This window comes from Arvicola amphibius, chromosome 10 (assembly GCF_903992535.2).
Source record: "Arvicola amphibius chromosome 10, mArvAmp1.2, whole genome shotgun sequence".
Taxonomy (NCBI): domain Eukaryota; kingdom Metazoa; phylum Chordata; class Mammalia; order Rodentia; family Cricetidae; genus Arvicola; species Arvicola amphibius.
In genome coordinates, this window is record NC_052056.1 from 122705667 (window position 1) to 122994024 (window position 288358).

General features: G+C 50.1%; 1 protein-coding gene across 1 annotated transcript; it reads left to right on the forward strand.

The window, feature by feature from the left end:
• The first annotated feature begins 19291 nt into the window (after positions 1 to 19291).
• On the forward strand, positions 19292 to 211134 carry Myo18b (myosin XVIIIB). The gene is made up of 43 exons (XM_038344547.1): positions 19292 to 19330; positions 20423 to 20581; positions 22382 to 23605; positions 23989 to 24055; positions 25357 to 25469; positions 26318 to 26494; positions 29325 to 29523; positions 31082 to 31224; positions 31847 to 31947; positions 32302 to 32365; positions 38234 to 38378; positions 51977 to 52150; positions 55643 to 55733; positions 58208 to 58400; positions 59837 to 59917; positions 61551 to 61698; positions 63738 to 63897; positions 66571 to 66754; positions 67509 to 67728; positions 69451 to 69564; positions 78621 to 78682; positions 84351 to 84479; positions 84750 to 84893; positions 86157 to 86246; positions 94612 to 94731; positions 95469 to 95577; positions 98600 to 98724; positions 100415 to 100569; positions 104149 to 104272; positions 105188 to 105388; positions 108165 to 108275; positions 110723 to 110827; positions 121159 to 121311; positions 129606 to 129719; positions 132468 to 132584; positions 134872 to 134955; positions 135488 to 135625; positions 139066 to 139251; positions 175079 to 175209; positions 181873 to 181917; positions 183072 to 183209; positions 207065 to 208367; positions 211023 to 211134. The coding sequence occupies exons 1-42, from the start codon at positions 19292 to 19294 to the stop codon at positions 208353 to 208355; spliced, it is 7668 nt and encodes a 2555-aa protein (XP_038200475.1). The 3' UTR covers positions 208356 to 208367; positions 211023 to 211134.
• Positions 211135 to 288358: the final 77224 nt, after the last annotated feature.

Sequence of the window (288358 nt, forward strand, 5' to 3'; positions counted from 1 at the left end):
GTGTTTCTGACACAAGTCAAAGCCACAGGACACAGTGAGGCAGGGACAGTTAACTCCACGCCTCTCCTTCAGCGCAGGGTGAGCTCACGGCTTTTACGGTGCCTGTAGGTGCAAGGCAGAGTGAGCAGAGCCGTGCTGCCAGGCCACAGTTTGCCAGGGTCATCCATGGCCACCTGGGCACTGGACAGAAGCAATGGTGTAGATAGTCGACGTGCATACACCACCCACCTTGTCAAAATCGTCATGGGTGACCTTGACCGCTACTGTGGGCCAATCAGCTCTTTCTCAGGAAGACTTATTGGCCCGGTGGCTCTGTCATCAGATGTTCTCAGCTGTCATCTCCTTTTGGGGAGGCCTCAGCAGCAGAGTGCCCTTGCTCAGCGCCATGCCCTTCTGCAGGCTCTGTTTCACACTGGTACTCAGGAATGTAGCAAAAAACAGATCCAGAAAGTGCACTGGGGTTGGCCAAGGTGGTCTTGGGACCTCCCTGTGCCAAGTCTGGATGCCATTCCCAGGATTCAGACACATGCTCCCTGTATCCCGTTCTCAGGACTGTCACAGGGAAGCCTGTTTGCAGCTCTGTAATACAGTACTGGATGGATCCCCTCAGAGATCGGTGGAACCGCAGTCGGTGTGATGGTTCACTTCCCTGATAGGATGACAGTGGCTTGTGGGACCCATGGAACCCAGCATGGCAGCTTCTGGGTGTTTTTTTTCCTTCCTCTCCTCCCACTTGGGGAAGGAAGACTGGAGTTGGGGGTGGGGGGTGTTTGACAGATGCCACATCCTGCTTACCAGCTCCAGTGTGATTTGTCAGCCCAGGGTCACACATCCACCTTCCATAGACGTGTGTGGTCACTTGCTTTGGGTGGATCGTGGATGTTAGCGCAATTACACAGGAAAATACCAGCCTGGAGCCCAGAGACTCACTTCTGCACCCCGACCCACTGCTTACGGCCCACCTCCAGGCTAAAAGGGGACCTAGAAACGGCCTGGGTGGTTCGTGTTTGAATACCATGGGGCCCTCACGGGCTTGGAAACACAGCTTGTAGAGATGCCCACAGCAGCTCATGCCACACACTGGAACCCTTGGGTGCCCACAACCCCATGTTTGTTATCTAAATGGTCATTCTCACAGAAGGTCCCCTGTGCCCCAGGGAACCTGTGAGTGATTGACAATTATGTATGCTCAAGGGGTACACTGGCTGTTTTATGTCAATTTGACACAAGCTAGAGTTAGCTGAAAGGAGGGTAACTCAATTGAGACAGTGCCTCCTTAAGACCTGGCTGTAGGGCATTTTCTTAATTAGAGATTTATCAGGGAGGGCCCAGCCTATTGTGTGCAGGGCCACCCCTGGCTGGTGGTCCTGGGTTCTACAAGAAAGCAAGGTTGAGCAAACCTTAGAATCAAGCCAGTAAGCGGTACCCTTCCATGGCCTGTGCACCAGCTCCTGTTGCCAGGTTCCTGCCCTGTTAGGGTTCCTGTCCTGACTTCCTTCAGTGATGGATGATGAGGTGGAAGTGTGAGCCGAATAAATCCTCTCCTCCCCGTGCTGCTTTTTTGGTCATGGTGTTCATCACAGCAACGGAAACCTTGACTAAGTCAAGTTGACAGCAGGATAGTGGGGGGCATTGCTGTGACAGTCCTGACCATGCTGGTTTTGAGAGGACTGTGTGAGGACTTTGGAACTGGGTTAGAAAAGCCATCGAGCGCTGAGAGCTCAGTGGGCTGCTCTGTAGGTGCTTGGACGATGGGGATGCTGAGAGCAGGGCAGATGATGGAGGCCTGGCTTGTGAGGTGTCAGAGAGAAGCAAAGACTCTACTGGACCATTTTCTGGGGCAATGGCTGCTGGTCAGATGGGGCTGAAGGATCAGCTGCCATAAAGATGAGATCAGTACTATTGATATGAAGTCTTCTGGGACACAGAAGCTGTGGTCCAGAGGCAGCCGAGGTTGTGCCTCATGCTGGCAGCTGAACTTGGTAGTACAGGAATCACCCAGTGGTGCTGGCTTTGAAGGCCTGAAGGGGTCATGGAGAGCAGCTGAGGCTTGGCACTGTGTGGCAGGGCTGCAGTCCCTGAAGAGAGCCCAGGAGAGGGCAGTGGTGAAAATGCAGCCCAGCTGCAGCAGAGACCCCAGCACTTTGGAGATGCCAGTGCCATGGGGTGGCCACCAGGAACAGCGCAGTGGTGGAGCAGAGACAGCCTGAGCCTGGAAGACAAGCTGTGTGCTGAAGAGGGCAGAGACAGAGAAGTGACCCAAGCCCTTTGGAGGAGCCCGGAAGACTGTGAGTGAACCCCAGACTTTGGACATTGAATTATTTACTCAGTTGTTTGGTCTTTCTTTGCTCAGATGGGTTCTATGCTCTGGTTCTGCCCTCTTGAAGCAGAAAGTATTTGATTTTGATTTGACAGGAGCCCACAGATGAGAGACTTTGAACTTTAAAACGAGACTTGGGATTTTTAAAGAGACTGGATGTTTTTTTTAAAAAACTGAACTTTTAATGTTTGAATTTATAAAGACTGTGGGGCTTTTAAAGTTACTTATATTTTATATTGTGATATTAACATAACATCCTGGGAATAAGTGAGAAAGAAGGTTCTAATTGAAAAGTGATATGTTTTTGTGCCAAGCTGACAGGGGTCAGTTGTCCTGGCTAGTTTTTTTTTTTTTATGTTGACTTGACACAAGCTAGAGCTATCTCAATTAAGACAATGCCTCCATAAGATCCAGCTATAGGGCATTTTCTTAATCAGTGATTGATGGGTGAGGGCCCGGCCCGTTATGGGTGCTGCTGTCCCTGGGCTGCTGGTCCTGGTTCTATAAGAAAGCAGGCAGAACAACCATGGGGAGCAAGCCAGTAAGCAGCTCCCCTCCTTGGCCTCTGCATCAACTCCTGCCTCCAGGCTCCTCCTGTCCTGTTTGAGTTTCTGTCTTGACTTCTTCAATGATGGACTTCATAATATGAAAGTTTATGCCAAATAAGCCTTTTCCTCCCCATGTTGCTTTTGGTCATGTTGTTCTATCACAATAGTAACCCTGACTAAGCAGGGGCAAGCGCTCTTTGTGAGGTTACCGCCTCATTGAGACAGAATGAAGAGGGTGGTGACTGGTGCCGTGCAAGCACTGGGACCCAGGTTTGATCTCCATCACGCAAGTATGCCAGGCATGGCAGTTAGTGCTTAGAATCCTAAGTCGGAGGCGCACTGGGCAAGCAGCCCAGGAAATATGCGGGTTCCAGGCCAGTGAGAGACATCACTTTATCTCAAAGACAATGTTGGCCGCATCTGAAGAACAGCACCTCAAAGTTAACCTGTGCCCTCGACACGCAACAGCAAGTACTCACGCAGGCAAGTGCACCTGCAGGCACATGAACATGCTCATATGCACTCTCTCTCTCTCTCTCTCTCTCTCTCTCTCTCTCTCTCTCTCTCTCTCTCTCTCTCTCTCTCTCTCTCTCTCTCTCTCTCTCTCATACATGCAGAGTGGAAATGTGCTTAGGAGAAGCAGCCTGTATGTTTGAATGATTAAAGTTCTGCATTTGAGTTCTGACCAGAGCCCTCGGAACTGTGTGTGGGGACCTGTGCCCTGCGGATGTACTGAAGGCTCTACTTGCTGGTCTGCTCTGGGGCTGACACCCAGGGCCATAGGCAGGCTAAGCACCTGCTCTAAACGCTGGCTCTACACTGTGCTCCGCCCATCCCGGGACAAAGCCTTTTGGGCAGAGGCTGGGTTAACAACGTATTTAGGATTTTTTTTCTGGAGTAAATGCTACCTATGTTCAAGTATTGGCTTTCCAGTGCCTTGGACAAGCTGGTTAACCTACATGTCTTTATTTCTCTATGTGTGCACACTAGGAACATGGGTGGAGGTCAGAGGACAATCCACAGAAACCCTGGGGATTGAACTCAGATCACGGGCATGGCAGCAAGCCCCTCTCCTCACTGAGCCATTTCACTAGCTCCAGGTGCCTCAATTTCTACCTGTAGAATGGAGACGAGAGAACCCCTTCACCGTGGGGCTGTTGGGAATACCAAGTGAATTAGAGCCTTTGGCAGAAAATTCTCGCTATGGGAGGTGCTGTTGACTGCTTCATGTCACAAAGAGCCACCACAGTGGTTCCAGCAACTTCTACTCCGCCTAGTAGGATAGAGGGCTACTTGTCTTCCTCCCTGACGCTCGCTCGAGGCCTCTGCTCTTTCCCAAGCAGAAGCTGCAGCTCGGGTGTGTGTGACCCGCCGGGGACAAGATGAAGGCTGAGAATATGCTCGTCCAGAGCGGTCCCCTCCCTGCTCCCTGCCTCCATATATGTCCATGCTGTCCACAGCTGGTTCAACGGCCACCACCCTGGCTGTGTCTCCTGGCCAGACCTGGGGCTCACGGGCTAATTTTGGAAATGACTGGGGCCCAGCTGCTATCTCACTGGCTGGGGGAGGAGGCACAGCAAGGGATGTGAGAGTCTGAAGCAGGCGCTCCTGACGCCGTTCCCTGCCCCGTCCGGCTCTCCCCACTTGCTGGGGGTCCCTTTGTGACTATCCAGGAGACTTTTGGGACAGGAGTGGTTCCAGAAACTCGAGGCCACCAGGTACTGTCGGGCTTTGCGTTATGCTGGCACCCTGCAAGCTGGAAGAAAGTCCCAGTGTTCAGAGGGCTGTGTGAGGCCTTGGGACATGCGGTCTATTTTAGGCCTTCCTGATGGCTAGTGCTTCCCAGGCCTTACCCTTTGCTGTGGACTGTGGTGTTTGCTCCAACAGCAAACTATTTGGTGTTAGGATTTTATCCTAGGCCACAGAGACACTGTTTAAGCTTCCAAGTTTTGTGTCTGTTTGCCAAGCATTAAAAAGGATTTATTTTTACATTTATTATTTATTTGGAGGTAGGCATGCCAGCGCACACGTGTGGAGACAGACAACAGCTTTGGGTGGTAGTCTCTCTCCTTCTACCATGTGGGTCCCTGGGAGAGAACTCAGGTCATCAACCTCATCAGCGAGCTTCTGCTGAGCCATCTCTCTAGACAACTGCCAACCTTTGCTTTAAAAGTTGAGTTTTGAGTTAACCTTTACTGTGGAATCTGAGAGGGCAGATCCCAGGTGTGTGTGTGTGTGCGTGCGCACATGTGCGCATGTATGTATATGGCGTATGCATATGTGTTTATAGATGTATATTTATGTGTCTGTGTGTATGCCAGTGTGATATGTATGTGTGTATATGTATGTTTATGTATGTGTGTTATATACGTATGTGTGTCTGTGTGTGGTGTGGTATGTACGTGTATGTGTGGTATCTATGTCTATGTGCCTGCATGTAGTATGTGTGTGTGGTATGTATATGTGTATGCTGCATGTATATGTATGTGTATATGTGTTGTGTATATGTGTATGTTGTACATATGTATATGTATGTACATATGTGTCTCTGTGTGCTTAATTTCATTGATTTCAGCTTTACTGGTTTTCTGTCTTGGTCCAGAGGGTCCAGCTTTCCCCTCCTGAGTGTTCAGCACTGCTGAACATGAGTCTGAGCGTCCATGGGATTTTCTTTCAAATGAAGCCCATGTGTGTAGTGAGGGAGGGGCTGGTGGCGCAAGGCTGGGCCATTCAGTATTCCATGTTGCTTTACTGAGGGAAGTGTTTGCTAGAACACACTGATCCCCACTTCCCTTGGGCCTGGGGAGGTGGAAACTTCTTACAACACTTTGTCTGAGTTCAGAGGCCTCAACGTTGCAGGTCTCAGGCAACTGCCTCCCTAGACAGGCGGGGAAGAGCCCAGGCCTTCCCAGGATGGTCCCGTATTCAGGACTGGGAGCTCTAGACTGTTAATTGACTTTTTTGACCCTCCTAGCAGACTGTTCCTCCTCTCAGGGCACCTGCTCCTGCAGCTGAGTTCTTGCCTCTTCAGGCTGCCTCCTTCTAAACCTGGGTAGCAGTGGAGCATCAGGAGAGGGTGTGTTCTGGGGGCCAAGGGAAACCAGAGAGGAGAAAGAGGGGAGAGGAGAGTGAAGAGGGGAGCGAGAGAAGGAGAAACAGGAGGAGGGGGCCGAGGGGGAGGAAGAGCAGAGGTAACTGCAGGAGGGAGAAGGAAAGATGAGGGGGAGGGGAAGAAAGAATGGGAGCCAGAGAAGGAAGGCAGAGGACGGTGGCAGGCCTGGCCCTCTTTTGAGGGGCCTTTTGGTGACAATCAGGTATTTGGTTCTTCCTGCTCATGGGCTTGGTCTCCTTGAGTCACAGGGCCTCATGCTGCTGACCCTGTGACCTTGGCCATGACCTTCTCAGTGGAGATTTTGTTTCTTCTTCTAACACCTGAGGGCTAAGGACCCCCTGACCTCTCCACTAGGACTTAGCTACCAGTGGGGCCGGTCCCACCTCGGACATTGGTGTCTCCTTCACACTGACCTGGGAAGGGCCCTGGAATGCAGGGTCCAGGCTTATCTCAGATTCCACAAGCAGTATTTGGGATCAACCAGAAACTGAATTTCTGGCTGGTGCCCACCCAGATCAGATTTCATAGCCTTCTCTTTGATGTGTGGTGTGTGCTTGTGTGGTGTGAATGTGTGGTGTGCATGTGTGTGGTATGTGTGTGGAATACATGTGTGGTGTTGTGCATGTGTAGTATGCATGTATGTGGTATGTGTGTGGTGTACATGTGTGGTGTGGTGGGGGCCTTCTCACCACAATCTTCATCTGTCATAAGTACAGAAGACACACAGCTCTTTACTAGGCTCCCAGTTGTCACAAAGTACTGAGAAGCCTGTGTGTGGTAGAATGGTGTGCCCTTCTGTGCCACTTGAGTTGAGACCCGAGTCTCCACTCTGGGAAGACTCCCCCACAACTCTACCTAAAGGTTGCATCTCTACACGGCCACTAGGAGGGAGGGGACAGTCTTCCTCGATGCCTGCAGTCTTTGGAAGATGAGGACATGTTCATAGGGTCTGTGCTAAGTTGGTGGCCCATTACTCAGATGTATTGGAAGCAACCAAGGCATTTGAAAACTGGAGAGGATGGTTTGGGACAAACTGAGTCTGTGGGGTGCTGTCCAATACTCCCTATGCGCTAAGGCACAGAGAGGAGAGGCATCTTGCCTATGGGCACACAGCTCTGCAATGACAGGACTGGGCTTGTGTCTGTCTGTCCTTCCTGATGGCATTTAGACAGCCCTGCTAGAAGCCCCACCTACTGTTTCCTCCCCCAACCCTCCCACATCATCCGGGTCATCAGAGACTGGAAAGAAAACATGCAATTCCAGATTTATTTTTTAAAAAATTGTGTATGTGTGTCTTTGGGTATCTGACAGCAGAGGCCAGAGCCGTGTGATCTGCTGGGCATATATGTTCACCTGCACAGCTGGTCCTTAGCTGGGTAGGGATGTTGGGGCTCAGGGTCCAGGGAGTTTTTCTTCACCCATCAACCTGAGCTTGTTTTCAGCTGTTTTGGGGAACCAGCTGGTGTTTGGGCTCGGGTTTCATAAGGGCAGCTGGAAGAGCCACAGCATTGAGACACTGTTCCTTGGGATCCAACATTTGGCTTGTCCTCAATAGTCCTGGGGCTCTGGTGTGAAGAATGAGCCCATTTCACAGCTTGGGAATGTAGGGCTTCAGAAACCTAAGGTCACACAGACAAATGAACCCAAGACTAGGTGCTTTTCTGGTAGACATTTGTGTAATCGGTTAAACGATTTATATCAAATCCCATGACGTTTCACTGGGGCAGGTAGAAGACGAAGGCTGTTCTGGGTCATCCTGCTCAGACTGGATGGCTGTCGGGGACGACTGTCAGTTTTACAGAGGAGGAACCGGCACCACAGACTCACAGGGTGGCCGACTCTCCCCCCTATTTTTCTGTCATCAGTGTTCAGCACACTTTCTCATTTATTTTCCATGTCTCATCTATTTCCTGTTGAAACAAAGACACATCTGCCTTCATTTCTGCTCCTGATATTTTTCCCACTATCCTGGTGCTGGATGAGTGCTGGTCTAGACTGCGCTGAATTTGGGGCTTGATAACTCTGTCTCTGTTAAATCCTGAAGGGTGTCTAGTGGCATCTCTGGCTTTGACCCAACACTCACATAATACCATCTTTGAGTGTGGCATCTGCAACTGTTCCCAGGCATCACTAGCAACCATGGGCATGCACAGTCATCATTTAGTGAGACTCACCGGCACAGCCACCCATTCCTACACCCATAGCAGACATGACTAGTCAATCCCAGACACCTCTGTCTCAAATCCCACATAACCCAGGCAGCTCCCTAGCTAAGAGTCAGACTTTATTGGTCACCTCTCATTAAGTCATCAGGTCGGGAGAAGCTCACACAGGGCACAAATACTTTCTTCTGAAGAATGGTGGGAGGTCAGATGAAGACCTGTGTGTGTGTGTGTGTGTGTGTGTGTGTGTGTGTGTGTGAGAGAGAGAGAGAGAGAGAGAGAGAGTGTATGTGTGACTGTGTGTGTGAGAGAGATAGTGTGTTATGTGTGAGAGAAAGAGAGTGTGTGTATGTGTGAGAGAGTGTGTGTGAGTGTGTGTGTGAGTGTGTGTGAGTGTGTGTGAGAGAGAGAGTGTGTGTATGAGAGAGAGAGCGAGAGAGTGAGAGAGCGAGCAGGAGAGCAGTGTTAGCGGTGTCTCTGTGTGGCTGCTATGGCAGCACATAAAGAAGAAGTACCTGAGTTATAGCATTCCTTCTGAAGAAAGACACCAGCTTCTCATTTGGGAGTAAGCTCCCAGGCAATGGATGAGGCAGAGAGGGATGTTGATCAAGGGGGATGAAACCAGGTGTGATATCCAAGACGTTAGAGTGACACAGGCAGGCACCAGAGGCCTGCAACTTTGTGCTGTGGTCAGTCCTTTGGCTGCCCTTCTTCTGTGACCCTCCCATCCTCCCCTGTAACCCTCCCACCCTCTCCTGTAACCCTCCCTCCTTACCCTGTGACCCTCCCTCTCCTGTAACCCTCCCTCCCCTGTAACCCTCCCTCCCCTATGACCCTCCCTCTTTCCCCTGTAGCCCTCCCTCCCTGTGACCCTCCTTTCTTCCCCTGTGACCCTCCCTCTCTCCCCTGTGACCCTCCCTCTCTCCCCTGTGACCCTCCCTTTCTCCCCTGTGACCCTCCCTCCCTTCCCTGTGACTCTCCCTCTCCTGTGACCCTCCCCTGTGACCCTCCCTGCCCTTCTCTCCCTGCCCTGTGACCCTCCCTCCCTGCCCTGTGATCCTCCCTCCCTCTCCTGTGATGCTCCCTTTCTACCCTGTGACTTTCCCTCCCTCCTCATATCCTCCCTTCCCTGTGTCCCTCCCTCCACTGTGACCCTCTCTCCATTGTGTTCCTCCTTCCCATGTGACCCTCCCTCCCTATCCTGTGATTTTCCCTCCCTTCCCTGTGTCCCTCTCTCCCCTGTGACCCTCCCTCCCCTGTATCCCTCCCTTCCCTGTGACCCTCCCTCCCTTCCCTATGACCCTCCCTCTCCTGTGACCCTCCCCTGTGACCCTCCCTGACCTTCTCTCCCTGCCCTGTGACTCTCCCTCCCTGCCCTGTGATCCTCCCTCCCTCTCCTGTGATGATCCCTCTCTGCCCTGTGACTTTCCCTCCCTCCCTATACCCTCCCTTCCCTGTGTCCCTCCCTCCACTGTGACCCTCCCTCCATTGTGTTCCTCCTTCCCATGTGACCCTCCCTCCCTGTCCTGTTATCTTCCTTCCTTCCCTTGGGTCCCTCCTTCCCCTGTGTCCCTCTCTCCCCATGACCCTCCCTCCCCTGTGACCCTCCCTCCCCTGTGACCTTCCCTTCCTCCCCATGACCCTCCCTCCCCTGTGTCCCTTCCTCTTCTGTGTCTCTCCCTCTTCTGTGTCCCTCCCTCCCCTGTGTCCCTCCCTGCCCTGTGACCCTCCATCCTTCCCCATGACCCTCCCTCCTCTGTGTCCCTCCCTCCCCTGTGCCCCTCCCTCTTCTGTGTTTCTCCCTCCCCTGTGACCTTCCCTCCCTCCCCATGACCCTCCCACCCCTGTTTCCCTCCCCTATGTCCCTCCCCTGTGACCCTCCCTCTCTCCCCTGTGACCCTCCCTTTCTCCCCTCTGACCCTCCCTCTCCTGTGACCCTCCCCTGTGACCCTCCCTGACCTTCTCTCCCTGCCCTGTGACTCTCCCTCCCTGCCCTGTGACCCTCCATCCTTCACCATGACCCTCCCTCCTCTGTGTCCCTCCCTCCCCTGTGTCCCTCCCTCTTCTGTGTTTCTCCCTCCCCTGTGACCTTCCCTTCCCTGTGACCCTCCATCCCTCCCCATGACCCTGCCTTGCCCATGGCACTTTCTTTATGAACCCCTCTTCCCTGAACTTCCCTTCCCTATGTGATATTCCATCCCTTGTGCCCTCCCCGAGGGCTCCTTCCTTTGTGACCCTCCCTCCCTCTTGACCTATGACCCTCCTTCACCTGTGACCTTTTCACCCAAGTGACCTCCCTCCTGTGTGACCCCCCTCCTTTGTGACACTCCTCTCCTGTTTTTCTCCCCATGATCCTCTTTCCCTATGACAGTCTCTTTCCGTGCTCCTCCTCCCCATGAGCACCTCCACTCCTGATTCTTGCCTCTGTCTCAGCTGCTTTCCTCTCCTCCCTCCCCTCTCCTCTGCCCACATTCCCCCTCACCATCTGCCTTAGGATTCTAGTACTGTGATAAACACCACAACCAAAAGCAGCTTGGGGAGAAAAGAGCTTGTTCCATTTTATACTTCCAGGTCACAGTCTTCACTGAGGAAAGTCAGAGCAGGAACTCAAGCTGGGCAGGAACCTGGAGACAGGACCTGATGCCGAGGCAGTGGAGGGGAGCTGCTTACTGGCTTGCTCCTCATGGCTTGCTCAGCCTGCTTTCTTATAGAACCCAGGACCAGCAGCCCAGGGATGGCCCCACCCACACGGAGTGTTCTCCATGAAGATTCTGTCTTCCTAGACAGGCACTACCCAGAACAGCTTCCAGCACTTTACTTGCTCACCTGCTCTGTGCTTTCTAATGGCCTTGTGAGATAGGAGCTCACTACGCAGCCCCGGCTAGTCTTGAACTCAAGAGTCTCCTGCTTAGCTTCCCACATCCGGGATTCCTGGTGTGTGCCACCACACCTGGCTCATTCCCTGTTCTTTTTCGGTTCTGAGTAAGACACACTGCTATAGATATACCTGGCTGTGTCTGGCCACAGACTCTCCTGCCTCTAATGAAAAGGGATTTTGTTCCTTTCTGTTATGGTTTGGCTCAAGGTCTGCACCACGAAAGAACCACAGCTGCCTCTTTTGGTTACTTAGCCAAGGTCAGAGTGAATGGACCACAACTGTCACCTTTGTCACTTAGCTGATAGACATAGGTGCTCCATCTGCTCCTCCCACGTCTAGGGCAGACATTGATCATCAACCAGAGGTCTCTTTTGTCCCCGAGTGCAGACACAGCTCAGAGTTCTTCCTATGTAACCCTCTAAGTAGCTTACTCTTAAGGATCAGTCTGGGTACTGGAACCGATTTGACCCTGGCTGTCGCAGTCAAATCTTTCTGGAAAATAGTATATTTGGTGGGATTTTGGAGAGACTAGTGAATAAAGGAACTGTCCCTTGACACCTGCCGCTGGGCTGGGGGACTCTAGTGGACTTGGGCCCTTGCAAAGTGGAAAACAAAGCGTGCCACACAAGCTGCAGCCCCGTTAGGAGAGAAAAGGTAGATTGCTGTTGCACCATGCCAAGGCTGTGCCAGGTCTGAGGCAGGTACTTCCATTCCCCCAGCCTCCCTGCTTTCCTGAGTACCTGGCCTCTGTGTGACCTTAGGGAGCCAGGTGACAGGCTTCCCAGTCTTTCTTGGTTCTACAGAAGAGCACACAGGGTGAGCCCTCTGCCTGCCTGCAAGAGAAAGGAGGCCCAAAGTCAGTTCAGGATCTGAGAGAACCAACCTAGTGTGGGAAGCTGACGTGGGTCACGTGGAGGTAGGCCACAGGCAGGGGGACCTCCAAGTTCTAGGGACCGTTGACCCATCTGAGCTCAGAACCTGCTCCACTACCTAGCTGAGTCCTGGAGCTTTCTACACCTTTACCTGAGGGAGGGAAGCCCAAACTGGAGTTCCTCCCTAAAACTCCTGACAGAAGCATTGGAAATGAAATGCAAGGCTCCCCAAGGTGATGTCATTATAGCTGTGCTGTCCCGCAAAGGAGGAAGGGCAGAGAGGTCAGAGCCTGGGCTCAGAGACCATCCCCCTGCCCTGCTGTGTGACCATGTGCCCATAGTCCACCTCTCTGATTCCCAGACACCAGCTCTTCCTCCCCACACTCCCAGCCCTCCCCGTCAATAGACACAAGTGCTTGTGGCAGGTCTTTCCTGGGACTTTTGGACTTTCACTGGGTGACCCCAGGCAAGGGCCTCAGCTTCTCTGAGCAGCTGTCTGCCCCGTTGGTGAGTGACTCCAGCCATGCATACTGGCTCAGATCCAGCAGGGTTGGGGCAGTTTCACTGCGAGGACCTCAGGGCCACGCACACGGTCAGTTCTTGACTGTGGGAACAGATGGCTGTGGCCACCGAGTCAAGACAAACCCAGGTTGCTTTCCCTGTGGCGCCTCCCACTTCACAGCAAAGGATGCTGAGAGCTTCCCAGGTCTCCTAGGATGTGCGTAGTCACCAGGATACCATGCAGTCCCACTGTGAGTGGGACATCAGGGGTCCTGTCATGGGCTCGCCCGTGTCCCTGCTCTGTGAGTGGGACACCAGGGGACCTGTCGTGGGCTTACCCCATGTCCCTGCTCTGTGAGTGGGACATCACGGGTCCTGTCGTGGGCTCGCCCGTGTCCCTGCTTTGTGAGTGGGACATCAGGGGACCTGTCGTGAGCTCGCCCGTGTCCCTGCTCTGTGAGTGGGACATCAGGGGTCCTGTCATAGGCTCGCCCGTGTCCCTGCCCTGTGAGTGGGACATCAGGGGTCCTGTCGTGAGCTCGCCCGTGTCCCTGCTCTGTGAGTGGGACATCAGGGGTCCTGTCGTGAGCTCGCCCGTGTCCCTGCTCTGTGAGTGGGACATCAGGGGTCCTGTCGTGGGCTCGCCCGTGTCCCTGCTTTGTGAGTGGGACATCAGGGGACCTGTCGTGAGCTCGCCCGTGTCCCTGCTCTGTGAGTGGGACATCAGGGGTCCTGTCGTGAGCTCACCCGTGTCCCTGCTCTGTGAGTGGGATGTCAGGGGTCCTGTCGTGGGCTCGCCCTCTGAGCTGTACGTTTTTCCTTCTCTCACTCATTCAGTAAACACTCATCATTCATGGAAAGGAGCCATGTCACAGGAAGCAGAATGGGATGAGGTTGTTCTGTTACTTCACTGAGAGAGTGTCTCTCAGCTGAGGGGAGTGAAGATGGAAGTTATGTAGGTGGAACAGCATTTGAGGCAGGTGGAACAGCATTGCATAGGGCCTGGGGTGAGAATGTGCCTGGAAAGGTATGCCTGGGGCTTAGTTTACCTGCCTTGCCGGGAAGAACTGGTAGGCGGGTGGTCATGAGGGACTCTTTGATGCCCATGAGGACTTAAACATTTATTTTGGGAAGCAGATAAACTCAGTAGCTGTATCTTGGAGACTGGACACTATGGGTGGTGGGGGAAGCTCAGAGGGTCGTGGTGGAACCTTCAGGTTCTGCCTGAACATAGAAAATGTTCCAGGTCACTTACAAATCCAGGTATTGGCCTCTCTCACTGGCCCTCCCCCACAGAGGAGACTGGAGAGGGCACAGCATTCCAGAGTCAGCACTGGGAGCTGCTTAAGCTGGCATTGGACAGCAGTGTGGGTCAGGCCTGGAAGGGACAGCAACCTGAGAACACCAAGTAAATGCAGGGGAGATGGGGCCTCGCAGTACAATGGGCTCCTGGCCCCAGTCAGTAAGACTAACCTGCAGCCTGCGGGTGGGGTTGGAGTGCTGGGCACTGGGACACCAGCTGAGACCTGGGGGACAGCGAGCAGCTCAGGGTTGTCACAGCCAATGTTCCTTGAGTGATTTCATCTCAGGGCCATGGCCAGAGCCTGGGCGGGCATGGTAGCCGGGACAGCCAGTGTCACGTCAGTTCTATTCCTGCCCTGGGCTCAGCTCCCGAATTCAGAGCCTGTGAGTCACTAGGGCACTCTCCAGTGTCTCCCAAGGGACCTACTGTGGGGAAGGGGGTGGCCTCATGCTATCTGCACACTGAGCTCAAACTGTGGGGATTTTTCCATAGGGAAAGACCTGGCTGCTCTGGCCACTGTGCAAGGTCATGTTCCAGCCTCCCACTGGCATGTGGTCTCTTCAAGCCTAAATGTCCCTTCTTGGATCTTTGAACCTGGAGATTCTTCCTTGCCCAGGCATGGAGAGAGCTGGGAGGCTAGCCAATAACTGTGGGCTAACCAGCTCCCTGCACCCAATCCCTGTGTGTGGCAGCTGCCAATGCCTAGGGTCAGGCTCTCTGAGGACGAGGTCAGACTGCTCACCAGGCATTGCTGGGGCCGAGTTAGAAAGAGCTGTGCATAGAGACTGATCCCAGTGTTCTGCAGGGCCCATGACTACGGGCTGTGAGTGCACATGCAATGTGCTTATAGCCAAGCTCCAGGCCTGTGCAGCTGTAGGAAGTCAGAGACCAAAGAAGGCTCTGGAGTGTGTGTGTGTGTGTGTGTGTGTGTGTGTGTGTTTGAGAGAGAGAGAGAGATTTTACCCATTTGCTTTTTAAATTATTATACAACACAGCACTCTGAACAAATTTTCCTAACTTACAGGGCTGAGAAAAGATGAGATATTGACTCCTGGCATAAGTGACAAATTAAAAAAAAAAACAAAAAATGGGATGAAACGAAAAAGGATCTCCAGGTCACATGTCCACACGCATGAGCGTGTACCGCCAGAACACATGTTCACACACATGAGTGTGTACCTCCACGACACATGCTCACGCACATGAGCGTGTACCTCCAGGTCACATGTCCACACGCATGAGCATGCACCTCCAGGACACAGGCTCACACACATGAGCATGCACCGCCAGAACATATGTTCACGCACATGAGCGTGTACCTCCACGACACATGCTCACGCACATGAGCGTGTACCTCCAGGACACAGGCTCACACACATGAGCGTGCACCTCCAGGACACATGCTCATGCACATGAGTGTGCACCTCTGGCCTCACTTCCGCTTTCAAGTCTGGCACATATGTATGATTTTACTATCAATACGAAGTATAGGATCTGGGAAGGAGAGCAAATCCAAGCGGCCTCTTTGTGAGCCTTCTACACTGATCTCCAGATGTGTCCTTTCTCCTGCAAATGACAATATCCTGTCCTTCCACATGGCTGCATGAAACTACATCGTGCATCTGGACTGTATTTCTCTATCTCCACTGATGGGCATCTGGGGCTGGTGCAGGAGTAAACCAGAGGCACAAGTGTCTCTGATCTGTTGATGTAAGCCCTGCGGAAACATTTCCAGGAGACATGTGGCTGGCTGGTGTGGCAGTTCTATTTTCGGGGTTTAGCGGACCCTCCACACTGATTTCCACAACATCTGTACATTCCCACCATCTCAGCTGAGGCCTGATTTTCCTACAAGCAAATGCCCCATCTTTTACTTTTTAATTAAAAGTTTTTCCATGTATTTTGAACGTATTTCCGCTCCCCAAACTCCTCCCAGATCTTTCCTACCTCCAATCCCACCCATCTTGATGTTCTCTCTCTTTCCCTCAAAAGAAAACCAACCAAACAAGACAAAACAACAAAACACCACTCTCCCAAATCCCCCAAATGAAAACAAATAAGGAAAAGACCAATAATAAAAAAAAATGCTGAATAAAGCAAAATGAAACAAGTCAACAAAAACAGCATTGAGCTCCTTTTGTCTTGGCCAACTATCCCTAGGCCTGCCCTGGAGAATGGTTGTCCTCAAAGAGATTCCACTGGAGAAGACCGAGTCTTCCTTTGTCAGTGGGGGATTAATTGCAAAGAACTTCTTGGTTGGGGATGGGAGCCCATGTCCTCCTCCTCATCCCATGACTTTCGCCATCGCGGAGCTCATGCGTGCATCCGTCCTGCTGTGTCTGCACCGTGCTGTCCTGCTGCTTCACTGCTGACATCTGTCACCTCTGGCTCGCAGTCTTTCCTTCTCCTCTTCCTCATGGGGCCCTGAGCCCTGAGCCCTGAGCCCTGAGGGTTTGACAGAGACATCCCAGTTAGGACTGAGCTCTCCAATGTCTCTCACTCTCCATGTGTCAGCCAGCTGTGGGTCTCTGTGTTAGTTCCCACTGACTGCAAGATGCTTCTCTGATGATGGCTGAGCAAGACACCGAGCTATGGGCACAGCAGAATGCCATTGGGAGTCATTTCATTGCTGCGTTCACTAACGGGTAACAGAATTAGGTTTCCTCCCTAGGCCCCTGGGCTATTTAGTCTCAGGTTCTTAGCTACTTTAGTAGTGACAGCTATGGGTTCCATTCCATGGAGTGGGCCTTGAATCCGGTAAAAACGTGGTTGGTTACTGATGTCGTGTTTGTGCCACTATGACACTGGTGCATCTTGCAGGCAGGCCACCAGTATAGGTCTTGGGGTTTATAGCTGCGTTGTATTCATGAGTACTTTCTTTTCCAGTAGCGTGTGGAGTCCCTTCAGTACCACGGACTCTAGTCAGTAGGAGAGAAGCTTCTAGCTGGGCACCAGCTTGACTTCTCTGTGTTGGATGACGTAAGTGTTGACTCCAGCAATAGGGTCTTACCAAGTTGTGGAGAGCAAGCCATAGCCTCAGCAATAGCCTGGGATGTTTGGAGGTTTCCATGGGACCCCTTTGGCCAACACCTCCACAAGCTGTAACCCATTCCTGGCAGTGGAAGTTTGACTTGGTAGCAGGAGGTGTGTAGTTGGGGCTTTGTTTAGACTCTTTTTTTTACATGTTCGTATTTTAGGTTCCCATATGGTTTCACAGAAGTGTTAGCTGTCCCTCCCATATTCCCTCCTTCACTCTGCTCCCCCGTTCCCTCCCTGTTGGATCCCCATATTCCAGTTTCCCATTTGTCTCTTCATAACACTGTGCTCTGTTTCCCCTCCTTGGAAGATCTCCTCCTGCCCCTAGATCCTTACTAGGTACCCAACCTCTGGGTTTTTTGGATTGTGGCAGGCATATTGGATTGAAAGCTTAAAAGCTATCTTCCACATTAAGGGTGGGGGGGGCAGACACACAACGTTTGTCTCTTTGGATCTGAGTTACTCGTTCAAGATGATGCTTCTAGATCCATTCATTTGCTTGAAAATTTTATTTTCTTATCTTTCTTATCAGCTGAGTAATATTTCCATTAGCCACCGTCAGTTGCTGGACATCTAGGCTGTTCCAATTTCTGGCTATTCTGAATAGAGCAGTAATGAACGTAGGTGAACAGCGTCTCTGGAATAGACTGTAGAGGCCTCTGTGTATATGCCCAAGAGTGGGGCACTAATGAACGTAGGTGAACAAGCGTCTCTGGAACAGACTGTAGAGGCCTCTGGGTATATGCCCAAAAGTGGGATAGGGAGATAAACTCCCAGCTTTCCGAGGAACCGTCACCCTGATTTCCACCGTGGCTGTCTCAGTTAGCACTCCCACCAGCAATGACGAAGTGTGCCCCTCCCCCACATCCTCACCAGCGTTTGCCCCACTTGTCTTATTGATCTTGGCCATTCTGACAGGTGTAAGATGGAATCTCAAAGTGGTTTTGATTTGCATTTCCTTTATGACTCAGGACGTTGAACATTTCTTTAAGTTCCCAGCCATTTGTGTTTCCTCTTTTGAGAATTCTACCTAGTTCTATACCCCATTTTTTTCCCCCTTTGGTTTTCTTAAGGCAGGGTTTCTCTGTGTAACAGCCTTAACTGTCCTGGAACTAGTTCTTGTAGACCAGGCTGGCCTCGAACACACAGAGATCCGCCGGCCTCTGCCTCCCAAGTGCTGGGATTAAAGGCCACCCTCACCTGACTCCTACACCCCATTTTTAATTGAGTTATTTGTTTCCTTGATGTCTTTTTTTTTTTTTAGTTCTTTATACATTTTGGATATTGGCACTCTATTGGGTATGTAGTTGGTAAAAATAACTTCCCATTTTGTAGCCTGCTGCTTTGTCTGGATGATCGTGTCCTTTGCCATACAGAAGCTTTTCAGTTTCAGGAGGGTCACATTTATTAATTGTTGGTCTTAGCACCTGTGTTAATGGTGTTCTGTTCAGAAAGTCGTCTCCGGTGCCAAAGAGTTCAAGGCTATTCCCCGCTTCCTCTTCCATCAGCTTCAGTGGATCTGGTTTAATGTTGGGGGCTTTGATCCATTTGGAGCTGGATGATTTGTAGAATGAGCAGTATGGCTCTACTGCATCATCCTACAGGAAGCTGTCCCGTCGACAAGCATTTACTGAAGATGCTGTCTTTTTCCCAGTGTATAGGTTTTGATTCTTTATCAAAACCCAGTTATACATAGGTGTGTGGACTTCCATTTGATCCCACAGATCAGTGTCTGTTTCTGGGCCAATATCATGCAGTTTTCATTCCTCGAGTTCTGTAGTAAAATTTGCGGTTGGGGATGGTGAGATGCCTCCAGCAGTTCTTTTATTGTTTTGGGTTGTTTTGACTATCCTGGGTTTTCTGTGTTCCAATATGAAGCTGAAGGTTGATTTTCTCCCCCAATATCTGTGAAAAATTATGCTGGAATTTTGATGCAGATGACCATATTAATGGTTCTGTGAGATAGAGTTCATGTGTAACCCACTTGGGTCAGGATGTGGACTATTCCATGCCTTCCAGAAAGTTCCTTTGTACGACCGGGCAGCTGAAACTCCTCTCATCTCTACTACCCTGAGCGAAGTAGACTCTTCGGGGACTCGATCACCACACTGCTTAGGCAGGCACGCAAGACCGTGTGTGTTTCTCCCTCGATACGAAGCTATGGTGTCGGGTCGTGAGGAAGAGAATTTCACACACTATCCAGTGTGTAGCTGGGGGATTCACTGCGGGGCACATTCTCATGGGAATGGACGTCTGTCATAGTAGAGCATCCTACAATTGGTGTGGGCAGGAAGAAATGGTTGACCAGGGTACAAGCCTCTTCCAGATCTCTGTGGTTCAGATGGAACAGTGCTGTCTTTTCCCCGTGTGGTGCTGGCAGTGGTGGGAGCAGAGCCACGCCGATTCTAACCAGTCTCTCTCTTCTCTGCCCTCTGTGTCAGCTGTCAGGCCTCTGTCCACTCATCTCAGGCTCTCCACAAGCCTGTGAAACTCCACTCCGTGTCGGCCTCTGGAGCACAACCTCATCTTGTCACCTGCAGCCAAGCCAGTGGTGTCACCATGGCCATATCGTCACGCCTTGCCCTGTGGGAGCAGAAGGCAAGTGGTGTTCTGGGGGCTGTGGTCACAGGGCCGGGACCTTCCCACCTCAGGCAGAGTGACAGCCCAGTGTCTCCACATGGCAGCCCGAAGAGCATAGGGTGGGGGAGGAGGGAGCAGAGGTGAGCTGTTGGCTGCCAGTCTAATGCTGGAGGGTTTCTGTGAACCCTTCTCTGGTCACCACAGAGACCTGGAAAAGTCTTACCTTGGTCACCTGTTTCTTCCCATTCACACCTATCGTAGGATGCGCTAAGAGCTCCCTTGTCTCTGTTCCTCCATTCCTGTCCTCATCTCTTTCCCTCCTATCTCTTCTCCTCCTTGCCCCCTCCCTTCCTATCCTTTTCTTCCCTTTGTATAGACGATTTTCCCCAAACCTTTATTTTCTTCCTTCCTTCCTTCCTTCCTTCCTCCCTCCCTCCCTCCCTCCCTCCCTCCCTCTCTCTCTCTCCCTTTCTTTCTTTCTTTCTTTCTTTCTTTCTTTCTTTCTTTCTTTCTTTCTTTCTTTCTTTCTTTCTTCTGTCCATGGTTGGTTAGATCCATAGGCACAAATAGGAAATCCAACTGCATAGGTCATGGCTAAAGGTCTTTCCCGCCTTCTGTGGTCTTAGTACACAGGAAGAATCTGTTATCTTAATCCAAGTCCCCAGGAGGCTTCTTCAAGGCAACTGGAAGGTACCACAGAAGCAAGCTTAGAGCACAGTGCACCCTGGGAGTATTCCTGTGTTAGGTGGGAAAGGCATCTTCTCCTAGAGCTTCTCCAGTGCCCACCTGGGGCCAGAAGCCCTAGGGCAGGGGGCCCAGTGTGTGATTCACCCCCCGACATCCCCATAACTCCTTTGAGAACAGGAAGGAGCCCTGTGGTTTTGATGGTTTGAGCTCCTCTCAGGAGGAGACTCTCTCCTGTGCAGACGCTGCTATCCCTGGTCCATCCATTCTCTCTCTCTCATGCTGTCTCAGCCTCCTGGCATCCCTCAGAGCTCTTCCACTTTCCTCTCGTGTTGTCCCCTGGGCAACCCCCAGGCAGTGTCCCAGGCTGTTGTCTAGAGGGGGCCCTAACCCTGCAGGCTCACTCCCAACTCTGTCCACACACAGATTCGAGAGGAGGACAAGAGCCCCCCTCCATCCTCCCCACCTCCCTTGTTCTCCGTCATCCCTGGGGGCTTCATCAAGCAGCTGGTTCGAGAGACAGAGAAAGAGTCCAAAGAGGCCAGGCGGAGGAAAGAGGCAGCGTTCACCTCCCCAGAAGCAGAGGTAAGTGGTGGTGGTGTTGGGGGGAAGCACGGGGCACCTCCGTCCTGCCCTGAGTCAGCCATTCCATCTTTGCTCCCACCGTCCTACTGCTTCTTGTACTTGCTTTGTTGAGCTCCTATGTAAACTAAAATACCCATCTCCGATTGCCCACCCCTGGAGGGCCTCACATTGCTCTACTCCCCAACTCCCCCATGCATGTTTTTCTTGAGACCACACTGTGCTCTTGATCACAGGTCTTATTGGGAATTCGTTAACAGCGGCAGCTGCCCGCTCACTCAGCTCTGTATCAGCTCTCACGCCTTGAACTTGCTTCTGTTCCAGACGGGTCTGGAGTTTCTACTGCCTCCTGGGTAGCTATGGTTATAGGCCTGGCTCAGTTCCCCCATTAAAGCATTAAAGCAGAAAAGATGCTGACACAGCACTTACTGGGCTAGCCTGAAGCTGAGCATCAGCAATCCTTTTGGGTCAGGTGCATGTGCTGGGGGGCCCCGCCCCAGGTGCTGGGGGGCCCCGCCCCAGTACCCTCCAGCTGCAGGTCTCCCAGCCCCTCCCAAGTCTCCTGAAACATCCATCACCCAGTAACAAAAGGGTTAATCTCAGCCAGGTTGGAGAGCCTGGCTGCTTACTCGATATGGTACCTTTCTGATTGGTGGCAGGTCCACTGCAGAACTTCTGCTGTTCTGAATGGCACCAACCAAAGCTAGCCCACGGAAGGGGCCAGTGTCGCTTCCCTAGCCCACGGAAGGGGCCAGTGTCTCTTCCCTAACCCACGGAAGGGGCCAGTGTCGCTGGGCAGAATTCCAAGGCTGGACACTGGGAAGGCAGGCTTGGAGTACAGTGCATCCTGGGAGTATCTCTGAGTTAGGCAGACAGGGCTCCAGCGCCTGGTGCCTCTATTGCGCCCTCTTGTGGCGAAGAGGGTTATGGCAGTGCTGGGCTGGAAGGCTCAGGGACGACGAAACTAGGCATTCGCTGGAGCCCAGAGGGCCATGCCCTTCCTGGACTCCTCCTCAGTTCATCTATTGTCACATGTGCTTGCACCGGTCTAGTGATAGAGGCTTATCTGCGACAACGAGCTGCTCACAACCGACTCACAGAAGCTGTGGGGACAGTGGTCCACTCTCACAGAAGAGGGTCACAGGATAGCTGGGTCCTGGGCCTGCCCCTGCCTGACTTAAAGCACAAGCAGAGGCCGCGGCAAGTCTTGTGGATAGGGATCCAGTTGTGACAAATGTCCCTGCCTGTCACCAAACAATGCTCACTTAGTGCTTGTGGCCCTGTTTAAAACTTAGTGCCCTAGAGGGCATGGGAGTCATACCCATTTATCAGAGGTGGAGACTGGGGCCCTGAGAGGCCAAGATACTTTCCCCAAGGTCACAAGACCAGGCAGAGGCAGAGGCAGAGGCAGAGGCAGAGGAGGCAGAGGCAGAGGCAGAGGCAGAGGCAGAGGAGGCAGAGGAGGCAGAGGCAGAGGCAGAGGCAGAGGCAGAGGCAGAGGCAGAGGCAGAGGCAGAGGCAGAGGCAGAGGCAGAGGCAGAGGCAGAGGCAGAGAGGCAGAGGCAGAGGCAGAGGCAGAGGCAGAGGCAGAGGCAGAGGCAGAGGCAGAGGCAGAGGCAGAGGCAGAGGCAGGCCATGCGAAGTCTGTGCTCTAGAGCTGCCTGGGCAAGGGGAGCAGGACATGTGAGTGAGGTACAGGATACAGAATAGAAATGGAGAAAGGAGAAAGGGTTCACCTGCTGGGTGTCACCATCAGCATGAGCAGGCATGAGGTGGCTAAATACTTTGTGGTCTCTTTCCTAGACCCCAGAAGTTCCCACTAACCAAGCCAACAAGACCAACAATGTCCCCAAGTCTGGAAGCCAGCAGACTTCCCAGGACAGCTCATCAGCCACTCAGAAGAATGCAGACATTCCAGGCAAGGAGCCCCCAGGGGCTGATGATAAGAGCTCCACCCTTGTGACCAGCACCAGTGGAGAGAGGCTGCAGGAATCGAGTCCCGCAGGAACACCAGCCAAAAGGACACTGCCCCTCAAGAGGGGCGTGAGGAGGGGTGATGTGTTGCTGATGGTGGCCAAGCTGGATCCAGAGTTGGCCAAGCCAGAGCAGAAGACCCAACCTCGTGACACCCCCAAGGACAAGACCCCAGCCCCAACCACAGATCCTGGTGGGACAAAGAAAGGGGCAACTGCAGGGGCTCCCCGCGGCCCCCAGGCACCTGTGCCTGAGAAGAACAGGACTGGGAGTGATGGAGCCACAGGCCAGAGCACAAAAGATGAGAAGTGTCAGGGCTTAGAGGGGAAGGGGAGCCGGGACCCCCAGACCAAAGGGCAAAAAGAATGTGAGTCCCAGAACACAGAGGGGCAGGGGACCAGGTCTCCAGTCCAGGAGGTAGGAAAAAAGGGACAAGTGGGAACAGCAGAGAAAATAAGAGGTGATCCCCCAAAGAAGATGGTAAAAGGAGATGGGTCGAAGGTCGCTGGAGCCGAAGTGAGACCTTTGGAGCCCCCAGTCCCCATAAGGAAGTGGGGAGGTTCCCTGGGCCGAAGGAGCAAATGGGACAGTCCTCAGAGCAAGAACAGAGAAAGTGAATCTCAACGTAGGGGTGAGAAGGTGGGAAAAGCAGAATCCGGGGGCCAGCAGGAGGAGGCTTCAGGGAGCATGGAAAAGGCTGAGAGACCTCAGAAGAAGCCGGTGACACCAGAAAAATGCCAGGAGCAGCCTGAGGTGGCAGTGGAGACTCAGAGTCCCCAGGAAAGCTCCAAGGCCCCAGGTGGGACACCTCCAGAAGGGACCTCAGCAGAGGCTGCAAAGAGGGAGGACCAACCAGAAAGCAGGGTGCAGATGGCCAAGGAACCTTGTGTGCACGCAGAGGAAGAAGTGGACATTGTGGAGTCTCAGGCAGAAGGGCACGTAGAATCCATTCCCAAGGCCCACTTGGAAAGGCCTCCTATGCAGAAGCCTGTGGAGGAGAAGCAGGTCCTGCAGGACCCAGGCAGCGGGGAACAGAGTGGAGACTCTGACCAGGTGATGGGCTATGGGCTGTGGAGCTTGAGGGATGGGAAGGACATGCCTTAGGGGAGGCACAGGGGGCAGAGGGCTGGCCTGAGCCCAGCACGTCAGGGGACCAGCAGAGCTCTTCCCTGAAAAGTGAGGCTCATGGGCTCCAAGTGGCCCCTGCCCAGGCTGAACTTCTCCCCTGCCCACTCCCCTATGCTACTTAGTGCTTGTCATGTCCCATGTCACCCACAATTCTCTGCAGTGACATGTAGTTTCTCAGGCCCTGCGCCCGAGGTTCCCTTAGAAGGTTGTGACTTCTGGCGGCTGTGGGAAGCTGCAGGTATGGAGTCTCCACACAAACCCTGGGCTGGAGATGTTTGATGATTCAGTGCTGCTCTTTCTGCTCCCAGGCCTCAGGGGACAGCTGGTACGAGGCGCAGAAAGTCTGGCTGGTGCAGAAGGAGGGATTCACACTTGGTGAGTGGGTTCAGCTGGGGGGTGCAGAAGGAGGGATTCACACTTGGTGAGTGCGTTCAGCTGGGGGGTGCAGAAGGAGGGATTCACACTTGGTGAGTGGGTTCAGCTGGGGGGTGCAGGAGGAGGGATTCACACTTGGTGAGTGGGTTCAGCTGGGGGTGCAGAAGGAGGGATTCACACTTGGTGAGTGGGTTCCACTGGGGGTGCAGAAGGAGGGATTCACACTTGGTGAGTGGGTTCAGCTGGGGGTGCAGAAGGAGGGATTCACACTTGGTGAGTGGGTTCAGCTGGGAGTCCCTGTTCTCCTGTCTCTCCCACCACCAGTTCACAGCCAGTTAGATTCACTCTCGCGGCAAGGAGGGAGAGGAGGAACCCAGATGAGAGTGGGATGCTCAGAGGCATCTAAGCCTTGGGGATGAAGAAGTAGCACACAGCATGAACTCCAGAGTATGACCAGGACCGCAGTCCAGAGCCAGCGGGTAGAGAGATGTCCTCTCCCGAGCCCATGCTTGCTGACTAGTTGAGGCTGTAGACTACATTCTAAGTCACTTTTGTTCCAGAGAAGAGGGATCCATCTGTACTGCCTGCCATGGAGCTGGAGGGCTACTGTTCTGTCCTGACCTAGGTGTGGGGCGATCAGTGGGCCCCACCCTCTGAAGGGTCTGCTCAGTGCTGGGCCCTGTAAGTCAGACTCAGCCTTTGTCCCTAAAGGGCTTAGGGCAGTGGTTCTCATCCTTCCTAACGCTGTGACCCTTTAGGACAGTTTTTTTTTTTTTTGGTTTTTTGAGACAGGGTTTCCCTGTAGTTTCTAGAGCCTGTCCTGGAACTAGCTCTTGTAGACCAGGCTGGCCTCGAACTCAGAGATCCTCCTGCCTCTGCCTCCCGAGTGCTGGGATTAAAGGCGTGCGCCACCACCGCCCGGCTTTAGGACAATTCTTTAGGACAGTTCTTCATGCGATGACCCCAGCCATAAAAACTATTTTCATTGCTACTCATAACTATAACTTTACAACTGTTATGAACTGTAATATAAATATCTGTGTTTTCTGATGGTCTTAGGTGACCCCTGTGAAAGGGTCACTTGACCCTCCCAAAGAGGTCACAACCCACATGAGAACTGCTGGATCGGGGGGGGGGGGGGTCACAGTTGAGGCCCTTTATGCGAACAGGGACAATTGAATTTCTCAACCTGTCCTAAGTTCTGTCTCCAGCTCCTTGACCTGACTCAGAAACCCTCCCTTTCCCTCCTTTCCCCTCCCTCCCCCCTCCTCTTTCCCTCCTGTCTCTGGCCACCCACACAGCCACAGTGCTCAAACCAGACGAGGGGACAGCTGACCTGCCGGCTGGAAGAGTGCGCCTTTGTATTGACTCTGACAAGACTGTCACAGAGGTGGACGAGGAACAGGTTCACCGAGTGAGTTGCCCTTCCTTCCCACGACGTTCTGTACCCTCCGTCCCCGCCCTGCCAGAGGTTTCCCTGACCCTGCCTACAGATGTCTAGAGCGGTTGTGGGAAGACCCCTATGGCAGTCATTGCTCTGCCGGTGGGATCTTATCATGGGACTGCTCACTCTAGCCTCTCTGTGAAGACAGGCTGCTCAGTCTGTTGCTGTAGTTCTGACTGACCCGAGCAACAGAATACTCAGCATTTTGTGAAAATCATTTTATGGACATATTTCCCTTTTCACCCTGGATGCCAGGGAACTCAGTTGAATGGGAAACTTGTTGTGTAGCATAGGTTCCAATGTGCTTTGGGCATCGACCTTTCTCTTTAGGGGGTTGTGTGTTTCTTCATGGGAGCCTTGGTGAAGGAGAGAGCTGGCCACACTGACTTTCACCCCTGGGTGTCACAGGTCATGTCTAGAATGTCTTTCTAAGACCTAGACAAGGAGACAACAGCAAGGGACATGTGCCCACCTGAAGCCCCTGCCTGATGAGCTCTGGGTTTTACTTGGTCTGACACTGACCTCACAGGGCAGTGCATTCAGGAAGGGAGACAAACACAAAGAAAACAGGCAGGGCAAGGAGAGGGGTTATCACTTCTCATCCGTGTGCTGGCCTTTGTCACATGGCTTTAAAATGACAAGACCAAGCAGTGTGTGGGCACACGTAGGCATGCAAGTGTGTGTATGCAGGCATCCAGGTGTGTGTATGCAGGCATCCAGGTGTGTGTATGCAGGCACATACATGTCTGTGCATGCATGGTGGTGTGGATGGGGTAGGGGTCGAGGAAGCCAGGAGAGATCATATGTGATGTCTGCAGGCCAACCCGTCTGAGCTGGACCAGGCCGAGGATCTGGCTTCTCTGGTCAGCGTCAACGAGTCAAGCGTTCTGAACACTCTTCTACAACGTTACCGGGCTCAGCTGCCACACACCCGTTCAGGCCCTGATCTGATAGCCATGCAGCCCCAGACGACCACAGTGCCCTCTGCAGGGAAGGTGAGGTGGGACCATGGTGGGGGGCAGGGACAGGTGGATGACTCTTCTCCTGGACACTAGAGGGGAGGACAGAGTCCAGCACCCAGGGAAACCCTCAACTCGGCTCGGGATGAGAATCTGGGACTTGGCAGGTACTGAGGACCGTGTGACCCCCTGCTCCCTAGAGGGCAAAGGGTGAGCTCTGGTCCAAAGTCCAGGTGGCTGTAAACACTAGCTGTGACACCCACCTGGGAAGCCATTTCACTGAGGCAAAGGCCAGGCTGCAGCTCCTCTTAGCTCTAACATATGCTAGACTCAGAAGTGCCCCACACCCACATCTGTGTGAGACAGTAACCCCATTTACCCCGCTATTATTGTCCATTAAGTGGAGGAAAAGGCATTTTTGGTCAGGATTAGGGATGAAAGCAAAGGCTTATGGTGCCACCTGGTGGACAGGCCTGGACCACACCTGTGCCCTCTGAGCCGTTCCCAGGCAGCTGCTTGCTGGTGGGTGTTGGGTTCTCAGGAGCGCCAACTCTGCTGCCCTGTTGGCTCCTAGCAAGGGAAACAGTCACAGATGTAAAATCCACGGTGGCCAGAGTGGACTGGACACATGTGGATCAGGGTGGGACTGGAAGAAGCCAAGGTGCAGGCGTCACAGGTCCTGGGTGTAACTGTACAGTGACAGAATCACAGGAGCCGACTGAGGATGCACAAGACCCTGGACTGCAGACAGATGGAGATGGGCCCTGGGAAGATGCTCCCTAACCTTGACTCTCGACTGTCACTCGGGGCTGTAAAGTCACACTATAATCATTGGAGTCCCATGGCACAAAGCCCACCCAACATCTCTCGCCTCAGACTGGAGGTCATAAATTGGGCAAAAGCATCTAAAAACGGGCACGGCGAGAGCTGTGAGTGCCACTGCCCTGGCCTCCCTGTGGAGGGTATTAGGCTCTTTCCCTCCCCAGTCCTCCCACCTCTCAATCTCATAGGAAGCTGTCTTGGCTCAGTCAACCTCTGGTTCCCCACACAGCCACCAACTAGGGGATAGGCCTGCAGTGTGGCCTGGGACTAGGGACAGTTTGAGTCTGGACTGGGTGGCTTCAGGACACAGCGAGAGGCTCCTTTGGCGTTGGAACACGTTGAAGTGTCTTTGGATGTGAGCTCACATGTGAATGTGGGGTACAGCTGGGGGGGGGTCATCTGTGGAGGGGGCTGCTGTGCACTCTGCAGGAGGCCAGAGGTGTCACATATAGGTCTGTGTGTGCCCATGGGTGTACAATGCCCCATCTGTTCTCCATACAGGGTGGGGGTAGGGGGGACTTATGAACTGGAGTTCCCAGGCTCTGAGGCTACGTCGAGGAGGGCATGCCTTGTCCCATGGCTCCTGATTAAGAACCTGCTGGCTGCTGGTGACCAGTGGTTTAGAATAAAAGACTCGAAGCAGGGTGAGGGTCGCTCCAGCTCTGGGGCCTCACACAGCCCCAGCTAGCAGTCTGAGACATGCGGAAGGCTTTGGGGTGTGTGCCCGGGTTTCTCCAAGTCTCAGGGAGGGGTCAAGGAGTGGTCACTGTGGGGTCTGGGGGCCTTGGAATTCCATCCTTCTTGGGCTCCTGTGTGCTTGGGCCTCCTCAGCTTCTCCTGTCTCCAAGGGTGATTCTATGTAGATGCTGTCAGGGTCACATGACAAAATCAAGTTGCTTCACCAGCCTCTTTTTCCTTGACCCTGGGCAGCATGGAGGAGGCTGCTCATCCCCTTCCGGGTTCCAGGACACTCTCATGTTTTCTCTGGTCCTTAGCCTCCAGGCTATTCTGGGGCTTTGGAGTAAGTTTACACACCAGAGTGCAGTGTGTGTGTGTGTGTGTGTGTGTGTGTGTGTGTGTGTGTGTGTGTCTTGTCTGTCTGTCTCATTATGGTTAGGAGTACTGGGGATGGAACCTAGGGTCTCTCACATATGACACAGTGCTGTGCTGTTGAGTCACACCCAAGTCCTCTGTTTCAAAATTCTGAGATAGTCTCGTTGGCTTATCCAGGCTGACTATGAACTTCTCTATAGCCCAGGCAGGCCCTGAACTTGCGATCCCTCTGACTTAGCCTCTTGAGTAGCTGTAATCACAGGCTTGCACCTTTATATCCAGCTATTTGTCTGATGACACCCAACTTGTACCCAGTTCAATCCAGCTTTCTCTGGAACACTTTTCTTTTTCTGGAACACAACCCTCCACAGGATAGCGCATCATCCGGAGAGGGCTCTGGGCTCTCTGATCAGCCCCACCCATCATGTTCCCAGACCCCTCTATCTGCTTTCTAGCCCTGTAGCCTTGCCTTTTTCTGCATCCAAAGGAGCTGGCCCCCAAGACACTCCCTGCTGCTTGCTCCTTCTGTCTGCAGTCAAGCTTGTCTCTATGGTGACTCATGCATGCTGTACCTGTTTTCCCGAGTTTGAGGTGTTTTCTGTGACTTGGGACACGCTGTACCAACCCCAAGATTGCTGGAGGGCTGGGATGCTGTTGTGTTCAATGTGACCTGTGACGTAATGGTCTCTGAGAACACGTCTTCCTTTCTTTTGGACATGTACCTGGAGCAGCGGTGTGGGCTGTGTGAGTTTCTGTGGAGAAAGCTCCCGCCTGTGCTCTGCAGTGACAGCATCACACAGCACCCACCCACATGGTCTGTGGTCCACGTCTTCCTTGGAACCCAGCAGTGATGACCGGACTAGCAAACGCAACAACCCCCTTCTGGGTGGAGCCTTTAATGAGCTCATGGGTTTCCCAGGACCCTGGTGAGCCAGCGCTGGATGGCACTTGCAGGCTGGCAGGAGGGCTGATGTGTGTCATCTTCTCGCAGGTACCCCGAGGCCGCCAGGATGGTCTGCCAGCCCATGTCACGTCCCTGGCCCAGCGTGCCTATTGGGCACTGCTGAGTCAGAGAAGAGACCAGAGCATCGTGGCGCTGGGCCGGAGCGGGTCTGGGAAGACCACCTGCTGTGAGCAGGTGCTGGAGCACCTGGTGGGCATGGCAGGCAGCGTGGATGGCAGGGTGTCAGGTATGGTGGTTTCCAGGTGACAGGCTGATGGGAATAGGGAGGGAAGAGTTCGGGAAAAGGCTCTTCTTTGCTTCTGTTCAGCTGCCATTCATTTAGCACAGATAGGCGAGGGCCCTGTGTTAGCTGCTGACCCAGGAAGCTGCTGCTACGTTGTACACCTCCGCCAGGATAACAATGCCCCTCTCTTATGACATTGGTGGCCATTGCAGCCATCACATGTGGGACAATTGGAAGCAGAAGTTCAGCTGCCACCTGTTGGGAGCCATCCTGCCAGACAAATTGACAGTACCTCGGGAGTGTGTGTCCGTGAGCGACGCACTAGGCTGTGTGCTTCGTACAGAGGAATCGGGAAGCAAAGGCACAAGTGACCTGGAGGGGTGCAGTGGGCCTTAAAGACCCAACAGTAATGGCAAGGACAGTGGTCACAGCCATCAGTGTGGGCACCTCCAAGGACCCCGCGCCAGGTCTTCCAAACACAAGAACTCTGTGACTTTGAACAGGACTGGGAGGTAGTTATTACTATTTGAATTTTATAAATAAGGGCATTAAGAACCAGAGAGGTTAACTAGCTTCTCCAAGGCCACGGAACAAGCTGGTCAGAGAGCTGAGATTGGTAGCCACCCTGGGTGAGGGCTCTTACTCATAGACATTTCTTACCTCATCATGCCCCAGACATGAAAGATCAATGCCTCAGCTAATCCCTCCCCATCCCCCTCCGCTTAGCCACACGGAGTTAATTTAGAAAGTACACACACGAGCTTGTGTGAGTGTGTGTGCGCACCTGTGTACTCTACAGACAAACAGTAGCATTTTCACTTCCTCCCAGTCCCAGAGTGGTTCTTCTCACCCTGGGACCATTGCCCCCAGGACCACATGGTGCGACACCCTGATGGCAGTGGCCGGGTGGCCACCATTGCAGCCTACAGGTGCTTTCCAAGCCCCATGGATTGTTAGGTCAGTCAGTGTTTCAGGACTACGCCAGGGACACAGGGTTACCACCTCCAGCCTCCAGTGATGGGCTACCTGAGGCATAAACAAGAACACCTTGTAGGGCAGAGCCCCCTTGAGCCTCCCTTAGGTGCTCTGCCAGCTGCCCCCTCTGTGGTTGCTCTAGCACTTAGCTTCTGGGCTGGGGATGAGGGTGGGGCTGACCCAGACTCTCTCACAGATTGTTTCCGCTGTGTGTGTGAAGGTGGGAGACAGGACAGGCTGTATCTAGGTGCCTGGTACAGCATTCAGGGCACTGTGGGAACTCAGAATAGCCATGACAGGACATTGTAGATATTCAGAAAACCCATGGGGAGATTCCAGGTGCTTGGCACAGCATGCAGGGCATTGTGGGGACTCAGAATAGCCATGCCAGGGCACTGTGAGTACTCAGAATACCCATGTGGAGATTCCAGGACTCTCAAGCTCTCTGCTGGCCCTCAGGTGTCAATGAGGAGTTAGGAGGACCCCAGGCAGGCACCACACCCTTGTCCCAGAGATTGTCTCTGTCCTACCCACAATTCTGGGACTTGAGACGCACAAGTGACACCTCTCCTCTGTCTCCCAACAGTGGAGAAGCTCCAGGCTGCCTTCACTGTCCTGCGGGCCTTTGGCTCTGTGTCCACTGGCCACAGCCGCAGGGCCACCCGCTTTGCCATGGTGCTGAGCTTGGACTTCAGTGCCACAGGCCGTATCATTGCTGCTCAGGTCCAGGTGAGGCTCGGGGACGGGCAAGGGCTCCTTAAGGTGCGGTGCCTGCACCCTTCTCCAGTCGGGACCCTGGGGTGTGTCTGGATGTGTGCAGCTCCTCAGGAACAAGGCTTCCACGAGGCTCAGCACCCCGGGAATGTTGAAAGCAGCTAGCACGGTGTGGCTCTGCTGGGGAAGGGGTACAATGCAGTTCAAACAGAATCCGGGTGCTAGTTGGCAGGCATGTTGAAATGTAACAGATCCACACAGAAGCCTGTCGCTGTGTGCCGGACATGCGGCCTGTCCCCCTCTCCGACATTCCAAGCTGAACAGAAAATAAAATTGAGCATTAGAGGGGATGGCCACACAGCACACAGGCCAGCTCTCCCTGAGCACCCACGAAGGACTTTGCTCTGCCGGCACCATTGGGTGCAGGGTGGCAGGCTTCGGTAAGGACGGCTCTCTTGCCTTTCATGGAAGCTGGAGGACTCTGTAGCTTGTCTGATTGCCTGTGGGGTTCTGAACCTGGGGTGAGATCATCCCTGTGATGAGGCCTCAGGGAGTTTGGAGGTGGGGCACTCGGGTGGGGCCTTTGGGGACCAAGTCTTGGGGACCTGGCCTCACACTGCTCTTCTTGCCCTCACAGACAATGCTCCTGGAGAGCAGGCATGTGGCCTGGCAGCCACAAGGGGAAGGCAACTTTGAAGTTTTCTCTCAGCTGCTAGCTGGGTTGGATGTGGATCTCAGGTGAGCGCATGTGTCAGCTGAGGCAGCGGGATGAAGAGGGCCCAGTGTGAAGCTCCAGCTAGAGCTGAGAGGCTGGATTACGGGGTGCCTGGGACCCCAGTTGCCTGGGCTCTGTATAGGGCTGAGGGATGTTGCTCACATTTTATCAGATCGAAATCCCAGTCCCCTTCTCAGGAGCACCGTGTGAGGTCGGAGCAGGGGGTAATTATGGAGGGAGGCCCTGGTACAAACAATGATGAAGGATGGGTACAGCCTGATGTGTCCCGGATCAGCTGGGGTGTGACCCTGCAGGGGACGCCTCCTGCTCTGTGCCTCTGGCATGGGCAGACCCTCACTTCCTGTCCTCTCTTCCAGGACGGAGCTGAACCTGCACCAGATGGCAGAGAGCAATGCCTTTGGCATGGGCGTGTGGCCCCAGGTAAGTGATCGACCTCCCGGGTGCATACCAGTCCCAGGGCCAGGCTGGGAGGTGACGGAGGGTCCTTTTGCTCTGGCTCTGCAGCTGGCAATGGCGGTCATGTGGGAGATGCAGGGGCTGCCTTCATAGAGTCTGGGCTGGTGAGGAAGTGAGACTTGTCTCTGAACAGAGAGGGGCGTGTCGGGCGAGGCCCGAAGCAAGTGGGTCCCTCCAACTCTGGTTTTAACTGTATCCAAACATCGGTGTCATCTTGCATCAAACCTTCCTCTCCAGTGCTTTCTGAATCTCCTCTGCCCTCATTCAGCTGTGATGACACCGGGGTTAAAGGTCAGGACTCTGGCACTGTAGTGGGAACTCAGGCAAGGGAATAAATGTGGCCATGAGAGAAGAACAGGAAGGAAGAAGTGAGAGTGTGGGCTTCAGAGGGTGATTGGAAGAGGTGCTTGACCTCAGTCAGGGAAGTTTCATGGCCAGGGACATGGGGCCTGGCTGACATTGGGTTCTACAGAATGAGTAGGAGCTCACCAGGTAGAGAGGAGTCAAACCAGATCAAGGTACAAGGGCCAGTCCCTCTCTGAGCACAGATGCAAAAAAAATTCTCAATAATATACTTGCAAATTAAATCCAAGAGCACATTAAAAAGATCGTTCATCATAAGACGTTGGCTGCATTCCAGTGGTGCAGGGATGGTTCAGTGTATGAAAGTCAATAAATACAATACATCGTGGAAATGGAATCAGGGCGCATGTCACAAGCCTTTCAAGAGATGCAGAGAGGGCTGTTGACAAAATCCAGCATTCTTCATGACAAAATTCCTGAGGAGTCTAGGGGTAGAAGTTGTATCATCAACACAAGTGCTATGGAAGAATCCAAAGCTTCCCACGGACGTGAGGAACAAGACAGGAGTCCCCGAAGCTTCCCACGGACATGAGGAACAAGACAGGCGTCCCCGAAGCTTCCCACGGACGTGAGGAACAAAACAGGCGTCCACGCTGCACTCCTACTCAGCAGAAGTGGGGTCTGCGCTAGGACTGAAGGACGAGAAGCCGACAATAAACGGAGAAAGAAGGGGTCACAGTATCATTAGCTGCAGATAACCTGATTCTGTGACCCTCAGGACTCCACCGGGAATCTCAGGGTTGGCAGACACCCTCAGTAGAGTGGCAGAACACAAACAACACATGCAAGGCGGCAGCCCTCCTCTGCCCCAGTGACAGATGTCAGGGAAAGAAATCAAAGAGTCAATCCCATCCACAATGACCACAGCAAACATCTCTCAATAAACCTAACCCAGCAATCCAAAGCCCCAGGCAGCGAGAACCTTAAGACACTGAGGGAAGGAACTGGAGAAGACACTAGAAGATGAAGAGCCGCCCACAGGCACTGCAGGGTCAGTGCTCTACATGGCTGTCCTACCAAGGCCACCTGCAGACTCAACATTCCCACCCAGGTTCCAATGACATCCCTCACGGATGGAAAAAAAACAGCTTTGAAACTCACAGAGCAGCAGAAGGGACCCGGGGCAGCCAAAGCAATTCTGAGAAAAAGCAAGATTGTGGGAGGTGTCACCATGCGCCATTTCTGGTTTAACCCGCAGAGACGGAGCAGTGAGAGCCCCACCGGACAGACATGGACAGATGTGTTGATCAATGGGATAGAACTGAGGACCCGGACATGAGATGGTGTACCCACAACAGCAATTACACACTGGGGAGACACAAGCGTCTTCAGCAAATGGTGCAGAATGAAGCTCTCTCCTCACCCTGCGAAAATCAACTTTAGATGAACCACAGGTCCCAGCCCGAGGTTCCACATTCTGGAGCTGCTAGTGGAGAGCTTCCATCGCCCAGGGAACAATGCCAACTCTGACGAAGGAAACACTGTGGAATTAAAAAAAAAACCTTCTGTACAACAAAGAACACAACAGAAGAAAAAGATGACCCATAGAACACCAGAAGCTGGCAGAGGATTATTTAGAATTTGCGTCTAGGATACATAAAGAACTCCAAAAATAATGAAGCAACAAGAAACCAAAACACCCATCGCCAGTGAACTAATGAAGTGAACAGATTCTCAAATGACAAGACATAACCAGCCCCAGTCAGATTGGAAACCGTTGGCAAGGATGCGGGCCGAGGGGTCCCTCATGTACTGTAGTGGGAGGGAGTGTGAATGAATCCCGCTGGGAAGCCGGCGGGGAGGCTCCTCAGGAAACTAAGGTCCATGTGACCTGGCGGTACAGCTGGGTGCTGACACAAATGTCCCTGAGTCAACATACCACAGGGATGCTGGCACCCCAACACCCACCACATTACAGCAGTAATTTCTGGAACCAGCTTGGGTGTCCACCAACACAGAGATGGACAAAGAGAATGTGGGGTTTTTAACGGCCTTGTACGCAGCCGTGAAGAGGAAGGGAGGTCTGGCTTCTGAGGAAAATGAATGCGATGGGAGACTCGGGTTAGGTGAATTGAGCCGGTTTTGGAAAGCTGAGCCGTGTGGTCCCTGCAGTTGTGGTTCCTGGGTTTTATACAGACAGATACAATCGCAGATGTGCATATGGTATGGGGTGGGAAAGCGGAAACAGGGGCTGGGGGGCCGGGGAGGAAGGGCCCATGGGTGAAGCAGTATCTCTGTTGTGGCTATGGCCCTGCGGGTGGATGGCAGCCTCTGCCTGTGGGTCACTGTCCATGCCCGCATCTCCAGAGGTCAGTGTGACCAGGGGAAAAGCCAGAGAGGAGCAAGTCGGTGCTTCTAATTGGTCAGCATTCTGAGCTGTGCTTCTATTTTATTATCAGTTGTTGTCAGCCTCAGTTTCCCCCCTGGTGCGAGTGGGCTGTGTTGTCTGCAGCTCTGAGGGTCTCAAGTGTGACCCTGTGGGTGAGGCAGCCAGAGAAGGGAAGTGGCTCTTGTGATTTCTAGCCTAAGCAAGCTGCTGAACACATGGACACAGTATACACACCACACATGCTATAGACATGCACATACATACACACACCCCAGACAGACACATACCACAGACATTCACATACACATAACCACAGACACACCAACACACCACATACATGCCACATGTGCTATGGACATGCACATACACTCATACCACAGGCACACACACATGACACACACACCACATACATACCACACATGCTATAGACATGTACACATACATGCCACACATGATACAGACATGCACACATACACACATCATAAACATGCCACGCATACTATAGACATGCACATATGGGTGTATATACACATACCAGGCTCTAGCCCAGGCTGCTCGCTAAGCCTTCCTGTAACCACTGTGCTCTGATTGAGCGTCACATATAGATGACACTGCATGCTTGTTGTGGTGTGAATGAACCTGGAATGTTGGAGACTTAACCCCTAAAGTCTTCGGTGTCTGGAATGGGGACTTTGGGAGGTGTTCAGGAATCAATAATGCCCTTTGGGTGGGCTCCCATGATGGTGTTGGTGACTTTATATGCTTTAAAGCAAGATGACCTGAGCCAGCCAGCTGTCTCTGTCCCACTATGTGCCAGCTCTGCCAGCTCAGGGTGCAGCCAAGACCCCTCCACATGCAGTGCTGTGCTCAGGATTTCCCAGACAGCCATTCCATAGGAAGGCATGCATTCTTGTTAGTTAGCCTGTCTTAGACATTTTAAAATTGCTGCAAATGAAGAGCAACCCTTTGGATCCAACTTCTTTGATTCAGCATTGGGTTTGGAAGCCACACACACACACGTGCACACACACACGTGCACACATACACACACACACACACATGCATGCACGCACACATGCACGCGCGCACACACACACACACACACACACTCGTAAATATGCTTGGCTTGTCCTTTTTCCTTGCCGTGTAGTACTCCTGCCCTGGGCTTGGGATTCACCACTTTCTGCTCAGCTTAATCCTTAGTACCCATCTAGCTCAGGGTGACATATCCACTCATCTGACTTATTCCTAGTTTCACGGTTTTTACTCAAGAGCAGATCCGTCAGGGCGCTGTGCAGTTGCTTAAAGAACAATGGGCTCTCTGCCATCGTCCCGAGCCTCGTCACATTTGACAGGAAGACACCTCCTTGATATCTCATGTTCTCTGTTTCCAAAGCGACCCGGGCTGTGAGGACAGAGGAGTGAAGCTTTCTGGGAGTCTCCCCTCCCTCTCACGACAGCAAAGTGCTGGGTGACAGGTTCTACCTATTATTCAAAATCAGGTGCTCCTTGCTGACATCAGGAGCCAGAGCAATCCCACATCCTGTCCTCTGCGTGTCCTTTCCCTGCTACTTTGAAATCTCATGAATAACCAGGCTCTTGTTGTGGGAATCCTCCCTTCCCTGTGTGCTGTGGAGGAGCAGCTGCGGTTGCTAGGCTGAGTCCCTGGTTGCTAGGGACTTTGTGGTTCTGTGGTGGCCCAGAAATACGACAGAGCGCTGGGACATGCTTCTGCTGTTAATTGAAACACTTCCAAGGCGAATCTCTCAATGTCACCACCCGCTTTGATGTCGCTCCAATTGACCAAGGATCCTTGCGTGTCTCTCAGTTAACTGCTGTGGCTGGAGCAGAGAAGAAGCGGCCTGGGCAGGACTCAGGAAGCCTCTGGTCTATGTCTGCAGTTAATTGGCTGTGTGACCTTTGGCATCTGTCGTGCCCTCTCTGGGCATGGGACTCTACAAAATTCAAGGACTTGTCAGCTCTAACAGACTGCCCTGCCTCGTATCCCCCAAATTCTTTACTTGGATCAGGTGTAAATTGGCACCTCATTACGTGTTGTGGCGGGTTTCTGACAAAAGGATTTCTGTTTCTGCCTCACTTTCTCTTTGCCTTCCAGGCTTCTGAACTGTGTGTCCTTGGCCAGATGGCTCACGCACAGGACTACTTTTAGATTAATTTTTATATTCAGTCAAATATAATTAGAACTATAAATCTGACAAAAAGAGAGAAAAAAAGACACTTGAAGATCAATAACCCATAAACATCTCACTGGGCCAGTCTTTGCTGCTTCAGTTTCTCTGCCAACCTCTCTTCCTCCCACAGAGGGTGGAAAGCAAACGCTACTTCAGCTTCTGAGGTATATCTTGGGGTTTGGTGGCAAAGGTGGTGTTCTGAAAGGAATCTGGGTCCACTTGGCTTGCCACGGGCTCTTGATTGATTAGTGATGTCTGCTGTGGGTCCAGGAATGGAAGTGGGGTCAGGTCTCAGTACTTAATCTGCTCAGCTAGAAACTTAGCGCCTTAGAATTGTGTCTGTGGCCTTCATGACTGACCATGACTGCCTCAGGCCTTGTCTGCCTTCCATTTTTGCCCTACTCACGTCTGGGTCCTCATTTGGCCACCCTTCTGCTGTCACTGTCACCCTCATGGGTGGGGCCCTCTATTCCATCCATTCGGTCCATTCCCCACATCTACCTTTCAAGTTCCCACCCGTTTCGGCTTGTCCTCTGTGATCTCCCGTGTGCCTGCTCGGGTCTGGGGTCCACCATGCAGTCCGTTTCCCACGCCCCATTGCTTTTATGTCTGCTCACTTCTGCCTTGGGGGGCTCCGGGCTGGAGCTCGGGCTGGAGCTCGCTCAGGCTCCTTTATCTTGGCATCCAGACCAGAGCTCAGTGCAAATTGGAGCCTCAATAAATCCTTCCAAACAGAATAAAACCTACCCTGCACCCAAAACTGGACACCAATGACATTTACAATCTTCCCAGAAGTCTGAATGTGTCTGCCAAACCCACCCGGCTTAACCGTGGTTAATTTACTGCTGTCATAAACCAACCGCGCGCCCCGCAGACTGACCTCAGCTCTGAGCTGTGACTTCCAGTCCCTCCACCGTGACAGCCTTTTCTTCTCTCCCCTTCCCCTAGCCTGAAGACAAGCAGAAGGCGGGGGCTGCATTTTCCCAGCTCCAGGGCGCCATGGAGCTGCTGGGCATCTCGGAAGATGAGCAGCGAGCCATTTGGCGGGTGCTGGCAGCCATCTACCACCTGGGTGCAGCAGGGGCGTGCAAAGGTACGTCAGTCCCTCCTGCCAGCTGTTGTCTGATGTGGCGCCTGTCTCAGAAAGGTGGCGACAGACTCTACCTGTCACCGCTCTTGTCTCAGAGTTCCCCAGTGAATTTTCCAGCCAGTGGTGTCCATGAGAACCTGCCACACTGATGGAGACCCTGTCATTTCTGCTGTCTGTCACAGCAGTCACCAGGCACATAGGCCACAGAGCACTTGAAATGTAGCCCATAGCTATGGAATTGAATTTAGAATTGTATGTGTGTGTGTATGTGTGCGTGAGTATTGTATGTGTTTGTGTGCATGTATGTGCGTGCATGTGTAATACGTGTGTGGTATGTATCTGGTGTATGTATATGTTTGTGTGCATGTATGTATGTATGTGCATGGGCGTGTTGTGTGAATGGTGTGTGTGGTGTATGTGCATGTGCACGCATATCTGTGTGCATGTCTGTGTGGTCTATGTGTATGTGTATGCATGTATGTGTATGTGTGTGGGTGTATATGTGTGTATGTATGTGTATATGGGTGTGCATGTGTGTACATACATATGTGTATGTGTGTGTATGGGTGTGCGTGTGTGTGTGCATGTGTTTGTGTGTGCATATGTTTGTGTGTGCATATGTATATGTGTGTGTGTGGTATGTGGTATGTGATGTGTATGTGTGTTGTAGGACAGAGGAAGCCTTAGGACTTCTTCCTCAGGTTCTGTCCACCTTGAGCTTTCAGACAGTCTCTCACTGGCCTGGAGCTGCCCAGTCACGGCAGACTGGCTGCTGTGTCCCGAAGATGCCCCTGTTTCTGCATTCTAGCTCTGGGTTAGCGACAGGCCACCATGCTTGACTTGTACACATGAGTGCTGGAATGGACTCACGCTTATGCAGCAGGGACTTTGCACACCGTATCACCCCTCTAGCCTGGTTGTATGTAATTTTAATGACGAATTCGCCATGGCTTCTGCTGCCCAGAGCAGCCTTAGGCTCTGAGTTGAGGTTGCCCATGCAATAGACGAGTGTCCCCATCCCACAGGCTGGGTTCCACCACTCATCCCCATGGTCTGTGATTGACAGCTTCCTGGTTGTGTCTCATCACCAGTGTCTCCATGGCTTTGGCACCTTGGCCCTTTCCTTCCTACTGATGCCCTGGTGCCACTGCCCTTGTTGTGAACTCTTTACAACAGGCGTTTGTCTATTTACACACCTGTGTTTGGACTGCTGCAATGGTTTCTTGTCTCTCTCACTGCTGTGGCACTATGACAAATGTCCACATCTTGATGACATAAAGAACAGGAGTCCAGCCTCTCCTCTGTCAGTGCTGAATGCCAGGTATCTGGAGCAGGCTATGTGCCGCCCGTGAAGGCTCATGGGAGCACCTCCCTCTCCAGTCTTTGTCTCTGGCCTTTTCCCTTTAGCAGTGTTACCTTATCCTGTTTCTGCCGTCACGTGTACTTCCTTCTGGGTTCTCATCTCCTTTTCTGTAACTTCTAAGAACACCGATCCTTGGGTGTCCATGGTTGGTCTTGTCTTGAGTGCAGCCAAAGTAGTGGGGGCCAAGACCAAGAGTTAGAAAGAAGAAAGAGACTAGAGCTGCTCATGTGATCAACTCTCAGCTCTGATAGGCTAGGAGTCCTTGACTGACAGTTCCAGGCTGCACACAGTGGGCAGGGCTGTCTGGAGGAGGCTCCCTGCCTTCTAGGACGGGTTCAGCAGAAAGAGGAGGGGGTGGGTGAGGGGGAAGAGGGTGAGGAGGAAAAGGAGAAAGCAGAGGACCAGTCCAGCAGACAGCTGGTCCTGCCTTCCTGTGTCGACCGGGTATGCTCTTTGTCTCCAGCTGGGCTAGACTGCAGTCACCTGCCATGGTAAAGAGGGGCTCTACTCGACTCCCTCTCCTCTTGGGTTAGTGGGCATCCCCTTGGATGTACATTCAGACGCTCCCTCGCGTGGACATGCTCAGGATGTTAAGAGAGAAATCCATGTCTATAAATACTTTATTAACTCATGGTTATGGCAGTAATTTCCTCCACCCCCACCCCCCCCCACCCTCTACATTATTTTACGGAGAGCTCGTGTCAGTCTGCCCGGAAGCCCTGCCCCGTGATTTACTGTATTTTTCTGCTTTGGAAGATTTCATAATGGGTTGTTCTAGAATCAGCTATTAAAAATCCACGGTCGTGTGTAAACGCCTCTGCCTTGTGTCACAACAGGATCGCTCTGAAATATATTAGGCTCATTTTCATTAATCAGGGATCCTGCCTGTGCCTCCTCAGCCTGCTTTGGAAGCCTTGAAACCAGCATGCTTTGGGTAGGAAGGTGTGTGGGGGGGGTCTCGTGCCTGGGTGGGGGCTCTGCAAAGTGACAGTGTAGCCACACACGCACCAATGCTCCCAGAAGCCTCGAGAACACTTGCATACGTGGACTTACTACAGTGGAGAGGCTGCTGGGGAGGGCTGCCTCAGTTTCCTTGCTGTTAAATGGGCTGAGGCTGTGAAGAAGCTTGGGTGGTAAAGAGCTTTGCCATGCAAACATGGGCACCTAAACTTGGACCCCTGGCACCCACATAAGCTGGCATGGTGGCTGTCGTTTGTATCCCTGATGGGCTTGCTGACCATACAGTCTATCTCGGACACTGGTTTCTCTGATCAAGCAAGGGGCTCTGTCTCGAAGAAGAAGATGGAGAGAGACAGGAAGAACACCTGATGCTGATTTCTGCCCTCCGTATGCACAGCACACAGGTGCACAGGCACACAAACATGTACACGTGAGAGTAGGCTGATGAGGGCCTGCACTATGTGCACATGGTGGTTACACCAGGAGTGACACAACATTTACACAAGAGTAGGCACTCACGTGGGGCTCATACACACCCACTCCTGCCTGCCTATATTCTCTACGTGAGGAAATGGGAGCTTCTCATCGGATACCACATGGCAGCTGCACCCCTGGGTTCCTGTGATTCCTGAGATGAGCGGTCACAGGGTCACAGGCTGTGTGACATCTCTGCAGTTTAGGCACAACCCGGGGAGTGGGGTGGCAAAGATTGTCCCAGTGGCAATTCACAGGTAAAGCCAAGCCCTGCAGGTCGTGTGGATCTCTTGTGACCCGTGACGCAGCCGCAACCGGGGTTGGTCCTCGCCTTCTCTCCGACCTCCCTTGGTGGCCACCAGACCGGGTCTCAGGCCATCTGCTCCTCCCCACAGGCTGTCCCACCACAGTGACACAGTTAGGGAGTGCACAGATGCCATGTGCTACAAACGTCCGCAGAGCTGGGACTCTCTTGTCTTTGTGAGCTCTTTGGTCTCCATTCTGCCCTGGTGGCATTGACGCTAGGCAGGCTCCACGGGGTGCAGCTGTGAAATGCCTCCTATGAGTGACCATGCACAGTGTCCCTCCACTTAAAGGTGCTGGTGAGTGACAGGCTCAGATTCCCTCTGCAGAGCTCCTCTGTGTAAGACAATGGTCAGGGCACAGGCCCTTGAGACCCAGTTGAATCCAGGGTTCCTGTCTGTATATGTGTGCTGTACCTCTGTGAGGGCTAACCTCAGACTCTGGGGCTTCATCATGATTTATTACATCCTAAGAGTTGGGGCATTTGTAAACTCAAAGGGCTCACTCCCCTTGGGGTCCCTGGCGTGAGGTTCCCCATGTGGCTGTTTTCTGCATGTGGCTGATAGAAGCTATGCATGTCAAGCTGTCCTGGGCTGAGTGGAGAGCTCCATTCTGCCCATGGTGTCAGGTCTCTCCATGTGGGAAGCTTGGGCTTCACGGGGTCTCAAGGCTCCGGGACCCCAAGTACAAGTTTATCACGACAGCGCTGGAAACTGTCACTTTCCTGAGCTGTGGTACTTTGTCCTGTTCTATTGGTTAAAAGCGTCAAAGGTCAAAGGAGGCAGACTCCACCCCCAGAGATGAGAGCGCTGGCTTCCCTAATATTGTCCCTGGATGTCAGTGCTGTGTATCATATGCTGTGCTTGTCACTGAGCTGGTCGTGTGACTCACTGGGTCCTGCTGATTTCTCAGGTGTAGTGTAAGAATCAGCTCTGTAAACTGATTCTGATGGCTTCAGGGATGTCCTACCACACACTGCCCAGCTCCTTCTGAGGGGACAGAGACTGACCTGGGTCTTCTCATGTCTCCCAAGGACACTTCTAAAAGGGGTAATCTATTTGCTCTTGGAACACGCACTGGTCTCTGTTTCTCTATATTGGGGCCTCTGGTTGCATAAGCCTAAAAGCCATGGCAGTGCTCTTTGAACAAAAGTGTCTCCATGAATAATCTGGCCACTCCTTCGCTCCATCGAAGGCCAGTGTGGGTGGGTGGTTTTGTCTCTTGGTTTTCAAAGATGACTTGGCGGACAGAGAAGGGGATCACCATAGCTCCAGATACCAAGGCTCAGAGATGTTCTGTGGTTCCAAAGTACAACAGCATCCTGCAATGTTGAGCTCAGGGGCTGTCTCTAAAGTTTCCTTGAGGCTGCCTGGTTATGCTCATCCCAAGGTGCATTCTGGGTGCTCAGAGCACCACACTTTCATAGGGGCCCTTCCTTGGTTCCATTCAATCCTATGATGTCCCTATAGTACTCTGCTGAAGAGGTTGAGCTGAGCAGAATGTGTGTGTGTGTGGGGGGGGCAATTCCAAGTTGAGACTGTGGGTGCTCCCAGGGCCAGGCTCATCTTTCCAACTGGTACAATTCTCTGTCCTTGGGGACTCAATGTTCTCAATCTCTAAAATGTGACAGTAAATGTCCATGTCAATACACTTGCAGGACTGACTCTCTTTAATCTGACCATTTATAGCCCTGCCGTTTTCCTTAATACTTATGTGAATATTATCAGCCGGACGTTCTACCTGGTGAGGGAGCGTGGGCCTGTCTTCACTCCTCCCCATTCCCTGTGGTCCCATGGCTCTCCACAGAAAGTGGAGCCATATGTCACTGTGCCGGCTGACCCTCACCACCGGACAAAGAGGACCACAGCAAATAGAATCCGGTCTGGCAAGCCGGAATGAGGGCAGCTCATGTCTATGGCTTATGTGGCTTGGCCTCTATTCTCCTGAGGGCCAGAAGCATGCTTAATTTATTTGCCTTCACTACATACACGAGCCTGCTTAGCACTGACGCGTCGTTTAGTGCACGACACAGTCGGACCATATATAAAGGGCTGGTGATGGGAGGGAAGTGAGCACAGGCTACAGTCAGCTCCCGCCACCTCATAACGATGATGGCTGAATGAATGGGGCTGTAATTTGGGGGCCCAAGGGGCGCACTGTGCAGTGTCACTAACAACAAGGGCCCAGCACCCCATCCTTTCTGGACACTAATGGAGTCAGTCCACGTGGAGCTGGAGGAGGTGGGCAGATGCGCTCTAGGCTGGGAGCCCCTGAGCACAGGAGCAAGCACGGGCACAGGGCAGTGACTTCCTTGCTCTGTCCAGGGCGCCCCTCTCTGCTGTTTCATGGCTGTGGTTCTGTCTACACTTAGTGTCTCTGAACAACAGAAACACTCCGAAAGGATTCAGTACCAACCAGTAAAGCTGCTTCACACCCCGCTTCTGGCTGCACCCAGGACCCGGTGGACAACCCGAGCTGTGCCTTTTCCTCCCCGAAGTGGCTTCTGGTCTTGGTACTGTCACAGTCACAAGATGAAGCTGCAAGTCCCCTTTCCCTTCTTCTCCCCCTACTCCTCCTTTCTCTTACCGTTTCCTTTTCAGTTTAGTCATTTTACGTGTGTGGGTGTTTTGCCTGCATGTATATGTCTGTATCACATTCATGCCTGGTGCCTGGGGGGGCCAGAGCAGAAGAGGGTTTAGTTGCTCTGGTACTGGAGTTATACACAGTTGTGAGCCACCACATGGATGCTGGGAACCAAGCCCAGGTTCTTTACAAGAGCAACAGTGCCCTTACTCACTGAACCATCTCTTTATCCCGCCTCTCTTCCCTCCCCCGCTCCTCTATGTCTACAGCAGACCCCCCAGCTGCCCTGGGACCCTGCCTTCATTTTTCCAGACTACACGGATTGATTACGGAAAGGGCAGTGATGCTGGGGACAGGAGAAGAGTTCCGGGCGGGCAGCACTCTCGGGTGGGTCCACAGGGTCCTGCAGGCAGCTGAACCTATGAGACAGACACAGGGAGAGTGCTCCGGGCTCTGGAGCTGTACCGTGCAGGATCTGCACATCTGGTTCTTTCTTCTTTCTCTATGTGAGGCCTGGGGTCTGAGTTCCCACCTAAATCCCAGTCCCCGTGTGGTAGATGGACAGCCATGGGCTGGCACGTGACTGGGTACCGTGGCGATCCCATCAATCTGTCATGAGACCCGGCCTCTCCCAGTCCCTTCTTCCCATGGGCTTCTCAAGGCCAAGTCTGTGCCTGTCTGCCCTGCCCCAGCTGGTAGCTTGGCTTCCGTCCCAGCAGCTGTGCAGCAGGCCTATTCTGGGCCCCAGGCAAGGATTTATTCTGCATTTTCTGAGCATATTGAATTCATTCATTAAGCGGGGATGGCTGCTCTGGGATGGAAACAATTAGAAGTTTCTGAAAAATGAACTCCCCGAAGTGGCTGGGGCTGGAAGGCAGAGCTCCGGCAGCTCCTGGCCTTGGGGGTGAGTGTAGAAGTGGCAGCGAGGGGCCTCTGGGGTCCAGCAGGCCATGATGTCCCTTCGTGCTCACCGGGTGCTAAGTGCCGCTTGAAGAGCTCCACAGCCACAGGAAGGGGTGTTGATACGTGGTGATGACGGTGGTGCTAACCATCATGGTGATGCTGATGGCAGAGATGGTTCTGAGAAGGGTAATGGTGATGATGGTGATGATTAAGTCGCTCCAAAGGGATTTGTGGAGTGACCCATGTGACCAGCTGTTGCAAAGAGCATGCAGCCGCTGAAAGGGTTCTGGACTGCGCCCAGTTAGATCCAAGTCCCTCCTGGTGCTTTCTTTTCTAGCAGAGTGGCCTCAGGCAAGTCACTCACGGATTCGCTTTAATCCCTCGGTGCTGTTGGTCCTGCTGTCACTTTGTGCGGCACCCTCTGACTGAGGACTCCCTGAGCATTCTGCTCCACAGCTGTGTCCTCTGTGTAGGGACACTGCTAGCTGGCTTTACATCCAGTGCCTAACTTTACTCTTAAATGACCCAATGGGAAAGCGATCAACCCATTTCACAGATAAAAAGACCAAGACCCAGAAAGAGGACATCTCTTACTTGAGATATCACAATGATAACAAAAGTCTTTGGACCTCTGGCCTCTGGCTCTTCCTAGTCTCCCAGCATCATGATGAGTCCCTGACAGCCACTCCCCACTGAAGTCTTGGTTATGCTGGTACCAGAGACCTCCCTAGGGCCTCTTCCTCTCCCCTTGTGAATTCTCAGTGCACAGAGCACACTGGAGCCTCTGAGACCCCTTCACCAACACCTTCTGGGGCTGTAAGTTACCCCACCTTAAGTCACCTCCCAGAACACCATTGCGGCCCCAACCCCACTCCCCATCGCAGCCTTAGCCATGATGCCCATCCCTGCGGGTCAGATGTAACTCAGCAGCAGTTTCTGGATGGTTTTGTCCAGATGTGCAAGCAGCAGAGCCTGGTGCTTTTGCCAGCTTCCTCCAAAGCTGCCGGAGGAAATCACGTGGGTGGGCAAATTGTTAGGATAGAAGCTCTGTGTAGCAGGAAGCTCTGTAAGAGTGAGGGGGTGACGCTTCCCATGGTGCCCGGGACAGCATTTGCCTGGAATTTGGGTCAGAGACTCAGTTCCTGGAGTGTTTCTGCTTAGGACAAGCTCTTCCTGATGTATCTTTCATGAGGGTGGTGGTTCTGGGGTGCAGATCCAATGTACCCACAATCTTTACAAGTCTTCACACATGCTCTCTTCTGACGGTTGCTGTCCTCATTTTGAGGAGAATGAAACTGAATATCTGGGAGTCAACCTGACTTTTTAGGACATTGTGTGGCACCTAGAGGAAGAAACCTGGTCAATCATCCTCATTAACTCAGACCATGAAAACTGGTATGGACAAGTTCAACAGAACCGCCATATACGGGCTGCCCATGCATGCTTCAGCATTGCCAGGGCACAGAACCGCCATATACAGGCTACCCATGCATGCGTCAGCATTGCCAGGGCATAAATTTCATTTTCATTTGTGGCACCAAGTGGTAGAGATGGGATTCGAACCAGCCATTTTGTCCTTGGAGCTAACTCCTGTTCTACTTGCAGCAACCACAACCACAATCCTTTGAGCTTATCTCTTCTCTGCAGGTGGCCACAGTCTTCCCAGGCTTCAGAACTGTAAATCTCTGTGTGAGGCAGAGGGAGCCAGATGCTCTGGTGTTATAAATAAGCCCCATAATGTTGAGTAATCAGGAACAACTCAGCTATTGTCGGAAGGAGAAATAACTCGGTTATTAATAAATGCAGGAGGTCACAGTAATTGATGGCAATTGAACCCACTGTGTGCAGGGACATAGCTATGCCATTGTGCACTTGCATGCATGCTGACTCTCTCCCTCCCTCTCTCCTCCTGCCCCCACTCTCCTCCTCCCCTCCCGGAGTCCTCAAACCTTGCCTCTGCAGGTAGATTTGAGTCATAGACTCTGCAGCCCCAGGATCTTCTCTTGCAACTTCCTTTTCTCGATCTCACTCCTTTATTCTCTCTGCTTAAGCTTTGCCTGCCGGTGACTATGGAGACAGAGTAACCATCGGGGCTCCTTCAGCTGAGCCAGAATTTCCCAGACCAGTGTCTGATGGGACACGGGAACTGCTGAAGGCTCTGTGAAGGTGCTCTAAGGTTAAACTGGGTTAATAAAAAGAATGTCCCTTGCTGGAGGCTCACAGAAACTGCTCTAAGGACTACGAGAAGTCCCGCAGCTGTGACACATAGCCAGGCTGTGACAAGGATATGATATAGGAATCATTTTCCTCGGTGTGTATGCACAGCTGTCTGTGATTTTGGAGGTCAAAGGTGACTTTGGCTGCTTTCCTCCATCTCTCTCCACCTTAGTGTTTTTGAAACAATGTATCTTGGGCATTCTGCTTTGGCTAGACTAACTGGCCAAGGCCAGGCTTCCGTCCCCACCTCTCCAGTGTTGGGACTGCAGGCCCATACTGCCACCCCAGGCTTTTCCCATGGGTTCTGGGGATCTGAACTCAGGCCCTCCCTTTACTGATGAAGCCATTTCTGTCCCTTTTTCCTAGAGTATGTTCAATGAACTTTGGGGAGACTGACATCCAACTCTGAGGCCACCCTGCCCTGTTCCATACCTCTGTTGTCACTGAGAATCACCGAGTCAGCCCTGCCTGGCCCGGCGTTGCTGTTGGCTTGAGACTGATCTCAGTCAGACTTGCGGGTAGCCTCTGGGGAATAAACTAAGGTGTCAGAAAGAAGGCAGCTTGCTGAGAGGTTGCCTTCCTCTCTGGACTCTTTCCTGGGCTACCTTCACTTGAAGGGAAGCCCAGCTAGACATTGGTTTCTGTGGTGATGGCCTGCTGTCCCTCCAGAGCCTTGGCTGATGCTAGGGTGAGAGTTCAAGGTCAAGGGTACTTGTGTGATGTGAGGCTAGAAGGCCAGGAGGGGCTGTGCTGGAGATCCGGTGAGTAAGAGACGGCGCTGCCTGTCGTTTCTCACCAGACACCCAAGAAATGGCTGGCAATCCATACACACTGGGAGTGACCTCTGTTCTCAGAGGATATTTCAGGTACAGCTTCTGGACCCCTAGAAGGTAATGAGAAGAGCGTCAGCCCACAGCAGGAGAGGCCCACCCTCTCCTGGCAGGACTGCTTTTCATCTCTCTCTCTTTGACGGAGCCTCTCTGCCCCTCTGCCCAGCTCCCTTTGGTTTTATCTTCAGACTGATGTTGTCCCACTGTTCTGATGGTCCATACAGCTGGCTCCTCGGGGGCAGAGGAGCACTCCTATCCGTCAAGTCTTGGGAAGGGAGGCAAGGGCGGGGTGAACAGGACTGGCCATCAACCGGGAAGCTCATCCACCCCTGGACTCATTCCTTACTCATCCCAAGGCCAAGGCAGAAGCCTGGTGACAACAGTGGGCTCTCAGTTCTCTGCTTCTCCGTGGATGGCAGAAGAGCCAAATAGCTTCCTCACAGGGGCCTGGCCAGGCTCCGGGCCACTTCCTGTAATCCCCTGGACAGTAAGCTTGAGCGTGTCATGCGTAGTTGTCTTTCCATCTGCGCATTCTCCCGGAGGAGAAACTGTATTATAGACAAGGCCCAGGCAGAGTCCCTGGCATGTACCCTGTACTCAAATCTCAACAATTATCATTACTGTTAACTGATAGCCTCATGGAGGAAGGGATCAAACCCAAAAAGCCTTGTTCCTCCAGATGCTGGGAATCCCCTCCCCCTCCATGCCACTCCCTACCCTCCACTGCAATCTCAGTGGTGACATTCTGAGTAGCACAACAGTGTCCCTGGTTTTGGAGGGAGTTAGTAACAGACACTGAGCTAACACAGGACCTCCTCTCAGTAGAGAAGTAGCCTTAGTCAATTGAGGGCTCCCATAGGGGACACTAGCAGTCTCCTTGGTACACAGCCATCTCCTGAAGCAGTCAGCAGACCTGCAGGGGGTGCCCTGCCCTGCAGGAACCTGGAAACGAGCGCCCCCTGGAGTTTACAGGTGAAACTGCAGTCAAAGTGAGCTGGGCACTCCTGTGGGGGCTCCACCCTGTCCTCGTGCCCTTCTAAAAAGACCTTGGGGGCTCTTCTGATCTTTCACGGATCGTAATAACTGTGCAGCTTCCTGAGTATTGGCTACTACTGAGAAAGGCAGCGGTGAAAATTGGAATCTAAGGCTGTTTCTTCCTGGTAATCTCACCCAGTTCCGTCGTCTCTCTCCCCCTCTGAGTTCTTGGCACTCCTGGGATGGGCTGCGGCCACTGTCCCTGTCTGATCAAAGACAGAGGAGTCAGGTTTTAGTCAAGCTCCTATGCTACTAACCAAGTTCCCTTCAGACCACTTTGGCTTCACTAGCTGGAGACCCTTCAACAGACCCTGGAAATGTGTCTGTAGGCCAGGAGGACCCACAGAGCCTAGAAGACAACCTCAGAACCCTCAGCTCCTCCCAGAAAGTTCACCCCATCCCCTCCCCAGCCTCATCAGCTCCCTGAGGCTGGACAAGTCACTGCAGGTGTGATGGGGGCAGGGACTCCAGAGCAGATGTGTGTGGTGGGGGCCAGGAGAGGAAGAGAGACACCCACAGAGAGAAGTCACCTCCTGTTAGTATGAGCAGCCCCCGTGCTCAGGAAGAAGGAAGCCTCTTCAGGAGTAATGGGCTGTCCAGCCTCTCTCTCTTGTCTGCTCAGCTCCCTTTTTAACAAAGAGAGAGCTGGCTGGCTTCAGCCTGGGAGACAATGGATCTAATTAGAATCTAATGGCCTGCTGGCACCTGCTTTCTGTTGTGACAGGTGACAATGACTCTCACTAGAGACTTTCACAATGTGTTTGTCTAAGAGAAACAGATGACTAAGTCCCATCAGGGACTGTGGATCTGGGGGACCCAAGGACATGCTGAGTTTCCTAAAGGTGACATTTGAAGGATGGCTTTGGCGACAACAGGTTCTTCTTCTCAGTGGCTGTCTATTGTCTGCTGATTTTCTGAGTCATTTTCTGCATCTTTAGGTGACAATGACCACCCACCTCTATAGCAGCGGTGAAGGAGGGAGGCTGCGGCTCCAGGCGGTATAGTGAGCTCAGGCCAGCATGGGTTGGGTAGTGGGACCTTGTCTCAGAGAAACAATCCACAAAAATGCACCAACGGTAATGGTGCTAGAAAGCTTTGAAAATTTAGTAGTGATGACAAACGGGGGATGGGCTAACACCTACCAAGGTTTCCCCATGGCAACATGGGGACATCATATAGACTCCCAAGTTCCAAAGGAGGGGAGCGAAAAAATACAGCATGTTAAATAAGAGAAGGTCAATAAAGCTTAACTATTACACTACCTTTATTGTTGACACCATACTCACCGCCACCATCATGACCATCAACTTCATCATCATCACCACCATCACCACCACCATCACCATCATCATCATCACCATCATCACCACCATCACCACCACCACCATCACCATCATCATCACCACCACCACCACCATCACCACCATCACCACCACCACCACCATCACCACCATCACCATCACCACCATCACCATCACCACCATCACCACCAACACCATCATCACCATCACTTGCAATCGTCATGGCAACCATCGTCACCACCACCATCAGCTGTGTCATCATCTTTGATTGACTTCCTCAGGTCTCAGTTTCACCGTCCTTGCAAAGTGGCATTTGAGGTGAACTTCCTGCATAGCTGGCCCACAGGAACACCCAGCAAGCAGCTGTTATTTGCCACCTTCTCCAGGTACCACTGGCTAAAGTCTCAGGCAGAGTCTCTCCCACAGGGTTCCAATTTTGCCCCGAGACTGATTGTTCAGATGTCTCCTTGGCCCACTGGGCCCTGGCAGCCCCTGGGGGGCAGAGGGATGTCTGCAGGGAGCCGTGGTTTGTGAGAAGACAGGAGACATTGTGATTTGTTTTAATGAGTCAGTTATTTGTATTTGGGTCACAAATCAGTCCACAGCTACTATAGGGAATTTAGAAAATGTCAATTCTTCACTCTGTCTGACTACATTCCTGCTCGTCATGTAATTTTCAAAGATGTAAAAACATCTGTTTTCTTTGTGTGGCATGCGTAGACAACAAGCACACGCTGGTTCTCTCATTCGGACGTGTGGGTCTGGGGACTGAACTGGGGTCTTTCAGGCTTGGTGGCAGCACCTGGCCGGCGGGGCCGTGCCACCCTGCCCTCCCTCCTCACTTTTCTCATTGCACCAGCACTGGAAACGACCTCGCGGTATCTTGCGGGGTGGTTTCTCACCCACTATTGCTTAACCGCATCTGTGAGCACCGTGTGTGCTGCAGTCAGGGAGTGTTTTAAATGGTGCCCCGTGATTCTCTGACGACCCCACTTTGCTGCCCTCCTTGCTGTGCTCCAGGTGGACTGCTTGTCTTTCACACAGCTCTCTCACTTCTTCCCCGGGCTTTTCACCTCCTCCTCACCTCCAAGCTCCTCGCTGGTCACAGCCCAAGCCCACTGTCGCATCTTTGCAGGGTTCCTCTGGGCAGCGGACATCCATCTCTCTTTGTCCATTATTCTGGTTTAGTGTCTCCTTGCGGTATGAACCGCCTGAACTCATCTCCCTTGTCTGCCTGACTGCTTGCTCCTTGCCCAGTTCCCTGCCTGGACTGTAAGGCAGATGCATGAGGCAGACACTGTGAGTGACTTTCTGTCATGTCAAAGGCGCTCTGTAAATCGTGCTGAGCATGCAGGTGACTGGTTAGATGTGTGGCTGGGTGGACTGGGTAAGTGTTTGGGTGGTTGATTGGGCAGGCAAGGGTCAAAAGACAGTAGATGCGCACATAAATAAACACAAGGGTGGATAGGCCCTAATTCTACCCCATTCTCCATTTAGAGTGTTTCCCTTATTAGCTTGAAAAAAAAAAGACCAAGTAGATGGAAGAGTGGCAGGACTCCCTGAGGTGTTCTTGGGCATGCAGCCACCCTGTGCCTGGCATCTCACCCCACATCTTCCTTGTCCTCCGCACAGTGGGCCGGAAGCAGTTCATGCGGTTTGAGTGGGCCAGCCGCGCTGCTGAGGCCCTGGGCTGTGACTACGAGGAACTGAATTCCGCCACCTTCAAGCACCACCTGCGGCAGATTCTCGAGCAGATGACATCAGGGCCGCAGCGCCAGGGCCTGGAGGACAACGAAACTTGCTCAGGTACCAAGCACCCAAGGTCACACTCTAGGTGCCCAGCTCCTTGCAGAGACTGCGCTGGTGGCTGCGCTACATGCTTTCCGTGTTTCTACATGTTCATCAAGAGAGGAGAGTTGCTCTGTGCACAAGTGCCAGGCTAGGGAATGCCAGTGTTGGTGGAAAAGGAAACGGTTCCTCCCTGACTGATGCTTATGATCAAAGAGCTCTCTCCGGCCACTGACCATGGAGGCTGCCGAGTCCTGGGTGGGTCCTCTGTGCTGGGAGAGGGGACATCAGGCTGTGCCCAGAGGCTGATGTATTTCCACTGTGGTTTGTGTTTGTGGAGTGCTTGATAGGTAGAGGAGGAAGTTCTACCTGTGTGAGGATGAGAGCAAGGCCGGGGGATCTGGAGCTGGGGGGATGTGGGAGAGAGGATGAAGGGCAGGTACCTATCAGCATACACAGTTGCAATGACTGATGGGAAGCTGGAGAGTGGCTTAATGACGGAGGACGAGGCTTGTCCTCAGGAAATCTCAGCTGGAAAGCTGAGCTGCAACGAGGAGAGCTGAGAACCTGTAAGAAACCATAGGTGAGGGACATGATTCAGGGGGCAGAGTTCCTGCCATGCAAGCGTGAGAACCTGAGTTTGGGTTCCCAAGGACCCACCTAAAAGCTAGGCACAGTAGTGTGTGTCAGCCCCGAGGAAGCAGAGGCAAGAAGGCCCCGGGGCCCGCTGAGCCCGTGAGTTACTGCTCAGTGGGGGGCCCTTGTCTCAAAAAATAGGGTGCAATCACATACACACACTCACACACACACTCACACACACACTCATACACACACTCACACACACACACTCACACACACACTCACACACACACACTCATACACACACACTCACACACACACTCACACACACACTCACACACACTCACACACACACTCACACACACATACACACACACTCACACACACACTCACACACACACACACTCATACACACACTCACACACACACTCACACACACACTCACACACACACACTCATACACACACACTCACACACACACTCACACACACACTCACACACGCACTCACACACACTCACACACACACTCATACACACACTCACACACACACACTCACACACACACTCATACACACACACTCACACACACACTCATACACACACACTCACACACACACTCATACACACACTCACACACACTCATACACACACTCACACACACTCACACACACACACACACTCACACACAAAAGCACTCACACACAAATGCACTCACACACAAATGCAACACAAACACATTTACAAACACACACTGATGCACACACAATACATTCACACACAAACACACACTGATGCACGTATGCATGCACTCACACGCAAACACACACACCGCTACATGCAAGGGGAATGGGGCAGATGCTGGGTCTAGGGTACACACGGAGGTGACACGGAAGTTCTGGGGCGCCATCTTGGATTGGGTCTGAGGAGCCATGGGGAAAGTTTGGGTCTTTCACTGGTGAAGGACAGATGAGAGGCTGTACCCATGAAGGTGACTCTCTATGGTCCCGAGGCTGTGGTTGTAGAAGACAGAGTTGTGCTTTGTGTCAGACTGCAGGGTTTGTGATCAGGAGGAGGGGCTGTGTGAACTTCCTTTAGGGACAAACCTCTTTGTCCTGTGGGTCCCTGTGGGTCCCTGGAGCTGTCTATCTTCCAATAAGGTGGAGGGCTCTTCTGTTTGTCTCCTCTCATACACACGTGAATGGCAAGCTTGTGTGTGCACACCCTGTACACATATGTGTGCACACAATACATATGCATAGGTAAGCAACACATACGCACAAGGTGTGCCACATACATGAAAAGACACATGTGCAGAAGGCACACAAGACAGACACACCACTTCTTGAGTCTGAGTTGGTCTATCCACAAAGGTCTCAGAGATAGACATTAAGCAGGCAAGGGACCTGTATGCCTCAGATCAATGTTGTGAGGCTGTGGGTTGCCTAGCAACAGCCCAGGGTGGGGATGGAGATAAAGGAGGGATGGGAACTGCTTAGGAGCAGCAGTGGGCAGGCTGTCTAGAATGTGAAGCAGAAATATTTGTCTTGAGGGGAAATGGATTCTAATTCTATGACAGGAACTGGGCGGAAGGTCAGGAGCTGTGACTGGCTGCTCTCCGTTGTACAGCCTCATCCAGGCCAGCTGCTTTCATGGGACACACTCGTGCCCTGTGTTCAGTCAAGTCTGAGGCCTGCTACCTCCCTACCCCCAGCGCTGGAGAGAGATCTTCTGCCATTTCCCACTGTTCTGTGTCCAAGTTGTGCCTCTGGGCTGACAGAGTCCAATTATCTCACCATTCGCTCTGCTTGAATGGCCAAGTTATCTCAACAAAGTGATTCTGGCCAATTCAAACAGTTGGAAGACTCTGTGAACCCAGACTTCTGTGTTTCTCAGAAGATTTCACCCGAGTAAATCTTAGGAGTGAAGTGATTGAGTCTAAGTGTGAAGCCGTGACTGCTTCCAGAGGAACGAGCACCACGCACGCCATCCACACTTCCATTCTGTGCCTGGTGCCAGGGATTTAAAGCCTCAACCCCAAAGATGGTTCCTCACTTCAGGGTACTCCCAGTCTCAGAAGGGAGACATAGTTTAAACTAATAAAGACCGTGAAAGCAAAAAATGGATATAAAGTATAATTATAAAGCATTGGTATAAAAGTGATGCTATATGCCCAGATTGGGACTGGCTCCCCAACCCCACAGTCAGCTTTCTCTATTGTACAAAGGATGGGAGCCGGTCATATTCAGAAGGGTTATTTGAACTAAGAGAGCAATCAAGGGTCCCACCATTCCAGGACATGCTTCTAGTGACCTAGAACCGCTCCCCCCCCAGGCCCTGCTTTTTCAAGTTCCTGCCACCTCGAGGTAGTGCTAGCCTGAGGACTGAGCATGGAATGTGGCGCCATGTCCAAAATACAGTGGCGTATCCCTTCCTACCATTGTGATAGGACACCATTATCAATGCAACTTCTAGAAGAAGAAGCATTTGGCATGGTGACAGGTGACAGGTTGGAAAAACAGCAGAAAGCTACATCTCAAGCCCCAAGCTTGGGGAATGGTTTAAGTCTTTTGAAATACCTGAAGACCACATCTCACCCCACAAGTTCACACCCCCTAATCCTTTCCATGTAGTCCCACCAACTGAGACAGATATTCAGATGTGTTAGCCTGTGGGAACCACTCTCATCCAACCGGTTCAGTTGCTCTCTGAGGAGCATGTGAGGCACCGGGAGAGACATGGCACATGCTAGGGGAGACACTGGCGTCTCACTAGGTTGTTAGCACCTTTCTTAAAACCACACACACCTTATTTGAGCACTGAGGGATGTGGCTTCTCTCTCTGGTGTCCCTGGCTGCTTGGTATCGATGCTCTTGGCCCTGGGAGAGGTCATGGACTCCAAGCGTTAATCATTTTCTGTCTCCCTCATCCCAGGGCTCAAGATGACGGGTGCGGAATGTGTGGAGGGGATGGCCTCTGGCCTGTACGAAGAGCTCTTCGTGGCTGTGGTCTCCCTCATCAACAGGTAACGGTGGTCTGTCAGACTGAACCCAGGCCTTCTGCAGTGTGTAATGGGCACAAACCAGGGGCATTTTTCAGAGTGAAATACTGCAAACAGAGGAGAGATTTCTAGGGCAAAGCTGGCCTTAAATCTTACCCTTGCTGTGTGACTTCCCTAACTCCATTTATTCCTCTGGTTTCTACAACTTGAAAGCTGTGAGCCTCTGGGCTTATGGGGACATTAGAACAAAGGAACAATACATTGAAGTACATTTCTAACAGTGAAAATCCCAGCAGTGGGACCTGGGAGAGCAGGACCTTGGTGCACAGGACCTGGGGACGTGGGACCTGGGGATGCAGATCAAAAGGCAAAATTCTCCCACTCAAGCAAGAGGGACAATGTCCAGAGCCCAGAACCCACCTAAAAAACCAGGCATGGAAGCAAAGACCTGTAATCCCCACCCTGGGGAGGTGAGGCTAGGCAGACTGTTGGCAAAACAAAGCCCTAAGCTCCACATTCAGTGAGAAACCCTGCCTCAAAAAGCAGGGAGAAGAACAACATCAGGTGGCATGACCTCTGTATACACATACATATAAATGCACATGTGTACACACACATATGCACACGTACACATGCATGCATGCATGGGCACAAGAGTGTACGCGCACACACATATACTCACATGTGCACACACATGTGCTCACACACATACATATGCATGTATGGACACACGTGGTCATGCACGCACACACGTACTCACAGATATACACATGTGTACACGCATGCATACACATGCATGCATGCATGGGCACAAGAGTGTACGCACACACACATACACTCACATGTGCACACACATGTGTTCACACACATACATATGCATGTATGGACACACGTGGTCATGCACGCACACACGTGCCCACAGATATACACATGTGTACACACACATGCATACATATGTATACACAAATACACACATACGCACACACGTGAACTCACATCCCAACAAAACTTACGGATTTGGTAACACCTGCTAAGGGCGGGGGACAGCCCTAATGATTCGCCCTGCCTTGAGCTGTCTTCTTCTCACGTGGGCCCAGTGCGCAGATGAGACAGAACAAGGTGTGGATGGGGAGCCAGTGAGATGCTGCCCTCTGCTGCTGCCTTTCAGCGCGCTGCCCTCATCATTTATTTCTCTAGCTTTTCCTTCTGGGTGTGGGGGACGAGCAGGACAGACAGACTAGCAGGACGGCCTGTGGGGTGTCAGTCCAGGGAAAACGCCAGGCTGCTCTGAGTCCATCTTCCTCAGAAGTCCATTGAGCAGCTCCAGCATGACCCGCGGGGAGCACGGGGAGGGGGTCCCCTTCTCTGCAAGAGTGCGCAGCATAATTAGACTTCTGAATCCTGTTAAGGGATGAGCCGCTGCTGCGTAGCAACCGAGCAGCCGGGATCTCCAGTTGCTAGGGCCTTGGAATCAGCTCCCTTTATCGCTATCTGAGTAATTGCCATCCACTGGGAGGCACAGGCACCATATCTAGAAACTGAGGGATCATTGTGCTTCGAGGAAGGGAGGGCTGTGAGCTTGGAGTGAAGGGAAGCAGAGAGGCCACCTATCCCGCCCGTGACCTGCCAGCATCTCTACATTAGAGGCTTTGCTGAGAAGGAAGGTCACCATGTCCATTACGGGCTCTGGGAGGTGCCTCCCTCCCCAATTCCACCCTCCTCTCATGCACGCCTCTGTGGCGGCTGCCTTTGTATAGATAGAAAAATCTTCATAAGGAGAATGGAGAACTAAGGTCCAAAGCCTGCTCTCCAGATCTGATGGCGAGAGTAGAGGACTTTGCTGAGCACCAATCAGAGAACAAGCCGTGTGGTCCCGGCAGTGGGTGTGGTGTGATGTCCCATTCTCCCAGAAGCCTTCAGAGCTGGCCTCTGCCTTGAATCATTTCACGGCCCAGCACCAGAGAGCTCAGGCGGCTCCCCAGGACACACAGCCCTCTGTGGCAGAATAGAATGGCAGCCCATGCTTCAGGAGTCTTTCCGTTCTGCCTTTTGATTCAAGCAGTCTGGGCTGTCTGTCCAGACAGAAACATTGGAAGTATCCAGGGAAGTGAAAACATACACAATGTGATTTCTCAGCTCAGTGTGCTATGGGGAAAGAGAGGGATTTCTCTGGTGGCTTCTGATGTAGATCCCGATGGAGAAGTCACATTGACTGAAAGCTTGCTGCATCCTTGCCTCATGAGACATGCTGACACTTAAACCTACTTCCTTTCCTGCAGCCCTGGACCAACTCACTCCTGTCATCATGTAACATCTGGGGAAAGCCATGCTCAGAGAGGTTAAGTAGGTCGCCTGGGGTGGGAGTCACACAGCCTATACGTGGTGAGCTTGGGTTTAGAGCCAGAACTGCCAGATCTCTAAATCCACCTAGAATGCTGCCTCGGTTTCTCCATCTCTGCTAGGGGAGGGTCGAACCCACAGATCTTTTCTCTCCCCAGATCTTTCTCCTCCCACCATCTGTCTATGGCTTCCATCATGGTGCTTGATTCTCCAGGCTTTCAGAATCCTCGGCACCAGGGCAAGGACCGGGCGGCCACCTTTGAGGAGTTGTGTTACAATTATGCCCAGGAGCGTCTGCAGCTGCTGTTCTACCACATGACCTTTGCTCCTACTCTGGAGAGATACCGAGAGGTGTGTGTCGGCTGGACTGGGGCCTCCCAGGCCTGTGCCCAGGGGTGAGGCCAACTGACCCGAGTCACCTGCACGATACCAGGTCTTACCAGGATAAGCAGTTACCTTGCTCCAGGTCTGGCTACCTCCGCCTCTGCCCTGGTGCAGATGGTTCCCCACAAGCTGCTGTTGTGTACAGACACAGGGCTGACCACCCTTTGGGGGACAGGCAGTCACTTCTAATGCTCCTGGACACATGTCTTCTGTGGGGATTTCCATAAATTCTTAGCACGTGAGCCAGGAACACATAAGGCCCAGTCGCCTCCGAATGGCCTCTTTCTTCCTATGTCCATGCTGGCCATCAGAGGGGGCACACTCACACTGTCAGCACAGAGGAATGCACTAACCCTGAGCAGACAACAAAGAGAACGTATTCAGACGGACTCAGTGTGTATCCACTACCCGGTTCTCCTCCAGTGAGTGCTCAGGGCGGGGGTAGTGAGGATAAGGGGCTTGGACTCAGCTATTCCTTTAGTTGGAGCCAACATGGATCAGACACAAAAGAATAACTACAGGTTGGAGAGTCCCAGTCTAATGGCATTGATTGGCTGTGTGGCCTTAGGAAACCTGGTGACCTTCTCTGACCCTTGATTTCATCACATGGAAAACGGAGAGTTGATAGTCTTATATCTGTGATCACTGGAGATAGCACATCTGCAGAATACACTGCCTTGAAGACATGGCACGAGAGACCTTCTGTCCTTGCTCAGGAGTGTCTGGGGAACCAGGGCAGCACTTTGGTCTGGGCGTAGCTCTAGGGCCTGCGCCAAGCATTCTTGCAGAGATGTTTCTACACCCGTGTTCCTAGCAGCACTAGCCACTGCAGACAGGGGGCTGTGCTAGGTCACCAACCTACTGCTCTGTGCAGGAACATACCAAGAAAACACATGGCTGACAGGTTCTATGGGACATCGCCCAATTGTTAGAAGTTAGGTCTGGTTGCTGCTACAGTGTGTGCAAACTTTGAAGACATTCTGCGAAGTGACATGCAACAGTCAGCAAAGGATACACACGCCGGGTGATGCCTCTTTGTGGGGTGCTGACAGCGAAGTCCTAGGCTGGGAAGGTGGGAGATCTGCAGTCTTAGCATGCAGGAAGTGTGGAGGCTGTTTTTTTATTTCCCAGCACGGGAACTTCCGGCGTGCACTGAACGCTGTTGTCATCTGCACTGTTAACTTTAAACAGTTCCGGAGCACAGCAGGATGCTTGCACGGTGGCACTGTGCCCCCAGTGCCACCCACCTACACATGGTCAGGGGGCAAAGGTTTGCTACATACATTTCACAATTTTAAAACTAACTTCGAAAGGCTGGCTTAACTATTCTGGAAACTTCACTTTTCCCCCTAAAGCCCTGAACTTACAGAGGGAACTAACATACATTATCGTATGAATTTCAGGAAGGCATTCCCGTGCACTTTGACCTCCCAGAGCCATCCCCAGGAACTACGGTGGCTGTTGTGGATCATAATCCCTCCCAGGTAAGAGAGCATCCAGGGCCCTGGGGCTCTCAGGCTTTGTTGGTGCCCATTCTCCAAGTTCTTTGAACTAGGGTTCCTCAGGGATAGTCACAGACCTTGACTGGTGTGGATTGTGAACATGGAAATGCCCCGAAGCCTAAGGCATGCACTCAGTTCTGTGCTAAGTCTTACAGCAGATTCACATGGGCCAAACGTGTCAGGACTGCAGCAGCTCCCACTGGAGCCGCCTGGGATTCAGCTGAAGATCCTGGCTGCAGAGAATGGAGGGAGGGAGCGACCTTGGAGGCAGACAGGCCTCTGTGGGAGAGGGCTCTCACCGACATCCTCCTCCTTCCCAGAACTCGATGACTGTACCCCAGCTCACCCTTGTCACAGACCTTTGACCTGTGACCCTAGCTTCTTATTTTTGTTTTCTGCCCTTTGTTTTTTAGTGTGAAAGTTCGTGGGCTATGGAGCAGTCTAGGCATGGGTTCAGTCTTGATGAGCTTAAACCCATTTTTTCACTTCTCTCTGCCTCGGGTTCCCCTTCTCCAAGTGGGGACGGTGTATTTCTCTGAGTGGGTATAACCTCACCGAAACATTGAACAGAAAGCACTTGCCACTGAGTGAGACCAGAAGGTCCTGTCAGTGGCCCTTGCCCTGCCTCGGGCTATGGCAGGCTGCAGCCCTCATCCTGTCTCCTGCTGCCTACGACAGTTGCTGCTCCTCAGGTCACAGTGGATCAGCGGCCCTGTGAAGGCTCCTCCTCCATAGCCCATCATCTGTCGAAGGGTCAGCTGGGAGAGTACAGTGGTCAGAGGGACCCGACCTGTGGCTTCTGAGGGCCTCTCCTAAGTAAGGATGGACCAACTGTCCATCTTGATTCCAGCAATGAGGGCCAATGGTCCTCTAGGCTTTGCCTCTGTGGCCACCATGGGATCCCGACTGGGTCCCTTGCCCGCCCCAGGCTTTAGAGACTAAAATGTCATCAGAGCCCTGCTTCAGTTCTGAGAGCCCCAGTGGGTGGGCAGCCCAGGGCCCCAGGCACACGACATTGGCGGGTGTTGACACATCTGATCCCCAGCATCACTCAGCCCATTGTTCCTTGTGCCAACTCAGCCTCACCAGGTCTCTCTCATATACCAGTCGGCAAATCCATGGGACTCCTGGAAGGTTGCTACGGGTAGCTTTAAAATTCCCTGTTCGCTATGGAATCAAGTTCATTTTCTCTAGAATATTCCTTGAGTGCTTATCTCTTTAAATTTATTCCTTGAGATCTCAGTATAACAAAACACCAAGATTTCTAAGAGGGAGTGGTGTGGCGGGCCGACTGTGCACACGCTGTAGCTTCCTGTGTGACTGGGGAGGAATTACAAGCAGACACACGCTTCTTAAGTCCCCAGGGCAGCCCTCTGGGGAAGGCCTTTCCAGGCTCCATTTTACGTGGGGAATCAAGGCTCAGAGGGGATACGGTAGGTTGTCCAGGGTCATAAAGGTGGAGGTGGGGAGGAGTCATACCCTTTGCAGACAGCTCTTGGCTTCAGTATGAGAGTGAAGGCTGAGCAGGATCACAGGGCCCAGCAGGCATGCTTAGTCCTGAGGGCTAGGAAGAGTGTCCAGAACTGAGTATCGCACACACTGCATCTCCTACCAGGTCCACCTACCGGCCGGAAGAAGTTCTGAGGATGCCAGGGGCCTTTTCTGGGTCTTGGATGAAGAGGTCCGGGTAGAAGGCTCCAGTGACAGTGTGGTGCTTGAGCGTCTGCGCACAGCCTTTGAGAAGAAGTTGGCTGGGGCGGATGGTAAGGGAGGCAGGGGTAGGGATGGGGGCACGTCCTGCCTCAATGTGGGAGTCTGTCTATACCGGCTGGGAAAGGCTTTGACTTCTTTGCTAGGCAATCACAGTACCTGGGTCTGTTTTAGGAGGTCACAAACATGTGCTAACATCTATTAAATGCAGTTTTAATAAAACTTTTAATAAACTTTTCCATCAGACATCCCCATCACAGGGTAGGCCGGCTCCTGCAGGATGAGAGCTGGGCTGGCTTCCTCACAGAGGCAGTCCCTAGAGTAGCCCTGGTGTGACTACCAATGAAATGAAATTCTTGAAGCAAAGAGGCTGGAAGTCGGGTTAGAAGGGTCTTGTGGAGCGTGGCTGGGGTAGGAAGAACCCACTAAAGTCTGTAAACCTTTCTTCCTTTAGGCTTGATTGTTCAACCCCAGGTACTCTGAGCTGGATGCTCCAAGGCTCTCTGTTCCCAAGGGGAGACTCTGTCCTTTGTCCTGAATGGTCCAGGACAGACATGTTAATTCAGAAATTTTTGTTTCAAAGACTCCCCTATCCCCAGATCTTTCTAATGAGCTCTGAGCTCTTGAGAATAAATGGGTACTATGACCTCTGCCCAGTGTCCTCTTACAGGCCAGTGAGACTGTCTCAGGCACTGTTCTGTTGCTGTGTAGAGACACCATGACCACAGCAACTCTTACAAAAGAATGCATTTAATTGGGGCTGGCTAATGGTTCAGAGGTTCAGTCCATTTTCATCATAGCAACGAACATGGTGGCATGCAGGCAGATGTGCTGGAGATGAAGTTGAGAGTTCTACATCTGGATCCACAGGCAGTAGAAAGAGAGACTCATGACTTGGAACGGAATTTTTGAAACCTCAGAGGCCACCCCTAGTGACACACCTCCTCCAACAAGGCCACACCTCCTAATCCTTCAAATAATAGTGCCATTTCCTGATAACCAAGTGTTCAAATCTATGAGCCTAAATGGGGCCATTCTCATTCAAAGCACCACAGAGCACAACAAGGGTTGGGGGAGTCTCCAGGGAACCTGTGTCCCTAGACTGTCAAGTTCTGCCATGCATTCTGTTCTAGGGGTTGAATAGAAAGGGCTGAAAAGACCCTGCCTGGAGATCCAGTCTTATGGGGGAGTTAACGAAGAACAGAAATAATACAAGACAAGGCTTTATCTCCCAGTAGTGACCATCCACTCATCCACCCATCCCCAATGCTTCCTACAATCCATATGCCAAGCATGACACTGAGCACTAAGGACAGAGAGATAAACCTGATTCTAAAGCAACATCCAAAGGTTAACTTTAGTAAACAGTGGAGGCAAGGCTGCCGCTTGCTCAGTGAGTACCACGTGCCACGTGCTAGCTAATGTTTTATGCAGACTTTGACCCTTCCCCACCTTGGGAAGTATGTATTATTTAAGCGTCACTTTGCAGACCAGAGAACTAAGGCTTGGAGAGAGCATTCCGGTGAATCTGCTTTCCCTCTAACCCCAAGGCCAGGCCTTCTGTGTCTCTGATCCTATCTCTTGTTTACAAGGGTTCACTATCTCCCAAAGGAGCCTTTGTTTGACTCGTGGTACTTCAGAGGGGTCTAGATTGCCCATGGATGTATGTTTTAAAGTATTTAACAGTCATGTATCTCCACACATGGTGGGAAGAAATGGATCTTATTCACACCAGGTTCACAGTCAAACACTTCTTTTAAAAAGAATGTGCCTGTGAAAACATGAGTCGGTTTAAACCAAACCTGATGTAAATCATGACCCAGGTGACAGCTAGGTACATATGGGAAACTCAGGAAGAATGTGTGTTCTCTGATGTTGGGCTGAATAGGCATCTGGGGCTTAAGAACACAAAAAGGAACAGATCTGGAAGTGAGGCATGCACCTCACTACTGCAGAGAGTGTGTACACCAGGAACTGCCGGCTTTAGCTGTCTAGAAACACATTGACCATTTTAAATTTGGTGGTGGGTATGTGAACAGAGTGCATACAATCCTGACAGACCCCCAATGCTCGTGTCCCCGTCTCGTTCCAGGACCCCCTGTGCTGCGGACCTGTGAGCAGCCCCTTCAGTGTGAGCTATTCCACCAGCTGGGACTGGACCCTGTGCGCTATGACCTCACAGGCTGGCTTCGCAGAGCCAAGCCCAACCTCTCAGCCATGGAGGCCCCCCAGGTCCTTCAGCGGTCCAAAAGGTGAGCCTCGCTGGATGTGGGACAGGGCATCTGTCCCTATGGCTGTTTCTGTTCAGCAACAAGCCAGTGAGCGAGGACGGCAAAAATCCCATCTGTCTGCAGTAGCGGACGAAGGCTGTGACTCCAATTGGAGTAGCACAATGTCTCCCCGGGGGTGGAGCAGACCTGGGGCAGAGCAGACCTGGTGGCAGAGCGGAGTAGGCCTTGGGGGAGTCAGCTCACAGCTTCGTATTTTGGCTTTCCACCTCTCATTAAGTATCTGAGAGATGATGCGACTGGAGTAACTTTTATGGACATCCTAGAACCCGGGGGCTCGTAAAACCAAAATGATATGTTTTGTAGCAGTAGAAAAAGCTCTTTGAGCTCCCTGCTCGCTCGTCCCAGAAGCACTGGAACAAGGCCTGCAGCAATCCAGACTCCATTTCCAGGTTAATAGAAAACACTTGCTATGTGAGGGTGCGTGCCTCTCAAGTTCAGTGCTGGAAACCTGCTGGGGCAGAGCCTAGAGGCAGGCAGAGAAGGAGGGACCAGTGTTTCGGTAGGTAGATTAATCAGGAAATGTATGCTGAGTGCCTACTGTGTGCTCTGTCTTATTCCTCTTCAGAGGAATACGCATTCTTAGCCTTTTTACAGCCGGGGAAACGTGTCTCCAGTGGTGAAGCCCCTTGCTTTTGACACTGCTGGCACAGCCAGGATACAGCTTAAACCTCAGCAATGCTCAGGGAAGCTCTTAGGGTCTTATGGTCAGAGTTCATCGGAACCCCCAAACTCAGAAGGCCAAGGGAGTCCATAGCTCTTGCAGAGACCCAGATAAGGAGTGAGGCAGAAAGAGGGTTACTGAACGGGGATCTGGGACACTGGGGTCAAGCCATAGTTCTCTCCTTTGGTGTGATGGTGAGCAGCCATGCTCTCTCCCGTGGCTTCATTCACCATAAACTCAAAGCCAGAAGCAGAAGATTCAGCAGGCCAGTTCTCCTCCACAAGCAGGGGGCATGCAGATTGTGCCTCAGTTTCTTCCTGGCACACACCAGAAACCCTGGGCCTCCTATTCCATAGCATAGACGTGGGATGGGTGCTTAGTAACACTTCTACAGTGTAAAGTAGCAGGCAGCTTAGGGAAGAGGCTGAGTTGCAGCAGACTTTTGGGGCACACCTTGGGGTCCTGAAGAGTTCCTTCCTGCTCTGACACTCCACAACTGAAGCCAAGTGAGGGGCATTGAATCAGGTGAGGGAGGCAAACTCTTACTGACCGGGTGAATCTTGGTCTCGGTGCCTGGACAAGGGTTGAAAGGCATAGTAGCACTGGGTATAAATCCTATTAGAATGTTTTTTCAGGCATGGTGAAACACACCTTTAATCCCAGAACTCCAGAGGCAGAGGCAGGTGGATCTCTGTGATTGAGACCAGCCTGACTCACATAGTAAATTCTAGGCTAGTCAGGTCTCACAGTGAAACAGACAAATAAACAACAAGAACAAAACACCAAATAAACAAAACCAAAAGAACATTTTGAGCTTGTTGCATCTGGTCGCATACCCTGGTGACTGTAAGACCAAGCCCTACTGGATCTTAGAGTGAAGGTCTGTAGTCAGAGCGTCAGCGAATGCACCAGGACCAAGTTCAGGACTCTCTATGGCCCCACCTGTAGTCCCAAGGGCTTTGCGAATGCTGGCTGTTCCTCAAGCTACAGCAATATTGCTTTGGTCTTATCTAACTGGGGAGCTGACGTGTCCCAGAGAGAACAGGGGACTTGCCCAAAGTCACACGAAAAACAGAAGAGCAGACGACCCCATCCACTCCGTTGGATAGGGTCACAAATCAGGTCAGGGCTGGGGTTGGGAGCACCTGCCATCTCCATCCCAAGCTTGTGGCTCCTGGGTGCTGTGTCAGTATCCTGGTTAGATTTCGATGTTGGGTACCATACACCACACCCCTGTCAAATCTTGCTACCTCTTCATGCTTTTAATCCAATAGTCCTTTATGCTCCCAGATGGATTTGCTTCTATTGTCAGGAATCAGAACACATATGACCTTACGCTTCCATCAGGTCTGGGGTCCACAGATAAGAGAAAACAGTGATCTCGTCTTTCTGAGATTGCCTGAGGTCTTTTAATGTGATTATTTCCAGTGATAGCTATTTTTCTGAAAATGGCCTAACTCCATTCTTCCGCATGACTCACAAAGAATTCTGTTGTGATACAAGCCATATTTCTTTATCCATTTCTCTGTTGGGCACCTGAGTTGGTTCTGTATCTCTGCCCTTGAGCAAAACCAGCTTGGGTTCAGCCTTAGTAGCCAGCCAGTCTTGCAATACCTGCTGGAAGAGGCCGGTTGTGGGGAGGCTGAGAGGAGGTGGAGACTCTTTAGGTGTAAGCCTGGGCACTTCATTATTGTCTTGTAGTAGCGAGTCATTCATCCCTACAGTCATAAAGTTGGCACCTACTGTATACCTGGCCCACTCTAGGGATAATTAACATGGCTATGCCTTCAGGACGGAAGGGGCTTCATAGGATTGCCAGGAGGGAGATTCTCATGGGCAGGGGAGGGAGTTGCTCAGGAGGGAGCCAGCATTTCTGAGACAGAAGGGTTGTGAACAGAGGTACTCATGCCTTCCTTCCACGTGGCCGAGCTTACCAGAGAGTCTATTGAAACCCCCTCTCTCTTCCTCACTAGGGAGGAGCTGCAGAACCTCTTCCAGGCCCGGGCCAAGCTGCCTCCTATGTGCCGTGCGGTGGCAGGGCTTGAGGGCACCTCCCAGCAGGCTCTGTACCGGAGTCGTGTGGTGCGGAGGGCTTTTGCCACCAGCGTTGCTGCACTGAAGAGGAAGGCTCCCTGTGCCCAGATCAAGCTGCAGATGGTGAGTGGGTGAGCTAGGCTATGACCCATGTGACCTTGGACCTTTATCACATGGACCACCACCCCACCAGGTTGCTCACTTTTATTGCATCCTGCAAAACCACAGAGATAGGTTTCCCCTGCTCTACTGGGAGGGACACAGAGGTTCCAAGTCTTGGAGAATCGTGGCCATGGCCACCACTGAGAAATGACTCACCTAGGTCCAAGGCCAGAGGCTTGGGCATTTGGTGTTGAGCCGAGGACCTTGGTGGGGGGCATTGCCCCTTTGTCTGAACTGTCAGACTAGTTCCACTTGCCTTTCTCCCTGAGTCACCCCCTCTGGCGGGGTTCAGGCAGCCGGATCCTGCATCCGTTTGAACATGCTACTTTAACCTGCTGACAGATGTGAGCTTTGGACTGAGCAGGCTGAGCGTGAATGAGAACCGTGGTTGTAGATTGCAGACCACGGGAAGAATATGTTTGAAAAACGAAACCCTCACAAAATATTAACCCCAAGTACTAAGTCCTGGGTTCCAGTCATAGTTCCTTTGCTGGGGGTGTCTCTGTGACCTAGTCACACACACTGACTTCTCCCATGCCTCAGTTTCCCCAGCTGTGTCCACCAGGCCGGCCACTTATTTTTCCCAAACATAGACCAGCATAAGCACAATGTCTTGGGTGTGGGACACAGGGCCTCCCCAGGGATGTCCAGGCGATGTGTGCCTGTCCACTTCCCCTTGAGACATCAGCTCTGATCCTGTCTGCTTTGGTCCCAGGATGCTCTCATCAGTTTGCTGAGTCGGTCTCAGCTACACTTCATCCACTGCCTTGTGCCAACCTCAGTGGAAAGCAAGACTGGGCAGGGGACTCCATCGCCTCCACAGCCTGGTGGAGACCAAGGCGGAGCCAACAAGCCCCCAGCTCTGGACATTCCGGCCCTGAGGGTTCAACTCGCAGGCTGTCATATCCTAGAGGCATTAAGACTGCACAGGGCAGGTAAGAAACAGGTGGGAACAAGGGGCCCTTGTCCTGGCGGCACCCACTATGCACTAGTCAGCCACAGGACAGGAACATTCATTGTATGTCAGAGAGACACAGAACACAAGCACCCATTATGGGTCCTGCGCAGTGCACACAGTGAGAAAAACTGTATCTGCTTCCCATTTTATGGATGAAGCAACTGAGGTTCAAAATAGGATTCCTCAGGCTCACACTGCAGGGATAAGGAGCACCAGGATATCAGGTGTCCCTGACTTCCCATGTGGCTTCCAGAATTGCTTCTGGCTCCAGAGGGCTAGGCCCAGCCTTTACACCCATCATGGGAAGAGTAGACATCCCCAAAACGAGTCACAGTTTAAGGTTTCAGACTGTAAGCCAGTGTGAAGATCTCTGCATGCGGGGTGACAAGATGAGGTGCAGAGGCAAGAGGCTCATGGGTACCTAGGGGACTTTCCTACTCTTAGGGGTGGGGTACCCCAGCAGAGGTAAAATAATAATCAGGTCCAGAGGTGGAAGAACTGGCAGCCATTTGGCGGTGGAGGGGGGCAGTTAGAAGAGGGACCACAGGGTAAAATCAGGGTAAGATCAGGGAGGTACAGAGCTGGGGTTTCTGGGAGTGGGGTCAGGCTGGGGGCAGAGCTAACACTCCTCCAGGGAAGGTCACAGCTGCCTTCGCTGACCACTCAGCGTCTGCCAGGTACAGCTGGGTGATGGAGCGGCAGGGGATGTGGGGTTTTCAGCAAAGAAAAGAGTGTGCAGATCTGTTTAGCATGCCACCCCGTGCCTGTGGTTTCTGCATCAAGTTTGATCTGAAATCGCTCCCATTGTTTTCTACCACTTGGGCTTCAAAGATCTGAGCTCAGCCACTCTCTGCAGAGGCCGGGCAGCAGTCTCGTGTGGCCTGTGTGTATAATGTCCTGTGGTCTATGATGTCCTATGTTGTGGTCACTGCAAATCCCACGTCAATAGTGGGACATTTGACAGAGAAGCTGGGGGTCGTTAAAGACAAAGATGAGACACCCCACTCCCTACTGAACACCGAGAGCATCGGCACAGATGGAGGAAGTGAATAACGTCACGGGGAAAAGAAGGGGTTCACAGCTGGCAGCCGGGCCCCACAGCCAATAGACCTGCCTGCCTGACAGCAGGTGTGGCTGCCTCATAGAGTATGTGTATATGTATACATGTATGTGATTGTGTCTGCGTGAGTATATGTGTGTGTATTCATGAGTTCGTGTGTATGCATGTGGGTGTGATGTTATATGTGTGTGGTGTGTTTGTGTCTGTATGAGTATGTGTGTGTGTCTGGTGTGTATGTGATATGTGTTTATGTGATATGTGTGGTGTGTATATGCATGTGGTGTGTATGGCAGCTCCTGTCTATGCCCAGTACTTTTCTCACCCCTTAGATTATATGAGAAACACGGTGCTCTGGTCAGTGTACAAAGGCTTTAGTCATCCTTCCCATTGGGTGAACGGAGATGCATGTCCTGTGGAACTCTGGAGGGAAGGGTGTTGGTATTCAAGAGCTATTGAGAGAGAGAGAGTTATCTGACAGCCCTGGGAAGATGCTGTAGAGTTTTCCAGAAGGTCTTGTGATGGAGGAGGTGTTTGCAGTGAAGCCCGAGAGTAGGAACACGTGAGCTGTCGTTAGTGCTGAGCACTGCCTCCCAGCGCTGCCTGTGTCTTCCCACTCGTGACTGCCTGCTGTGTCCCCAGGTTACGCTGAACACATGGGGCTTGCTCAGTTCCGCCGTCGGTTCCAGGTTCTGGACCCTCTGCTACTGAAGAAGCTTGACTCGACCTCTGAGGGACTGGACGAGAGAAAGGTATGTGAGCTTGGCTCACAAGCAGGGGAGCCCAGATGTTCCCACGTGACCACTGTTCTGCGTGGACTGTTCAAGAGCAGCTGGAGCAGGGATCTAAGAGTGGGGTTTGAGGGCTGTGGGGAGTAGCCTGTGATTTGAGTCAGACCTCACCCTACCCAGAATGCCCTCCTGAAACCGTCATGAGTGTGCACAGGAAAGAATAAGAGAAAATAGAGTGGTGTGCCCCGTGTCCCACCTCACAAGGACTGTGGCAGCACAGAACCCTCACCCTGGGGTGGCCCATGGGAATGTTTGAGGAGCACCCCACACGAGAATGTGATCAACAGGCCATCACAGGGCCTTTGAACCGGCTGTCCTCTTTGCAGAGGACACTCTCGGATGGATCCTTTGCTGTCCACCCCAGCTCAGGGACACTCAGCATCAAGTCTTCTTGCTCTGGCATCTCAGGAGTCCCTGCCCTTAACTGAAATTAAGTTTCCCAGCAAGTACTCAATAATTTTAACCAGACAGCTGGATACACACATGTGTGTATGCACACGCAAGCGTTCATGTGTATGTGAGGAGGTCATACACAGGCACACACAAGTCACATGCTTGTACACACACATAGATGCACACAGGCATATACGTATGTGCGTACACACGCAGACACACACAATCTATATTGGTACTTTCACCCTCATTTTTCTGTTTCCAATCCTGCTCTAAATCCATGAAAACCTCATCTTTGCTTCTCACCCCTCACTCTCTACACTGGAGCTGTCCCATGATGAATGACCGTGGGCTTGTCAATGGTTAGAGCCTGGTGGCATCACATGGCATCCCTGAGAAGCTAGTACGTTCAGTCTCTTTGGCAAACGAGGTCCTTAAAAAGATGAAGCAACTGTCAGGCCCTTAGAAGTGAATTCCACGTGAGTTCATGGGCTTGTTCCTGGAAAGTCAGCTTCTAAGTTGCAGGGGAGGGTCGATGAAATTTTGTGGGACTTGGAGTCAGACACGTGTAACTTCAGCTGTCACTCAGGTAGGTGACTATCTGTCTGCCTCAGTCTCTTTACCTTTAGAGTGGGAACAGCGGCAGCACGTTAACTGCTTCCGTCAATAGCAGCAGCAGTGGTGGCCGATGCAGCATCTTTCAGGGTCAGGCTAGCGAGTGGGTGATCCACAGACTGTCACAGCCATGCTGAATCATCCCCTCCGTGTGCGTGTGCGTGTGCGTGTGTGTGTGTGTGTGTGTGTGTGTGCTCGGGCGCGTGTGCCCGACTGTACTTGGAATCTTCCACCTTGTCATCCTCAGTGAACCTTAAGGTTGGAAGGGTAAACAGAGTCACAGTCTTAGACTTCTTGGCTTCTGCCCACTGTACCCAGGACTCAGGGCACCTCCAGCTCCTTCTGGGTGCCTCTTCCCTTCTCTGAATTTTGGAAACCCCATAATTTAGTTTGGCTCTGAACCGATCAGCAGGTGAGGTCTTTTCTCGTTGGTCCACGCATGACCACCACAAAGAGGGGCCACAGTGCTAGAGACTCTGGGTTTCCTGTGCAGTGGGAAATGAGAAAGGCTGGGACCTGAGGGAACTTCCTGTGTGGTGACGGGCACTGCTCATGGCAGCATTTGGACTCTGGACAAGTCAGCAGGACTCTGTTGTGACTAAACCAAATCCACCTCCATACATAGGCGCCAGAGAATGGAAAATACCAGCGCGGCAGACTTGCTTGGAAGTATTTTTTGCTTCTCATTCCTTTTTTTTTTATTTGTTCACAAATTTCATTTGCTGGGGCATAGAATTTTGGTAGCAAAGAAAGAAAACACCATCCTGCCTCTTATGAAAAAGCTGATAAATATTCATTTGTCAGGCAACGAGATGGGCTATGAATTATGCATGAGTATGTACTCTGGTGGGCAAGCCAGAAGGCTCTGCACGCAGCCTGGTTAAGACCTCAGGATTGCGTGAGACAGGTCTGACAGCTAGGAAAGGTCACTGTCGACATTAGACGCTAGACGGCAGCAGAGGGGATTCTTGCCAGGGTAGAAAATGGGCCCTAGTGAGTCCCCCTTGTGCCGGACTTGTGGTGTCTCTGCAAGTTGTGCTGGCTCCTCGGAGAAGTGCTCTCATTCTGGGTGTCTGCACACACACACATCACAAAATAGCTTCCTGGTGTTGGGGTGCATGCCTGTGACCCCAACACTAAGGAGGTAGAGGTAGACAGATCAGTTCATGCTCATCCACAAGACACAAGGTGGTAGAGTTCTAGCCTGAGACAGTGTTCCAAGACAAAGCCTTCTGCTCAGGGGATTCATTTCTCAGCAGAGGAGGCTGAAGCAGGACTGCAGAGCCAGGCAGAGACAGCTGGGGCTCAGACCCAGACTCTGACTCTAGGTCCTTATGCAGAGCATTAAAAATAATTATTATGGGTAGAAAGATTGTTCTCCCATGAAGCGCACTTACTGCAATTGCAGAGGACCCAGGTTCAGTTCCCAGCACCCACACTGGGCAGCTCACCACCCCTGCAGCTCCATCACTGAGGGATCCAATAGCTTCTTTTGGCTTCCATGGTACCTGCTGGTACCTGGCGCACATACACTCACTCGGACACACAGACACATACATTTAAAATTAATTAATTAAAAACATTGACCGTCACTGTGGTTGTACCCCTTTCTCTCTGTGAGGACCCGCGAGAAGCAACTGAAGGGAGGAAACTGGGCACAGGCTGTCTTGGCAGAGAAAGAAGGTGGTGGAAGAAATGGCTCACATCTCCAGCAGCAGGGCCAGGAGGCTGCTTGCTCAGTGTCCACCTGAAGTCGGTTCTTTTGCCCCACCCCTCCCCCACTGGGAGCTGTCCACACTCAGTGTGCTGAATTTGCTGCTCTCATCCTGGGGAGAGCAGCTCTCTGGAAATGAATTCCACCACTTCCCCTCTCATTTGCTGGGTTCTCACCATGGACATTCTTCCAATCAATGTTTTTCTCCATCACACGAGCCAATGCCATCACATGTGTGGGGTGTTCCTTGGTGTGCCTCTTGGCATTCTGCTTAGTCAGCACCCTGGGAGTTAAATGGAGCAGTCTACCTTCAACCAGGATGTGGTCAGTGTGCAAGGGAGGGATGCACGAGTTCTAGATGAGCGAGCCTTAGAGCTGGAGGCTTGGGCTTCAAACTGAATCTTCCCCCACGGCTTTCTAAGGATTGAAGCCTATTAACTGGTAGCCATCTGAACTAAGGTGAGCTCAGAGCAGCGTCCAGCACAGCCCCGAGTTGTTCTCAGGATTTTGTAGCTCCGTGTGAGCCCTCCTGGCTACATCCTTCCCTGATTTCCAGGACACAGGAAGCTCTTGACAAAACTCTAGGGCAGAATTTTTATATCTAATTGATCTATCAATTATTAAGAGACAGGTGTTAATGCCCCTGGCCACTAATGTTGAGCTGTCTTGCTTTTCTTTAATTTTATCCATTTTCTGCTTCTCATGTCTTGGGACTTTCTGGCTAGGTGCTGAAATAATTTGCCTGTCTGGCTGGAGGGTTAACCCTTTCATCACTGGACATGTCCCTCGCCGTTTGTAGTAATAGGTTTGGCTTGAGTCCAGTTTTGTTTGTGTTGGTGCCAATGTCATCTCTGTTATGCTCGCCATTTGAAGGGTGTTGCTTTGTCCATTTTTGCCCCTTTCATTGGGCTCTGGTCTGAATCCCTTGCAAACAGCTGTCTGATGTACTTTGTATTAACTCGGTTGCTCTTCTCATGGACTGTCTGAGGAAGCTGGCAATGTTCCAGAGACAATAGAGTGTATCTTCATTCAGTTTAATATTAACCTACTTCTGGTTCAAGAAAGAGTGTTTCACGGATCCACCTCCTTGTGACACCTCTGTGCCAGTGTTACATGTACAAATTAAGTCCATTAATACAATTTTATATTTTCTTTCATTTAATCTTTTATCTTTTAAATCCATTAACATATTTTTTTTAAATATTTATTTATTTATTATGTATACAGTATTCTGTCTGTGTGTATGCCTGAAGGCCAGAAGAGGGCACCAGACCTCATTACAGATGGTTGTGAGCCACCATGTGGTTGCTGGGAATTGAACTCAGGACCTTTGGAAGAGCAGGCAGTGCTCTTAACCGCTGAGCCATCTCTCCAGCCCCCCATTAACATATTTTTATAGTATTTTCTTCTTTGAGACAGGGTCTCACTATGTAGCCCTGTCTGTCCTGGAACTCACAGTGTAGACCAGGCTGGCCTCAGATCCTAGAGATCAGCCTGCCTCTGCCTCCCAAGTGCTGGCACCACACAGGCTCACACCATTCCCTTGTTCTTTCATGTTTATGCTTTCTGCTGTTCTTGAATCTTTAAAGGTTTGAGTCATTATTTCTTCCAGCCTTTAATACAAATACAAGATCTGATAATAGTGACTCCCCAGCCTGTGTGTGCCCGGGCAGAGTTCTGAGTCATTTTGTTTTGGGAGGACTGGGAGCACAGCTCTGTAAGGTGTAGAGGGCTTGATTGGCAGGGCCTTTTCCCTCCCGACTTGTTTGTTATGTAATCCCACAGCCTTCTGAACATCACCATTCTAGTTTGCTTCCATGGCTGTGACAAACACCTTGAGCAAAAGCAACTTAGGGAGCAAAGGGGTTATTTCAGCCTATAGGTCATTGTCCAGCACATCATCTTGTTTGTAATTTTTGGAAGGAGTAAGATTTGGGCAAATTTGAAGCCATGGCCCTTTGTCCCATTTTCTCCCCCTTCTCCTCTCCTTTCCGAGACTCTACCATGCAGACCCTGGACATGGCTCTGTTGCCAGGTGTAACTCAGTTTTCTTTATTCCTGCCTTTCTCTGTTCTTCAAGTTAGGTCACTCCCAACTCACCAGCTCACCTGCCAGCCTGGATCTGCGGTTGAGCCCCACGGGGAAGCTGTCATTTTAGCTGTTTGATTTTTTTTTCAAAGTTAAGAATTTCCATATGTAGTTTTCAGCCATTTATATCTGTACATGAATTTTTTTGGTGCTGGGGATCAAACCCAGCCCCTGATCATGCTCAGCAGGGAGTCTGCCACACAGTCACCTACAGCCTGCTCTGTCTTTTAACTCACGAAGTGGCACTTTTCTCAGGTCTTTGAACAGAGAATACTACAATGAATACTTGGAAATCTGCACGCTAAGTACAAATTCTGAGCCGAGCAGGTCTATTCTGTTGGCCACACCCTCCTTCCCCCAGTAGGAGTCATAACTTCTGGGAATGTTGTTGTTGTGTGTGTGTGTTTTCATTTTTGTTGAAACCTGGGTGTCTTAGACAATGACTTTGGGCACAGGTTTTTACCTAACCATCTGGCAACTTGTCCTGACTAGTGTGAGCCCCTGGTGTCTACCTGCTCTTTAAGGTTCATGGTTTTATTGTTTGGCCTGGCTCCTCCCCAGTGAGGGCCACATCTGTATCCATCTTCGGGGCTGCAGAGGTTGTTCTGTACATATTTCTATTTTACTGATGAGTCTGGGTACAACAGGAGAGCTGTCTGCATCTGGGGTGTCAGCATTGCACTCCAGGGTCCACAGCTGTCTGTCTTTTCTCTTCCTACACCCACACCCATGGCTCTTGTTCTTGTCTTTAGCATAGAGTCAGAAATACAAAGGTACTTGACATTTTGAAATTTGCGGTCTAATGGATAGATCTAGAAAACATCATATTGAGTGAGGTAACCCAGACCCAGAAAGACAAATATCATATGTACTCACTCATAAATGGCTTTTAGACATAAAGCAAAGAAAGTCAGCTTACAAATCACAATCCCAGAGAACCTAGACAACAACGAGGACCCCAAGAGAGACATAAATGGATCTAATCTACATGGGAAGTAGAAAAAGACAAGATATCCAGAGTAAATTGGGGGCATGGGAACTATGGGAGGGGGGGGGAGAAAAGAATGGAGAGGAGTTAAGAAAAATATATAGCTCAATAGAAACAATAAAGAAATACAAAGGTACTTTGGAAGCCCACTGGCTGTGTTCCTTTTCCTACAACCTGTGAGGTTTCTGGTTGTAGAGTCCACTTGCTTCTGTTAGAACAGCCGTCTTGGCTGTGACTGTCCCTACCTGCTGCTGCTACTACTGCTACCGAGCTCCTGGCAGCTTCTGACCCTGCCTGGGATATAGGCTAGCCAGGCCTTGCACTGTATCTGTGATCCCGTTCTGACTGAGAATTTGCTGCTTTCTTTGTGTGACTCACCTGGTGGTCCCACTGCACAGTCAGAACTGATTGGGGTGCAGGGAGTGGGATGGAAGAGCCCCAGTCAGGATGGCTGCCAGCTCCCACTGCCCCGACCTAGCCTTCAGCAGACTTCCTGGAGCCATTGGTTCTCATTTTGTTAAATCTTTTTGTTCAATTTGCTGAGTGCTGAATTTGCTCCTTTATTAAATTGTAGCCATTGTCATGATGGTTGTGCAGAACAGAGAGGGGTCTGGAAGCTCCTTGCTCTACCATTTTGGGAATTTCTCTTGCATATCAGTCCTGTGACTTCTGTAAGTCTCCTTCCTTAAGCCAGGTGTGTGACCCCATGTACTGAGGACCAGACAGGAGAAGGTTGCCCAGGGTCACACAGCCAGGGAGTGGAGGATCTGGGCTGGATACCAGCATCAGAGAGGAGAGAGCAGGTTCATGCATCAGTTCCTGGATCCTATGGCATCCTTTCCTGGGGCATTACCCTTCCCATTGCACCGGGCCTCAGTTGCTTCCTTGGTGAAGGTGAAGGTATTGCAAAGGCTTGGATACAAATTATGCACAGGCCATTGGAAAAGTACTTGAGATCAGAAGGCGGGCTGAACACTGTTTCTTTTTTAAGGCAGGGTCTCTATGTAGTCCTGGCTGACTAGAACTCACTATGTTGACCAGAAGGCCTGGAATTCTGTGTAGGTCAAACTGGCCTGGAATTCATAGAGATCCACCTTCCTCTGCCTCCCAAGTGCTGGGATTAAAGGCGTGTGCTATTACTAAACTATGCTTCTTTGGAGTAAAATGGCCCACATTTCACTCACAGACCAGCATTCCATGCTGTATGAGGCTTGGGTGTCTGTGGAAGAGCTGACGTGACAATGACACCATTCGACATAGCAACCTGGATCCCTGCCACATTTTTCTTATTTTTTTTTATATAACAGGCTGTTGGACAATGATTGCACTGTGTTGAACTAAATTAAATAATTGATATCTGGCCTAAACAAAGAGCATTTCCATATGGTTCAATTATATATTAATATTAATGAAGACAACACAAACAGCAATTAAATAATTAAGTACAAAGTCATTTACAAATTCCTTTTCCTATTTTCTCAATGAAGCCTCCCTGGGGTCTTTAAGGTCTAGACAGGGCTATTATCATCACTTTGCAGTCCAGGGAGGGGATCAGAGACACATCACTCACTTGCTTTCCATCAGCTGGACCAGAGCTCTCTCAAAGGCCTCTCTCCGAAGTCAAAAAAGCAGACACATTATTTTCTAGGGCTGGTTTTTTTTTGTTGTTGTTCACATCTGAAGGATTCTAAGAAAATCAAGAACTAGAGATTCGTCCTTCGTTCCTATGGCGTCTGAGTGCACTGTTAGGTGGCGTCTATACTGCAGCTTAGAATACAAAATTTCTCGCGTGTTAGAACCTCTCCCAGGGTTGTGTGCATTTGGTGCCCAACTTATCCTGGTGTGATTCCTGTGGATCAAACGGTATGTGAGGTCCCACAGACAGCTGAGGTCCATTCCTCCGTCTTTTCAGAAGGAGACCGAGGCTGGCAGTCAAGTACTGGCCTCAGATCTTTTCATGGATGAGCAAAGTAAGACCTGGCCCCAGGTGGATGCAGTTCCAGGTCTTGTCGCTTGAGTCAGGGTGTTTCTAGGTACCCGAGAGTGGTCTTAAGCTCACAATCCTCCTGCCTCAGCCCCGCAAAGTGCTGGGATTAACCCTAGATCCGCACGCCCTTTCTCCAAACGCACACACTCTAGCCTTTGCCTCTAAAAGAGACGCAGAAAAATGTCTCTACCTGGGGTTCCGCTTTCCCGATCCATCTTGCCCTCAGCCATTTTTACCATGCTTTTCTTCCTGTGCAGAGAGAAGAGATGTTATATTTGGGTATATTGGCTTTATGTGTCTTGGCTGCCTTCAACTCCCTTGGAACATTTTTTTTTGGCTAAAATATAATAAATGAAACCACTCAGAGTGGAGGGGGAGGGCTATAATAGGAGGCTTTTCCCGGGCTCCAGGAGAGGAAGCCAATTGTGATCTGGGACTAGATTTTTCAACAAACAATTTTAGGGGGTGTCTCAGGAAGTATCCCATGATGCCCCTGGCCTTCAGGCTGGCAGCTATTTCACTCAGTTGCTGCCCCCCCCCACTTCCTCCTAAGTTTTACAGTTGCTCATGGTAGTTTATTCTGATAACAGCCTTTCAGACAATCTATGGGGGGCACACATAGGAACAGCAGAATGGGAGGTGATGGTGGTCACATGGGGCGGGGCAAGCTGAGGGACCACAGTCTAGCAGGTTATCTCACAGTTTCTGTGACTATTAGACAAAAGGAAGATTCCATAGGAATTCATGTCTACCCTGCAGGGAACTGTCTCCTTTGACCTCTGTCTGGATCTCTCCGACTCCTCCCACTGCTCTCCCCGCTTCTTCTACCTCCCCTTCCCCACGTTCACTGAGTCCTCACTGTAAGCATGGAGGAACAAGGAGATGGCAAACACAGGCTCCCCCTGTGTGGCTGAGGTTGGGATAGATGGGCACAGATACAGATATCTGTATCTTGGCAGCAGCTGCCCGCATCATTTTACCTTGAGTCTTAGATGTCTTCAGTGGAATGGGAATGGTGGGGGATGAAACACGCAGGCCTCCTGGAGGTTCCAATGGAGTGTGCAGTGTGCAGCAGGGGCCTGGGGATGCTTCTCTCTGCACTTGCCCCCCTGAGTTGGGGCTCTGCTTGCTCCTCCTTCCTGCGTCCTGCCACGCAGTGAGCTTGACCTTCAGCGTGGGTCTCATTATGCCATGCTATCTGAATTTCTCTCTTCTCACCTCCGCCCCTGCAGGCAGTGGAGGAACTCTTGCAGACCCTGGATCTGGAGAAGAAAGCAGTGGCCGTGGGGCACAGCCAAGTGAGTGACTATCTTGCCAAGGACACTGACACTCACGCTCCTGACAGGAGCTCAGCACCCAGTTCTTGTCTCACCCAGTGACCCATTATCACTCTGGGTCTCTCTTTCCTAGACTACAGGGGACAAACGAGTTCTGTCCCTGTCCCTCTTCCAAAATCTAGATGACATGGTGCCACATGGATGGAAACAACACTAGAAATGTCATTCTTAGAGTTCGCTGGCCCAAGAGCCTCGAGAGTCTGGAAGAGTTGACACTTGGGTCTTTGAATGACATTCTGAGCTCCAGAAGGAACTGCTTACAGCTGTAAAGTATTCTTAAAGGAGAGAGCTCAGGCAGGAGACTACCTGTTTGTGCAGAAGTTTATTTATCAGAACAAAGGAAGCACTTGAGAGACTTGAACAGGCTACCCCATGGCTGGGACCCCCCCACCCCCCAGTGGATTTGGGATTTTAAGGAAGTGCTTGTGAATATCTGTGATGCAGGTGGCATATTCATGACGGAGGAGGGCTTATGAATATCTATGATGCAGGTGGCATATTCACGGTGGAGGAGGACCCTTTCTTTCCCAGATCTTCCTTTATGGGCATTTCTTTTCATAGTCCCTACAAATGGGGAAGGGTGTCAACACTGCTATGCAAACCATGTTCTAATGATGTCAGGTTTCAACATAATATCCAACAAAAGCAATTTATTGGGAAAGGGGTTTCTTCTGGTTTATAATTCCAGGGCTGTAGTCAGCCATGACAGGGGAGGGGTGGTGGCAGGAGTGGGTGGCTATATGGTCACATTGCATGAGCAGTCAGGAAGCTGTGAGAGAACAGGAAGTTCAGCCTGCCCATGAAACTTAAGGTCCACCCCCTAGGGATGCATTTCCTTCAGCTTTCCCCAAAGCACCACCAGCTGGTGGGGACCAGATGTTGGAACACATGAGCCTGTGATGGGTGCTTCACGTTCACACTACAGCACAGACCCTCTTGTGCATGTGTGGGATGACACGGTGTGGGCGGACACCTGACAGTTCAATGTCAATGACACTTAACAACAAAGCTGTTCTGACCAGGAGATGGCTAGCAAGATGCACCTGGTTTCCTCAATTACGTGGTGTCTTAACTGCATGCCTACTCTGTATCAGAAGGCAGCATGCTTCTGCAGATGTGGCCTCCTACCGTCCCATTTGCAAGTGGCTGTGGCACAGCCCTAGTCCTCGGCGGTCCACTAGCCCTCGGCGGTCCGCTAGCCCTTGGCGGTCCACTAGCCCTCGGCGGTCCGCTAGCCCTCAGCGGTCCTCTAGCCCTCGGCGGTCCACTAGCCCTCGGTGCTCCACTGAAGTCAGTGGATGGAGGAAATAGCCTGAGAATGGAATGGATGATCTGAGGGGAGAGAAACCAAAAGGTTGAAGCTCAAACTCTCCCCTGCCTGATGAGATGTCTGTAGACGTCTCTGCTGCCCAGCATGCCATGTGCTGTTGATTGTCAAGAAAGGAAACATGGCATTTTAGGGCTCCTGAATACTTTGACCCTAGAACCTTCAGTCTTTTTTTGCGGGGGCACACTCATTATCAGCTCTGAAGCTGTCTGGGAAATGAGCACAGGTTTTCAAACCCAAGAACCATGTGAGTGGTAGGCAGTACGCTACACACAAACTCAGAACCCAGACTGGGAAGGGGGGGGTGTCTTACTGCCCCGTTATTCACAGATTGGTTAGCATAACCAGTTAACTTGAGTGGTCAAAACCCAACTGCAGGTGCGTATGAGCCCTGGGGAAGGGCTCTGTTCTCCCTGTAGACACCGTGGTCGTGGACCTTCCCTACATGTGTTCTTCTTGGTGGGCTCAGCCCACTGCTCACTAATCTGTTGTAAACAAACTAGCATCTCACTCTGGCCTCTGTCCAAGCTGGGAGTTCACTGTGGGCTTGACCAGATTGCCACCGTGGTTATTTGTGGATGTTTCTGGCAGTAAGAATACACCAGCCTGTTCCTGGGCTCTCACGGCAAGCCACAGACTCCATGCTTTTGTCTTTTCCTCCCAGATGAGGAGACTATGCTCTGGGTAACTAACTCATTTCTAGTGACCCACAGGGAGTGCAGGCTGCAGAATGCCAAGGTCCTCCCCACACACACTTCCACCAATAAGCAGCAGGACCTCAGTGGGTAGGGATCGCTCCTCAGCTCCACCCACTCATCCCTCTAGTCCATCTGCAGAAATCCTGCCCAGGAGCTTGCAGAAACCCCAAATCCTCAGAGTCCACCAGGACCTACTGGAGCAGAAACTGCATGGCGGAGCTCAGTGGCTGTTGTCACAGGCTCTCTAGGCGACTTAGATGCATGCTGGAGTCTGAGAACCACTGGGCTAGATAATTACCCAGTTATTTCATGAATACAGAAATTGGTCCCCACAGTCCCAGCAGCCACAGTAGAGCAAGGGAGAGAACAGAAGCTACTGTGTGGTTTACAGCGGCAGGGGTTGGCAATCTAGAAGCCTAAACCGCCTATAACAGCACATAATTGTCATTGTATAATGCTCGGTACTCACCAGGAGTGATGGAGGCCAAGGTGACCTTTGAGAGGCCAGGCTCAGCACCAGTTTGGGTTCCTTGGGACAGGTACAACATCTTGCCATTGTAGAATCTGGTACTGAAAGCGGGGAGTCCGCAGAAAATCCTGATGGATAGAGAGAAGCTGCTACCCTGTCCCTGCCCAGACTCGAAGCTTCCTAACTGTTTCATGCCTCAGTTACCACATCTGCAGCATGGAACCTGTTCTCTGCCTCCTGCCTGGGTCATTTAGCAAGGCCAAGCTACTGTTCCTTACAGAAAGCATCTATCAGTGGGGTAGAGCTATTTATCAGAGAAAGTCATATTTTATTGCTTACAGAACTAAAACCCTCAGAGGTGGAGCGATGGCTTAATGGTTAAGAGCACACACTTCTCTTGCAGAAGGCCTGAGTTTGGTTCCCAGCATCCACATGGTAGCTCACAACTGCCTGTAACTCCAATTCCAGGGGATCCAATGCCCTTTTTTGGGCTCTACTGGCACCTGCGTGTTGTGTGTGGCGCACATACACTCATGCAGGTGAACACAAATACATATTAAAATTAAGGAATCCTTATGGCACTGGAAGATCTGTTTTGTGCTTGTTTTTTTAAAGAGCTAAAACTCCTCTGATCTGGGGAAGACATAGACCTTTTGAAAAGCCTGGCTTTTTGCAGTTTGGGGTCAAGAACAGAAGTGGGCCCTGGTGCGTTCCTTAGAAGTGGGGTGCAGGATGCTCCTCTCTGCTCAGATCCGACAAGCAGCTGAAGCTGTGAGAAGGGAATCATTTAGGTTTTTCCTTGTGATTTTTCCCAGCCCATGACACCTTATTAAGGTTTGTGCTTTGGGCTCTGACAGTTCTGACCAAGTGTGATTCCACATGCAGGTGGACTGCTCAGTAACATCATGTTCTCAAAAAGGGAAAGAGAGAAAAGAAAGACATAGATCGAGAGTTGCTTCCACAGAGCTGAGGACTTATGGACTTACTCCTGCCATGGGCACAGTCCTTTCCAATTATCTTTTAAATGAAAGCCTCATACTTAATCAATATTGGACTGGGTAGCACCTCCGTCTACTGTAATATATGAAGTATGCTGTCATCATTTTTGATCATCGATTTTTTTTAAATGGCAGTGTTGGGACTCACCAGCTTGTGAAATTAATATAGTGATTATTAAGCAATCTGAGAGCCAGGAATGGCTGATGTCTCTATTTCAGTGAGACTGGTCCTCCTGGTGGCTCACAGCAGCAATCTCTGATCTATGAAACAGCTGGACCCTCACAGAGCTCATTCTCTCCTTCCTGTGAACCAAGGGGCCCCGTCATTAGAATGGGTGGAGAGCTCGCAAGATCTTTGTTCCAGTTAGTCTCAAATTCCCTTTGGAATTCAAACTTCTGATGTGTGAACCAGATCCCGAGTTCGAGTTTCAGCTTTCTGAGTCAACAGCTACCGAATTAATTGAGTTACTGGTTTCCACAATGGGACAATTTGGAGTTTAAAGACTGGACACAGACAGAGCAAAGGACTTTGAGAACTAGATGCCCAGGCCTGGGGAGACAGCTCAGTCATTAGTGTTACCCCCGAGGTCCATCTCAGAACCTGTGTATAAGGCTGAGTGCGGCGGTGCACTCTGGCAAGGCCCAACATTGAGGAGGCCATTGCTTTTCCCTCCATAAAATGGGAAAATCACCTGGCACTGGTGGTGCACGCCTTTAATCCCTGCACTTGGGAGGCAGAGGTAAGCAGATCTCTGTGAGTTCAAGGCCAGCCTGGTCTACAGAGTGAGTTCCAGGACAGCCAGGGCTACACAGAGAAACCCTGTCTGGAAAAACAAAGCAATACAAAAATGAAAATCAAAATAGCAATCCTCTATGATCCTGCCTGCCAACTTCTAGTCTGTTCTAAGCACTCAATAAACATTATCCATTAGTTGACAATGCCACCAACTCAGGGTCATGCAGTGACATAAGAGAAGATAACACCCTTGGGTCCTTCTGACAAATGCATAGGGCTGGGTCAAGTCCACCGTGAAGACATCCTTCCTTGGCATGCAGGGAGGTGGACCAAGGGTATACTGAGGGTATACGGAACTGTAGGGTGTGTAGTTAAGGACACTCCTTGCCTGGAGAGCCTCGGGTCTCACAGATCCCTTTAACTCAAACCCAGAACCTGCTCCCTTTTGACTTCTACTGACAGACATCCCTGGGCTTCTGAGTCACTGCATCTCGTCCCCTGCAGTCTGTTCATGGACCATTCCATGGGATGCTGCAGTGGTGATTGACGCTCTGAAGCCTGGCAGGTGTGGTCTCTGGCAGGAGCCTAGCAGTTCAGGGGAGGGGGTGCATGAGCCAGGAGGGTGATGCCCCTTTTCACAGCCTCTTTCCCAATTCCTCTCCACCCCTTTCATGCTGAATCTGGGTGTTTCTAGGCATCATATCATATAATCAATGATTAAAAATGAACATTTTGGGGCCAGCCTAAGTGCATGGGCTCAAGAGAGCCTGGAACGAGGCCTCGGAAACTGAGTTTACTACCATCCAGGGGTGAATTTGTCCCAAAGGACATTAGACACATCTGTGCTGGTAGTGACTGTCAAACCAAGGCACCTCTCTTCCAGAATCAGGTGGAATGCACCTGATTTTCTTTTTCTTTGTATTCTTTTTTTTGTATTCCTGTCATTGTTTGTTTGTTTGTTTTTGTTTTGAGACAGTGTCTCACGTAGCCTAGGCTGGCTTTGAACTCACTACTAGCCAAAGATGACTTTGAACTTCTGATTTTTCTTGCTTCCTCTACCCAAGTGCTAGAATTCCCACACATAGTTCCATGCCACGTGGAAGGATTCCAGGACATCCTGCTTCCTAGGCAGGTGCTCTGCCAACCTAGCCAGATCTCCAGCTCCAGATTCTGCCTTTTAAAAGTCCTAGGGCAGCACCCATCCTGCTACATGCATCCTGGAGCACACTGGGTAGCCAGGGCTGGAGGCAGCAGGAGGAGCCACAGGAAGAAAGACCACTTCCATCCTTTAGACGTTCATTAAGCCACAGCTGCATCACGAGAAGAGAGATGGGCTCTGAGTAGCACCCCAGAAATCCAGCCAGGCAGACACATTACCTGTGCCTCCTCTTCTTTCCCTAGGTTTTCCTCAAGGCAGGTGTGGTTTCCAGGCTGGAGAGGCAACGAGAGAAGCTGGTGTCCCGGAATATCCTTCTCTTCCAAGCAGCTTGCAGGGGCTTTCTGTCTCGCCAGGAGTGTAAGAAGCTGAAGGTACTGTGTTGTGTCGACCAGCAGATTCTGAGCTTGTGGATCTGGGGTGAACATGCATGACTGTGCGTCCCCCACGACACCCAGACCAAGTACTTGTGCAAGAGCTCACCGTGTCGTGGGCCACCCTCTGCTGGCCTGCGCTGTAGATGAGCTAGAATAGACAAGAGGCTGTGGCCCCGTTTCCTCCATGGCTTTGCCCTCTGTCTTCCGTCCTCCTTGTCCTCCTTTCCAGGTGGGTGGACCCCATACACCCACATTCTCCTTCTGCAGATCCGGAGGCTGGCCGCACAGTGCATCCAGAAGAACCTGGCTGTGTTCCTGGAGGTCAAGGACTGGCCATGGTGGGGGCTTCTGGCATCTCTCCGGCCCCTGCTGAGTCCCACCCTTAGCACGGAGCAACTTCGAGCCAAGGAGGTAGGTTCATACCTCTGGGCGGTGACACTCACCTTCATGCTTATACCCAGCCCCCAGGGCTACTGTGGGCAGTAACCAGCAACTCAGCAGTCCTCCGTGCCTTTGATTGGAGGCTTCTATCAACCGAGGCCGTGTTCTGCAATACAGTCGTTCTCTGGAAGGCTGGTCAAATGCACCAGTCACCCTTGGGTCACGTGGTCATTCTAAGTTCAGTCATGGGCCCTTTGCATCTCTTAGAGAAACCTTTGTCATCCCTCAATCTCCAATACATGCACACGCATACACACATGTACACACACATTCACATCCACACAAATACACACACACACACACACACACCCCCCCCACACACACATACCTCCCGTGGGTAGCTATTTTGGACAAATACTGGTATATGCTTTCTGATGTTTATTTTTTATAAAAATGACCAAGTTATGCATAAGGCTCTTTCATTTCTTGCACAAACAGTAAACATGAGGTAGGCTACGTGTCCTTCATCTAAAACTAATTATGAGCAAAGTCCAAGCAAATGTCCCCAAACTGGAAAGAGCCTAAAATCTGGCACTTTGATCCCAGGCACTTCGGGTGAGGCCTCCCCTGTGAAGCACACACTGTGCTCTTGCCAATCTATTCTAAATCCCCAGGGACATCTCAGGGAGCGCTTCCTCGTTCTTCTTTAGAGCAGCAGGGCATGCCCTCGGGTTCACAGCCTATAGTCATTCTGCCACTGGCCGCTCCTTCCAATGACAGCGTCACCAGCTTGGAGAGCTGTCCCTGCTGGGAGAGTGACACTTGCAAGGATGGATGCCTTCTGCACAGTCACGCACACAGTCCCCATCTGGAGTTGTGCACTCAGCCCCTAGACTAGGCTGTGTCCAGACTCCTAGGAGCAGAGATGTTGGTATTTGGAAATGACAAAAGAGAAGGACTGATTTGGGTGACAGCACAGGCATGCTGACCGACAGCCATGCCACCACCAGCCACTCTTTTTTTTTTTCCTAAAGTTTGATTTTAATTGAAAATTGATTGTTTTATGAATTTACGGGGTGGGATGTAGATCTTGACGCATATGTGTGGAGTGATGGCCCCGACTAACAAGGTGTGAGCCCTCCCAACACTCAGCAAACGCAGACTGCAGGGACATCTGTGTAGCCCTTCCTTGAAGAGCTCACCGAGTTGCTGCCTGTCCCCTGAGGCTTCTTCTAACGGGAGTGGACCCAAAGACCCGCCCCAGGCAGCTTACACGCGGGTATTGTCTTGTAGGAGGAACTGACACTGTTGAGGCAGAAGTTGCAGAAGTCGGAGAAGTCGAGAAGCGAGCTCAGACAGAGCGCGGACCTGCTGGAGAGCAAGGTAAACCATCCGCGCCCACCCACACTTCCTGAGCATCTGCTGAGGGGATAACGGCCCTGCGCTACATCCCACGATGCTTGGGCAGCTATGGCATCCTTTTACAGTTATGGTGGAGGGAAATGAGGCCCTGGCACACCGGGGATGTGTGTGGCATCTTCCGGGCCCCACATTACCAGCTAATGCTATTTTGTCCCAAAGAGGAAGGCTCCTTAAATAAGCCATGGAAGGAGAAAGCAGCACTGGGGTGATGGGCACCTCACCCTGTCTAAATAAAGGGAGGCTGTTGATTAGAGTGTGAAATGAAGACAGAATAAATACCGATAAATACATGGAGTCAAAGTTGTCACACATGTGTGGGTAAAGTTCAGAACACTCAGACGTGTTCCAGTCTGCTGGAAGACAAACCTTCCAAAAGTGGAAATTAAAAACTGATCAAAATATGGACAGATGGTTTCTGTGGTGGACCGGCTGCTTCCTTTTTGCTTTCCCTCAAATTATTGATAATTGATTTAAAAGCTGTTAGAAGCACGAATGAGAAATCCAGCCTCACTCTGAGGTCACCTTTCCTGGGCATGGGACCTGCTGTCCACTACTAACATTGCTGCTGCCCAGGGAATTCCTCTGCTGAATTTTCCTTTTCTGAGACAGGGTCTCATGCAGCCTTGGTTGGTGTAGCCAAGGAGGATGATAAACGTTTTGTTTATAATTTGTTTATTTTTAATTACCTCTATGTTTGTGTGGGTTTGTGCGTATGAGTGTAGGGCCCAAGGAGGACAGAAGAGGGCGCTAGCTTCCCTGGAGCAGGAGTTACAGGCAGTTGTGAGTCTTCAGACGTGGGGTTGGGAACCAAACCCAGATCCTCTGGAAGAGCAGCCAGCCCTTTTAATAACCAAGCCATCTGAAAATGCATTCTCTCACAACCCTGCACATGTATGTGATCTATTTTGTTCATATTCCCCTCTCACCCCTTCCACTCCTCTGAACCTCCCAACAAGTCCTCTCCTACTTTCTGGTTCTTTTTGTATAATCCACCACATTTAATTAGCATCATTGGTATGTGTGTGAGTGTGTGTCTGTGGTGTGTGTACATGTGTACATGTACCAGTGTGAATGTATTTGTGCATATATACATGTATGTGCATGTATGTGTCTCTGTGTATGTGCATGTACATATATGTGTGTGCATCTGTGCATGTGTGTATGTGCCTGTGTGTGAATGTACCCATATGTATGTGTTTGTGTACTTCTGTGCATGTATGTGCCTATGTGTATGTGAATGTACACGTGTGTGTATGTGCATGTTTGTGTGCCTGTGTGTGCCTATATGCATGTGTGTATGCCTGTGTGTATGTGTGTGTGTGTGACTGTGTGTGCACGTGCGTGTGTGTGTGTATGTGTTGGGTTCACTTACGAACACAGGTAATTTACCAGTGGTTATGCTACTGAAGAAAATGAGTCTTCCTCCCGGCAATAGTGCCTCATCTGGGGTACGCATGAGCCCTTACCCCTCCACCCCTCTCTTCTAGAACATTGACTGGCTTGATCTTGTGCAGGCTATCACAGTTGCTGTGAGCTCAGGAGTCCCACCAGAAGACAGCGTTTCAGAGCATGCACACACACACACACACACACACACACGCACACGCACACGCACACGCACACGCACACGCACACACAAACACGCTCCTGGCTCTTATATTCTTTCTTCTCCATCTTCCATGATGTTCTGGCATCAGGGGTATTCTTATTTCAGAGATTTGCATGCTCAAGAGTGCAAATAGACTCATGAGAAGAGTCTCAATCTAAATAGCAATCAGGAAATGCAAATCAGTGCCTTGCTAAGAGCCTCTTCAGGGTTCAGACAGGCAAAATGGAAAAGGGCTAGAGTGTAGGGCTGGCAAGGACGCGTGTGGCTGCCCCACATCTCTGGCATGCAAATTGATGTCACTGTGGGCGAACAAGCTGGTGCCGCATAGATAAGTCTCCAGGGCCCTGCAGCCCACAATGCCACTGTAGGCTTCTGGACAAGAAGAGATGCCTCCCTTCCTCCATCATATGAGTTCTGGGGTTTGCATCCTTACCTGTTGAGCCATCTTGCTGGCCCTGTAGAAGCATTTTTGCAGTGCCGTGCTAAACTGAAAAACAAAAGATCAGTTCCATAGTGTAGCTCACCATGAAGTCATAGTAGTCACTATCTAGGCTGCCTTCCTTCCTCTCCTGTCCCTTCTCTCTGGCCCCCTCCAGCCGTGGGCTTCCACCAGGATTTACAGTATCAGCCATGTTTCTGGGAAGCAGACCTCAGATCTAATCAGGAAGTTACGGGTCACCCCCATAACTTTCATGCCACTATGGCTCCTGTGGGCACATCTTGCCTGGCAGGTCAATACTGTAGCACAGCTCTGGTTGGTGTTTTTTCTCCCTTCAGTGGCCCATATAGCTCCTTCTGGCACTGTAACAGGCGGCGGGCATCACTTTTAAATCAACACCAGCTCATGCCCACTGCCAATGTCACTCTCTCATCTCTTGCCATGAGGTCTGGAGACTGCTGTGTCCGGCGCCATGCAACACTGTATTTGAAGAAAGATGCTGCTATTCCTGCTGGAAAACACTTGTTACTGGTTTGCATGTGTTTCTGCCTGAGAAGCCAGTGGGGTGCCTTTAGTGCGCAGCTCTTCCAACCTCATCTGAGGAAGGTTTGACCCGGGAGGGATCCCCACCTTCACTGCCTCTTTGACCAGCTCTGAAATGACCCTAATTGCAGATGAGTGGGTCTTAGTGTAGAATCTGGGGCAGGTCCCTATAGAACCTAACAGAGCAGACACAACCAGACATCAGAATTAGCAATTCTAAACCCAGGCTTGGGGTGACCCTGAAACACATGCACAGACCTCAAGCTTAACAACGTTGAACCCAGGCTTAGGGTGACCCCAGAACTCCTGCTGTTTTAACAAGTTCTCAGACATTGCAGGAGTTCCTTTTTAGGATACACAAAGGGTCACAAGGCCACAGATCAGAGAGTGTGCACAGCTTTCTGTGTGGCTCTGTTGTACTAACAGTTGGGGACCAGAGACCCTGACTGGGACCGTGCATCACAAACACACCTCTGCTGCTGTCCCCTGCCCCGCGCTCCACCCATTTGTCTCAGCAGGTGGGCAGCGGCTTGCATCACAACCTGGCTTATTAGACAGTTACTGCAGAGAGATCTAACTGCAGTGAAGCCACGCGGATGGGAGCCAGGGAGAGGTTGCCCTGTCAGAGGGGCTCTTACGTTCACAGGGACATGGTCCCTCTCGTCTAACAGGACACTGCTGTGAGGGTCAGAGCTCCTGAGAGAATCAGGGGTGGGGCCTTTCCCTCCTAACTTCTGGGTTTTTCCTACGATCTAATTCATGGCCAAACATGGAGGATAAAAATGTGATTTCTGGGTGTATTAACCCAACAGCCTCTGGGGTTTGGTAAAGAATTATGGCAAGAGTCTAGCAGGAAGCTTCAGGGCCTGGAGGTGGTAGTCTGAAGGTGACATCTGTGAATGTCCAGCAGGGAGGGCGATAGCTTGCTGATGACCGTCCCAGGTCACAGCCTGGGTCTTCTGACTCAGTCCAGGCTCCTGCAGTGGTACCTTGCTCCTTTGAGGGCTGTGAGTACCTCACGCTGAAGACGCAGTGGCCGGGCAGCTCATGGACTTGGCATGTTGTTTGGGCTTCAACTACTGAGGACTCTCTCCTTTCCATGGAGCTGACCACGGAAGCTCTGCAGACTCAGTGAGATCTCAGAGGGCGTGACTACAATGTTCCTCTTGACTGCCTGCCCCAGTTTATTCCCATAGAACACTCATCTGTGCCCACCAAACAAGACTCTGGGGTCAGCAGTGTGCTGAGTGTGGAGAAGTGGCTGAGTTAGTCCTGGCTTATAGGGCACCGTGGGCATCACTGGATCTCAGGTTTGTCTCACCATTGTCAGGAAAATGGCACCAGGAGTCATGCTCTTCCATTAAGTCGAGCCCTCCACCTCTGCCACCAACACGTGCATCCTTTGCCACTTCATCACAGGCAGAGAAGTCCTGGGTACCTTCACCCTTCATTGTCTACCCAGCACTCCTGATGCCAGAGCCATGGCAAATAGAGACTCACCTTTAATGAGGGACTTGTCCAGGGGTTTCTGCGATGAGACCAGAACCAGTATTGTCTAGTTTTACCTTCAACATAAATGGTTAGGGAGGTTTTAATGTCCCTGCGCTATAGATGAAGCCCAGAGAGGTGCAGTGGTTTATCTAATGTCACACAGCTGATAAGCGGCAGAGGTGGGATTTGAACTCAGATCTGACTTGCTCTAAAATGGCTATGCATATTGGGAATGGGGTCAAAGGTCATTTCCATTAGAGGGCTGTAGTAGGAGGCCACTTGTTTGTTTCCTGGCTGCCGAGACTCCCAAAATAACCACATAGAAACTGCCCTTATTAAATCACTGCTTGGCCTATTAGCTCTAACTTCTTATTGGTTAGCTTTTATAACTTAATTTAATCTATTTCCATTATTTTATATTTTACCATGAGGCTCATGGCCTACCAGCAAGGTTCTGGCATGTCTGTCTCCAGCTGTGTCTCCTTGGCTTCTCCCTGACTCCGCCTCCTTTCTTCCAGCATTCAGTTTAGTTTTCCCTGCCTAGCTCTACTCTACCCTATCACAGGCCTAAGACAGTTTCTTTATTAACCAATGGTATTCATAACATACAGAGGGGAATCCCACATCAGAGGGCCTTGAAGGATATGCAAGAGTTGACCAGGTGTTGGAAATGGGATACATCCCAGGTAGGGTTGAGACACATGGTGGGGTTGGCCTGGCAGGTATGACTCTAATGTTAAGTGTTATGTGGGTACAGCCATGATAGTCATGGAGGAGGGTGGTCCCCATCCCATAGGGAAGAACAAAACCCAACTATGGCCTCAGGTTGGGGCAGTGGGTGACAGAGAGATGGCCTGCTTCCTCTCTGGTGAAGCGTTGGGTGAAGTCCACCAAGGCTGGTCAGTCACCTCCATGTGCCCTGCTCTCAGGTCTCCTCTCCCTATATCCTACCAGCATGATGCTACTCTCTCTGACAGGGCCTATGTAATCCTCGATTTTCTATCAGATTCTTTTGTATGTTTGTAAGAGACCCAAGAGATGGCTTGCTGGTGTGGCTGGCATTATCCTCAGATGTTAGCACTTGGGCTCCACAGCCCAGGCCAACTAGACATGTCAGGGAAAGAAGAGAAAGGTTTATTCAATGTGACCTCTTGGGGAAGAAGAATAGAAGTCCTGTGACCCCTCAAGTTCACAAGAAGCTCTAATAGCTAAGCATCCTGATCAAGCTGTGGCCCCACCTTTTATCTCCATCCCCCTCTGCAGCCCCTTCTCTCCACCCCCTCCCAGCCTCTTCTCTCCACCCCCTCCCCAGCCTCTTCTCTCCATCCAGGTCCCCAGGCTCTTACCAAGTTTGAGAATCTCTGAAAATTGGAGCTGAAGGCCAGGGCAGGCTAAGATATAGGGTTCCCAGTAGTTACTCATCTCTAATTACCCTGTGAATTCTCGGTATAGTGCCGGACACCCAGTAGGTGTGTACATAATGCCTCTAGGATCTATAAATAATGGCACCCACAACCCTAGCTGTGTTGAGCTTCAGATATCTATCCAGGGATGCACACTGTACCGGATGCTTTTTCCTCAGTACTGGGGAATGAGCTAAGATTTGCACATGCTCTGTGAACACCACTGAGTTGCAACCCCAGCTTCCCTTGCAGACAATGTCTTGCTGTTTCATTGAGGTTGGTCTTGAACACGTGGTTCTTCTGCCTCAGTCTCTTGGTCCCCAGGGTTACCAGCCTGTGCCACCAGGCCAAACTAATTCCTTTCTCTAAGACTCTATAAAAGCGGGTAGACATTCCTTTCCCTTATGTCCAGCTTGTCCTCGCGGGACATTGTCCCTAAGTAGAAAGGACATTTTTGCTGATTCCAGCACTCGGTGGATCTGGGGAGGGCTGTCAAAGCAATTTCCTGACATCTGTAAAAACTCCACTATGTTTGCAAGCCAGATCATTCTTAAATTGGTTTTCATAGTTCTGAGTGTAGAGTTTCCACCTCCCCTCCAAAGACAGGGCTTCTGCCCATGCTTTGAGGGAAGGAAAAGGGAGGGAAGAAGAGGGGAGGGAGTAGAAGGAAGGGAAAGAAGGGGGAGGGAAGGAGGAAGGGGCAGGGTTGTGTGAACTTGGACCATGTAAAAACATCCAGTAGTCTCCGGTAGCTGAAAGAACTGACTGTCCTTCAGGCTCCAGACTGTGGATTCCATGAGACTTAAAATTAATTCATTAAATTAATTTTGTGCTTCCCATGCTCAGGCCAATTAGCACAAATTAAATTTCATGCTAATTGTCTAAGCGAGCCATCATTGTACCCCTGCTTGGGATCAAGGCCGACTCCCAGGGTGGGAGGTAGTTAGGAGTGTGGCTCTGGATGTTCCTGGATTGTACCGATCACCTTCTCAGCCCCGTGGAGTGTTCACAAGGCCGCAAACAAATCTAACTTGCCCAAAGCAAAGAGAGGCCAGGATTAGGGGGAGGAGGACACTGGGGCCCCTGTGATTCTGTCCTCTATTCCTGAGCTCAGCTTCCTGGCTATGCCTTGGGAACTCTGGTAGGGAAATTGCACTTTAACAAACTCTGAAGTGTGCAGAGCTTCTCTGGTGCACAATAAAGCCAGAAGGCTGAGGAAGAACAGACGGACTCCTCTCAGAGGCCACCTACCCAGAGCCCTTGAAAACCCCGATTCTGTGACCATTTTGCTAGTTGCAGCAGACAGATGTGAGTTCGAGTCTCAGCTCTGCTGCTTGCTTGCTCTGTGATCTGAGAGTTCTTCACCACCTCTCACTCCCTGGCTCTCTCTGTTTCCTCTGAAGATTTGGGCCACAGTAGGGCAAGGATGGGCTCGAGTGGGAAAGAGGGTGCATAGAACACACGGTGGCCTCAATTTGTGCAGTGCAACTGTTTTCCCAACAACACAGCTCTCACCTCAGAGGTTATTTGTTTTGGAGCCGAATATGAATGATCACATCTGGGCACAGATTCAGGCTACCAGTAATTCCACGATTCAATGTGGTGGCCATCCTATGATGTGTTACAGTAAGGGAGCAAAGACACCGTGAGTCAACCCTGCTTGAGTATGTCGGTGGAAAGATCAGTGTAGTTTATAGAACACGAGGGACTTCTGCCACAGGCCACAGATGTGGAACGTTTTTAGCCTGGGACTAGGAAGCTAGGGGTGTGCTAATACACAGCCAAAGGTTTCGCCTGGCATCACAGGCCGTTAGGGCAGACAAAGAACAAGGCTATCAAACAGGCTACAGATAGCCCAAGACAATTGTGTTAGACTCTGGACTTGCGCCACTACAGCCTCCCAAGTGACTGAAGTTGGAAGCAGCCAGCCAGCCTTGCAGAGTTGTGTAGGAGGCGGGTCTCTTCCCAGGAACGTTCATTCATGACAGTGTTCTGCTTTCTGATTGCAGAAAAGAATTAAAACTAAATCCACAGTTCAGATGAGCATCTCAAAGCAACGGGGCCTCATGACTGTCTCCGTGGATGAGTGGGCACCTTGTGCTGCATTCACGCGACAAAAAAATTAGTTCGCAGTCCCATGCTCTCTGGTTCTGGTGTCTAACAGCCAAGAAGAAAGTGCTGTGAGCCTAGAGGCTAGCTTTCCACTTTATTTTCCCTCCTATAGTAGTGGTGCCTGTGTCTGTCAGCTCAGCAGGAAGCGAAGCGCCTTTATCAACTCCTTCAGAAGCACCCAGCTCATGTGTCCTGTTAATCCCCTGTCTCCTTCTTAATGGGTCTATGTAATCACTACCAACAGATTACAGGTCAGGAGTACCTACGGAAGACAAGCGGGGAAAGCAGAGAGCGGGTGCCACAGCCCACAGAGATCCATTGAGAGCCCCACATAGAACATCCAACTGTGGTGTGCTTTCCTCAGGGACAAGGATGCTCAGTCCCGGAGGCCAGCTCAGTTTCCTTGATAGCTGAGAACCTCTGCTAAGCACCTGTCCTTAGTTGAGAGCCTACTATGTACTACGCACTGTACTAAACTCTCCAGGGCTTTATCTCATTTATTCCCCATACCGGTTCTATTAGTTTCCCTCCTCCCCTTTAGTGTGTGCCAGGCGACAGTTCTCCCACACCAGAAACAGGTACATCCTGAAGTGTGAGCTTTTAGCCTCTTGTTTACCGAGCAGGTGGCCTCTCTTCTCCCTAGTAATGGCTTATCCTCGGATGGTCCTCTGCTGTGTGTGGTGTGTGGAGGGAAGGGGTGTCAGTGGCCTCCTGGTTTCTCTTGCTCAGATCACAGACTTGACCTCAGAGCTGGCTGATGAGCGCTTCAAAGGTGATGTGGCCTGCCAGGCACTGGAGAGCGAACAAGCACGACGGCTTCAGGCTCTCCGGGAGGTTCAGGAGCTCAAGGTGAGGGGTCGTGGGGATCTAGTGGGTGGCCAGAAGTGGTTTGTCCTGGTTCCTAGGCTTCTCCAGGACCTGCCAGCCCAAGTGAGAAATACCTGCTAACTGAATTCTGTGTCCTGCTCCTAGGGACAGTTAGGTCTTTCTAAGGCAAGGCCTGAGAGGTACTATGGATAGTGACCTTAGCAATGGTGGCTACATGTAACAGATCCATGACCTTGGAGGACCCTTGAGTGGGAAAAATGCAGGGGATACTATTCTTGTCAAATGAGTATGTAACAGGTGACCAAACCCTGGCTTTGGTTGGTCACATGTGAAGTGTCCGGTTGAGTCCACTTTCATTACTACAGTGAAATACCTCAAAGTGGGTTTCTTGATAAAGCAAGCTAGCTCGTGGTTCTGGAGGGTGATGGTCTTGGGCTGGCCCATTGGCTCAATATCTGGCAAAAACATAAGAGTAGTTGGCATCATGGCAGGAAGGAAAGATCAGTGGACCAAGCAGCTCAAGATGGGGAGGCTCTGAGCTCCCTCCCTTTATAATAGCTCCCTGTAAGAACTAAAGTGAAGGCCTCACAAGAACCACAGTAATTCCTTCCAGGGCCCCGGGAAACATGAAGACCTCCGCTGGGTCTGACCTTTCACAGTGCCATGTAGAGGACTAGTTTCCCAATACATGAACCTAGGGCCGGGAGTATAAACCCTTTCATTTCCAAACCTCAGCCATCACCAAGACTTTCTTCCAGGCTAAGTACCAGCAAGTTCAGGAGGCATTGGGGGAAGTACAGAAGCAGCTGGAGGAGGCACAGCAGAAGAGCCAGCTGGCCAACTTTGAAGAGAAACAGGCAGGAGGAGGTGAGCAGCCGGGGACCCTTGGGGTTGGACACCTTCCCTTTCGATTCATTGGTTCACGAGTGTGCACTGAGCATTTATATCCCAGCTATACCACATCTGCCAGGACTGATAGGCACAGCTCTGCCCCTGGGCAGCTTATAGTCTGATGTTAAAAGCCACTGTGGTGTCTGACCACACTCACGGTGAACACTGGTCTTTGGGAGGGGTGTTACATGGGTGAAGGGCCATGTTTAGAGGCCTGGAAGAGCTGGAAAGGTGGCTCATATGGTAAAATGCTTGCCATGCCAACTTCAAGAACGACCGCTAATACTCAATAAAAGCCAGGTACAATGGTATGAACTTGTAATCCCAGCACTGGGGAGGCAGAGACAAGAGACTCTCTAGGGCTAGCTGGCTACCAACCTTGCCTAATTCTTAAGTCCCAAAGATAGCGAGAGTCCCTATTTCACCAAAACAAGGTGGATGGAGTTTGAGCTGTGACTCAAGGTTGACCTCTGGCCTCCATGCTCACACATACACACATGCACACACACACTCCCACACAGACGCACACACTCACTCAAGAAGAGTTGGTGTCTATGTGTTAGTCTTCTATTCCTGTGTCTTAAATACACATTTTGATGAAAATGACCCTGGGTGGAGCCCCAGGAAGCTGCACCTCCATATTTGGATCATGTCATCCGAAGCCTTCCCTGAGCCTCAGGTGCCCTATCTTCAAGTGCAGATGATCCCAGATGATGCCTGGGGAGTGCTGAGCCATACGGAGTAGAGTGCTGTGCAGACACCACTATCTTACACCGTGAGGAATGGGGTCCCTACATGTTCTGACATCAACCCAGTTTGCACACGAAGGAGTTGGGGCTGACTCTCAGGGTTACTGTGCAGTGAGAGGCAGGTGGTATCAGGCCTTTCTGCTGTGTCCTGGTCATGCCACTGCCCAGGGATTCAACTTTCATGGGAGCAAGGGACCTGTTGGTACAGAGTCAACTATGTGAGGGTAGCACAGCCTCCTAAGAGGCATCCCAGAATAGGCTCCATCCATCTAAGGCTTGTCTGGGTGAGAGACGTCTCAGGTGTGTTTCTTCTGCAGTGATCAGGAGGCTGATGATGTGGGAGATAGACTTAGCCCATAGGCACATCAGTCATTACAGGAGCAGGTTCTCAGCTCTGGAAGTACAGTCTGGGAAGCCAGGCCACAGATGATCTGTTTTCCATTATGAAAGCCACATACTCTTTACACGAAACCTCTAAAACACAGGGAAGTGGAAATAGGCAATAAAACACCCACTGCTGTGCTTTATCGCCTGCCTCTGTGCATCATAAAAAGACATGGCTTTCTTTACGTTTGCCTAAATGCTTACAGCGGGTCTTTTATAATACACATCTAGCACCAGGCTGGACACTGCGGGCCACAGAAGAATTCTAAGTTGGGTTTTGTTCCCAGAAAGCTACCCGTAAGTGTGGAGATAGATTACAGAAAAAGCCAGGAAATAGGCAAATGGATAATGCAGGGCATTGTTGTACAAACCGATTAACTCATTCACTCAACCATCAACTTGCTCATTGATCCATTCATCTACCCTCCTACCCATCAATCCATTATCTATGCACCCACTTAGCCACCCACCCTAACATCTACCATTATACCCACTCATCCACCAGGGTCCATTACTCTTCCATCTTACCATCCACCTCTCTCTCTCTCTCTCTCTCTCTCTCTCTCTCTCATCTATCTATCGATCTATTGAACACTCCTTGTACCCCCCCCCTCTCTCTCTCTCTCATCTATCTATCGAACACTCCTTGTACTTATCATATGCTCAACATATGTCCTAGCATAGTAATTCTGGATGTGAGCTCTCTTCTGGATTCTCATAAGTGGTTTTTTTTTTTTTCTAAGAGAAATCTAGTTTGTAGCACTTTCTGTGCATGTTTCTCACTCCCGTTAAATTATACGAGAAGCTGAGTAGAAACAACTTGTTATTAATGCAATGATCTCCTGTATACTGGTAAAAAGCAGTGCACTGAATGAGAGTCCAAGGATGGATAGATGGACTGATAGGTGGGTGTGCGGAAGGACGGATGGGTGGGTAACGGGTGATTCAGTGGATGGATGAGTGATAGATATCTGGATGAGCTAAGGGGCGAATGGATGGTGGGTGGATCCCTTGGATCTGTATCCATGTCAGAGGTCTAGCTTCAATGGCAATCTCTGGTACCCGGGGCCTTAGGTGGATGGGTAACAGATGGATGGAGATGATAGACAGGCACCTAGATGACAAAGAAGTGGGCTGACTACTTCTTAAGGATGTTTTCCCAGCTCCATTAACTTAAGGAACATTATTCTCTTGTTTGGTTATCAAATGATAAGACACCATGATCCCTAATTCAGCCAAACAGTTTTAATTAAACCAATGCTTGATTTTTTTTTTAACCAAAGCAAGGGGTTTAGCATATATACATATATATATATATATATATATATATATATATATATATATATATATATATACACATCTCCCAGGGCATCTTGGGGCCAAGTTTATTGAGTGATTACTCACTCATTTATCTAATAACACAACCAGAAGTCAATAACATTCTGCCTCCTACCCTGTGGCCAGGGGCATGGCTCTCTTTGCCCCATGATTCTGCTAGGTTCATCGGCAGCTGGAAAGTGTGCCTTCCCTCTGTCTGAAAGGCTTCTAGATGATGCTGGGAACACACTATGACCAGAGAGCTCCCCGCCTTACAGACTATGGGAGGAACAACTGGGAACCATGCAGAGTGCAAGGGACCTGACCTTACAGCAGTGAGGTCAACACTCCAGACGGCTGGATGTGCTCAGGGCAGGCTGCCTGGAGGGAGCTCTGGCCCTTTCTCTAACGTGGACTCCAGTTCTTACCTTGAAGCCAAGGCTGAGGCTCAGGGGCCATGGGCCCTGTGAAGTGGCAAGCGCAGGGCTAAGGAGTGAGGGGAAGCCCGCATCTGCCACCTCACTCACCCTTCCACCCCCCACACACAGCAGAGGAGTGGCAGATGCGCTTGGACTGTGCTCAGATGGAGAATGACTTCCTGCGCAAGCGCCTTCAGCAGTGTGAGGAGAGGCTGGACTCCGAGATGAAGGCCCGGGCAGAGGTGGAGCAGAAGGTAAGAGAGAGAAGGTAGGGTCAGGACTCCTGAGGCCCCAGGAACTGGTGTCTTCTCCCCTCCATTGTGAGAGGCCACTGTGTTGTCCTGGGGAAAGAGGGAGTGGGACCTCTACAGTGGGGATCATTGCTGTCTCTGTGGGATGCAGAGTGTGTTCTGAGGGAAGGGTGCCCACCAACTCCCTTGGATCTGTATCCATGTCAGAGGACTAGCTTCAGTGGAAATCCCTGGTACCCGGGCCTACAGCACACTCTTGGGACTGTCCCACTTCCTGATTCACTGTTCTATTTCTGTGAAGAGACACCGTGACAAGGCAGGTCTTACGACAGAAAGGATTTAACTGAGGACTGGCTTACAGTTTCAGAGGTTTAGTCCATTATCATCACGGCAGGGAGCATGGAGCTGGAGCTGGAGCTGAGAGCCATATCCCTTTCAGATTGCCAGGAGGACAGATTTGTAAGCTCTGAGCCTCCCTTCAGCCAGGCCCTTTCCTGTGCCACCCTGAGTTCTTCCTCCCCAAATGCTTCACCTTCATCGGCCCAGGATCGTTGTATGTGCTGCGGCAGGATGACTCTCTTCTTCGGTCTACATATCCCTACCCTAGCTTAAGACCTCAGATGCCAGTCTCTCCAAAGCCATGACTAGCACAGTCTAAGGTGGGAATCCCTCAGACATTCCCCCGGAGTCTGCAATACACCCTGCAGAGTAGAGGCATCTATTTCTCGGTCCCTCCCATTCGCTGAAGGGGCCACAGGGTGAAGGCTTTTCTCAACTGATCCTGCTACTATATTTTTAAAGTGAGAAAAAACTAAACTGTGATATTCTATTATGGAGGGGGTTGCAGCACAACCACTGTGGAAGACGGGCATGACAAGCCCCTCAGGGTGTTCCTGGTGGAGCTTTTAACAGTCACCGCCAAGATAGACACAGTACTGTGACTCCTCAGAGACATCCTGGGTGTCCACACGCAGAGTGACAAAGAGGGAGGCAGCCTGGGTCTGGAACAACAAATTACAAAGTCAGCTCGGGTCGCTTTCCCTAAGGAAGGGGATATTCACACTACATTAAAAAGTCATAAACCTGCAACCTTCTCCGAGCAGCGGAACATAAGAAAACATCCCATTTGCCTTCAAATACTGAATTTAGAATTACAGGCCTCATTAACTCAGAGTTTTGCTTATTTAAAGCAGCCTTTTAATGAGACCACTTCTTCAAAGCATGTGTGCTGAGTCCCACTCTTCTCCAGATCTAAACTAGGACACTGTGGGGGGAGCCGTGCTCTGGGGAAGATGTTCATGGCCCCTGGGGCTTCCGCCTGCACCAGGGACCATGTGGTACCTGTTCCCGAGGGGCCGCCTCTGGGATGCCTGCTCGGATTGGCTGGGAGTGCCCTCTTGGTGACTCTGCAGCTAGTCTTCCACAGTCTCTCCAGAGGACAGATCCGCCAGTCTCCTGCTGATTTAAGTGTGGAGTCGGGGGTAGGGCAGGGGAAAATGAATTCCAGGAGTGGGGCAGGAGGCTGGCGCTCGCCCCATGTTACCTCCTGGCTAAGTGGGGCTCATGGAAGCAGCTTCCTGGAGCTGACAGGAACTCCTCCAAGGTCTTCTCTCTCCCAGCAGCCATTTCCTTACATGGCGCTGACCTTGGAAATGGAGATTCCCAGGAGCCTTTGACTCCCTTCTTTCCATAGCTCGGGGATCTACAGAGAGCTTATGAAGAGGCCAAGACGGCAGCTCACCAGCTGAAGAGGAAGTGCCACCACCTCACCTGGGACCTGGAGGACACGCGAGTACTGCTGGAGAACCAGCAGAGCAGGAACCATGAGCTGGAGAAGAGGCAGAAGAAGTGAGTCATGTCCCAGCAGGGTGGGCGGCAGGGCGAGGGGGTACACCGAGGCCTCTGGGTTCTCGTCCAAAGCCCTCCCACTCCTGTTGGGCATCCCTGAACACAGAGTGCAGATGCCCATTCCCACTCCCATGTGGAATTCCTGTCAGGGTCTCAAGACTCCAATCAGGAAGTGTTACCCAGTCTGCTTTGTTCCCAGTGACTTTGTGACCAAAGAGAAATTGCTCACCCTCTCTGGCTCCAGCATCTCTTTTCATCAAAGGTGTTTGTTGTGGGGAGCGATGTGAGCTAGTGTGATAGGCAGGAGACCGTGCCTCTCAGGAGACCATACCAATTCATGTCTGACTGTTTTCTCCTTTAGCTGTGAGAGTTTGAGCTGGGCATTCAATGCCTCTGGGTCCCAGATGCCCGTCTGTAGATGGGTGTGAGGTCTCTCCCTCGTGCTGGGAAATATGACATGCTCAGTGCTTCCAAGTAGAGTAGACTCAGCTGTCCAACCCCAGCGATGAAGGGGGGTGAGAAAAGTAAAACAAACACCCCTCCAAATGGGAGTCCCCACCTCACTGGGGGCATGGGAAGCAGTTCCAGTGGGACCTGGACCTCACACATAAATGTGTTGGCAGCTTTGATGGTGTGCCTGGCCACTGCCCTCGCTTTCCTGTGCAGTTGTTGACATGGCTAAGCAATAGAGAAGCTGGGGCTGGTACCAACACCCACACCCTCCAGCAGCTGTGGCTCTCCATCCCTGAGCTTGACTGTGTCCAGTCTGGGACTCCCTCCTGGTGAGGGTAAAGGGGTCCAGCAGGGCCTGCTGCCACAGTAGTGAGTTCCTAAGCTGTGAGTGGCTGCAATGCTGTCTCTGTTAGAATACTCATGACAATATGTTGATAAATGTCCCAGATGAGCCAGCCATGGCTTTTTTGAGCAGCATCATTTCCAAGTAGCTGCAAGCAAGGTCACATTCTATAGGCGGCATGATGCATTCTGAATTCTCTTGCTCTCTCTCTCTCCCTACCCATCCCCTTCAGGTCCCCCTCCCTTCTCTTGGTGTTTTTTTGTTTGTTTGTTTTGAGACAGGGTTTCTCTATGTAGCCCTGGGTGTCCTGGAAATTGCTCAGAAGACCAGGCTGACCTCAAACTCCCAGATCCACCCGCCTCTGCCTCCCAAATGCTGGGATTAAAGCGTGACCTGCTACCACCTGGCTCCACTCTTGTCTCTTACTTTCATTTATCTGGAGCATCCAAAGATGACCTACACAGATTCATTAACACACTCTCTCAAGGGCAGGCTGGCCCCTTCTCTCTGACCCTCTGTTCTCTTCTCTTATTCATGCCCACCTGCGCACAAGGGCAAGCCTTCATCTTGCACATGGCCCCATGTCAACCACTTGCTGTATGACCTTGTCCAACGCCAAGCACCTGAGCCATGGGACTGTTGATATCTTAGGGGTATCCTAGACTGCCTCATAGGTCACTGGAGAATGCTCCGACAGGCTGTAGCTATAAGCTGGGTGGTAAACACACTGACACCCCCCAGATTTCTCCTAGTCGCCAGCTTCTTGTTTCTCCTCCTGAGGGTGTCATCTCTCTGACAGTGAGGCACCAGTGTGGGGCACTTGGCTTATGGATTCCCTTGCCCCAGGGACTTGCATGATGAGCCCTGGAAAGGACCTCATCCCTCATCCTTGCTTCTCTCTTTCTCTGAACTCACCTGCCTGTGGGGACCTCTACTCCACTATTAGCATTGGTTTAGAAGCAGCTTTTGATGTTTAATTGCTGATCACACACATGGGCCTTCCAGGTAGAGGTATGGGGAGCCCATGCGGTGGCTGAAATCTCGGTTCAATGAACATTTTGGCTGAACACCTCTAGTGATAGAATGTTCTAGAAACCAGAGGCATTCCTGTGTGTCTCTCCAGGGTCGTCTCAATTGCAGGCCCAGCTGCCTCCATCATTCATAGCTCCATACCACTAGAGTTCTCCATCCCCATCTTGGCTTCTGCATTCAAGTGGTCCAGAATGGTTCTGTCTGGTGCTGGAGGCTTGTTGCCATAGATACCCCATGCATGGGTCACAAAGCTTCATTCCATGAGCTGATGGAGCTCTTGGAGTGAGCCTCATGTCAGCCTACTGACCCTGCACCACCTACAGAGATTGGGGCCTGGACAAACCCGTGTTGTGTGTGTGTGTGTGTGTGTGTGTGTACACGCGTGCACGCGCATGTGTGCACACGCACATGTTCCAGAAGTTTGGGCCTATAGGAGCACACGTGCGTGTGTGTGTGTGTGTGTGTGTGTGTGTATGTGCACGCAAGCAGCAAGCATACACATTCCAGAAGTTTGGGACTATAGGAGCCTTTCTTTGGCCTCAGGTGTCGTGCTAAGAATTCCTCTGGAACACTGGTCACTCTCTTCCCTTTGCTGTCTTAACTCGCTTGCCCCAGGGCATGGACAGGTAGATTGGCAATGAGGCTAGGGAAGCTTGGCTCAAGCTCACTTCTGCCACTGTGGGATTTGGGGATTAACCCTCATGCCTCTTTGAACGTCTGTTTCTTCTTTCATACATGCACCTCCCTCTGCTGTTCTGTGTCCTTCTTTGGCTCCCTATTGCTGTCATGTGCCGTGTTGTCTTAGTGACTGCAGAAACCTCAGCCCAAGGTTCAGGACATTGGAACTGCCTGATCATCACCTTTCTCTAGATTCAGGGGCAGCAGACAGCACCTCTGAAATGATGTCACCAACAGCCAATCAGAAAGCTTCTGGGCTGTTCCAGAAGCTTTCTAAAGGGAGCTCTGATTGGCTTTCTTGGGAGCCTGGGGCGATGAAGGACATCTGGTGTGACATCTTCCACAGGGAGTCCTTGTCACTAATGTCCATAATCCAGGATTGTTGGAACATTGGGGCTTCCCGTGTGTGGCTCAGTCACCCTCCCTATGGCCTAGCAAGGCTCTCTAGAGGGAGGCTCACCACTGATGAGGTGGAAAGCCAGGACAAATAAGAAGTCTAGCCCCACGGTAGCCACCTTGGTGGAAGGGCAGGAGGTCCTTCCTTCCTCTGATGACCTGTAGGTCACCTCCTGTCCTCTAAGGAACAGGTGGCTTGTGAGGGCCTGGCATATCATCTGCAGATGGTGCTAGCCCCTGTGTCATAAAATGGAAAATAGAGCCATGGGCATCTACACATGGTCAGGGACACTTACATGCATAGCTGGTCAGGAGGGGGAAGGAGTGTCCAACAGGATGAATTAGCTTCTCTCCCCCCCCCCCTCTCTCCCTCCCTCCCTCTCTCTCTCTCTTTCTCTGTCTCTCTCTCTCCTTCCTATCTCCAAATTCTTTAGTATAAACAAGTATTCTTTAATTTACTCCTTATTTAAATATACTTTGAATCTTTTGTCCTTTAGAAACCTGAAACTTCCTCCATGTTGTTCCAGGTTCCCCCCCCCCCCCCGCCCGTCCACAACCTCACGCAGGGAAAACTCATTTATTCCTCCTCTCAGTACACTCACAATTCTCTCCACGCCTGACCCTGCCTCGGTTTTCCCTACCGCAGTTCCCTGATGTATCCATTCTGCCTTGGTCAGGTTTGACTTGCAGCTGGCCCAGGCACTGGGGGAGTCCATGTTTGAGAAGACCCTCAGGGAGAAAGTGAGCCAGGAGAACAGCGGAGTTCGCCGGGAGCTGGGCCAGCTACAGCAGCAGCTGGAGGTAAGCAGTGGGGACTCACGCAACCCTAACCCTAACCCTAACCCTAACCCTGTCTGGACCCTCTAGAATCCCCAGCATGCACTGCTGCGTTGGGCAGAGGAAGAGCCCCGAGTGGGTGCCGTGGTCCACCAGGCACCAGTGTTCTCAGCATGCCCTCATGATGCCCACAAAAGATGTCAAATAGATAATCCTCTACAGCACTGTGCTCCAGCCCAGGCACAGGGTCCCAGGCGCTACCTAGGAGGGCCTAGTGGCTCAGCAGAAAATAAATCTGGCTCAGTCATGACCTCATCCAGAAGCCACAGCCTGCCCCACGCAGTCTCTGATACAGAGGGAGTTTGTGATATCGGCTGCTCCTTCTCCTTCCTTGGCTCCTAATGACCCCCAGGATGAGCTGTGCACTCTTAGGCTAGCCATGCCATTTGTCGTCTTCATGAGGAAGCCTGCAGACTTTGCCCTGGATCTGCTTCCTTTTTGTACGGTCACTTCCGGGCCCTCTGCCTCCTTAATCCCTCAGCCTGGCCCCAGTTGAGGGTTAGCATGGTGCCAGGCTTTCTTTTCCAACAGGACGAATAGAATATTTCCCTGACAAGCCCTGAGATCCAGCTCCAGAAAAGCCCCTTCTCCATTTACCAGTGTTCCCCTGAGCCTTCTCAAAGAGTAACCATACTGGTGTCTCCAGGGATGTTGTGAGGGGCCAAGAATGGAGAAAGGCCAGGTGGTAGTCATCTCAACCCTGGAAAACCCGAGGCAGGAGGATCCTGAGGATGAATTCAGCCAGTGCTACATGGGGAGGCCCTGTCTAATGGTGTTGAGCGTGGCATACAACTGCGCTTGTTAGCAGAGGGTGGAGACCTCCCAGGAGAGGACTGTGGCCATGTGTCTCCATCCATTCCTCTGCCCCTTTCCTTGTAGCAAAAGGAGAAGGAAGCCTCAAAGCTGAAGCAGGAGGTGGAAAGGCTGCAGGGTCAGAAGCGGGAGCTGCTGAACTGTGCCTCTGTGGGGGAGCAAGGCGTGGCCAGGCTGAAAGAGAGGGTCTGGGAGCTGGAGTCCAGCGCCCTTGAGCAAGAGAAGGTCCACAGCCAGCAGGAAAACACCATTAAGCAGCTGGAGCAGGTAAAGAGACCCTCCCTGTCTGGGGGATGCTCTGCCCTGGGTCGGGTTCTTCCACAGAGCCTCCTCACTCCTGTTCCTCAGTGTCCCCTTGAGAACCTCAGAGAAGCCAGTCCCTTGCAGGAGTCCTGCCTCATGGCTGGCCTTTGCTGTTGCCTATTCTTGGTAATGGCCACACCAAGCCAGATGGCACACTTTGCAGTGCCCTCCCCGATTAAGATACAAGTTCCACAACAGAAAAGCTTTGCTGATTGACTGGTTGGTCCCTCTTCCCTCTCAGTGCCTCTGTCTATAGTCAAGGATGACACCAAGTCTAACTGTTGAAGTTCAACCCATGAGTAGTGACCAAGTATCCCACATTATTGATCACTGTCCATGTATGAGACAGTCCTGTGCTCTGCCTGACCTCCTCTTGTAATTCTTTACAAGAATCTCATAGGACATTGGAAGATCATGCCCTCCATGGATGTGGAAGCTAAGGCCTGAAGCCAAGGGGTGGGGTGGGATTTGAAATGGAGTCCTCAGACCATAGTGGCTCAAATGTCTACTTCGGGCACAGACGTAGGAGGACGAGCATTCTGGGCTTTAGAGAATATGCAGCGACTGGGGGAGCAGGCGACTCCAAATGTCCTAGGAAGGCTTCTGGAGTCTAGGTACATGCTGAGCCATGGTTCTTGAAGCAGTTATGAGACACATGCATAGCAACAGAAAAAGTCTAAATACAGCAATGCAAACCAGAAAAGCACAAGTTAAAGTAGATGCTAAGAGCCAGTGTGGTGGCTAACACCTGCCCCTACATTCTTGGGGTCTGAGACAGAGGGAATAACATGAGTTCCATACCATCCTGAGCTACACAGAGAGTCTGAGGTCAGTGTGGGATACAATAACACACCCTGCTCCCACCCACCCCAAAATAATCCACTATCCAGAAATAGACACTGTGGAGAGATGGGGACAATGGTACAAAAAAAAACCCCATGTCCTTATACAATAGCGGCAGTGTTAGTATTCCTAGTTTTTCGAGATACAGGGAGTGCCGGTCCTTTGTTTTGCTGTTCATGGTATAAAAGCCACCCAGCTTTTCAAGGACAGGGAAGTTCCAGTGCTTAGCTCTAAATTTCTGTTGGAGGGTTCCCTGCCCGTGGTGGGAACACATGCCAGGTGACATGAATGTCTAGATGGCTGGGCTCTGTGCATTCCGTTGAGGTCAGGGTGCCAGCCCTTGCATCTCGCTCAGCCTCGTTCCATTTCACAGGCTGAGGCCTCGTGGGTGGGAGTCACAAACATGAGCAGTGCAGATTCAGGGTCTGGAGGGTCTCCCATGCTCACGAGTGCCCAGCGAGCTTTCCTTGCTGGCCTTTTTATTAAACACCTCATCTGCATCAGATGCTTCCCAGATGGAGGAGCAAATCTGGCATCCGGCGCTCTCCACCTCCCTAAAGCTCAGAGTCCTGCTGGGATCAAGAGCACCTTGAGCGTGTTGATCTAGCCTTGGGAAGGCCTGAGGGAGAGGGACTCACTGGAGGAAGGAAGAGCTGAAGGCACAGTCAGAATCTGCTGAACAAGAGCTCCAAGCAAGGCAGCCAGCTCCAGCAAAGGCCCAGAGGTCACAGAGCCATGTGATAGCTAAAGAGAGGCTACTCAGACAGACTCCTGAGTTCACTCATTGTCCACAGGATCCCAGGCCAGTGCTGGGTTTTCTAGATGGTTCCCTTCTTTGATGGGAACCCTGCCAACCCTCAAGCCTCAGGTCTAATTGATGAAGATTGCAGTGTCCACACTGGTGGGAGTGTCAAGGCTGGCAGTGCACTTTGCAACAGTCCCGGTGATGTCCGCAAGCACAAACAAGCCATCGGACATTTGCGAAAATCCCATTATCATCTCTTGAAGACTCCCCCCAGCACCAGTGATAGTTACAAGCAAAATAAAGGAACTGTGACCTTAAGCGTGGAGACAACACACCTCCAGCTCCTCAACCTGAACTTATACTAGCAGGGAAGAGAGGCTGGGTGGATGCAGCAGTCACACGAGAGAGAGAGAGAGAGAGAGAGAGAGAGAGAGAGAGAGAGAGAGAGAGAGAGAGAGAGAGAGAGAGAGAGAGAGAGCCTTGCACGTGTCCTCACAGAGGCCGGGCAGATATTTATTGATCTCAATAAGGGCACTTTTTTCTGGGAGTTTTATGTTAACTCATATAAGCTTGACATAAATGGTATTGTAGATGTCAGGAGTGCCCAAGAGGCTGGAAAAAATGAACAAGAAATATTGTATTTCCTCACACCACCCCTCATGTGGGATCATCCTTCCATAACCCCTGCCATTGTGCGAGGTTCGGGAAGGAGCTAATTTAATCGGGCTGTGCCAGGGGCTCTGACACACATTGTCTGTTAGCGTCTTCAGGTTCCCCACATTTTAGGAGCCCAGATCTGTTCTTCTGTTTCCTACCTTTGTTGCCACATTAGAGACAACAGTTGCAAAATTCTAAAACAGAAGATCTTTAGGTTCCTTGGAGAACATTAAAAAGGATTCTCAGGCTGTGCCTAAACCCACTGGGAGAATGTGGTGGATGAGTAACACCACAGGAAGGGGCAGAGGCCGTGCTGGGGTGTTTTCCTGCTTCTTTTGCCATTTCAGGGCAGGAGGGAGGTAACTTCATGTTGAGGCACACATTAGAAAGGAAAGGCAAGGATGTTGTGGCAGTCTGGGGACGCAGATGTCAAGGGTGGCGTGGAGGGCTGGGGACACACGTGTGGACCTTCATGCCCCATCTTTGCTTCCCCAGCTTCGCCAGCGGTTTGAGTTGGAGATTGAGAGGATGAAGCAGATGCATCAGAAGGACAGAGAGGACCAGGAAGAAGAGCTGGAGGATGTGCGTCAGTCCTGCCAGAAGCGGGTGCGTGAGCTGTGGGCGCAGTGCGTCTCGAGGTCCCACCGGGGAAGGATGCTGGGACCTGAGATCCGGTCAATCTATGCTCAATCTATGACCAACTGAGACCTTTGTTCCCTCAGGGATTTCAAGGCTCTGGGGTCCAAAGTCATTAAGTGCAATCATAGAAGCTTCTAGAATTTCAACACGACACAACCTCTGCCACATGTCAGGCTGTGGGTAGAGGTGCTGGGGGTGCAGGGAGCAGCGTTGGGCTTCTCTAGTGGCCCTGCGCTGTGTACTCATTTGACCCACACTTTTTGCTCGTGTTCCTCAGTGTTCTGCACCTGAGAACCCGGGGTCGCTGCTGTCCCGGTCAATCCATTATCATCTCCTCCATCATCTCCAGCGCGCACACGCGGCCATGGAGACAGCCTTCCCTGAAGGCGTCTGCTCCGTCTCCAGCCACTCCGCACTCATAAGCCCCTGTCACTTGACACGTTCGTAAGTCTGCCACCAGTGTCTTCACCTACACTCTGTCCCTGCTGCTGAACATTTGGCCAATTTTCATTTCCGCTGTGATGGCCCATAGGCTCTCGTTTGGATGAGGAATTGGTAAATCCCTTCCTTCAACGGTGGAGTTTTAGCGCCCTTTCCCTCCTCCTCTCGTTTTCATCACACTTGGGGCCACAGGGAAACATTCTTCACACTTTCCCAGGATGTGCTTGACCCAGATATTTTATGACGGGGCATCTTTCTGAGCAACTTTCCACTCTTATCTTTTAGAAGCAGACAAGAGCATGACAACATATTTCTTTTGGGCCTTTTACACTTAACACTACTTATTTATTTAGTGTGTGTTTGTGTGCGCACGCACACGTGGTTGCGTGCACATGTGTGTAGGCATGCATGCCATGGCACACGTGTGGAAGTTGTAGGACACCATGTGAGAGTCAGTTCTCTCTCTATGCAAGTTCAGTCCTGGAGATTGAACTCAGGCAACCGAGCCTCTCCTGCTGAGCCATCTTGCAGACCCAGACTATTTCTAACTCAGGTTTTCATGGACACATTATTGGAGGCAGGTGGAAGCCTTGTTCTCCTCATGACAGACACTGAGAGCGGCTTCCTTATGACTGGCAATCCTCTTCAGTGTCCCTCTCCACAGCAGGAAACAGTTAGACCCGAGGGGATGCTGTGGGTGTGTGGTGGCAGAAGGGACATGAACTCCTTTCAGGAGTGCCAGGGCTACAGATGGCTCCAGGCACAAGTGGAGGACAGAGGGGATGGGATCCCACCTGTGAGCGAGACCTGTGGAGAGTCAGCAGCTCCCGCTGGGCACTCCAATACAGGACGCTCTGTTTGTTGGGTCCTAGCTGAGGACTCTGAGTGAGCCGCAAATTAAATGAAGTGCTGTTCACAGATTTTCTAGTTGGGGATAGCGCTGTAGCCTGGGGCTTCCATGAGGGTAGTCACTACTTACTAATCTGGGACACAGTGCTGGCACAAGAGGTCCCGGTGATGCCATCTTGTAGATGGCAGTCTCTTATTGTATCCTTATGTGGAGAGAAGGAGAGGGAGAAAGAGAGATTTCAGTTCTCTGGTGTCTTTCTTTATAAGAGCGCTTAACCCTGTTGGGGGCCCCACCCCCTTAGCCTCCTCTGACCTTAACCCTCCCAACAGCCCATTCTGAATTCCATCCCACTGGAGGTTAGAGGGAACTCACACAGTCCGTAACACCAAGTATTCTCCTGCATACCTAGGTTGATATCTCTTTCAATTCATCATAATAGAAGGCCTGGCTGCCATGTGATCCACAGCCTTGCAAGTTCAGGGTGCTGGGGGAGAGGAGATGGTTCAGGGGGTAAGGTACATGCCGCACATGCATGGTGACCTGGGTTTGGATATCTCCACCTGCTGCGTGAAGCTGGGTGTGAGTGGAGTCTCAGGGACTCCAGCTCTGGGGGACAGACACAGGAGGATTCTGAGAGCTCGCAGGCCCAGTCAGTCTAGTCAATGGGCAGGCCCAAGATTCCTCGAGAGACTGTGTCCCAAAAATATAACATGAAGAACAGAATGATAAAAGAAAATACCAAACATCAAACTCTGGCTTTTACATGTGCACACACAGGTCAATATATACCTGTAAGCCTGTACTTGCATGCGCGCGCGCACACACACACACACACACACTCAACACACTAAGACTAGAAAGTACCCAAGTACTGGCCATAACTACAAACTTCACAGTGTGGGGTACGGAGTCCCCCAGTCTGGCCAGCTTTCCCTTTACCTGACTAGCTCCCAAGCTTTTAGGTTCCTAGGCTTTCTCACAGACACACCCCTCTCATTTACTAGGCAGCGTCCCTTAGAGTATGGCCACAGGCTCCATGTTCCCTCCTCCCAGAACCCTAGCAAGGACTCTTTCTGCCCAGGGCTCATTCAAGGATGCTCACCTCTGTTCCTTGTGCCAACAGCTCCGTCAGCTAGAGATGCAATTGGAGCAGGAGTATGAGGAAAAGCAGGTGGCTCTCCATGAGAAGCGTGATTTGGAAGGCTTGATTGGAACCCTGTGTGACCAGGTAAGGTACACACAATGGGGACATTCGAGGGGATTCAAAACCCACATCTTGGTTCAGTGAGATGGATAGGTGCATGAGAAGACCAGCTGCAGGGAGCGCCCCTTCTTCCCTGTGTCCCCAAAGCATTTCTTCTCCATCCATCCTTCCTGCCTACATTCCCTGGCCCATCAAAAATCTCCAGAATGGTGACCGACAGAGTTCTTAGAACACACGAAGGAGTACACAGAATGGCCCCGGGTGGGTGGGCAGATGAAGCTGTGTGGTCTTCCGTGGCTACTGGCTGTGAACTGTGGACAATGGTTGCACTGTCAGGGTGGGTATGGATGGCCACCACGGCCACAGCAAACCTTGTAGGGACAAGATTTTCCAGGAAAGTAGCCAGAGCAGGAGCCAGGCTGATGTGTCTTCCACCTCTGCATTTAGGTGAGCTTATTAGCTGGTGTAAGCACGTGGAGCAGTAGAACTCCCCAGGCCCGGATCAGTCACTGTCCTGGGGTCCTCGGAAAATCTCGATGGCATTCTGAAAATAATGTTTCTTGTGGCAGGGACAGTCTTATATTGTGGGATGCTGAGCACGCTGGTCACCACGAGCTGCCTTCAGCACCCTTCCCAATGTGCCAATTAGAAAAGTCTACAGACCTTTCCAACTGTCCCTAGACACATCACTCTCCCCACCTCCCTCCAGAGAGCCACCACTGTCCACAGCAACCAGCAGAGCGCAAAGCCGTTCTGGTTTCAGAGCTGGGAGCCCCCCAGCTACTGTGACGAGCTGTGCTGGGCAGCAGGAGGAAGGCTGCAATCCAGCACCAAGCAGCAAGTCGAGAGCTCTTGTCAGGTCCCCTTGGCTTTAGGCCCATGTGCTGGGGAAGAACATTTTGGAGGGGACATGAGGTGAAGCAATGGGCTCCAAAGAGGGCAGCCAGGACCATGAGAGACAAAAGGGGATATAGACGAGACCTCCAGGACACCCACTCCCTGCAGTAGACCACTTCCTCCAGTCAGATCCTTCTACTAAGTGACATTTAGGGAGAAGCAATGATGGAGGCTAGCACACCAGGACTGGACCACGTCAGAATTACACCAACAGCAGGAGATAAGCCTTCTGCACCTGAGCCCCGAGAACCACTTCACATCCCAACTACGACGCTGACGTCGTGTTGATGTTTTTTATTGTGATGTAACATGAATTCTAATGGGTCTTAATAATAAAAACTCAGACTCAGATATTAGGGGCTGAAAGCTTTGATCAGGGGAACAAAGCAGCCAGCTACCAATTCTTACCTCTATGAAATCCTCAAACCAAATGGGGTATCCTGTCTCTACAAGTCCTCAGACTGAATCCTCAGACTGACTGCAATGAGCTCCTGTCTTCTCCCACCTCCCACCTCTCTCAGCCCAGCCCTATCCCTTCCTGTCTCCACCTCTCTAGTGTTGGGATTAAAGGATTGTGAGCCACCACCACCTGGCTCTGTTTCTCTTTAAGACTGGATCAATCTTGTGTAGCCGAGGGTGACCTTGAACTCACAGGGATCCACCTGCCTCTGCCTCCTGAGTGCTGGGATTAAAGGTGTGTGCTACCACTGCCTGCCCTCTGTGGCTAACTAGTGGCCAGCTCTGCACTCTGATCTTCAGGCAAACTTTATTTGTTACAGCACAAACAAAATACCACTACCTGTGATCTTTGTCAAACCTACAGAAAAGCAGGCACACACTACTTTTCTGGTGTGTGTGCAGTCACAGGGGTCACACAAACAAAAACACTGCTTCGTTGTTGACCATCTGATAGGGACACAATGCTTCCCAGCCATCTGGAGGTTTCTTTCCTAACTGCCCTCCACATCTCCCTCCCTTGTCTTTTGCTCCCACAGAAGAAAGCTTGACACTGGCCCTTGTCCCTCCCACGCTGGTTTTGAGTGTAGTCAATGAGGCTTCCTACAACTGGAATCCAACAGCCTCACTGTTGACCTGACCTCAGTAAACCTTCTCTGTCTGTGTGAGCCCCGTGTCTGCCTCTTCAGAAACAAACCACAGTCTTGTCCTCACTCGCGGCTGTGGGAGTAGCATTGTCTCCAGGGTGTGTGACTGAGAGAAAAGAGCCCCTGGGGAGGATCTGCCTTTCCACACCCCACAGATGTGGCCTAGCCAGAGTGTACACTGTAACTTCCAGGAGCCGGCGCTGCCGGTCCCTTGTCCCTGGGGAGCTGTGTAGTCTCCTCTCCAGGACTCATCCAGTCATGACGACTGGCTTCTGTATTTGCTGGGAATCATTCATGATCTGCGTATAAATGCTAATGAGTTTCTGATAATGCACGTTTCAGTGACTCTGCCTGTGGATAATCCCCACCTTTGTTTAATAACAGCCCTCAGCTAACCAAGTCTTTAATGCAGCCAAATTAACCACATTTATGGCTTATGCTTTTCTCCTTGAAAGCTGCTTTCATCAACTTCAGTTCATATTTTACCATATGTCTTAAAGCTCTAAATTTGCTTTTATATTATGATTAGGTTTTAATTCATCTTACGTGGGTGTGTGGTATGAAGTCAATACCTATGTTTTTCTGCTGTGTCTAACCTTCATTTTTCTCGCCATCCCTCATGGGTGTGTGCAGGTCTCCATTCTACTTGATTCACGCTCCTCTCTGCCCCTCCACTGTCTGGTCCTACTGATTAGCTTTCGATAAATTACAGTGTCCTTGATGGATTTAACCGTCAATTTCACATAGCTCAAGTCACCTTAGGAAGGAATCACGACTGAGAGATTACCTAGATCAGGTTGGCCTGTGAGTATGCATGTGGGCAATTGATGTAGGAGGACTCTGCCCACTGTCGGTGGTGCTAGTCCCTAGACAGGTGCTTGGGCCATATAAAGAAGCTAGCAAACCATGGCAAAAGCATCCTCCAGGGTTTCTGCTTCAAGGTCTTGCTTACGTTCCTCCCCTGACTTCCCTTAATGGTGAACTGTAACCTGGAAGTGTAAGTCATTTACACACACACACACACACACACACACACACACACCACACACACACACTTCCTCCCCAAGTCGTTTCTGGTCATGGTTTTTATCACTGCAGCGGGGAAAGAAACTAGAACACGGTGTCATATCTTGCTTGTCTTTGAAAATAATCTTGTCCTCTTGAGTCTTCAGTGACCTTAAGATGCAGGCTGGGAGGTAGAGGAGTGATAGAGGACTTTCCTAGCCCACATAGGACCCCATGTACCACACACAGAAGCCCGAATGGGAAAGATTTCAAGCCTGGAGAACATTTGCTGCTTTTGCAGAGGACCCAGGTTCTATTCCCAGAACCTACACGGTGGCCACATCTGACTCTAATTCTACTTCCAAGGTATCCAACGCCCCCTTCTGGCCTCTGTGGTTACCAGGCATGCACATGATATACACACATATATGTAGGCAAACACACGTACACATAAAATAACAATAAGTAAATTTTAAAAATAAGGAAAGGGATTCCAGAGGTAACTGGATTCATCGGAATGGCTGCCTTGCAAGTCAGACTGGAGACAACTGTCAGTTCATGTTAGAACACTGTGTTCTTGTCCTCAGCCCCATCCTGTCTCTATTTATTACAGTGTTAATTTCTTAACCATACAGCTCACAAGCATTAGATTCATTTCTAGCAAACTCTTGGTTTCCTCAGATTTACGGCCAGTATTTGTTTCCGTGTTTTGATTTTTATTAAGCCGCCTTCTGGCCCGTGAGACACCGCCACAACCTCAGCCTTGTAGCTAGCAAACTCAACAGACCCACAACCTCAGCCTTGTAGCTAGCAAACTCAACAGACCCAGTGTTTTCATGTTTTACCTGATCTTTTCCTACATTGATGATCTTACAATTTGGAAATGAGAACACTTTTGCCTTTGGGGGCAAGGAAAAATCGCAACTGTTTCCAAGAGAAGCCTATTGGTGGTTCCTCTCCAGCTTACCCACTGGCCTCTGGCCAGGGCTGCATGCGGACGTATTAGGAAATGCGCTTTTCTTGTGTGAATGGCACTAAGAATTATTCATGTGACCATCTCCAGTGTGTGTGTGCTATCAGTAATTTTTGTCTGGTTAAATGATCTTCACCCATTTCCAGATCTGGAAAAACTGCCAGCTCTCACTTCATGATGTTCAGCGGAGAACTCCCCTGTGTCGACTCTGCCCAGACAGGAATGCAGTGTCTCCCAATCTGTTTCCCACACCGATTTACTTAGCCATCTGATTTTTAATGATTTATCAATATTATTATTAACATTATCATTATTATTTGTGTGTGTGTGTGCAAGTCCTTGTGTTGGAATGTGCAAATAAGTGTCGTGCCCGAGGAAACCAGAAGAGGGTGTTGGAGACCCCAATGCTGAATTACAAGTGGTTATGATCCACCATGTGGGTGCTGGGAACTGAAGCCGGGTCCTCTGGAAGATCAGTGCTACTCTTAGCCACTGTCCCTCGTTTGCCCCAAGTCACCAGATTGTGAGCATTTGTCCATTTGGATGATGACACTTTAGGTATTTTTCAAAACTGAAATCATGATATTTACAACTTTCTTTCCTTGTAGTGTTTGTTCAAGATCAAACTAACCTTATAAAATCCATGTGCACCTGTTTTCAAGATAATGGTTTCTAAAGTTTGCATATGTGGTTCTTTTTTTTTTTTTGTTTTTCGAGACAGGGTTTCTCTGCAGCTTTTTTAGAGCCTGTCCTGGAACTAGCTCTTGTAGACCAGGCTGGCCTCGAACTCACAGAGATCCGCCTGCCTCTGCCTCCCGAGTGCTGGGATTAAAGGCGTGCGCCACCACCGCCCGGCTTCATATGTGGTTCTTGAAATTTTGAAATACTGCTTTTTGACCCTTTGGGGTACAGGAGAGATGCTCGATACTGCTAAGTGCTGCTGTTGCCATCAAGCATGAATCTGACCTCCTCTCCTTAGTGTATGATTTGGGGAACAACATCTTACTAAATCTCTGGCCTTGTATCAAACTTTGTATGTATGCTGATTCAGGGCTTTTTCTGCAAGGTTTTCTTCTGACTGGAGCGAGTCTGTCACATCACATGATCTTCTCTCTCAGTTTTAGCAGCATCGTGCTTGCGATTCTTTTACTGCTACAAGAACTCGGGGAAAACCATCTCTTGTCATTGTCAAAGACCCCTCTCGTGTAGTTATAAACACCCGCTCTTAACTTTGCTTCATCTTTCCTTCTCTTTTCTATTAGTTTGGGCTTTGCTCTATTTTGAGCTTGAGTTGAAAAATTTTAACTCACGTTCAATGTTTCTTATTGGATGGTTTAGAAATGCATAAATCTTTTAAAATTTCAAGTGCTAGGAGCATATAGCTATCTAGTAGAGCACTTGCCTAGCAAGTGTAAGGCCCTGAGTTTCAAACCCAGCACTGCAGAAAAACGAGGAGTTAAAAATTAAAGTATTAATCTGATAGAACTAATGCCCTGACCCCTGGGTTGCTGGGTCTCTGGTGTCGTGACATCCTCCAGTTTGTCACCTACCTTGAGTTCCACTTTTTAATCACACACATCATTTAGGAATTAGTCACTAAGTGACTAACACTTGGGATTATTTAGAGGAACATTTGATGGAATTTTTAACATAATGGCATTTCTGACAGTAGCAGGGTGGGATGCCTGGTACTTTTCATTGACATTGCTGGGATCTCCAGGTCACTTTAATTCATGGTCAAGTTTAATAAGACACTGAATTATTGATTTACATTGGTGGGGGTCTCTGTACATAAATAATTGATCAAATTTGTTAATTTTGTGATTCATAGATCACACAAAAATAGAAAGCCATGCATCATTAAAGTATGAAAAAAATGTGTATATACTTCTTTATGTGTCTGTTACTGCTGACTTTTGGGTTTTATCTGCTTGCTCTGTAGCTTGGGGTTTCACACCCCAGTGTGAGTATGGATTTGCTAATGAGTGAGTTATAATTTCTCTTTATGTATTTTGTGGTTGTTTTACTTAGATGCACCTGAGCTTGATATGGTTTTGTTTTCTTGGAAGATTGTTTACTTGGCGACTATATGATAGCATTCTCTTTTCCATGAGTGATTTTGCCTTATGTTGTTCTATTTGGTTCTTTCAGTCACTCTGCCTTCAGGACCCCCTTGATCCCTTTATTTTCAACCTCTACCTCTGTGCACATGACTAGCTCATGTTACCTCTAAACATCTGGGCAATTTTAATCTGATAGTTCAGTCTCTAACTTCTCATAGGAAAATTTAGTTCATTTACATTTATTGCAATGACTAGTCTATTTGAAATTATTTGTGTTCTCTCATTTTCTGTTTAGTTTTGTTAGTTTTTGGTTCCTGTCTTTTCCCTTACTTCATGCTATTTCTGTTTTTCAATAGACCGATGTTTTTTCTTTTGTTCTACTACTAGAAACTATTAACTATATTTCTATTTTTTAGTGGCTAGTCATGAGGACTCATTTATAATTTTTCTAATGTACTTTAGTTTTTAAAAATATATCAATGATGTTTTCTCTACATAACTGAAAGATGTAAGACTTTGAGAAAGTCCAGGGTTGGCATAAGTGGGTTTGAAGTGAACTCAGCCTGTGCTATTTCGAAGTCTGTAGTTTTCATATTTAGTAACATGCTGTTGCTTAAAATTTCTAGTACCCTTAGTTTGGCATGTTGGCACACACCTGCTATTCCAGCACTTGGGACAGTGGAGGCAGTAGGATCAAGAGTTCAAGGCCAACTTGTCTACTTGGAGAACACTTTTTAAAGCACAGAGTTCTACGTCCCATTAGCTAGAGACAAATGCTTGTGGACCATCTTTGTAGACTGTGCTCTCAGGCAGGCCCTCTCTATAATTCCTTTGTGGAATTCTACACAACCATACACAACATATTTTTCTCTAAGCCACAGTTTCCCTACCCACAAAGTCCATAGCTGTGTCTCTGAATCATATTGACTAGTGTTCAGGAGTTTGTTTTCACAACTACCCCAACAACTTGCCTTTATGATAAAAGGGAAAACAGCCAGGGTTGGATGCAGTTTCCAGAACAGCGTGACTCATGCAGATTCCTCGCTTAATCATTAGCCTCATTCATCCAAATTTGAATCACTGAGCTCTCAGAGTGCTACTTAGTTCGTATTAATGTAAGGAAGTTCTCTTTGCTCCCTCCTCCCTGTAACCCTTAAGATGGAAAGGACAGCTTGAGCTGAGGTTTCATTGTGGATTCTGTTTACACAGCTTCCTGGAAAAGTCCGGCAATGCCAACATTTCAAGAGACCGCAGTGGCAACCACGCTTGTAGCCATTCCAAACACGTGGCCAGTGCCATTAGCAGAGGAGGCACTGATGCCGACTTGTTTCCTAGGAAAGCTAAGTGTTAACTAGAGGGAGAGCAGACAGAAGAACAGAAAAGTACAGAACCCGTGCTCAGCACGGTAAAAATCTGACTGTGGAGCAGAGGAGTGTGGGCTGCAGGAAACCATCCCATTAGCCACAGTGGAGCAGTAGTTAGAGACCCACATGCTGAGCTGAGGTCCTTGGGTTCTGCATTCCCAACTCAGATCTTGTGCCTGCGGTATACCTCCATGTCCCTGTGCTCTGAGAGGCCCAGGCCATCTCTAACTATGTGACCTGCCCGTACCCGAGGTTTATATGCCATTGTACCGATCACACAGCAGTCCACAGGCCAGACCACATATCCTCTCTCGGCTCCTGAAGGGCCTTCTATCTGGGGCACGTTTCTTGCATCACTAGCGAGGAGCAGCTAGCTCCAACTTCCGGTGCCTAGCTCCTCTGTGTCTCAGAGCAACTTCTTGTAAAAATTAAAGAGCTGGAGAAATGGTTCCATGGCTAAGAGCAATGACTGCCCTTGCAGAGAACCTTGGTTCAATTCCTAGTACAAACGTTTCAATCCACAACTGTCTGTAACTCCAGTTACAGAGGATTTGAAGCCTTCCTCTGGCCTTCACAGGCACCAGGTACATACACAGTACACAGACAGAGGTGCATGGTGGTGGTGGTGGTGGTGATGATGGTGTTGATGATGATAATGATAATGATGATGATGACAGTGGTAGCAGCAAACACACCTCCCTGGTGATATAACTTGCTAAAGTTGCCCCTTTCTTGACACAGCAGCTGGGTTCATACCCCAACTCTTATCATCATCAGACTCCTCCCCATGCATTTAGGCTATGTGCTCATCACGGGGATTACATGTAGTCCACCCCACAAAGCATTGAGAATCCTTCCTGTTGCTTAGAACCTGTCCTGTATACGTGAGCTGGTATTGCATTCTTAAAGGCAATAATAATAACAATGTGTATTTTAAGGGATTGCCACAGGAGTTAAGTGCGACCACATGTGACAGAGTGTGACAGGGTGCCCAGCATGCAGCACAGCTGAGCTGAGCTCCTGAGCTCCATTCCTCTGGCTGTGTATTTATACTACAGACCAGCATTTTAAATTTACCACAGTAATCCATCCGAAGGAGGAGGCTGTATTTCAAGAACCAACTCATCTTTCAAAGAATTCCAAGCTGGCCGTGGAGAAATCATGACATGAAATCTGTGGGTGCACGCACCAGGTCATCGAGCAGTAGCTGGAATCCTGCGCCCGTAAAGTACTTGACACGCAGAGGGCTCAGCCACTCATTATCACACCTGATCCCCTTCTTATCTCAACACAGAGAACAGGGATTTCTCAAAACCCTCTTAGAGACTAGAAGCCTTGATTCTGATGGCTGGCAGACTTCGCCAGGGTTCCTGCCACCAGAAAATGGTGTACTGGGGTTTAGAGCATAAGCCACCTCAGTATTAACCTATATTCCTTTTGGAATATTCTTGGGTATCCTTAGCAGAGAGGAGGCATCTGGCAAGCAGGCGGGCAGAGATCTCCAACATGCAAGCGGAAGTCCCGATGACAGTGGTTCTCAACCTTCCTAATGCTGTGACACTTTAATACAACTCTTCATGTTGTGGTGACCCCAACCATAAAATTATTTTTGTTGCTACTTCATAACTGTAATTTTGCTACTGTTATGAACCATAATGTAAATATCTGTGTTTTCTGATGGTTTTAGGTGACCCCTGTGAAAAGGTCCTTTGACTTCCAAAGGGATTGTGACCCACGGGCTGAGAGCCACTGTTATGATGATAAACCCATTTTATTCTCCTCAGTACCCACTATTGGCTGGCCCCATGGTCTTTGCTCTGTCCCTGAATGTTCCTGGGACAAAGAGGCTCCTGGTGTCTTTAAGGGACACTTACCAAGTTCACTGGGGTACCAGTGTGGTTCTGTCTATCCCGTGCGGACACTTACCAAGTTCACTGGGGTCCCGGTGTGATTCTGTCTATCCTGTGCGGACACTTACCAAGTTCACTGGGGTCCCAGTGTGGTTCTGTCTATCCCGTGCTTGAGCTACACCCATCTCATTGGCCTCTGGGAATCAAGACATCTAAGTCACTGCCCTGATCCTCATGACAGGGTGTGGCATCTTTGTGACCTTCTTCTGTTCCCTGACAAGTTTAGAGTTCTGGGGGAAGAAATCTGTGCACTACTGGGTAAAGTTCCATCCACAGAAAATGGCTCCTGTACCTGCCTTTAAACTGGCGAAGGCAAGCTGCTTTGTGTATCAAAAGCTTCATTTAGGTATTTGGAAGGAACATAGCTGCTCTTTGCTGAGAACCATGATGGACCCCGTAGCAACCAGCAGTGTAACTGGGGGTGAAGTAGAGAGGGCCTCTGTGTGAATCCCACCTAACCTTTATAACACCTCTCTCTCTCTCTCTCTCTCTCTCTCTCTCTCTCTCTCTCTCTCTCTCTCTCTCTCTCTCTCTCTCATGCACACACGCACACATACTCGCTGAATCACGAGTGTCAGTGAGCCCTCCAGGAGGTCCCTCATGCCTACTGTAGTCACTGCCCACCTAGGCTGCCCTAACTTCTCTAAAGCATCTAGAAACTCTTAGCTTGATGCAGAGGACAGAATGGAAGGAGCTGGGCCTTCCAGATTGTGGTAATATCTGTGGAATCTTGTACACGGTCCTGTGGCAACCCTGGGGCTGAACAAGGGTGAGCAGGTGTCTAGTTTCATAGCATCCTGGTTGTTGTGATTCATTTGGCATATGAGAGTGGAAAACAGTCCTTCTGCTGTCTTATCCTGTGCTTTTGAGATAGGATCTCACACTGTAGCCCAGGCTAGCCTCCAGTTCATAGCAGGCCCCCATCTCAGCCTCCCTGGTGTGCCATGTGAGAGGCAAGATTGAACCCATGGAGCTTAGTTCCAAGAACCTTGGTCCAGGCCACTGCTTTCCATCTAAACTAACCATTCTTTGGCTTCCAGATTGGCCATCGTGACTTTGATGTAGAAAAGCGTCTCCGCCGGGACCTCAGGAGGACACACGCTCTGTTGTCTGATGTTCAGCTCCTTCTGGCCACCATGGAGGATGGCAAGACATCAGTCAGCAAGGAAGAGCTGGAGAAAGTGCATAGTCAGGTGAGAAATGCCCTCATCGGGAGAGGGAGCTCTTCTGGGAAACATGATCAGAGGCTCCCACCCATAGGAAGATGGAGATATGGGCCAAGAAGCTACAGGGCAGTAGGGAGTGAGGGGCAGGACCTGCTCCCTTCTGTTGGGTGGAGCCAATTGTGTCTGTTTGGAGGGCATGAGCAGATTATGACTGGAATAACTGGCTGAAGGTAGTGTATGTGAGTGTATGGACGCTTTTGGTGGCTACCAGGGCTGGGTAAAGGAGACACAGCTGCAGGGTTAATATTGCAATGTCACCTCCTCGTGGCCATTTGGCTGTCTAGGTGGATGCTAATGATGCGGGTCCAAGTTTCACGAGGGTTACCAGCTGCCACTGACCGGAATCCTGTCCCTGCCCATCCTCCATGTACTGAGTGCTCCGTACATGTTGTCACCTGCCATCTCTGTACAGTTTAGTACCATCCTGTCATCCTATTAGTCAGTGAGCAGAGGCTTGCTTGTGGATTTCAATGGTTCAGTCTGTGATCACTGGACCCCATCCTTGTGCTGAGGTAGAACACCATGGGAGAGAGGGCATGGTAGAGCAGAGATGTTCATCTCATGGCCAAGAAGGAGGGAGGGAGGGAGGGAGGGAGGGAGGGAGGGAGGGAGGGAGGGAGGGAGGGAGAGAGGGAGGGAGAGAGGGAGGGAGGGGGGACACTAAACAAAGTTCCATAAACCCAGTAGACACAGTGCCACCATCTCACACTCTGTGACCTTTTCTCTTCCCTTAGTGGGTCATTCTCACCCTGTTCCACCATTCTGGCTTGCTCCAGACCTCTTTTGTCTGGCACTAAAAGTCTTGTGTTCTGGGCAAGGCAGGGCACTCGCTCACTCTGTGTCCCCTTTATGATCATTGCAGCCAGATGCACTTAGTCACCATGAGAGCTCCAGGGGAGCAGAGGGCACCTCATGGCCGTTTATAGATGGGACATTTTGCTCAGCGGTGGTGATGTGTGTTAAGTGACAGACCTGGGACCTGAAGCTTTTGACTCTGAGTGCAGAATCAGGGTCTCTCTGTGTCACATTGCAACCTGTTAGGAGGAGAGTAGGGAGGCCTGGACATCTTGATTCAGCTGGGGCCTGAGCACCTCACAGAGTGATGACCTCACATCCATTGCTCCTGCTTCACAGCCTCCAAGTTACCCCTGCCCTCAAGTGGGTGTTCTGACAGAGTAGATTTCTCTCCTCCCCGTTTCCGTCCTTTAAAAGGGTCCCCTGCAATCCCTCTGCAGGGTTAAGATGTGTGTTCCCAGGAAGCAGTAGCTTTAATGAGGGCAGCCTGGGCACAATCAAAGAGCCTCATTCTTCTAAAATTCCTCTTTTCTGCTCTCTGTATCCGGCTCCCAACAAAGAGATCCACAGCCCCGACTCTCTGCCGCTGTTGTCATGGAAATGGCTGTAAGGATAGAGCTCCTGGACCAGAGGTCAGGGTACAGTCGCTTTGGCTCCTGGCACACGTGTCCGGATGCAGGAGTCAGAGCTAATTAGATAAAGCAGTGATGGTTCCTGGTATCACTTCAACTCTTGTCTGGTGTCTGGTGTTTGTCCTATGCCTGAAGGCCCCAGGGACAGAGACAGGGAAGGCAAAGCGGGAGGGAGAGCGAGCCAACTTTGCATGTAGCTGCTGTGTATAGCACTGAAAAGTTTCCTCCATTTGCCCATATGTTTGCTCATTGGGCATTTATGCAGCACCTACTGTATGCCTCATGATGGCTGAGATAAGGGAAGGACTGTCTGTAAGACAAGTATGGTACCCACCTTATGAAACCCATACCTGATGGAAAAGACAAACAGCGGCCCAGATGCCAGCGGTGGGGGACTTTGAGGGAGAGAGGAAGAGGCAAGGTCCTGGGTAGGGAAACACAGAGGTCTCTGCTATCTGGGGTCAGTAACTTACGCCTGGAGGAAGGAAGAAAGCAGGGAAGGCTTGGGTTTCATCCCAAGCGGGTGAGAAAGAGGTCACTGGCAGCTTCCAGTGGAGCCTGATTTCTGTTTGAATTGAAGGGACTTGCAGGTGGGATTTGGTTGACCACAGCGTGTGTTATTTCAGACAAGCTCTGCTGCTGCCTAAGCAGTCAGAGATTCCTGCATTAGCCCATTGTGCTCATGAGAAGTCAGAATCTGGGGGGCTGACTGAGCACTTTATCCAAAGGTGCGTAACAAGACAGGCCTGGAGCTGTGGGTGCCAGCCATCCTGGGCTCTTGAACCCTCGCTCACCCGATGTGGTCCTCTTAACCTATGTCCAGTCTGGTGTGAATCAGACTTGACCTCAGAGCCTTGAACACGTCTGCATCGTAGCAAGCTGAGCATTGTTCTAGAACATCACGTTTCTAGTTCTCTTCCTTCTCTTTTGTTGTTAGGTCCGGGTTAGAAAGAATCTACTTTCTGTTGATTGCTTGGTTTGATCTGGCTACGTAGCCCAGGTTGGCCTTGGCCTTGAACTCTCCACCCTAGGCCTTCCAAATATAGCAAGCACTGTGTGAACAACCATGACTAGCTTTAGATCTGAACTTTAAACAACCACATTAGGGGCCAGAAGCCTCTTGCCTACAAAATTCCCTTCCCCTTGGCAGTTCAACCATTTTGCTGACCATGGGGTAATGTTTTTCTGGTCTCCCTCAGTTCTGTTACTTTGAAAAGATCTGAATTTTGAGCCCAGAGCACTTTGTCTGGTCTTCCTAATTTAATGTTGGGAGAGGACACATCCAGCTCTCTTTAAAGTAGAATGTGGTCATCATTCTAACTGCAAACACACTAATGGGGGCTTCAGACATGGGGGTGGACCCTGGGCATTTACAAGTTGCTCGTGGAAGGGTGGACCCCAAGGGAAAAGGTTATTTAATCTTGTAATGGTCATGGACAGAGGTGTTCAATAGGTTCAACTCCTGCCTGGGTGACCCTGAGCCAGCCCTGCCTTTCAGGGATACCCGCATCATATCTCATAGAAGGTACCATGCCCCCAAAGAACACCAGATCATAGGATCTGTAGACTTCCCTTTGTAAGATCTCAAGGATTGGGGTTGGGGATGGAGCTGGTAGAGTGCCTGCTTGGTGTGTGTGAAGACCTGGATAAGGTAGCTTCCATCCCAGGCCTTGGGGTATGAAAGCAGGGGCATCAGAAGTTCAATGTCATCCTTAGCTATATAGCAAGTTTGAGGCCAATCTGGGCTACACAGGACCTTGTATCACAAGAACACCCTCTAAAACCAAACCCTCTAGGACAACAGATGAAAAGAACGCATTGCACAGAAGTTCCTTCCTCCACTCACCTGTACGGGGCCCCTCCTCAGAGTGAAGGGCGGGGGAGCATCTTTGGCTTCCGGGTACAGTGTTTTCATAACGAGCTAATCAATTCCCATGGGGTGTTTCCCCTGAAACTAACCTCGAAACAAGCCATCCCAACAACCAAGATGGATAATTGAGATAATCATTGCGCCAGTAACATCTGTGAGACTAGGGGTTGTCAGGAGCCACCTGCTCCAAGGAGAGAGTGGAAGCCAGCAGTGGCTCCCGGGCTCTGATTAGCTCTCTTTTTGTACATTTAGTCCTCATTGGATCCGTGTCTGTGACCTCCCTTCCCAGAGGAGGCACGTGATTGGTTTTGTTAACTGGGTGGTGAGGGGGTTGCCCACGGCTCTGTTGCTTACTCACCTCATACTCAGGGCCCTGTTCTGTACTGCCTGCTAAGACCAGAGCTCCCATCGTGGGTCTCTGGCACTGCCCTCAACAGTGCTCCCAAACTGGTGTCCTGTGCTCTGACTGCCTTTGTTAAAAGACACTTGTATGTCTCCTGCCGGGAAATCTCTCAAATTGCTGACTTTGTGTCTTGTCCAGAGAGGTTTTATGTCCCCTCATTGGGGTCCCTTATGCTGGAGATGAAAACCAGGGTGGTGACAGAGGTTTCTGTCTTGCCCGGTCCTGTAGTCATTCAGTCCCAAAGAATCACAAGAGAGGTCTACATCAGTTATAAACTGATTGGCCCAGTATCTCAGGCTCTTCTCATTAACTAATTCTTATATTAGCCCATAATTCTTGTCTATGTTGGCAATGTGTCTTGGTGCCTTTTTTGGCGAGGCAGTCACATCTTGCTTCCTCTACAGCTGGGTCATGACTGGAGACTGTGTTTCCTTCTTCCCAGAATTCTCATTGCCCCACCTCTACTTCCTGCCTAGTCACCCCGCCTATACTTCCTGTCTGGCTACTGACCAATAGAATAATACAAGTGACAGGACAAAAGACTATTGTCCCACAGTACTTCCTCCCTTTTATTTTTAAAACAAGGACTCTAATATCTTTAGTTTAGCTTTTCACCTGACCATTATCCATAACAACATGTAGTCAACATTCTAAACAAAGGAAAATATCCGTAGTCCAATTTTAGGGAATGTGGGCATAGTTTTCTAGGCTACTTCCTGCTGGTTGGGGGAGTTGATAATCTTATGGGGACCTAAAGAAAAATCTAGAATTATGATCAAGTCCTGACTGGAGTCAGTCCTGTGAGGCTTGATCATCTCAGGCAGCAGTCTTTGAACTGTTTTGGATGTAGAACTCAGATATCTGGGCCATTCCTCCTATCAGAGATTACTCAAGGGGTCTTCCTTGGTCAAACCTGATTTTTCTTAATAAAGAATGAATCCACAGTCCCTCATTTCCTGTGGAAACAAAAGCAAACCTCTCCTACAAAGTAACATATCTTTTGACTTAAATTTTAAAGTCAAAGTGATATATATATTAATATATCTAGATTAATTCAATATATATATATCACTTTGACTTTAAAAATATATTGAATTAATCTAGAAGCATTTATAATCAAATGTCTTTTATCAGCTTTTTCTCTTTCCTCAGCATTCAAACAATTCAAAGACAACACAACAACACACAGTATCCAGAGTCTCTGTGTGTTTTCCATCTTTACTTGGCCTTATTTTAAACTCTATTTCTTTTTTTTATTTTTAATTTTTGGCTTTTTGAGACTAGGTTTCTCTGTGTATCTTTGGCTGTCCCAGAACTCATTCTGTAGACCAGGCTGTTCTTGAACTCACAGAGATCTGCCTGCCTCTGCCTCCAAAGTTCTGGGATTAAAGGTGTGCGCCACCACACTTTGAATTCACAGAAATCCGTCTGCCTCTGCCTCCCAAGTGGCTGTGGCTTACTGGGTAAAGTTCCAAGCGTCTGCCTCTGGTGGCTCCATGGCTTCTCTCTGACTCCACCCATCTTTCTCCCAGCATTCAGTTCCATCTTCCCGGCCTACCTAAGTTCTGTCCTGTTATAGGTCCATAGTGGTTTCTTTATTCATTAATGGTAATCACAGCATACAGAGGGAAATACCACATCATCAGGACTTTGCATATCCCAGTTGGGTGCTGCCATCAGCCCAACCCAGCCCACCACTTGAACTTTGGAGGAAGATTCTAAAGACCTCAATACAGTCTTGGTTGCTTGCATGCAAGATCTACAAACAACTTCCCATTGTCCTTTGCAGCAAGTCTAGGTTCTCCAGTCTGACCCATGTGGTGTCCTGCCCAGCTCCTCCTCTCCAGTCCCACCATCATCTCCAACAGTGTCCCCCACTGCTGTCCCTCATGTCTATTCACCTTGTCAGCGTTTCATGAGCTATGCCTTTGTGGGACTCTAGTTTCCACCTTCAGCTTCCTCTTTGCCCAGTGGGTATCTGTCCTCTGAAGTTGACTTCAGCATCCTCTCTCAGTGCGTTATGCATCCCACGGCTGTGGTGAAATGTCCCAATGCCCTGCCCTCATTCCTGTGTCACTAGCCATTGAATTTCCTCCTTCTCTGAGGTCACAGAGGCTTTAAGAAGCAGAACTGTAATTTGAACTCAGATCTAGAGTCCAGAGGTCCAGAGGTTGACCCTGGGGCATCACATACTTCCAGAAACTCTGGTACTCCAGTGGGCCCTTCCTCCACAGATGGTGACTGGGCCATTAGACCTTGCCCATCTCCACCACAAATTCCCAGCTGTGATTAACTACCAGCCCGGGGCTCCCATCAGAGAAGACTGATAACCCCGGATCTGTCCCCAGTGCCCTTAATTGGGGCATTTGTCACCATGTGTCACCTATGCCTCCATGAGACAGTAGAGGTAATTAACAGGCCTGGAAAGATTCTCTGATGGGAGCCTTTGTGTGACCAGGCACCTTGGAGATGTGTCTCCCCAGCCTGCAGCCCAGAACAGTGGCCTCACTAGGTGTTTTATTTGAAGAACTTTTGTTTCTTTCTATAAAGGCGATGTTAGAGGGAATTGATTCAATATTAACCTAACCTCCTGTCAGGGGAGATAAAGACTGTGTTGTAATTGGCTGGAAACGTGGTGGTCACAGGTCTGTTCACCCACAAATATTGACACTTCCAAGGCAGTGATGAAGAAGGCCCTGCTTTTACATCACAGGCAGGGAAATCTAGTTCTCTGTTTAAAGGATGGCTTCTGCGTATCTGGGGAGGGCCAAGCAAGCTGCAAAGCCCTGAGCCCCCAAGGTGACACTAACAGGAGAATCAATTGTTTGGACACCACCAGGCACCATGTGCAGTGCATCCTGTATCCCCAGAAAAACATGAACCCAGTGGCTTCTGGGAAGCCAGGGCTGGTGCTTGGAAATGTGTCTGCAGGAACAATTCCCCAGTGACCACACAGGCTGCCGGCCATCCCCATTGAAGGCTGGAGCACTGCAACCCATGGGAAGGAGGATGGGGAAGAGGGAACTCTGCTAAACAAGAACTGGGTGAGACTGGATGTGTAGGAGCCAGGGGGATGGCTCAGTGGATAAGATCTGAGTTTAAATCATCAGTATCATGTAAAATGTGGGGCATGGCTGTGGGTGCCTGTACTGCCAGCATCGGAGACAGAGACAGGCATAGCCTTAGAGCTCACTGGCTGGCCTAATTGGGGCAGTGAGCTTCCAGTGCAGAGAGAGAGGCCCTGTCTCAAGGCAGCAAGGTGAAGGGTGATAGAGGAGAACACTCTATGTTCTGCTTGGACCCTGAACACATGTGTGTGGGTGTGTGTGCCTGCACATTCATGTACACATGTGTGCCATGCACCACACACACACACACACACACACACACACACACACACCGAGTTTCTGGGTTTTGTTGTTGTTGCTTTTTGCCTCTCTGTAGCCCGTGGGCAGTCTGGGCCCTGAAGCTGCCACGGGGCAAAATTTTTCCTGTCTGCTTCTGACCCAAAGGTGGAAGACTCCCCATGGCACCCACAAACTTAGACTTTAGGGTTTGCCCTCACTTTCGTCCTTGGCAGCAGTTTGTTTATGCTACCGAGTTAGTTCAAGGCCAGCCTGGCCAATTGAGTAAAACCTGTCTTAAAATAAAACAAACAAAGAAACGAGGTCTGGGGATTTACCTGAGTGAACAAATGCTTGCCGAGCATGTGCAAGCCCCTTTAGACTACTCTAGACACATGAACCAGAGTCTCCATGTAGAACAGGACAATCTTGGAACCTTTAGGAAACTCCCACTTGACGATGATTGCCACCAGGTAGTGTTGGAACCTGTCTATTGGTCCACTGTCCACAGACATGGTTGACATTTTTTAAAGGTTAGAAACATAAACATGTGTATATAGATATAGATAGATAGATAGATAGATAGATAGATAGATAGATAGATAGATAGATAGATAGATAGATAGAGGTAGAGGGAGAGGGAGAGGGAGAGGGAGAGGTAGAGGATCATGGGAAACATAGACATTCCACATAGGGTTTGTATGCTGATATGAGTTTGGGACAGGGCACTCTGGGGGGCGTGGCATGTGCCTGGGTAATTGTAGTCTACCAATAGATGAGAAGGCAGAGGACAAGAAAGCAGTTTGAGTTACTGGTTCAGCTTTTGAGGTCTGGTCAATGGTGAGCCCAGGAAGACCCTTCCATGTAGAATGCTTTTACTTTATCAGGGTTTCTAGACCAGCTAAACCCAGGCCCCGGTCAAGACTGGCTGGCCCTGCCATCCTCACAACTGTCCCTTTGTCACTCCCTGTGCTCCCCAGAGGCTGTCACTACTGTCCTCGCCTGTCTCCTCTGGGAAAGCAGGACCAGTCAGTCATCTTGGGCCTGGTACTGCGTGGGGAGTAGGCATCCTCGGGTGTTTGCCTCAAGCATCCATGCCCCCTGCTCACAGGATATGTGTTGACAGACAGGTGTGAAGGCGTGGGCTGGGCTGGGCTGTTGGGGAGGGAGGGTCTCCGAGAAGTGACTTCTTCTTTTCTGCCCCTGTTCCTGTCCAGCTGGAGCAGAGTGAGGTCAAATGTGAGGACGCCTTGAAAACCCAGAAGGTGCTGACCGCGGACTTGGAGAACATGCACAGTGAGCTGGAGAATGTGACCCGGAGCAAGACCCTGGTACTGACCTCCTGCAGCCCCACCCAGAAGAGCAGGCTCATGGTCTGGCCTTGGCCGGGGGGGGGGGGGGGGGGACATAGCCTTGGGAAGGAGACACTTAGGATGTGGGCATCCCCTTGAGACCCCTCTGAGTCACCCCACTGCTGGGGGGGTACAGGCTTCTGTTGTAGACCTTCTGGGTATTCAGTTCTGTAAGAAGGATAAGGGAACTTATTGTAGACCTACTGAATGCTCAGCTCCCTAAGAAGCAAAGGCAGTTTGTTATGGGCCTACTGGGTGCTTGATACTGAGTTCAACAGAATACACACATATATACATGCATGCATGCACACACACATGTACGTATACATGCACACACACATGCACACATGGGTGTGAGATCACATTTACAAAGGCAAGCAAGGAAACCTGCTGTGGACCTACTGTGTGCCCGGTAGCATGAAGTTGCACTTGCGATAATGAACACAGCTGATCATGTGCCCATTTGTGCACTCACAGCTGTAGATGGTTCTCGGGAGCCTCTCGCAGCCCTACTGTGTTCTTACCACCATGGAACTCTTGGTATTTATCATCAGACCGCAGCATGCCACCTTCTCTAAGAGCTCACGTCAACTCCCTGCACCCAGAAGACCTGGCTATTCATTATGTTATTGTATGGTCAACACTGAGGGGGACGAAAGAGCCATATACTATCATGCTGGTGGCAATGTCTGGAGTCTGGGTGATCATACTTTACTTAAACTTGTATTCAAGATACAGAATTCTATAGTCTGCATAGAGGTGGGGAGGAGCCAGCTCATGCTTGTGCAGCATCCTAGCAAGCCCTTTTGTCCTGTATTACATTTTTTTTTAAATTAAGGGGAACATGTCCAGAAACACATACACGTACTCACACATTTTCTTAGGGTTTCTGTTGCTGTGATAAACACCATGTCCAAAAGCAACATGGGGAGGAAAGGGTTTATCTCATCTTAGATACTCACATCACATTCTGTCACTGGGGAAATATAGGACAAGAACTTTGGAGGCAGGAACTGAAGCAGAAGCCACTGAGGAATTCTGCTTACTAGCTTGCTACTTACTGCTTGTTTGCTTTCTTACACAACCCAGGACCACCTTTCTAGTGGGTGACATCACCCATGATGACCTGGGCCTCCACATCAACCATTACTCAAGAAGGCCTCACAGGCCAATTTAGGGGGTGTTTTCTCAACAGAGACTTTCTCTTCTCAATGTCTCAATGTTGTATCAAGTTGATGAAAAACTGACCAAAACAATTGACCCTTTGTCAATTTGACACACATATACAACTATAACCTTTCCTTTCTCATTTGCCCCTAAGATTACATGTTAATATTAATATCACAGTATTAAAACTTTCAAACTGTAAAGATACCCCAGTCTTTAGAAAATTCAAACACTTTAAATTCCAATCTCTTTAAAACCCACAAAGTCTTTTTCTAGAATATCCAAAATTTCTCTAAAATTCTAAAGTCTATTAACTGTGGGCTCCTATTAAAAAAAAGTTACAAAATTTCTATTTCAAAAAAAGAAATATCCGGAACACAGTCGCAATCAAATCAAAGCAAAAACAGACTTCACAAAAAAAAATTTCGGTGGTTGGTGTCTAGCGCCCCGTTATCCCCATGGGCTCCATGAGGCTCCATTTCCCTAGCGCTGCACTTTGTCTGTAGGCTCAGGCAAGCTCCACTCCGCAACCGTTGCTGTCCTCCACAAGTCAGGCCACCACTGTCTTACCCTTTGCTCAACACCCCTGTCTCCCAGGGTCCCACACAGCAGCCCACTGAGCTCCAAGCATTCAGCGGCTTTTGCGGCCCAAACTTCAAATACCACCACAGTCCTTCCAAAAACATGCAGTCGGGTCTATCATAGCAATAACCCCACAACGCGGCTCCTATTTCTGTCATACTTAGAGTTTCCATTGCTGTGGTAAAACGCCATGGCCAGAAGAACGTTGAGAAGGAAAGGGTTTGTTTCTCCTTACTGATCGTAGTTCATCGCTGAAGGAAATCAGAGCAGGAAGCTGGAGATAGGAGCTGATGAGGAGGCCCTAAAGGAGTGCTGCCTCCTGACTTGCTCTCCATGGCTTGCCTAGCCTGCTTTCTTATACACCCCAGGACCACTCATTTAGGTGGTAGTACCACCAACAATGGGTTGGAGCATCCCACATTAATCGTTAGTCAAGAGAATTTCAGAATACATGCATACATATACACACACATATATATGTATATGCATGTATACACACACACACACACACACACACTTTCTCAACTGAGGTTCCCGCTTCTCAAATGATTCTAAGTTGGGTCCAGTTGACTAAAAACTAACCTGGACACACATATACATGTACAAGCACACACATCCACAGGATATACCTACATACACATAAAATCACCAAATACACATGCAAAAGAAATGGCCTTGGAGGAAACCCCCCCCCAAATCAAATCCATCCACCCACACAATAGGTATTTATTTGGCACCTCTTGGATGCCAAGTCTGGTGCTCGGTACTGGGATATGCCTGTGTGGGGGACAAAGTCCCTGTTCTCAGGGACAATGCAGGCTTGTGCTTACATGCCTATGCCTTGGACCTTTACATGTGTATGCATGGATTCCTAGAGGTTCCCACAGGGCCAAAACCCTTCATACGTGTTACATCCACATGTACCTGAGCATTCAGTACCCACGAGCGCACACTGAGTCACGCGCTGCCTCCCTGCAGGTGGACGAACAGCTGTACAGGCTGCAGTTTGAGAGGGCGGACCTCCTGAAGCGCATCGACGAGGACCAGGATGACCTGAACAGCCTCATGCAGAAACACAAAGACCTCATCGCGCAGGTCAGGACCTCTCCCAGCTTGTGAATTAGGCAGATTTAACAGCCCAGAGCTAGGGAGGGGCTGTCAGTTCCATGCAGCCCTGGGGAAAGCCGGTGTGTCCTCTGGAGGGCGGCTCCACCAGGCAAACATTGACATTGTATGGCCACCTCCCTGTCTGCACACACCCACCACACATGCATCTGCCCACCACCCCCCCCCCGTCCACACACACACACATCCACCACACACACATCTGCCCACCCACCCCCGTCCACACACACACACACACACACACACACACACACACCCACCACACACGCATCTGCCCGCCCACCCATCCACACACCTATCTGCTATCTACTCTCTGAGTCTAGCCACCACCCACGTACTCAGCCACCCAGTCTGTCTATCTGTTGTTTACTGAGGACTAGTTCTCCATTAGACACTGTAAACAATGCCAAGGACACTTTGGTAAGCAAAGGGACTTCCAGACTTCCCCTGGTGACTGTGGCTTTGTGAGCTGAACAGATGTTACCAGGAAGCTACCCAGAGCAGCATGTGGTGGGAGGGGGGCTGGCAAACTGATCTGAGAGTCCACAAAAGGACTGGAATTAAGGAAGGCTTCCCTGAGGAGGAGGTACCAGGTAGAAACCCAGATGAGGGTCAGGAGTTAATTGACTTGCAGTGGAACCATGGGGTCTGGCAGGAGGGCAACCTGGGTGCCTGGGAGGGAGGCGCGTGCAAAGCGTCCCTGGGGCATTGCAGAGGCTGAAGGGAGGTTGGTAGGGGAAGGCAGCAGCCATGCACTCAGGGAGGCCAGGAGAGGAAGGACGGGCCAGCCTCCCAGAAGGCTTCCTTGGAGGGGAGGCGGGAAGCAGGGCAGGAGAACTGCAGCCAGCATGCTACCCCACCCTGTCAGCTCTACCTTGTCCTACAGGAGTCTGGAGCTGAGGCGTGGGGGCGGACACTGAAAGCCACAGTGTCAGGCAAATTGGAGGGAAAGTGGGGGTGATGTGGACCTGGGCAGGGAGGAGACAAGGAGGCTGGGAAGAGTGGGGGCTTCGGCTGGAGTGAGTGGGGGATGGGACCGAAGCGCCCAGTGGGTTTCCGACCTTATCCCAGGGAGACAAGCTCAGTCCAGGAGCATCAAACATCTTCCACACTCACCCCCAGAGGGGAGGCATGTCTGCAAGACAAGCGGATGTGACCCGAATAAGGAGTGGAATCACCAGGGTTACAGCCGCCACCAGAGAGTCTGTGCCTGAGTTGTGGTTAGTTACGTCCAATGTAGAAATTATTCTGTGCGGCCACAAGCCTAAACATACATGTGCCGTGACAAGTGAACAAAACCAGACATGAGGCAGAGCAGGAGCCAAGAGGCCCCCACATGCTCAGGAAACTCGCTCCTCAGAGACTGCCAAGCTCAGCTGTTGCCTCCACATCCTACAGGGGTCTTGACTCCCCTCTCTCTCTGACCTTGGGGCTAACCTATGGAGGGGGCCAAGCAGACACTCTGCCCATAGTTAGATGAGGATACCAAGGAGCAGAGAGTCCCTGACTCACTCTGGCTGCTGTCCAAGTGCAGGTTCCCAGCTCCCTGACACTCACGGCGCTTCTCCTCCCAAGTTAGTTTTATCATTACCCTGACTGGATAGAAGTCGCTGAAGGGCGGGATCACCCGGGCTCGTGATTTCAGGAGTTTGGTACCTGGTTGTCTGACCCCAGGTGCTGGGAAGGACATCACTGTAGTTCGAGTTTGTGGCTCATGGCTAACAGGAAGCAACAGAGATTCAGCAGGAAGGAGCCTGGACGGGGCACACCCCAAGTGATCTACTTCCGCCATCTAAGCTGCACCTTCCACAGTTCCACCAGCTATAGGTTCAAACTGGAGATCTAAGGATGGATCAAACCTTCCTTGCTGCCCGAGCCCTGACTGCCACTTTCCAAAAGCCCTTCGGTGGCAAGCAACACCCCGCTCGACCTAGTCTATGGGAGACACTTCTCATTCAAAACCACAGTGCCACGCTTGGAATGTTTACCGGATCCAGGGGCAGCCCTGATTGTTCCGGGCTCTCCAGCGTGTGACATCAAGAACTCGACAATCACTGAGTCCCTGGACTGATGCCATGGAGTGACTCAACAGAGATGTGGCGTTGGAAAGTTGTGACTCAGCAAACCGAGACGGGGTGTTGGGAAGGGGTAAAAAGCAACTTTCAAGGCGCCATCATTGTCACAGAACTGATAGAGATCTGTGGGCTGAGGAAGGGGTTCTGGAAAGGCCTCTTTATCTTGTTTTCTGTCTCACCAGTCTGCTGCTGACATCGGGCAAATTCAGGAGCTGCAGCTGCAGCTGGAAGAAGCCAAGAAGGAGAAGCAGAAGCTGCGGGAGCAGGTATGTGCTCAGAGCCGCTATGCTGTGGGGGATGGGAGGATCATCAGGTCGTCTGCTCAACTTCAGTCATGTGCCAAGTGCATCGTGAAAGTCCTAGTGGAGAGACTGCGCCACACACTCCTGTCACAGTTGCCCGTTCCTGCCCCACACACAGATGGCCCCATGTACCATTCAGTGCTGGCTCCCTCCTCCTCATTCCCCCTCTGAGAAATTGGTCCTAAGAAGAGAAGATGCCTGTGTGTCAGGCCCACAACCCTTTGGGAGCTCTTCCATAGGAGCCATGATTTCTCTAAACCTCAATACCTAGATGATTACTTTTAGCCACCAACTTCTCTTAAGTCCTGCTAGAGCTGGTGTGCATGCCTGTCAGAGTGGCCATGTCCCATTGCACGCGGGTGCCGAGTCCCAATGCCCATGCCTATTGGATGGCGCTGGCCCATGTGGACGGTCAACATGCAGCAGTGGAGCACAGAGCTGGTGCCAGGGGCGGGACTTGGGTCAATGGTGCCAGTAGACTCCTCAATGTGCCCAGCTGCAGGTGGCTCAGCTTCGTATCCAGTACCTGGAGCAGTCCACCGTGGACCGCGCCATCGTCAGCAGGCAGGAAGCTGTCATCTGTGACCTGGAGAACAAGACAGAGTTCCAGAAGGTGCAGATGAAGAGATTTGAGGTATTGAAGCCCCATGAGCCACTGGGAGCGTGGGGAGGCAGGGATTGGTGTGTCAGTCCCCATACCACTTGGTTCGCATGCTTAGCTTGAGATGACTTCGACCACTCCATCCATTCCTGTCCTTCCCCTGTTATTTTCCTTTGTTCTTCTACCTATTTCCTGGAGCCACCATGCACCCATTCATCCTCCTCCTCTGCCCACTCCTGCCACCATCTTCAGCCCATTCCTCTCTTGCAGCTTGTTTTTATTCCGACTCTCATCACCCTCCTCTCCTATCTCCTCCCCTCTCCTTCCCTTCCCCTTCCCTTCCTCTCGCCTTCTTCAGTCCCAGACTCCACTGCCCACCCTTGAGTCCATGGGTACCACTCTCTCCATCTCTGTCTATCTGCTCATCTTCTCATATACCTCAAATTCCTGTGGTCAGTTTCTTTCACAGCCATCTATGAAGCTCCGTGTTGGTGTGTACAGGACGGACATGTGAGCACAAACACCCGCAGTACAGAGTATGCCATGACTGTACAGGTGGAACCTTCTAGCATGGAGAGCCCACCTGGCTTCCAGGATGTCTGCAGTATAGCAAGACCCTGGTGGGCTTGGACGGAGTTAGCGAGGACCCTGACGTCAATCTTGAGCCAATAATTTCAGTGTGTGTTCACTTTTTCTGTGGACCAAGGACACGAAACATGTACAGAGGTCACCTCCACTATCAAAATCCTCCCCATAGCTCTCAGCAACGCCATGCAGAGTGAGAGTAAGGACAGGCCTCACTGAGAGCGCGGGGTCAGGTAGAAGTTGATGACCCCTGTCCTGACCGTCTCCCCGGGGCCTGTGCTCTAGTTTCTCTGTAGCCCTCACCCCTTCACTCCATTGGTGTTTGGATGTGAAAGGCTGTGCCCCTCATCCTGAAGCTCTCCCCATCCCAGGACATGTGGTCTTAGATACGGCTGCTGTGGATAAACAGGAAAATTCTTGTTGACCTTGACCTTCATAGACTTTCCAGGTAGCAGAGGCCTCTAGACTCTGGAAATGTTGAGTACTCTACTGAGTGGCTGTCTATGTCTGTGGAGTTGTTACTGAGTTCTAGCATAGACAACCATCAGCAGGGAAAGAGAAACCTGATGGTAGAACCTGGAAGATCCCAGCCTGTAATCACTGGTCCCCTCTGTCACCATTATCCAAGCATAACAGTACCTGCGTCCCTGCTGCGAAGGGTCACTGGAGACGCCGTGTGATGCCTCTTTCTCCCCTTCCACCCTGACAGTCTCTAAAATGGGGCTTAATAGGGCTGCTCCCCTTTGGGTGACGGTCTCCGACCCTGACTCGGTCTCCTCCAACCACGGTTCCCAGAACTCCCAGCAAGGCTTGAAATGGTCACATGACCCTTGCCTGTGTCAACACTGCCATTTTCCCACTGGCATTCCACAGATCCAGATTCCAGGCTTGCTGGCTGCCTAACAGATCCAGATAACACTGAGGCCTTTCTAGTGTACAGGGGCCTGAATGCTTTTGTCTTCATCCCCTCATTAAGTCTAATGGGTTTCTGTCCCGGGGAAAGGCAGAGCACTGAGGGTCGAGAGGAGTGACCTCACCCTCACCCAAGGCTCCCATTCATAAAGCCAAAACTTTGGTTGTGCAGAGTACTAATCCAGCACCCCTCTCCCTCCCTCCTCCCCTCTATCTCTCTCTCCCCCTCTCTCAGGTGTCCCTCCACTTCCTAGATCTTGGGAGGCATGGGGCCGAGGATTGTCAGGCCACCCTTCTGCAGCCCTGTTTGGGCCAAATGCCTATCTTAGTCTATTAGATCCTGGCAGTGCCCTGGGACACAGACACCAGAGCCCCCACCCAATCACCCACACATGGTCATACAGCAGGAAGAGGTAGAGGCAGGGTTTGAACTCAGAGCCTCTTGGAGGCAGATTCTCCATGTATTTGTCCCATAGTCTCTCCAGACAGTTTTTATTTCAAAGTGAATTCTTATTTTGGGAGGGCAGAAATCACAGTTCTTTTTTTTAAATGTTGTTTTGGTTTGGGTTTTTTCTTTTCGTTTCTTCCTCTTATTTTTGAAATTATTATATAATCACATGATTTCCTCTTCCCTTTCCTTCCTCCAAGCTCTTCTATCTATCCCTTCTTTCTCTCTTTCAAATTCATGGCCTCCTTTCCATTGCTTGCTTTACATGCATGTAGGTTTGTACATAATGCATAGTCCTAAATACAACCCGCTCGGTCTGTTGAGTATGTTTTCAGGACTGACCATCTGATGCCGGATAACCCAGTCAATGTTCTTCCCTGAGAAAAACTAACAAACCACAGCTTTTAAAAATGTTTTTCACTTTTATTGATTCTGTGTGGATTTCACATCATGCAATCTGCTCCCACTCGTCTCTCCATCCTCTTGCATCCCCCCTCTGTCCTTGCAACCTCCTCCTCCCAAACAAAACCAATTTTAAAAGAAAACCAAACAAAACAAACAAAACAAAAACGAAAAGAATCTTGTCATGGAAGCTGTAATACGGCCTGTTTACCCCTTAGTCCACTCATCTTTACTTGAAAGTGGTCTGGTTCTAGACCTCTGGTTTCTGCTGCACTATTGATAATGCTTTCTCACTGGGGCTCCTCTTGGATACCCAGTTGTCCTGCGTCTTGAGGATCCTGCCCTCCGCCCCCATCTGTAAGTTCGTCCCCGTCACATGCTCCCACAGTTCAGAGATTCAGTGGATGTTGGAATGGGCCAACTCATAGCCCCAGTTCTAGGCCTGGCTGGTCAGCTCACTAGTTCTCCCTCACGGTCACAGGTGAGCTCTCCAGCGCTGCCTCAGCCAGCGCACCCAGATGCAGCCTGCAGCAAGAGTGGAGCCAGTTCTCCTGCTCTATGGTCGTTAGATCCAGGTCCCCCTCACTCATTTCTCCAGGGCCAGCTCTACTGTTTTGCCCAGGCAAAGTGTAGGGTTCTCTGTAGGGCGCATGTGAGGGGGTGGGATAAACTCTCCTGGCCTCAGGGCTGGCTCATCTGCAACCCTGACAACAGGGTCTCTAGTGTGTTGCCAGTGGGGTGCAGGGCCTGTTTTCCTGGGTGCTCCTAGCTAGTGAGGGGCAGGGCTAGTTCTCTCACTCTCAGGACCCCGAGGCCAGCTCTCTCCTGCCACAGGTCACAAGAGGTAGAAGGGGGAGGGCATCTTTCCGTCACCCATGCCACTGCATGGCAGATGGGGGTGTGCCAGCAGTAACTCTGTTCTTCTCATGACCTCAGGGCCGGTCCACCTTAGTCCCTGACAGTAGGGTCAGCTCTAGTGTGCTGTCTAAACAGAAACCACAACTCTCAACCCGGATCACTTGGCACACACTGCAGAGGCCCAGCGAAGGAGTCCATTCTTTTGAGACTTTGCTTCGGACCTCTGGTTTCTTCAAATGAGACCAACCAGGCTTTCTGCCCTTCCCAGGTCCTGGTAATTCGACTTCGGAACAGCCTGATCAAGATGGGTGAGGAGCTGTCTCAGGCAGCCAAGTCAGAGGCCCAACAGCGAGAAAACAGCCAATATTACCAGCGGCGCCTGGAGGAGCTAAAGGCAGAGATGCAGGAGTTGGTGCAGCGGGAGGAGGAGGCCAGCCGGCGCTGCATGGAGCTGGTGAGGGCAGCCCTCGTGGGCTCTTGTGTAGATGAGCATTTGGGCTGGAGTGGAAACTTCCTTTTGGTGGGAGACTCTAGGTTGCCCTCTTGGGCCTTTGGGGGAGGGTTACCAAGGAGGGAGAAACAGAAAACATGGGCTGAGAGACAGCACTGTCATTGGCTGCAAAATCTTGAGGTGTACCCAAAGCCAACCGATGGTGTTCTGTGCTGCTGGAAGCATCTACTCAGGCCTGTGTTCTCTGCCTCGCATAGGCAATGCCAAGGATAGGGTGGCCTTGGGCAACACGGAGGGAAACACAGTATATTCAATGTCTGTCTTTCCTGGTGTCTCAGCACCCGTCTCAGTGTGGAATGCTCACAGCAACTATGGTATGTCGAGCAGGGAAACTGAGGCTTCAGCTGCCACTTGTGGTAAATGTGGATTCCCCTCTGGGCTTGGAGCAGAGATAACAAACGTGGAGGGTGGAAGAGGTGTCTAGAGACTCCTGTGCTGGGCACGAACAGAACAGTGTGCCTGTCCTGAGTGAAACACTTCCTGTACTGGGCACGAACAGTGTGACTGCCCTGAGTGAAACACTTCCTGTACTAGGCACGAACAGTGTGACTGTCCTGAGTGAAACACTTCCTGTACTGGGCACAAACAGTGTGCCTGTTCTGAGCGAAACACTTCCTGTTCTCAGTGAGGAATCCTATGTCTGTGGTGAAGATGGGGAAACTGAGGCCCTGGGCTATCCAACATGCCAAAATGAGGCTTGGTGAAGGGACATGGGTTTGTATCTCTAGCCACGCTATTAGTCACTGGCATCTGAATCTCAAGCCATCCACGGCATGGACCACGTACATTTTTAAATTTGTTTTCTGCCTTGTGGGAATATCCTCCATCTTTTGATGTATTGTTCCAAGAACAGTGGGATCACAGAGCACATGATAGCATTAGTCTTGGGACAGGCATATTGAGGTCTTCAGGGCTCTTACTCTGCAATGTGGGGGCAGCACCCCTCTTTGTCTACTGCCACTCAACCTTCCAGCAAGTGAACCTGCACTTAACACTGTCCTTAAGGTCCCCAAAGTGAGGTCATTTCCCTGCCTTACTGCGAAAGGGCTTGCCCGCTGTCCTCTACTACAAACGAGCTTCTCGAGCCACCATCCTCCACGGCCAGAGTCGAGCTGTCAGCTCCGTCCTTGACAGGCCAGCTGCCTATGCGGTGACAGGCGAGGTGCTCTACAAAGCCTGAGATTCCCCAGACCGGTCCAGGTCCCTGACTGAAGTTTCCTTCCCAGCCTGAGGGAGAGAAAGGCTTTCCTCCAGTTGACAAGCAGGGCTCATTAGCCGCCCGCTGTCTCTGTCACCTCTGGCCCGGAGGAAAGCCTAACCTCCATCTCCCAGCATGTCTTTGTTAGCTGGCTGCACGCGCGGGCACACTGGTCGGTCAAATGGCAGCTTTTCTTCTGTCTGTGCTGCCTCCCTGCTCCCATGTCCTCTCTCCCTCTTTTCCTTTCTCTCCTCTGCACCTCTGTTCCTAGGGTAATGTGCAGCTCTCTAGAAACTCTCAGCCGCTGGAGAAATGAGACAGATGTTGATGTTGCAAGAGACCCAGGCTGCTTGGAACTTCTCAGAGCAACCTTAAGATGTGTCCCCTGTGGGTTTTATAAGAAGGGACTGCAAACGGGGTGTGGTTAAAGCCACAGGCTGAGTTCTCAAATGTTGTGGATGGAGGTCAGACCAGGCCACACTCACTCTGAACACTGCCCCCTCACCCCACCCTGCCCTCCCTGCCTCCTGATGGCTGTAGGTCCTGGCCAATGGCAGCTGGCAGCACAGCTCTAGTCTGAGCCTCCATTTCCACAGACCCTCTTGCCTGAGGGTGCAGGCCTCAGCTGTCCTTCTGTACCGGTGGCGACAGTTCCCCCTGGGTTTGGGACGTACCCTAAATGAAGGTTGAGTTGATTGTGCAAATAAGCTCACGTTCACAATCCTGGGTGCACATGTGTCAGGGAAGGCCACCCGGAACTCACCCTAGAAGTACAGGCATCACTTCTGCCGTGGCAAAGGCATCTGGCACATCCCACAGTCTATGTAGGGCATCTGAGGTGAGCAAGCTCACGTGGGCAAGTTCACCTGGAGGTCTGCATTGGTTACTTCCATCTCTGTGATTGACACACCCAACAGAGACAGCCTCAGTTAGGCAGGGGGAGGCTTATCTTGGTTCAGGTTTCCAGAGCTCTTAGCCCTCATGGCTGGGAAGACACAAGGTGGGAGCCACGCACTCCGTGACTGCAGAGGTTGGTGACATCGTCTGTTCACACCAGTGCACACCAGGGTCAGGAAGAACACATCTGAACCAAGGAAGGATTTAACCTTCAAAAGCCACCTATAGTGAGCTATTTCAGTCTGTTAGGCCTCATGACCCAATGGCTCTGTAACCTTCAAAGTAGGGCCACAAGCTGGGTGGGCTCAGGAGTTCAAAACATGAGCCTGAAAGGGCTATTTCCAATTCAAATCACCACACACCACCTCTTGCTAAGAGTGGTTGTTCCCAGTTTACCAGTATATTCTCGTCCTTCGGGTCCCAAGGACTCTGCAGCAGGAAGAAAGAGGTTTGGGCTAGCAGAGATACTTAACAGGCAGGCTGAGGAAGGAGGTGGGTCTCCAGGTCCCCACGGTTTGGAAGCGAGGACACTGAGAAAATGACATGCTTGCTGTCATTTGAAGACACCTTGTTGCTAAGGCTAGTTGTCTTCCTGCTCTGGCATCCTGGTCAAGGTCCATGGCTGGGAACAGCATATCTTCCCCTGTGTCTTCTCTACAATTCTGTGCAGAAGTCAGAGCCCTGGTCCCATCCTTCATGCTGGATGTGTCCTCAGAGTGCCTACTGTGTGTCGAGCTAGGTGTTCTCAACCAGTCCACATATGGGAAATACAGAACTGTTACAGCTTGGGTCCTGGCCTTTCCGAGGCCAGGTGTAGAAACAGGAATTTAGGTCACTGGAGGGCACACCCTCGAAGGGGATATTGGGGTCCCAGCCCCTTCCTGCCTCTTCCTTTGCTGCTTGACTTCTATTGGTTGAGTAAACACCTCCACCATGTTCCCACGACAATGTTCCAAAGCACCAGGGCAGGAAGTCGGGAACTGCTACCCCTGAAACTGTGAGCCCACACTAACCTTTCCTCCTCCTCCTTGTTTACCTCAGGTGTTTTTCACAGCCTAACACAGTAACCATCACTCATGTATTTTGCACAGATGCGGTTTCCTATTCAATGGGCCAGAATCCTCACAGAAAAACTCAGCGTCATGTCCCACTTAGCACTGAGTGTTCCTCCCAGGCACACTACCACCACCACAGAGCCATGTCTAGAGCAAAGCGTTGCCATCTGTACCTTCTATTTTAGAATTAAGATCTCCCAAAAGGAGAAAGGTAATTTCCTAACTCTGTAATTCAAGCATTCATTTATCTATCTACCCATCCACCCATCTATTCACCATCCATCCATTCACTCATTGATCCATAAATTCCACCCACCCATCCATCCATCCACCCATCCATTCATCCACCTAGCCATCCATGCATCTATCTACCCACCACCAACCTACACATCATCCATCCACCCATCCTTCATCCATCCATCCATCCGCCCACTCACCCACCCACTCACTCACCCACTCATCTATCTACTCACCCATCCACCCACCAATCCATCTCCTCATTCATCCATCCACTGATTCTCTCAGTGAATGTTGAGTTTGTTGAAATATTGACCATCAACTCTGCCAGGCCAGGACCATAAAGGGGCAGAGGTGGGAGGTTGCTCAGGGCAACCTGGAATGACAGAGCTGGAGCTGTTGACCATGTGTGTCTAGCACTGAAGTCTTCCCTGAGATATCCCTGGCCGTTCAGTTCAGCTCTGCTGAAAAATGACTCCATTGTAGGAGACCAAGTAGGATTCTGGGCCCCTGGGACCCATGAGCTGTCACAAGGATGTTGATGGATCTTCTGTCTGCATTCCTTTCCGCCTGTCCCTGGCCAGCTCCATTCGTCACAGCTGGTGTTGGTTTAAAGGGCTGTGAGCTGTTGCATGTGGGTGATTGATCCCCCAGCCGGCTCACCAGCACATCCAGATCAACATCCATTACCCCACCAATGGAACTTCTCTCCTTGCGAAATAAGAAAAATGAGCTCTGCCCATTAATTTTAGTGGATGTACTATTCCTAGCAACTCCAGGCACCATTGTGGAGAAAAGAATATTCTGGCTCTAAATCACTCAAGTTCCTTTGTCATTGGGGTACAAGACAGCTCGCCTCTGAATTTATATTCTGTTGTTTTGAGTTGTCACAGAGCTCAGGAGAACCAACCTGGTCCCTGGACAGTCTGGGGAAGTTGTGGGCTGATGGTGGGCTTCACGAACCTTGCTCTCCCACCTCAGCACTGAGACCTACCACCTTCTTACTTGACTGGCCTTGTGCCTTTGCCTGCGCTGCCTTAGCAACTCAGAGCTGGTGTCATGTGGCCGGCTCCTACACAGCGCAGGGCTCACCTGTTCCTTACCAGCACCTGCACTCCCGTCTTGCAATGCAGACAGATTGGGTTCACTTGCTGTGGGAGGTTAGTCACTGCAGTCTGGCACCAGCCAGATGTCTCCGTGGGTAAAGGTGCTTGGAATCGATGCTGATGGCCTGAGTTTGATTCCCCCATGGTGGAAGGAAGGAGCTCACTCCTGGAAATTGTCCTCTGCTGTCTCCAGACTCCATCTTACTTAGTATTTAGAATGAATGCTGTGTGCCCAGGCCCTACCCGACCCCCGAGAAAGAAACTGGCTGTGGGACTGCAAGCCTGACTCTTCAGCCTTCTTCCCACCCCATCTTTCTCATCCCAGATCCTTCCACCGTGTGCCAATGGAAGACAACTGCCTCCCCTCCCCAGCTCTCCTCCCACGGTTACTCATGGAACTGTTCTTACTTGCATAGGAGATCAAAGTGTACGTTGATCCTATTGGGCTTTTATAAGTTACCAAAAAATGGATGTCATAAAAACAAAAAGACCCATTATGTTCCAGCTCAAGAGACCAGAAGTCTGAAATCAAAGTATTGGCAAGGCCACCACACCCTGTAGATTCCAAGAGAGACGTTGTGCTCTTACCCATAGTCTGGTGGCTTCAGGTGACCTCGGCAGGTGGCTGCACCGGCTGGTCTCTACTTGTGTCCTCACACGACTTTCTCTTGCCTACTGATTGTCTCTGAGGCCACATTCACTGGATTTAGAGCCACAGTGTCTGTGACCATTCTTGTCATTGTGACCATTTGACTCATGGCTTTAGAGAGTCCATCATGGTGGGGAAGCTGTGGTGGAGAGTTTGGTTCATGTCATGGTGGGCCAAGAAACAGAGGACAAAAGTGGGAGCACTCAGGGATGACAGAAATCCAGACCTCATCCCCTGAGTGTTCAGAACCTGCCCCAAATAGTGCCCCCAAGGCCTTCTACATTGTAAGCCCGAGGGGGACATTTCATATCATAGCTATTACCGGACTCTGACCCGGTCTTAACACCTTCATTAATCGCTTTTGCAAAGACCCTGGTTCCAAAGTGTCATACTTTGAGGCTCCAAATGGATATAAACAGGGGTTGGGGTACCACCTAACTGTCCATAGGGTGGCAGAAAGAACAAACCCTCGGATGTCTCAGCTAGGATTGCATGACCTGCTGGCACCTGTGAGACACAGGATGCAGCCCTTGCCCATCGAGTGGCTGTAAAGTTGAGAGAGACAAGAAATGCCTTTATCATAGCACATGGCAGACACTGAGAGTTTCCATTTGTGTTCTTTCTCCTCTCCCTTCAGAGTTGGGCTCTCTCCTTCCCTCTAACGTGATCTACCTCACCCTGCTCTGTGTTCTATCCCCCACAAATCTTTTCAGTTCAGTTTGTGGTTTGGGTGGCAGTGACAGTGGGTGCCCTCCACTTCTCCCAGCCAGGCTCTGGACCAAGGGCGACAGTGGGTGCCCTCCACCTCTCCCAGCCAGGCTCTGGACCAAGGGCGACAGTGGGTGCCCTCCACTTCTCCCAGCCAGGCTCTGGACCAAGGGCGTTACATCCAGGTCTCATCCTGTATTTTTACTAGTAAAGGAACCGGGCAGCTTCTCTAAGTCCTAGGAAGTGACAGAGTTAGAATTTGAACCCAGGCCCGAGCCTCTTTAAGGCCTATTTTCAGACTCAAAATATATTAAGTCCATGCTGTTTACTCATTGAAGTTCATTTTCAAGAAAAATCATAAAAATTATTACTTTTCATTGTATAACTTAGGGTTTTCAAACCATAGTGTTATTCTGGGGTGGGGTGCTGTGGGGTATAGTCCAGCACATGTGTTATTCTGGGGTTGGATGCTGTGGGGTACAGTCTAGCACATGTGTTATTCTGGGGTGGGATGCTGTGGGGTGAAGTCTAGCACATGTGTTATTCTGGAGTGGGGTGCTGTGGGGTACAGTTTAACACATGTGTTATTCTCAGGGTGGGGTGCTGTGGGGTGCAGTCTAGCACATGTCTTATTCTCAGGGTGGGGTGCTGTGGGGTGCAGTCTAGCACATGTGTTATTCTCAGGGTGGGGTGCTGTGGGGTGCTGTGGGGTACTGTGGGGTGCTGTGGGGTACTGTGGGGTGCTGTGGGGTGCTGTGGGGTGCAGTCTAGCACATGTGTTATTCTCAGGGTGGGGTGCTGTGGGTGCTGTGGGGTGCAGTCTAGCACATGTGTTATTCTCAGGGTGGGGTGCTGTGGGGTGCTGTGGGGTACAGTCTAGCACATGTGTTATATTCTAAGGTGGGGTGCTGTGGGGTACAGTCTAGCACATGTGTTATTCTGGGGTGGGGTGCTGTGGGGTGCTGTGGGGTGCAGTCTGGCACATGTGTTATTCTCAGGGTGGGGTGCTGTGGGTGCTGTGGGGTGCAGTCTAGCACATGTGTTATTCTCAGGGTGGGGTGCTGTGGGTGCTGTGGGGTGCTGTGGGGTGCTGTGGGGTGCAGTCTAGCACATGTAGTAGCACCTTGTCCTCTGTTCACTGGGAACAAATAGCATCACCATCAAAAAATGGCTCCAAACACTGCTGAAACCCCAAAGAGGCAAAGTCACTTGCTTCAGAGGGGTCTGATCAAATTCTCATAGTCACCGTAAGAGTGACATTTGTGCAATGTCCCATCTTACAGATGACTCAATTGAGGCTGGGGAAGACCATGAGATATACCCCAGGTCCCAAGGCAGCTGGAGAGGGCCCGCATGAGAAGACAGAGTCCAGAATGGGAAAAGGGAGTGTACCGGCGGGCACCGGCGGAAATGTACCGGCGGGTACCGGCGGTACCGGCGGTCGGAGGGGTTAGGGAATAACCAAGATAGTCCTTTTATAATAAATCAGTTTTAATAAAAGGGGAAATAAGGGAACTTACAGAACCAAGGGTCCAGCGGAGCAGAAGGTAACGCGGGGGAAAGAAAAACGGGGTCCTCCCGGCGCCCCGATGCTATTTAAGGGGTATCCTACCTCGCTGGGGCAGCCACGCCCCTGAACGCAGGGATTGGGCCAGCTGCCCCAACAAGGGAGAAACTTAAGTTCCCGTACAGGGAAAAAGGACAGTAGTGTCCATGAGCACCTAGTGGTAACTTTTGGAGACCCAGAGGCAACATCACAGTGGATTCCAATCTGGGCAAAATTGAAAGCCTCGTTATAGACTGTGTACTTTTAATAATGTTTAAATAAAATATGGGAGCACGGGTGTGATCTCCTCCCCACGTCTGGCTTGTCAGCACCCTGGCAAGCTCATAAATAGTTAATGGACAGCCACTTACAGCTCTCCTTCTGTTAAACCCAGCATCAATTTTATATGCCCATGAATTATGGATCTGCCATTGCTTTGGGGTGCGTTTTCCACCTTCAAATGGGAAAAAATGAAAAGAAATCCAGGTCTTAAGGAAATGAGGGGCCCAGCCCCGCCTCTGTGTCCATCCATTTTCCTTTAAAGAAAAAGGCTTCCCTGGGTATAATGCATGAGTGAGGTGGATCTCACAGTGTCCACCAGACGCTGGGACGGAAACTGGAGTGAGGGCCAGCGAGTGCTCAGCTGACCCTTCATGGAGACATCGCCTGGCTTCTTGTGTCTACCCACGCCCATGGTGTCAAACATCCTGCCTGGAGCTGAGTACAGTTCACTAAACACAGTGGGGATCCAGGCACACTGGATGCTGTCATACACCATCCCCTCACAGAGAGAAGAGAAGCCCCAGAAGCTTGGATCACAGAAAAGCGCTAGTAAAAATGGAGGAATGTGACATTCTTTTTTTTTTGATATAATTATTTCACTGACATTTAATATGATTTAATTTTTACTAATAGCGGAGTTTGACACTTTGCTTGCAAATCTGCTGACAGTCTAATAACAAGCCTGCTAGCTCATGTGCCTGCGAGTCTTTCTAGAGTGGGAACCACATAGGGTGGGGCTCTAGTGCTCTGTTTAGGAGGTTCCCCGGGGCAAGTGGAAGGAAAGAGGTTTCCAGTAGGAAGGCTGGGAAATCAAATCTCGTGGCCCACTATCTCTTTTCAAAAGCAAATGTGCCACTCCAGAAGGCTCGAGTCCTAAGGCTCAGTGAGCTCAGTATAGTCAGAGCTGGATAGTGGCTCAGTGGGGGAAAGTGCTGGCTGTGCCAACGTGAGGACCAGAGTTCCATGCCCACCCAGCACCCATGGAAGAAATCAGTAGTGCATGCCTGCAGTTCCAGCACTGTGGAGACCAGAAGATCTCCGGAGATTGCAGGCTAGCCAGTTTAACCTGAGTGGCAAGCTCCAAGTCCCAGTGAGAGACCCTGTCTCAAAACACACATGGTGGACTACCCCCGGAGAAACATAGCCAAGACTGACTTCAGGCACGCACATGTACATGTGCACACACACACACACACTCGTGGACACGTACATACACACATGTGGACACACTCACATACACTTACACACACATACACACAGAAGACACATACATACACATAGGAACACACGCTCACATACACATATATGTATACACGCACTCACATACACGCACACACTAAACGCATGCAAAACTCTGAAGCAAGCCATGCAGGTCACTCTTTCAGCTCGGTTTGTACTGTGTTTCCTAGAGATCCCCTTTTCTCTGTTTTTTCCTATTTTCCCCAGACTCTGCCCACATCCAGGAAGAGCCCTCAGAAGCCCAAAGCCAAGCCCGGTTCTCTGTTGGACTTTGCTTTTGTTTCTTTATGTTGTTTTTGTGCTCAGTGAGCCAAGTGTCCAGTGTTCAGATTGGCACACAGCCGGTCCATGGCTCGCCCCAGGTGTCCACCCAGCCCAGGGCTGAGGATTTATTCTACAAAAGCTCTGAGCATTCTCTGCTTGCGAATGTGAACTTGAGCTCAGAAAGATGAATTAACTGGACTGGGAAGTGAAGTATTTAAAAAGTCATTCCATATGGAGGGCATCTGGGGCCACAAGCCGGGTGTAAATAATGTATTTTATGGTCCCCCAACAGGGAGGTAGTTTCCTAATTATTGCCCATTACCGTTATCTCTGTGTAATCCAAATGGCCCAACACAAGGAAGGCTCAGCATTCACAGACGCCTCTACTCTCCATTCTCAGAGCCTCCTTGTGCTCAGAGCTGACAGGGCAGTTGTGGGGGTTTCCACCCTGTCCCCCCAGTAACCATGATCTCTGGTAGACTCCCTGGCCCCTATTAGCATTCCAATATCAAAACGGCTTGGTCTTAAATGGGGCTAAGGACCTGGGTTCTCCAGCCTCCAGTGCTTCTGCAATAGATCTCTTCCACGCCGTCTTTAATCCCAGACACTGAATGTGCTCGTCACAATTCAGAAGGTGCTGGCATCTAATGAAATGAGTTTCTCTGCATCTGCCTCCGAGATGAGGCATCCGGACAGTAAAAATCTATGACTGAAAGCCTACCTAGGAATAATTGGGTCCATTACTCCCTGGCTTGTGGCTTTGTTTCTGCAATTGGAAAGTGGCTCTCTGGCAATTAATCAGAATTTACAGTTGCTAATACCAATTACAGACGGTGTGTGTAGTCTCAGGATGGCGCACACAGAGGAGCAGATAGCTATCGTGTCCCCCGAGACCTCATCAGCTGCACTCACGTCACTTCGCTGGGAATTAAAGTCATTTAACTCCACAATGTTAATTACTTAAGGAAAGGAAGGGGAGGCACTGACTGCATCCTGCAGGTGTACGTTAGATTATTCAAATCAATCCAAGGCGGGTTGCTTGGGTGAGATCACACTCCAGGGAAGCCCCGCAGACTGGCATCTGGGAGAGAGCAGTGTCAACGACCTTAAACTACACATCCTTCAGAAAACAGTGGTCCAGGGAAATCGGGGGTCTGGTAAGTCAGCCTTGCTGCCTCGACTTCCTCCTTGTCCAGATTATACCTCGCTCTGAGTGATATGGTTGTCCTTCTCTGTGATTCTAAAACGGGTGTTGGTCTTTAATGAGAGAAGGAAACTTAGAACGTGAGGCTGCCCCAGTGGATGGGGCAGCAGAGGAGGCTGGACAGGGAGAATTCCTGTTTTAAAGGGGATGAGTTTAGACTGAAGGACTAGTGAGTTTGTCAAGGCTGTGGCCTTTGTGTTGTTGTTGTTGTATGTAATCTACAAACTCTGGTTGGGGTATGCAAAAGGGAACTCCCAGGTCACCTAACAGAGCGGCCTTGGTCTTCAAGACTCTGTGATGGCTATAGGCTCAGTGCAGGCTCCTGGGCTCGGTTTGTAGCAGCTTGCCAGAGCTGCTCACGGTTCTGCTCAGCTCCTTTCAGTGACATCACCATAGCTTCCAGGCGTTGGTCTCCATGGGAATATTTACACCCCAGGAATTGGCATACCCTATCACCAGGGCTCCAGTTTAAACACTGCCCAGCAGATGTTTCTCCCCACCCTCTGCGCTGATGGTCCTTTTGTAGCAGGCGTCCCATCTCACAGCCATAGAGCCACACTGAGAAATGACTATTCCATCACACACAGTGAACAGAAGGCACTTCCTACCCAACCGACCAATCCAAACTCCCAAATACAGACGAAGCCTTGTGGATTTTGTTCCCTGGCTTGGGTTCATTCTATGGCCACTCCTAAAACACTCTGGTGCTTGAAGGATGTGATCTCCGTCTGACCAGACAGTTCTAGGATATGTGTGCCACCTTGATGCAGAGCAGAGTCAGCTCCGTGGTAACCTCATAGCGGGAAGTCAGGGAGGAAGCTTGGACCAGTAGAATATTAGTGCTGGGAGAATACAGGGTGGCTCCTAGGGAGGGGGGCCCTGAGATGCCCCTGCAGAAGCCATGGCTGCATGCCTTGGCTCCTGCTGGGGCCTCTGATTTAGATTTCATCTCCGCTTCATTTCCTGTCCCCTGCTTCAGTCTCCTTTCCTCTGCTTTCTCTTTTTGTTTCTGGGGCTGGGATGCATTGTGGGCAGGGTTGCTCAAAGAGAGGAATGGGAACCTGTGTTTTCCTTTTCTCCTTGGGGAGCAGCTCACTGTTGTGTGTGACTCTGCCTGGGGAGACATGATAGCGTGCGTGACAGACCAAAACAGTAATCCCACCGAGGCCCAGCTGGTAGGGCAGTGAGTTTATGGGTGCCAGGGGAAATGTGGGTGACGAGGTTACTTCCAGGAGACCAAGGTGAGCAAGTTTTCTTTAGAGACAGCAAAAGTCACATTCATTCATCCGGTCAGTCAGTCTTTGGTTTAATTTTGTGTCTAACTAATAAACCACAACCACCAAGGGCACCCTCCTCATCACCATGAGAAATCAACACCATCATGAAGATCATCACCCCACCACCGTTACCACCGTTTCTCCACCATCACCATTGTTATCATCATAGTCACCTGGGCCACCAACCAGTTTCCAAATGACAGAGACTTATTATTAGTTTTGAATGCTTGGCCTAGCTTAGGCTTGTTTCTGACTAGCTCTTATAACTTAAATGAACCTGTTTCTCTTTTATCATTTGCCTCAGGGTTTATTTTATCTTTTCTTTCTGTATAACTTTTTTTCACTGCTTCTTGTGTCTGACTGGCTGCTGGCTGCCTGGCTTCTTGCCTTGGACATGTCCCTCCTTCTCTCCTCCTTCTCTCATTCCTCTTCCTTGCCTAGATTTCTCCTATTTATCTCTCTGCCTGTCAGCCACACTTATTCCTCTCCTGCCTAGCTATGGGCCATTCAGCTCTTTATCAGATCAATCAGGTGCCTTAGGAAGGCAAGGTGAAACAGATGCAACACATCTTCATGTAATTAAACATGCATCCTTACATTGTTAAACAAACGTAGCACGTCTTTGCCTAGTTAAACATAATATTCCAGCCAGGCGGTGGTGGCGCACGCCTTTAATCCCAGCACTCGGGAGGCAGAGGCAGGCGGATCTCTGAGTTCGAGGCCAGCCTGGTCTACAAGAGCTAGTTCCAGGACAGGCTCTAGAAACTACAGGGAAACCCTGTCTCGAAAAACCAAAAAAAAAAAAATATTCCACAACAATCACCAATTGCACCATCACCACCACCACCACCACCACAAGAGTAAGAACAAAATCAGAGAGTCTCCCAGCACTTCTCCAACACAGCCCCTCGGCAGCAGGAACAAGCCTAACCAGGTTGAGCTCCTTCCTGGCCTTCCCAGACTCTGTGCCCCATGACCTGTGAGTACACGAACACCTCTTCTGGGCGAGGACCCCAGCTTCACTGAACACCCTTCCCCAGTCTTTCCTTGGCTGAGCGCCAGGTAAACGACTCGGAGCCTGGCCTGCCACTGGGCTCCTCGACACCCACTTTGATAATCAGAATGAGTACATTCGTTTCCCTAATGGCGTTCTCATCTTCCCCTTGCGAAGTTTTCAAATGGAAAAGAAGGCGAAAACAGGCTGCATCTGTCCTTGTTCAAGCAATTTGCAGCTGTCCGCACTGACATCTACCCAGCTGGGTGCGGTCTCCACATCCTGTTCGCTTGTAATGGGGGATGAGGCAGTACCATGTGATTAGTTTGTCTATGCCTTAGAGACCATTATCCTGCTGGAGAGATGCCTATAAACAGACCCTCCTGGGGAATCCTCCAGCCTCTCGTGTTTGTGAGATTAAAGAAGAGGAGGCTGATGTCACTTCGTACCAAACCAAAGGCAAAAAGTAGAGGGCTTTCACCTCTGCCTGCTCTCCGTGAGCGCTGATATCAACAGGGTGCTCCACCCTGATGGTCAACAAGCTTGTGCTTAAGGGTCAGAGAACAAATACCCTTGCAGAGCAGCACAGCACACAAGCAGCGGAGGCCACGAGAGAATGGGGGGCACTGTACCCCAGTACCACCTGAGCTACGTGGCTGGATTGACCACTGGCACTTGCTGACTCCTAATTCTAAGAGCCGGATCGAAACCCTCACCCTAGCTCTTCCTGCTGTCACCTGCCTGGTGTTGCCTATCCTCTTAAAGCCTCTAATAAACCACAGCCACCAATAATACCATCCTTGTTACCATGATCAACCATTACCATGAAAATCATCCTGCCACCATCATCAATATCATATCCCAATTAACACCATCATCATCATCACCCCCCACCACCATCACCACCATCATCACCACCATCATCACCATCACCACCACCATCACCACCATCATCACCAACATCATCACGATCATCACTATCATCACCACCAATACCACCACCATCATCACCATCATCACCACCATCACCACCACCATCACCACCATCATCACTATCAACATCATCATCACCACCATCACCACCATCAACACCACCATCATCACCATCATCACCACCATTACCACTATCAACACCACCATACCACTGTCACCACCATCACCACCATCATCACCATCACCACCATAATCACCACCATCACCATCACCACCATCATCACCATCACCACCATAATCACCACCATCACCACCATCACCACCATCACCACCATCATCACCGTCACCACCCTGATCAGCTGTAAGATGTTACCTCATCTGTGAGATGGGTGCTGAGGCCGTGAGGAGACAATGCCTTGCACCTATGAAGTGGTGCGTGCGCCCTCTACCCTGCCCCTGGCCTTGGTCTCAGCTCAGCTATGCAGATCCTCTGCAGCTCACTTGACTATCCACAGGTGCTGATTTTTCTCAAGGTTGACCTCTCCATTCCAGCTAGGCTGCTCCTTTCTCTGCCAGGCACCTCCCCAGGCTCAGCTGGTCCAAGTACTTACAACAAGTTATTGCTGGAGGGAACTGTTGTCCTTGTGGCTTAAGATTGGGTAGACCTTCAAGGCTGGGCCAGCCAGCTACCACACTGGGAACTAATCAAAGAAATAGGTTGAATTTTAGTGAGTGAAATGTTCATATAGGGGACCGGGGACAGTTTAGGCTTCTCTGTGATGGCATCTGACAGTCATGGCTTATTTGATCAGACCAAGGGCAAAGAGAAGTATAACAGAACCCTGACTTTTGTTTTGCTTCAGCTGGGGCTGATTTTAATCTGGGTCCTGGTTACCTGCTGCTGTCTGACACATTTGTATATGTAAAACAAGAGTCATTCTTAGAAAGAGTGGGTGTGGCTTTCTGTTATTGATTCAGGGCTGACCATTCTTGTTCCCATAGCATCCTATTATTTATTGTGCCTGGACATGTTGTAGGCCTCACTTGGCTGAATTGTCTCCTGTTCCCTTTAGACCTTTGACCTTGGTGTTTGAAGTGTAATAGTGGGTCCACAGCTCTGGCTACAGAAACACAGACTCCTAGTCCCTCTTCTACTCCAGACTCCTTAGTGGCTCTTAGTGACCCTTGATGCTGTTGTCACCTCGTAGCTGGGGGAGGTGAAACGCAAGTCTCCTCCATCCAGATCCCAAGCACATAGTTTGTTCTGAACATTGTCTGTTTTTCCAGCTGTTTGCTATTACTCTTCCTGCATGGGCTCCCCATGTCAACCATGTCACCAGGCAGATACACAGGTATTTGCTGTCTATCGAGTGGTTCTGTAACATATTTGCATAAGCAAAACAGGTCATGCTCCCATTGAAAGGATGGGTGGTAGTGGTGTCTCATTCTGTCAGGTTGCCAGCACACATCTGCCCCTTGCGTTCCAGATGCAGGACCAAAAGTCCTTCTAGAGTGTTCGACATGGAAACAGTGGAGGTGGAAGCTAAGGAGTCAACGGCTCTTAGTTTAGCGTTTCTCCAGTTTTCTCCCTGGAGTAATGGCTGAATCAGAAAGAACAGAGAAGCATAATGCTTCTTGTGTCTTTATGGCATGTGAATACCAAGGTGCCACACGGCTCAGCAGGCAAAGACCCTGGCTCCACGAAGCCAGCTTGTGTTGGTTAGTTCTAGGTAAACTGGCAGCCCCATCCAACAGGGCTGTTTTAATTTGAGTGGTGTCCATTGAGACAAGATGTGAAATCCAACCTGTCTGAACAGTCATAGGTCAAGCGCTCAGTGGCCATCCTTAGCCACCGTAGTAGGTGTCAGGTACCACCTCCAGGTGTGCGTTTTGGGCAGTACTCAGGTTTTTCCCTTCTATTCAGCATTCTTTTCTGTTTCCTCCTGGGCTTCTCCAACTGGCCATGCCTTGCCTGTTTAGTTTCCATCTGCAGTCTCTTATCATAGATGAGATATAAAGAAGGGACCTGTGTGTGGAGTCCCCAGAGCAATGTGTGTGCTCAGTCGAGCCTCATTCAGCCTCCTCTGAGCCTTTGGGTTACATCCCAGTTGTACCTATGGAAGGATGTCCAGGGCAAAGACACTGTCAACTCCCATCTGTGTGTCATCTTTTCCCTACAAGTTAAAACCAGCCTGCCCTTTTAAAAAGATTAATTCAGTCGCTAAACTCTGATGCTGGCTAATTAACACCCATGCCTTCTGCTCCCTAACTATAGAGCATGTCTCGTTCTCCATATGGCTGCTTGCCATTCAGATCCACAAAATCTTAACATTTAGGATGACAGCATCCTTGGCCATTAAGGTCTGACACCTTAGAATCTGAAGACCAGGAAACACGAGGGATGAGAGACCCTTGAGTCACAAACAAGAGTTAAACCCTTGAGCTGAGCCCCGTGAAATAGTGTTTGTGTAGCTGCTATGCCCCAGATACAGTGATTTCATCTAAGGCAGCCTGCAGTACAGAAACCCCATCCATCCATAGACTCCTAGGCTCCAGGTATTATGGACCTCTTAGGTGTCTGAAGGGTGACTACATCTTGCCTGCAAGGCTGGTTCTCAAATTTTAGTTTTTCAGACGACACATTTTCTGTTTTGGCCTCTGAACTGTCTGCTTTCAGAGCATGGGTGCATCCACAGAGGATGCAAGTAGAACTCTACTGACAAACACATGTGCGGGGCCAGGGTTGACCAGTTGGCTATCAGCACTGCTTTGTTTGGAGCATAAGGCTGAAAAGGCTCCAACATGCACCTAGTTTTAAGAAATCTAGAAGTATCTCCCAGACCTGCAAATGTTCACAAACAAATGAAAACTACCAAACCCCCCCCCGACACACACACAATATCGGACTCCGATAACCAACCCCAGATTTAAACGCACAATATCAGACTCCAGTACAATATCTTAGTCAAAACGAAGGACAATTTCTCTTGGCTTAGGCCACTGCCTTGCCCAGAACAGTCATTGATCCCCAGAGAGGGTACAAGACAGGTGTCTTGAGAGCCTGAGGCTAAGGTAATGCCAGGACCCAGGGAAGCATCTTACTGCAGACTGAAGAAAAATAATGGGAGGCCCTCGGTGGCAACGCCTCGCGAAACCCTCATCAGACTCAGGGACTCCCAAGTGCCAGGGAGGGCGGAACGAATGGGTTGCAAGCCCGGGAGGCCCCAGCTGTGAGGAGGCTGTGATGAATCTGTTTGTGTGAGAGGCACACACAGCCTGGCCATCACCTTGAAATGTGGAGGGAAGAGCGTGCACTGCTCAGCCGTTGTTTTTCTTCCCCGTGGAGTCAATAAATGAGTAAATGGACCGTGAGTGGCCAAGTGGCTGTTATAATTTTAGAGTCTATCAAAAGGAACATCACAAAAGTGTGCAGAGGAAGCATGGACCGCCTCATGTGCCGTGCAGTGAGCTGGATTCACCATGTTGTGAGGGAGGCAGTAGCGGACGGGGCAGAGAGCCTGTGAGCAGCAAGGGTCGTCTGTTGGCAGCAACACAGATGCTTTCCAGGGCCCTTTAGATTAAATATGAACTCTGCCTTCTGCCCAAATGACCTCTTAAATCTCTGTTTACACAGTGTGAGGGAGGGCTTCTTGAGTAGAGCGCCTGGCCTTGCCCAAGGCCAGAGAGCGAGGTGGCTGGCAGCCATTAGGTCATCAGTGGCTTCTGTTCCTAAGCCTATACTTTCAGTGCAGGGCCAGTGTTTTCCCAGTGTCACCCATAGGACTCACCAAGGGAGGTGGCTTCAGCCAAGCTGACCGGACAGAAGGGGCGAGGCATCAGAGTGACACTCTCATAAAAAAGGAAAAACTTAAAAAAAAATTACATAACTACATGTGTGTAATCATACCAAAGCATGCATGTGCAGGTCAGAGGACAACTGGGGGATCCTGTGGTTCTTTCCTTTTATCATAGGGGTCCCCGAAATTGAATTCAGGTCTTTGTCAGAACGGGGGACAAGCAACTTTACCTGCTGAGCCCTCTCACCAGCCCTGCGGGTCCTTTATGATTATTATTTTGGTTTGGTTAGCATGCAAAATGCAGCTTCACTGTGGCTTTCTCGGGTGTGTGTACCATTGTTCTTATTTCCCATCATCCTCTCTTGCTTCATCCTGATACTTCTCTTCCTCCCTACAAGTGGCTTCTTTTCTTCTTCATGTCATAACATACACACACACACACACACACACACACACACACACGCACGCACATGTACATGCACTCACCTTATAGACATGTCACTTGTAACAGGAAAGACATGATCTTTGTCTTTCTGAGTCTGGCTTTATTGATCTGGAAACCCGCAGTTCCACCAAGACCATTTTGCTCTTTGTGGCTGAACAGTGCTCCACTGACTATGAGTCCTATTGGTGCCTCCGCTGTTTCTGTCTATTGGCCACTCTGGGTAGTGCAGCAACTGTGAGCCGAAGGGTAGCTTCATAGGTACTGTCTTACTCTCCCTAGGGTACATTCCAGGGGCACAGCAGGGATACACGCCATTCTACACTTTCAGCTTTTGATTGTTGTCCTGATTTCCATAGTGCTGGGTTTTCTTTCTTTCTTTCTTCCTTTCTTCCTTCCTTTCTTTCTTCCTTTCTTCCTTCCTTTCTTCCTTTCTCTCTCTCTCTCTCTCTCTCTCTCTCTCTCTCTCTCTCACACACACACACACACACACACACACATCTTCTTTTGTTCTGTTCGGCCAAGTCTCACCATATAGCCCAGGCTGGCCTGGAACTTATAATCCTCTGCCTCCACTTCCCAAGTGCTAAAGGTCACAGGGAGGTATCACCATGCCCAGCCCAAGGTTCTGCATTTACAGCCAGGTGATAGGGGAAATGGTGGCCCAAGGCCTGAGTTGGAGAATCTGGTGCCAACTACAAGTTCCTTTACTCCAGAACCTCCTCATCATGGAAGAGGCTTTCCATCCTGAAGGGGAGGTCACACAGCGAGGGCTGGTCAGGGTTCAGCTTCACATCTGGGCTCTGATATGCCCTATGTTCAGGTTCAGAGTCCTTTGTTTCAGAGGTTAAGAATTTCTCCAGAACCTATTGGGGACTACCTGGTACCCCCAAATTAGAGGATGAATAAGAGTGTGACTGTGGCTGGAACAATGCCAAGCAATCCCTTTGTGAAGCTGTGACTTTGGGTCTGTGACGTCTGTCACTGCAGGGCATCTCCAGCCCCAGCAGATGGGAGCCCATCATCCCAGACGCCACTGTCTTGTTCTCAGTCATTACCATGCCTGGCTGCACGCTGCTCATTGGCATCCTCTGCCGTTAATGTCACATGCACTGTTGTCTCCAACAGTAGCTCCCACCTCCACCCCGGTTTTCAGCTAGACAGCATTGATGTTCCAAATCCGGGGAAGCTGGGGCCTGGCATCGATCGCCAGTGCCAGCAGCAACTCTCTGTATCCTCCCTGATCGATCTCCTGGGAGAACAGATGTAACAATACAGGACTATTGATGAGGATTGGCCTGCTCAGGAGGCCTCTTCTCTCCGTGCTCTCTGGAGCATTTGGGAGAGTTCTTCAGCCTTTTGGAGTAGGTAGCTTTGGCTTAGTTATTAGGGGAAGAAGGAAGCCTTGTGATTATGCAGTCACCGTCAGGACTGACAGAGGGACTTTCTGAGAAGTACACCAAGCCATTTCTTTTGGGTGCAAATCTTGAAGAGTGCCCTTACCTAGACCTACATGGCAGGGACAGCCACTTCACATGGTCTTCAGTCTCTCAAGAGAGCAGTGGCTGTTGCCAATATGGCCCAGTAGATTGTTTCGGTGTTAGGTGTTCACTGGTTAACATTGACTGTCAACTTAGCACAACCTAGAGTCACCTGAGAAGAGTCTCAGGGAACAATTGTACACTGGATGGTGTGAGTATGTCTGTGGGAGAGCATTGTTAACTGATGTGGGAAGATGCAGCCCACTGTGAGCGGCACCATTCCCTAGGCCAGGGGGACCTGAGCTGTGTAAGAGAGGATAAACAAGTGAGCGTGCACGCATGCACTCTTCACTCTGGATGTGACCTGATCAGGTGTCTGAAGTTCCTGCCTTGACTTCCCCATATGGATGGTGTATAGTCTAGAATCCTAAGGCCGAATGAACAATTTTCCCCATAAGTTTCTTTTTTGGGGGTATTTTATTATAACCAACATAAATGCAGAACACTATCTTTTATACATTGAAGGAGTGTGCTCAAATGATGGCTGAGAGCCTGGCCAAAAGGAGATGCAAAGTCAGCGGCTCCGTCTCTTGATATCGCCCACCATTCTGTCCCTTACACAGCTGGGCTACCCAGGTGTGTTGACATCAGTGTCACACAAGTACACTACGGGGAACTTTTGCACTGTTACATCTTCTTGGTACCACTGTCACATGTGTAGTCTATTTGGGGCTCAAATGTCACTCTAGAGCATGGCCTGTCATGACCTCATTTGCAGAAGGTACTTCTGAAGGTCCCTGAACATCACTCTGTAGGAAGGGGAGGAACTAAAGGCCGCTGTGGAGCTGACAGACAGGCACAGACAGCATATGGGAAACAGACAGATGAGTGTGAGTTTCCAGGTCCCACTAGCCCAGGCAACTTCCTGCAATGGCATTCTTCTGGCTCCGGTACTTACAGGCTGTGTCAAGTCTCTCTGTAGTCAAGGCCGATCTTGTACTTTTGGATTTCTTGCCTTCGCCCTCTGAACGCTGTGAGTCCAGGCATGCATTGCCACACACAGTTTATGTAATCCTGGGGACTGAACCAGGGTTGCCAGCACTCTAGGGGAACACACCACCAGCGGAGTCCCAGCCTCAGCCCTGACAAAGCTCTCTGGAGGGGAAGCTCAGTGGCCACTTGGAGATTCCAGGAGCCTAATTTCTCTCTTTTCACAATTGCATGAGCCCGTGGGAGGAGGAGAACTTTGACTTGATTTGAAGGAAGACATGCCGGAGGCAGCTGGAGCAGTGGTCTCTGCCATGGGACGCGTCATGCCGGTGTATGTGCTAAAGATAATCTTTGCATTTGAGACTTAATTATATTGATATAATTATTCTCTTGTCAGGAAGATTGGGTGTTTCGGATGTCATATTTGCATTTGAGCAGAAAAATTGAAATAGCTCTTTTCTTTCATTGGGAAAGGATGGCGTGGGTGGGTGACTGGGAAATCTAGAGCCAGGAGGTTAGAGTTCAAGCTAGGTCAGGAAGTGTGAATACATTTTGAGGTTTGCTGTGTGTGGACATGGGGAAGGTTGGCCCACCACTGCTCTTTGTCACCCCTTTCTGTGGTCACTGAAGCAGAGAACACAAGATGGGGAAGGGGAGTGAGTTTGGGGACTGGAAGGCTGTGAAGGGCTTTAAGGAAGTGTTGGCTTTTTTTTTCAAAGACCCAAAGCTGTGTCCCACAGGGACATCACACACCCTGATTCCAATCCCATCTACCCAAAGGCCCAAAATATCCTCATCCATATCCCATTCCATGTGAGGGTCTTCTTTTTTAATTAATTAATTAATTTTTGAGGCAGGGTTTCACTTCTAGCTCTGATGCCCTGGAACTCACTATGTAGATCAGGCTAGCCTCAGACTCACAGAAATCCACCTGCCTCTGTTTCCCAAGTGCTGGAATCAAAGGTGTGTGCCACTATACCTGGCTCCCTGTGAGAGTCTCAAAAGTGTGCCTTCCATTGCTCCTTGTCCATCAGAGGAGACTGCTGACTCCAGGGATCAACTACGGTGACCCCTCTTCACCATCAGAGACTTTGGCATCTCCTTGCTTTTGGTAGCCGGAGTCTGTGTGCGGGAAGACATGGTAGAGTGTTTACCTGGCAGGCAGGGGCCAGGGTTCTAGCCCCATCACCATTAAAACAGCACAGTGGTAGTCAGGGGTGCTCTTAGAGAGGGGGCAGAGACCTGGGGTCCACGGGCTGCTCTTACTCTCCATGTTGTGCACAGATGGGCATGGGTGGCAGAGTGGGGTCTTCACTGAGCCCATGACTTTGGCTTTCAGCACTTTAGATCTTTATCGCTTAAACAACTCAGTTGCCTGTCTGTTAACGTCCCATAAGTGACAGACTTAAGGGTAATTTTAAGGTGCTTTTTGCCCCTACTTTATTTCTATTTGTATGTGTGTGTTCTTGCACGTATACAAGTGCACATGCATGTGTGTGCACGAACGCTTGTAGAGATTAGACATTGACCTCTTCCCCTGTGGCAGCCCCTCTTTGCTGGACTGGCTGGTCAGAAGCCCAGGGACCCTCCTGTCTCTGCCTTCCCGGTGCTTCTTACAGGAGGGCTGGGATTCATTCTCCGCCCTCACCTACGTGGGCAGACACTTTACACGCTGAGCTGTCACTCTCCAGTCCTTTCCGTTTTCTTTGCTTTCCACAGTCCCCCTGTGGTTCTATTTGAATTAACAGGATACAGAAAGAACCTATGCGTCTAAGTTTGCTGGGGGCCATAACATGGCACCCTATATGAGGACTTAAAACAGCACACAAGTACCAGCTCCCAGTAAAATAGCACATGGGTGCTGACTCCCAGTCCCAGAGGTCAGGAGTAGAAAAGCCAAGGTGTTGCAGGTCCCTCTGGAAGCCTCACCTACTTCTCCCTCATTGACTGGGAATAATTGGATACTGTTACTTTGAGACAATCTTGTATGTGGTCCAGGCTGGTTTCAAAGTATCGATCATCTTGTCTCAGCTTCTGAATGCCACCAGCACCACAGGTGTGACAACTTGCCAGGCACAGGTGGTTTGGTGTCCCCTGGCTTGCAGATGTTGTAGCTCCAAGGCTCAGCGTCTGCATTTTCTGCCCCTCTGTGTGTCTCTGGGCCTGCATTTGCCATCTTAGGATGGCATTTTAGGAGGCTTGTCGACCTCGTTGGATTGGGACCCAGATTATGAGTTCGTTTCAGCATGTTAAGGACCAGATGTCCACACCCAGCTGCTTCCTGAAGTATTAGGGATTGGGACTTCCAGGGACTTTGTTTCAGCCATTAGACAGCTGTGCTTGGATCATAGTCACAATGGACACAGGGTTCCCTCATAAGTAGGCTTTCTGACTGTGAAGATCTGGTGTCCCTCTGATGACTAGCCTCCAACAGGCTCTTAAGAAACTCTGGGTAGGCTGGGCGGTGGTGGCGCACGCCTTTAATCCCAGCACTCGGGAGGCAGAGGCAGGCGGATCTCTGAGTTCGAGGCCAGCCTGGTCTACAAGAGCTAGTTCCAGGACAGGCTCTAGAAACTACAGGGAAACCCTGTCTCAAAAAAACCAAAAAAAAAAAAGAACCTCTGGGTGGCTCCCACAGAAATAACATACCCCATCCTAGGCTAGGCTAGGCTAGATTGTAGAGGATGCTAGGCTTCCGCCTTATTCTTTCTGGGCTGTTTGCATCAGCACTGAACTCCTGTCACCAGACAGCAGTTGAGACCTGCAGCCCAAACCCACAATGATCAATGAATATCCTTGAAAAGAGGTCCCCTAGGTTCAGTCATACCTGACGTCAGACAGGGCCTGCCTTGGCTGACATCACGACTATAACCTCAAAAGAGACACCTTGAGACTCCAATGCTGCTGCTACTGGAGATGTCCACATGGTGGCATTAGACAGTGCAGCCTGAGTCTTGAATAGTAGGTAGAATCGGGGCCTCAGTTGCTGGTCTCAGGATAATTTCTTCACTTTCTCCTCTGGGTCCCAGAGGCACCCACTTTTCTTAGTGCTCGTTGGCACCATTCCAAGCTTGGCTTCCATCTCTGAGGCCACAACTGTCCCCCATGAGCCCTCTTGCCTGCTTCCTAGGGCCCTTCAAATGACATTTGGGGCCCATGTGGATAATTTCCCCACTCTGAGATCCTTGTCATGTTTGTAGGTCCTTTTTTGGCATAGGCAGCACCCAGAAACCTTTATTGGCCCTGCAAAGACACTGAGCCAGAACCACCCAGCTAAACCAAGCCTGAGCCCTTCACACTATAAAAATCACATAAGATAATAAATAATTTACTGCTCCCAAGCTAAAGTAATTGTTACACCTCAATAAATAACTGATACACAATACAGATTTGTGATTTTTTTTAACTGGGTTACATAGACTCAAAAGCTGTAATTTTAGAAGTCTTACAACCTTTCCCTCAAAATTTACAGATGAAGAAAAGATCTGGCAGATGGTGTGGCGGGAATTTATAAACCAGATTCATCACTTGTGTCTTAAATAATGAAGCCAGGGTGCTCTGACTGTGGACCACTCAGCTGCCCTGTTGCCACCCCATCCCCACCTTTTCCAGCTCAGCTATTGCCTAGCAGGAAGCTGCTGGGGGTAGTGGGGGTGGGGCGGAGAAGGAGGCTCTGCCTTGGGCACTTTTGGAAGCTGTAAGGTTTTTTAATTCCTACCTCCTTGTGGGTCCTCTCGCCCCAGAGCCAGCTTCCAACAGGGGACACCGTTGGAGCTTTACTTTACGAGAAGGTCCTAACTTTTCTTCTCCTCCCCGGCTCAGCCTTGCTGTCCTGCTTCCTGCTTCTCTGGCTTTAAGATCCATCAGCCTCTCTTTGCTCTAGCCTGTATCACCCCAACCTTGCTGTCCCCCAGTGCGCTGACACTTGTCTCCTCTGGACCCTCTTGCCTGCATTCTCCAAGAATCCTGCTAACGACAGGCAGAGTCGATCTGCCCTGTTACCTACCTGTGGATCCTTGTCACATCTGGAAAGGACATGGACCACGGAAAATAGCATCTGGGTTAATCTGGCCTCTTCTGGCTTCTCCTTTCCCACCATGAGGGAAACTGATTCCCTATTCAATTCACTTACTCAGCCTCCTGTATAAGATTCCTGGGACTGAATAACAAGGGGGCAGTTTCTATTCTGATTCATCTGACTCCCTCAGTGTGAGCATTAAAGTCCTTTCACCTTCAACCAAAAGGTAATATATTTTCTGACTCATTTCTAGAAAATGAGGCTGTCCTGCCCGTGTGGCACTGGTGGCCTTTGTGCTCCCGCATCCTCATCAGAAAGAACTGTGCTGTTCAGATGTGTAAGGTGGATCCACTTGGTATTCCTTTTTTTTTTCCTTAGAAAGAGCTTTTGCCAAGGAGCAAGAACTGCCATTGTCACCAGGAAGCAAAGGTGACAAACAGATATCCACTGCCACAGTTCTCACAGAGAGGCAGGTTCATGTGGTCCAGAGCCAAGGCTCCTGTGTGCAGGCTAGGTGTCATTCTGCCCGCTACAGTCCCCATTCCTGATTGTGTGACTAACCAGGAGCTGTGGCCAGTGCTGCCCCACACTGTGAGGATGGCTGGCACTGAACATCACTAGCTCAGGAGAAGATCCAGGTTCAAATTTCAGAGCACACTTTGTGCTGCATGTGCCTTGGTTTTCATCGCCATGGAGCCAAAGGATCATGTGCTGCATGCCGTTAATGAGGGACTTCTCAGGTCTGTGTGTGAGCTCATGTGTGCACAGACCTTGCGCATGTGTGGATGTCAGAGGACAGCTTAGAGTGTTGGTCCTGGTCTTCGACTCTGCTTTGAGGCATACAGCAGGCTAGCTGGCTTGCTCGCTTCTGGCCTTCTACTGTCCCCACCCCCCTCTTCCCCCAGGAGTGCAGGGATCATCCACACTCTGCACCCTGCACGGGCTCTTATGTGGCTTCTGGGGATGGAGTCAGGCCACCAGGCTTGCTCTGCGCATGCTTTAAGATGAGCCACCCCAGCTCTTGCCATTCAGACTTCCCATTACTGTGACAAGCAACTGGGGGAAAGGGCAGATTGTTTATTGTTATTCATGGTTTCTATATTAATTATTCCCTTTAAAAGCTACTGAAAAGTTCATCAGTTTTATGTAGGAAACTAAAACTTGTAATAAATTGCTATGAATTGATTACAACACTAAAGTCCTCAGTTCTTCCACCATTGTTAATATTTTAACGTAAAGATGGACTTAATCATACCCAGATTCTGTTAACTAGAAACACCCCATCCTGGTCCACCCTGATGCACCCCAGTCCACTCCAGTCTGTCTTCTGTTGCTCTTATAAACACGGCGACAAAGCAGCTTGGGGAGGAGGAGGAGTTTCTTTGTCTTACACATCCCAGTCGGAGTCCATCACTGAAGGAAGTAAGGACAAAACCTCAAGGCATGAATTGATGCAGAGGCCATGGAGGAATGTGGCTTTCTGGCTTGCTCTCCATGGCTGGCCCAGGCTGCTTCTTTACACAGCTCACAAACACCTGCTCAGGGGTAGCACTGTTCACATTAGGCCGGACCCTCCTACATCACTCAGGGTCAAGAAAATGCCCCCACTGCTTCTGGGCTAGTCTGATTGAGGCGATTCTTCAGCCGAGGTTCCCCTCCTCGGGCAATGCTAGTTTGTGCCAAGTTGACGGAAACTAACCAGTGCAATTGACCTTTCTCAACCTGACACACAAGTGCACCACTATTAAATCGTAATCTTTTCTTTCTTTAAAAGTTCCATGGTCTTTAAAAATCCTAATACTTTTAAAGTCCAAGATCTCTTTAAAAATTCAGTCTCAGCTGGGCGGTAGTGGTACATGTCTTTAATCCCAGCACTCGGGGAGGCAGGAGGCTGGCGGATCTCTGTGAATTCAAGGCCAGCCTGGTCTACAAGAACTAGTTCCAGGACAGGCTCCAAAGCTACAGAGAAACCCTGTCTCAAAAAAAAAATTAAAGTCTCTTAATTGTAGGCTCCTATAAAATGAAATATTAAAAATAAAACAACTTACATACTTCCTTATTCTAAGAGGGGAAAAATCAGAGCACTGTCATGAGCAGATCAAAGCAAAACCAAACTTCAACAGTATAAGAATCCCTGTGTCCAGCATTTTGGACTCACTCGTGATCTTCTGGGCCCTAGAGGGCTTAGGTAACCCCACCTCTCCAGCATGTCATTCACAGCACACAGAGCTCAGTTCATGGGTTCAGGTCAGCTCCGTACCATAGCCTGCCATCTCGAATATGCTGGAGTCTCCACTCCAGCTGAGGCTGCACCATCATCAGTGGCCTCCGACCCCTGCCACACAGTGCCAAACCTCAGCTTCTCTCAGGACCCCTTTAACCTTGAAGCATCCATGTTTCCAAAATCATCTTGAGATACAGTTGTGGCCTCCATGGACACAGCTCTGTGTACTGACTCTGAGGAAGCTCTCTGTGGTTTATAGCATGTGTGGCCTTGGATTTAAATATGTTCTTACTGTGTTAGACCATGTAGGATGTTCTAGGATGAACCCTGTGATGAGCCGAGTGTCGTGGTGGTCATGGCAGAGCAACGTTTCTTCCTTCATGGCAACCAGGAATCAGAAAGAGAGACAGGAAGTGGGCAGGACAAGAGATTGTGCCAGGACACATGCCCAGCAACCCAGCTCCCTCCAGCTAAAGTTTCTGGTGCTTCTCAAAACATCTCCACCAGCTGACGCTCAAGCCCTCAGCACAGAAGTGACGCTTCACACTGAAAACCTATCATGCTCCATATGTCTCTCTGTGTTCTTTGAGGACTCAGGGGCACTCCTGGGCTGATTGCCATCAATTCAGGCGTGATAGGGTCTGGCATTCTGGTTGCTAACTGACGGGCAAAGCATAGGCCAGCTGGAGGCCTAAGCACTCAGCTGGGTGGTGAAGAGAAGAGACGTTGGCCCCTGGTTGCTTAAGTCTGTGCAGTGACCCACCAGGCATGTCTGCCCCAGGTGAGGAGGAACAGTTAGACGCTTGCCGGCCCTGTAAACTTGTCTCAATGTGTACGTCTCTGCCACTTTCTTATTGTTGTTGTTGAGATAGGATTTCTCTGTATAGCCCTGGCTGTCCTGGAGATCTCTATGTAGACAAGGCTGGCCTCAAATTTACAGAGATCTGCCTGCCTCTGTCTCCCGAGTGCTAGGATCAAAGAAAGATGTGCATGGCCACATCTGGCTCCCTGCCCCTATCAGTGTGTCCTTGGGATCTGCTAAGTTTGAATCCGATTGTACCCAGCAAAGAACAACTGACATTTGATCTTCCAAGTATCCAAATAACAGTGCCAAAAGGTGGTGAGACCTTTAGGAGGTACTCTGGTCTATGGAGGTGGAGGTTAAGGTTTTACACACCCACCTCCCCCACCCCCATACACACGCCCACACACTGGAGTTCTCTCAGAAGACCAAAGTGGTGGCCTCCAGAGTAGTTGTCAACAAGGGACCCTGGCACCACCTTCTTCTCATTGATGGTGTCTCAGGCCCTTTCTCTTTTTCCATTTTTCTGTCAGGTACATACAGCCTCTGGCAAAAGCCAAGCACATGCTGATGCCATGCCCTTGGACTTGCAGAACCCTGAGCCAAACTAAACGTCTTCTCCATATGAATTATCTAGTCTCGGGTGCTCTATTATAGCAACAGAAAGTGAACTAAAATGAGGCCTTTGATGAGTCTCTCTGCATCTATTATTGCACCATAAAAATAGAATGAAGCAGCGCATTTTCTGGATGGTTAAGGGAATGACCTCGTGGAGCAGCGACTGCAGGCTCCCTGGCCCTGTTTCCTGCTGATAGCTGGCTCGTTCTCACTCTTGAGCAGGTAGAGAGAAGTTCAATTGCAGTGTACCAGAGAAATGAAGGCCATTTTCCAAGTTTCTCATAATACACAGACATAATTCATCGTCTCTGTAGAGAATCTGGAAAAGCATAAAAAGAAAACATAAGCATGTTTTGATAGCTCATGCCAGGGAGAATGGCCACAGCAGTAATTCAACATTCTCCGGTTATAGTCTGTTTCCACGGCGCTTGGATCTAAGGAATCTTATTAATATTAAGCAAGGTGAGAAACTTCAGCCATTCGGCGGAATGCCAGTCAGAACAAGACTATAGATCAACACGTTCATTTATGAACTAACTCAGCAGTAGTCACCATGCGCTCGGGTATGTTGCAAACACATGTGATGAATATAAAAACACTCCATGTTTCCAGCATGTTTCAGGACTGCTTGGGATCCTCTTGTCCATGCGACATTCAAGGCCATTTGGATTTTATATTGGGACAGGATCCGGGTGTGATAGTGGAAGCCTGGAAGCCCAAGTACTAGAGAAGCGAAGGCAGGAGGACAGAAAGTTTAAGGCCAGCCTGGGCTACAAAGCTGAAGTCAGAAAATATTTGCCATTTCTGATTACACAGATGTTGATAGATGTGTGCTTGTATTTACTAAGCAAGCCACTGGCAATAGTTACATGTGTATCAACCTATGCACTCGAACACCCACGTCCTACCGAGCAGGAAGCTCCTGCTGTCTATATTGTGTCAGAAAACAGCAAGATGGATCAACTTCGGGAGTGTTGTGAGGTCTGTCCTTTTAGGCAAACCCTGGCACAGGTTAACCAAACCTGGAGAAAGTGCCTCGGGGGCAAGGAGCCTGAGGGGGAAGCTCCCTCTCATCTCAGGCAAGAGGAGGTCTCTGGAGAGCAGACAGCACGACAGCACTAGTATATTGGTGCTAGCCTCTAATTGAATGTCATGAGCAAAGACGGTTTTAATTGCTGACATTAATTATCGTCTGAACTGCTTCCCATGTAGTGGCTATGCTTGGAGTGCCCCTGGGAAGGCATCAGTCTGGAAGTCTAAAGGGCTCCGGATTCCTTCGAGCGATGATGGGCCAGGAGTACACGCTGCCCAGTGTTGTCTTTATCTATCTTGGTGAATATGATGTGTGCATCAATCCTGTCTTTTGTCACTGAGAGTCACATAGTAACACTGACTGTCTCCACCCTAAACATGTATCTGCCTGCCATGTGTCGTGTGTCAGCAATACAGGTGGATCAGGTTCTGTGACGGTGTTAGTTCCATGGATGCTGGTATATAATAGGTGCTCAATAAGTGTTCACTTAATGAGCAGGTGCATGACTGGACAGTAGAGGAGTAGCAGCATGCAGCGGTGCATGCAGAAGTCGTTTCTCTCCCTGTCTCAAGCTGTAGGCCTGTCTGAGCCTCAGGTGTGTTTCTGTGGGGGTTCTGCCATGCGCATATCCACCTACCTACACAGGCTTACATCCTACTTATGTCTCACCTCTGAGCTTCTTCCTGCTCTGGAATAGCAACTGAGGGTCCTTAGCTCAAACAGACCTCAGAACACAGTTGTGCTCTTGAGGGACAGCCGAGCCAAGGCCCAGCATGATCAGATGTGAGTGCCATACCAGCAGGCATCTGTCCCTGGATCTCATTAGGAGGCTGAAGGTCCCCAGCCCGAGCCAGCTGCCTCCAACCTGCCCCTTCTTGTTGTGTGTCTTATCTCTTTAGGTTCTGATTGAGGCGAGGGGCTTTATGCTGTCTGCCCTTGCTGGGCTTTACAGTATTGGAACTGATGTCTTGATCTCTATAGTCAGACTCTTCCTGCTCCATCTAGTTAGCCCCTCCCCCTGACGTCCCTTACTGTCAATCTATGGCTGTAGACACCAGCTTTCACATTCCAAACTCCTCTTCTGGGTTTGACCTTGGAATGCCTCCCCAGTGACACAGGGACAATGTGGCCCTCTCCAAAGCTCTTCTTCTGGGAATTTGATGTTAGCAACACCATGTGATTGGTTGAGTCTTCCCCTTCCGTGAGCACATTTACCCTTTACCTGCTGCCCTTACTTTGCCATGAGATGATAGGAGGCCCGAATAGTTGTGAGACTTGTTGGAGGTTGCACAGCCTGTAAGCCCACAGTCGAGATCTGTATCTGTAATCTGACTGTCTCCAGAGCCTACAGTTAGTGTTGCGAAATGGCAGATTCATCTCTGCTCAAGTCCCATTGTCTTGCCCATCTGCTTAGTTCTGGTGCAGCCCACCCACTGGAGTCAGAACGCCCATCTCTGCACCCATCCCTGTCCATCTCCTCTACTCTCTGGGATGTTCCTTGGTGGTTGGAACTGCAGGCCTCCGCATGACCCTCACCTGGACAAGAGGCATGGAAGCAAAGCTGGAGGAGGCTCCTGAGCCTGCACACTGGGCCTGAGAGGTCTCACCTGAGATGACCACTGGGCTTAGCATCCTGACAGCTGCTCTGCTGCGGACAATTTCCCTGCTCTGATGTTCAGTACCCTTGCCCGTAAGAGAACAGCCGTGTGACCAGCATTCACTACACTCCATGTGATTCCCTCATGCCCATCTGGTCCAGCTGTGGAAGTATCAGCTAAGCCAGAAGGCAGAGAGGTTTGGGAAGTCCTCCTGTATATGTGTTGCTTTTATTGGTTAATGAATAAAGAAACAATTTGGGTCTATGACAGGGCAGAGTAGGGCTAGGTGGGAAAACTAAACTGAATGCTGGGAGAAAGAAAGAAGAAAACTAAACTGAATGCTGGGAGAAAGAAAGAAGGCGGAGTCAGTGAAATACCATGTAGCCGCCGCCAAAGGAGACAGATACCTGGGAACTTTACCAGTAACCCATGAGCCTCATGGTAAAGTATAAAATAATAGAAATAGTAACCTATTTAAATAAAATAATTTATTTTTTATAAATAAACCTATTTAAATAAATAAAATAAATAAAAATTAACATTTAAGATATTAGAGCTATCTAGAAATACGCTTAAGCTATTGGCCAAACAATATAGTTTCTCTGTGATTATTTCCAGTCTGGGCAGCCGGAAACAAATGAGCAGCTTCTGCCAACAGGATGTACACCAGCATGGGGCAAGAAAGCTTTTTTTTTAAAAAAGGCTTTTAGACCCACAAAAACAGGAGCCAAGTGCAGCGTTTTTGGTAACAGCATTTTTTTTCAGATAGGCTCTGTTTGCTGGCAGTGAACAGGAGTGCTGTGACTCCTTTAAGACAAGGCTTACTGACTCAGCATAAGAAACCGAGGCTTCCTGGTTTGTGCTGGCAGCATGAACTCTGACTCTTTCAGGAGGCTGAGCTCTTAAATGGAGTTTGTGAGCATCATGCTACTGGTTGCTTAATGGTAACATAGATCTGTTGTGACCCTGGAGCTGGGGCAGCATGCATGGCTCTCAGAGGCAGTGAAGATGCCTTCACCATGTTGGACTGGGCAGAGCCAACAGGCAGGACTGAGGATTTGGTTCAGCCATGCCAACTTAGCATTTAAAAAAAAAGCGTTTCTGGTCAGAAAATAATTACAGATATGCAATAAAGACAGATTCAGATGAAAAAGACCTCCAAATGGGTCACAGTGTTGAATAAATGTACATAGGCTTAGGAGAGAAAAGAAAAAAGTATAGACAGTTACAAAAAGAAGTAAATGATTTTTTAAAAAAATAAAACAAAGTCTTTAGAGAGACAGAGTACAGGCAGTTGTAGATTAAAGGAGCAAAGGAAAATAAGCTATGTAAAGATGGAAAATACACAGAAATTCTGGATTATGCATATCATTGTGTTTTCTTTGAATGTTTTGACTGTGAATAAGCTAAGTACAGAGAGACATTTCATTGTACAAGCTGCTAAACTAGACCAACATATATATTTTAAAGATATCTTGACTTCAAAATTTGGGTTTGAGGCTATGTTTCTTTGGAAAAGAGGTTCTGCTTTTGTTTCCACAGAAGATGGGAACCTGTGGATTCCTTCCAGGCTAATGCCGTTTTATGGACCAAGACCCTCCCAAAAGATTTCTGTAAACCTACCACCCAAAAAATACTTTGCCCAACAAAAATCAGGAAGCAGTTTATAGAGAACTATACCCAAATTCCCAAATATTATTTATAAATGTTTGTTCACATTTAAAGGGGGATATGTTGTAGAGATTAATACTTTACATTAGTATAATCTTGGTCTACTGATACAAATTTAAGGTCAATTTTGTTATATATGCTCTTGATTAAGGTATTGTGTTTGTGCATCTCATTTAAAAATATAATGTATAATTAAGAAATATAGGTTAATAGATAGTCATCTAAAATAGTCAAGCTTGTAGTCATGTTAGGTTTTCTAGATGTACGAAAATATATTTCAGATGGATATTCTTCAGCTCTTTCAAAGACTACAAAATATGGCATTTAAAATATTTTAAGAACTTAGACTTTTTATGACAATGAGACTCATCTGTTCCTGGCAGCACCAATCTACTTCAAGAGGATAATGGGCATCAAAGAGGTTCCTCATGGAGTTTGTTAGCCATTCAGGAAAGAAACTGATCTTGCCTGGACTACTTGATGGTATGCTATATGAACTGGACATGCAGGACCCACAGAAAAAGTCCTTGAAATTTCCAGCTTCATGGAAAAGTCTGGCAGATACTATGGACCTGTAGGCTGAAGATGGATGTCTGCAACATTACAGAAGAACTTTGGGTGACTGTCTAGGCAATGATATATCCCTGTTAATTCTAGAGGTTTGGAAGTTGCTTACAATGCACTTCCTGTTAACTTAGGTAATATTATACCCTTCTGGGGTCTTTGATGGAGTTGAAGAGCAAATAGTTATAATTATAGTTTTCCTTAGTTATGATAAAAGGTAAGGTAAATATAAATATTGTAACTATAATTCTTGCTTGGTAACTGTTTTGCATATATAATTTTACTATGTTAGAGTTAAAACCTTCCTCTTTATTTAGACAGAAAAGGGTATATGATGTGGGAAGTCCTTCTGTATATGTGTTGCTTTTATTGGTTAATGAATAAAGAAGCTGCCTAGGCCTATTACAGGGCAGAATAGAGCTAGGTGGGGAAAACTAAACTGAATGCTGGGAGAATGAAGGCAGAGTCAATGAGATACCATGTAGCCACTGAAGGAGACAGATGCCCGGGAGCTTTACTGGTAAACCATAAGCTTCATGGTAAACTATAATAGAAATGGGTTAATTTAAGATGTAAGAGCTAGCTATGAATATGATTAGTCTATTGGCCAAACAGTATTACAACTAATATAGTTTCTGTGTGGTTATTTGGGGTCTGAGCAGCCGGGAACAAATAAGTGTTCTCTGGCTACAGCAGAGACCTGTATTTCTCCAAAAGCACAGCTGTTACTATGTGAACTTTGACTCACAGCTCCCATCCCCAATGTCATGATGTCCTTTTCTGTCCACTGGCTGTGGTCTGGGGCTGGGCACCAGCTTGTCTCTCACTTGCTAACCTTAGGTAGGCATTCTATGGCTGGCAGCCTAACTTGAAATGTAAGCCCTACACATTCCTACTGCTCTCCACATTTCTCTTCCAATTTCAGCTCTGTGAAGGGCTGCCCTGGCTTTGGGCTATCTCTGCTGCAATGTTCAGTCTTGTCAGAAAGACCACATGCCTTCATTAAGGTGCCAGCTCCCTGTGGGGAGAATGGGGAGAGTGGTCCACACAGGAATATTGACTAAGCTCATTCCAGTCCTAGCTGGGTTCCTGGGATGCACAGTCCCATGGACTGGGTTCAGATCAGATCCTGTTCTGCTGCCTCTAGTGATGCCTCTGTCCTCAGTTTCTTCAGAGAAGCCTGGTAAGTTGTCTGTAGTCACAGGGTTGCTGGAGTTGGTGGAGAGTCTGGGAATTGCACTCAAATATGAGCCATAATCTTTACCTTGCACACACTCTCATCATTAGGAATGTGTGTTACCTTGAACAGTCCACCAAAAAGAAACCAGATGATCAGAGCAGCTTTTAAAAAAATCTCCCAGGACCCCACCCCATTCCACCCTACCCCACCCATAATATCCCTCAGACTCCAAGCTCCTCAGTCTTGTGGTGTTGTGTGTGTATGTGGTATATATGGTGTGGGAGGGCTATGGTGTGTGTGGAGTGTATATGGTGTGCGTGTGTGTGTGGTGTATGTGGGGTGTGTGAGTATGCTGTATATGATGGTGTATATGTCAGGTATGGTATGCATGTGGTGAGTGTGTGTGTTGTGTGTGGTTGCTGTAGATCCCAGGTGACAGTCCTCTAAGTAGTTCTATTTTCTCCACGGTGTCCGAGGATGCCTTCTCCATTGCTACATTTTTATTAATGTCCATCTAATGACATCAAAGTGACATACTGTGATCTCCCTAACCATCCCAATGCTGGGTACAGCTTCAGACTTTCAGCTTTTCATCTCATCGGCCGTACTTGCCCTGGGCTCATGTTCAAGGCCCTGCTTTGCCTCTGGTCTATCCCCTGTGGAATTCATTTCCAGAAGAGAGATTCTGGATGTAGCTAGATGATTCTTTATTTTGGGGAGTTTGGTGCATTGTAGGATACAACAGCATGTGGCTTGCTGCATGTCACAGTGTACTCTAAGGCGTGGTAGCCGACTCTGCCTCCAGACTTTACCTAAAGTCCCCAGGAGCCAATTCCCCTTCCATCAACAAGCTTGGTGTTAAAGGAAAAACTGAAAAATAGATGTTCTGTGGACATCAGAGGTATTCCAAAGGGTCAGGATGATATTGAGTATGGCAGTACCTGACAGTACCCAGCTCGGTGAATGGGTACCACAAAGGGAGTCAGGAACACCAAGCTGGAGTTCCAGCACCTGTGCTAAATGGCCTCAGTCCCTCAGCCCTGAGGTGAGATGACTATCGTGACTCACCTGCCAGGCTCAAACAGAAAGTGGCCTGTAAATGCCTGCCAGGTTTGTCACTCTGCGGGGTGTGGGGGGAGTACTGAGGAGTCCTACTTTGTATAGTGTCTTAGTCACTGTTCTGTTGCTGTGAACACCATGACTAAGGAAACTCTGATGAAAGGAAGCACGTATCTGAGTGCTTGAGCACGGTTCTAGAGGGCTGGTCCATGATTGGCATGGTGGATGTCGCAGCACATAGCCAGCCATGGCCTGGAACTTCCCTGAGAGCAGAAGATGCAGGCCCAGCCAGCAGAGCCTTCTCTCTGCTGTCCCATACTTTTTGCACCAGGTCCATCTTTCATGCTCAGCTCCCCCATGAGCCTCTGACCCATCTTGGTTGACCCATTTACTGGTTCATTGAAGATGGCTGAGATCTCAGGGTGATGGTGATATAAATCCAAGCATGTCTCTAGACACATACACTCATAAAGAGCAATGCCATGATGCCAGGAGGGCCCTCAATACTCTATTCCCTCTTGTGTAGAACATGTTGTACCTGCCTGGGACCCCCCAGGGTTTAACATTTCCCCATCTGCAGCCAGAGCCTGGGAAGGATTTGCTAATGAGCTATAGGCTCTGCTCAGGCTGTCCCCTTGTGCCTGGAACTCTAGAGTTGGGTGGAGTTACTAGAGTCCAATGGCTTCTATGGTCTATGTCTGCAGGAGAAGTATGTGGAGGAGCTGGCCGCTGTGAGGCAAACGCTGCAGGCAGACCTGGAGACATCCATCCGGCGCATCGCAGACCTGCAGGCAGCGTTGGAAGAGGTGGCGTCTAGTGATAGTGATTCAGAAAGGTAACTGGGGATGGCTGGGTCAGAGGCGGGATCCCTGCAGAGATCTGTAGCTCCTAGAAGTCCCAGGCTGCATCTTCTAAGGTCCCAAAATGCCTGAGGGTTGCAGGCATAGCTGATTTGTTTGGACTGGGAGAAGAGAGATGACAAAGTCCTTGTCACCTGTGAAGCATGGGACCTGGCTTGTTGGACATGGGCAAGGCAGACGGAAAGAGAGCAGTGAGGGGTCCTGGAGAGGCTGATTGTCCGGTCTAGGCCTGTACTCGTCACGTTCTTGCTGCTGTGACACAACTGAATCGGCCACTTAAGTGTGGGCTCAGGGGCTACAGTCCATCTTGGTGGGAAGGAGTGGTGGCCTATTCCCCTGCTGCCCCTGCCCTCCCAGGGTGTCTATCCTGCCAGCACTATGCCCATTCCTGCATTGTTTCTGCCCCATTGCAGTCTCTATGGCGCAGCCTGTAGCATAGGCTTGTGGTGAGCAGCCTGAAGGTGTGGCTCCCTCCTGATGGCCCTGATGCCTCTGTCCCCACCTACAGGACTGCACTGAGAGCCTGCCAGCCCCAATCCATTTGCTCTTCTTTGCTACTGCAGGCCTTGGGGAGAAAGTCTTTCTATTCCAAAGACCCTGGCTTCCAGGACACTCCAAGTCACAGGGCACCTTAGCTCTGTGTAGAGTCAGAACCCAGCTTAAGAAGTTTTGTAAACCTCTTTTCATTAAAGAAAAAGTTTGACTTTGAGAAATGTTCTTACTATACAGCCCTGGCTAGCCTAGAACTTATCACGTGGACCTGGCTGCCTTTGAACTCACAGAGATCCCCCAGCCTCTGCCTTCTGAGTGCCACCACTCCTGCAGTTAGGATTCAAGCCTGGCAGGTGAGGCGAGGCAGACAGAGAGGGTTACGGGTCAACCATGATTTCTTTTCATGGGAAGAGCCAGATATCAGGATTTGAGGTAAGTTTCGTGCCCGGAGCCTGGGTTTGTTGAATGACTAAGGAATAAATAACAGTTCAGGAATGGGACTGTCTTCACACAGCCTGCTTCCTGGGGTATGTATATAAATGGATAGATAAATTCATACAAATCCAGAAAAATAAGTATGTGCCTGGCTCTGTGGGAAATGAAAAGGTCTCTAAAGGCAGGTGACCAGTGGAGTAAGTGGCCCCAGTTCCCTAAGGAGGAGGCAGTATCGACCCATGAGAGGAAATTTGGAGGAAGAATGAACAAGGACCAAGAGAGGAATGTTCTAGAAAGCACCAGAGCCTTTCATTAGCTACTTTCTTAAGGGAGGAGAGGTTTGACTCATAGGCATGACCTCTTGTAGAAGGCAGTATGTCAACTAGGAAGACGCAGGGCATACAGCCTGGCATGTTCACATTCTGGACCAGAAGCTGAGGTCACCTTTGAGGGTGACACAGCTCCAAGACTCTGCCTTATTTCCGCAGTCCCCAGTGCAGTGCCACCATCTGAGGACAGCGATGCATCCCCCTGCAGGATCGTGTCAGATTCAGGTCCTGGAGGAGGGTTTTCAGGCCAGAGGCTCAGTTTTTCACCCTTTTCCATTCTTCCCCTTCCCCCTCCCATCTCCCTTTTTCTTCTCTCACAACACTTTGCTGAAGCCCACTGAGACTCTCAGTTCTCCAGACAGTGGGAAGCAAAAGACATCCACAGAAGAGCCCAACAAGTCAATGGGTGCTCAGAGCTGCTGTTCACCACTGTCTTGGTTAGGGTTTCTATGGCTGGTCATCACCATACCAGAATCAACTTGGTGAGGAGATGGTTCATTTCAGCTCATTTCTACAACACAGTCCATCATCAAAGGAAGTCAGACCAGTAACTCAAGGCAGGAACCCGGAGGCAAGAACTGAAGCCAACACCACGGAGGAATGCTGTTTACTGACTTGCTCCTCATCGCTTGCTCAGGTTGCTTTCTTATGACATCCAGGACTGCTTGTCTAGGGGTGCCACCACCCACAATCATTAGTCAAGAAAATGCCCTACAGACTCATCTATGGGCCACTCCAATGGCAGTGTTTTTTTTTTCAGTTGAGGTTCCTCTTCCAAGACAACTCTAATTTGTGTCGAGCTGACAAGAAAATAACCAGGGCAACCCAGGAGGAACACAGCCCTGACTATCAAAGACAAAGAGAAAAACGTGTTGCACTGTATAGGTCCCGTTGCACAAAACAGGGCTCCCAGTTGCTGCCCAGTGCCAGCCTAGTGCCCATGTCAGCAGCACGAAGCTCTATGCCGTACCTGCTTATTGTGAATAAGAGGTTCAGATTGGAGCCTGAAGGACCGGTTCTAGATATTTCTTTATGAATTCTCAATTAGGGTTCAAACCACTGGGGTGGGGAAGGAAGAGAGAGGTGGGAGCAGTCAAGGGAGAGAGAAAACCTAACTCCCCAAACTGCCAGAATGAGAGTCTCTTTGAGTGACTCATTCACATTATGCCAAATCACAGTTCCACAATTCACATGGGATTGGGTCTTAATGAAGCAGGCCTTGAAGGCTGGGAGCAGAGATAGCTCCCAGATGTGCTCAGAAAGCCGGGCAGCACACGGCAGTGCTTAAGCCTGTGCAACTCTGCACCAGGGCCTGGCATTGTTGGCTAGACTGTGGCATCAGCCTCCTTAGATTAATGGGGGAAATGTTGTCAGTTTGTCCTGCAGGCTTGGAAGATGCTCATTAGTCATGAAAGGACTGCATTGGCTGACAGGCAACCCCATCTATTCCTGGCCCCAAAATCTGCAGCTGCTCTGCCTGTTGCCTTGCCTGGGGACGCGGTAGGATGCAGAGGGGTTCGCAGGTTACCCTTGACTTCAGAGTCACAGATCAAAGTGTGTCAGTTCCTTCTGGGCCCATCTGAGATGGACACTCTGGGAGTGAGCGAGCATGTTCTGGGAGGCTGAGGAGACCAGAAGCAGGACACTCCTCAACTCACACACTCAAATAACCAGTCTGACATCAGGCTGTGGAGGGGATGGGGCAGATCTGGATGGAACCAGAAACCGGTCTCCTGAGGATATATTGTGAGTCAGCTACTCACTGGTAAGCCCTTGCCCTGGCCAGAATGTGAAGTCTCCCACTGTACGAGAGGACAGCGTTCTCCCCATGGCTCTTTCCTTATAGCTGCCCCCATGAGTGATGAACATGACCTGACTTGGAAGAATAGCTTGAGTGAGCTCTCCATTTATCTAAGAAGGCTGACACTCATTTAAGAGTCACAGTGCGAGTCCTGTGCCCTGTAGTATGCGTTTAAACAGTGCTGTGTAGGTTGCCTGGCTTTCTAAGCATGATTGTATCCAGTGCATAGCTGATAAGATGATTCCCAGAGAGCAAAAGCTCCCACAATTCACAGTGTCTATTTCCAATAGCGCAGGAACTGGTGACGATGATACCGCGTGCCCTTCCTGGAAGACAATTGTTACTTCTGGGCACTCCCTGATAAGAATCTCTTGGGCTCCTACCACTGTCTTTCCCAAATTAAAGATAAGGAAACAGAGTCTCACAGGTGTCTAAATGATACATGTGTTAAGTGATGGAGCCATGCCTTGGTTTTGAGGCTGGCCTTCCTGCCAGCTAAAGGTGGCTTTGTCATCACATAGGACATGCCATGTGTCCTTTATCTCATATCAAGGTCTCTGATATCATCTGGGCTGCCATGATGGTGAGCTTCTGTCAGTCACTGACAGAGCAAATGAATCCAGGCCTTGCTTCCCAGGCTGTGTTTGCATTTAGACGCAGCTGTCAGGCAAAGGTGCCCCCGAAGGAATCCATTTGAAGACATTTAATCATTTAATTACCTTGATCCTCACCAATGCCTCTTTAAAAAATTCTTGGCACGAGTTCCTTTTGGAAGACAACACTGACCAAGATGTCAGAAAGAACTGCCAACACCAGCCAAGGGCTGGGGTTTGAGCCTTGCCTGTGCAGCCAACCGGATCAGCACCACGGACAGCTCTTCCGGCCTCCAGTTGCCCTTAATAGAGGATTACTAACTTGAATGTGTTCTTCTCCAAGCACAGGCTTGGTGGGGGGTGTGGGGAACAGCTTCAGTGACGGTGGCTACAATTTTGTTTCTTGTGAGATGGATTCAGATCCATCACCACCATCACCCCACAATGGTGGGCTACATGGTGCAGTCTTGAGGCATGGAAAACCCAGATCTCCCTGCTTGGCTAGACAACATCATGGACTCAGACCATCAGAGCAATCTGCCGGAGCATGAAGGTCAAACCCGTATGAAGATTCTGCTAACAAAGCTGTGTGTGGAGCCACATAGGGGGAAGCATCCAGGAGTGGCCAAGAAGGGGACCAATAACTGCCAGTGGGTTAAAAGAGCAAGAGGAAGATGGTCACATAGAGGAGGCTGCAGCAAGTTCACCAGCCTAGTGGCCTGCAGCAGAGAGAAAATCAGGGAACAAACACCGTGGCCTGTCTGCCTTAGCGGCTGAGCCCATTGGGAAGTCATATAGTCAGGAAGCACATGGATGGGACTCACATACTCAGTGGCGTCTGTTACGACAGCCAGTGTGGACCAGTAGACAGTACTGAAGCATGACCGCAGACAGTAGCCACGTCTCTACAGGAAAGAGTCCCTCCAGGAGGCAGGTAGTGATTCTGAACGCTGAGTCCCCACAGCAACCCTCAGGGATCCAGGCTGGATGAATGTCAGCACCCACGCATGCTCTGTCGACTGTCCAGAGCTGCCCCAGTAAAGGATGGTGTCCAGTGGGTCCAAGAAGTGTAGGTTCCAAACTGAGAATGAGCCCTCACTGAGAGGGAATGAGTCCTTGAGATTAAACATTCAGCAGTGGGTTCTGAGGACCCTACTGCCCTATCTCCATGCAGTCCTGCACCAAAAAAACTGTGCTGTCGCTGGGTCAGGAGATGAAGGCTTGCAGAAGCTGTGCTCTGTGTAGCATAGAGGCAGTGATGGGCAAACCTTTATAGTAAAAGTAGGGAGGGGCCGGAAGACAGCACAATGCCCATAGTGCTTGCTGTACTTCTTAAAAAAAATGTAAACTGCCAAGGGGTGGGTGGTACATGCTTTGTGATACTAGCACTGGGGAGGCAGAGACAGGAGGCTAGTTGGGATTTGATGCCTGGGCAGTATTCTTGGTGAACTCCAGCCAATGAGAGACTCTGCCTCAAAAATCAAAGTGGATGGCCCCTGAGGAAAGATAAGGCTAACCTCAGAACACACACACACACACACACACACACACACATGTACATGCGCACCCACATTCAAATGCACATTATCTCTCTCTATCTCTCTCTCTCTCTCTCACACACACACACACACACATTTTCTCTTTCTCTTTTTCACACACACATTCAAATGTGCATGCTCTCTCTCTCACACATTCAAATACACATGCTTTCTCTCTCACACACACACACTCTCTTTCTCTCTTTTTCACACACATACACATTCAAATGCACACACACACACATTCTCTCTCTCTGTCTGTCTCTCTCTCTCTCCCTCTCTCCTCTCCCTCTCTCCCTCTCTCACACACACACTCGATATAAACAATAGTTTGTTGTGGCTGTGGTGCCGTGGCCCCGTGCTATTGAACTGATCAAGTTCGGTCTGTAACTTTCTGGTCTGTGAGTCACAGTTTGGAGGGATGTGGAAGACATGTCTGTGGTCCATGAGGGCATCAGTCTACTGGGGAGATGGTTGGAAATATGAGGCCTCTAGGGAGGCAGATCTTTAGAGGAAGAAAGGAACAACGACCGCATCTCCTCAGGCCTGCCCAAATCCCAGCAGATGTTGTGGCTGGAGGCTCAGTCTGAGGACTCAGAGTTAAGGCAACTTACATGCAGGGGCTTTTTGTCTTGCCTGCTCCCCATTTGGTGGCTGTGGCAAACTGACTATCAGCATGCCTTATGATCATCACAAGCTGGGGCTGGAAGTTCAGTGCCCTTGCATAAGAGTTTACTAACTTCATCTATAAAATAGAGGCAGGGGGTGTGGGAAGAGTGTGTGAACAGTGTTTCTCCCTCAAGAATAGCTACTGATGTAATTAGATTAGGATTTTCCCACAATGCCTCGGGAAGCTATCCTGTCTATGTGTCTTGATTTGTTGGCTTCCCAAAGAATACGAGGCAAGCTCCAGACATTTTGTCAATAACTATATGATTAATACCAGCAATGCCAGTTGCATTTCAAAATTTTGTTTTATTTTGTTTTTTTTCTATCTGAGTGTTTGGCCTACATATATGTCTGTTTACCACATGTGTTCCTAGTGCCCTTGGAAGTAAGAAGAAAGCATTGGAACCCCTGGAACTGTTGTCTGATGGTTGTGATCACCCATGTGGGTGCTGGAAGTTAAACCCGGGTCCTCTAGAAGAGTAGCCAGTGCTCTTAACCAGAGCTTCACCCAAGTCGTGTTTTTAAAGGGTAGTGATAATAGCTGCCCCCGTTCCCCAGGAACTGTGCTGAACAAGTGCAGAGGCAGACACACACATATTAGTAATCATCCATGGTTTGCAAAGGGAGGTAGAGGGTTCATTGAGGACAACTCACTGCCCTACAACCACACAGCGACTAAGGGAGGAAATGTGATGCAAACCCAGGCATGTGTAGTGTTAGAGACCAGGTCCCCAGCCCTGGCTGCACAATCATAACAGGCCTTGTCTTGTATCTCTCCTAGTGTCCAGACAGCCGTGGATTGTGGCAGCCGCAGCAGGAAAGAGGAGTAAGTAAGCCCCCATGTAGCTTACAGAGGGAAGCCCTGGCTCTGTGTGTGCAGCTGGCAAGGAGAAAGTCTGCTTCCATCTGGAGAACTCTCTGCAATGTCTGTGAAGTTCTGGGCTCATGGTCTAGCATGGGCCTCATGGGAGCACACTCTGTCTACCTGCCTGACTTAGCTTAGACAGAGGGAAGCCATGGGTGATCATATCCCTGTCCCCCACACCTTCAGTGGCTCCCTGTTGCTCCAGATAGACCTTTCAGAGAGGCACCTGTGCTCCATGCTGGCCTCTGATCCTCTCTCCATCTGTGGTTCCTGCTTTTCTACTGTCTGTATCCTGACCTTTCCTGACCTGCACACCTGTGTGGACACTATTCCCACCATGCCCTCATCTTCCAGGGGCAGGCTGCCACCCTTACTTCCTTTTTCCTTCAGGAAGGAAATGGGGATTCCTTTCTCAACCTGTGAGCCGGCCCTCTGCCCCTCTCTGTATGTGGTGATGGGGCCTTCATTTCGTGGCTTCTCATAGTCATATGTATCCCCTCTGCTAGGAAGCCATCTTGAGGACAGGGTTAATATCAAGCCCCTGTCCCATGGTGATGGACGCAGTGTCACATAAACAAGCCACACATTTGTGCATGTATGGGCCCATGGGCACTTGGGTGTGCACACATACACATGAGTAGCTGTGCGGCCTTCCCCTAGTGCTAAAGAGAAGACCCAGCTTGCCAAGGGATCCTGAAAGGGTAAGGGAGGACTGAGGATAGTCACCCCTGCATATCCCATGAACGTATCATTTGGTACAAAATTCAATGGCAAGCTTGACACACACACACACACACACACACACACACACACACCACACGTATCCCCAGGAATGCTATGATTAATACTAAAGGTACTGGGATGAAAGCAAGTGAGTTTTTCACCCAGACTCCATCGGGCACCAGTTTGTTGACCTTGGCTAAGATCTAGCTTGGCCCCTCCAAGTGCCAGAGCTTTCTCCCATTCTCCCATTTCACAGGCTGGTACCAGTTCTCCGTCTTTGGCATCGCCTGTAGAACGCTCTGCAGGGCCCAGGCTCACAGTGTGTGGTGATGGTGTGGTATGGTCCTTACTGCGGTTGCCACTGTGATCAATGTCCTAACTTTGGCTTCTAGGGACAATGTCTCCGTCATCAGCTCCCAGCCAGAGAGTAGTCTACAGTCCTGGATGAGCTGCTCCCTGTCCCTAGCCACAGATGCCGTGAGGACCCCCTCTCGACAGTCGGCTGTCAGCAGCTCTCTCCTCAGTCCCAGGTAAGAGCCCTGGCCTGTGGCCTGGCTGATGGCTCAAAGGCTAATGCTTGTAGGCTGACCTGGGGGAGCAGGGAGCCCACCCCTTCCCAGCTGTGTGGCTGCTTTAAGGGGGTTGCTTGCCCTCTCAGGGGCTGAGAAGTGTGAGTCTGATGCTGGTCACCAACTCATATAGCGGTAAGGATGCAGCTTCCACACAGACATCCACAAGGCATCGAGGATCGGTTATTCTAAATAGTTCAGTGTGGACAAGGGATTCTTTATCGCTGCTCCTGTCTCGGGTGTCACACTAGTGAGTCTTTGGTTTATAAATAAGCGTGGTCACTTACGGTTTTGTTTCAATTCTGTCTGTTGTTTTTGAGTGGAGTCATAAAGCCAGGCACACTGGTTCCGTGCCCTTTATCTCAGCTGCTACAGAGGTTGAGGCAGGGGGATTTTTCTTGAGCTGAGAAATTTGAAGACACCTTGTGATAGGGTGAGCTACAGACTTTAAAAATAAATATCTATTGAGCTATGTTTCTCATGGGAAATTTTATTAAGTTTCGAATGTAAGAATTTATAATCTTGGGGTGAGAGGGATGGCCCAGCAGGACTTGCCTAGAACCAGAGCTCAGTTCCCAGCACCCACACTGAGCAGATCACAGCTGCCTGTAACTTCAGCTCCGGGGACTAAATGGCCTTTTCTGGACCCCTAGGGTAACTGCACTCAAGTGTACATAACAATTTAGACACACAAGCCTACAAATAATTAAGAATACAAAAAAGCTTTTTAATTATTTATTTTATTTTGTGATTATATGATTATATCATTTCCCTCTTCCCTTTCCTCCCTCAGAACTCTCCTATATAACCCTTCTTGTTTTCTTTCAAATTTATGGCTTCTTTCTCATTAATTGTTGTTATATACATATATGTATGTGTGCATGCATGCACGTGTATTCCTAAACACATACTATAACCGGCTCAGTCTGTATAAAGTCAGTTGTATGTGTATATTCTCAGGGCTGACCATTCGGTATTGGATGCTCAGCTGGTGGGCTCTTCTCTGGGAAAGATGATTTATCATGCTCATGCTCTCAGCATTCCTTAGTTGCCTCCAGTTCTCTGTGTAGGGTTGAAGCCTCATGGACCCCCCCCCCACACACACACACCACCATCCACTTCTTTAGCGTGTCTATTGGGGTCATCCTTGGTCAGGTCATGTTTGGGCAGTTATGTTGTGGATGCAGCTTCTGACATTGCTAGGAAACAGTTTTACAGCAAACTCCCTGATTCTCTGCTCTTGGGATCTCTCTGCTCCTTCTTCTCAGGTTCAGGTGTTGTATTGTTGTATTGTCGATGTGTCTGTTGAGATTAGGTTCCATAGCTCTGCATTTTGATTGGTTGTAGCTTTCTGTAACAGTGTCCATATGTTACAGAGAGAGGTTTTCCTGATGAGGGCGGAGAACTACACTCATCTGTGTGTGTGTGCGAGGGCAGATACTTAGAGAGTAGTTAGGGTTTATGCTGGGTTAGTAAAGTGACTGTTGTAGGGTCTGCTCCAAGATCCATACCCAGTAGCCCTGGGTAGCTGCTAGATTTCCAGTATCAGGCAGTATTTCTCTCTTGTTCAGCACGCCTTAAGTCCAATCAGAGAGCTGTTGGTTACAGCCGAGGTACGCCGGCCACTCCTGTTCCTGGTGTTATCCTGCTGTACTGCTCACCGTTATATTTAGTCCAAAGGCATCAAGCTGGGTAGGACTGTTGGTTGCTTCTCTCCTTTGGAAGCTTCCAGGATGCCTTCTGGTACCATGAAAGCTAGTCCTTGGGAAGGAGGCATCCAGGTCAGTTCCAACTCAGGTCCTCTGGGTTCTATCCAAAGTGCATGGTGTCTTCAGCAATAGGGACGTATCTCTGAAGACAGCCATGGGCAATAGCAATAGTCTACAATGCTTTAAGAGTCTCTTGGATAACCCTGACCAACAACCCAAAAGGGGTCTTTTTCTGCCCGGTGTTGGAAGCTGTATTAGATGGTCTTTGGCTATGAAGAGCATTGTTAACAGAAATAAAAAATTATTTAAACTGTGTATGCTGATTTAGTCACTTACTGTGTGCTCTATAGGTACTTTTAGATAGTTCATAGTTGAGTCCTAATGACTTTTCAGACATCCTTCCTGTTATCTTCCTCCTTCCTTCTTCTGTACGTATCTCCCTCTGCCCCCCTAATTAGAGTCCCCCTTTTCTCATTTCCTCTCTCAGGTCATGTGCATTCTGCTTGTTCCCCACCCCCACCCACACCCACACCCACACCCACAGTGGTCTTGTTTTACTTTCCTGGATTCTGCAGCTACTCCAGGATCTTTATTCACATTCTGAAGATCTGGAACTGGGGCCTCTGGTGAAATAGAGCACGTGACACTTGACTGGCTTGGTTACCCCACTTAACATGAACTTTCGTAGCTCCATCCATTTACCTGAAAAGTTCGTTCTTCTCTCTATTCCACAGTGTGAGTAGAGCAGCAAAGAGCTTGACAATGGTTGAGCAAAGACCTGCGGAGTAGGGTGCAAAGGCGTGGTGAGGCTGGGTCGGTCATATAGTAGATTTATTTTAAGTTTTGTGAGGCTTCTTCACACTGATAACCATAGAGGCTTCACCAGTTTGCAGTCCCACCTACCGTTTGGTGATAACTCAAAATAGGATGTCCACAAATCCGTGAGGTTGCAGAACTCCCCATTAGATGTCACAGTCCTTCCCCAGTGGCGTGACCTCTGCCCTTTGCTCTTTGCATTTCAGCTCTGTTTCTCTGTGCTCACTTGTTTTCCCTTGCAAGGGTGACCCTGGTGTAATCAGGGCCTAATGTCTGTGAGTCAGAAACAATGGGTCCAGCAGATATGAAATTAAGATGAACCACTCACTGCTGCTGTGGTGGCAGAGGGACCGGAGTGACAGATAGGAAAGCCACCACCATATGGAACAGACCCAGACAAGCCCAATCTGCTCTGACCGCCTTTGCCAGGAAGTGGGGTGTCTCAGAAGGAAGATGACTAGGTAGAGCCTTGCAGACCCTTGTTGGGACATGCTCAGCCAATGACAACTGCTTGAAAGATATCTCAGGTTGAAATATCTGATGCAAGAAACATTAAATTGAGGTGCTTAGAATGGGACACGTGGGCCACTCACAAGTACCAGGTTCTCTGATTATATCAGTATAGAGAAAAGTTCTGGTACACTGTGTAGAAGAGGATATGTCTTCCCTTCCACTGAGTCCACTGTCCATGGTGGAGAAGTCAGAAAGTGGTGACCATGTCTGAGGACCCATCACCTATTACTGTGCTCCCAAGGTGTTTGCACATTTGCATAAGAGAGAGTGGGTTGGGGTCAATGCATAGTCTGTAGGCAGAGCTCACAATTCCAATCCTTCATCATGAGTTGGGCAAGTCGCTTGACTTCTCTGTTCCTATGCCCTCATGAGGAAGTCAGGGCCATTGTCAGGTATCATAAGATGAAGACTGAATGAGCTGACTTCCGGAGCTGGCAACTAGAAAGAGCTCTGCCAGGTGCTGTGTTAAGAACACAAGTATCTGCCTGGTGCCCCGAGGAATCCCAGGAGGTGGCCGGCTCTGCTCACCTGTTACAGATGGTCTGATGACCACAGAGGGTGAGCATATCTGACCCTCATTCAGGCAGGGCATCTCCGAGGCCCCAGACAATGTCCTTTAGTATCTCCTGAGCTCCCTGCTCTGCCCCCTGCTAGTCCTGGGTCAAGCCAGCTGTATCCAGCATAGCGGTGTATGTGCTGGCACATTTGCAATAAGGGACTCCTTGCCCATAGCCTTTATGTCTGTGCCCCCAGGGCTGGTTTGCAAGCTATAGTCCATATACTTACTGAGCAAATGAATAACTGACCACAGCACAAGTTTGGAGTAAAAATACAGATTATATTTGGCAATAGTTTACTATTTGATGTGACCAGAGAGGGCCAGTAATTCACTCAGTGTCTCACAGCAAACAAGGGGAAAGACCTGGCTTTGAACCTAGGTGTGAGTTCTTCCAATGCCGGTGTCTGTACATGCCTCACCTCAAATTGCTCACCTGGTAGAGAATTCTAGAATCAATTATTCATGCTAACAATGCCTAAGGATTATTACTTAATATGCAACACAGTCAGGAGTGCTTAGGTAAGGGCTTGCTGGATGCCAGACTCCAGGTATGAAGTCCTGAAATGCTGGAATGTTTTTCTTTATTTTTCTAAAAAACATCATCTTACTACTATTTTATTCTTTAAGAGTTTCATATTATGTTATTCAATTCATATTCATGTTATACAATATATATATATTAATCATATACATCCACCAGTACCTCCTTCCAGCTCCCCAGAACGGCCCACCTTAAGCTCCCTTCCAGCTTCTACCCCACAGCCTGCACAGTACCATTAGCCACAGGAGAGTTTTCTGGTTTCTCTATGGTTTGCACCTGAACTGACTGATGCCGTCAGCAGCAGGGTCTTACCGTTTAGTTATGATAGACATCCAAGAGCAATGCTAATCGCTTATGCAGGTTTGGGGGCCTCTGAGCCCTCCTTGACTAATGACTGCGAAGGAGGGGTCCCCATGCCTGGCTATGACAATTCCACTTCACACGTCTTCTGGAAATCACATTATCTACCCATGTACAGGGAGCTGTTTAAACATGTTTAAACGTGTGTGTGTGTGTGTGTGTGTGTGTGTGTGTGATATTTTCTTAACTTACAAACTAGTGGATTTCCAAGGCTTCCTCGTGTACCCTTGGCTTTTATTATCCTCCCCCAACACCCACACACTCTCTCCTCTCCAATATTGCTATCTCTGCTTAACCTTTAACCCTGTGGTTCTTGTCTGTCTCTTTCTATGACACCTGTATTCTGCCGCCCCCTCTGGTTGAATATTTCCTTTCACTGGAAGATCCTAGGTTTCCATGCGGTTTTCTCAGGCGCCCTTCCTATGCTTGAGCCTTTCTGTCCTCACTCTTCCCCTGCCCTTCCCTTTTACTTGTATTTATTTCCCCATCCTACCTCTCTTACGATGTCCACCCCAGGAGCCTCTTTCTGCTTTCTTAGCTTCCACACGTATCAGGTAAAGCATACAAAACAAAAGATTCAAAGAGAGGGCTCTCGTGAGTGGGAGCATGCGAGGTTTGACTTTGGAGTCCCCGGGGTGATGTCATTCACTGTTAAGTGTTTCCGGTTCCATCCAATTTGTGAATTTCTTGACTTCATTTTTCTTTACAGCTGAGTAATAGTGCCCTGTGTATTTCCACATCTTCCTCACCTACTCCTACTGATGGACATCTAGGCTCGCTCCATTCCCTAGCTGCTAAGAATAGAGCAGCAACGAACATGGCTAAGCAGGCATTCCCCACAGTCGGAGAGAGTCTTTCGGATGCTTGGCTAGGGGTAGGAGAGCTGGGGCATATGGAAGTTCCGTTTCTACCTTTTTGAGAAACTTCTGCACTGATTTCCAGTGGCTGCACTAGTTCCCACTTCCACTAACACCGTGGCCACCTGTAGTTCTCAGCCTAGGCATTCTGACTTGAATCCCTTCCTTGAAACGTGTTTATAACTGAAAATTCTGCAGAGCTATTGTTGGAAGAGAACCCTGGCATGGTTTAGTTCATTGTGCCCAAAGGTAGAGAAACTGAGGACTGCCAATGAAAGTCACCCAAATCGATTGTAAAGGCTGGCTCAGAAGGACTTTCATTTGCTTGTATCTCTCGTCTATCTATCTCATCTGTCTGTCTGTCTACATCTATCGATGTATGTATCTATCTATCTACTTACCTACCTACCTATCTATGTATACCTGTCTACCTATGCTTGGGGCTACAGCACCCCCGAGGTAGCCTCTGGATGAATACATCTTAGGGCTGAGATCCTTTCCTCATTTATAGACCAGGATCTCAGTTGAGGAGTGATTAAGATAGTTTAGCACATCAAGAAAGTCTCCCACAGGCATGCCCAGAAACCCATTATCACAGATAACCACCACTCCCTGTTTTCAAAAACTATGAACAATGAATATGCTAATTACCCAGTGAATATGCTAACTGCCTGGTGGTTATGCTAACCACATAGTGAATATGCTAACCACCTGGCAAATATGCTGATCACCTTGTAGATATGTTAACTACCTGGTAAATATGCTAATAACCTGGTGAATATGCTAATCACAGTGGCTATTTCTCTGTCCCCTCATAACACAATACAGAGACTTTCTCCACATGGGTTTCTGGAGAACTCTTGCTTCGGTATCGGTATCACAGTGTTATCACACAGGATTTTAGACTCCTCCACCCACAAGAGACTAGAATTCAAGCCTATGTCCAGTTTCAGATAAATATTTGTGGCTGGATTTAAAGTATCTAAGCTGAGAGTTTTAAAAAGAAATATCCACTAGAAAAAAATTGAATAGCAATAAATATTATTATTATGACAAAAAGGGCAGTATTAGGTTTTGTCTGAAAAAGTTAGACGAGAAAAGAAAGGATACCATCAAACCTGTATCAGATAAAGGGTTAATTTCCTGTTACTGTGAATAAAACCAAATGAATCATCTTAGGATCATTTTACACATGGGTGTGCATGACTGTTCATCTTAAATCACTCAATAGTTTAAAAACCTAAGAAGCTAAGTATACAACAGAAGAACACCCCCTACCACTCCCTAACCTTCACTCTCCCCAAAAGGGTCCGTCTCTCTTCAGTTTGGTGGGCACCCTTCCATGCCTTTCTCTGCATACTAACAAGCGTCTCACACTCTCAGCTGTGAGCGTTTTTGTGAGCATTCAGAAGGCATAACCGATGCACTGTGTGGCGTGTGCTCCTCATGACTTCTTATGGTATTTTTCATCCACAGTGTGCCTGGGGCTCTTTCCTTACAGGCCCTTGACTCTCATCTTCTTGAATCCCCATGGAAGAGGCTTTGTCTAACTGTGATGCCGTAGTTCAGCTTTTGGGGCTTCTTAGATGTTTGTCACAGTCTTGTCAGGCTCCAACAAAGCTGTGTTCTTATGTGCTGATTCCCTGGGTCAAGGGCACTTGTGTTTTGGACTTGAATAGCTGTCTGTCACAAAATCAGCACCGTGCCCGCCGTGGAGAGGGGAGGGTTCCCACACGCCTGGTGCTGTCTTACCTGTGCTTGGCAGGACTCCGTCCATGAGCTTCTTGGACTCTTCCAGTTTTGCTGAAAAAAGAAGGTCACTCTAAGAACAGGAGAGAGAGAGGACAGACTTCTGCCAGGAGCTGAGAGCATTCCCGTGTTATTTACAAGAGGACGTCAACTCCAGAGAAATACACCCAAAGCTCTGTGACTTATGGCCAGCTGGGACCAAGCAGCTGCCACTGATAAATGTGAGCCCTGCTGGAGGCAGACACTAAATTACCTCCGCGGCCCCAGAGGGGGAGCTTATGTCTTGGTGGCAGCAGTTGACTTGGTTCAGGAACACCTTCAGGACATCTGGCAGGGGTGCTTCCATGGCTGACCAGAGGTGGCAGGGGTGGGGGCTGCCACTACCTGAGTCCTGCTATGCCCATCACCTGCTTTCTGCCCTCTGAGACTGTCCCCTGCTGGAACCTGCTGAAGTGGGTGGCTCTCTCACTTCCTTGCTTTTGTCTCTAGGGCACTGGGATACCCAAGGATGGTAACCCTTTATTCCTGCCCCCTCACTCCACACCTAACAGAACCCCAGCCTCAGTCACAGGTTGTGTTACATGCTGACAGTCCCCAGCCACCTGCACACAGTGCTCAGTGGCAAGAAGTTAACACTGTTCCATGCAGCATCCTGCCCTCTCCTGCACCCTTCCCTTTCCTCCCTCCCTGCTCTAGAGCCCTCTCCTTCCTGTCTTGCCCATCTCTTCACAGTCTGACTGATTCCTTTCTTCCTCTGTTCACATCCAGACTTCTTGAAAGGGAGGTCTGCATGCCCCCTCTTCACTTCCTTTCTCTATCTATGTGCCTCAGTTTACCTCATCCCAAACCTGCTCTCACCACCTCACAGGAACTTTCTTTGTTTTTTGTTTGTCTTTGTTTTTGTTTTCTTCTTTCTTCTTTTCTTTTCTTTTCTTTTCTTTTTTCCTCTGTGTAGACTTGGCTGTCCTGGAACTTGCTACATAGACCAGGCTGGCCTTGAACTTACTTCTGCCTCCCCAATCCCAATCCTTCTGGGATTGAAGGTGCGCGCCACCATGAACTTTCTTATTGTGTCAGCAGCTTCCAGAGAGGTGCAGTAGAGCCCCACTCCCCACCCTGTCATTTTTCCTGGTGATTCTTCAGTGTAGAGCTCTGTTCACAGCCATGCCAATGTCTCTCCTCCCAGGGGTCCCTCAAACACCTTTTTGGGTCTCTTCTTTTCCACCCCTCCCCAAAATGCTGGTGTACCCAGGTACTGTCACCCACATGGTTCTTTCTCTCTCCTTACCTGAATAGCTGTTCATTCTCTTGTGACTTTTGACTCCCCAGCTACAAGTGTTCGAGTCCAGCACAGTGGCTCTTGTGTTACCCCAGTGAACTTCTTAAGCTGGAGTACCCCAGTCTTTCAGGAGTGTGTCTCTCACACCTGATGTCCCCTAATGTGTGCTGATGGCAGTCGTCCCTCCCACCCACCTGCGTTACCCATGCCGCGGGGGTTCTTGCAGTCATCAAGCCATTCCGGCTGTAGCCCTTGACTCACCTCAGCTTCTTGTCCCCATCTCAGCTGGTCCCTTGCACTGACAGCTACCGCAACACCTGACATCCGTGATTGTCATTCCTCTCCTGGACTCTGGCAAAGTCTTTGCAACCTGCCCTCCTCCATCCCCCACTCTGTCCTTCAGCCTGCATGGCCCCTCCACAATGGTAATCTGGTTTCCATGGCACAGACCAAATCTGGCCTTCATCTTGTTTTTGTCAATAAAGATTTACTAAATCACAGCCATGCTCACTGTTGGCTTATGATCAACTGCCTTGACATATGCCCTATGGAGTAGCGTTCAAATGTGTAAGCTAGCTGATGGTGCGTGCCCTCCAGGGAACCCTTGCCCCTGACTGTGGTGTCAGCTTCTCCCTTTTTCCCTTGTGACTTTGTGGCCTTTCTCACGCCTGCTGCTTTGTTCCTGTTTGCTCTCTGGCTGTCTTTGCTCTAGTGTGGTCACACTGCCCATGTTTCTTTATTATATCTTTTCTTTTTCCACCTTACGACTCAGCTCATATATCTCCTGCCTTGGAAGCCACCTCTGAGTCCTTGGCGAGATGCTCCTCCAACTGTGCCTCCCAAATGTCCCTCAACCAGTTCCGGCACTCGCTCTACCATGCAGATGAGCTCTGGATGGTGCTGGTCTGTCACTGGACTCTGAACCCCAAAGGCTCCAAGCCTGTCTCTGGTTTTCTGGGCCTCACCATATAGTCAGGCTCATAATCAGTGCTTAAAAATAGCCACTGAACAGGGAAGTGCCTGGGGAGCAGATATCTGAAGGTCCCTCACTGGTCAGTTAAAAGGGTAATGCTGATATCCAGAGCCAAGGGCATGCCGGACCTGCTGAGTCCTGTCACAGAGGAAGCACTGTGGAAAATGACAGATGGGCTGTGTTGTGGGGCTGAAGTTCTGGGGTTCAGCCCCTAGTGCATGCTGGAGCAAAAAGCAGGCAGGGAGCCTGACGATAGGTAAACTGAGGCAGGCAAGGAATACACAGAAGGGTGGAGAAACTGATAGATCTGATTCTCTTTTGCAGGATGTGGGTAGGCATGTGTGTACCATGGTGCACATGTGGGAGTCAGGAGACAAGCTCCAGTGTTGGTTCTTGCCTTCCATGTGAACAAGGTCTCCTACATTCACAGATGTGTGCCAGGCTAGCTTAGCCTTGGGCTTCTGGGATAGGGTCCTATCTCTGCCTCCCCTCTTGCTGCTGGAGTGCTGGGATTACAGACACACCTGCCTCCTCTGGCTTTTCATGGGTCCTGGGGATCCACACTGGAGTCTTCACCCTTGGGCAGGCAGCAAGTGCTTTATCTAGAGGGTGTCTACTGCAGAAGATTGACTTCTGCTATGGTTTCTGCCTGTTGCTGCCTAACTGGCCGGCTCTGTCCTGTTTTTCATCCCCAGTCTCACTATTGGTGGGATTCACAGACTGCCTGCATACTGAGATATAAACAGCCATGGCTTGGCCACACGAGGCCTGGCACCATGCTGGCATTCACAACCAAAACCTGTCCCCAGCCTGTGGTCTTCATCCCAGACTGAGCCAGGGGTTCCTGGAGCAGGAGGTCAGGGCTATATATATATATGTATAGTGGTACCCCATCTCTCTCAGCAGGGAAACGAGGCATTGGCGAGCTGTTTGAATTATAATGGGTTTAGTTTGTTTGGGGACATCTAGCTAAGTGAAGATTCAAAAAACGTTTGTGGCTCTGACTGGAGTCCTGGGCAAGGCTTTCTGGTGGAAATACGTGATGTGAAAAGAGGCTCGAGTTACTCAAACAAACAGGAAAAATGTATTGTCCCTTCTAAGGGGAAAGGCACTGGTGACCTGTCAGTCATCCACAGACAGTCAGCACTGCTGACCTGTCAGTCATCCACAGTCAGTGCTGGTGACCTGTCAGTCATCCAGGGTCCATGCTGCCATCCTGTCAGTCATCCACAGTCAACACTGCTGACCTGTCAGTCATCCACAGTCAGCACTGGTGACCTGTCAGTCATCCACAGTCAACACTGCTGACCTGTCAGTCATCCACAGTCAGCACTGGTGACCTGTCAGTCATCCACAGTCAACACTGCTGACCTGTCAGTCATCCACAGTCAGTACTGATGACCTGTCAGTCATCCAGGGTCCATGCTGCCATCCTGTCAGTCATCCACAGTCAGTACTGGTGACCTGTCAGTCATCTACAGTCAACACTGCTGACCTGTCAGTCATCCACAGTCAGTACTGGTGACCTGTCAGTCATCCATAGTCAGCACCAGTGGCCTGTCAGTCATCCAGGGTCCATGCTGCCATCCTGTCAGTCATCCACAGTCAGTGCTGGTGACCTGTCAGTCATCCACAGTCAGTACTGGTGACCTGTCAAGCATCCAGTCAGCACTGGTGACCTGTCAGTCATCCACAGTCAGTGCTGGTGACCTGTCAGTCATCCAGGGTCCATGCTGGGGTCCTGTCAGTCAGCACATATTCATTGCTGATTACCTGAGGTCAGTTCATAATCAACATTGGGGCATTTGGGGTTCTCTCTGGGCTCACACCTGTGGATGGTCCCAGCATGGTGGGCGGGTGGTGGTCACTATATGAAGGGTCCACACAGTCATGGAGTTCTTAATTGCTATATGATCCCCTCTGGTTACTGCTGTGCTTACTGAATGGATTGCCTTAGTCTGGCTAAGAGATGGCATTGCAACCTTATTCCTCCCGGGGGGGGGGGTGGGCTGCTTCTACAAACACTCTTCCCATACTCTTGGCTTGATCTTTTTTTTATTAATAGAAAATAATCCAGTTAGACACTAGCACTACCACCCCACCCTGCCTCATTTGTTTTTATTTTATTTGTCTGCCTTGAATTAGTAAAAACCTAAATTACAGGGTATTGTTTGTTAAGTAAAGTTGTATTACTCAAGAAAATGCAATTACTCTGCCCCAGACTAAAGCCAAGGACCTGTCAGGAGGGCTGTTTCCATAATTAGATAAGACTCATTTGTAATTAGCTCATTAATTATAGATATGTAAATGGATGGATCTTAGCTAAAAAGCTCATTCTCAAAGAAGGCTTTAGTCGTCTCTGCCTATCCTAGTTCTACAGCTCAGTATTTACCCTCTCTGTGTTCCTAGAACTGAAACCCAGGATGATTTAATACACTCTGAACATCCTTAGCAACCAGGCCTCTCATGAAGAGGTTGCATGTCTTTCTAGGGCGTGGGGGGTCTTTACAGACCCATCGGTACTGGGGACAGTTGAATGGGTAAAGTGCTTTCCCACATAGAAGCCAGGCAGGTGTGGTGGCCAACTCAGGAGGTAGAGACCAAGGAGCCCTGCCTGACATCTAAGCTAAGCAGACAAACCCTGGGTTCAGAGAGACCAGGACTCAACATCTAAGATGGAGAGAGGCTCTAGAAGACTTCACTTGCTGTCAGCCTTAGACCACCACAGGCATGTGCTTACACATCTGCACACATGTGCATCCACACACATGCAAAAGTGAATGACAGGTTTGGGGAAGTGGCTCAGTCAATAGACTGCTTGCCCTGCAAATGTAGGGATTTGAGTTCTATCCCCAGAACACATGTAAAAATTGTTGAGTGTAGTGGCATGTACTTGTAACCACGGCACTGGAGAAGAGGTGACAGTGGATGACTAGCCTAGTTAGTGAGTTCTAGGCTGAGTGAGACACACACACAAACACACACACATGCACATCTGAGCTTCACCTAAATGAACTTCCAACTTATACAAAACCACAGGAATTAATTGTAATTGTTAGTGATTAATGATCAGAACCTCCTCTTGGAGTCTGATTGTTAAAAAAAACTTATAATTGAAATGTTGTTGTGAAATACTATTAAACACAAGCAGGTACAACTTGACAAAATATTTAAAAACTGATCAAAGCCTGTCAAGTAAGTCAGGATTGGGCAACACCGGTGCACCTCAAACCTCCTTGGTTCATTCAAGTTCTGGCCTCCTCCCTCTGCAGAGATGACCTCCCAGTGCTGGCTTCTGATGCCCATATCACACAGGCCTGACTTTGAGCTTGATGGAAGTCCCTGATGTGTGTGCTTCCTGCGCCAGGCTTCTGCCCTTCCATGTTTGTGTTTAGCCTGTGAGGTTGGTCGGCAGTGTTGCACATAGTGACAACCTGTCACATCCCGGATGCTGTCATCAGGCTTAGGGCTAGGTAACATCATAGTAACATTCCCAGGAAATCTGCATCTCTTCCCGGGGACAAGGCTGGCCACGCAGGGACAGTAGCTACTTGTCTCTAGTATGTACAGATGGGAGACACTGCCAGGCATCTTAGGACCCACATGATGGCACCCCTTCCACCGGAAGGAAGCTTGCCCTGCGATGTCCCACTGTGAGTAAGTAGTAATTTTGTTATTCTTGGTTCAGGACCATCTGAGACATCACCACCACCCTCCAGTCATGTGGTTTCCCTCTTTGCATGGGGAGTGGTTCATTTTGACAGGGAGGCGTGCTCTCCCACAGTTGTGATGCAGAGGCTGGCCCAAGAGCTGTGACGGGGAGGCCGGCTCTCCCACAGCTGTGACACAGAGGCTGCCTTCCCCACAGATGTTGCACATGCTTACAGGTCAAAGACCAAGGCAACCTCGCTGGTCACAGCCCACCTTTGTTTGGCCTAACACAACCCCTCCTCTTGACTCCAGTGTGGGAATCCTGTCTTGCTGTGGTGGCCTCCAGCTCTCTCCTGGTCTTCAGCCAGCACTTGGGTGACCTTCACTCAGTCTCCCTGCGTCTTCTTGGACTTTCTGGTCAGCTAGCCTGGCAAACAGGTTTCTCTGGAACATCTGTGAGCGTTTAGGATCTTTCTACTTGAGCACTGCCATGAGAGGCGCTGTTGCAGTGAGCGACTGGGTGCATGCGCTCTGCGGCATCCTACACCATAGGAACCTCCTTTTGCCATCTTTAACTGTTAGCTATTCTAGTAGAAATGACTAGAGACACATAGCAGCTTCAGTGTTTCCTGCATCTCTGCCTTTGTCTGCAGCCAAGGTGTTCCTTCACAAAGACTCTTAAGTCTTTTCTTTGCACCTCCCCTCCACACCCCCACCCCAGTTTTGTCTTGTTAGTGACCTAGTAAATCTGCCTATTCCAGACACACATTCTCTAGGGAAATGGATCCCCTCTCCATCAGAGGTTGGCCTTTTACAGTCAATCAACTGTGATTTTGGTAAAGGGCTCTCAGCTGCACTGTCACGCAGTCGATAATCTCTCCTTTATATTTAATACTGCACTGTGACCCAACTTATAATTTCCCCTTCATATTTAGTATTTTCATGTCCTGCCGAAGAAAGGCCTGCCAGCTTTGAAACCATGAATCTATTCCCTCTCATTCTGAGGGCACTGTGGACTTCTATCTAATTATACAGTACTTGGAGCCTGCGGTGTGAGGTCAGGATTAAGATTAGCTGTTCTCTACACTGGAAGCAAGTTTAGGATGCAGAGAGAGGTACATATAGACTCTAGAGAAACTGTATTCTCCACATTGTGCCAGCGTCATTTGTCATGTACCGCGTGACCGTCTGTACCCAGATCACTTATGGACCCCATGCTACTGCACTTTAGCACTTTTTGTGCGAGTACAGCCTGTCCTAGTTGAATGGATCCATACGGACTAGCATCTGCCTGGAAAGTCTGAGCCCACCAGGTTCTTCAAAACCAACAACCGACCTTCAAGGAGAGTTCCACACACCACTGTTCACCCTCAGTGTGTCACCGTCTCTTTTAGAATCTGTCTTCAGTTCCTGAATGCCTTGCTGTTTCTCTGAAATTCTTTAAATCCAGATTCAGCTTGTATGATGTTCCTAAGTAAAGATTTGGTGTGGCCTGGTCCACCCCATCTAGGTTTGTCTAGACTTTCAAACTTCTTCTGCTAAATCAATAGACTTTTGTTTTGTTTTGTTTTCATGCAAACCGGGTTCTCTCATCTGCCCCTAGTCATAGCTTGGTGAAGTCACCTCCTCTTCTAGATTGTCAGCTCCTTGAAATGATTGCTTATTCAACTTCTACTCATAGCCTGCAGCATGGAGATATAAGGATGGATATAAAGACAGATGACTGAGCAGATGAATGGAGGAATGGATGGATGATGGATGGATGGATGATGGGCAGGAAGGTAAATGGATGATGGACAGATGATTGGATAGATGGATGGATGGATAGATGGATGGATGGATGGATGGATGGATGGATGGATGGATGGGTGGGTGGATGGGTGGGTGGATGGATGGATGGATGGATGGATGGGTGGGTGGGTGGGTGGGTGGGTGGATGGATGGATGGATGAATGAATGAAAAAATAATTTCCATCCACTTAGAACTACACTGTCAGAGGAAACTGAGTGCTTTCATGAATAAGTCTACACCTTGACTCAACAGTTGAAGTCTAAGTCTGAGAAATGACAGTTGCTGAAGGTTTGCCTAAGAAATGCTGGTCCACATAAATCCACAATCCAGGTAGAGACTTTAATCACACCTCATGTCTGAGGTTACATTCTTTCAAATCCTAGAGAAAATATGTTCAAAAGACTCACCAATAGAACGAGTGTTTACTCTGTTCCAGTGCAGGACTGGGAAAGTCCCTCCTGGTCTTTGTCCAGTGGTAGAATGGAGGACTTCCGGGAGGAAAGGTTGCAGCCCATCACAGGTCTGATATCTGGAGGTGGATATCATCCTATAGGAGTGAGGCCACACTCTTGGAGAATGTGTTCTAGACTGCATCTTCAAAGTTGGTTTGGAAGTTTTGTTTTTAAGTCACAGGAAACGGCTTTGGTTGACTGGGGTCTGAATTAAGCATCCTAGGTGAGACAGACACAGCTGCCCTCCCACCCCTCACAGTACACTCCTCAGCTCTTGCATGACCTCCAGTCCGTGAATTCTTTCAGGCTTCTTTTCTGGATTCTGGGACTTCAGAAAGGAAAGATGTGTGTAGTTAAGAAACCCCTTGTTTGGGGAAAACATACATGAGTAAACAGGAAATTATAATATAGAATGGTAGGGATGCATTTTGTGTGTGTATGTGTGTGTGTATGTGTGTGTGTGTGTGTGTGTACATTCGTATGGGGGAGGAATGCCCTTGGGCCAGTCTAGCCTCAGAACCATAGCCTTCTCAGTGGGACTGATCATTGAAGAATCATAAAAATATAGGATTTTTAAAAGGACCCTCCCCCTCATGGTCGCAGGAATACAGACATTAGCAAACACATAGTGTCATCTCAGATCCCAATATGCATTTCACCCAGTTGTCCCCAGTCTCACATCACTAGGTTTTAAAAAGAAGGATTTTATGAGGGAACACTTACTGACTTTAGTTGTCTGTGTTGGAGAAGTCTGGGGCTTCCTGACCAGTTGTCCCCACCGGATCCCCCATTATGTGCCCAACTGTTTGTCCTAGGCCTACACTCAGTCTCTTACCCTCTGCCTCCTTCATTGAAATGGATTCTGGGGGTCAAGTTTCTAGGAATGATTCTTTTTCATTGACACGCCTTTGCCCATATTTTTAGAGTGCAGGACATAATTCAATGTGTGTACAATCTGCAGTGTTCAAATCAAGGCCCTCCAGTCTCCTCCAAATTACCATTTCCATGTGTCTGGATCTTCAGAATCCCCTAGTCACTGCAAAATCTGTCACACGTCCCAGTAGGCTTTGACTTCTGTGTTGTGCTATAGGACACGGACTGAGCCCTAATGTTTACCTAGGTTTTGATCCCCATTTTAGGCTTTTTCACTCCCTACATCTGCCTCTACCCATCCCAGTCTCTAGTGAACCTGACAGCCCTCCCACCACCACCCCGTCACACTCCTGGTACCTGTGAGGCTGGCATAGGCAAAGCTTGGGATGCTCTGCCGCCCTGTGGAAGATCTGGGGGTGGGGTCCCCTGAGACAACTCACCAGGCTGGCATCTACAGAGCGGCAGAAGGGACTGCAAACGAGGCTGGCAGTCATCCTGCCCCTTGTGTCACGCCTATGTCACTCCAGTGTCCACACAGGACAGCCTTCTGCTGACCTCACCCGTCTGACTCAGTCACCCTGGTCCTCCTTGCTTCACACCCTTCCCTCTCAGCCTTCTGTCCTCGCTGAACCCCACTTTCTTGCCTGCATGTGTAGGTAATAGTCATTGCCTCAGAGAGTTCTGCAGATGGAATCGGCTAATAACTGGTGGGTGGGACCTTCCCTCCCGCAGAGCTTATCCTTCCAACCATTAACACCACTCAATGCTTCCCCTCCTCCAAAGCCTGACTCATCCCCACCTCCAGAAAGTCTGTGCTCCAGGCTCAGTACAAATAACAGGCTCCCTTGCCAACCCCTTGCTGCATTCATTCTGAAAGCTTCGCATTGCACCTGGAACGTCTTGCACAGCAAGCCCTCCCTCATGAACGCATCCCAAACTTGCACCAAAGATTTTCACTCCAAGGGCGAAGGTAGCCTGTCATCCACTTCCGTAAGTCAACCCAGTCTTGAGGCAGACAGGCCAGACTAGGATCTCAGCTCAGCTGCTTCCTCAGCAAGCGTGTTGGCCCCTCTGAGCCTCAACTTTCTCATGTATAAAATGGGACAATAAACAGTAAGGCAGCAGAGTGACCAGGAGCTAAGCCCACATCCTTCCATTTATTATGTGTTCCATGGCTTCATGTTTCCAAGCCTCATGGATGACAAAGGCATATGCTGCAGGGGAACATAGTGCCAATGCAGCTGAGGGACATGTGCCTTGTGCACAGCCCCAGGCACCATGCCAGTCTCCAGCATTTGCCTCTTGGATTTGGCTCTTGTGCCACTGGGCCATCTTCAGGGGGAGCTTATTTCTCCCTCCAGACCTCACCAGTGTTAAAAAAAACAGCACCATCTTCTTTATTTGCTCTACAGTTTCAGGGTGTGGGTACAGAATGGGAGTGACAGCTCACCCCTGGGGTGATTCATAGTGTCATTGCCTCTGCACGGAGTCTCCTGCAGCTACCGTTGGCTCTGGCTCCAGCTGGACGCTGAGGCAGGAATTGTAAATGCTACAGTGTAGTTGTGTCTGATCCAGCTTCCAAGGCCTGTGAGTTGGACCTGACCTTTCTCACTCGCTGTATCATGACAGGCTTCTAGAAAATATGTGCAAAACAGAACAAAACTTCACTTAGCTAAGGCCCCCCCCCCCATCCCTCAGCCTTCAGGGCTTGGGACCTGGAAAGAGCAAGGAGTGAATGCTGTCTTGCCAGTGAGGGTCCTGGTCCAGGTCCTAATCCACTTTTCAGGAAGACCGTGAGCAATGGTTTCATCGCAGCCAGCCCCAGTTTTCCCGTGTGTAAGGTAGGGCAGGGACACTGGTCTGGGAGAAGAGGCCAGAGGTCTCACCAGCGGCAGCTGATGTCCCTGGAGCACAGCTGCGGTGGCCAAGCTCAGAATGAAAACGCAGGAGACATCCATGAGACAACCCGGCAGGGGAAGGCTATGCCCCTTAGGTGATCCCTTCTCTGTGGCTGGCTTCTTCTGAGCGTGAACCATGGACAGAGGTCACCTCTTCTCTTCTGCCAGGATGGGTCTTGTTTATTCTTTAACGTCTGTGCTCAGCCTGGGTCTTCCTCAGCCCTGTTGTCAGAGCTATCAAGGACAAACAAGCAGACAGGTGTTGCAATACTAAAATAGATCAGATTAATGAAGAACAACACTTTGAAGCTAATCAGCATGCACTCACCCAGGTATGTGAGGGGACTTGGTTTCTGAAGCCCCCACAGATATGCACATTTGTGTTACGGTCTGGATTTGCACAGACCCCATGAACCCCTCATGCCCTGTCACCTTATAATACCAACACTCTGCCCTCACCAACCTAAAGAGCAGTCAGGTCTTTGTATTGTTTAAGGACAATGACAGAAAGTCTGTCTGTGCAAGTTCAGTGCTATCATGGTTATTTTTAAAATAATTTTTGTCTGGCTGAGCCCACGGACGCAGAACCTGCTGATGGCCCTGGTCAACTGTACACGCGGTAAAGTATAGGATGTGCTGTCTGCTCTGAGGCTCGGGCGTAGATGGAGGCTGACCAGCAAGAGCAGCTTATCTCTCACTCCTAATACGACCCTGAGACCTAAGGTGCCTTCTCAGAAGGAGAAGAGCCAGGATTGAACCCACTGTTACTCGCTTAAAAACTCATTTTTCTAACCTTGCAAATTCCAATATTCCAAAGATTTTATATCCTAGTGTACCTAACAGTCATTTGTAACATCAGGCAACCAGCACACAGAGAGTCCTGTATAGCGCTCCTATGGATTCTCACCAGCACACAGAGTCCTGTATAATGTTCCTGTGTATTCACCAGCACACAGAGAGTCCTGTATAGCGCTCCTATGGATTCTCACCAGCACACAGAGTCCTGTATAATGTTCCTGTGTATTCACCAGCACACAGAGAGTCCTGTATAGCGCTCCTATGGATTCTCACCAGCACACAGAGTCCTGTATAATGTTCCTGTGGCTTCATTACCAGCCTTTATTGGATTCCTACTGTGTGATAAGCATTGGAGCATCACTCGTAGCTGAACACAGTTGAGTTGAGCACCTACTGTGTGCCAGAGGATTGAAGACTACCCTTCTGGATCCAGTATACGTTCATGGGGTTTCTGAATACCGGGGCTCCCCTACCTCACTCCATATGTATCTACTGAGCATCTGCTGTGGACTAGGGCATTAGTCTGGGCAGTGGTGCTGAATATAACAAATACTTCTAACACGGGGCTTTCCTCTCTGTAACACTGGGAGGTGGATGTAGCTCCCCTATTTCTCAGCTGAGGGAATTCTGCCCTGGAGAATGTAAGGCAGTAAGCCCAATGGCAGTGTCATTCAGGACAGCACCAGACAAAGTCCCCTTGTCCCTTCTTCTGCCTGGAGGTCAAAACTCCTACCTCTCACGGTTGCCAAAGAGCGGGAGAGATGCCAGCCTGTTTTCTTCCCTGATCCCAGCACAGCACCCAGCACAGATGTTCCTGAAGCTGCCATGGCTGTGACCATTGACCATCTTTGTATCTGAGCCACCTCAATGCCTGTTCTTTGGAGTGACTAAGGGATAGGCTGCAGAAGTCCCCGCATATTTCAGGAGCCTCTCTTCAGAGACTAACCCCATTGCTGGCATTCATTGTCCCAGCCACTCAGCGAGCCTTCGGTGCCGTAGCCTCTCCTTGGCCAGGGCCGAGAGTCAGGTGGGCATCTTTACTGTCTGCCACTCATCTCTCATGGGAATCTGACAAGGGCATTTCAGCCAGGACACCCTGAAGGACACCTGAAAGGCAGGAATGAGTGTCCCAGGCCTGTGTACCTGAACACGGGCTATCCTTGAAGGTTACAGAGCCAGGACAGGATGTGCCAGCCTCAAGTGGCAGAGCCAGAATTCTTCCCCAAAGCCCAGAGGATGTCTGGACTGATAAATCCCACAGTGTGTGCACAGAATGTGGTTACAGGAACTCCATACACAGACAGCTGATGCAGACAGCAACAGGGAAGGCTGGGAGCCATGGGGGTGAGGGGCGTGGGGTTCTGTGCAGTGGAGCAGAGAAGGAGTTCTCTACCTCTCACCCAGCACCCCCATCCTCTGCGGTCCCTCCCAGGAATCCACGCATTGTGGTTTGTATCTCTGTTGATCCCTCAAAGGCATCAGACCTTCCCAGGCAGGCGGGGCTCAGCCCTGGATCCTGCTCATGAAGCCAAGCCACACTTGTAGCCATCAGGGCCACTAGCCCGGGCCACCTGCACCTTGCATAGACACACACAGCTGCAGACCCCAGTCTGAGGTCCTGGCTAATACTGCTCCCCACCCCGCCCCTGCATTTTTTTTCCAAAGATGAAAAAATCCAGTCCCTGCAGTAATTCTCCATCCACGCCCCTCTTGGCCTCACCTCTGTCTCCCACTTCTCTCCTCCACCAGCGGGGTCCTCCATAGTCCCTCCAGCACCTCCCTCTCCCCCACCCCATGGTAGTCTACAAGGTGCCCCCTCCGCCACTCCACACCAGCTCCTCTCACTCTCCAGAGCTTTTCTCTTCTGGTGTCTCTGTCCTTCCCTTCTTGTTCTCATCTTGACCCCTTCTCTTCTCCTCTACCCTGATTAAGCCCACCATTTGCTGGGCACCTAGTGTGAGCCAGGCTGAGTTCTGAGTCCAGGGTTGAGACAAGATCCTGCTGACATGAGTTTGGAGTCTTTGACTCTCCCATCTCCCCCTTCTCCTGTGTGTGTGTGTGTGTGTGTGTGTGTGTGTGTGTTTCTCCTCCTCCACACCTTCCTACCTTGCTTCAGCTTCCAGTCATTCCATTTTTCCCCACCTTGCCCTGGCATCGGAAGCCAACAGTCATGGTAGGAATTGGGAGCAATAGGACTACAGAGTCCCAGGAGAGCAGGCAGCAGGCACCCTTGATGTCATCACCCACCCCAAGTGGCAGCCGATGAAAGAGACCGAGATCTGAGATACATTCATCACCCCCACCTCCTTTCAAGGCCAATACAGCACAGAGATGACTTTTGTCCGCTTGGGAGCAGCCCACCGGCCCTGACAGCACAGAGCTGTTTATTCGAAGGGAGAATGGAATGAAAAGAGTGTGAATGCACACATGTGCTTGCACGTGTGTGTGTTTGCGCGTGTGTATGTGTGTGTGCGTGTGTTTCAAAGCACTGCTCTCTACAAGCATGCCTTTGCGTGACTGGAAAGCAGCCACTGGGCTGCACACTTGATGCTCAGGCAGGTCCAGCTGTGATGGGATGAGACGTGGCAGGCAGGGCATAGGAAAGAAGGCAGCTGCTGGGGGAGAAGTGTGAAGCTTTGTTTCAGCTGGCAGGGTCACCCACTTCTTGCTGAGTGATACAAGGTCACTGCCTATGTGGTCGTCAGTTTTCCCTTTATCTGTTTTAGTTCTACTTGTGGTCTCACTGTGTCTAGTGGTGGGTTAACTGGAGGTGAGAGGTTAGAGGTGGGATGGTAATAACTAAAGTCATTTGCGATAGATGTTACTCATTCCTGCGTTCCTCTTGATTAAAGAACAGGCCAAGTGCAGAATCAAGAGTGCTTGCTTTGTTTTCCTAACCAACTGCCCATGAGGCCAACATTGCAGGACGGGGAAAGCGGGGCTCCCTGAAGGGTAGCAGGACACATAGAACAGAGGCTGAATATAAGGAGGTCCTGGCTACTTGTCATTGTCCATCCGTGCTGTGCCTAGTCTGCAGCACGGAGCAGGGGACAATGGGTGCAGCCAGGCCTATGCTCCATCCTCATGAAACTGTTTGGCAGGACCATGATGGTCTGGCAGCGTCTCACAGATGCCATGCTGGCAGGACCCCCTAGGAGAGAAACCCATGGGATGGGTGAGGCTCCGGCCTCCAGTGTCCTTGGAGCCATGATAACAAAACACCAAAGTCCAAGTGGTTTATAAACCACAGAAGTTGATTCCTCAGCATCTGCAGGCTGAAAGTTCAAGTTCACCGCCCCAGCAGAACTTGTCTGGCTCATGGGTGGCTGTCTTCACTATCCTGCTTTGGAAGAATGGGGTAACTGGGTTGTCTGGGGGTCGTGTGTGTGTGTGTGTGTGTGTTTGTGTGTGTGTGTGTGTGTGTGTGTGTGTGTGTGTAGACCAGAGATCAACCTCAGGTGGAGCCTCAGAATTCATCTACCTCTGGTTTTGAGACTGGCCTGGAGCTCGCTGATGAACACAGCTGGTCGGCTGTGATCTGCAGGGGCCACCTGTCTCTCCCTCCTCAGTGCTGAGATGACAAGTACACACTGTCACACCAACCTTCATGTGTCAGTTTAGGGACTCACATTTGTGTGACAAGCACTCTACCGACTGAACCATCCCCCTAGCCCTGGAGTTTTGTGTAAGGGTAAGAAGAGGGCATTAATCCCATACAAGAACTCACCCTCAAACCTTGTCACCCCCAAGACTCCACTGCCTAACTCCTGTGGGGTATAATCACAACCTAAGAATATGGAGGGAGGTTGGCAAAGACCTGGCTCTCTAGGCTAGCTGTCCCCTCCTGTCCCCTGTCAGTCATTTCTTCTGGGGACCTCAGTGTGGTTATATCCTCAGATTCCAGAGTTCCAATCCCCCCCCCCCCCCGTGAACTACCCTATGTGATTGGGTGGAGGTGGCAAACTCCAGCCAGGAACAGGATGCTTTTCTGAAAGCTTTCTACCAGCATCCCAGCCACCTTTAGCACGTGGCAGAGCCCCTACACTCGTCCCATTGTCACAGATCCAACGAGCAGCCAGAGCCCAAGGACACCTGGTTCCCACCTCACTGCTGGCCTGCTCGGGCAGCTTTGTCTGCCTGTCCCAGCCCTAACATCTGGTGTTCCTTTCTGTTTCTAAATAAATTACAAGACTTCAGTGGTGGGTGGACAGGGTCTTGTTTCCCTAAGAAGGGAGCACAGAAGTATTTTATTATACTGCTGGCCTGTCACCTTGTTCCTTTAAAGAACACCCCCCCACACACACACACCACTCAAGGCTCTGGCTTTGGGGATATGATGCAGGGCTGCCACACACTGCTACATAACAACGGAGGATATTGCATCCCAGAATAGAAACTACCTGGCCCTGCCACCACCCCTGCCCCCTGCTCCCCAACCTCTGTAGAGATCTGGCTTCAAGTTTATTTCATGTGAATCTTTCCCTTTGGGAAATGTTCTTAACGGCCCCTGTCCTCCACTCCATGAAGCCATCAGAGGTCTAATGAAGTATCTCACCAAGACACAACGGTGCTACCCAATGCTCCAGCACACCACTTGTTAGAGTTACCCTCTGAGTTTGGCCTCAAATAAGTCACCCTGCATGTTTCCCCTGCAAGCATGGAAAAATGGATTGCTTATCACACACGAGGCTCTGGAGGGATGTGCTTTCATGTCAGACAGAATGCCCCATAAGTCCAAGTCACTCAGTGCTGATCCACTCAAATGCACTTAGCTGGGTTTAATTATAGATAGAAACTGCATCTCAGAAAGCAACACAAAATCATTTACACAGCTGGAGTTTCCACATCAAATCACATGATTCACTTGAGGCTGCAGCAGGGACCGCCTTTACATAGACAAAATAATGCTCACGCCTGGGCTTAGTAGCTCTTGTGTGGTACTCGAAAATCGTATGAATTGCCATTTCTAGTGGTTGCATCTTTCTTCTTGATGCAGGGTAAGCGAAGAGGCCGGAGATGCTGAGAGGCTGAGACCATTATCCTCGGCACTGAGTGGAGCCTGCGACACTCCCATAGAGACCTCGAGGGGTGGTTCTGTGTCTCTGCACCCAGCCTTCCCACCAAAGCCCTACAATTTGGGGGATGGAGAAGGCTTTGCTGTCCACAGAAAAGCCACCCCAGAGCGACCAGGCACTCTGTCCTCTTCTCCCACTTCTCAGAGCATGGCTATGTCACCCCCACCCAGGGACAAACTACCAAGCCCATCGGCTGCTCTCTCAGAGTTTGTGGAAGAGCTCCGCAGAAAGAGGGCCCAGAGAGGCCAGTATTCCTCTCTGCACCTGGGTGAGGGACCCACAATCCCTATTTTCCAGACCACTGGGGCGTCCTCGCTTAGGAGGGGCAGAGCCAACAGCGATGAGGGAGACCTCTCGGTGTGGACCCGGGCAAAATCTCCTCTGGGAGCAGAGGGGATCCCCAAGGCCACAGCTGGTCTCTCACGGTCCACCAGTCTCAAGTGTATCTCCTCAGAGGACACAGAGGACATTGCCCTGCTGCCTTACAAGCAGAAGACACGGGTTGGTTCCTGCGAGTCCCTCTTAGAGTCCAGACCCAGCACAAGGAGAAAGTCGGGCTCTCCCGCGGCACTCAGGGACCGGAGCTCTCCCGCGGCACTCAGGGACCCCAGCTCTCCCGCGGCACTCAGGGACCCAATCTTATCACCTACCCTGCGGCCCAGGAGGCGGTGTCTGGAGTCCTCTGTGGATGATGCCGTCGGCCTAGACCTTGGGAAGGAACCTCTCGTCTTCCAGAACCGCCAGTTCTCTCATCTGATGGAGGAAACTCTGGACAGTGGTCCATTCAGCTGGAAGCTTCCAAGCCTCAATTACAGACGCCAGACCAAAGTGGACTTTGAAGACTTTCTCCCAGCCATCAGGAAACCCAGCACTGCTTTGTCCGAGGCTGCCAAAGATGGGAAGGAGGCTTCAAAACATCCGAACGTCCACTTTGAGACGGAAGAGGCTGACCGCTCTTTTCTCTCGGGGATCAAAACCATTTTGAAAAAGAACCCAGAATCTAAGGAGGACCCTGCTCACCTCTCTGACTCCTCCTCCTCCTCCAGCTCCATCATATCCTTCAAAAGTTCAGACAGCATCAAGAGTGGTCCAAGAGTCCCAAGACTCCAAGGTGACGGTGGCGAGCAGATGTCCCCTGAGCACAGAGAGCCTGGCACTCTGAGGAAAGGTGACGACGTTGAGAGCATAATGAGGAAGTATCTCCAACCGTAGGGTTTGGTGCAGGTAAGGATGGCAAGTTAGGTCAGCCCCAGGCCAGGCAGCCTCCAGGGAAATGGGGGTTGGGTGGCTTGCTCCAAGGTGTCAGGGCTGTAGCTGACATATATGGCACTGTACGATGTACATCGGAAAGCAGAGTTCCCAGGGGACGGTGCTGACAGAGGGGAAGACAGACACTGGCAGACAGCTCAGTGGCTAGAGTGCATTTCCAAGAATGGGGACTTGAGTTTGGATCCCCAGTACCCATGTAAAAACCTGACAGGCAGGCGGCCAACCTAGGAGGTAGAGACCGAGGAGCCCTGCCTGACATCTAGGCTAAACAAACAGGCAAGCCCTGGGTTCAGAGAGACCAGGACTCAACATCTAAGATGAAGAGAGGCTCTAGAAGACTTCACTTGCTGTCAGTCTTAGATCACCACAGGCATGTGCTTACACATCTGCACACATGTGCATCCACACACATGCAAAAGTGAGTGACAGGTTTGGGGAGGTGGCTCAGTCAAAAGACTGCTTGCCAGGCAAGAGTAAGGATTTGAGTTCTATCCCCAGAACAGATGTAAAAATTGTTTAGTGTACTTGTACTTGTAACCCTGGTACTGTCCTTCTTGTCCTGACAGGCACACACATGTGTGCACACAAACACACATATACACATGTACATATGCACACAAAGACAGTGCAGGCCTTTTGGTGGCCCCATTGAGTCTTCTTTTCTTAACCTCTTTCCACTTGGGGCAGAAGAGGCTGGTATGGCATTCTATCTACAGAATGTTCTCACTGAGCCACCGAAGGTCAGATTGGAGAATGCACGCCAAACGGTGAGATCAGCTTTGGCTTTATCTGTAGAGAGAAACTGGAACCCCAAGGATGGAATGGAAACATGTGCAGAGTCCAGAGCCCAGCAAGAGAGGAGCCAGGTTTTCTCCACCTCATCTCTGCTCCCAGCCCTAATCCTGCTTCTTCCCCAAGCCAAGCACAGGACAGGTGTCCCTCCCATGCAGACTGACATCTGTCAAATGCATGTATCAGCTGCGGCTCACTGCTCACAATAACCCACGAGGTGATTAGCACTAGTTACCATTTATCCCCATCTCCCAGGCTGACCAACTAAGGATCAGAGAGTTCAAAATCACCCAGGCAAGCCTGAGGCCCTGAACTCCAGAATCCTCCCCTCTCTCTCCAAGGCTCATCCTTAGTTCCACCACACAGGTGTCTTAAGAAAGGAAGTCATTACTGTTCTGTATGCCATACACAGGCAACACTAACATAGCTGTGGCACACAGGTGCTTAGTGTGTGCACCGCCACAGCCCCCAGGCCTCCTGGAAGCCCATGCCCACACACACCTGCTCCTTTGAGAGGTACCCTCAGCTCATGGTCAAGTCACTGGCCCCTCCGCAGAGACCGGCTCGGGCTATATCCGAGCAAATTAATTTGACTTAGCATGGCCTTCTCTCTGCTCTCAATTACTGAGTAAAGATCTGATATTCATTTACATTATTATGCTCTCAGGGACAGGGAAGCAGTTTCAAAGGCCAAGTAAAGGGCATGCATCCACAAGGGGATGGTGCTTGGTACACACTGGCCTGAACACCTTGTCTCTGCCATTATTATTTTTTTTTAACTCAAGTACCCTCTTCTCTCTGAGGGAAGTTCTCTGAAATGTTCGCTCTACTGGGGAGCACCAACCGCATGTCTCCCAAATTCCCAGGCTGGGGATCTAAACCATACCGAACAGCCCAGACAAACCCCAGGTCCAGCCCCTCCCTCCCTCACTGCTAACAATGAGACCATGGGTGGGCCATGGGGCCTAATCAACATCTGTGTCTCCAGTAGGGTGGGTAGTGGACAGTAACCAGTAATGAGAATTTAAAAGATCAGCTGGGTTAGCGTTACATGCCTGTGATTCCCATGCTGGGGATGTTTGGGCAGGAGGGTCACAAGTTAATGGCCAGCCTGGGATATATAATAAGACCCTGTCTCAAATACAAACACACACACACATACACACACACACACACACGGATGTCCACACACATACATGTATATATACACATACACATTTTACACACACACATGTACATATACGCACACATATACATTCATACATACATATACACATTCTCTCTCTCTCTCTCTCACACACACACACACACACACACACAGAGAGAGAGAGATAAATAAATACAAGCAATGGAAACAGCCTGGCCTCACCTCAGTGGAGAGCAGGTTGCTTTAACCTTGACACTTGTGTCCCGTGTGGGCTCCTTCCCATCCCTGTGATCCACTCACAGAGGAGAAAGGTTACAGTGGCTCGGGGCTCTGGAAGCTCTGGTCTGTGGCTCCATGGCTTTGAGCCTGTACTACAAGGGTGGACAGGGAAGATGAGAGAGAGGCAGAGACAGGGGGCTCCCCTGAGTGACCCCAAACAGTCCATGGGACCCCCACATGGGAAGTTTCCACACATCCCACTAACATCACGTAAAGAAGCCTTTAGACTTGGGCCTTGGGTACTGCACAGATCCAAATAACAGCAGCCTCTTAGAAATCTGTCCTGCTCCCTCCAGAGGCATCCCCCCCCTGCCGTGTTCTCTCTAGTAAGCCTCCCCATGCCAGGCTTGCCAGCCTGCACCTCATTCTATCTCCTCTTTGTTTGCTTCCAGCCTCCCCAGAACTGGGGCCACCAAAGACGCCCTACTCCAAACCTGTGGAGACAAAAGAGAGACCCCCAAGCTCTTGGGGCCCTCCATCCAGATCCAGGAAACCTGGCCACCCTCAGGGTGTGGGACAGGCCCAAAGAGACATGCCCCAACAGGCCACCAGGCTGAACATACGCTTGGTCTGTATTAAATAAAGTTGGCTTCCTTGGGGTCTGTGTGGCTTCTCTGTTCAGGACTCTGTTGGGAAGCAGGTGGGGGAGCAAAGCGAAGGCCCGAAGAATAGGAATAGCCCAAGGGCCTAACGAGGTGTGTTGAATGTTGTCCGTTCCCTCTCACCACGTCTACTGGCCCTGGCCTGCCTCTTCATCAGATCATGGCCTGTAGTCCACTTTGGGTAGCTTCCTCTGTCACTCTTTACCCTGTCTTCTGAGACAGAGAGGCTCTTTGAGTGTGCACTGGCTAACCCCGCCTGCCAGGCTGGCCCCAGGCATCCGGGACAACTCCCTCCCTAGTGCTGGGATTACAGCTGTGCAGTCAGTTTTCTGTCCCTGATAAAACAGCATGACCAAGGCAACTTAGAGAGGGAAGGGCTCTTGGTTCCTGGGGGATAAGAGTCCATCGCCGTCACGGTAGAAAGTCACAGGCTTGGAAGCTAAGCCAGGATGTGAGGGCTCTCACATCATGAACCACGAGCAAAACCAGAGACAACAACTGGAAGCCTTATGAGTTTTTAAACTCTCAGAACCCACCTCAGTGACATACTTCTTCCAAGGGTCATACTTCCTGAGCCTTCCCAAACAACAGCACCAACTGGGCACTGAACACTCAAACACAGGAGCTGATGGTGGACATTCATTCAAACCACCCTGAGATCCACATACGGGCTCTCATGTTTGTGTAGCAAAGACTCCTTCTTACAAAAATAAAACCAAGGGGGTGTGCCACACACAGAATTGATGAATCCCTGAGTTCCCTCCTGTGTGTTCAAGTCCTCCTCCCAACTGTGTCTGAGTGGTGTGAGTTGCTGTGTGGATTGCGGATGTGTCCTGTTTGCCAGGCTATGGGGGCGGTAATGCAGCCTCTAGGGCAGGAGCGTGGCTGTCACTTCTCAGTTCTGGGGGATGGATGCTGATGATCAAGAGGCCAGCCCTTTGAGGACTGTGGGAACCCCTTCCCTCCCCCTGGACACCTCCCACCAACTCCCCTCTCTGCACATCTGGAAGCACCCACCCTAATGAACGTTTTAAAACTTGATTATCTTTCTCTAGATAAGGTCATGGTCTGGCACCCTTGCTGTTAAACTTCGATGTTTCTCTGTTGTGGTGTAAGAATAGACACAACTGAATCAAAACAACAGGCGAGAGAAAGAAAAGACACATCCGCTCTGAGCATGGTCAGTGGGGACAGTGGGAAGGAGGAAGGCTGAGGGCTGAGGCTGGGGTAGGTACAGCACCCCTGGGTGCAGTGGACTCCTGCGTTCCCAGAGAACACAGCAAAGAGTTCCCAGGCAGGGAACAGGTGACCAGTGGGATTGCAAAGAGCAGGCGGAACCTCTGTGGGTTAAAGGTCCTGGTAGGGACGGGGGCGTGGCACAAACGCCCACTGGACATGGCCATGAGGAACACACAGGAGCTAAAGGACCCACCAAAGCGCCCACAGGGTCGTGGGTCCTCTGCCAAGTCATTCGCCTCCGTAAGCCTCTGTTTCACATCTCCGGAATGGGAACACTGGATATTAGAGTCCAGGGAGATCTGAAGAAGAGAGTGAAACAAATGCCATCATTTTCTTCAGACCCACAGAGGAACCGTACGGGACGAAAGACCTCAGCCACGGGGGCTCACCAGGAAATACCAAGGCCTGGGGGCTGAAACCAAGTGCCACGGATGTTGACTCTGCCAGGGACCATCTCCTCCTTGGCGTACAGATTGCACTGTTTGTGTGTCTGCAAACGCCTTTACTCTGTCCGTCTGTCCTCACACACCTTCACTCTGTCAGTCTGTCTGTCCATCTGGAGTCTCTCTGAACTTGAAAACTTCCTTTCACCGCATTCAGGACAGGATGGAGCCCACCCTAACCGCTTGGTTGTGATGATCCCTTCTTTGAAGGCCTGCTATAAACATGACCTCTTTCGATGGTACCAAGATGGCTTGCATTTTTAGAGGATTACAGTTTGACTTATGGTGTGTACTGTGCAGTAGTTTGTGACCGCTTAAGACTTTAATAACAATGTGGCTATCTGTGTGACCAACAGGTAAACATGTCTCCTCTCCCAGTCTCGCTCCCAAAGCAAGGCTGTTTTGGACATGGTCCTCTGCATTTCATGATTCTTTTGAGCCTGGAATCCAAGAGCTCCTGGGAGATTCTCTATGCCTGAGTTCTCACTCCACCAAGATTTGTAGTCACCCACACACTCAGTGCCAGGCACCAGTCCCCATGCTGAGGACACATGGGAAGGCAAAGGGACAGGCAAAAGGCCCTGCTTCTCGGTGGGGGACTTTGTAGTTCAGAGACTCGGACAAGGAGCAAGGAAACAAATCCACGGCCAGAGAGCAAGACTGGGGAGAGTAAAGCTGAGGAAACCCTTGTTCTCGGAAACACGTTTTTATTAAAGAAAAGCTGTCATCAGCTTCCGTCATGTACACTGACGCCTCCAGAAAGGTCAGACCTGCTAACAAGACGAGGCTTTCCTCCTTCAGCCAGGAACAGATCTTCTAAAGAGGATCATTAAGAGTCAATTTGCTACACCAGACCTGGTGACTCACGCCTGTGATCCTAGTACCAAGGTCAGGCAGGAGGATGGCATCCTGGAGGTCGTCTGTGCTCTGCAGAGTCTGTCTCCAAACAACAACGGGCATGGAGACAGCTCAGTCAAAATCCTGCTGTACAAACATGAGTTCAGATTTCCCACAATCAGTGTGGAAAGGCAGGGTAAAGCATCACCCAGTACCAGGGAGTCGGGTAGGAAGAACCTCTGGCCAGCCAGCTCATATGGCTGAATCCAAGAGTGCCAAATTCAGCAAGAGACCTTTGCTCAAATAACAACAGAGGAAGACACCAAACATCTGTTTGTGGCCTACATGCACAGAGAATAACCCACATGCACAGAGACATGCAGACACACACACACACTGATGTACCATCCTACAACACAAACCAGATGTCTGGGCTGCAGAGCCCACCCAGTGGGGAAGTGGCCACACCAACACCTCCTCTTCCACGCAAAGGGCATTTTGAGCTGTGTGTCCAGGTCTCAGAAAAAGCTTAGACAGTCAGTACTAGAGGGATTTAGAGAAAATCCCCAAAGTGAGGCTCAGACAGTAGTTAGTCTGAGACTAACCTGTCACCCAGCAATCAGGAGGCAAGGCAGGGAAATCAGAAGCTCAGGGTTATCCTGGGCTATATAGTTGAGTTCAAGGTCAGGCTGGAATACATAAGACTGTGTCTCAAAAAAAAAGAGCAAGATAGAGAAAGGATAGAAGGAGGGAAGGGAAGGGAGGGAGGATCAGTGGAGAAAAGGAGAAGAGGGAGGAGCAGTGGGAAGGGAGGAGCAGTGGAGGGGAGAGGAGGGAGGAGCAGTGGAGGGGAAAGGAGGGAGGAGCAGTGGGAGGGGAGGGAGGAACAGTGGAGGGGAGAGAGGAGCAGTGGGGGGAATGGAAAGGAAAAGGAGGAGAGAGGAAGGGGAAGAAGGGATGAGAGGAGAGGGTAGGGGAAGGAAAGAAGAGTGGAAGGGAGAGAAAGGAAGATTTCACCAAAGGTGCTCTGTGTCCAGGCTGTTTGGAAGTTAGTTAATAATTACCTGTCCAGCAAAACACATCAGCTCTCGTGCTGCCCCCAGTGTGCAGCAGTGCTGAGGACCCTGGCTGAGGTCAGAGGAGCCCAGGTGCGGCTTTCCTAAGGCTTGGTGTCAGTGACCAACATCTCTCCATTCCGGGGACCCCCACCCTTCCCGGAGGTCCACGGATGAGCTCCCTCCGCTGTCTTTGGAAGGCCATGGGCAGCCTGAGCAGCCTGGGCAGCTGAAGAGGCAGCCCCTCTTTAGCCCTGACTACCTATTTACCTGTCGGGGAACTCCAGCTTCAGAGCACAGCAGCAGCCTAGGTAACAAGCTAGCAGGACCTGTCACCTTCTCATCAGCAACCTCCATCCCCAGTTCCTTGTGTGTCTGTGCTGAGCCAAGCCCAGAGCTGGGTGACATCCCCAAGAGGCAGGGTCAGGGGCTTCCTGCCTGGTCAGTGTCTATGGGAGATAGAAAATGACTTATGCTTAGCTGAGTGAGAACTCAGCACTCTCAGTTCAGTGGGGTAGCATATGGGGCCCCTCTTCTCCCAGAACCCCAAGTTTGTGGTCATCTTGCCCAGGCTTGCTGCAAAGGGTAGTGGGAGACATTGCACTACTAAAGGCCCCTGACCTAATGGGCTCAGACTGTGCTCAGACAGGGATTGAAGTTCAGAGAAGACAGAAGCTGCCAAGAGAGGGAATCTGAACCCAGGGCTCAGAGACAAGATTACAGTAATCTTGGCAATAATGTATCAGGCCGAGCCTGGCTCTCAAACTAGGAGGGCAGCTGGAGGGAATTGCTCACAGGCTGCAGAGCTGTCCCTTCCCCAGCTTTAGACTACCAGTTGTCTCTTCCTTGGCTCTCAGGCCCCAGAACTGCCCCTTCCTCCAGGTCTTCGGCCATGGAGCTGCTCCTTCCTCCAGCTCTCAGGCCACTGAACTGCCCCTTTCTCCAGCTTTCAGGCCACAGAACTGCCCCTTCTCCAGCTCTCGGGCCATGGAACTGCCCCTTCTCCAGCTCTCGGGCCACGGAACTGCCCCCTCCTTCAGCTCTCGGGCCATGGAGCTGCTCCTTCCCTGGTAAGGAGGTGAACCGTGTCCTTGGGATCAGGCATAGACTGACCCCGAGATCATCCCAGCTTCCTCTCGCCCTCATTCTAGTACCTCCTACCCTAGAGGTTGTTCCTGAGACAATGTCCAGCTTCTGGACCCAGCATTCCCCTGCCTTTGCCTTCCTGAGTTAGGGTGACAGGTGTCTACCACCTCTGGCCCCAGCACAGCTATTGTCCCAGTGGATGCTCACTTCTACTGCCCCTCCCCCAGCCTCACATGGGAAAGGCTGAGGACATGCCCCTGTGTGTCCAGCCTGTCTTCCCATCTGTCTTCAGGGAATCCCACATCATGCCCGGTGGCTGGATTGACTTGTGCCAAATTGCCATGGCACAGGATGCTACTGAATAGTGCAGACAGCCTTTTCCAGAATCAAGGAGGACCTGAAAATGATTCTCACTGCTCATTGACCATCTCATTTGGAGCTGGGTAGCCACCAAAGCTCTAGGTCAGTGGATGGCTACTCACCATTTCTGGACAATGCTGTCCCTAGCAGGGATTTGGAAACCCTAGTGGGGACAGGCAACGTACTGCCTATGGCTGAGAGCAGAAACTGTGGCGGGTCTACCTGTAACCAGTGCAGACTGGTCCCATCACATTTCATATAGAGAAAGAGGACCAGGGAGGGAGCCTCCATCACCTAAAGTCACACAGCAATTTGAGACCAAATCGGACTATGGGTGTCCCCCACCCCCGTTCCTTATTGCCTTCTAGAGGGAGAGGAAAGTAGGTTAGTCATACAGGGTTTGTGAGGATTGTAAATAACCAGGATGTACAGGGAAATCATGTCAGCATGTCTTAATTTTTATCTCAAAAACTGGACCCCTCTATGTCCCAAAGGGGCCCAAATGCAGGCTGGTTACATGGTGGGGACACTCTAGAGTCTCCTTGTGCCTCAGTTTCTCTCCTGGAAGGTCAGATGACACTGGCAGTATTGGATTCATCTCACGAACTTCCTCAAGTTCTCTTGGCTTCATCAAATGACTAGACAGCCCATGGCTTCCTGAAGCATAGACGTTGCTATGACAACATGCTCTATATCCACTGCTTGAAGCCAAGGATGTGGGTCTCTGGCTCCTTCCACCACTTGTTGTGAAGTGGAGACTGGAGTAGCTGTGGCGGGAACAGTGTATCCTGTGCTCCTGTAGAACCGACCTGGAAACGGTCCAGGAACCCAGGCTGTACCAGGGACCTCTTTCCCTCTCTCTTCAGTCTGGTGTCCCTCTCCCTTAGTCTCATACATAGATTGTGGCATCCCTGAATTTTCCCTGGAGAGGCTGCAATAAGGCCATGGCAAACAGTGACATGGTGCTCAAACATGCACGGGAGGTGCTCAGGGTCACGCCCAGCTCGTCCTCAGCACCTCATAGGCATGTGTCATTGTCTCGGTTCTTAGCATTCATGCACATGACCCAAAGTCAGGCTCTAGGGTGAGGCCTGGGATTGGAGAACACAGGATCCCCACATCTGCCCTCAGCCCCATTCTGGCCTTTTCCCCGTGCTTTTGTCTCTTCCAAAAAAAAAAAAAAAAAAAAAACTTCATTCACTCATTCATTCATTCATTCACTTGTTCCTGAGACAGTCATTCAAAGGAGTGTTTGCATCAAAATCAAACATCTTGGCTATCAATCTTATCTACTTGAGAGACTGAGGCAGGATTGGTGCCTGTGAGTTTGGGGACAGTCTATCAAGTGGGTTTCAGGCTGCCCTGTGTGACTGTGATCCTTACCCGACTGAGGTTCTACCTCCTAAAAACAAATAAGAGTAGACACTGTGGAGCCAGTATGTGGGGGTGGGGGGAAGGTACCACATGACACTGAGAATAGAAATGCCACATAATTGGGCTCTCCAGCTCCTGGGTCAGACAGCAGTGTGTCCTCAACAGTCAAATCCTAACTAGGTGGTTCAAGCATAGACACAGCTAAAAAACAGGTCTGGAGCACACACACACACACACACACACACACACACACACACGAGGGAGGCGGAATGTCTCAATATACAATGAGCGCTTACTTCAAACTTTTAAAATGGAACGCAAACTGATACCAAGTGTAGCGGTGGCTGCTCCTGGTCGCGGGCTCACACTTGCCTCACCGGCCTTCAGCTCACCAGGTGAGCCCCTTCCTCAGACATCAGCTTCCTTGACTTCCGAGTGGCGGCAAGTCTCTCCGTAGGCCCCCACTCTGCACTCCCCATGATGGTACAGCAAAGCCCACAACCCCCTGCAAAGTTAAAGCCCACTCAAGTGACCGTTGTGTCCTCCCAGGTCACCACTGTGTCTGCCAGCTGTCACACTCAGAACCCAGCTCCTGATTGATGCTGAAGATATTCACTGACAAAACACATTTCCCAGTGCTGGGCACAGCCTCACACGGGGTCAGCCCAGTGAAAACAACTCAGCCCAGGCAATGTTCCCAGTGAGGAGAATGGCGAAGGAAGAGCCACATCCACAGGTTGGAGAAGAGCTTCCTAGGCAGGGAGAGCAGCCAGCGCAAAGGCCCTGAGGCAAGAGCAGCCATGGCCTTTTGAACACCTTTAGGACTCTGACATCCATGGAATGACATGAGAAAGGGGACAGAGAGCAGACAACTTCTGAGAGGAATCCTGAAGGGACATGTTCTGTCTGGTCCAGAAGAAAAATTATCCACATGATCTATAATAGCCATATGTTTAGTGTTGAATAATTGAGTAATTTATTAAATATATGACATGCTGAGTGGGTCGGTTCAGCCAACATCCTGTGAAAAATAGAGAGAATTGACCAGGGGCCAGGCCCCTGGACAGCACCAGCCCATAGAAATGGACCCATCCAGTGTCCAGCTTTTGCCTCCTTCCAGGTCCCCTAGCAATTGTCACTGCGCAAGTGAAAGCTGTTCTTGGGCCTCCCCAACCCCCAATTCTAGTGGAGCTGTTCTGGCCGCAGGCTAGGGAATATTTATGTCCTCTTTTTCTAAAGGTAAAGGATTTCTTAGGGATGCTGATTAGCACCCGAGCAGCCTCCAGGCCACACGTAAATACACAGACCAGAGTGTTCAGAGCCCCATTTGTCCAGAGAAAATGAGAACAAAGACACCGGAGGGCTGTAAATACAGGGCTGGTCTCTCCAAGCTGGAGTCTCTTCCGTTCTACTCCCCCCCTTTGTTGACTCGTTTGATGGTTTATGGATGCACTCACCAAATGCCTCCAGGATGTTTGCTGTGTACCAGGGAGCCCCAAAGCTCAGGAACAGGGCCGCAGTTCAGTGACAAGATAAAGTAATGATGGGTGTCATGTGGAAAATAATAACAATACTCTTAACCGTGGCCTTCTTGCTTTTTAATTGAAGTCTCCCCTCCACCTTCCCCCCCCCCACAGGGTCTCTCTGTGTAACTTTGGAGCCTGTCCTGGAACTAGCACTATAGAACAGGCTGGCCTTGAACTCACAGAGATTCACCTGACTCTGCCTTCCGAGTGCTGGGTTTAAAGACGTGCGCCACTACCTGGGGAGGTCTACTTTGTATACAGTGGCACCTTCCAAGGGAAAGCATGCTGTTGTCTGTTCTGACAAATGCCATCAACACTGGTTTTTCTTGATCACTTTGGGCACAAGAGAGGCTGTGCAGTGGTTAGAGCATGCGCTGCAGAGTCCTAGAGTTCAGTTCACATTACAGGGCATTGGAGAGGCCGTGAAGAGGTTAGAGCATGTGCTGCAGCGTCCTAGAGTTTGGTTCACATCATCTACGTAAGCCAGGTGGGGCATGATCCTAGAGCGCCATGCCCAGGGGCTCTGACCCCCTCCTCTGGCCTCAAATGTACATACTCACACACAAAGACGTACACACGCAAATTAAACTGTTTATTCACTTCAGTTGACCATTTGCTGTTCTGTCCCTTTTTGAAGCTTCCCCCTCCAGCCACTTCTGCCCCCATGCCCATCATCACAGCGACGTTTTCCTATAGACAGAGTGTGCCACTTTGGGGAAAGGCTTCCTTCACTGAGTGAGTTATGAAACTTCTGGATGAATCAGTAGTTCATTTTTAAGTGTTGAATAATCTTTTATTGTCTAAAGAAGCCACAGTCGCTCTATGATTTTCCTACAGATGGCCATTCCCAGTTCACAGTGAGGTCTCGCTGGGGACACTGGGCTCATCTCTGTGGATTTTTGTTCTCATTCTCCTGGACAAACACCTAGTGGCTGAGCATCAGAAGCCTATAATACTATGCATTTAACTTGGTGATAAATTGCCAAATGGCTTTCCATCAGGAATGTCCATTCTGTTCCCTGGAAGAGTAGGGGAGACCCAGGTCCTTCACATGCTGACCCATGGTGGCTAGGGCTGGCAATTATAGTTTCCCTTCTGGTGGTTGCCCGGCAGAGTCTGTTGTGCTTTTACTGGGCATTTCTCTGATGTCTAATGAAGCTTAGTGACCTTTGCAAGTGTTCATTGGCCATTTGCGTGTGTTCTTGCATGTAATATCTGCTCCAGTCTTTCCTGGTACTCTTGTCTATTTGTCACCCAGTTATAAGGTTTTTACATCTTCTATAGGCAAGTCCTTCGTCAGTGATTTGTTTTGCAAGGTTGCCCCTCTCCCCTCACCCCATCCCAGTCTGTGGCATGCCTAATTATTTTCTTAAAAATGCATTCAGGGGCCTGGGAATGTGGTTCAGTTGGTAGAGTGCTTGCTTAGCATGCACAAAGTTCCAGGTTCAGTCCCCAGTCCTGTATAAAACTGGACCTGGTGCACACCTGTAAGGATACAGGAGAGAGGGGCAGGAGTTCAGGATCGGCTTCAGCTACATAGAAAATTTCAGATTAGCCTGGGTTGCATGAAACCTTGTCTCAAAAAATAACAACAACAAAAGAAGAGGTGTATTTAAAGCAAGCCTGTTGCCAACTGTCTTAGTTACTTCTATGTTGCCATGGTAAGACACCATAACAAAGTAACTTACAGAAGAAAGTTTATTTGGGGCTCACAGTTCAGAGGGAAGAGTTCGTGGCCATCACAACAGAGAGCACGGCAGCAAACAGGCAGGCAGGGTGCTGAGCAGTGGCTGAGAGCTCACATATCGATCCATAAGCATGAGGCAAAGACAGACCAGGAATGGTGCAAGCCTTGTGAAATCTCACAGCCCACCCCCAGTGATACACCTCCTCTAACAAGGTCACACTTCCTAATCCTTCCCAAGCAGTTCCACCAACTGAAGACCAAGCATTCAAGATATATAATCCTAAGGGGACTGTTTTCATCCAAGCCACCATAGCAACTGAGCCATCTCTCAAGCCCTATAGCAGGTGTATTTAGATGAAGCAGACATTTTTATTTTTGGTGAATTTCAGTTGTTTATTATTTTCCGTTATTTTCTATATTCTATAAGCTCTTCCTAAGAAATCTTAGGTCATAAAACCTAAAAGGTCATCAAAAATCATTCCCAGTTTTCTTTCTAGAACTTTCCTGTCTGTCTTCCTTCTTCTTATGATCAGGTGCAGGATGGTGCATAAGTCACAGAGTCCGTGCTTAGTCCCTAGGGCCATCCAGTCACCCAATGATGTGAATCCTCTTTCCATTGCTGTGCAGTCCATCTTTCCTTTTGGTTTCTTGCTACATTTCACTTCCTCCTATTTAACATTGATCTGGAGCTGATGACTGTGTGCTTTGATCTGGATTTGACCAGCAAATTGGAGAATCTCTCCACCATGGTACACCAGGGTAGGGCAGGACGGGTGATGGGTGTAGACAGGAAAGACATGATGGAGAGGAGCTGGGTGGCTGTTGCAGGCTGGGTAAAATGCAGTGTTCAAGTCGGAAGCAAGAAGATCTGCAGGAGGAAGGAGTCACGGGGGTCAAGGCTCCAAGACTGGTTTGGTGGACATCCCTTCAATGGCAGTAACCAGGGTCAGCTACAGCAATGGCCACAGTCTCCTTTCTTTCACCTGATCTTGACACACTGATGTGTGACCTTGGCAGTCCCACCAGAAGGGCAGATCATTTCCTCCCCATGGGAGTTTTCTCTAGTCAATGGGCATTGCAGGGAAAAGAGCCTGGGCTTCAAGCTGGTTGCAGGCTTCTACACCTGTCTCAGCTCTGGGAGCACACTCAAGCTTCCTGGATGCTTCACAGAGCTCACCAGCTCACCCTGGCCCTCACCAGCTGGTCTGCCAGCTGGCTCATTTAAAAACAAGAGACATGCAAGGAGTTAGGTGTGAGAACAAGTTTTTTGTGGAAGATCTAGCTGGGAAGATGGACTTGGGCAGGGGAAGCCTTCTAACCCCAAGAAGATATAGCACCTGTTAGAGATAGGTCAGGCTTCGAGCATCAGCCCATGACTTAAACCTGGGCCCACTCAACAAAGCCAACTTGATGCTGAGGCAAAGATGCTCTTGTTTAAACTCCAGCAAGGCCCAGATTTGGCTGGGCTGTGGCTTCTGCTGGGTTCAGTACTAGCCAAAGGCTTGGACCCAAATTGATCATTATAGGTCTGGAAGCTGGTGGGGAGCCTGGAGGTCCCAGGAGCTAGGCACCGTGGAGCAGCCATGGGCCTCACTGATAAGCATTGAATTATTCTTTTTGAAGCAAAATGCACAGCTCAGCACACAGGCCTTTGCAGAGACAGGCAAACGATCCGTCGAGACTTCAGAACAAAGCCACACACCTAGCTAACAGCTCCGGGCACATACGCAGTTCACACTGAGTTCTGCATGCTCCTGGATTACCATGAATGTTTGTTATATAGCATTACCGTGGCAAAACAAAACAAAAACGGTTACGGTGAGTGAGCTCTGTAGTTCATATCCCCTGGGGTGGGGAACAGGACAAGCTCGGGGCTCTGCTCCAGCCAGATCAACAAGTACACAGTGGTTAATCTTTATTGCAGGGAAGCCTGACTCTGCCAGCCAACCCACGGCCATTTAACAATGTCTATGCTTCCAACTTCATTAGGCATCAATTTGTAAAGATGAGGCAATTGTGGCACTCTGGCAGCCTCCAGGGCTTGGGGCGGAGGGAGGGGGAGGAGAATCAGAGCAAGCAATTGAATGCAGCAGCTGCCAGGGAACCTTAAGGTGTGTGTTAATAATTCATGTCCATCACTATGCACTCTCGAGTTGGGGCATGGGGTCAACGTCGCTGGTGTGCGCTCATTGAGCTTGGGAAGTGGCCTCAAGGGAGAGCAGGGACTTTACCTTTCAACCTGCATAGACTCTCAGAATCACTGTGAAGCGGGCACCATGCAAGCAGAATGGCCTGTTGCTTCCTGCAAACATCTTGGGCATCTCTCTCTACTACCTTTGCCAGTCAATTAGGGGACTTTCGACTCTACCATGAAAATATCCTGAACGGAGGTTGAAGGCTCAGTCAGTAAAGCGCTTCTCTTTGCAAGCACAAAGCCATGAGTTCAAAACCCAGAACCTCCATGAAAGAAATTGAGTGTGCCAGCATACATCACAGTGCTGGGGAGACAGAGACAGGGAAATCCAAATCTCACCGACCAGCCAGATGAGCCTCAGTGGTGAGCTCCAGGCTAGTGACAAGGACTGTAACAACATACCAAGGGAGATAGTGTCAAAGACACCCAAGGTTGACCTCCGGCCTCCACTCATGTACACACTACATGAACACACAGAGAGAAGGGAGAGAATCAAATACCCCAGTGCTGTCCACTGCCACCTGCCACTCCAGTCTCAGTCCCCAGCAGAGGGGTCCCTCCATGCATGATGTGGTCACTGCTCACCAACACCCCATTTCCACTCTTATCCCTTGGGGCTCTCCCAGTCCCAACAGCGAGAGAGTGATCTCATTAAAAAACAAAGTCACATACAGGCCGCTACCCGATTCGCAATTTTCCCACCCTCCCCATCCCTGCGCTGGTTCATGGTGTGGAATAAACTGCCTGGGACTGAGCAGCTGAAGGCACTAGAGGGAGGGGGTCACGTGCAGTTTACTGACTGCCTGCTTCTGTCCCGAGGAATTGGATGGGGTGGTGACAAAGAGAACCTCCGAAGGGACCCTGCTTGTGCGATTGATGGCTGAGCTGGCAGGGATTCAGCTAGGACTTCACCTGGACGTCCAAGTTGGCCTCTATGGTAGTTTGAAAAAATATGGCCCCCAAAGGAAGCAGCACTACTAGGAAGTGTGGCTCTGTGGGAATTGGTGTGGCCTTGTGTTACTGTGAAGGTGGCTTTGAGGTCTCATACGTGCTCAAGCTCTACCTCAGTCCACTTCCTCTTACCTGCAAACCTACATGTGGGACACTTGGCCCCTTCTTCAGCACCATGTCTGCCTGCACGTCACCATATCACACCACGATGATAATAACTAAACCTCTGAAAATGTAAGCCACCCCCAATTAAATGTTTTTTTCTTTATAAGAGTTGTTGTGGTCATGGTGTCTCTTCACAGCTGTAGAAACCCTGAGACAGCCTTCATGGCTCCCGGTATCCCCCTCCCTGCAAAGAGCTCAGACTGCAGGCATTAGGAAAGGGGAAATTGAAGCTGCAGAAGTCCATAGTGATCTCGGGGCCACACAATACCATTGTTGCTGTCTCTCATCTGCCTGTGTGTGTGTGACAACATATGTCCCACCTGTGGAAGGACACAGTTCACCGAGGACAGGGGTTTCACCAATATGGTGGACAGTGACTGGGGCCATAAACTAGCCTGGTTCTGCCCAGTATAACAGCTGCACAGGGCTGTGGGTACTTGGAATGCAGCCAATCCAAGTTCAGATACGCCGTGAGCATCAGGTGCAGGCCAGACTGCAAATGTAAGTCACATGAAAGAAATGAAGAATGAGTCATTAGTGATTTCACATACAACACAAGTAAAAATATTTTGTTAAATAAAATGTATGTTGGGTTCTTTTGGGGGAGGGATGCTTCAGTGGTACGGAGCTGATATGGATGGATGGGGAGTTGAGTGGGATTGGGGTACATGGTACAAAATTCCCAAAGAATCAATAAAGAACATGGTGTGTGTGTGTGTGTGTGTGTGTGTGTGTGTGTGTGTGTGTGTGTACATCTGTCCTAGCTAGTCATTGGCCAGTGAGGCTGGTACATGCGGGAAGCTGCATGGGACTTACCAGCAGTGTGCACCTTTTGCAGGCCATCACAGCTGTTCTTATTGGCTGACTTCTGGGACTCTACCTATAGCTGCCTCCTATTTCCCACCTGCAGGGTCTTTCTCTGCAGAAATTAAGCAGTGCAGAAACTGCATGAATGTGCATGCATGAGTGTACATGAATGAGTATGCATGTGTATGTGCAGGCATGTTCCCCATGCAAGTACATGTGGACAGCCGCGGATGTAAGGCATCTCTTGCTGTTGCTCTAACGATATTGTTCTAGATTCCCCACCTTTTGTTTTTGAGATGGTCTCTCACTGAGCCTGGAGCTGACTGTTTCTGTCAGAGCAGCTGGGCAAGGAGCGCTGGGGATCCTTCTGTCTTCCCAGTGCTGAGGGACAGACACATGCCACCACACCTGGGTTTCCATGTAGATTCTGAGGATCCAAAGTGAGGTCTCTCTACTCACACAGCAAGTTCTGTCCCACTGAGGCATCTCCGCAGCCCCATGACTGATTCTTCTACAGCTGGGATCTGACCGTGCTACCGTGGGGTCCCAAGCAGTAACAAGAGTAAAAATTCAATGTTGCTGTGTCCCATGGAGATACCAAAATGCAACTGATCTAAGTGTCTGAGAGTTTGCTGGTTGTCTCCTGTGTGTGCGCACACACATATGTGATGCATGTGCATGAATGTGTGCACCTCTGTGTGTTCACATGTGTGTGCACAGTTGTACATATGCACATACACTGTCCTTCAGGTGATGCCAGGCAGACATTTATCTTGAACAGAGAGGTGTTGTGTCCACTAGAGGACATGATGGCCATGGAGAGCAAAGCCACCTGAGGAATATCGGGGAGCAGCAGAAAGCCAAGGCTAAACTGAGTGGAAAGACAGTAATTTAATTTAAATGCAATTGCTTCAAGGGCTGCAAACACCAGCCCCTGGTTTTGGAAGAGAGTTGAAAAGGTATGCTTTCAATGCCAGGCCACTCCAAACTCGCAGGTCACGTTTGCCATTTATTTAACCATCGAAAGTGAAGCATATTTACCCCAGATGAGATAATGGACATGCATGCATTTGTAAACTTTAAAGCTCTCGGCAAAGAGGAGGCAGTGGTTATCTTGCACAGTAATGTGCTCCTGCCCCACAGGCACAGATGTGTGACCACTTCCTTCACCACGGAATCCTCAAGCCTGGGGCTTAAGAACACATGTGTATTGGAGACCTGAGTGGCTGAAGGCCGGGGGCTCTGGAAGCCGAAGCTTGTTTCCAGACCACACCTCACTTGGACTCTCTGAGCCTCGGTTTCCTCCTCTGTAGCTGTGGACAACAATCCAGTGGGGAAGCACCTATGATATGCAGGGCATAGAGGCTGGCCTCCAGAGAGTAAATAAGAAGTCTCATGAAGGACGGCCTCCAGAAGCGTAGCCCCCTTTATCTGCAGTGAAAGTTAGATCATAAATCAAATGAGCACGGCGAGCTCCAGGTGGGTGTTTGTTAAAGACACAACCTCTCTGACAACTTCGCTACTCACGTAATGGGTGGCAGTGTAGGGGACAGAAGCCATTTATCTATGACCGGAACATGACGCATGGACATACAGTGTAGGGACAGGAGCCGTTCACCTGTGGTTGGACCTGGGTGCAGATGTGCAGTGTAGGGACAGGAGCCATTCACCTGTGGCCGGTCCTGGATGCACGGACATACAGTGTAGGGGACAGGAGCCATTCACCTGTGACTGGACCTGGATGCACGGACATAGAGTGTAGGGACAGGAGCCATTCACCTGTGGCCGGTCCTGGATGTATGGACATAGAGTGTAGGGACAGGAGCCATTCACCTGTGGCCGGTCCTGGATGCACGGACATAGAGTGTAGGGACAGGAGCCATTCACCTGTGGCCGGTCCTGGATGCACGGACATACAGTGTAGGGGACAGGAGCCATTCACCTGTGGCCGGTCCTGGATGCACGGACATACAGTGTAGGGGACAGGAGCCATTCACCTGTGACTGGACCTGGATGCACGGACATAGAGTGTAGGGACAGGAGCCATTCACCTGTGGCCGGTCCTGGATGCATGGACATAGAGTGTAGGGACAGGAGCCATTCACCTGTGGCCGGTCCTGGATGCACGGACATAGAGTGTAGGGACAGGAGCCATTCACCTGTGGCCGGTCCTGGATGCACCGACATACAGTGTAGGGGACAGGAGCCATTCACCTGTGGCCGGTCCTGGATGCACGGACATACAGTGTAGGGGACAGGAGCCATTCACCTGTGACTGGACCTGGATGCACGGACATAGAGTGTAGGGACAGGAGCCATTCACCTGTGGCCGGTCCTGGATGCATGGACATAGAGTGTAGGGACAGGAGCCATTCACCTGTGGCCGGTCCTGGATGTATGGACATACAGTGTAGGGGACAGGAGCCATTCACCTGTGGCCAGTCCTGGATGCACGGACATAGAGTGTAGGGACAGGAGCCATTCACCTGTGGCCGGTCCTGGATGCACGGACATAGAGTGTAGGGACAGGAGCCATTCACCTGTGGCCGGTCCTGGATGCACGGACATAGAGTGTAGGGACAGGAGCCATTCACCTGTGGCCGGTCCTGGATGCACGGACATAGAGTGTAGGGACAGGAGCCATTCACCTGTGGCCGGTCCTGGATGCACCGACATACAGTGTAGGGGACAGGAGCCATTCACCTGTGGCCAGTCCTGGATGCATGGACATAGAGTGTAGGGGACAGGAGCCATTCACCTGTGGCCGGTCCTGGATGCACCGACATACAGTGTAGGGGACAGGAGCCATTCACCTGTGGCCGGTCCTGGATGCATGGACATAGAGTGTAGGGACAGGAGCCATTCACCTGTGGCCGGTCCTGGATGCATGGACATAGAGTGTAGGGACAGGAGCCATTCACCTGTGGCCGGTCCTGGATGCACGGACATAGAGTGTAGGGACAGGAGCCATTCACCTGTGGCCGGTCCTGGATGCACGGACATAGAGTGTAGGGACAGGAGCCATTCACCTGTGGCCGGTCCTGGATGCATGGACATGCCCTTGAGTCTTGACTGCTGATGTGGGAGAGTCTTCTGTTTGAGTTGATTTCATTGGCTAATAAAGAAACTGCCTGGCCCATTTGATAGACCGCCCCTTAGGTGGGTGGAGTAGACAGAACAGGAAGAGGAAGTGAGGTAGAAGGATCAGTAAGATGCCACGCCTCTCCTAAGTGAGACAGACCGCCATGCCTCTCCTCGGGGGAGAGATGCGATGAAGCCAGCCACCAGGCCAGACATGCTGAATCTTTCTGGGTAAGACACCATTCATGGTGTTACAAAGATTATTAGATATGGGTTAATCAAGATGTGAGTAAGAGGCTGAAACTAATGAGCCAGGCAGTGTTTAAAAGAATACAATTTGTGTGTCGTTATTTTGGGGCATAAGCTAGCCGGTGGCTGGGAGCTGGACGGCGGGAACACGGCCCGCAGCTCCACACTACAGACTGCACCACAAGTCGCAGCGCAGGCTCCAAATGTGTGTTTGAACCGTGGTCACGGTGTAGCAAGGCAGGCTGAGTAGGAGGTGCTAAACCCAGACTGTGGGCAGACAGGTGTGCAGAGCTCAGGAGTACTCCCGGGCCAGGCTGGGGGCAATTCACAAGCTCCTTATCCTGTGGGCATGGCGTGGAGGATGATGAAGGGGAAGCTGTGCTCTAGACTCACCGACTCCTACGCCACTGCCGTTCACCTCCATGATCCCCATCCAGACACGAGGGTCAGAGTCATCTTCACTCCTACTCAGCGTTACCATGAATCTTGTGCCTCATTGCAGACTCGGTCTTAGTGTGTACACGTGTGTGTGCGTGTACACTCATGTTCCTCTGTGCACACATGTAAGTTCACATGCCCCTGTGCGTGTGTATGTATGTGTGTATACACTCATGTGCCTGTGTGCACATGCATGTGTGTGTGTGTATTTGTGTGTGCATGTGTGTGCACTCGTGTGCTGTGTGCACATGCATGGGTGTGTATGCGTGTGTGTGCATGCCTGTATGTGAATGTGTGTACATTCATGTGCCTCTGTGTGAACATGCATGTGGTGTGTGTGTGTGTGTGGTGTGTGTAAGCCTAAGATCGATCTCAAGTGTTCCCAGGGCAGCCATCCACTTTATTTTTCAAGACAGGGTCTCTCACTGGTCCTGGGGCTCACCAGTAAGGCTAGGTTGGCTTGCCAGTGAATCCCAGTAATCCAGCAGTCTCCAGCTCCCTGGCACTGGGCTCACAAGTGCACCCCACCATGTCTAATTTTTATGTAGGCTCTAGGAATCGAACTCTGGTCCTCATGCTTGCACACCAAGTGTTTTATGGACAGAGCCATCTCCCAGCCCTGGATGTCATAGCCTTGATTAGGAACCCATAGAAGTTCTGGCCACTAATGGGTCCCATCACAGACCCTGATGCTGGCTTTAGTTGGACAGAAAAGTTGGCAGAAAGGTTTCAGTAGTAGAAGTGGTTCTGAGGAGAGAGGGAGTGAATCGGTGTCCAGATATGGGTTGTAGCCCTGGAGGCAGACATACACCAAAACAGTCACAATGCCATCTATGATCTTCTGATGCATGCTGGGTATTTAATTTATACGATGTCACTCGGTTTTGATATGCAAGCAACACTTACACAATTGTTTCCATTTTGCAGAGGTATCTGAGGGAAGAAATCTGGCCAAAGTCACAGGCCGATAAAGGATAACACTGCAATTGAAACAGGTCTTGCTCCAAGTAATTATAATTTCCTCCCTAAAGAGAAGTCTGGAGGTGCAGTTAGACTTGACTTTGGGAAAAGCAGAACTAAGAGAGAGCAATGTCTTTTTCTGAGCCTGAAGCTGAAGGGCAACCAGCCAAGAGGCTCCTTGCCTGTCGTCCCTAACAAGCTTGTCTCTCTTCATAATTAGCAAACTGTGTTCTTTCACGAACCTGATAGACTTGTTATATACAACAAGCAAAAATATAAAATGCACAAATTTTGAAATGTGTATTTCAAAAAAAAAATGGGGGCCATGTTAAATACAGCCATCCTCCAGTGTCTGCGGAGATGGATTCTATGTCCTCCTGTGAGCAGCCAAAACTCAAGCACACGAAGTCTCTGGGTGTTCAGTGTAGGTATTGTTTCTTCTGAATCTCTCTGATCTGGTGGGTTAAGCACGCAGATGCAGAAAACACAGGGCTGGTTGTGAACCTTTTTGCACATTCATCTCTTCATTTTAAAACATACCAAGGAGCCCACAAATATTATCCCTGTATGTGATGGGAGAAGCCACAACATGGATGGGCAGCCAAACATTTTCCAGATGCCCTATGAATACTTCTAGCTGAATCTGATCTTGTATTCCTGTGCTACCAACATCCAGGATTGTGTGGCTCAGCCTGTTTTCGAGGTCAGCTGTAGCAGTCCAGCACCAACTGCTGACTACACTGAGATGTAGGTGTACGAGCAGACTCCGACTGTCCAAGCCTGAGATGCAGGTGTACGAGTGACTCCAACTGACCAAGCCTGAGATGCGGGTGTACGAGTTGTTTATTCTGTGGGACATCTGTTTAATGATGCAAAGGTGTGTTGCATTCTTTTATGTTGCATTCATTTAACTCTGTGAAGCTGTGATTCTTTGCCTGTCTAAAACACCTGATGGTCTAAAAGAGAGCTGAACGGCCAATAGCGAGGCAGGATAGAGGAATAGATGGGGCTGGCAGGCAGAGAGAATAAAAGAGGAGGAGAAACCTGAGAGAAGGTCAAGGAGCAGAAGAACAAGGAGAGGAGGTTGCTAGGTGCCATCCACCCAGTCACACGGCCGGCCAGTCACCATGTAAGAGTTCAAGTCAATTAAACAGAAGTAAGAAAAGGAAAAAGCTCAGAGGCAAAAGGTAGATGGAATCTTTTAAGTTAAGGAAAGCAGACTAGAAATAATCCAAGGTAAGGCTGAGTGTCTATAAGTAAGAATTACGTTTCTGTGTGTGATTATTTGGGAGTTGGGTGGCCCCAAGGAAACATAAGAGTAAAGAGCCCAGAGAATAAGAAAACAGCTAACTACATCCATGATCACCTAAAGTATTCCTGAGATTTTAAAGAATTGAAGATCAAAGCCTTGTTGATGTCCAAAGGGCAGCAGGGCCCAGGCGTGTGTGGATGACGGAAGCATATGCTTGTCCAAGGGGGAGGAAATCCACAGATCCTCCCCCATAGGAAGGGCGGATCTGGCACAACCCAGGAGCCCACAGGGTTAGATGGAGCCCAGCTAGGAAGGGATGGGAGTGCCAGCTACAAGCTGGATAGATTTTCCTTCTAAGCTGATCACTGAGGAAGCACAGCAGAGCCGTGGGAAGGGCTGGAGTACAGCGGGAACGACCTATGGAGAAAGGTGAAGATGAGCACACCCTGACGGAGAAGGTGGATGGGCCTGGACACTGAAGGACTTGCAGACCAATGTGGTAGAGGTGCCTGGAGGTGGTGTAGGATCTTAATGTGATTGCTAGTGTTGTCCCAGGTCACTACAGCCTGGGAGACATCTACCACATCCTCTGATTGTTGTGCCCTGCCCCGACCTGTGCCCCAAATCAGTGGCTCTCCTGATGCCACAGCTTCATTGCGCCTCCTTCCTTCATTTCTGCTCCACACAAAATTGCTCTCAGCTCCTCTCAGGGCTTAGTAAAATGAGCTCAGAGCCCACCTGGTTCCCAAGCCCCATGTGCTCACTCAGGTGTGTTCCTTGCCAGGAAAATCTCCCAGACAGCAGAGCCCATGCCAGCATGTTCTGCCCTCTGTTACTATGATTAATTTGGATAAATGTGCTATGGAGAAGCCAGAGAGTGAGTTTCCTTTTGTGAATCAGCTTCAAACTCAGAGCCAACTCCAGGGGAAGTGGTGTGGGGAGGTGGAGCCTCTACATCTCAGAGCAAAGGTGCGTGGTGCCCTGAAGGGAGGCTCCCCGTCACACCTGCTTCTGCCGTCATGGCAGGTAAGCTGAAGTCCTGGAGAGGAATCAAGGCTCATTTTGTAACCCCACCCCGCAGAGCTCAGAGACAAGGCAAGCATTTGCTGTCTGTTTCATAGAGCTGTCCAGAGCTGTCCCCATTTCTACTGGGGTAGGTATGGGGAAAGCCTGGCTCTGCCATGGACTGTGGGACCCCATCACCTCTGTGCCTTGTCGTGATGACACCCGGCTCATCTGGTGTCTTGAAGCTCTATGTGAGAAACAACATGCGGAGAATGCATTTAGTGGGCTAGGTAAGACAGCCTGCTGCTTTTTCATAGAACATGCGTTTAGTTCCCGGTACTCACAGTGGGTGTCTCACAACCACCTGTAACTCCAGCTCTGGGTTCATCTGGCACCCTCATCCTGCCTCCACAGGAACCTGCATGTGTGTGGTGTGCATACGTATACTCAAGCACACACATTAAATAAGAGACAGACACACACACACAAATAGAGAGAGAGAGAGAGAGAGAGAGAGAGAGAGAGAGAGAGAGAGAGAGAGAGATCCTGTTTGAAACGATGCTGGAGAAAGGCTCCAGTGGTTAAGAGCACTCGCTGCTCTTGCAGAACCTGGGCTCCTGGCACCCATGTTGCATGGCCCCACAACTGCCTGTGACCGACTACCTGGAGGGTACCAGACACCCCCTCCTCTGTCAGTCGTCATCTTGGTACCTCAATCGGAACCTACAAAACAAGAGTTCTAGAAAGCCCAGCATCTTCTCTGTTTAAAGCATTAAGTCCAATCAGGGAGGGGTCCGGTGCGGAGCTGTACCCACTGCATGGCTAGCTCAGGTCACGAACAGCAGCCTCCAGGAACATGAATTGAACGCGGTTCTCCTGATTGCATTTTCTATGCATTACCTCATCGCGTTCTGTGCACCAGTGTGGGGAGGGCTGGCTCTGGGTTAGGTCGGGACGTTTGCAACCTGGAACATCAGAAAGGATTGTCTACTCTAATCCTGGAGAGTGGCGTTGCTAAGGAGACAATTGTCGTACATCCGTAAGCACTCCATGGCTGTGGCAGACGACAGGAACCTTTAGGGAAGAGAGAAGCCCATCCCTTGTAGAGCAGAGGAGCATGGGCAAGGGTTGACTTTACTCACTCTGCTTGCTGGGGAAGCTAAAGTGACAGCATGGTTCTGTCCCCTGATTGACAGAGAGCAACCTTGAATGGCTAGAAAGTTTCTATGCATTGCTTTCTTGCGATAAGATATCATAGAATTAAAATAAGATCAAGGAGCTGGGAGGATTGTCCAGTCAGTAAAGCACCGTGTAAGCATGGTGACCAGGGTCAGACCCTAGCACCCATGTACTTGGCACGGTGACACGTGCATCTCATTTCTACAAAGTAGAGGCATGCGGAACCCTGCAGCTTCCTGGTCAGCCAGCATAGCCTATGTGTTGAGCCTCAGGTCTGTGGGAGATTCTATCTCAAATAATAAAGGTGGACAGTGCCTGAGGAACAACACCTGAGATGTCCTCTATTCTCCACATGTATGTGCATGCACACACACACATGCACCATGCACAAAACATGTGCCATGCATTCCCCCCACACACATATGCACATACATGCACCACCCATACACATGCACCATGCACATATACACATACATACATACATACATACACCACACACACATACACTCATGTGTACCATGCACACACATACATATAGACACCATGCACACACACACACACTCACCATACTCACAAACATACACAAACACAATTTTTTGAAAAAATAAAATAACTTAATAAAGACAGACGGACTGGATGACTTGGAGACATTGCAGGCAGCTGGAGCTGGAGCTCTGTGCCTATGGGTTTTGGTGAGTCCAGGATGCATCCACACTGCGGAATTGAGTTTCTCTGCTAGCTTTGGTCCATACCCCTGCAAGTACAGAACATAGCACAGACCTCGGCAGGCATTTCTATCTATCTGCAGAAGTGGGAGCCAGGAAATGTCGAAGACCTGTTTAAAATCAAAACAGGTACCTAGAACCCAAGTCCCCTGGCTGAATATTACCTTCCTCTTCACAGCTTGCGGGGGCTTCAAACCCCTTCACTGGTATTCCCATATCATGTGATCTCTCCACGGTTGGAAGTACAAGAACTCGGTCCTGACCCACACCTTCCATCCTCCCTCCACTCCCACCTAACTTAGCATCTTTCTTGGCAGTAACATCAGCTTCCTCCTGGCCCAAATGGCTCCTAGCAGTCCAGTCCTGATGACCCCTGCAGAGCAGGAGAGGGAGGCTTAAGAAAAGGAGATGGATAGTCAGCCACCTAGGACAAATGTCCTGTGATTTGGATGCCTTTGGTGACAAACACACAAAGGACCAGGTAAGAAAAGCTCTTTGCAACAGCATAAATAGGAACCTACTGGGCCTTCGTGCTCACTGCTACAATAATGAGTGTGCCTGCCTTTTGCTAACAACATTTTAAGTCAGTAATTGGCCCAACGGGGGACACAGACTGTACATGGAGCTACAGAATAGCACAGAAAATCCCTGAAAGCCTTCACCTCCCATCTGCAGAGCCGCCTGCCTGCCAGGCTCCATGGAGCTGCATTCCTTCATGGAGAAACACACAGACATTCGGCACAGGAGGGGCTTAGTGGGCCTTTCTCCTGGGGGCCTCCTCCATATCAGAAGTCTTTTGATAACCCTCCCTCCCTCTCTCGGGGTCCCTGCTCCGAAGGATGCAGTCAGAAGCCCTCATCACTTTGATCCTCTCAAAGGGATGCATTTGCCTTGGATCTGTGGAGTCTGTGATTGCTCTGGTACCAGGGTGCTTGTGAAAGACGAGAACCAAGAATGCGATCAGCAGGAAATGGTTCCTCAGGTGCCCACCAGAGCCCAGCGAAGGGACTCACAGCATCGCTACACTTGGTCCTTGTGAGGCTATCACAATGTGTCCTCAGTTCAAAGGAGAGGACACAGGGCCGCCCACCCAGCTCCGAGCACCGATTTACCCCAAAGTCTTTCTAGCGGTGGCCAAAGTCATCCCCTTGTTCAAAAAGTTGGGTCTCCTTTGGGGAAGCACTTTCAACTTCTTTTGTAAGTTAAATCTTTTTTTTTTTATTATTTTGATCTCAGACTTAATAATTACTTGTTAATTCAGTGGGGGTTTTCAAAAAGACTCATAAGCCTGCTCATGTCTACCAGTTAGTTACCAACACAGCCAGTTTAAACCTGTATTTAAACTGGAGTCCTAGGTTCTGAGTTCAGTGTGGCTCATGTGGTTTCAGCGGGTAATCATGGACACATATCAAGGGAGGAGCTGATACATAACAAGCCCGTCACCACCTCCCTAATGGACACCCAGAGCAGACATCAGTAATTAATCCATGATTAATTCGTGGAGTTCTTTCCTGCAGAGCTTGGATATGGTTGGATATGGTTACATAGGAACTCCCAATGAACTGGATTTTGCAAGAAAATAAAACCTGTTTATTTACACTGTTGAAGACCCTCTCAGTAACACAAAGAACATGCAGTGTGGTAGTCTGCTGTCAACATTTTTGTTGATTGCAAAAAATTCTTCCAATCCAAAGTAAGTTCTTTTGAAATATAACACAGGTGCTCCTACTTCAAGTGTACCGTCAGAAGTACTCCAAATTTTCCGACTTTTTTAACCCTGTGATTTTCCAAATTTTTTGAATTTGGAGGCAGTTTCTATTTGTATTTTTCGACTTAGGATGTTCAATCAGAGTCTTGGCAAATATTTCCAAGTGCCAGAAAAAGAGGGAAAGTCTCTGAAATCTGAACAGTTCTGGTCCCGAGTACTCGCGACTCTGCTCGTTCTCACACTGGCGATAGGTGATGTTACAGTTGATGTTCACCACGTCAAGATAAAAAGGTGGGAACCACCAGGAAGAGCACACATATGACTGGGAGGATTGGGAACAGGAAACGCAAGGTGCGTGTGTCTATGAAGCTGAAGGGGGGCCCAGTCTGACCTGAAAGAAGAGATGGGGAGCTTTGCGGGGGGAGCACATGGGCTTGGGGGCTAAGCCAGCTCTGATGAAAAGGCAAACACGGTTCAGTTTTGAGGGTTAGCTTTAGCTCATGGGCAGAACACTTGCCTGGCATTCATAAGGCCCTGGGTTCGATCCCTACCACTTACAAAGAAACCATCTTGTGTGTCGATTCCTCTATACAAGATGTCTCTTCCTTGCCCTCCTCCCTTCTGGAGGAGCAGCCGAGGTGAGAGGGGGTTGCAGGTGGGTCTGGTGGAGTCTGCCTCTGATGGGCAATAGGGTATCGGAGTTTATAGATGCAAGTGACTCAGACAGACATTACCTGACTCCTGTAGATGCTATGTGGCCAGCCTGGGGGCCATGGTCATGTGTTGGTTCTTGGGGACATTACCAACAGAGCCAAAGTATTTAGAGAAGGGAACCAAATTCTGAACAAAACTGGAGCAAGGGAGAGAGAGCTGGTGAGATCTGATGAGCCTGGGCCACCCAGGCTGGGAGGTGAAGGCATGTGTCTTTAAAGGCCTAGAGTCACCCTCTCTCCTTTAGCAATTTCAAAGAGTTCTTTAGGGAGGTGTGTCTTAAGGGGACAGGGAAAAGTATGTCACCACTTTCTCATATTCATGGCAGACATTACCAATCAATCACAGAGCTCTTTCTCATGCAGTGTGGAGTGTCCCTTTGGCAGACAGGCATGGCTCTGATGGGTATTAGATGTGTCCTGACTTTGGAGACATGGGTGACACCTCTCCTAGCTAATCAGCCAAATTGTTACCTTTGGATCTATTCCAGCTTGAATCCACTGCTACTGCCTTCTAGCTCCATCCTCAGACCCCCAAGAGGGCAGTTCACAGAATTATTCTCACAATCCCACAGACAGCATCAGCCTCATTAAAGCAATGAAAGATCAGCCCTCTTCTGAGGATTTATTATGTGCAATTCAAAATCAACCCCCTACTGCTCACGCCCTTCACAGAGGCTCTGGGAAGAAGAAGAAATTACGAGTTGCCCCTGGAGAAGGCTGAAGGAGGTGTGGGCTGAAGTTGCACCATGTCACATGTCTTACAGATTCGTGTAGTGACAATACAATGGCTTGTTGTGACAGCCTGGGGCAATCGCTGCAACTCAGAATTTTGGGAGACTCCAGTTTATAACCACACAAAGATTTTAAATGTTCTAGGAGCCTATGACTGTGCTGTTAGGACAGTCCTTCAGGGACTAACAGGCGTGAAGGGGACACTCACCTCCCCATCACCCACCTTTTGACCACTCCAGGGTAGAGATCATCAGGCCAACCCCACCTAGTGCACATGTGTGCACACACACACGCATGCATACACACACATGCACACACAAGACACATGAGCACACACAACACAATGCACACATACATGCACACAAACATGCATGCACACACACAGATGCACACACTCATAAACACATGCATACACGTGTACACACACGTACACACATGCACACACATATGAGTATACACATGCATGCATGCATGCACACGCCTCTGGGTGTCTCACCTCATTGTTAGTATGCATGCGGAGTTCTACTGTGGTCTGAGGCTACTATGGCTTGTGACAGGAAAGCTGAGGAGGGCCACAGCTCAATGAACACAGAGTCAAAATTTTTTGTTACCTGGCTCCTTTCAGGGAGGCATCTGCTGATCCCAGAGCTGGGCCAGCGTCTGGGAAAGCGGCTAACCCTGTGCTTTGGAGCATCTTAGGACTGGGCAGGAGCTGGCCAGGGCATCGAGGCCCCAGGGGCAGCTGACTGCTGGCAGAGTCCAGCTCAGCAGGCACCGAAAAGAGTGGAACATGAAGAAAAGGCGGCATATGTATGCACACATGTAACACATGCACATGTACACACATGCTCACCCACACGTACACACATGTGCATGAACACATTCATTCACACATACAGCAATGGTTTCTTTGTGCCCCAGCTTCTTTGGCCTGGCCTACTCTGATACTGCTTCTCCTGGGGACCCTGGACCTGTGCTGGTGTCATGATCTGACCCTCCTACCCCCTAGGCAAGGGTGGGAGATCCCTGATGTATAACACGGATGCCCCCCATCGCTGTTCAGCCTCTCAGCCTCTTTCACCCACCTCAAGTGCCCCGCATCACTTTCTCCATCTTAAACCCACAGGCATGTGTTTTGTTTTCTTGGATGGATTTCAACAGCTGGGGCCATGGCCCGGAAGGTTGTGAAAATGCCTGTGGGTTCCAGCCTTGACGGAGCCAGCTGTTGAGCTTTGGGTATGGTGCCTCTGTGTGCTTGGAGACCACAGGGGCAGAATATCTGTAACCAGGCAGTCTAGCGAGATGTATCCCCGACAGAGCTGGAACAAGCACGACCTTGCAGCTGCTGGCTTCTTGAGGACATGAGATCCCCTACCCAAGCTCTGTCCCAGCCACGTAGGGTGATCTCTGCTCATTTCTGAGCTGCTTGCTCTCCCCACACACCACTGCCCAGCTCAAGTTTCTTGGTCCAGGAACTCCAGCCTCACTCCCACTCTGGATTGCTTCGTCCACGTCTTCACTTTGCTGGGATGTAAACTGATTCTGAAAAAGCTAAAGGTGAGATGACCAACTTATTCCAGGAGACACTGGGTTCGGGGCATTGAGAGACGTTTTCTTCACTGCAGAACTTCTCAGAGCCTTGAAAATATGATGCCCTTGACATTACAGTGCTTTCCGAGGATGATCAGTGTGTGCGTGCATGTGTGTGTGTGTGTGTGTGTGTCTGTGTGTTTCTGTGTTTGTATGTATGTGGGCTTATGTGTGTATGTGTATATGTTTGTGTGTGTGTGTGTGCATGTGTGTGTGTGCACTTGTGTGCATACACCATCTTACAAAACTTGGGGCTGGTGCACTGTTCAGCATAGTAAACAGCGGTTGTTTTGACTGTCACCCTCTCCCTTCCCTGGCCACCTTCTGTTAACAGTGTCCTTCTCTCATTTCAGAGTCTTCTCCCACAGTGAAGGTGGGGCAGGTCTCCTGCCACTGTCCCCAGCTGAGGCCACAGTAATTGGCTGGGTTGAGAGCAGGTCTGAATGAACTGAGTTGTTCTAGTGAGAGCCTCATGGAAGCCTTGATCTTTCTCCCACTGGGGACAGAGAGTCTCAACAATGCAAGTAGGCCAAGGGGTCAAACAGCTTAAGGGGGACAGAATCTTCTGGAACAGAAACAAAAGCCAAGGGGAACATCAGAACTGAGTGGTGGAGAGCTGTGATCCCTGGCCCTGGTTCTCGGGCCCCCACGCCCTTCATCTAAAGAGGGTCCATTCCATCACCCTCTTAATTACATGAGCTAATAACTGCCACTAACTCCTGTTTAATTTTCATTTTTGCTGAAGCAAATTTGGGTTCACTATTTCTCACAAATGCAACCTACTACCCAACAAGGAGGAAGCATAGTCTCCTTGTCTTGCAACAGGCATGCGGCACCAGTTCAGGATGGCCCTGCTGACCCTGAATCCTTAGCTGACAACCCCAGGGGTCAAGTCTCGCGGCTGGATTTCACCCTTTTATGGCTCCTAGGAAGCAGGAGGTTGCATGTGGAGCTGGAGGCACAGTGACTGCAGCACATCCATCCTCCAGCCTTGATATCCAAGCGTTTGGACCACAGCTCAGTACCCAGGACTCAGCCATGTAACCTGTAGGGGCACCTTAGGGCAGACCACCAGACTTCATTCTCCCCACCCCAGTTTTTGCCACAGCTGTGTTTCTCTTGAATTTCTGTTTCTTGAGACATTTCAAGACCTTTTCAAGAAGATAGTTGGCCCCACTCTGCAGGAAAGACCAAGGCAGCAGAGACTACCGGGTAACCTGAGGTGTCGAAGGTCACAGAGTCAGAGGGACAGTTGAAGAGGAAGGTGACACACCCAGCTTGCACCCAGCTCTGTTTGCATGTCAGATGGGTCTGGCTAGTTGGTTTCCATCTCTGGTCAACTGGCTTTCCCATTTTCCCAGCCACTTCCAGCAGGAAACACCATTTGGCTAAGAGACACTTTTCCTTTCCAAGTCAATCCTGGTCATTTCTATATCATGGCCTATAGAAACTGTGATGAGAAGCCAGCTTTAAAATGAACTGGGGTGGAGAGAGGAGGCAGATGAATCCATTAAGCTGACTGCCAAGCCTGCCAAGACAGCCCAGCCGTATCAATGAGCCACAGTTCAGTGAAAGACCCTGCCTCAAACACTGAAGAGTTATTGAGGAAAGACACCCCACACAATCAGAGCAGGGATAGTATGTGACAGGGCTCCTTTCCAGCTATGCTGGCCAGTTTGCTGGCTTACATCCTGGTAGGACATCTTAACACACCCATGCATGTTGGGGTAGTGGCAATGGTTAGAAATGCCAACGAGAGTCCTGGGAAATGCCCTGTTAGTAAGTCAAATTTATCACTCTTGGGCGAACTCAAACACAACCATTCAGTCCGCTAATAGTTCCTAAAGAAGTTTGACGATGGTTTTAATTAATTACTCCTGGAAAAGAGTCTCGATGAGGGATTGTCTACATTGGACTGGCCTGTGGGCATGTGTGTGGAGAATCATCCTAATTACATAGGCAAAGGTACTGAACTGTATGAATGGAGAGATGGGGCTGACGAGCTAGCAAAGATGGGTGGGTTTGTACACTGAGGACGGATGACACCCAGCACAGACAACTGAAGGGGGAAGGGGTCATTCTTTAGTTGAGAACTAATCTGAGCATCTGATGACTGAATGCCCAGGCTAGCCACAGATACACCAAGCCTTGGATTCCAATCTTAACTCAGTCTCTTACCCAAGACAATGGCTAAGTAACCACTTCCCAAGCCTCAGTTTCCCTTGCTGGCATGAAACTGGGATTGGAACAAAACAGAAGCTGACAAGTGGTAGTTCGGACTGAATCCAGCCCTCCTTTTGTGGTTTCTCAAGGCCCGGAAGCATTTGGCAACCTGTCATATGAAAACTGGCAAGTTAACCTGAGAAAACTCAGGTCACCTGGGCTGAGCTGCGGCTCAGTGGGTGCAGAGCTTACCCTAGCATGCACGGAACTGTAAATTCCAGTCCCAGCACACCTGCAATCCTAGCCCTTGGGAGGTGGAGGCTGGAGCCTCGAGAGTTCAAGACCATCCTCAACTGCATAGAAAGAGATGCCAGTCTAGACTACAAGAGACCCTGTCTCAAAAACCAACAGGCAAGTGATCAGCCATATTGGGTCCCATTGCCATGGAAACCAGGGCCCAGTTTTCAGGGAATGCTCCAGTCTCTGAGACACCCAGATCCCATCCCCTGCCCCTTCTCATCCACTGGAGCCTGCTCCACTCAGCTCATTCTCCTGACCTATAGGCCATGACTGCAACCTGGGTCTGAGTTTCTGGAAAGGTCTCTTTCTCCTCCGACATTTGAGATGACTGGGTACACAATTCAACAGCAGCCCCTACTCAGGGGATTGCTGTATTATTGTGGCCACATCTGGGCTGTGGGTGTCCTCTCAAGCTGGGAAATTGGCAGTAGCCAGGTCCAGAGACAAACAGAAGGTGGCACTCTGCTGTTCCGCCAGACCTACCCTCCCTCACAAAAAAAAAAATCCTTGTGTGAAAACACTCTTAGTGGCTTTGATGTCCGTCTTCCAAGAGACATCACTTCAAATGAGAGAGGAGAAAGGCAGGCTGAGTGAGGGAGCCTGGCAGAGATGCCGTTCCTGGCTGCTAATTATTCTCCCTCTGTGTAAATAATTATTTGGAAGGAAAAAGAAAACAGCGGAAGACTACAGAGCTGGAGATGCCAAAGAAAGACAAAGGCGTTCTGGGATTTGACGAGCCCCCGGAGCAGTCCCGACAGGAAAGCCAAGACACAGAGCCCTTCTTGCGTTTTAAGTGCGGCTTTCAAAGCCCCAGGCACTGCAGCAATGAAACCACAGCTCTGCAAAGCGGCATGTGGTGACCCCCCATCTGCATGGTGATCCCCATCTGAGTGGTGACCCCCTCATCTGCGTGGTGATCCCCATCTGTGTGGTGATCCCCATCTGCGTGGTGATCTCCCATCTGCGTGGTGATCCCCCATCTGTGTGGTGATCCCCCATCTGTGTCTTGAACTCTGTGGTAGAAGCTGGACGTCTCAGAAATGAAGACTTTTGGAGTCAAGTCAGTCTGTCTCAACCTTGAACTTGACTTCTCTGCTTGTCATAGACTGGATCGGGGACACGTTCGTTCTTCCCACTGAGTGCCCGTGCAGCACTGCTCCCTTGGTTAGGAGCACCCCTAGACCTCACTCTTATTGATAACTTCACTACTGTGTAGATACCCTGGAGCCCCTTTCTGGGCAACGCCAGCCTATGTTCAGCTGCCTGCAGCCCTAGTGTGCTGCTGGACTCTCAGAAGATTTGCATGTTGGGCTGGTCCCCAGTGGGTAACCTGGTCCCACAGTTCTTGAACTATGAGGGAATTGGCCTAACTGCTGAACGGACCATCAGGCAGTAGGGCACAGTTGAAGGAAGGGCTGGGGGCACTATCTTCAAAGAGCTTCCCCCCCTCTCTCTCCCCTCTGTCTTTCTCCTTCCCACTCCCCCTCCCTCCTAAGAAATGAGATGATTTTTTCCAGCACAGGCTCCCTGCTGCGATGCTCTGCCTCAAACCATACAGGCCCAGAAGCCAGGGAGCTGAGTGACTGACTGCAGGATGAAGCCTCAGAAAAGGAGCCCAAAGAAACTGTCCCTCACAAAGTAACAACCATGGCAGAGACCTGACCACTATGTCTCTGGGACACTTGAGTAACCGCTGGGGAGCATTTCTTAGAAGTGAGCCTGAGAGCTGGGGTGAGCACCGGGCTTTCACAGCTCCCAGCTGGGAAAGGTCTGAGGTACATGCTTGCAAGCCTCCCGGGGTTGCCAAGCAGCTCTAAGGGTGGCTCCTGAATCCACCAGGTGCCCCATGTGGCTTCTTTCTTCTCCCTATGCCACCTGTTCATCTCACCATGAGGACTGCATCCACAGATTTCCTGCTCCTTCTCCTTCTTGGGAGCTCAAACAGAGATGACAGCTGCCTGGAACTCCAGCCAAAACGCCATTTCCTGGGGAAGAGGGGACACGGGGCATGAATAACACCCTCTCCATTTTGCTCAGAGCACACAGGTCAACTGTAACGGTATTTCCTGAAGCCCGAGGTGTCAGCGTGTGCCTCTCTGCTGAGCTGAGAACCTGCATGGAACTGATGACTGTACTGAGTCTTGCTTTTTCGGTACAGAGCCTGTGAATGCTCAGCCAGAGCTAGGAATGTGGCTCCATTAGAGACACACTAGCCTAGCATGGAGGAAGCTCTGGACTCCATCCCCAACAAAAGCATCAGCTGCCCTTGGAATCACACTCCTGAAATCCCAACAGTGGGGAGGTGTCAGGAGGAGAAGTTTAAGATTAATTCAAGCTAAAATTCAAGTTCAAGGCCAGCCTGGGCTACATGAGACTCTGTTTCAAATCGATGAATGAATGAGTGAGTGGAAGAATGAATGAATGAATGAATGAATGACAAAAACTCAGTGATTCCATGGTCAGCCTAAGGTTGAGGAGTAGATCTGTCCCGAGTGATCAGAGTATGAATCAACAGTTCCTGGAGCATAGAGAACACTAGAAGCTGGAACATTTGCTGTGGCTTCGGCTCTCTCCTGTCTCCTTCCACCACTGATGTCACATGCAAAATGTAATCATTTTGTAATTGTTAAAATTTTGGAAAGATTACCCTGGGGTCACAATGAAGAGACTGAAGAGTGAGCCAGCTTCCCTGGAGTCACACAGGACTCTCAGGCATTCCAAAGAGGGTCTGGACAGCCCCATGTCCTCAGTCTAGATCATTAACTAGTGAGGCAGGACGAAGGTATGAGGGGGCCCAGGGGTCAGGAGGCCCAGGGGGCATGGACATAGGTTAGTGGAGAAGAAAAAGCCAGTCCACATGGGGAGAGAAGGGGATTCTGGGAAGTAAATGGATGCACAGACATCCAAGTGAGCTTAGAGGGCTGAGTCATTTTTCCTGGGTTGCTCCAGGGTCTGGGAAACAGAAGGGAAGTGTGTGAACCCCATTCTGCTTCCCCCACAGTCCTTCTCTCCCTGACAGTGGTCCAGTTGCCAGCAGGCATCCAGAGTTGCCATGGATGACAGCAGGAGAGGGGAGGAAGGAAGGGAGGGAGGGAGAGAGGGTGGTGAGGGAGGGAGGGAGAGAGAGGAAGGAGGGAGATAGAGGAGGGACGGAGGGAGGGAGGGAGGGAGGGAGGGAGGGAGGGAGGAAGGGAGGGAGGGAGGAAGGGAGGGAGGAAGGGAGGGAGGAAGGGAGGGAGGGAGGGAGGAAGAGAAACCTGGGTCAAAGGGAGCCTGATATCTGCTCCTGGAAGCCCGGCTGACTGCATGCCGTCTGCAGCCTTGGGTAGCTCGCTCCCAGACAGTCTGCTCTAGGGCCTTCAATCCCTCCAGACAATCAGAGCCCCAGCTTTGTGCAGGGACAAGTGATTCTTCTCTCTCACAGACATCGCTCAGATGCTCTTGTGTTACCTCCAGTCGAACACTGGGCTGGCACTGTGCTGAGGCCTCCAGGAGCCCAGATAAGATGTTCAGCCTTCTGGCTGCCTCTGATGAACCTCTGTGGTCCCAACCATCGCCGTGCCCCTAGGGAATGTGGCAGGGTGGGTCTCAAGGGGAACCGTGAGCCAGCAGCGAAGTCGATGACAAAAGTGGAGTACAGGGGAGCCTTACACGAGCCCGAGGTGGACATGCTTGGGTGCAGGGCAGCTTTAGATGAGCCTGCAGTGGGAAGGAGCTGGTTGACTTCTGTGTGCTGGGGGAGGCCTCAGGTCCGCTAGGAGGACCTGTTGTGGGATATCCACCAGAGTAGACTGTTTGGACTTGGTTTTAAGTCAACAAAAAGCCTTTGTTAGCTTGCTGTTGAATACAGTGGGCATTTAGGGTCCTAGGGTAGCCCCAAGCCTTTCTCAGAGTGAGGTTTTAAGCACAAAATCACGTCCTGGGCTGACATCCTTCAGTTAGCAAGAACACTGAGCCAGAAGCAGAACTGCAGAAGAAAGAAGCAAGGTTCATATATTCATAAACTTTCCGAGGACCATGGGCTTCCATGGATTTGGTCTTTGTTTTCTTTTTGGCAGGTGGAACTGTCTATGTGCTAAGGTTGATGGTCGGAATGATACTTCCATGATAGAGTCAGTTGTCCTAAGGTCTAGGCAAATTTGAATTTTACACATAAAAATATTAGTGTAAGCATGTCTCAGATATTGTGTGGGATATACTCATGTCGAAATGACCCACATTGGTTTGTGATTGGAACTGTCTTCTGTGTTGTTCAGATCATCTCCAACAGGGGATGGGGGAGGCTGCAAGCTGACCACTCACATGCTGGAATGTTTTTGTGTGGCCTGCATGATACTTCTAACACAAGGAAATTCTGCATGAGTGCTATCCACCTTCTCCTGAGATCAAGTCACAGGGTTCCATAGTACCCCTGCCCTTCTAGCCCACTCGATGCCATCAGCAACTAGTGTGCCTTCTTGCCTTGATCTTGAGTCCTTTGACTCAAGTCCTTTGAGGCCAATGACTGTCATCAGGGTCAACTGTTCATAGCCCCTTGTTAAAGCCCTGTAGCCTTGGAGCTTCTGATCTGAGATCCTGCTGTGGCCAGTACAGCTCTCTGGAGGTGCCCAGATCCCTCTAGATTGTGACAAACAGGAGTGTGTGTGAACAGTAGTGGACCTTGGTCATGACTATGACTTTTGCCTGTGCCCTGAGCAGGCATGAGCATCTTGAATCTTCTTCCTGCCATTCTTTCTTACAGATCAAACATCAACTCCTCTTCTGCCATATCATGCTGTGTGAATTGGCTCTGCCCATCTCGGACCTCCTCTGCCTGCCATCCACTCCGTGTGGGGACACCAATATGCAGACACACTAATCTTTGGAATATCTCAGATTTGCACAGGGCTTGCCACCCTGGAGTCTTGAGACCAGTGCCCTCGGTTTGCAGCACATTTCACACCCCCTGCCACATCACACACGCCATGTGCACATCACGCTCCTCTCGGCACAGCACTTTTCCTGGGCCCTAGACAGGACCTAAGTGTCCAATACTAGCCTGGCTCAAGGAACCTGAGCAAAAGTTATTGGAAGATGGCCCAGCGGAGGGAAGCTTTGGGGGCCCTCATGGTGGCTGTAGGGTTGAGAAATTCTCCCTCTTTTTCTATTTTATGCTACAGTCTAAGGAACACTGGTGTATGTTCTTCGGAGGTCTGGTAGAATTCTGCGCTAAATCCATCTGGCTTGTGCTTTTTTTAGTTGGGAAATTTTTAATTACTGCTTCTAGCTCAATTTGGCTGGTTGCTACCGATCTGTATAAATCATTTTCTTTGTCTTGGTTTCGCTGTGGTGGGTCATTTGCATCCAGAAATCCATCCGGTTCTTTTAGATTTTTCCAGTTGAGTGGAATACAAATTTTTAAAGTGTGTCCTCGAGACTCTTGGGATTTCCTCGGTGTCTGTTGTAATTTCTCCCTTTCATCTCTAACTTTATTAATCCGAGTCATCTCTCTCACTGTTTTGGTTAATTTGGCAAAAGATTTGTTGGAGGAGACCGCTTGTTCCTCCTGGCCACCCAGAACCAAAATAACCACACAGAAACTATATTGTTTAAATCACTGCTTGGCCCATTAGCTCTAACTTTTTTTTTGGCTAACTCTTACATCTTAATTTAACCCATTTCTAATAATCTGTGTATCACCGCGTGGCTGTGGCTTACCGGCAAGATTCCAACTGGCATCTGTCTCTGGCAGGGCTACATGGTTTCCTCTCTGACTCTGCCCTTTTCTCCCAGCATTCAGATTAGTTTTTCCTGCCTACCTCTCTTCCCTGTGCAAGGCCAAGACAGTTTATTTTTCTTATTAACCAATAGTATTCACAGCATATAGCGGGAAATCCCACATCAAAGATTTGTCAATTTTGTTTATATTTTAAAAAAAACAACTTTGTTTCATTGATGATTTCATCTTATTATTTTTTTCCCTGATCTTTGTTGTTTCTGTTGACAGCTTTGGGGTTGGTTTGTCTTTGGTTTTCCAGTGCCCTCAGATTTCTTACTGAGCTGTCTCTGATTTTTTTTTTTTTATGTAGGCTCTAGAGCGATGAGTGTTTCTTGTAGGACTGTCTTCTTTGTCGCTCACAGCGTTATGCATGTTGTATTTTCATTTACATTTAATTCTAGGAATTTTTTGCCAAGCAGAATTTGATGTTGAGATCTGTTACTGAAGACATCATGCACTTTGGCCCAAGGATGTGGAGAAGTCAAGTTAGTCCTGACCTGGAAGTTTCACTGTACCGGCGAGCGTGTGCATGCTGCTGTGGGAGAAAAGGCACCAGCAGTCATATCCACTTGATCTACAATAATGACCGCATGACGAGATATGCACACAGGTGCGATAGTGGCAAGGATGTTACAGGACAACCAGCCACTCTTGGGTGAACTTAAAGCCCCACTTCATAAGAGGAAACAGATATGCTGTAAAAAAATAAAAATAAAAAAATAAAAAATCTGGCCACAAAAACATTTGGGGAAAAGGTCCCAGGAGTGAATCTACTCCTATTATTTTGCTAGAAGTCATAGTATCAAGCTCTTTTCTAAACACATATCTCTAACCCCATGTATTAGTGCTGCTCTCAGCAGGTTTCTTTGTGCAGTGGATGGCAGTTAATACAGAAACTCACAACTGGCCAGAGTGTAGAGAATATGTATCAGTAGAGCCACACGAGACATCTATGCCCTCTGTGCCACCTCACTCCCACCAAGGCTCAGGGACCCTTGTGCAAAGGGACAGAAAGGTCGTAAGAGCAAGGGGTCTAGGAGGACCAGAGCTAAACAGTGTGTTCTGGACATGACAAGGTCACTCCGCTCATGCCCATGCTCTCAGCAGCTATGGTGGTCTGCAAAATATCAAGACAGTCAACATTCTGACATGGAGCAGAAAGGCGGTCAGGAATCCCATCCTAGCTGAGAAGCTATTAGCTGTCAATAGCTACTGGGGTAGGGAGAGAACGTTTTCTGTATGGGTGTGGCCCCTGGTAGGAGGACTGTGCTCCAGTGATGGCCGCACTCCTCCCTCTCCATCTCCGGAGACCTCAGATAAAAGCTAAGCTTAGCTTAAGCAAAGCCATCAGCCAGGCGTGGCGTTCATGCAGGTGTCTATGGCCATCTGTTAGTGACTGTCCCCCAGAGAAGCTTCTGGGTTGAGAGACAGACAGAACAGTTCTCTGTGAAGGAATGCTGCTATTGTCCCAAGAGGCAGGAAAGGAGCTCAGGGGGACAAGCAGCACCTTGCAAGGCTCATGGGCGGGGAAATGTACTGCGTGCTGTCATTGTTCCGTGTGTTTCTGTGGTGCTTTGGGTGGAAATATCCTGCATAGGCTCACAGCGAGTGGCACTTGTCAGAGGAAGTGTATCACTGAGGGTGGGCTTTGGGGTTTCCAATGCTCAAGCCGGGTCCCATGTGGCTCTCTCTTCCTGTTGCCTGTGGATCTGGTTAAGGAACTCAGCCCCTTCTGCATCGCCGTGTCTTGCTGGCACATTGTCCTGTGTCTCACAATGACAGTAACAGACAAAACCTCTGAGCCTCTAAGGCGGACCCAGATAAATGCTTTCTTTGAAAGAGTAGCGGTGGTCATGGTGTCTCTTCACAGCAACAGAAACCCTAAAACAGTGGCCATCTTTCCCTGCCTGGACTTGTGTTGCTTCTCTCTGTGGACTGTGTGTGTGGCCTCAGCCTCCTACACGACGTTTATAAAGACTAGGAATAGAATCTAAGAGCATCCCAGCACTTAAGCTAAACTGGAAGGCTTGGAGTTCCAAGCCAGACGGGGCTTCCCAGTGAGACCCTGCCACAGAACAAAATCAAGGGATGTGACTCAGTGGTAGAGCGTGTGCCTGGCGTGCCCATGGCCTTGAGTCCCGCTAGCGCTGAAAGAATTATTTTGGTGATGAGCACGAGGATCGCCCAGAAAAGCAACAATTCCACGGGCTTGAGGGCTGATCTTTAGGGAGGCCATTGGCAAGGCTGCTCCTGGACCAGGACCAGGACTTTCAAAACATCCCTTCCTAAATGGCAAGAGCCCATATCCCGAGACAGCTCACAGTGGGGTTTAGGGTGAACATCTGTTCTTCTAGGTATCTGGAAGGTGGACGGTGACACACATTAATGCTGAAGTGTGTGTCTCAAGTGGGCCACTCTAGCTACCGCAAGTGTGAATAGGTGGCTGTAGGAACATAGCCAGGTGACCCCGTGAGAGGATGAAACCACAGGAACCTGCCTATGAGTTTCTCCAGCCCCACGCATGCCTTTTGTCTTTCATCTGCCACTTGAGCCACCTAATAGTGTCGCCTCACCTTAAGTATAACAGTGTGCGGTACTTAGCAGGGCAGTGGAGGAGCTGGGAAAGCCAGTGTTCTCGGGAGCCCCAAGCCAGAGCTTTGAAGCAAGTGTGTGGTTTGCGCCTCACCCTGTGGCCTCCTAGATCTCCCCTCTCCACAACTGTGGCCATGTTCTCATCTTCGAGAGCACAGCAAGGTGAAGAAAGGGGTCAAGCCAAGGACCTGCAAGGTAGCAGGAGAGCAGGTGTGTGGCTCACCCAGAGTATCTGATTTTGAAGCCCCAAAGTGAAGCCCCTCAGAGAGGAGCAGGCATTACCCTCCAGACCCAGGGTACTCTGGTGAGTGAGCAGGTACTGCGGGTGACTCCCACAGGGTCAGTAGCCCAGCTGATATTGGTGGTTGCATCCACTTGGCTCTGGCACCCCCAAGTTCAGGGACCCTTTGGTGTGTGGCCCCTGGTACCCCACTCTCATGCCATACCCCATGCTGGATAAAGGCAGCAGCTTCCTTAAACTGATGGAGTGAGGCTGTGCAGGTCCCAGGCTGACCTCCTGGGGGCCCCTCACTTGCTCCACAAGCCCATGGCCCTGCCATCCTCTCTGTCCCCCCCCCCCCAGTATAAAATAAAGTGTCTGGTTCTGAAACTCCCAGCATCCTTCAGGGCTAGCATCATAGACCAAAGATGGAGCTTTTCTCCAAAGCAGGCCCTCCAATTCTCTGCAGCTCCATTCAGAGTCAGATCAAATTCGACTCTTGCCCACTCACAGCCAGGGTGGCACATGGAATACACCAAGGCAGGCAGGTAAGCAGGGAGGCTGCTCCAGCCCACTGCCAGTGGCTGGCCTGCAGGAGGGTGGGCAGGGTACTGAAAAGCCCTCTGTTTAGCTAACCACATGGGCCGAGGCCAGATGCTGTAGCCAGGAGTGCCACCCGCATCTCACAGTACTCAGCGAGCGACTCTCAGGGACTTTGGTGGGACAATAAAGTACAGCTGGGACATGCCAGGGTGTGGTAGGGACGGTGGCAAAGGGGACAGACACCCTGTGTGTTCTGTCTCTGGCTAAATACATCAGACTTGTGTGGCGTGTGATACTAGCTCCAGAAAAATAAGTGTGGGGGGGGGGGTCCTGAAGTCAATTTTTCAATGTTGGCTTGAGGTTTTTTTCATACAGATGCTCATGGGTGCAGTGGGCTCTTTCTGTGCCTGATCCGGCCATTTCTCCACACCCTCCTCTTTCTGTGCCTGATCCGGCCATTTCTCCACACCCTCCTCTTTCTGTGCCTGATCCGGCCATTTCTCCGCTCTGCAATTGTTTGAGTCTCAGTGAAGTGACAGCATGTTTGTCGTGAACCTCATGTGTCTCTTTGACCCTATCCTTCATTTGCCAGGGGACTCTTATTCATCCTTCAAACCCTTCCAGATGTTGCTCTGCTGTACAATTTGACTAGATTGCTTTTTACCATGAAGCAACCCCCGTGCTGTTCCTCAAACAGACAAGGCCCTGAAATAGCGTTCTCCGTCTAGCCAGCAGGGGGCACCGTGTACAGGAGGAGGCAGATGCCCCTAGGTGACATGGCTTCCTGAACTTGTCCTAGTGACCCATCTACTTTCACTTTCTGGATCTCTCACTGGTCATGAAGAAGTCACTGGTGACCATGACAACCACACCGTGGCTGTGGCTATTAGACACTGGCTTCCTGACTGAGAGCCTGACCTACTCACTACATGGATGATGTGAGAGAGATGGGTGATAGTGGGTCGGGCGGGAGAGGGTGAGGGCCACTCTTCCTACAGAAGGCAGGACCTCAGTAAGTCTCACAATCAATAGCTCTTGCTTTGTAAGGACTGGCTAGTGGCCTCTCTGCATGGGAACCAGCTCCTAAGGAATTTACACACACACACACATGCGCGTGCATGCACGCGCGCGCGCACACACAAGCATGTATGCACATATGCACATGTGCACATGCATGCACACACCCATACGCATGCACACATATCACACATGCTCACACATGCACACAAGCATGCACACACATATGCACATGTGCACGTGCATGCACACACTTGCATGCAATTGCATGAACACATGTTCACACATGCTCACACACATACAGGTTTGCACGCACATATACACATGCAAACAGGTTCACACACATGTAGGCCACACACACACACACACACATTCAGATACATGCACGCAAATCTGTCTAAGCCCACACATTCGTGCACATACAAAACCCTTCCCAGGTCTCCCTGCAGCATCTGTAGCCTGCACCCCTGCTCCCAACACCAATCCCATCCTAAAGCAGATACCCCAATCCCTGCCTGTGTGCTCTCCTTCAGTCACCAGCTACAGGCAAAGAGCAGCTACCATGTCAGAGAAGCTGCACCTTACCCATGACCCTGGACAGTTTTTATCCTGTTTTTGAGTTAGGCCAGAAATCACCAGTGTCAGAACAGGCAACTCAGTGCTGGGCTCAGAGACGGGCAGGCACTTGCCCAAAGTCACACAGCTCATCCATGGCTAGGGTTCCTTTCAGTAGCATTCTCTCTCACCATGGAAGACATGCTTGGTTCCTATGGAGACCGAGCGGAGGAGCCCAGGCTCCACACCGCCAAAGCCTTCACATTCGCAAGCTGTCTGTGCCCAGCATCTTTCTTTCCTTATCACTCTTCCCGGTGTGTTTTTAAACTAAATGCCAAACAATTTTCTGTTTAATAAAAATTACAGATTGGCTTGGTGAAACTCGTGTGTTCCCAGCAGGTGAAGAAAACCCTGTTGTTGTTGTTGTTGGTTTTTACCCAGCTCCCTAAGTAAGCACCTCCCGAAAAAATAAAGAAAGAACAGAAATAAAACAAAAGCTGGAACCCGAATCCTTGGGCTCCGCACTGCGTCGTCTCTATATCACACCATCAAGGGCTTCTTTCAAAGCACGAGCTGTCAGCCAGGAAGTGTGTCAGCCAGGTAAAATGACCCTTTGGGAGAGGAAGGTGGGATCCCTGAGCTTAGATGTCCCCAAATGGAAAGTGGGGCACTCCTCTGGGCTCGGCTTTGAATTGTGTCTTTCAGGCATGGCGGCAGCCCTGTGCTGGGTCATTTATGCAGGCGCCCCAGGATTTCTGTGCTCTGTCTAATGCAGGCCTTTCTTGTTCTGCTGTGTTCTACTCCCTGGGAATGGCTGTGGGGGGGGGGGGGCTCTGAGAGTGACCTCCTTACTGTACAGAGATTATTCATGGTGCAGGGTAGGCTTAGGAATCAAATTGTCCTAGCTATTGCTACCAACACAGAAACAGGCCAGGAGAGTGGAGGAGATCAGCGTGGGCCGTGTAGTGTGTGAACAGAACAGCCCATCTTGACCCATCCACTTTCTCAGCACCCAGGGACTGTCACAGGCTGTCTCTGAATGTTGACTGGTGGAAGAAACAGGTCCCAATAGATACGGAATTTTCACCAGCAAAGTGGCCCACCTCTCAGCCCCTTTTGGGCAATGACACCAGAGTCAGAATATATAGTGCACGCTGGGTGAGTGTGGTTACCGGCCGGACAAGCACAGGTGAGGTGCTCCCCTGAAGTGTGTTAGCCTTGCAGCATCATCACGGCTCCCAAAGGGCTCCGGTTTGTCCTTCTCCCTCTTTGGATGGGAGCACTAAGAATGACAGAAGTGAAGGGACTTGCCAAAAGTCACTCTGTTGAGCACAGGCAGAGTGCAGATATGGTCCTGATATCCAGAAAGTGTCCCCATGGCTCTCCTGATGTCCTCTCTCTTGCAGGAATACTTGATGGGGATGTGTGCTGGCCACTTTCAGCCACTGTGACAGAGCAATCCATTTGTAGGAGGGAAGCTTCTGATAGCCCACGAGTTCAGAGGTGTCAGCCCATGTCTGAGGCTCCACTGCCTTGGATCTGGGGTGAGGCAGAGTATCATGGAGGTAGGGACAGAGAAGCTGGGATGAGTGTGCGCTCTTCCCTCCAGACAAGTCCAACTCCCAATTCTCACCATGCACCATGTGATGATGGTTTTCATGACAATGGTGACAATGTAATGGTGGGGACAGTGTGGATTTGGAGATGATGGTGATGGCGATGGTGGTGACGATGTTTTGATGGTGATGAGGTAGTGATGGTGGTTTTGTGATGGTGATGATGGTGGGGATGTAGGGGATGGTGGTGATAGAGGTAGTGATGGTTTGATGATGATGATGATGATGATGATGGTGGTGGTGGTGGTGGTGGTGGTGATACCCACAATAACTTCGTTGAACCGTCCGTAGTGTTGAGCACCATCTTCCTTGAGCAATCCCATTCGCCTTATGTGCACATCTGCTAAACTGTCATAATAAAAGCTCATGATTAAAAAAAATAACTTCACAGCTCCCCACCTTGCACACAGATCATTCCTACAGCAGGTAAACCTTATCCTCCTTTAGCTGTCTACCTTGTCACTAAATTTAGTGGGATTCTCCTTTGTTTGTGCTGAATCTGTGAAGGCGGCTTCTCCCAGAAGGAAAAGAAGGGGCAGCATGGGGCTATGTCCTCAGAAAACATCAGCAAGCATTGATGGTTCTAACTGAAAAGGCTATGGCTCATAAGGATGGTCTCAAAGCAGAACAGAAAGGGTTAGAGTGTGAAAGTCAATGGCTTTGGGGCAGACCTTTTCCTCTGCACTCATGTGACCTGACAGAGACGCTTCCCTTCTCTGAGCCTCAGGCTCCACCTACAGGCCCAGCTTGGTGAAACTGGAGCCAAAATGTTTCCGTCCCGGAAAGCATGACCGTGGCGGAATACTATACTGCTGTAAAGATGAATAAACAGTATCTAGACATATTAATGCAGATGAACATCAAAAGAGATAAATAAACCCATGGTGTGTGCGCTCATGGATGCAAAGTTGGAAGCCAACAACGCGGAGCGTTCCATGGAGAAGTGGAGTGGTGGAGCCGCTAGGAATCATAGTCTGTGCTGAGTTCAGAAGGGGACCTGCTTTCCCTGGGATGGCAAAACTACCAAGTCCCTGCCGCTTCCGTGCCTGGACAGCAATGCCTCCCACCTCACGGCAGCCTCAGGAGGAACACAGGTGACTGTGTGCTCAAAACACCAAACAAGCACCAGGCCCCTCCTTTCTTTGCTTTTCTGCTATCACTCTCTCCCGATGTCACTGTTATTGAGAAGCAGATTCACACTGACGATACAAAAGAAGCAGAGAAATTATTAAATCCAAATCTCTGTAGTGACTTCTGTTAGGAGCGTGTGAATTATTGATGCCCCTGTTTGCTAAGCCAATGGTGGGTCTGCAGCTGAGCCCATTATTATTAGCCTCTAACTGGATGTCGTTTTCACTATTGAATCTGTATGATACATTTCACAATAAAAATTGTAAAACATTAAGCAGGATTAATTATTGAAAAGGACCAACACCCCTGTCCCCCGCTCCAACTGAAACCCAGACTTTGCTGCCGCTTCTGGATGACATATCTCCCTTCAGGAATGGATCCTCACCCTCTGGAGAAAGCCAACGAGGCTGGCAGTCACCCCATCCATCATCCCTCAGGCAGCGTGTTTTACATCCATCTGCAGATGAAGATAAAGGGGGGTGCTCTGCCCTCGTTAAGATTGCCTGCAGGATAAGTGTGGAAAGGGAAGCTTCCGTGGCTCACCATGGGTGCCTTCCTCCACACAGATGAAACCTGCTTTCTTCTCAAGTCCCAGTTGAGAGTCATTGTATGGGAAAAATGAAAACCCAGAGCTGGAAAGAAAGTCCGGTCAAGGACATCTTCTTGTAAAGAGCATCTGAGGCAACCGGATTTTCTCAGCAACCTGGGAGGCTATGATGTCATCGTGGCTTTTGGGCTCCAAGGAATCATGAAAACAATCAGCACGAGTTTGTTGAGGTGGGGCTGGAGGATGCAGGGCACAGTCCCTGCCTTGAGAGCATGGAGACTTGAGTTTGACCCCAGACACACGAGGAGAGGTTATCATCCCAGTGCTGGGAGGTGGAGACAGTGCATTCCTGGGGCTCGTCGCTCAGCCCGACAAGCCAACTCGGCAAATCCAGGGCAATGAGAAACCCTGTCTCAAACATGACAAGACTAAGAAAGAGGGATCAGGCATAGTGGTGCATACAACCTTCAGTCCCAGCCCTGGGGAATCAGAGGCAAGCAGCTCTGTGAGTTCAAGGCCAGCCTGTGTTAACACCTAATCACCAGGCAGGGCAGAGGGAGTACAGGAACAGACAGGAAACGCCGGCTGACCAGAGACTGTCCTCAAAATGAACCCCAGGAGCAGAGGTAGACCCATGGGCCCTACAGGCCTGGTCTACATAGCAAGTTCCTGACCAGCCAGACCTGCATAGGGAGACTCTGCCTCAAACAAAGAAACAAATAAGAAAAAGAGGAAGCAGACCCAAATGCAACCTGTGTCTCCATGTCCTGCACCAGGTGCATGCCCTCTTTCAGACAGGATTTATGAAACCCTTGCTCAAGGCAGATTCCATTCCTCTGCTTTGCATCTGGTAAACTCCAAACAGCCCTGCACAGCACTTGATTCAGCCCTCCAAAAATGGAGTTTCTGGAAGGTGCTGGAGAGAAAAATGATTTTCACTTCTACTTGTTGGATAAGGTAAACTGAGTCCCAAAAAGACTCAGACCCTAGTGAAATGGTACAGCAAGGAACTTCAGACTCCACCTGCACAAAAATGTGTTGTCTTGCTCTGTCTGCACTATCAGGAAGGCATGGCTTCCCATGAGCAAGCACTGCAGGGCATGCACATCCAAGAGGGGATGGAGCAGGGAGACCTTGCATGCAGAGTGTGGGCAGATTTGCTGGGAAGATCTCAGAGCAGAAGGAAGGTGGTGCAGGCAGGGTAGGCATTTGAGGGGTAGAATGCAACTCAGGGGGCAGGCTCAGGGTCAGGGAGGGAGTGCAGGCATTTGTAAGAAGAAATATTTGGCAGGATGAGGTTAAGAGAGGTGATAGAGTTGAAAAGGCAATTGTAGTTTTCAGGGGACTCCTTGTGGGAAATCTGGGAATAGTCAAGGTATCTTAGTACCCATAAATTGGGCATTCTAAAGTTGGGCAGGTCTGGTGTATGCACACTCTCTTTCCACATCCCTTCACCCACACACCCACCCTGGCACCTACCACCCAACTCTCTGACCAACTATCCATCTACCCAACCACCTATCCACCCACCCACCTATCCACCCACCCACCTATCCATCCATCCATCCATCCATCCACCCACCTACCAAATCATCTACCCACCCACCAGCCCATCCCTTACCCAACCATCTGCCCACCCATCCGCCTACCCACCCATTCACCCACATACCATTTACGTATGTACCCATCCATCCACCCATTTATCTATCCACCCACCCACTCATTCATTCATCCACCTATATACCTACCCACCCATCCACCCATCAATCCACCCATCCACCCGTCCATCTATTTATCTATCATCATTTATTCATCCACATGTCTACCCACCCACCAACCCACTCATATATCCATCACCCCTGCACGCACACACATACACCTGAGAACTTGTGCAGAAACATGGGAGTTCTGGGTTTTTAATGGCCCTTTCCATCATGGTGACGTAGGCTATTGATGATAATGGGCCCCAAAGTGACTTGCTTTTATCCTATGATATTGTATCTATGACATCTTCTCCTGTCAAATCAGAGAACAAAGGGAACAAAGACCATGGCTGCCATTGAAGGAGGCTGTACAGAGCCACAACCACAGACCTTAAGAGTGTGTACCCAAAAGGGTTTGCTTGGTTCCCATTCCCAAGCGACTCCCACAAAGCCCTAAGCACTGAAGAAGATACAGTGATTATCTAAGCCTCTCCTCCAAAGCCCTTGAGTCATCCCCTATCCCAGGAGGGGAGAAGCCTCCCCAGGGATCATCTGGGAAAAGCTGCATCATCAACATCTAATTTGGAATCACAGGAGGCCAAAGGCAGAGGTTAGACTCGGTGAAAACACAGGCAGGGGCTGACAGTAACAGCCGATACAGGTAGGCTGTTAGACCTCACTGTAAGGACTCCTAATTAGGTGATTCAGTTCTGAGATAAAGGGTTATTTTTAAGCACAAATAGCTTTTTCTGTAATAGATGTTCCTTCTCTCAGGCACAGATCCAGAGGACAAGGGAAAATGTCCCAGTGACCCAGACAGCGCGGAACTCTGTGTGCTCAGCAAGGCTGGGCAGCACCCAGGCTCCTGGGCTTTGGAAATATTCATGCAGGAGACTTGTGGGGTGAAGCAAAGGTGGGGTGTGCACAGAGATGATGCTTCAGAGCCTTCCCCAAGTATGTTGTACACAGCACCCAGAGCCCTGTGCACGAGGAAGAGAGAGATGGTAGGAATCAATTAGCAATGTCTGCCAGAAGTGTTACATGTCATGTATCAGCCATGGTGATCCATAAGGACCTGCTGGGGGTCTGTTATGGTAGCCATGTCTGCCATAACAAGAGCAGAAACCTGGTGTATTTGCTGTGGATCAGAGGCTTGTGACCTGGAGTACTTGTGTGTGGATAGTGTGCCAGTCCAGATCGGTGGGAGTGTGGTACAGGACAGCACAGAGCATGAACGCAAATGTTCTAGATTCCTTCCAATGCTGTGATAACACACTCTGGCAAAAAAAAATTCCCACAATTTAGGGGAAGAAATGGTTTTCATCTTACACTTTTTCACTGATGGAAGTCAGGGCAGGGGATCAATCGGGGACCTGAAGCAGAAGCCATGGAGGGCTGCCACTCGCTAGCTTGCTCACTTGCTCATGCTCAGCTAGTTTTCTTATATGGCCACCTGCCCAGGGTATGGTGCCTCCCACAGTGGGCTGAGTTCTCCCACATCAGGAATCAAGATAATTCCCACAAACGTGCCCAAGCCGATGTCCTCCTCTCAGGTGGCTCCAGGCTGTGCCAGGTCGACAGTTAAAGCCCACAGGATACTGTCCAAGTTCTCTTCTCCGCTGCCGCCATGAAACACAGAGGAAGCCAGTCTGAGGGAGGAGAGAGTCGACTTGACTGACAGGTTACATTCCATCCTCAAGAGAAGCTCGAGTGGAACCTGGAGGCGGGAATTGAAGTGGAGACAGTGGGAAAGCACGGCTTACTGGCTTGTTCCCCATGGCTTGTTTGTCCCGCTTTCCAACCCAAAACCACACCGCCCCAGGGGTGACACAGACCACAGTGGACCGGGTCCTCCAGCATCAATCACTGAACAAGGAAAGGCCCTCACAGACTTGCCTACAGGTCAGTCTGAAGAAGGCGGTTCCTCAGTTGAGCTTCCCTCTTCCCAGGTGGCTGCAGCTCATATCAAGTTGTGTCAAAAACCAAGCTTATTCCTTCAAGTTCACCACTCCTGTGACTGACCAGACACTGTGTCTCTTGATGCCCCCTCCTTCCTCTCCACCAGTCTATTCTTGTCCATACACTGGAAGAATTGTTACTGCCTTGCAGTGTTATGAGAGGGAGCAAGTGGGACCTTTGCCGTGTCCCACAGCAGGTGGGTCCAAACTACGGTGGGTGACAGAATATTGCCATGTAGACAGAGCTTGAGTGTGGAGTTTATTGAGAGGAGGGTGCTGGGAGGAGGGTAGATGGAGGGAAGGAAGAGAAAGAGGGAGAGAAAGATGTAGGCAGAGATTGCTCTCACGTTTCCCAGCTGCTTAGACCTGAATAATCACACAGAAACTATATTAATACAACCCTGCTTGGCCAAAAGCTTTTGGATATTCCAGGCTAACTCTTATATCTTAAATTAACCCATTTATATTAATCTGTGTATTGCCATGAAGCTGTTGCTTACCAGGTAAGGTTCTCTGGCATCTGTCTCCTTCAGCGGCTACATGCCAACTTTCTGACTCCACCTACTCTCTCCCAATATCTCTGTTCAGATTTCCCACCTGGATTTATTCTGCACTTCCATAGGCTGAAGGAATTTTATTCATCAACCAATAAAGCAACACATATACAGAAGGCCATCCCACATCAGAGAGAGAGAGAGACAGAGACAGAGACAGAGAGACGGGGAGAGAGAGAGAGAGAGAGAGAGAGAGAGAGAGAGAGTAGCAGAAAGGAAGAGAGAGGGGCATGGGTAGAACTTGTCTCTTAAAGGAACCTTTGCACCTGTGTACAATCAGGAAACTGTTTGCTATGCACAGAGGTGACATGCCAGGTTCCCAAGGGCAGGGTCAAGGTGTGCCTGGATTCATCCTGCCAGATGACAGGACAGGCCCGCCTAATGCTCCTGTGAGGATGAACTGACTCTTAGAGCCTGTGACGTGCTGTGTCGTGCTAAGGGCAGTTCTGATGTAAGAGGCATCAGTTCTTTATTTCGTGTGTGTGTGTGTGTGTGTGTGTGTGTGTGTACTCATGCACACAAGTGCACAGGTGCATGCATGCATGGATGCAGAAGGGTGTGCATATGGAGTCCAGATGCCCATGGGTGTCTTCCTCAGTCACACATTGTCTTACGGTTTTAACACATGGTCTCTCCCTGAACCTAGAGCTCACCAGTTGGACTAGACTGGCTGGCCAGCCCCTCGGGATCCTGTTGTTTCCACCATTAGCCGCAACTGTCAGGAAAGGAAACTGAGGCTCACGGAGGCTCCACTCCCATTTGGCGGTCACTTGGGTAAGATTATGGAAGTCAGGACTCCCATTCATACCTGTCTGGTTTTTAGAAGTTCCCTTCAGGAAGGCTGTGTGTAGGGCAGCCTTGATTTTGGGAAAAAAGAAAAAAGAAAAAGAAAAAACATTCCTGAGTTGTAACCAGTGACAGTGGTGGAAATGGGGCTACAGCCTCTGTGGGAGACCCACGAGGTTGAGAGCCTCTGTCACCCATCCACCCCCTCCCTTCAGGAGCTGTACTGGGGAGACCTCAGTGCAATGCGGAGCCAAAGGGGGTTTCAAATTGCATGCACAGAATTCCCTCTGTTCCCCAGAGAGTATCCTTGGCAAACAGAACTTGGAAAATCTGTCTCTGTAATGCCCAGCCTCCCGTGGAAGAGGAGGATTCTCTGCAGATTCATCCTGCTCCTTTTTAATTAAAAGCTATTATATATTTATTTTTTTCAGATCCTGGTGAGGACAGGAGCGCTGCAGTGCATGACGATGCCCACCCCCCCTCGGGGTGACAGCTCAGTGTGGGGGAGGAAGAGGTTATGCAGATCCATTAGTACGTGCTAAGTGCTTTGAGGAGAAGTGCTCACCCCAAGAGCCTGCAGCTCAACCTCTCTGAGTCTTCAGGGCCACACAGGAGCTGAGCCTGCAGCCAAATCTCTGAGAAGCGCTGCATTTCCCGTTCCTGCGAAGGAGTCCTTCCAGAGGAAACGAAGGACACCTCCTTTTCATTGCACCAATCCCCACCACTCCCTCCTGCCCTGCGTCTGTCTCCCACCTCTTTGACCTCTAGAGGGTTTAGACTTAAGACCCCTGAGGGAGTGGCATATAAGGGGAAGTGTGAATTAGAAATGAGTGCAGTCATTATGTAAACAAGATGGGTGTCCCCAAACAACCAGCAGAGCAATCCAGCAGTCTCAGGGCACCATGGGAAGAGGCGAGGCAGGTACTCCCATGGTTACCACAACACCGAACACCGTGCGCAAGAGCCGGATAGCACATCCACATGAGACAGGGACTGCACGGGTTCCTCCGTCTTGTATTCTTGCTGATCCATTCTAGGAACCTGGGATCAAGATGCCCCAGCTAATAGCTTCTGTTAAACGGCCTGCTTGCGCAGACCTCCCCTGCAGCTGCTAAGCGAGTACTAGGATGTGGGTTTTGTCTTTAAAAACCCTAAACATTCAGAGCTACACTTAGCTCCCAAATACCTTGGTGTAGTCCCAGCCAGCTTTCAATTGGCTATAAACTGTGTCTTAGCAGTCATGAGCGGGTCGTCTCTGACGAGGTCCCCAAAACACCTCTCTCTCTCTCCCTCCCTTCCATATGTGTGTGTGTGTGTGTAGGTAAATATGTGTATTCTCTTATATTTATTTGTATATGCCTATTAGGTTTTCCAGCGATATAGATAGATATCCAGGTAGATAGATAGATAGATAGATAGATAGATAGATAGATAGATAGATAGATAGATAGATAGATTTAGATAAAGTATACACAGAATCTAACAAACTCCCAGATGATGGACTGTTGACAGCCACAGCCAGTACTCTCCAATATACACACCTAATAGATCAGTGATTGACACATGGCAGTGAGAAGCAGGGTGTGACATACTGATGGACAATAGAGCCCTGGCACGGGCTGATCAATCTAAGCTGTGTATGGATAAAAAGAAAGATCAAGCTTTAAGGAAATACTAAGAACTAAGCCCATTGGGATGGCCTGTTCCCAAGGTCATCAAGGTGCCTCAGTGGGTATGGGAACTGTCTGCCAGCTCTCACGATGGCCTGACCCACAAGGCAGAAGAAGAAACTAAGTTGTCCTCTGACCTTTGTCTCACAGAGATGCCATGGAACACACACTAACATGGGTATACTAAATAATGGGAACGAAATAAGCCCATCCTCATTTTATGTCCTTCATAAGATTTGGGGTGTTTCTTGAGGCAATGAAATAACCGAAGAGGAGTCGGCCACAGCCACTAACAGCTGCCCCTCTTGCTCCTGGGTCTGCTCTGGCAGGTGACCAGCAGGCTTCCTTGCTCTCATCCATGAGACCCTTCGCCTTGGAGCTGTGTCTGCCACAGACAGGCTTCTTCCCAAACTCTTACAGGAATCTGCTTTCATTTCCCTTCCCTGGCCTCTGCCTCCTGGTGCCAAGCAAACCGGTCCTTTGGAGACAGCCTTGCCTTGCTCTGCTCAGCAGGGCTTGGGGTCAGGCTGCAAGATAAGGGGCACTCCAGCCCTGGCCCTGGATCTGCACGCAATCCAGGAGCCTCTGACAGAAACTCAGCACCCTGGGTGGCAATGAGCTTCAGAGGCTGTGCCCTCCCCATAATCCAGATGGGGAAACTGAAGATCAAGTGGAGAAAGGACTGGCTCAATGTTCTCTCCCTGCATTCCCTCGGACCATTCATGTTTGCAACATTCCGCTGGGGAATTTTTGGGGTAGTTAGCAGTATTTAAGCAGTTGCACCCCATCTGTACCCTCACTTTTCTCGGCCCTGCCTCCAAAGAAAGAATTCCATGAAGCAGGAAAAAAGGTCTGGCTCCGGGGCACTGGGTAACCTCAAACCCTGTCTCTATCAGCTTGTGCGTGTGACCTTGGACCAGTTAGCCAGCCTCTCTGTGATTCAGTGACCTGGGTTCTAAAGTGTTAAGTGAGCCCACAGTGTGAAGAGCCGAGCGTGCAGAAAATGCCACGGTTTTCCCATTGCATCTTCTCGAGACCCAAGTGTTTTCTCGTAGGGCTTCTATCCGGTCCTCCACCAGAATCACTGTGATGATCATACACTTGGTCTTACCCAGAGCTTCAGGTCTCCTGTGTGCAGATGCTGCTCCCAGCACGGGATTCCCTGCCACACACAGATGGAACCTATGTCCTCACTTTATCCAGAAGCAGAACAGTGATCAGAAGGCTGGGCTTCATCCACAGCAGATCTGCCCAGGGGCTCGCTCTGCCCTAGGCGGCATCATGGAGGCACAAATAGTAAGTCATGAGACCTTCCTGGCACCCCCATCCTGGTCATCCCCACTTGACAGGCAAGAAACTGGAGTACAGCCGGGTGGTGGTGGCTCACGCCTTTAATCCCAGCACTCGGGAGGCAGAGGCAGGCGGATCTCTGTGAGTTCGAGGCCAGCCTGGTCTACAAGAGCTAGTTCCAGGACAGGCTCTAAAAAAGCTGCAGAGAAACCCTGTCTCGAAAAACCAAAAAAAAGAAAAAAGAAAAAAAAGAAAAGAAAGAAACTGGAGTACAGTGAGGATCAGCAAATGGCCAGGGTCACCCAGGGACCAGTCTTTGGCCCAGCCCCAGAGCTCATCCTCAGTGTGATGTGGCCTAAGCCGCTGGACACTCAGCTCCCACCGTGGGATTCCGGGGCTCAGCGTTTACAGCCTCCACCACTCCTTGTGTAAAGTCTTACTATGTAGCCTAGGCTGGCTTTGACCTGAGGATGCTCCTGCCCCAACCTCCTCAGACTAGGATGATAGACATGTGTTACCCCTCCTGGCTTCAGGTCACCCAACTTGAGCTGTGAAGTGTGAGTGCTCTTGGGGAAATGTGGGAAAAGAGGCTGCGGTAAATCCCTCTGGTTGCTTAGACACCAGCAGATCATAGAAACGGGAGGAAACAAACTCCTAGTCACCTGCAGGAACCTCATGGGTCTTCTCACAGTGGACTCAGATGCTGCTTCTGTGTACCACTCACAGGACACCAAGACTGTGGCCCGGAGGGAGGCTGCTAGGTTTCCTGGGGCTTCACGGCAGGGATGAATCCTGAAAAAATCTCCCGACTCACTCTCCAGCGCACCTCCAGCACCCTGAGCAGTCTCTCCCAGAAATATTCCTTCAACCACACCATCGTGTACCCAGTCAACAAACATGGAAGACAGACCATTGCTTCACCAATCTGGAGGCATCCAGATTTTTGGAAGTCTAAGGGGGTGTCTAGGCTGAGTAAGAGGTTCTAGAATTCCTCCCAGGGGAATGGTGGATAGAGGAGACCAACATGAGCACAACAGGGTCAGGTGGAGGGGAGGGCGGGGTCAGGGGGAAGGGAGGGCGGGGTCAGGGGGAGGGGAGGGCGGGGTCAGGGGGAGGGGAGGGCGGGGTCAGGTGGCAGGGAACAAACATCCCACTCTCCACCACCCAGGCCTCCCTTTGAGGCCTCCAGGCTTAGACCACTTTCCCCACAGAACTTCAGAGCTTGGTCTCCTTCCTTGTCCTGCCACCCGGTGGGGCCTACCAAAGCCTGTGGCTTCTGTGGGCAAGGAGGCCCAGGTTCAAATCCTACCTCACCACTGCCAAGCTCCAACTCTCTAAACCCCCATGTCCTTATCTGTCACACATACACAAAGACAGTGTCCCTGCCGTACAGGGTGACAGAACTTACTCTACTCAGCCAGTCAGGACTGGAGGACCATGCAGCCAATTGGGTCTCCATGAGAACCTGAAGAAAGGCCACATCCTTTGAGGGATTCAGCAGGCAGACAAAAGGTCACAGGTGTGGGGTGAGGGACCAAACCCTGTTGGTCCTGCCATAGAGACACTTCCCTGTCCTTCCATCGGCACCCCCATTTCAAAAAAGAATCCCAAGGCCCTGAGAAGCCACATGGCTCGGGCCCACCAGCACATCCCGCTCTGCCAGAGTCCCTAGCGAGATGGTGGATGCCGTTAGCTTTGCGATCTGCTGTGTGTTCTGGAGTCTGCTTCAGACCATCCTTGCAGTACAGCAGAGAACGTAACCCGGTGGACATCGAGGCCAGTGTCCCAGTCAGAGCTGCTGCCCTGAAGTCCCAGCTGGCCAAGTTTGGTCACTAACTCATCCCATGAGGCCATTGGAGGTGAAAAGTGGGAAAAAAAGTGGGTCCTGCCTGTCTGTCTGCACATTTGTCTGTCTTTCCGGACACCTGTCTCTCAGAGGGTTAAAAACACAGCAAGGGTCACAGGTCAGCTGTTGACCTTGGCCAGTCTGGGCAAGGCCACTCTGACTCTGTCACAGGTGTTTATTCCTTGTGCCCGCTGCTCCTGGAAGCTGCAGTGACCGCAGGACGAGAATAGAGTGACTCGGGGAAGCGCAGCCGCAGGGGGCAGGGCCCAGGTTTCCAACTTCTCCTTGCTATTTGCTTTGCTCTCAGGAAGCCTGGCCAGGCCTCGGAAGGTGGAGGAAGGAGTCCGTGTTCTGAGCAGACCCACCTGCGCCCCCATCTGCAGGGTGTCCGTGCTCAGGGTTGCTGCTGCGTTTCTTCACCCTGTCAGACCCAGGCCCCGTGTCCCTGTGTGAGTGCCGTCCCTTGCACAGGAGAGTGGCATCTTCTGGATGTGTCCTGGTGTGAGTTCTTCCTTCATCCTCCCATCTTCTGCTCGCCACCTATGAAACAAGGGGCGGAGCCTCTGCCAACGTGTATCTAGTCTCCCTCCTTTGTATCAGGGGCTCTGTCATCATAGCTCGGCCTCCCCAAGATTCAGTCTTCTTTTCAGCCCCATGGCCTTTCCCTTGACCTTTCCCATGGCCACTAAACAAAATAGGAGGCAGGCGCCTAATGCCAAGTCCTGGCATTCAAATGAAGTGCCTGATGCTTCCTCCTGCTGTAGAAAGTGCTAGAAAACAAAGGGAGAGAAGGAGGCTCCAAGCTCAGAGCAGGCTGGCTCCTGAGATATTAAGGCTTGGGAAGTATGTGACAGTGAGGTGCTGTGGATCCAGGGTCCCCTCCACCCCTGGAAACAACAGCAAGGGACCATGGGACAACTCAGTGGGAAAAGGCGTTGGTCCCCAAGCCTGAAGACCTGGATTTGTGCCCAGGACCCATATGGTGGAAGCAGCAAACCAACTCCTACAAGCTGTCTCTGGCCTCCACACCTCTGCACACCCTCATCCCCATCCTGCACACAAATTAAATTAAAATGTAATTTAAAAGGTCTTCTAGAGTTTAGACTCAATCTTTTTTGAAACAAACAAACAGGAAGTGCTGAATACAGTCACTTCCTGTGGAAGATGTGAAGAATGAATGCATAGAGTGGAGATGAGCACAAGAGCGGGGTACAGGACGACGGGTGCCCCCACCTGCAGTCAGCACCAGAGGACCTTCCCAAGAAGAGCAAGTGATGTGTCAGTCATCAACATAGCAGCACAGGCTAGACCTCAACAAAGGACCTTCCCAAGAAGAGTCAGTCATCAACATAGCACAGGCTAGACCTTAGAACAGAAAGGACCCTGAAATGGAATCATATGTATATGTATGTACATCTGTGTGTGTGTGTGTGTGTGTGTGTGTGTGCGCGCGCGCACGTGCGCACCTGTATATGCATGCTGTGTGTAGGCACCTACTGTATAAGTGTGTATGTGCATGTACACATGAGTGTGTGATGTGTGTGGTGTGTGCACACCTGCATGCGTGCTCTGTGTGTGTACCCATGTGTGTACTCATACACATGGGTACTCATACACATACACATGGGTACTCATACATATGTGTGTACTCATACACAAGTATGAGTGATGTGTGTGTCTGTGTACATAAGTATGTGTGTGGTATATGTGAGTATGTATATATGTATGATGTATGTGGATATCTCTCTCTGTGTGTGTGTGTGTGTGTGTGTGTGTGTGGTGTTCTTGTATGTACAGCTGCAGAGGCCAGATGTCAGCATCTGTTGTTCATTTCTATTGCTCTCTATTGCTGACTGAGACAGGGTCTTGCTGAGCACAGAGCCCACCATTTCAGCTCGGCTCAGGAGCCCAGGGATCCCCAGGGACCCATCTATAACCCACCCCTTGGGCTGGAGTAAGAAACATGCTGCTGGACCTGGCTTTTGATATGGCTCCTGGGATCCAAACCCAGGTCCTTAAGCTTGCTTGCAAGTACTTCACCCACCGAGCTGTGTCTCGAACCCCTGGAACGTGGCCTTTACCCCCACTGCGGTTTCAGTCACTCTGCCAATGCCTTGTCTGTGCATAGGCGGTATTTCTCTGTGTGGAATGTGAAAATTAAGCCAGGTTCAGAAGCAGCCTGTAAACTGCTTGGCACCCAGAGACTGATTCTTGCCTGGTGGTGTCAATATATTTAAGTTGCAATGCTTTTCAGTCAGATTCTTGGCAGTCCTGAGGCTCCTCGGGGTCTCGGGTCCAGTCAGGTTCTCCACAGCTTTCTGACTCTGGGGGTCATTTGATTTTAATTAATGTCAGCTGGGAGCTGAGCTCCAGAAGGTCGGAGCTGTGGCTGGGTGACTCAGTGAGGGGATGGTGAGCTCCTGTCCTCACACACAAGGCCTTTCCAGAGAAGGAGGTGTCCTAGCTTCTCGTCTGTTGCTGTCGTAAGTACTCGGATGAAAGCAGTCTAAAGGACTCATGATTCCAGCTCGCTGCTCACCCATCACTGAGGGGATGCCAAGACAGAAACATGAAGCAGGTCGTGCCACACCCACAGTAGAGACCTGAGACAGATGAATGCACGCATGCTCACTTTCGTGCTCGGCTTATCTTCTCCCCTTACACCATTCAGGATCGCTGCCTGGGCACGGTGATGCCCGCAGTGGACTGGGCCTTCCCACATCCACTGAGCAGCTGAGACAGTCCTCCACAGACATGCTCACAGTCCAGCCTGAAGTAGATAGTTTCTCACTGAGAATGGCTTCCCAAGTAACTCTAAGTTAAAACTGACTCAGAGGCACAGGAGGAACAGAAACCACGCAGAGCCCAGGGCCACAGGGTGCTCTGCCATTTTAACATCTAGTGTCAGCTTTGGTACCTGTTCTTGTTAAGGTTTCTATTGCTATTACAAAGCGCCCTGAGCACAAGCAACTTGGGGAGGAGAGGGTTAATCCAGCTCACACTTCCACACACTGCTCATCCCTGAGGGAAGCCAGGACAGGAACTCAAGCAGGGCAGGAGCCTGGAGGCAGGAGCTGAAGCAGAGGCCATGGAGGGGTGATGCTTACTGGCTTGTTCCTCATGGCTTGCTCTTATAGAATCCAGGACCACCAGCCCAGGGAGGGCACCACCCACAGTGGGCTGGGCATCAATCACTAATTAAGAAAATGCAGAGGTTCACAGCTAAGCACTGGGACAAGCTCTAGGAGTCCTGTTGAAGAGAGAGAGGAAGGATTGTGCAAGCCTGGGGGACAAGGTCATGACAGGACAACCCACAGAGACAACTGACCTGAACTCGTGGGAGCTCGCTGACTCGGGACGACAGCTAGGAAGCCTGCATTGGACCAACCTAGGCCCTCTGCAAGTGGGTGATAGTTATGTAGCTTGGTCTGTTTGTGGTACCCCTAGCAATGGGATCCGGTGAGAGTCACTCATAGCCAGGGGACGCTTAGGGTCCTCCATGTAGGTGATGGTTCTTGGGCTCCCTTGTCTAGAAGACAAGGCGGGAGGTCTTGGGTAAATATGGTGACTCAGACCCAGAACTTCTGCTAGCCTGGGACACTCGAGGAGGCCATGCATGCCCCTGGGTGTCTGTGTCTCCTGCTCTGTTTCTGCCTCTCTCCTGCACCCCCCTCTTTCCCCAGATGCTGTGGGGGTGGAGTAACAGTAGGATCTGGATGGAAGACATCGTCCTCATTTCCAGGTAAGCTGCCATCTCTTTCTTCCCTCCATTTGATGCTGTAATTGGGCCATTTTCCTGATTCCTTAACTCGGCAGCTCAATTTCAGAGCCACTCCCCCGCATTGTCCGTCCTGAGCCTCCCCTCCTCCCGTCCTGCACCTGCTCCTTGTGACATCACCACTTTGCTCAATGCAAATCAGAGTCATTTCTCCCTCAAACCCTTGTCTACAATTGATATCCTCAGTGGATTGTGATTTGAAGTATCTTTGACTCATTTTAAATCCTGTCGGCAAACGCCCTCCTCCCAATCTGGGATGAGAGGCCAAGCAGGAAGCCAAGACGAAATGATTACACAACCTGGCTTTGTTCTTTGGGTTTCCTATTTAATAAATAGTAGCAACTTGCCTCAAGGTGAGAGGAGGGAAATGAAATCTCCGAGGGACGTGCCTTGATTTAGCTTCCTGCCTATGCAGAGCGCCCGCCCATGGGGTTCTGGTATCAGCAGTACTGGGTTCAAATCCCAGCTCTTTTACTTCATGGCTGTGTGACCCTGCATATTGACTTTACCTCTCTGAACCTTCCACCCTTCTTGTGTTTGTCACATGGTGGGGGAGGGATGTTAAAACACCAGTGGCCATCCATCTTCAGAGATGGTATTGGCCTGACCAGAAGGTGCTGAGCATTCTGGGAAGGATTATCACTAAAGTCCTCCAATGGCCAGTCTGAGGAGAGTAACTGCTGTACGGGCACAGACGTGAAGAACCAGTGAGGCTCCAACACTCACCTAATGTCACACAGCTAGCGTGCACTCTGCAGGAACTTATACCACACACATGTGCACACCCACCCACACATGCACGCAGGCACGTGAACACATGCGCGTGTGCACACACATATGCATGCACGCATGCACGCATACACACACATGCACACAAAGATACACACATGCATGCACACACATACACACACGTGCATGCACGCAAACACACATGCACACACAGATACACACATGCACGTACAGGCACACACACATACACACACATGCACATACACACCCTTCCTTTCCTTGTGTCTTTAGACAAGGCTAACACAGGCTGCCTGGGACGAGCACTCCTGCTCTGCCTCCAGAGTGCTGAGAGAGAAGGCATCCTGATGCCAGTCTTCTTGGTGCATGAGGACCCAGGTAATTACATCATGCCTAGGTCACCCTTGGGGCTTTTCCCTCCTGCTTGTGTCCCCAGGACAAGCAGCATTGGGCTGAGAGCTCAGTCCACTGTGCACCCTCTCTCAGAGCTGAAGGCTGCCTTGATTAGCTGATTAGCCATGTGGTGTTCCTTGGGCAGGAGTTAGACACAAGGCCACACCCTGGAGCAGACACAGAGGGGCCCTGAGCAGATGGATTGCTAGAGAGGAGCTACAGCCTGGGGCCCCGGCAGAGGCCCAGAGCTACCAGACCGGGGTACCAGAGCCCCTCCTCGCCTTTTGGGGTCCCAGTTGAATCACAGAAGCCCTCTTTTGTTAGAGTCACGTCCAGATCCTCAGTGCAGCCTGAGCCTGCTTCTGATCCCAGCTCCCTACAAGAAGCCAAGGAGCTCACAGACTGGCACGCCCAACCTCTCTTCTTCCTCACAGTGGGCTTCTAGGACTGGTTGTGTTCCTAATGACTGAGGGAGGCTGGCGGGGTGTGGGGATGGTGTCAGTGGTAGACGCTTGCCTAGCACAGAAAAGTTCTTGAGTCCCACTCCCAGAACCCCTGTGTGCACACAAATGTACATACACAGGCACCTTGCTCACAAATACACAGACACATGCACACACACAGCACGTGTTCATACAGGCACATGCTCACACATGCTCACTCGCAGGCACATGCACACACATACACACCAACGGTTGACTGGAGGCTGCAGAGCATCCTATGCAGGTTCTATCTGTAGAACTGGCTGCATTAGACATTTAAATGAGAAACACGATTTTTAAGCGGGTGCTGGTTCCCTTGCAAATCTCAATAATAAAGCCAGTTTTTTATTATACGAAAAAACACTGAAGGAAAAAGAAGCAAATTTTGGTGCACATGAGCAAGCTCGCAGTGCATCCCTGCTGGTGTCTGGTGCCCAAGCCAAGGGCCTAGGTCCACTAGGCTCCAGCCTTTTAACTGTGAAACTCAAGGCCAAGAAGACAATCGAGTTCCACCCAAATACATAGTCAGATGTGGAGATGTCAGGACCTTGAACTCTTGGGAGTTTATTTGTTGGTTTCTCAACTCAGCAAATGCTAATTCAGTATTTAAAACTTTGGCAGAGAAGCTGGGGGATCCATGGGTTAATGCTCAGTGTCTCTTATCTGTGGTGACTGAGAACTTAGTCTTTCTGAACTCCCTGGTGGGGGACAAACTTTCAAGGTTTGTATAACTTAACAACGACGACAATAATGATGGTGGTGATGGTGGTAATGGTGATGTTTGTGGTGATAATGGTGATGATGTTGATGTTTGTGGTGATGTTGGTGGTGTTGACGGTGACATTTGTGGTGACGGTGATGATGTTGTTGGTGGCGGTGATGCTGATGTTTGTGGTGATGATGTTGATGGTGATGGTGCTGGTGGTGATGGTAATTGTGGTATTGATGACTCTGCTGGGGATGGTGATTTGGTAATAATGGTGGTGATGGCAGTGGTCATGACAATAACGCATATGGTAATGACAGATATGTTCACCCGGACAATCATCTCCTAACACTGCGTTCGGTCTTCACCACAGCTCCACGGGGCAATGCTGCTTTTCTGTTTGTTTCACCAGTGGGAACAGAAGATTTCATCATTGGTTTGAGGTCAAACCCACAGCAGAGCTATGATTCAGATCCACAAAACTGGGCTCCAGCCACTGTGCTCTCAGCCAGAAAGAACCATTGGCGCTCATTCCCCCTCTCTGCAGATAAGCCATCTCCAGAAAAGAAGAGGTTCAGCCAACGTGGCAAATCTCTGGAGCTTCCCTCGGCAACTGAAAACGCTGAGTGCGTGCCGAGCAGGCGAGGCTGCGTTTATTCAACGTTGTGTTTGTTAAATATTTGATCTGGGAAAATTAAATGGCATCTTCTCTCCAGAGACTCGAGGCTGACGGGCCTAAGAAATAAAGCTGATGGAAATATCCCCAGTTGTAATTTCTTGAATGTATGCTGTTTACAGATTCCCATATCCGTTAGCCCTTTAACCAAGCTTCCATGTTCTTGCCAGTTCTCCTTTGATCTAGGTTCTGTCCCTGCAGCTTCAGCCTTGAGCCAGTTCTTAGCACTGTGTTGGCCTGAACCTCTGCTCCTGTCTGCCACTGTGGATGATACTGATGCTGCTTCTAGAACCTTCCTTCATGATGACAATGGCTGTGGACATGACTGAGCACAAGCCATGCGTTGAACACGGCACATTCCTTTATTAACAACAGTTATTTGTGTATCTCAGGTATCATTTTCTTCTCTCCTCAGCTAAAGTCACAGATCTTTGTGATATTGCCCCATTTTATAGATGAGGGAGGAAACTCAAGGAAGTCTGCTCTTTACAGAGATGTACTACCAGGAAGTGTGTGTGTGTGTGTGTGTGTGTGTGTGTGTGTGTGTATGAGCTGTATGCATATGTGTCAGCGTGTGAATGGGCACACATACATGTGTCTGCACATGTGTGTATACACATACATAGTTATGCATGCATGTGTGTGTGTTTGTATGTGCATCCGTACATGTGTGCATGTGAATGCATGCATATATGAGTGTGTGTGAGTGTGTGGGTGGGTGTGAGTATATGTGAGTGTGAGTATGTCTATGTGTTTGTGTCATCTATACATACATGATGTGGGAGTCCCCTCTGTATGCTGTGATTACCATTAATGAATAAAGAAACTGCCTTAGCCTGTTGATAGGGCAGAACTTGGGTAGGCAGGAAGACAGAACTGAATGCTGGGAGAAAGAAGGACAGAGGCAGAGAGAAGCCATGGACCTACCACTAGAGACAGACGCGCTGAAACTTTGCTGTTAGGCCACAACCTCGTAGTGATATACAGATTACTAGAAATGGGTTAAACTAATATATAAAAATTAGCCAATACAAAGTTAGAGATAATGGGACAAGCAGTGATTTAGTTAATACAGTTTCTGATTATTTCAAGTCTAAGATAGCCGAGTGGCCAGGAAGAACAAGCTGCTTCCTCCCCTGCACACACATGTTTAGTGTGCATGTGGAGGTCAGAGAAAAATGTTGGAAGTTGTGCTCCTGTCACCTTCCATCTTGATAGGGTCTCTCACTGGCCTGGTATTTTGGCAATTGGCTACTGGCCAACTGAAGAGCTTTGGGAATTCACCCACCTCTGTCTTGCATCATTACCAAAGGGATTGGATTCACAGCACTGAAGTGATTTTTACATGGATTCTGGAAGTCTGAACTGAAGTCCTCCAGCCCCAGATCTGGAATTTGAACACATAACATGGAGCCCCAACGTATCCCCTCAACCACTGAGCAGCTTTAACACCCATGTATCCCATCACTGTCCTCTGTGGACTCTGGGTTCTTGCCTGTCACAAAACACTTGACTGTGGCACCCAAGCCCCTCAAAAGTAGCTTCCATGTGTCCTGGAGTGTGCTTCCTGCTGCATTCCACCACCAAGGTCCCCACTGGGAAGCCCCCAGACCCTTCTGCTCATCTCTTACCATAGCAAGTCACAGATACTGCTTCCTCCCTGACCACCGCGGCTCTCAGCACTTACATTCCCATGCATTCTTGAAGCAGTGCTGTCTCTTCTGACGTCTCCATCTTTATAGACCATCATGTGTGTTGGGGGGCTCATCTCCATTGTCGTCTGAGATCAACCCACATTCTTTAAGAGATGGAGCAGTTACTTTTGACAAAATCCATGACAACAGCAACCTAACTGGGGTGGGGTCATTCTGTTCAAAGTGTGAGGGTGCAGCGCAGGAAAGACCGGCTGCAGGAGGGTGCAGCACAAGGAGAGACCGGCTGCAGGAGGGTGCAGTCCTGGGAAAGACCAGCTGCAGAAGGGTGCAGCCCTGGGAAAGACCAGCTGCAGGAAGGTGCAGCCCAGGGACAGACTGGCTGCAGGAGGGTGCAGCCCAGGAAGAGACCAGCTGCAGGAGGGTGCAGCCCTGGGAAAGACCAGCTGCAGGAGGGTGCAGCCCTGGGAAAGACCAGCTGCAGGAAGGTGCAGCCCAGGGAGAGACCGGCTGCAGGAGGGTGCAGCCCTGGGAAAGACCGACTGCAGGAGGGTGCAGCCCTGGGAAAGACCGGCTGCAGGAGAGGAACTAAAGGAACAGACCTGGTGCTCCACTCATTCCTTTTCCATTAAGCCCAGGACCCACTCTGAGGACTGGTGCTGTCCACATTTAGGGGAGTCCTCCCTCAATTAACCTAGTCTAGATAACCTCTTGTGGGAACTAGACTTGTTTCCATGGTGATTCTAATTGTCATCGAGTTTACAAAAGATCAACCATCATCTGAAGGGAGCTGGTCCTGTTCCTACTTCATAGGTGATTTAAAAAAAAAAGTGTCATGAGCAGTGACAACAGCCAGAGGATGGTGGTACTAACTCCTACCCAGCACAGCCACAAGCTGCTCGCCACACCCCTCCCCCTCAGGCCTCATCACCATTTCAGCTTTCTTGTCCCATGAAGAGTGTCACTACAGGAACCCATCAGAGTGTGTGGAGACATGAAGCTGTCTGCCATCCAACTCGGGGGATTCCCTGTGCCACATGTCACCTATACAGGTGTTACCTCATCTCTAGGTCACCTCTCAAGCTGCAGTGTTCTCGTCAGTAAAATGAGACTAAATGCCTGGTCTCCCCGTATTCCCGGCTAACCTGTGACTCACTGTATAAACCCTGTTGGCTTTGAACTTGTGGCAATCCTCCTGCATCTGTCTCCTACGTGCTGGAGTTGCATGTGTGCACTGCCTCACCCAACTACAATACCTCCTGGATGGATATAAAGCATAGAATTCCTGTGTGCATTTTTAGAAGCTCTCCCCTTTGGATAAGGACCCCAGCATGCCACATTATCACGCTGCTCAAGGCTGCCTCTTGACTAGTCACAGCCTCCAAATACGCCTGCATTCTGAGACACCAGCTCTCAAACTCCAGCACAAATATAGACTCAAGTGGACCCGTGGCAGTCATCTTGTCCAACATCACACGGCTAATAACTGGTGATACCAGACTCAGATACAATCAGTTCACCTCTAGCCTTTGTGCCCATGAACCTGCCAATAATAACCTGACTGTCTGAGAGATGGATGGGTGGGCATTTCCTGGCAAGAGGACACTCTGGTGACACACAGGCCGCCTGAGAATGCCGGGAGAGGTTTCTTCAGTAACTCCACTCAAGTTCAAGAATGGTTGTTTGCCAAGGTGATTAAAAACATAACCTGCACTATTAAATTCCACCTCCATTTTTTTTTGTATGCCACACACTCCCCTGTGCACGGAGTTGCCTGCCTCCCCTAATCATCCATGACATGTCAGCACAGCCCCCTGCCCCCTCCTTGGCTGCCACCCCATGGAGATGACTGGGGTTAGAGATGGTTTGTTTTAATGTCAAGACCGACATCTCTTATAATTATATACACACCCCCGTTTTCTGGAAATGCACTGTTGGAATAAAAGGCTGAGTGGTGGAGCTGTCACCTCTTGTCAGTTGCAGATTGGAGTGTGTGCCAAGGGCACAGTGGCAGGATTGCCATTGTGGGAGTTCATTGTGAGCTGACTTTCACAGGTGGCACGTGACAGTCACTAGGGAAGACCCGTCCATCACAGCCCAGACCCCTACAACAAACCGCAGCCAGCACACCCACACCGCCTCTCCCTCACACACACTGTGGTTCCGCTGTGAAACACGTGAGATTTGCATGTGCTAAGGGCACTGGTTCTCTCCAGTTGGGGTCATTTATGGCTGTGCCCACACAGTAGCATGGAAGAGAAGCCATTGCTGTAGCTGAGCATCTTCTTTGTCCAGGCTCCTCTTAGACCATTGGCATTGTCCAAATCTTCACACCAGGCCTCTGGTGGTGTTTGGTCACCATCTCTAGAGAATGCTACTGAAGAACAGAGAATGCAATGATCAAGGTGACTCCGCTGATCTGGTTTCTAAACTCCTGCCATGAGGCTGGGAGTGTGGCTCAGCTGTTAGTGCCCGCTAGCACACGGAAGCCCTGGGCTTCATGCCCCAGTACCATATGAGACAAGACATGGTGTGTACACCCGGGATCCCTGCACTTGGGTGGTGGAGACAAGAGGTTGGGAGTTCAAGTCCTCACAGACCCAGAGAAATGTCTCCCCACTGTCTCCCCACCTCAGACACCACTCAAGCTCCCCAAGCCTATTTCAATAGGGAAATGGAGGGAGGCATTTGGGCTGGTGGTTAATTCACCCACCAAATATTTGGGGGCTCTAAGTGGCTTTGGGGTTTATAGGACTCTGTATTCCTTTTGTACCTACCTAGTATTATTGATTTTTTAAAGTTTATTTACCAGTTTTCTCCAATAGGCAGAGAAAGTGTCAAAAAAAAAGCGAAGATTTCTGAGCTACTTGCAAATGTATTACTGTGAGTCAGGTGAGTAGAATCTGTGGATTGTGAGGCTGTCCATACCTGTGTCTTCCAGCTCAAACCGCATCACCAGTGGGGGCACATTCGCAGAACACCCTCTCCCTTTATACGCATATCTTTGATGATAATGTTGAATTCACAACTTAACTGCAGTGGCGGGTCAGCAGAGATTTAAAAGGTATATAGAGTTGACCGGAGGTGACCTGACCTCCCTCCACACACAGCAGCAGACTGGACAGCCAAGATGGCGGCAACACTACCAGTGGGCACGGGCATGGTACAACTATGCCAAACAAAAGGGAGGACGCACATCCAGGCAGGCAGAGCACAGCTCACCTCAGCAGCCAGACGGCTTGTGGTTTAAAATATATGAGTTATTTATTTCTAGAATTTTCCATTTGATATTACCTGCTTGTAGTCGGCCACAAGCAACAAAAATGGAGGAAAGCCAAGCCACAAGAAGAAGCGAACACACTAGGCAGGAACTGACCTATGATGAAGAAACTGAAGAGTCCCAAAGCTGGAGAAGGGGAATAGTTAACCTGCTCTGGGGTCAGAGGCAGTTTGGAGGCCGAGTTTCCTCTTTCACACCACGAGTCAGTCTCTTTTTCCCCCTAAGCGCTGCTAATTAATTAGATAAGGCCCACCTCCCATACTATGGGGTGACCTGCTTTATTCTGGTGTTAATTTGGAAATAATGCATTCACAGCAATATTTAAGCATAAGCTCACCAGAGCCACACTACAGAAGAAGAAAATTAATAATCATAGGACAAAAGAGTGGGTCCTGGAGGGGCTGAATGAATGGGGAGATAAATGGTTGGGTGTGTGGATGGATGGATGGATGGATGGATGGACAGTTGTATGGATGGATGGATGGATGGGTGGATGGGTGGGTGGATGGACGGATAATGGGTGGATGATGTATGGATGGGCGGATTGAAGTTTCTAAATAACATTCTAAAGGAACAAGTGATTGGAAGGGAAGCATCCAGAACAGGAGTGGCAGGGCTGTCATCATGCGGTTTGCAGTACAGAGATCATCTGAATAACACAGAGAAAATATGTCAGATGAGCAAAGGAGGATTGCTGAGCTTCATGAATAAAGAGGAAGCCAAAGTGGGTATGGAAAATGAGCAGGAATCCCCCATTTTCTGAAGATACACGGATTCTTCCAGGGAGGGACGAGGGAGAGGCCGGGACCCTACCCTGCCCTTTCCTACTTTACAAGCAAGGAAAGGGAAGCTAAGCAACGTGAGGCAAGAGTGAAGGTCGTTCACCCTAGGCCACCCAACAGTTTGTATAGTAAACTTAGTCAGTGGGAGCTGAGACCCAGATGTCTTCTTCCTCCTTAGGGACGATGGGTGAGTGTTTGAAATAGGGGATAATCTTATCCCTGAAGGGGCATTCAGTGATTTCAGAGATCTTTGGGACCTTAAGCCGAATGGACCCAATGGAATCTACTGGCGAGAATCCAAGAACGAGGTTGCATTCCTGCCTGTGCACATACCAGTCCAACACAGAAAAATGACGGCGGCCAAGCTGCCAACCACACTGGGGTCTTCTGCAAGTGAACCAGGCTTCAGGATGCAGCCACGGTCTTTGAATTTCGATCACACAAGCAGAGTTGCAGGCTGGGTTTGAGGTCAGAAAATGATGGATTCTCTCTGCCCCTTGTCAGCTGTGTGACCTTGGTCACTGGAACTTTCCCTGGTTGGACCCCAGCTGCTTCTCTGTAAATTGGAGACATCGGTGTCCTATCCATTAAAAGCTGAAAGTGAGCTTAGCTGGGTTGCCATAGCGATGCTCAGGACTAAGCAAGCATCCATATCACATAAAGGGCATATTACAGCACAGGTCTCCAGTCCCCACCATCAGCACCTGATTTTGTAGATGGGTGGGTAGGACCTGAGAATTTTCGTGGTTGATTTGCATCTCAACCAGGTAGGTGATAGGGCTAACACAGAGACCATGCTCCCAAAACCACTGAATGAATTCCTGTGACGGTAGGGGACAGAGTTCAGCATACAGGAAGAGCTCAATAAATGCCCAGCTCCTTTATTACCATCATCAGCAACACCACTGCAAAACACTTTGGGCTGAGACCTTGCTACTGAGGAAGTCTGCATGTTGCTACCCACAAAGGTGACAGGAGACAGGAAGGCCATGGAAGGCTCCAGAAGATGATCCTAAAGGACCTATTTAGAAGTACAGTGATACTTCTGAAACCAGTGGGTGAACAGAAGGGACCAGGAATGTGCTTAGGGCTTCTATAGTTGTGTTAAACACCATGGTCAAAAGCAACATGGGAATGAGAGGGTTAGCCTCATCTTACGGTTCCAAGCCCATCATTGGAGGAAGTCAGGACAGGAGCTCATGCAGGGCAGGAACCTGGAGGCAAGAGCTGATGCAGAGGTCATGGAGGGGTGCTGCTTACTGGCTTGTTCCTCATGGTTTGTTCAGCCTGCTTTTTTATGGAACCCAGGACCACTGGCCCAGGGATGCCCCCACCCACAATGGACTGGGTCCTCCCCATCAATTACTAATCAAGAAAACCAACCCTTCACAGACTTGCCTACAAGCCAGTCTGGTGAGGGTATTTTCTTACTTATGGTTTCCTCTTCCCAAATGACTCTAATTTATATAAAGCTGACAAAAAAACAATAAAACAAGAAACAAAAAACTAAGGCAGTGCTCAAATATAACTCGGGAGATTTACAAACAGAGAAGCAAGGCCAGGGTCTTGCACATTGATAGGGTTCACTGCAAGGGCTTTGACATCTCGGCGAGCTAAATTCAATAGTTTAGTTCTTCCTGGCTGTGTGGCCTTTGGAAAACCACTTGCCCTTTCTGTGCTTCTATTTCCTCTATGAAGAGGGAGTGGTTAGAACCTTGGCTACCTCCCAGCGCTGAAGTTGCAGACATCAGCATAGTTACCGTAGACAACCACAGAAAGTGCTTCGCAGTGCTCCCTGCACAGTCAGATCCCAGGAAACAAGCTCCGCGATTCATCTCTGGGTTTGGTTACTTGCGACCAAATGCCCAACATGAAGGAGCTTACGGTGGAGAATTTGTTCTGGCTTTCAGCAGGTAGGGTGTCATTATGGCAGAGACGGCATGATAGCAAGAAGCAGAGAGAGAGGAATAATGGTGGACCAGCCTAGGACTACAGCCCACACAATGGTGCCACTCACATTTAAGGTGGACCTTTTTTCTTCAGTTAAACCTCTCCGGAAGCCATCACAGACACAACCAGAGGCGTGTCTCCTAGGTGACTCTAAATCAGTCAGTCCATTGTGATGTCAGCATCACACCCTTCCTGCCTCCTCTACTACTGAAGATAAAAACCATCAGACCCCCAGCGTCCGGTCACAGCCAGCGGCTGCTCACTGTCTCCGGACCTCTGCTCATTTCTCCGTTTTTCTCCTGAGTTGGTTTGTCTGCCCATGTCTCCCCCCAGGGGCCCCACTTCTCTGGATTTGGAAGATTTGGATTGTTACCTCCCAGAGCCAATAATGCACCTCTGCTCTCTGCCGACAAGGTAAACATAATTAAAAAGCGATTATGATCTGGGGCTGCAGTCATAGCAGCACTAGACCTAATTACACAGCAAGCGTGGGTCTCCAGGCACGGGGCCTCTCTAGATGACATTTACCATCCTATGCATGCCCTGTGTATGCAGCGCTGGCATCTGAACCTTTGGCAACAGACTCTGAGCCACGACAAGGACACACAGTCCCTGGACATGCCAGGCCCAGGTTTTGATGATTCCCCGGATAGGAACACATCTCCCAGGACCTCTCAGCCTACTACAGGAGGGGCTGTCAGTCAAAGCAGGTTATCTAAGAGGATCAAAGATGGAAAGTAAGTGTGTGTAGTGAAGCCAAGGTGGCAGGGCACCAGGGAGATGTTAATTAAAGTCAGTGAGATATTCTTACCCTTCCATTAGAATGTCCAAGACAAGGCATCATAGCAGCACACTGCGTGGACATCTGAGGATGTGGGGAATGTGGGCTGCTGTACATGGAGTAGAAGGTGGGCTGCTCTGCACTGGGGGGAAGGTGGAATGCTATGCACTGGGACAAGGCAGGCTGTTGTGCATTGAGGGGAAGGCGGGTTGTTGTGCATTGAGGGAAGGCGGGCTGCTGTGCATTGAGGGAAGGCAGGCTGCTGTGCATTGGGGGAAAGTGGGCTGCTGTGCATTGGGGAAAAGGAGGACTGCTGTGCATTGGTGTAAGGTGAACTTGGGTAAGGTGGACTTTTGTGCATTGGGGGAAGGCAGGCTGCTGAGCATTTAGAGGGAAGGCACCTGGGAAAGGCACGCCAGGAAGAATGTCTCCTGGTCCTCAGAAAAAATAAACTATTAAGCCGGGCGGTGGTGGCGCACGCCTTTAATCCCAGCACTCGGGAGGCAGAGGCAGGTGGATCTCTGTGAGTTCAAGGCCAGCCTGGTCTACAAGAGCTAGTTCCAGGACAGGCTCCAAAGCCACAGAGAAACCCTGTCTTGAAAAACCAAAAAAAAAAAAATAAATAAACTATTAGCCATGTGTGGTAGTACAGGCTCTTAATCCCAGATCTCTGAAGGCATAGGTCAGGGAATCTCTGCAAATTCAAGGCCAGCCTGGTCTATATAGAAAGCTCCAGAATAGTTAAGGTTACATAGAAAGACCAAGTCTCAAATAAACAAACAAACATGGGGCTGGAGAGATAGCTCAGTGGGAAAAGCCTGAGGAACGGTGCTCAGATCCCAGTACTCACGTAAATGCTGTTCAAAGGAATGTGCATCTGTGACCCAGCATGGGGAAGTTGGCTCCCTGGCCAGCCAAGCTAGCCCTGCTACTGAGTGAAAGTTCAGTGGGAGACTCTGCCTCAAAAAGAAGTTGGAGAGCAACTAAAAGAAGACATCAAACATAGTACCCTGGCCTCTGCATGCACATGGATGCAAAAGCACATACACTCACCACGCAGACAGAAATGAAATAAATTTTTAAATAAATATGCAACAACACTACCCCTGCTGAACACGTGGGCATTTGTCTGGGGGTTGGAAACCTCATACTCATACACACCTGTTCACAGATCTCTCAGACCAAGCAGATATCGAAACAAGCACCGTGTCTTTAAACAGGCGAATAGCAGACCCACCAGGAATATTGCTCATCAAGGAAAATGAATGAAATATTGGTCCCATAACAATGTAGCTGAGTCTGTAGAGAAATCCTGCCCAGGAAGGACAGGCAGTTGCAGATCACAGACTGTAGAACTTTATTGTAATGATGTTAGGAATGAAGGAAAGGGGAGTGGGTGTCTTGAAGGGGGTGAGGTGGGAGGATGCAGGCAGGCATTGTAAGGCAAATTGGGAGGATCCTCATATCTGAGCAACCCAGGCCACTGTCCCCACTGAGATCTAGCTTGTATTTTGTCAGAACACAATGAGGTGGGGTACTGGGTGTGGCTGCATCTTCCTTACAATTCTCACGGGTTCAAATTAGCTCAAAGTTAAAAATTCACACACAAGCCTGCAGAGACAGCTCAGCAGTTAGGAGCACTGGCTGCTTTTGCAGAGGACCCAGGTTTGATTCTCAGCATCCACAAGGCATCTCACAGCTGTCTGCAACTACAGATCTAGGGTAGCTGACGCCTTCTTCTGGCCTCCAAGGATACCAGGAATGCATGTTATGAGACACACATGCAGGCAAAAACCCCATACATGCAGAGCAATGCATTCTCAATTCTGGCCGTAAGCTGACAGAGTTTTCAAGTGACTTGAAGCCAGAATTATCTTATTTACTTTTTGACAAAGCTGCGTGGTCTTTCCAGGTCTCCCAGCAAAATGTGTGGTGGGAAACAGGGAAGCAGGGGCTTGAGTTCATTTGGACTTCTTTGTTGTTGTTGGCTTTGTTTGGTTGCTTGCTCTGTTGTTTTGCTTTTGTTTGGAGACAGGGTCTCACTATGTCAGCCTGGCTAGCCTTGAATTTGCCACCATATAGACCAAGCCAGCCTTGAACTGGCAGAGCTCTACCTGCCTCTGCCTCCCAAGTACTGAGATTAAAGGTTTGTGCCACCACACCCTGCTTGAGTCTGCTTTGATTTCTATATTTTAGTAAGATCCACTAGATAAGTCTCTATAACTGCAGTCCATCCATAAGGTGCAAACCACAAGGTAGAAGAAAACACAATGCCCTGCTGTGCCCAAGCAGGCAGATCACACCACACATGCACACCACATACACACTCTCACAATACTCCACATCACACATACACTATACACAAACCACACACACCTACCACATGCACACACTATACACACACCACAAACACACACTATATACACATACTATACACACACACAAACAAACACAAATACCACACCACACACACTATACACACACCACACACTATACACACACATACACACACACAAAAAAAAAAAACAAACACCACACCACACACATATACCAGAGGAGCCCAGGCAGGAGCTGAACATCAAAGCCTTCGTATCCAGGACTGGAGAGATGTCAACAGCTCAATGGATCCCCATCACCCACATAAATGCCAGAAGGGTGTGGAAGTCCACTTGTAACCCCAACACAGGCAAGACTGAAATAGTGGATTCCTCTGAGCAAGTAAATTCTTCCGGTAGGCACTTAACTAGCCTGGCTTAACCGGGCTCAATGAGAGACCTGCTTCTTCTGTACGAAAGACAAAAGGAGATTGAGAAGACACCAATGCCACATGCGCACACACACAAACACATGCACACCATACACACCACATACACCACACACACACCACACCACACACACATACACAGACACATACCACACAAACACACACACATACCATACACACCACCTACACCACACACACACACACACACACTCACACACTATACCACCTACACATACACAGACATACACCACACACATACATATACACATACACCACACATACCATACCACAATATACCACACCACACACACATACACAGACATATACCACACAAACACACACACATACCATACACACCACATACACCACACACACACACTCACACACCACACCACCCACACATACACAGACATACACCACACACACATATACACATATACCACACATACTATACCACAACACACATACCAAACAATACGCCACACACCACATCACACATATATACACACTTACATGCACACCATATCACACTTACACACACACCACACCACCCACACATACACAGACGTACACCATATACACACATACACCACACATACCACAATACCCACATATACACACATACATCATACACCATACCACACACACATACACCACACATACACCACACATACCACAATACACACATACACACACATACCAAACAAAACGAAACACACCACATCACACATACACACACACTTACATGCACACCATATAACACACACACACACACCACACCACCCACACATACACAGACGTACACCACATACACACACATACACCACACATACCACAGTACACACATATACACCCATACATCACACACCATACCACACACACATACACACACACACACACACACACACACACACCACAAAATTTAGGCACAAAGACGATCACCAGGGTTTCATTTATAACAATGAAACTTGGGCAGAGAACTTTTATTGGAAAAATGACTTAAAAAGTAATATACAGCTATAAAACGAAATAAAAATCGAATATCCCACCACACAGGAGGAGTCCCATGACATGCCCTACAACCTGATGAGGGAGGGAGCATGATGCTTGGGCCAGTGCCACCACTGTGGAGACAAACAGAGGAGCTCAGGCCGCAGCCGGCGCAGCGGGGTTTGTCTTGGGTGACATTTGTTTGCATGCGTTTGTTTCTCAGGCTCTTCTGTGCTTTTCAGGTAAGCCTCAAGGAAAATGCAAGTGCTGGGCAGTGGAGTGTGGCATTCGGCCAAAAATGAAGGTCAGTGTGAAACAGCCGGAGCCAGCTGGGAATAAGGGCGGGGAGACCTCCTCAGCCATATTGGGAGCCGCTATGTGCATGTGGAGGCCAGAGGCTGACATCCGTCCTCCTCCCGAGAATAAGCTTCATCAGCCTCGTTTTACAGGGTAAATAGCTGAGCTCAGATACGGTGAGCGGCTTCCACAAGGTCACACAGCCAGCCAGGGACAGGATTTGGAACTCAGGCCCTTTTTCTGAGTGAAAGCTGGATGAAGTCTCGTCAGGTTCCTGTGGATGGGGGAGACCTGAAGCCTCAGCTGAAGTTTCCGTGGACAGAGACTGTCCCCGTACCTCATGACAGTCTTGAGCCTGGAGAAGCCCCGTTTCCCAGGGAAGTCGTTTGCCTGAGATGCTCTAGCTGGGAACCAGCCTGCAGGTTATCCCGAGGTCTAAATGTCTTCTGGCACCTTTGCCGTAGCTGGAGCAGTCCCCGCAGGCTGAGTGAGGAGGCTGATCCCGGACCAGGGGGACTTCCAGTCCTAGTAATTACCAGACCAATTTGTGCTTACCCCGCACAACCCTGTGCCTGCTGAGACCTGTCACCCGGCCTGCAAACGTTCCTGCGTAGATCTTTAATGATATCAGCCTTAGCCATCTTTAGGTTTCTCATTTATCCTGCGGCAAGCAGCACAGAGAAGAAGCAGGAGAAACTTCATAGTCAAGCTAGGATCTTCTGGAAGCCTTGCCTCTTCCCCCCACAGCAAGCAGAGCCATGGCTGATCAAGAGTTTGTGCGTAGGGTCTGACATGGGGGTGTGGGAAGCTCACCTGTCTCTTAGTCTCTCCTCGGAAGGATCCGGGTACCCAGCATCCCTCCAGCATCTGCTGCATGTCAGGAAGGGTGCCAAGCTCGAGGTGACAGCTGCGAAGATGTGACCAATCCCACGGAGATCCCCCTTAGAGTGTGAGGTACGGTGGCAGTGAGGCAGAGAGCTGCAGAGGGCCAGAGGTGGGACTGTCCTCCTCTTCTTCACTCAGTCCCTCACCCAGCGTCCCCAATCCCGGGACTGAAGCTGTGGCAGGTCATGTTCTCCGGGTCAGAGAGGGCGACAATGGCAGTGAGGAAGAGAGGCTGATGTGGTCCCGAGCCAGTCCCCAAGACTCTCTCAGCCTAGCACTTAGATGATCCTTCGGCCCGGCAGTGGTGCTGTACCCCTTTAACCCCAGCATTCAGGAGGCAGAGGCAGGAGGATCTCTGTGAGTTCAAGGCCAGCTTAGTCTACAAGAGCTAGTTCCAGGACAGGCTCCAAAGCTGCAGAGAAACCCTGTCTCAAAACAAAACAAAACAAAAAAGATCGTCCTTTGTCTTTGTTCCATATCTGTCCACAGCAACCAGGCTTTGACCTTTGACCCTAACTAATCACTATGTATGGGCCACCAGGGAGAGGCAAGAGCTTGCAGAAAATGGCTCTCTAAGATGAGCCATTGCTGTAGGGCTGGCATTCCAGCTCCTTCCACCAGGTGCTCCTGTAGAGGGAGCCTGACTGTGTGTCCACACCCATCGCAGGCTGGAGACAAGACCCACAGGGCTTTGCTCCAGTCTGTGGACCAGCGAGGTGAGAACGTATGTGCACCTTCATTCACTCCCACACATGGATGAAAGAGCCAAGGGCCAAGAGTCACAGATGGCCTCCAGGACATAAGAAATAATGCTGCCTCCACAGAGAGTTCAGCTTTTACCCATGTTCCTTCAAATAAGCCTTCACCGGACCTGAGAAAGACTGCTGTCAATATCTCTGCCACAAGCAAGGAGAGGGACCAGCCTCAGAGAGGGTGGCACATTTACCTAAGGCCACACACACAGAAAACTGCCAGACCAGGACTGAAAACCTGCCCACAGCAAGCACAAACTCAATTCAGAAGCACCTTGTAGGGCCTGCATTATACCATTGTCAGCGGCTCAGGGCTCAGCCATTTCTCCAGCATGAAGCTGACTGGAAACCCTTTTTCTCACTAGGAAGAACTTTGTCCATTGCAAAACACTCTTTGGCTGTGGCTTTGAGTCTCCCCACAACTGCAAGAAGATGCATATATAGGGGGAAGAGCACAGATATAGGGATCAACCATCAGTGGGACATAGCTCAGCAGGTGCCTGGAATGCTGATATCCCCTCAACACCTTGGGGGGCTGGGAGCTGAGGCCTCAGCATTGTAAGAGGGTAGCTGCCCTGTGTGCTGGGCTCTGGAAGATTAAATTCAGAAGCTTGCACTTACACAGCCCCTGCCACGCCAGCCTGACGACCCAAGTGTGGATCCCCAGATCCACGATGATCCCGGCATGCCGTGCGGGGGAGATGACAATGGAAACAGGAGAATCTTCCAAGCTCATGTAGCATTGAAAAGACCCTGTCTCACGCAGGTGGGAAGGAGAAAGCCCAAAACTAAAGCTGCCTTCTGACTTCTAGAGACCTGTCTGTTATGGCCCATCCCCCACCCCCACACATGTACACACAGATACATCAACACAAACACAACATAAACACACATATACACAGGTATGTACACATACACAGACACACATACAGATATACATAGGCACACACACATAGATACACAGAGAGACACAACATAGATACACATAAATATGCACATACAGAGACACACCATACAGATATACATAGGCACATACGCACAGACACATACATATATACAGACATACATAAACGTGCACATACACACACATACACAGATATACACAAATACATAGACACACACAGATACACATAGACACATATAGACACACAAATATGTACACATACACAGAGATACAAATAGACATACACCCAGATATAGACATGCACACACACACATAGATACAGAGACACATACACATAGATGCACATTTATGCAGACACACATGAACACACACACAAATACATAAACAGAAACACTCACAGAGATACACATATGCGCCCACACATATGATACACACATGCATATGCGCACTTTTAAGTGAATTTCTGTTGGAAACTCACACACATTGCTTCACACTGAAAAGATTCATAGAGACAAAAGGAAGCAGGGGCAATGTGGTTCACACCAGAGTCAGTTGTACACACCAGAATCAGTTGTACACATCAAAGAAGAGCTCACCCACAGCACTGTGGGGTGAATGTTTGGCTAAGTTTCCTCCAGTCTGTGGGTCGTCCCTCCCCCACGTGAACGCAACCTCTCAGGCACCCAGCTGGTGTAAGTCTGTCCAGGTTGACACGCACACTTTGTAATCTCACTTTTGATGGTAGCGTAATATTCCATTAACTGGACCCAGACAGTGAGAATACCCTTCATTCTTAACCTCTTACAGATGGCAGGATGGCAAACTGTTTCTATCCATAAAGTTCTTATTTCCTACTTAGGATTATTTTGTGAAGGAGGACTCTCAGAAGTACAGTTATTGCCACTAAAGTCGTAAACAATTTTCAGAACATTGGTGTCTCTCCGCCCTTGCCGCTTAACAGGCATTTGTATCCAGACACGTAGCCTCCGGCAGCAGCAGCAGCAGCGGCGAGCAGCCCAGTAATGGATTTCTCCCTTGATTTTGTTTCCTTACACAAGTCAGCCTCGTGCGTCATGAAGCAATAGCACAGGGTTTTAATAAACCCTAGCAGAGACTCCTTCCTCAGGGTCACGCCATCCATCTCCCTGGCTCCTGACAATGGGACAATGGTGTCCACTCAGTTCTTGCAGGCTCTTGCCTCCAATCTCCAACCAGGCCAGTTACTATAGCAGCCCAGGAAAACCAGCTCCAGCAACTCTGTATTCTAAGGCGAGAATAGGTTGCTTCAGGCACCTTCCTCCTCCACACAGCTCAGCTTTAGAATTTTTCCAGCAACGATTTCCAGTGTGGAGGTCCCTTTAGGACATTCTGCTGCCGTGCAGATTGACCATAGCAGCTACAGGGTATATGTGGAGCAGCTCAATGCTCCCAGGTATCCGGTGAGCACCGCACTCCACAGGCACATCTGCAGAGCTGGGGGTGCTCATCCCCAGTCTCCTTCCTTGCTTCCCTGTTTCCAATGCTTTTGTTTTGGTAATTAATGCTCCATAACAACTAAATAGATTCTTTCTGTCCTGCTGTCCCTTGGCCTGATCGTGTGTCCTGTGTCCCTGTAACTCGGTCCCAGAGGGATACGTGTCCACCTGTACCATCTGTCTTTCTCCGGCTGGCCAGTTTTACTTGCTTTACAGACTCTCTCCCT

Excerpts from the sequence above, each read along its gene's own strand:
- Myo18b (XM_038344547.1), top strand. The coding sequence starts at position 19,292 with ATGGCCATATCGTCACGCCTTGCCCTGTGGGAGCAGAAG. Across the intron at positions 129,720-132,467 it reads TGACCCGGAGCAAGACCCTG|GTGGACGAACAGCTGTACAG; the intron begins GTACTGACCTCC and ends GCCTCCCTGCAG. Across the intron at positions 139,252-175,078 it reads GCCGGCGCTGCATGGAGCTG|GAGAAGTATGTGGAGGAGCT; the intron begins GTGAGGGCAGCC and ends CTATGTCTGCAG.